This window comes from Homo sapiens, chromosome 11, assembly GCF_000001405.40.
Source record: "Homo sapiens chromosome 11, GRCh38.p14 Primary Assembly".
NCBI lineage: Eukaryota > Metazoa > Chordata > Mammalia > Primates > Hominidae > Homo > Homo sapiens.
Genome location: NC_000011.10, coordinates 28,892,332 through 29,180,689, shown reverse-complemented (window position 1 = coordinate 29,180,689; position 288,358 = coordinate 28,892,332). Strand labels below are relative to the sequence as shown.

General features: G+C 35.5%; 2 long non-coding RNA genes and 1 pseudogene across 4 annotated transcripts, besides 1 other annotated feature; 1 reads left to right on the top strand and 2 right to left on the bottom strand.

Moving 5' to 3' along the window:
• Nucleotides 1-116,367: 116,367 nt before the first annotated feature.
• On the bottom strand, nt 116,368-278,453 carry LINC02742 (long intergenic non-protein coding RNA 2742). The gene is made up of 4 exons (NR_183752.1): nt 278,321-278,453; nt 142,874-142,948; nt 121,218-121,301; nt 116,368-117,401 (listed from the first exon to the last, which is right to left on the bottom strand). It is a non-coding gene; the product is annotated as a long intergenic non-protein coding RNA 2742 (long non-coding RNA).
• Nucleotides 129,004-129,504: an enhancer, noted in NCBI's record as "H3K4me1 hESC enhancer chr11:29072733-29073233 (GRCh37/hg19 assembly coordinates)". NCBI's record gives its function as "activates a minimal SCP1, AML or CMV promoter by ChIP-STARR-seq in naive H9 embryonic stem cells {active_cell/tissue: H9 hESC(naive)}" and the evidence as "EXISTENCE:reporter gene assay evidence [ECO:0000049][PMID:30033119]".
• On the bottom strand, nt 193,192-194,055 carry OR2BH1P (olfactory receptor family 2 subfamily BH member 1 pseudogene; annotated as a pseudogene).
• On the top strand, nt 239,661-286,123 carry LOC105376604 (uncharacterized). 3 transcript variants are annotated; one of them, XR_931149.3, is made up of 4 exons: nt 239,661-239,930; nt 259,836-259,947; nt 274,316-274,386; nt 286,023-286,123. It is a non-coding gene; the product is annotated as an uncharacterized LOC105376604 (long non-coding RNA). The 3 variants fall into 3 exon arrangements; XR_007062637.1 differs by lacking the exon at nt 239,661-239,930 and adding an exon at nt 256,510-256,550; XR_007062638.1 differs by lacking the exons at nt 259,836-259,947; nt 274,316-274,386; nt 286,023-286,123 and adding exons at nt 246,267-246,502; nt 256,388-256,468.
• The last annotated feature ends 2,235 nt before the right edge of the window (nt 286,124-288,358 follow it).

Here is a 288,358-nt window from a genome sequence, read left to right as displayed (position 1 = left end):
TCCTATCAATCTTTCTTTAATGCATAACTAACTACCCTCCTTCCTAATCCAGAAAATCAATTCAACCAATTAATGTGTTGGAGATTAACATAAAAGAAAAAAAAAGATGATGCTTTTGTATGGTAGCACTTCCTGTCACTTGGAAATGCATCTTAAATGTTTCAAAGAACATTAGCATGTGTATGGGAATGGGTATCCCAGGAGAGAATGAGGAGAGCAAGAAGGAAGGAGAATATGTGGATGTTCATGTGGGTTTTATTGGGGTAGAGGATGGAAGACAATTATTCCTTCAATATTTCTGTCCCACTACAATTATGGCATTTCAGAGAGTGTAAAGAAGGGAAGCAAACCCAGACTTCTAATTTCAGACACGATCTATTTTCTGAGATGGCTAATATAAGAAACTACAATTTTCTTACATCTGATTGAGAAAATAAAATAGGTTTATATGGGTTCAGTAGGACCTAAAGTATGGGTTGAGGGATAAGAAGGGGCATTCATTTTAGCAGTCTTTTCTTCTTTACAGGGCCAAGTCATTGCAACAAACATGGCCCCAACCCAGAGATATTCAGTCAAGAAGAAAATTAAAATAGCTAGCAAAAACCACATTTATCCAGTGCTTACTTTGTCCCAGACACTGGTAAACAACTGTTTCACACACATTGTCTTATTTTATCCTATCTCAAGTTTATGAGGTTAGTGTAATTATTATGCTAAGTTTATAGAAGAGTAAACTGAAATTTAGAGATAGTGAGTTACTTACCCAATATCACACAACTAATAAGGGCAAAGCTGGGATTTATAGCAAGAATATTTTAAATTCCAGAGCCCATGATTCCAAACTCTTGGACACACCTTATCCAGCCTGGGTCTCACCAGGCTTGGGTAGCTTCACCTTGCCTTGTTCCTTTCCAAATACACCAAACCCCACTGGCTCCTTGTGGAACTTTTCTGTATTTTGTCATTTATTTTCATCAGGGCTACCTACATAATTTGAGGGGCCAATGTAAAATGAAAATGCAGGTCTCCAGTCGGGGTTGGGGAAGTAAATCTCCCCTTGCCACGCTGCTACTCCAACCCAAAACAGATGAGTGACCTCTAAGGTATTGCAACTTTTCCATCAAGAGACACTTGGTACCTGGAAAAATGGTGGGTAAGAGCCTCTACTAAGTTTCCTGCTGAATGAGCCATGACATTTTCAGGGAAGATTGAGGATGACTGCCTCCTTGCTTTCCTCAGAGATGCAGTAGGGTGCACGCCTAAATTTGACTCTCTTGTACCCATACTCAGGCCCCTGCCAAGGGCAAAAGTTGGCATGAAATACAGGCCTTCTCCCCAATTAATGTGACTGAGACACCCATGTAGGAGATGGGGAGGAAGTAGGGGGAACTTGCAAGGAGAAGCTAGGTAGAGTCCATGCAACATAGGGTGAAGAGTGGGTGATCAAGAAGCCATCTCAAAAAAAAAAAAAAAAGGTAGAAAACAGAAATATAAGTTATGTAAGTATATCCTCCATTGGACTATCAGAGTTCACTTATAAAACATAAATTAAAAAATGAAATTATTAAGAATTTCAAGGTAACAATTGCAAAGAATTATATCCCAAGAGTGGGGCCCTTTGAGCATGGCAGCCTATATAGTTGTGTATATAACTGTGTGGTTACAACCTATGAAGCTGACTGTGGTTTTTATTATCTGAATTTAGTCAGAGAGGCAATGAGAAAGGGTGATTAGTTTAAAAAGCCTGTGTAAATCTTATGCAGATCTGTTGCTTTGGTGGCAACAGAGTGTAAAGGTTAAAAATCTGAGTTTAGGTTTATATAGACCTAAGTTCAAATCCCAACTCTTCATATTAGATAATTTGAGAAAAGATTGTAAGCTCTCAAATTTGATGTCTTCTGTTTTAAATATGTAGTAAAACAGATTTTAAAATTTTGAACAGGTTGAAAATGTAATTCATGTAAAACATTCAACACAGACCCTGTCACATACTTTGGTAGTGAATAAATGTTCTCAATTATTATCATTAATATTTGTGATACATTTGAATTTGGAGATTTAAGTAAAATTTTAGTCAGCAAAAATACTTGTTTCCTGCTTCGTGTATTATCTTAGACATACATCTCAAAATCCTGAAAGATCTAATCACATAGCAAATATATATATATATATATGTGTGTGTGTGTGTGTGTGTATACATATATACATATATAGTTATTTCTCAATGCATATATATATGCATATATATGTATGTGTATATATACATACATATGTGTATATATATACATATATGTATGTATATATATGCATATATATGTATGTATATATATTGCATATATATGTATGTATATATATTGCATATATATGTATGTATGTATGTTTATGTGTATATATATATATATATATGCATTGAGAAATAACTAAGTACCAGGCATTCAAGTATGTTATATTAATTCTTATTCTGTTTCTATAGCAACTTTTGAGCATCATCAAGCCATTTTATAGATGAAGAAACTGAAGCTGAAGAAGGTTAAGCAAATTCCCAGGATTTAATAGCTGATGAGATAACTAAGATCCAACCTGCAGTCTGCCTGACTATGAAGTCTGTGTTAATAACCCCTGTGTCATATTGTCTAGATGCATTTCAACCTGGTTTACATTGAAAATGTTAATAAATAATCATGCTGGGGACCTAGCCTAGATTATTTTAATCAGAATATGAAACCTCAGAGCCTGAGGTTAAAAAATATTTTTAATGTGATTTAGGTGATTATTATGTGCATCCAGGGTTAAGAACTAACTAGTCTAGATGTTATAATGCACCTGGGAGGCTCTTAAGATATTTTGGGTTAGGTCATATAGCAGGCCATTTTGAAATCATGAATAGCAATGGAGACTCCATCTATTTTTTTTTTTTTTTACCCCAAGAGTGTTTTAAGACAAACACCAAAGAAGATTCATTGTAAGAAAGCAAAGGTATTCTTTCTTGTACAGGAAGAAAGAGTTGTTATCGTCATGACCTTGAATAATCTTTTATAGATGGGTGTGGGAGTATGATTTATTTTCTCAAACTCAGAGAAGTAAAAGCATCTGTGTACTGATCTAAAAGAATGTGTGGAAAACATAGGATGAGGAGAAGAATTACTACATAGCTTGGATCAGAAATGTCAAGGCGGGCAGACGTGGGATGGTGGAAAAGGAGTGTGTCATGAATACATCCTAAGTGGGCCCCTCCTTCACATTTGTTAGCATCATTTATAATAGGATGAATAATAGTGTTAAGATGTATGCTCCATGATGTGCCCCTTTATCCAGACAAATACAAAGCAGCTCCAATAAAGGTATTAACCAAGGTCAGCATATGCAAACTAGAGATAGGGTGCTAGTGATTTCAGCCCCAGTCCCAGTGGGAGGGCAATTCATAGAAATAACTGCCTCAGTTCCCCAACTTTATTCTGAAGATGGAGACTTATAAACAAGGCATTGATTCTTCCAATCGTTATACCTATTAATTCTATTTCCTAGGGTCACTTTCTAGAAGGGCATTAAATTAAGGGACTGATGTTATGTGCAGAAATAGGGGCTGTGGCTAGAGAAGGATGCTTTGACCAATTTAAACACGTAAAAATATAACCAAATTATGTCAAAGGCCACCAAGCTCAAGAAAGCCTTACTGTGAAACAGCCACCATAATATCATTTATATTATTATGTAAATATAATTTACATAATTATACAAATTATATAATTATATGTTATAATTATATAATTATATAAATATAATCCTCAAGTTAAAGGAAACACTCAAATTGTTAGTGTTAGTGAACTAAAGACCAGTCTCCATAGATATTGGCGATAGATATTAGTGTAAACTGTCTACTTTGTTCTGAAAAAGAATATCTTCATTATGTTAACCAAAACTATCAAGGATCCTAGAATTTTTCTCTAACAGCATCAAAATAGTGGCCTAATTCATGATAATGTGTAAGGAACCATGACGTGGTAAAAAGAATATAGATTTTTGACTCAGAATTGTTTGAATTCAATTTTGGTTTCTACTAACAATCTATTCTTGGGCAAGTAACTTAGTGTATTAGAACCTAATACTTTTTATCTGTGAAATGAGAATAATATTTACCATTTAGGTTTATTCTGAGGCTTATAGATAGTATCTGTGAAGCAGCAAGTACAATATATCTAGAAATTATTCCATCGATAATGATCATTATTCTATTATATTTTCATTGTTGGAAGTCAACTCACTCTCCTAACATCTTGTCAAGGACCTGTGCTTTCATATCCTGGAACTCAGCCATGCATTTCCCTGTTCCTCTCAGAATAAAATATTACTGGCCTAGAGAGTAGCCCTGAAATTAAACCTACTCACCAGAAAGGACAGATTCTGGGGGAATTGGCCAAACAAGAGGAGTTAAGCAAGAGTTTCTGCTGGCAGACAAAGTCTAGTGCCCAAGAAACACAGCAATAACTAGGCACAATTCATATGAGTTATCAGGAACCATCTTAGAACAGTAGGTTAGGTCAGCACATAGGAAAGCTTATATGCAGCAACTCATCAGGGCTATTGCCTTGCTGTCTTCTACTTAAGGGAATTCTAGATAAGGCATGTCATAGTTTGAGGTCTAGTTCTAACAAGGAACTTCTAGTTAAAGGATGGGTTCCATATACTAAGGAATCCAGGTCCGAAGCAAATCAGCAAAACAGGTTCATACGGGTAAAAACCATGGAACAAGACCATTTATAAGTATTGAAGTATGGCTTAGAGCTCAGAAGTGAGGTGATATCCCAACTTTCATATTTGAGTAGAAGATTTGCTCTAGATAAAGATAACTGATGCAGAATTGTCATTACTACTGCTGTTCAGGAATTAGGTTTACTCTTTCCAAAATCCCTAAGAGAGTTGCCATCCATCTCCACTTGACTGATGAAAAAGCCATAACTCAGTATGGACAAGTAAATTACTCAAAACAAAGCAAGCAGTGAGTTCCAAGTCTGATAGCCAAACTCAAATTTATCTGAGTTTAAAAGAATGGACTGAACCAAGGTACACTGTACTACTGACGAAAAATAAATAAAAAGTAAAAAACAAAAACTTCGGCTTCAGTTGAGATTGGTTCTGACAACAGATGGCAAGTTTAAAGCTGCATCTTATGATCAAACAGCTCTTGCTGTGGGAAACCTGATCCTAAAAGCCTGATATGGACGACAGTTTGTTGTCTAACACAAAGGGCTTTAAAATCAAGCAGCAACATCTTCTTGTTCAGACCATCAGTAGTAGTTTTCATAATTTCCTCTCTGTGACCATTGTTAAGGACCTCTGGAATCTCATGGAATCTATTGGAATTGTATTTGTATATTCTGTAGTTTGTACTATCATCATGGTCACTGTATTTCTCACCACAATATTTCATAAAGGAATTGTCCTGACTTAATGTTTAGGGAAGATTTAATGATTGGTATCATCCACTAGATTGCTTCCTTTTCAACATATTATAAATTGTTTGTTGATATCTGTATTGTCAAGGGCGTATTGTAGTTAGTGTTGCTGGGGTTTCTATGCCTTATTTGGAGTATCACTAGAAATATTTCCCTCCCCATCTCACTGTAATTAATATTACATGGCATATTTGGCTCTTCTGTATACATTCAGATGCATGTGCAGATGTCCAGAGGGAAAAGGCTCTTCTCATTGTTCCACTAGGAAATGTCAGAGAGGTGCTCAGTTCCCTTATAGATTCGAAAAGGAGTTTAAGTAGGCTTCATTCTATGAAGTCTGGGGACAGGAGAGGTCTAAAGGGAAAGAAACAGCCTTTCTTACCTCTTCTTCATAATTCTTTTTTAAAAAAACTGTGGGATTATGGAAGAGATAGTTGGGTTGAAAACCAAAACCTCACACTTGTTAAGCAGAAAACTTTTGATAAATATTAAGAATAAATTATCTGCAAATATTATGTAACAATACTTCTGTTCCATGGGAATATTCATTTGCTATATTTACTCTTCTATTTTCTGTCTCTCTTTTTTCAGATGTGTAATTCTCAGTCTACCTGACATGTCCTTGAAGAAGTCCCAAGAAAATAAAATTATTGTAATTTAAATAAGCCCCACCATAAAGAACCTTTCCTTCAACAGCTCTCCCAAACTCTTGCTATCCTTCTGGTAGCCTGAAAGACTTAAACACATATAACAAAACACTTAACTTTCCATCTCAGGGGAATACCTACATAATGGAGAATCTATTTGAACAGGCCAACTGAAGAGCAATTAAAATAAAAACATAAAAAACCTACTTTCTAAATGGTATATGAATGGAGGTAAGATGGTACTTCCCAGCAAATGAATAATTTTACAGAGTAATTGAGTCCTTGTTTATTTCTTTTAGGAAAATATGTTTTCTGCATTTAAAAACATATTGAAGATAGCTGTCCTCAGTGGTATCCAGCATTAGCAGTTAAACAATTTACAGGAGATAAATTTTCTACTTTGACTGCATAGAATAGTAAATTAGTGAAGACCTCTTGAAATTATTGAGACTGTCATACAGTTAGAAATTCACTGAATGCTATTTATGTGTCTTTGTAGCTTGAAAATTTAATGAGGCTGAAATCTGAAGAATAAAAATATTTCCACTACAAAAATGAAAAAAGTGTTTGAATGAAATCTAGTTTCATTGCATGCCTAAGATCTCAAGACCCAAACAACATTTTTCTTCCATAAGATCACATGGAGTGAAAATGAGTCAACATTCAATAGGATCTTTGTTTAAAAGACATCAAAGGAATGCTGACAATCTCACCATTTCACTCCTCTTCTTATCATCTGTGTAGACATAATATGCTCGATTTTCAGGAAGCCTAGAGCATCTTATACATTTTTGGTACTCCTTATGGAATGTGGATTGTGTAGTTATTGGCCCTGAATGTATAAACTATGAATTAAGTGTCACTTGAATGGAAAATTATTTGAAGAAAGTACACCATGATTCACTTCTAATGAATGCTTTTATATGTCTCTGCAAATGTATTCACCCAAAGAAGTTTTCATAGAAGCAGGCCAAGAAACTATTCTTTCTTGTGATATTTTATCTAGCAATTTTTAAAGTAAAATAATTCCCTAAAGCTAAGAAGTTTTCTTTTATTATCAAATAGCACACATAGAAATTTCCTGTGTCTGGTTAAAATCTTACCAGATAACCAATTGAAATTAAAATATTTTCTAACCCACAAAAGCATATATTCCACAAAGACTGAGAACACTTGATAGATACACAAAAACATGAACTAAATGCTTTGATAGTCAACCTACCAGAGGCAACTAATACAGACCTTACATCCTTTTAAAAAGTGAATGTTACCCAATATTTATACGAGTAAACTTTTGCACTCTGACTTCTTGGGGTTTTGTTTTGGTTCAAATTTTCTGTGTTTTCTTATAAAGACCTATGGAACTTTAGTCTTTATAATAAAAACTAAAAAAAAAAAAACACCAAATAAAAATAACTGCACATCCTTGATTCTTAGTATCTGGGACTCAGTTCAGTTGGCTGATGATTATGTGTTTGATAAAGACTTATGAATCTTGTGTATAATAAAAATAATTTAAAAAACAACAAAAATAATCTGCAAATGTGTGGTTTCTAGTATTTAAGACTCAGTTCACTGTTCTTCGCTGATCATTATGTAACATTATCAGAGACAGATTTTTGTGCTGTGCCCGATTGCAGAAGACCTTCCCTGCTAATTAGAAAAGTGAGGTCTAATCCAAAAGACAAAGATCCAGTAGCAAATATTGTCCAAAGGGTGATAAAATCATCCTTGTTTTACGGAGTAAAAATTTGTGACAATTTAGAAAACTGAATTGCACCCAGAGCATTTGGTTGTAGTTGCAGTTTTTCAAGTGATAGATGATGAGGGATGGGATTTAACACATTGGCCATTGAGATAGATATGGGAAATGGATCTTAAAAAATCTCTAGATATAACTGATACTCTATATATGGTTTAAATAGAAAGAATGGGATATAGAGGGGGTTAGTATAAAAAATGACATCAAATGCCCTGGCTGCGGAAGCAGAGCCAATGATTTTAAGAGAACAAGGGAGGTAGAGAAAGATTAGAAGGAGATGAGAAGTTCTGTTTTAGAAGTGCCCAATTTCAGGTACCTATAATTAAAGATGGTTACATCAAACAGGCTATTAGAGCTCTAAATTGTGTAAAAGAAAGTCTGGACTATAGTAAGAACTATTTCATTTCTCTTTTCCCGATTTTTCCCTTTGAAAGTTTATAGGACAACTTTAGGAGATGACTCCAATATCCGTGGAACTGAAGGTGAACTTAGGGCTGCAGTGGCTCTAATGATGCCTTATGGTCACTATTATTCCTTTAATTAGACTAATTGAAGGTTACACATTCAAGTCCGTCTTGCTCTGTCCTTCCTTTGGATTTAAAAAGCTTTGAATGCTCTCTGATCATATATCCTCTACCAATATTGAAAGACAGGTGCACCTTAACTGTAGAGGCCAAAGAAAGATTTGAATATCCTATTACCTTGAGTCCCAAAAATGCAGCTACTTCCTTTTATACCATTATTTTCAAAGCCTGAAATTGAAAATGCTTTAATTTCAATATGGTTGAATGGAAACAGAGGTAAATGAGTGCTGAACCACTTTTGTTCCCAGCAATTTTTCTCATAAACTTTGCTATTAACATTTTGTTTTAGCATTATTTTTTCAACCTTTGGCACGCACTTATGCAGGTATGCATGTAGCATTGCTTTTCTGACTTAATCTTCACAATGGTATTAGCATTTGGTAACTTTTTAAATTCTTGTTTTACAGATGGAAAAATAAATCTAAGGATATTACAATGTTAAGTAACTTCTTCAGGGACACATAGCTAGTGGGGGTTGGAATTTAAACCTACCACTGGAATGAACTATGTTTTGTTATGCTTAATTACCTAGTTGCAGAACACTGTACTGAGTTTTTGCTGAAATCATATCAAATCTAAGGTAGCTTCCAGGTTTAACATCATGAATCTATAATATACACAGCTGTAGAAGGAAAAAATTTATAGAAAAGCCTCAAGTAATTAAATAGACATTTTCATTAAAGAAAGTTTCTATGTTTGTGGTTTGTGGGATGAAAAATGTGAGAGTTACTCATCACTCATCAGCCTTGGGAAGATGATTATCATTGGCTTTATTTCTGGAAGACTTTAATGTTGGAGATGAGATTTAGAAAACCTTTGAAAAAGAGGAAAGAAGGTAGACTTTAAGTAAAAGGTTGTTCCAAGAATAATGAATGGCATGAGTGAGAATATAAGTGAGAAAGGCATGGTAGGGAATAGGGTAGGAGGTGAGAGTATAGAGGGAACAGTGAGTTCTTTACTCCTCCACACCTTGTATGTGATAATTAATCTAGAAAGACAGAAGAGAAAGGAATGGTGAGAAAGGGTGGGCAATTACTTAGGCAATCTAGAGAAGCCCTTGAATTTGATCCTTAGAGACTGGGCAGAGAAGGAAAAATTTCATGGCCTTTACCACAGTCAAGGAAACAGGTTCTAAAAGCAGAACTTGGACTTGTGATTTGATTGGGTAGCCAGAAGGAAGGAACAGTTATAGGAGATGTATTAAGTCCAAGTATTAGGCCACACTCATGGAGTAATATACAGAAAACATGAAATAGGCTGCTCTTCCTGCAACGGCTGGATTGCCATAGGATAGATACCGCAGGAAGAAACTCAGCTGTAAGAAGCAAAACTTTTTACAATGAAATATAGCTGGTTAAAAATATGTTATAAGTACATTATAAGCAGCAGCTCTGCATCAGATGAACAATTTAGGTCAATTCTGTTAATCCCTAAAGCCAAGTTCCCTAAGGCTGGGAATTTGTTAGAAATGCAGAATCCCAGGCCTCATTCCAGACCAATTGATTTGAATCCACTTTGAGAAACATTGCCCTAAACTCTCTTATTTTTACTTCTCTCATTTATAAAGCACGGATAATGGCTTCAGTATAAGGTTATGTCAGAATTAAATTAAATGGTATTCTCCAAGGGTTTAGTAGGGTATTTGGCATAGTGGGTGTCAAATAATTGGAAATTAATGTATTAATATTAGTAATAGTATATATGGAAGAATTATTTTTAAATCTAAAATAGAATTTATGGGTCAGGTACAGTGGCACATGCCTGTAATCTCAGCACTTTGGGAGGTTGAGGCAGGTGGATTGCTTGAGCCCAGGAGTTCGAGCATGGGCAACATGGTGAAACCCCATTTCTACAAAAAAAATAAAAATAAAAAATTAGCTGTACATGATGGTGCACACCAGTAGTCTCCGCTACTCAGGAGGCTGAGGTAGGAGGATAGCTTAAGCCCAGAAGGTCAAAGCTATAGTCAGCCATGATAGTGCCCCACACTCCAGCCTGGGCAACAGAGCAAGACCCTGTCTCAAATAAGTAAATAAATAAATAAAACATTAAATTTAAAAAATGAAATAGGAGGCATGTTGTTGTAAAGACTAGATAAATCCCACTTCAGAATTGGGCATTTTAATTTCTATTCCATACACAGAGTTTCACCGTGTAGGCTACCAATTGTTTATAATTCGACCTATATTTAGAAGAAAATGACCAGGTGGATGGATTGATTTTGAATGGTGCCTCGGTTGGCTGAATTTTGCTGAAGGAATTTTATTACATGTGGTTTCTGAATCATTTTCAGTATCAGTGCCTAAGAAAGGGAATTGTGAGCCAAAAAACTAATTGTCAGATTAATAGAGTTCTAATATGTAATGCAAATATTATGCTAATGAAATAAAAGTGCAGACCTGCCCTTAATTACTCAACCTGTCTCTCCTTGGGACATGCATGTGTTTATTTTATTGCTCAGCTTTAATCTATTCTCATTATTCTTGATCAGGTTTGTAAATGGGTTCAAAAGACCTTTGGGCCTGACAATATTTTAATCAACCCCAAAATCTTTCCTGCTTCAGCAATATTATATAAAATCACAGCACTCTGTATTCCCAGTCCACCTTCATGTCTGCTTTTTCTTAATTATCTAAATAGAGAAAAACTATTTGCAACATCGCAATCTCTATACTAGACCATATCTCCAAAGAGAACCTTAATCCTGATGCCCTTACAAAGGAAAATGGGGCTAACATAATGACAATAATGCTGCTGATGAGGATGGTGATGATGATGACAATGATAATTATAACTACAGTAATAATAACTTCCAACGTTTATGGTGTGTTTAATTCAATCTTCTAGTTTGGAATACTATTTTCACTCCTTATTTTTATTTTTAGTGGAAAACCTCTCTCTTCTGAATTTTAGAGACATATCCAACTGCCTACTCAACATCTTTAACTTGGATATCTGTGAGGCATCTCAAACCTAATTTATACAAATAATTGGCTTCCTGTAAGATACTGACCCTCCCATGGTCACTCCATCTTCATAAATGACACTTCCATTCCAAAAACAAAACAAAAAAACTTGAAGTCATTTTTTTTCATATCTCATCCCATTTGTCAGCAAATCCTGGCAGTCTTGTCAGTCTGATGTTAGCAACCATGTGTTTCCCCATTGTGCAACTCACAACGTCGAGTTTTGCAGAAGGAATTGTTACTTATATGTTTTGTGCCATTGGAATATCAAAATAATTTTTAAATTATGAGCTGCATGGAATCTTCCAAGGGACAAATGTGTCTTCAATAGTCACAATTCAGAAAACAGAAAATGTAATATAGAATGTGCAGGTAATGTTAGCAATTAGTAATAGGAAAAGAGATTCAATTCACAGTAATTTAAGTAATTTAGCCTTCAAGAATTTCCTGTAGGCCCAGAATATTTTGAATGTGTGCGCACATGTCTGTGTGATAGTAGAAAAAATATAGAAGTGTTTGGGAACTCAACAACTGTTTCCAATGACAAGCACTTATTAAATACTTAATGCTTGTCTGGTACTATGCACTAAGGAAATGGAAATACAAAGATGAGTGAGACAAAGTCTATATCAAGGAACTCTGACTCTAGTAAGAGAGTCAAGGCAGTAAATAGTTCAAATAATCATTAACTCAACTTTGCAAACTTACTGTAACTGTAAACATTCAGAGCACTATTCACTGGTGGAAGCAACTCCAATGGATGTGGAAGTGAATCAAACTTATATGGTAAATTTTCAAATCCAACCACCATAAATAATAACAAACATCACACAGAGCTTGTGATTTATCAAATCCCATAACTGTTCATATTTCTTGGAAACCAAAGAAAGAGCTCTGGAAAGTCTAAGGAGTTATCTTTTTAAATCTCCACATACCTGATGTAGCAATGCTGCACTACAAAATATCACCTCATGGTGAAAGGGTTTCCAGAACTGATGTTAGATAAAAGTCTCTATTAGGTTTATTTCCCAATAGTGCCTGTTGTTTTGGGTGACCCATTCTTTAAAGACATGAACACTGCATTGGGTTATTCCAGAAAATCAAGTAAGCTACAGAGTGATATAGTGCTCGAAGCACTAAACTTGTCATGAGTTCAATTCAAGAATGACATAGGAAAGATGGAGCACCAGGACACAAGCCAAGCTTTGGAAACTTTTATCATATATTCAGTTATGTTTTAAAATACATTTATCACTGACAAGAAAATGTTTCTACCAAAATACAATCATCATGGAAACTAAACACAGCCGTAACACAAAGCCACTCTTTAGATTAAATAACAATTTTTATTCATCAAATATTTGAGTACCTACTATGTTCCAAACACTCTGAAGGGATACAGAGATTAAAATAATTGGCCGCAGTGATCTAAAAGTTGATAGATTAGCGAAAAACATACTCCTAAATAAAACAAATTAACGCATAGTATACTTGGATGGGTGTAGGTACACGGTGTAATAGACGGTCTATCTCAAAGCTTCAGTGAAGCTGAGTTTGAAAAATGGAAAACAGTTAAACTTGTAAAGAAGTAATAGAGTGGCTGATGTAGAAAAAGAGAACTATTTTTAAAGAGAATTGGAAAATTTGCTGAGAGAGCAACTTGCCTGTTTTCTAGCATCTGGCATTCCTTTTTAATTGTTGCCTAGTTATGACACTCAGCAGAAATAATAGCCATTGGGCAGTCAAAATGATTTGTTATGGTAAACAGAATGGGAGGAACTCTTATTCCCTGTCTATGCATATGAGGCTATAGTTTTAGTACTAAATTCGTTTTTTCTATCTTAGGTAATACAATAGGCAATATTTCTTAAAAATATGATTTTCATTAATCTTGTGGATTGTTGAAACTAAAGGATATAAAGGAATACTGATTCAAATCAAATGTTTTAATAACTCATAATTAACTTATTCATGTCACAAGTATGATTGGAGGGCTGACAGAAACCAACCACTGTGCCAGACTCTAGAGATACAAGGATAAATACACATTCTTAACCACCAATACTCAAAAATTGAATGGTTTGTCAGATACATTTAAACAGATCAACCTTTTATGGATTTCCAGTCTTTAATTTGTTTATTTGAAATCTTTTATCTTTCAGATAAAAGTGTGGCCAAAATGCAAGAAGAGAATAAATTGGTAAGAGAAGCACAAATGAAGGTGATCTGACAAGAATATATAAATATGGAGAGAAACAGTGAAATCTGACCTAGCTTTTGAACAATGAAAAAAAAAGTGGTGAAAGTTGCTCTAGGCTAGCAAATAGCATAAACCAAGAGAGAACATGTAAAATGTCAGGGATTATTAGGGAAATTCCATACAAAATTTGATTTGCTGCAATACCAGAAAAACCCATATGACATAAGATGTAGGCAATAACTCAAAATTTATACTTTCAATGTTTTGTGTTCTTTTTGTCTTCACTGACAACCAACTCTCAGCCAAAAAGCATGGTAAGATTATAGGCTCCTTTATATGGCTCTGGGATTTTAAACATCCAATAAAAAAATGATGCTTTTGGATATAGTTGAACAGCTGCTGTAAGGAATAAGATTAGCAAATGAGTTAAAATGTGCTGCTGAGGGTTAGTTAATGCATTATATCAGTGTTAATTAAGGTATTATTAAAAGGCTGACTGTTGCCTCTTGTATTCCTAGAATTTACACACACACTTCATTAATCTTTGCCCTCCCTGTGGGATAAGCCATTGCACCTGTTCATCTTCATGAGCATAAGTATCGTCTGCAATATAGCTGGCATGCAGCTCAAGACAAGCATGGATGATATGTGGCAAATCAAGGAGAAAACATCCTGGCATTTGATAGGGATTTTACTTTCTCTTCATTTTGGTGATAGACCCTGGCCTTTTTTAAATTGTTTATTGGAATATAATTGTAAGACATACTCATTAAATTCCTTTTACCATCATCAATATCAAACACCCATTTTTGTCCCAGGCATATTTGCCAAGATTTAGAATTTAAAACATGTGACAATTGTACAAGTTTAGGGAGGATGTCTCTATTTTACACCATGGAAAATATGGCTGATCAGAGAACACATGAAACAGAGAAGTAAAATATTGGCAACGTAGACAAACAAAAGCATCATGTGCAGAGGATTTTTTGTAAGCATGGGAAATAGAATCTATCTAGAGATTCTTAGAGGTAAGACTTTAGAGCTTTGAAGGATAAAATAAATAAAAATAATAATAGTTATTGTTTATGGAAGACATACTCCATCAGACACTATTGTTATGAACTTCAGATATATTATTTCATGTAATTGCTATTGGTGTTTATTTAAAGTCAAAATTTTCCTTTATAGTTGTAAAGCCTAAACTCCAATAATTGTTTTGCCCACTATCTCACAGCTAGCAAGAGGCAGAACTAGATTCAAACGTTAAGGGAATCTACCTCTACATACTGTGCTCTTAGTGACTGTGTTGAATTACTTGTTTATTTGGTAACAACTGGCTACTAGAAGAATTCCAACCATAACTTTCAGTCAAAACAATTGACTGGGCTTTCAGGGATTGTAAACACAGACTACATGGATCATGATAGTTTGCTTCTGTGATGATTGGCTTATTAACTTGTAGCTGCTAGTAGCATGAATTTCAAGGCAGATTGGGAGGCTAAGGGGTAATATCTTGTCATTCAGGAAGGGTTTACAGGGAAAATATCTGAGTTCCCCAAGCTCCAGCTTGGTCCTCAATTTTGTCATGTCTGTTCAAAAGTGATCAATCCTTTGATTCAGAGGGATTCATTCTGAAGAGATAACTATGCCCATTTAATAATGTTATGTTAAATGCAATCGTAAATCTTATGAGGATGGCCCAGGTTAGCTGAGCAGCATGTTCTTGTCCTATAGCATACTGTAATAAAATAAACTAAATTATAATCTGAAAATTGCTTAATATTCATGGAATATTAGTATTAGCAAAAGGAGTTGAATCAATGTGTCCATCTTTTGGAATATACCTTCCAAGTAGATAGAATGCAAATGATCAGGGCACAAGGCTTCTCCCAGAACAAAGGAAACGCACTGACAAAAATCTTGCTTTTAGCCTCCTCTTCATTCTGGGCTTTAAACAGGTCACTTAATTCTTTTGAAAAGTTGTAGGTTTCAGAAATATATTCAAATTCTAATTGTATATTTTTGAAGTTGCGTTCTTGTCATTATGATTGTACCCAAATAGTTGCACATTTTTAATGTGTCATTAAGTGCGTTGCTTCCATGGATCTCAGACTCCATTTGTTTTTGGATACTTTTTAAGAATAGTTTCTTGGAGGTGATCTAGTGTAGTTTACCACTCATGTACTTTCAATATGTTAAGAAAAATGACCACTGTATGCATGAGTGGTAAGTACTTCAATATGCATCTCTCCCACTATACTTCAAACTACACAGGAGTTCTATTTGAAAAGTAGCATTTCACTGATGGCTAGCACAGTGACCGATGCATAGCAGGTGCTCCCAAACATTTGTTGAGCAAATGAATATAAGCCATGGTAATTTTCTGTCTCAACATGATTTTTAAATTTACTTTTTCAAAATTGAACTATTGTAATTATTTGTCTTATTATAAAATGACTTCATATTCATTGCAAAAACTTCCACCAATATAGAAATATATAATGTAAAGAATAAAAATCTGACAAAATCCCTGCTTCTCTCCTAAGAAGTGATTATTTCCATTTAAAGGACTATTCTTCCAGTCTTTCTCTGTGGTGTGTATGTGTGTAGTTTTTACATGAGTGAAACCATATTATTTGGGCAGTCTTTTTCTATTTAATATGATGTGAAGAAATTTCAATGCCAATACATATAAATCATCTTGTCCTTTTGATGCCTACTTAGACTGCCATTGTACAGATGTTACAATTTGTTTTACTGCTTAATTGATTTACATTTAGCTTAATTTCAATGGCAAACAATACCTCTTGCAGAACCATTTATGTGTACTTTTTCAGTATTTATGTAGATTTCTACTAATGGCATAGCTGAATCAAATAAATGCCTGTCTTAAATGTTGAGATAATTTTTTTCCAATTTATTTCATAAAGATTTTACAATTTAAACATCCACTAACAGTTAAGGAGTATCCTCAAATTGAAGTTTAATACTTCCATACAGTGAAAACTTTCATTAACCTGTGAAATTAGCCTCCATGTTTCCCTAAACTTAATACTCTGATTAGTGAGATAACTCAAATAAAAGAAGCATAATAATTGAATATGAGAAGGTAATAGCAATGCCCTTTTGATTTATAGGTGGATTTTTTAAGGCATAAGTGTTTAGAGTCTCTGAGGTAGTTAATTAACAAAAATCATTGATAACAATGATTTGTAAACATTGTTTGGAAAACAATGTCTTTAAAAACCAATACTTAAGATTAGAGTGTATTAGGCCATGGAATTATAGGTTTTTAATCATAAAATAAGCTCTTAGTTAAGGGTGATCTAAAATTGTGAAGATGAAGAGGAATAATCAACCATAACTATTAAAAAAAAACTTTCCACCTCAATGACTTTAGGCCCAAGTTTCTACGAATATTTATCCAACTGTACCCCATTCTACTTCTGCTGCCTCTCATTATGAATTTTATAACAATCAAAACAATAACAGAAAGTTTCAGAAATATTTTCTATGCACCAACCATACATATATCCTTTTATTCTTTTGTTTAGGAGCCTTCTGTAGACTTCCATGGAAACAGAAAGTTTGGCAATAATATAGATGTTAAAAACATATGCTGGGAGAAAAACAATCAAGCATTACTTCAAGGAAAAAAAAAAAAAAAAGCTTGGCCCGGTTCATGCATGTAATACCAGCACTTTGGGAGGATTGCTTGAGCTATATAGTCCCAGCAGTCCCAGCTACTCAGCCAGACAGGAAGCTGGGGGAAGTTGAGGTAGGAGGATAGCTTGAGATGAGCGCAGGGGATGGAGGCTGCAGACTGTGATTGCACCACTGCACTCCAGCCTGGGTGACAGAGAGAGACCCTCTTTCAAAAAAAAAAAAAAAAAAAAAAAGAAAGAAAGAAAGAAAAGAAAAAAATGCATTTAATCTAGAATTTTGTGATGATGATGAAGTACCACTTGGGGAAGCCCAAGAGTTAAGATGGTAGGGTTCACAAGAAGTATCAGGTAATAAAAGTTTACAGAATCCGCACTAGGCTCCTTTGCCATTTAACTAATTTATCTGATTGTGACCAACTTGGGATATTGGAAGATATAATGACCTCCAATGTGAAATATTACAAGGGAAGCAATTCACATAGTCTACATGAAAATTCCAATACAAAGGTTATTGGCACTGCATTTCTTTACTCAGAGGAAGCTCTTCCTCATTTCAAACTAGGTTTCTTGTACCTCAGACCTATTTTCACTTGATCAGTCCTGAATCGAAAGAAAGCACAGCTGGTCACATCTCTACTCAATAGCCATGACAACCCCTTAGATTTTGTAAGCCTCTGGCTGTTTCTACATGACATCAAAAACAGGATACAAAAAGGAATATTCTTGAGGAAAATGGTGATTTCATCAGGCCAGAGTTGCTCAATAGCAGTGCAATGGAAATTTTGGGCCACACAATTATTTGTTAGGAGGGGCTATCCTATGCATTATAAGGCATTTAGCAGTAAGTATTCTTGTATATGATGCCGGTACTACCTTTGCATTTTTTACAATAAAAAATGTCTGCAGACATTATCAAATGCCCCCTGGAGGGCAAAAATTGGCCACCCTCCAGTGAGAACCATGTATTATTGTTTGAGGGACAACTACTCAGTCACAATTGGCAAGGGGCATGTTTACATGCCAGACAAGGTCTTGATGTCCCTTCAGCTGATCAGTTGGGTACACCTAATATGGAACTGTTAACAGTTAACATATAGACCGTGATTCATTTGCCTGCTTTGTAACAGAATTTCTGAAAAATAATCCCAAGAGTTTTAAGCTATTAACTCCTAGTTAACACTTAGAGAGGCACATGTGACCCCAGAGACATGTGAACACACACTTAAATCCTATCAGCGATGCATATTTAAAAATTAATCATCCTCTCTGATTGAAGAATTTTTTTGTTAGCACTAAAATATAAAATCCCTACACTGACATATTAGTAAAGGGAGGAAGGGAGGCTCACATTTGTTGGGCCACTATTGTTTTACATGCTTTACATATATTAACGTATTTAATATTCATATCAATGCTATTAAGCCACTAGTATTATTCCAATTTCATTAAAAGATGAAGAAGTTGAGACTTAATAGGTTTAAATGAATTGTCCAATATGAGACTATAGGAAATGACTGACGTATGCATCCATCTTAGATCTAACTCCAAAGCCAACATTCTCTCTCCAGTATTATGGAAAAGTATTTTATTCAGAAAGTCAAAAAAATAACATGCCAAAAGTCTTTCTTGAAGATTCTCATTTGTGAAGGAAAATATTACATGAGATAAAATTAAAATCACTTTGCTTATAAATAATAGTTCTTAAAATATAAAAAGAACATTTACAGGTCTGAATGATATGATAATGAACACACATTTTAAGAATTGAAATTTAGAACCATTTAAAATAGAAAATGAATTCTTAGCCAAAATATGCACTCCTGGAAAATAAAAAAGGAACATAACCAAAAGGCATTGAAACTAAATCACTTCCTGAGCCATAATGAGCTTAGGTTTTTAATCAGACTAATGAGAAAAGATCTGTAATTCAGCATGGCTCATGAGTCATACCATAAAGTCTCTCCCTACAGTTTCATGGCAGGCCTTGATGTATCATTCATTAGGTACTGGAAAAGTAACATTTTCAAGAACACAATGAACTGCAGACAGACAGGAAAAACAATGAGGAAGCAGCCCTGGTCCTCCCTTCCAAACTGCCCTTTACTTCTATCAGTGTGCTCTCATTCCCTCATCTCCAAGCTGTGATTACTAGCTCTGGTCTGTATTAATTTGTTGAATCATCGATGGCCTTGGAAGTCTTGATCCTCAAGACCCATATAATAGAAGTGTAGGATGGTAATGAAACTCTAGTGGGGAAAACACGCAATCAATTAACTCTCAATTACGTGCCCTCCCCCCACAACCACCTGCAGGAGATAAAGACATAGATTTTTAAAAACTCACTGATACTTCTCTTTAAAAGGTCTGTGCAATATGACCTCAAATGTTCTAAGTATGCATCATCTGTGAGTGGGAAAAGCATGGAACTAGTGGTCTGGATGTGAAAATGTACCGTACCTGAGCAATTCCTGTAATTTAAAGACTAAGATAATGCAACTACAAACTGAAGCCAAAAAGGATCTAGGAAACCCGGAAGACCTCCTGGAGGGAGAACCAGTAGGTTAAGAGAATCTTTAAAACTGAAAGATAGGTACAACAGAGACATATGATATAAAAGCAAAAGACAGAGTTTGGCATGAAAAGATATGAAGTACTATTGGGGTCCACTACGTTTTAGCTGAGTGACCCAAAAGGCAAGTCTAAATTTCCCCAAACCTCAATTTCTCCTTCTGTAAATAGGGATAATGAGAATCCTATTTCACAGGTTTCTTTTAATAAAATGTAATAATGCATCTGAAATAAAATGAAAATTCATTTTACTTTTTATATTTACAGGTATTATTTTATAATTAAGCTTTATTGAGTATACTTTTATTATAAGAGGCATGGCCGTCCTCTCACTATTTAGCAGATACTCGGCTTTTCTATCAAGCTTTCATGTATTCTATAAGGCCGGAGAAGAAAGTTTTTTTCTAATAAACTTGTCTGATTCCTGGAGCAGTCCAACCACAATCTTTTCTTTTTTTTAACTCCCTCCCTCCTCTTCTGCTTTTGCTCTCCCTCTGCATTAGTTTGTTCTCACACTGGTATGAAGAAATACCCGAGATTGGGAATTTATAAAGGAAATAGGTGTAATTGACTCACAGATCCATCTTGCTGGGGAGGCCTCAGGAAACTTGCCATCTTGGCAGAAGGCAGAGGAGAAGCAGGCATCTTCCTCACTGGGTGGCAGAACAGAGTGAGAGTGCAAGAGGGAAATGCCAGACACTTATAAAACCATCAGATCACCTGAGAACTCACTCACTATCACAAAAATACCATGGGGAAAACCACCCCCATGATTCAATTACCTCCACCTGGTCCCACCCTTGACACGTGGGGATTTATGAAGACAACAATTGCAGGCGAGATATGGGTGGAGACACAAAGCCAAACCATACCATTCTCCTTCTTCTCCTTCTCTTCTGTGTCCTAACTCCCATCCTCCTCCTCTTTTCTCTTTTTTCTTCTCTCTTTTTTTCCTCATTTGCAAATTCTTTATTTTCTTGGTTGATGCTCCAATGTTCTTTCAGATTCCTGCCTCCCTCCCTTGGAAACCTCTTCCAGGGCTGTAAACTTAGCTGTAATTACAGTCATGGCCATAAGGGAGCAGCAGAATGCAAAGGAGCATCGCTGGAGCCTGGAGAAAGCTCAATAGGAGAGCCCAGCTAAAGCACGAGCCTGGGCCACCAGCTCCTCTGAGAAGTCCCTGACATCTCAGAAGCCACTGTGGGACAGTGGCAAATGAACAGTTATTAAAGTTAGAAAGACTAGGAGTTTGAATTATTTTTCAACTGTGTAATCTTTGGAGATACTTAATCTCTCTGCCTTGGATTTCATTATTTAAAAGATTAGGATGATATCATCGAGATAATTTTGTAAAACATTTTGTGTGCAAAACAACAAACATGGTGGCTGAGTCATAAAAGATATTTAATGAATATTTCCTTTTCTAATTTTTCACTATCACACTTGTGTTGAATTTGGCAATCTTCACTTCAGGCCAGCCTAACTCAATTTACCAATCTGCGGACACACCTACACACCCAGGTAGCTTACCAGCTGCCAATCAGCCCAATATACCTCCATTTCCAACTCCACTTCTATAGACTTTGGGTCTTCTCCACAATTAACTCTGACCTACCAAATGACAAGGAGTCAGCTTTCTAACAATCTTGGATCAGATATACAGTAAACAGCAAGAAGACTAGTGTGATAGGGTGGCTCTTATATAGCCCTCAGTGACCCCACCTGTTGTTACTCAGGACCTAGTGTCATGCTTTCCCCTAGAGTAACTATCTTGTAACCAATAAAATACAGCAACATTGAGAGGATGTCCCTTTTCTACTTAAGTCACAAAAGATGCTGACTTTGTCTTGCTTGTGGATTCTCTCTCTCTCCCTTGTCTCATTAGCCTTGATGAAACAAGGGGCGTGTTGGAGAGGCCTATGTGGCAAGAAACTGAGGGTAGCTTCTTGCCAACAGCCAGCAAGGAATGGAAGCTCTCAGTGCAACAGCGCTTATGAAACTGAATCCTCTTAACGACCACGTCGGTGAGCTCGGAAGTGGATTTTTCTCCATCTGAGTCTTCAGGTAACACTTTTGTATTGCCTGACATGTTTACAGCCTTGTGAGAGACCTCAAAGCAGAAGACCCAGCTAAGCTATGCCCAGATTTCTACTTTGCAGAAATTGCAGATAAAAAAATGTGCATTCTTTTAAGTTGCAATATTTTAAAGTAGCTTGTTGCACAGCAATAGATAACTAATAAAATTAGTAAAAGAAGTTGAGATGAGATCAAAGTATATAAGGGAGTCACATTATGTAGGACCTTATATGCCATAGCAAATAAATTGAATTTTATTTCAAGTACAATGGGAAAACAGTGGGGATTATTCAGCATAAGACAAATATGCTCTAAATACATTTTAGAAAGATTTCACTGGTTGCTCTGAGATGATTAAACTGTGTGGGACTTGTTTCAGTGGTATTTTGCATGTCTTCTTACCAAAAAGAAAATAGTTTATTCTGTCTTCAGAGGAAATAGAGGCACTCTTTATCTTCTCTTTAATCATGCTCAGAAATAGAAAAACTTTTGTTATCTTTGGAATAATCTATGGCAGGATCAAAAAATCCAGTTTGGGAAATTTTTTTCAATTAAACTGTTTTTTGTATGAAAATGTAGTTTCACATACTATTGTAAGAAATAATATAGAGTGACCTCATATACTCTTCATCTAATTTCTCCCAACGCTAACATCTTGAACAACAGCAAGATGATATCACAACCAGAAAATTGGTATTTTTACAATCCACTGATCTTATTCAGACTTTATTAGACTTATATACATTCAAGTGTGTATTTAGTTCTATGAAATTTTATTACATGTGTGTATTTATGTAACCATCACCACAGTCAAGATAAAGAATAGTCTCTTCTCAGTAAAGATCCTCTGTGCTACACTTTTATAGCTATACTCACTACTTATCTTTTCCCTCCCCCATCCATAATCCCTGGCACCCAGTAATCTATTCTACTTTATAATTTTTCATTTCATGTATGTTATATAAATAGATAGCATGTGATCATGTGTAGCTCTTTAAATATTTTTATTTTTATTTTTTTACTCAGCAGAATTCCCTTGAAATCCATTAAAGTTACTGTGGTTTTAACAGTCTGTTCTTTTTATGGCTAAATAGTTAAGTAGAAATTCACGGTATGGATGTAACATGGTATGTTTAACCATTCACACATTGAAGGGCATCTGGACTGTTTTCGGTTGTGGGCTATTAGGAATAAAGCCATTGTGAACATTCCTGTATTTTTTGCAAGTGCTAAATTTTTATTTCTGTGGCGCAAGTGCAAAGCAATTTCTGGGCTATATGTAAATTGCATGTTTAGTTTTATAAGAAATTGCCAAATGATTTTCCAGAGTGGATATTCAATTTTACATTCCCCCAGCAAAGCATAATCCAGTTTTTCTTTATCCTCACCAGCATTTGCTTGGTTTATTATTTTTCCATTTGGATATGTTTATAGTGATATCTAATTGTGGTTTTTATTTATATTTTTCTAATGGCTAGTGATGTTGAACACCTTTTCAAGTGTTTATTTGCCATCTGCCTATTCTTGTCAGTGAAATGTCTGCCATGTATTCCACCCATTATCTAATTGAATTGTTTTTATATATTGTTCTGTATATCTTCCTAGACATGACTACTTTGTCAGATACGTGGTTTGTAAATATTTTATTTTAGTCTATAGCTTTTATGCTCCCAGCAGGTTATTCCATAGAACAAAAGTTTATAATTTTGATGAGGTCCAGTTTAACATTTTCTTTCTTTATCAGATATGATTTTCTCTCTTCTAAAAACTCCTTTCCAGCTCTAGATACCAAATATTTTCTTCTGTCTTTTTTTTCTACCAGTTTTTTAGTTTCATATTTTACATTTAAGTCCATGATCCATTTTGAGTTAATTTTTATGAGATATAAGGTTTAGGATGAGATTCATTTCTTTTTGCCTATGAATGTTCAATTGCTCCAGCCAGCATCATGTGTTGAAAAGTTTGTTCAGCTAAAGCAGTTCAACTGTTAAAAAAAATCATTTGGTAGATATCTACATTAAGAAAAAATAAAGTTATACTCCTACTTAAAACAATATGCAAAAATTAATTCAAAATGGATAAGAGACCTAAACATAAAACTTGAAAATATAAAAATTTTTGAAGAAAACACAGGGTAAATGTTAATCTTCATGATTTTTGATTAGTCAGTGTTTTCTTAGATGTGACACAAAAAGCACAATTACAAAAAAAGATAAATTTAATCAACATTAAAATGTTGTCCTTCAAAGGACATCATCAAGAAATATGAGGACAACACACAGAATGTGAGAATATTTCTGCAAATCATTTGGTAAGAGATTTATATCTTCAAAATATAAAGAACAGTAACATCTCAACAACAACAACAAAAAACCCACTTTTAAAAATAGGAAAAGTTGACAGTGGGGTGTTAAAGTCTCCCATTATTAATGTGTGGGAGTCTAAGTCTCTTTGTAGGTCACTCAGGACTTGCTTTATGAATCTGGGTGCTCCTGTATTGGGTGCATAAATATTTAGGATAGTTAGCTCCTCTTGTTGAATTGATCCCTTTACCATTATGTAATGGCCTTCTTTGTCTCTTTTGATCTTTGTTGGTTTAAAGTCTGTTTTATCAGAGACTAGGATTGCAACCCCTGCCTTTTTTTGTTTTCCATTGGCTTGGTAGATCTTCCTCCATCCTTTTATTTTGAGCCTATGTGTGTCTCTGCACGTGAGATGGGTTTCCTGAATACAGCACACTGATGGGTCTTGACTCTTTATCCAACTTGCCAGTCTGTGTCTTTTAATTGCAGAATTTAGTCCATTTATATTTAAAGTTAATATTGTTATGTGTGAATTTGATCCTGTCATTATGATGTTAGCTGGTGATTTTGCTCGTTAGTTGATGCAGTTTCTTCCTAGTCTCGATGGTCTTTACATTTTGGCATGATTTTGCAGCGGCTGGTACCGGTTGTTCCTTTCCATGTTTAGCACTTCCTTCAGGAGCTCTTTTAGGGCAGGCCTGGTGGTGACAAAATCTCTCAGCATTTGCTTGTCTATAAAGTATTTTATTTCTCCTTCACTTATGAAGCTTAGTTTGGCTGGATATGAAATTCTGGGTTGAAAATTCTTTTCTTTAAGAATGTTGAATATTGGCCCCCACTCTCTTCTGGCTTGTAGGGTTTCTGCCGAGAGATCCCCATCAAGCTACCAATGACTTTCTTCACAGAATTGGAAAAAACTACTTTAAAGTTCATATGGAACCAAAAAAGAGCCCGCATCGCCAAGTCAATCCTAAGCCAAAAGAACAAAGCTGGAGGCATCACACTACCTGACTTCAAACTATACTACAAGGCTACAGTAACCAAAACAGCATGGTACTGGTACCAAAACAGAGATATAGATCAATGGAACAGAACAGAGCCCTCAGAAATAATGCCGCATATCTACAACTATCTGATCTTTGACAAACCTGAGAAAAACAAGCAATGGGGAAAGGATTCCCTATTTAATAAATGGTGCTGGGAAAACTGGCTAGCCATATGTAGAAAGCTGAAACTGGATCCCTTCCTTACACCTTATACAAAAATCAATTCAAGATGGATTAAAGATTTAAACGTTAGACCTAAAACCATAAAAACCCTAGAAGAAAACCTAGGCATTACCATTCAGGACATAGGCGTGGGCAAGGACTTCATGTCCAAAACACCAAAAGCAATGGCAACAAAAGCCAAAATTGACAAATGGGATCTAATTAAACTAAAGAGCTTCTGCACAGCAAAAGAAACTACCATCAGAGTGAACAGGCAACCTACAACATGGGAGAAAATTTTCGCAACCTACTCATCTGACAAAGGGCTAATATCCAGAATCTACAATGAACTCAAACAAATTTACAAGAAAAAAACAAACAACCCCATCAAAAAGTGGGCGAAGGACATGAACAGACACTTCTCAAAAGAAGACATTTATGCAGCCAAAAAACACATGAAAAAATGCTCATCATCACTGGCCATCAGAGAAATGCAAATCAAAACCACTATGAGATATCATCTCACACCAGTTAGAATGGCAATCATTAAAAAGTCAGGAAACAACAGGTGCTGGAGAGGGTGTGGAGAAATAGGAACACTTTTACACTGTTGGTGGGACTGTAAACTAGTTCAACCATTGTGGAAGTCAGTGTGGCGATTCCTCAGGGATCTAGAACTAGAAATACCATTTGACCCAGCCATCCCATTACTGGGTATATACCCAAATGACTATAAATCATGCTGCTATAAAGACACATGCACACGTATGTTTATTGCGGCACTATTCACAATAGCAAAGACTTGGACCCAACCCAAATGTCCAACAACGATAGACTGGATTAAGAAAATGTGGCACATATACACCATGGAATACTATGCAGCCATAAAAAATGATGAGTTCATGTCCTTTGTAGGGACATGGATGAAATTGGAAACCATCATTCTCAGTAAACTATCGCAAGAACAAAAAACCAAACACCGCATATTGTCACTCATAGGTGGGAATTGAACAATGAGATCACATGGACACAGGAAGGGGAATATCACACTCTGGGGACTGTGGTGGGGTCGGGGGAGGGGGGCGGGATAGCATTGGGAGATATACCTAATGCTAGATGACACGTTAGTGGGTGCAGTGCACCAGCATGGCACATGTATACATATGTAACTAACCTGCACAATGTGCACATGTACCCTAAAACTTAAAGTATAATAATAATAATAATAAAAGAAAAAAAAGATTAAAAATAAAAATAAATAAATAAATAAATAAAATTCCCAATTATTTGAAAAATTAAAAGCCTTTTTCAAAAAAAAAAATAGGAAAAGGATTTGAAAATTCATTTCTTTAAAGAAGATATACAATGGTTAATAAACACAAAAGATATTCCAACTCATGAATCATTGGGAAAAGATGCAAATCAACACTACAATATGATATTACTTCACAAACACTAAATGGATAAAATAAAAACAGATAATAATAAGTACTGACAAGGATATGAAGAAATTAAAACTTTCATTCATTGCTAGTGGGATTATAAAATGGTACAACCACTTTGGAAAACAGCTTGGCAGTTCCTCAAAATGTTAAACATAATGTGATACCATATGGCCTAGCAATTTATTCATAAGTATATACTCAAGAAAAAGAGAACACATAAAAAAGTTTACATGAAAATTTGTACAGAAATGTTAAAAGCAGCAATGTTTATGATAGACACAAAAAGTTACATGCTCCAGCATGAGAAAAAGAACACCAAAAATGGAAGCAATCCAAAGTAATGAATGAATAAAAAAATATGGTATGTCTACACAGTGGTATAATTTTGGCAATAAAATGAATGAAGTACCGACACATGCTACAACAAGGACAAACTTTGAAAGCCAGCCACAAAATACTATGTATTGGTTGTTTTCATTTATATGAAATGTCCAGAATGAGCAAATCCTTAGAGACACAAAGTAGGTAAGAGTTGCTAGGGGTTGAGGGGAGGAAAATATGAGAAATGATGACTAATGGATATGGAGTTTTCTTTGAGGATTATGAAAATATTCTAAGAAGGGATAGCAGTGGTGGTCATGTAACCCTATGAATATTCTACAAAACATAATTTTTCACCATTTAAAAGAGTAAGTTTTATGGTATACAGTATATTTCAATAATGCTCTTAGTTTTAAGAAAATAATAAAAACAAAAGAATCAGCTGGACATATTATGTAAATCTGTTTGTGACTTCTCTATTCTAGTTCCAGTGATTTATATGTCTATCCTTCTGCCAATATTTTTCTATCTTGACTACTAAGCTATAAGCATTAACATCAGGTAGAATGATTCCTCCCACTTTATTTTTTATTTCAAAATTGTTTTAGTATTTCAGATCCTGTGGCTTTCCATATAAATTTTAGAATAATCTTGTCTATATTTATAAAAAAACTTCCTATTATCTTAGTAATAATTAAATTAAACCTATAGCTATATCAGGGAGAACTGATTTATTTACTATATTGAATCTTTCCATAGATGAACATGGTATATCTCTCAATTTGTTTAGGTCTCCTTAGATTTCTTTCATCAGCATTTTATAAGGAACAGCAAGATTATATACAATTTATGTTAGGTTTTTCTTTTAAGCAATTGCAAACTGTATTGTTTTATATTTTGGTTTTCATATATTTGTTGTTAGCATATAGAAGTGCAATTGATTTTTGTGTATTGATCTTGTATTCTGAGACCTAGCTGAATATCCTTATTAGCTCTAGGAGTTTTTATTATATTTGGGGGATTTTCTACATAAACAATCATGTTATCTGCAAATAAGCTCAGTTTTATTTCTTCTTTTTCAATATTTACAGTTTTATTTCTTTTTCTTGCCTTATTGTACTTACTAGAAATTGCAGTGGGATATGCTTAATAGAGGTGATGAGAACAGACATCCTACTTTGTTTCATGATCTTAGGGAACAAGCAGTCAATTTTTCTTCATTAAGTAAAGATTTTTAAAAACTAATTAAGAGTTTCCCACACTGGGCTGTTAAGTTTGAATGAAAAGAAGTAAGGGCAGAGGGTTCAGACATATGTGGTACCAACACAGGTCTTATTAAGCTTGTATAAGAGGACTCAGATGAGTTCTTGGCAAGCTAGAGCATGAGAATCAGACACCAGTAGCTGGGCACAGAGTAGAAAATCTGGATGAAAAACATGTTCTCTATAACACTTTTATAAGTGACATTAGTGAATGAGCACTAACATTTTCTGATAAAATGCCTTATTACTTGTGCAATTTATTGATTTTCTTAGTGGTTATGATTAGGATTAAGGGTGAACAGACCTGGGTTTCAATGTAGTATCTGAGACCTTTGGCACATAATCTCTCACCAGTTGTTTCACCTTCAAAGTGAAGATTATATTAGGACTTACTTTAATCTGGTTGTTTTGGCATATTAAAAAATATATATTGAAATATTTCTATCGTTTATTTATAATTTAGTATTAAGAGTGCTAGCAAGGTAGTAGGAAAAAGGTTGCTTGTTCTATATTATTTATTATCCCCAGATATGTTAGCTAGGAAACAAATTATTAAAATGCAAAACATGGAAAATTACTACCCTAACTCTGTTGGTAAGATATGCTTAATTGAGAATTACAATACACCTTACTAAATAGCATGATTATTTGAGTAGCTGTGCCTTGTATCCATTTTTTGGAGTAGAGCATTTGGTGAAAGTCAATCCTTTACAATTTTTAGCTGCATTGCTGACTTTTCGGGTTTTCACTCTATATACTACAATGGAAAATATTAATCAATTTGAGAGTGCTTTACAACATTATTCTAAAGTACTTTCTAATGAACCTTCCTACCTAAATGACCCATAGCAGCAGCATCACCAGGGCTTTATTAGATATGCAGAATATCTAGACCACCCTAGATCTAATAAATCAAAATTGGCATTTAAACTAGATCCCTGTGAATTGTTAGCATATTAAAGTTTACAAAACATTGGACTATAACACTAGATTCATTGAATGATTAGGTTTTGCACAGCAATGGCAATAACAGTAAAGATTTGATTATCAATCAAAAGTTTGGAAAACAATGGGTTGAATAAATCTAAACAAGTTTCTTAACTTTCAGCCTTCTCAGACACTTTAGCTTTCTGATATTATCATCAGTCTACACAAATGGTTATACTATCTTATATTTTTCAAATGCATTTGGCTGTGAATTCCCTTTTTAGCAGAATAACTAATATTCTGTGGCATAACTTTTGGAAATTCTCATTTAAGCAAATTTTCCAGTGAGACAGAATCATAAGTGGAAATTGAAGATTTTTGATATCTATGTCTAACTTCTGAGGACACAACATCCAAATTTTATCACCAGCAACAGGAAGACAACGTATTTAAAATCATGATTTCAGGCTATACATGCACTCTGTAACTGTGCACTTGGCCCCTTTGAAGCCCTTAAGTTGTAATTTTGCAAGCTGGCAAGGTCAGCAGAGTCCCTAAAGGCCATGCCTGCTGGAGAGAGGATTATGGCAGAAATCATGACTTCTATTAGAAGTCATGATTTGGAGAAAGTGCCACTTAGAGAAAGAGTCTCTCTAAATTTGATAACTAATGAGCATCAACTGAAAGCAACTAAATGAGAAAACCGTCAGAGAAATAATCAAAAGCTTGTTGAATGAGAAGTCAAGAGATGGTGTATTTATTAGTCCCATTCCTGTTACTATGTGAACGTAGGTCAGCCACTTAATTTTCAGGATCATCAGTTTCCTCCTATATAAGAAGAAATAGTTATCATTTACTAGTCATTATGAGCATGATTTAGGAATTAGAAAGATTAGGACTGAATCCTGGCTGTGCTACTTATTTATTGTGTGACCCTGGAAAAGTTACTTGATCTCCTTAAGCTAATGTTCTCATAGGGTTCTTGTTAGGATTAAATAAGATAATGCATATAAAATACTCAGTGCACTGAAAAACTGGTAGTTATTATCATTTGGAGACTGAATTCACAGTGATTAAAAGTGCATGCTCTGGGATCAGACTGTCTTGGTTTTAATCCCATATCTATCATTTCTCAGTAACTGAATGTTAGACAAATAAATACTCTGAACCTCAGTTCTTTAATCTGCCAAATAGAGATAATATAGTTTCTATGTATTAATGTTTCTGTAAAGATTAAAATACTGCATACAAGCAAATATTTAGCTTTAGACAAAACACATATTAAGTACTAAAAAAAGTCAGAGATAATCATTATTAAATGCATTCAAATAAAACTAGGCAATTCTCATAGACTGGTAGAATTAGGCCTACAATCTAGTTACTGGGTGGTGACATCTTAGAGGTAAATCTTAATACACTTTTACCAATTAGTACAAGAAGAAACAGAAATCGAAAGACACAGATGCCCAAATTAAAAGTCAACAGCTCTCAACAGCCTACCATGTGTGAGACAGTGACAGTCACTGCATGGACTGTCATGGAAAAGCATGGGACTGTCATCCAGGTTAGCCCTTGAACTTTATGTTTCTCTACAACTGAATTTATCATTTATATCCCAATTTTCCAGTTTCTCACACTGACGTCTTCCTATCCTGATTGAGAAGTTTTTGTCTGTGTTGATGTGGTAGTCTTTGCAGGTTTATGATTAGTTTCAACAATGTTCACAGATGACAACACTACATAAGCTGTATGGAATTTCCTAAAGTAGAATGCTATGTCCTTTTCAGGGAAGATTTCTCTCCTAAAGAAAAGGTAACCCTTTTGATTGTTTATCTCAATATAAATTTGGAACAAAAGTCCCATAGAAATGCACTGCATAATCCTTTTTTCAAGCTGGCTCATTCTTATTATTATTTTAAGAGGACTTTAAGATATAGAGATCAGTCCTTGTTAGAAAACATACCTCAAATTATAATTCTTTCTTTATAACATTTATCTAGGGTGGCTATATAAAATATAAGATGCCCAGTAAAATTTGAAATTCCAATAAACAGCAATTTTTTGGTATGTCACACATACTGCAAAGGACATAAACTAAAAATACATGGTTTTATCTGAAGTTAAAATTTAACAGTGTCTTGTATTTTTATTTGCTAAATCTGGCAACCCTAAGATCCAGCAGACTTGGAAATTTTTATTTAATATTTTTCTCTTGCACTATCTCTAGGATCTAAAAGGTAGAGGGTATATCTGTCTTATGCATCATTTTTTTCCTAGTTTCTATCATAGTACCTGATATGGTTTGCCTGTGTCCCCACCCAATTCTCATCTTGAATTGTAGTTCCCATAATCCTCACGTGTGTGGGAGGGACCAGGCGAAGATAACTGAATCATGAGGGCAGTTTCCCCCATCCTCTTCTCATGATGGTGAGTTAATTTTCATGAGATTTGATGGTTTTATAAAGGGCTCCCCCCTTGGCTGGGTACTGATTCCTGTCAGAATGGCTATGATCAAAAAGACAACAATGACAAGTGTTGGCAAGGATGTGAAGAAAAGGTAACTCTTGCACACTATTGGTAGAAGTGGAAATTAGCACAGCCACTAAGGAAAACAGTATAGAGATTTATCAAAAATTAAAAATAGAAATAAAACATGGTCTATCAATCCTACTTTTTGATATATATACAAAAATGTAATTAGTATGTTGAAGATATGTCTGTATTCCCATGTTCCTTGCAGTGTTATTCACAATAGTCAAGATATTGAATCAACCTGTGTCTATCACTGAATGAAGAGATAAATAAAATATGGTATATATACAATGGAATACTATTCAGCCTTACAAAAGAAGGAAATCCTGTCATTCTGTCTGTCACTTGAGACAACATGAGTGAACCAGAAGGACATTATTTTAAGCAAAATAAGCCATTTAGATAAAAGGAATAAGTTCAAGAGATTCCATTCAAGAATACAACATGGTGACTACAGTTAATGACAATGTGTTGTATTCTTGAAAATCACTAATAGAGTAGATTTTAAGTGTTCTCATCACACAAAAAGCAATAAATATGTCCTTCTGGCATGATTGTAATTTTCCTAAGGCCTCCCCAGCCTTGTGAAAATGTGAGTCAATTAAACTTCTTTCCTTTATTAATTACCCAGTCTCAGGTAAGTCTTTATTAGCAGCGTGAGAATGGACTAATACGGTACCTGATATACTATTGACCCTTAATATGTTCTTGTGGATTAAAATGGAATAGGTGGAAGTTTTCTTTCTAATGATGCAATTATATATCTTATTTTTTACTTTACTATTTTTAATTAATTTTAATTAACAAAAAAGTGTATACAAAAGTGACAAAAGTGTTTACTGTAAGTGACAAAAGTGTATTTATTGTGTACAACACAATGTTTTGAAGTATGCATACATGTTGAATGACTACATTGAGCTAAATAACATGTATAACCTCACATATTTATCATTTTTTGTTTGATGAGAGCACTTAAAATCTACTCTGTTAGTGATTTTCAAGAATACAACACATTGTCATTAACTATAGTCACCATGTTGTATTCTTGAATGGAATCTCTTGAATTTATTCCTTTCATCTAAATGGCTTATTTCGCTTAAAATAATGTCCTTCTCGTTCATTCATGTTGTCTCAAGTGACAGACAGAATGACAGGATTTCCTTCTTTTGTAAGGCTGAGTAGTATTCCAGTATATATACCACATTTTATTTCTCTTCATTCAGTGATAGACAAAGGTTGATTCCATATCTTGACTATTGTGAATAACACTGCAAGGAACATGGGAATACAGACATATTTTCAACATACTAATTAAATTTTTGTATATATATCAAAAAGTAGGATTGATAGACCATGTTTTATTTCTATTTTTAATTTTTGATAAATCTCTATACTGTTTTCCATAATGGCTATGCTAATTTCCACTTCCACCAACAGTGTGCAAGAGTTACTTTTTCTTCACATCCTTGCCAACACTTGTCATTGTTGTCTTTTTGATCATAGCCATTCTAACAGGAGTGAGGAGATATCTCATTGTAGTTTTAATTTGCATTTGCCTCTTTATTAGTAATGTTGAGCATTTATTTGTATACTTGTAGCCATTTGTCTGACTTCTTTTGAGAAATATCTACTCAGATCATTTGCCCATATTTAAAACCCGGTTACCTGTTTTGTTGCTATTGAGTTGTTTGGTTTCCTTGTATATTTTGGATATCAACCCCTTATCAGATGTCTAGTATGCAAATATTTTCTTCCATTTCAGAGGTTGTCTCTGCACTGTGCTGATTGTTTCTTTTGCTGTGCAAAAGTATTTTTAGCTTAATGTATTCCCATTTGCTTATATTCAGTTTTAATGCTTGTGATTTTGGAATCATATCTAAAAAATTATCTCCTGAACCAATATCAAGAAGCATTTCCCCTATGTTTTTTCCAATGATTTAATAGTTTCCTATACTACAACTTTGTTTTTAATCTATTTTGAGTTGATTTTTGTGTACAGTGTGAGGTAAGGGTCTAATTTCATTATTCAGCATGTGGATATCTAGTTTTCTCAATACAGTTTATTAAAGAGATTGTCCTTTCCCCACTGTGTTTTCTTGGCAGCTCTGTTGAAAATCAATTGACGTTCAATGCATAGATTTATTTCTGGACTCTCTATTAGGTTCTATTGGTTAAGATGTTTGTTCTTAAGTCAGTGCCATGGCATTTTGACTACTAATCTTTGTAGTATATTTTGAAATTGGGTAGTATTGGGCTTCCAGCTTTGTTCCTTTTGCTCAAGATTGCTTTTGCTATTGTGAGTCTTCTATGGTTCTACGTGAATGTTGGATTCTTTTTTTCACTATTTCTGTGAAAAATGTCAATAGAATTTTTATAGATATTGCACTGAATTTGCAGATTGCTTTAAGTAGTATGGACATATTAGCAATTCTTCCAATTCATGAACACAGAATATCTCCCAAGTATTTGTTTCTTCTTCAATTCTTTCATCAATGTTTAATGGAAGTTTCTGACTTAGTCAAAATGTATATGTCACTTGGCCAATAATTTTTCAGAAAAGAAAATATTTTCTTAGTTAGAAATTTGGACCCCATCAGATGGTCATGTGGCTTTAGGAAGAAACCTAGGAAAAATGAGAGACTATGAGTGTTTAGACAGACATATTAGGAAAAATCTCTGGCAATAAGGTAGCATGTGTTAAAGCCACAGAGCCTAAAAAAAATTTTGTTGGCTTATGAAAGAACTAATGACCCTCATGTTTGATATATATTTTCATCATTCTTTCAGGTTACCATTGACTTTCCAGCATTTATTCTTTTTGTTTGTTTGTTTTTTGCATATTATCAAAAGTTTTTGCTGGCCTGAAAGAACTCTGGACCAGGAGTGGCAATCTCAATCCATGTGCAAATTTTCTAACTTTTCCAAATGCTTTTCATAGTGTTCACAGTGTGTCCTTTTTTTTTTTTTTTTTTTGAGATAGAGTCTCACTCTGTTGCCCAGGCTGAAGTGCAGATGTACATTTACAGATCATCACAATCTTGCACTCCTGAACTCAAGCAACCCTCCCTCCTCAGCCTACCTGACTAGTAGGGAAGGGCCTACTCTTGTGGCCCTTAACTTCTTGTGGTATCCTTCTGTAGGTCTTTTTGCCTTGTTTTCCATCCCTTTTCTCAGATACACATGATGTGTACAATCTGATAGTACCCACACTCATACATTCATTTTGTCTTCCTACAAATGAAGCTCCATGTCTCCTATTAGTGATCTACCCCAAGTTATGTCATCACCCAATTTAACACAAGGCTACTTTAACATTTTACTTTGAAATTTTTTCTTTCTTTGGTGTTCCTGGGTTTAAAAGGCCAACATTTTCAAAGACATACTGTAGGCTGGGCATGTTGGCTCACACCTGTAATCCCAGCACTTTGTGAGGCCAAGGCAGGTGGGTCACCTATGGTCAGGGGTTCGAGACCAGCCTGGCCAACATGGTGAAACCCCGTCTCTGCTAAAAATACAAAAAAAATTAGCCAGGTGTGGTGGTTCATGCCTGTAATCCCAGCTACTTAGGAGGCTGAGGCAAGAGAATCTCTTGAACCCAAGGGGCAGAGGTTGCAGTGAGCCAAGGTCACACCACTGCACTCTAGCCTGGGCAACAAGAGCAAAACTTCATCTCAAAAAAATAAAAAATAAAAAAAAAGGAGATGCTAGAGGAAGACTACATGGTTGAAGGATATAAGAGGGGCTTGTTGCTTCCTCTTTTGCTTTCTATCTTTTGCTTTCTGTCCCTGTCAACAGGTTCCTAGTAATTGTTCTTTCATATTATTGGGGCTTTTTCCTCTGTGTCCAGTTTTTCTTATATTCCCAGAACAAGTTTCATATGGCCCTTCCCAAGAGGCAGCATCCGCTAACCAGTGCCTGCTCTTTATTCTGAGCTCCAGCTCTGCCTAATTCCTCCTCTGAGCTCCTGAGGCACCAACTCAAATTAAGCCATGGTCAGCAGTTGCTTCTTCTATCTCGCGAGATATCTGCATCAGACAACACCAACTCTTCTGAGGTCAAAATCCAAGTTCTGAAAAGCGTCTCCTTTAAGCTGTAAGGTTCTAATTCTCACAGTCTCTTCTATTTATTTGTTCATTCTTCCCTAAGTATACTTCCCTAACTGCTTCTGGCAGTTAGTGTCTCTGTGTTACTTCAGAACCCTCGCTTGCATTTCCAGTTCTTTCATGCCCTTTCAGCCAATTCTTTGCACGGAATTCTTGCTCTTAAAATAACACATGTGTACCCGTTTTCTTTATTAAAACCTGAATGACACAGTATTTACTAAAAACAAACAAACAAACAAAAACAGTGGCAGCAAATAGAGCCTCACAGAAGATTCTGAGACTGTGGTCTTGACTTTGAACACAATGCTAAGCTTCTTGACAAGCAGAAGCAAGGCACAAATTGTTCTTGTTTCTATTACCATGAAACTAATTACTCCAAAATTTAATTGTACAAAACAATTTAAAAAATTGTTTTATGTATGATTTTGTGGGTCACGAATTTGGGAAACAAGTCTTCCAGTTGATTCTTGCAGAGTGTCCCTTGCAGTCAGATGTCAACTGGGGCTGTAGTCATCTGAAGGCTCAACTAGGCTGGAGGTCCTAAACATAGGTGTATGGTTTTTCCAAAAAGAAAAGTGATAAATAATTTAGGTTTTATAAACCAAGTAGTTGGTCACAACTACCTTAATTTGATATCGTAGTGCAAAAGCAATCATAGACAATATTTCAATGAGTAGATGTGGCCTTGTTAAAATAAAATAATTTCAAAAACAGGCAGAGGGTCGATTTGGCCTGCGGGCCATAGTTTGCTAATCACTATCTTCAACAGGTCTCTCTAATGACTGGCAGTTACTACTGTCTATGACCTGAGGGTTAATCTGGGAGTGTTGATGGGAACACCTGAGACCTCCCTCATGGTGGTCTCAGAGTAAACATATCATATAAAATAAAGGTAAAATATCCCTCCCCCCTCCCCCGACCCCACCACAGTCCCCACAGTGTGATATTCCCCTTCCTGTGTCCAAGTGATCTCATTGTTCAATTCCCACCTATGAGTGAGAATATGCGGTGTTTGGTTTTTTGTTCTTGCGATAGTTTACTGAGAATGATGGTTTCCAATTTCATCCATGTCCCTACAAAGGACATGAACTCATCATTTTTTATGGCTGCATAGTATTCCATGGTGTATATGTGCCACATTTTCTTAATCCGCTCTATCATTGTTGGACATTTGGGTTGGTTCCAAGTCTTTGCTATTGGGAATAGTGCCGCAATAAACATACGTGTGCATGTGTCTTTATAGCAGCATGATTTATAGTCCTTTGGGTATATACCCAGTAATGGGATGGCTGGGTCAAATGGTATTTCTAGTTCTAGATCCCTGAGGAATCGCCACACTGACTTCCACAATGGTTGAACTAGTTTACAGTCCCACCAACAGTGTAAAAGTGTTCCTATTTCTCCACATCCTCTCCAGCACCTGTTGTTTCCTGACTCGGGGGAGGGGGGAGGGATAGCATTGGGAGATATACCTAATGCTAGATGACACGTTAGTGGGTGCAGCGCACCAGCATGGCACATGTATACATATGTAACTAACCTGCACAATGTGCACATGTACCCTAAAACTTAGAGTATAATAAAAAAAAAAAAAATTAAAAAAAAAAAAAGATGATGAGGATGAAGACCTTTATGATAATCCACCTACACTTAATGCATAGTAAATATATTTTCTTTTCCTTATGATTTTTTAAATAACATTTTATTTTCTCTAGCATATATACTGTAACAATACAGTATATAATACATATAACATAAAAAATATATGTTAATCAACTTTATGTTATTGATAAGGCTTTCAGTTAACAGTGGGCTATTAATAGTTAGGTTTGGAAGGCGTCAAAAGTTATACACAGATTTTTGTGCATGGGGTTTTGATGCCTCTAAGTCCCACATTGTTCAAAGGTCAGCTGTACTAGTTAAATTGTTACAGAGTTATGGAGTCAAAAGATGGTGGACTTTGGAGCACAGAGCCCTTGGTTTAAATACCAGCTATACAATTTAGTAGCTATGTGACTTTGTAAAATCATTTGATATCTGTAAAACCAAGTTTTAACAGTTGTAAAATAAAGATAAAAATATACCCCCTTAAGGCCATTGTAAAGATTGTTGCAATGGACCGATTTTACCCCGTTTATATTAATATGTTGAAACCCTAATCCCAATGTTACAATATTTGGAGATGGGGCCTGAGGTCGTGAGGGTGGAGGTCTCATGAATTGGATCAGTGCTCTTATAGGAAAAGACACAGGTGATATGATCCCTCACTCAACCATGTGAAGATACAGCAAGAAAGAAGAGGTCTCTTACCAAGCATGGGATCTACCAGCATCTTGATTTTGGACTTCCTGGCCTCCAGAATCATGAGAAATAAATGCTTGTTGTTTAAGCAAAAAATAAAAATAAAAAAAATAAAGGTAAAATAAAGTATTTTCTTTGTATCTTAATTGATCTAAAAAACTACTGTGTAAATAATTGCACTAATGATGTTTTGGGTCACTATAGCATATGTCCAAGTGATATTAATGACAGCAATGCTATAAAAAGAAATTATGAACACTATATCACAAAGTACTTGTGCTACATGTGAAGTAGTATAGTGTTATTTGAAAGTGGAGATACATTAGGTAAAAAACTATATTATAAGCTCTAAACCAACTACTGAAATTTTCTAAAAAGAAGCATAATTGATGTGCTGAGAGAGGGTACAATGGAACCATATTGAAATGCTTAACTAAAACAGAGAAGGCAGAAAAGGAGGAGAAAAAATAAACAAAGATCAAATGCTAAAAATAGAAAATATTTACTGATTTGGTAGATAATCCAACTATACCAATAATCGCTTTAAAGGGGAATGGTGCAAAATACACATATTAAAATACAGAGATAGTCAGATTGGATTTTAAAAAAAAAACAAAAAATGATACTTTATGTTGTTTACAGGAAACAACTTTAAATACAAAAATATCAGGTTAAATATAAGGAGTTAGTAAATGATATACCATGTCAACATAAATCAAAAGAACGCTAGAGCAGCTATATTAACTTCATACAAAGTAGATTTTAGAACAAGGAAAACTATCAGGTTTAAAAAGGACTACTACATCATAATAAAAGTGAAAATTTTCCAAGACATAGCAATCTTTAATGTATATGTCCTTAACAGCAGTGTGTCATAATATGTGAGCCAAATCTGATATAGTGGAAAGGATAAATAGATAAATCAACTCCGATGGTTGATATCTTCAGCCCTCCTCTTTTAGTAAATATGTAGCAAGGAGGCAGAAAATCGGGACATAGTTGACTTAAAGAGAACCACCAATCAACTTGGCCCAATTCACATTTACAGAATACTCCCTCCAACAACAGCAAAATGGACAAATTTTTTCAAACTCAAATGAAACATTCACAAAGATAGATATCACTTTGGGCTATGAAGCATACTTAAGCAAAGTTTAAAATGATAGAAATCAGGCAAGGCATATTCTCACACTACAGTGCAATTAAACTAGAAATGAACAACAGAAAGATAGCAAGAAAAGCTCCAAATATTTTGAAGTTAAGGGAAACACTTCTAAATAAGCCATGGGTCAAAATAGAAGTTTCTTTGAGAAAAATAAATTATAAAATATTTTCAATTTAAACAAAAATGAAAATACAGCTTATCAAAACCTATGGATGTTTAGAAAGCAATGCTTAGAGAGAAACTTATAACACTAAATGCATATGTTAGAAAAAAAACTATCCAAGCCTTGTTTGACATTCAAAAATGAATTAATGTAATCTACCATATCAATTAGGTTAAAGAACAAAATTATAATTGAGAATTATTTTATAAACTCCAGCACTTATTTATGATAAAAATTTGCAGCAGAAATGCTGAAATAGAGAAATCTCAACTTGATAAAGAATATCTATCAAAAAATCCTCTACAGCTAACATCATATTTATTGGTGAAAACTAGATGTTTCAGGATGTTTAAATAGATGAAGCACTGGGGATTTTTTGTAGGGTGTTGAAACTATTTTGCATAATATTGTAATGATGGATTCATGACATTATGCATTTGTCAAAACCCATACTACTTTACAGCACAAAGATGGAAGCTTAGTGTATGCAAATATAAAAAAAAAACTATTTAGGAGGTTACAGGATCTCTTGATGGAATGCAAAGAATGACAAAACAATCTAACCATATAAAAAATGTGACACCATCAGTGACACCATCTCACTGAAGGAGGTGAAGGGAAAGGCACCGACCTAAGTAATAGTAAGAGAAATCTTTAAAAGTAAATTCAAAAGGAATTGTATGTAAGAATAGTACTTTAGTTGATAAAGCATTATCCCACTGGGGTATAGTTTCATGATTCTGATACTGTATATGTATACAAGAATTGAACAATTTTGTGAATACATGGCAAATGTAGGAGCCAGGTTTTCACTGTTAGAGTAGTTAGAGATAACCAAGGGGAAGAATCTAGAATGATCCATGAGTAAATTGATTAGAGTTGAAGACAAGTTTGAATTCATGTTCGAGCTCATATATATATATATGTATATATACATATATATATACACACACACACACAGATGGTTGCATATACTAATATTAATAGATGTGTATATATACATTTGTTAATATATGCACATATATTTCCTTGCTTTGTCAAGTGAGGGATCTAAAAGCAATGATAACCCAGTTGCAACAAGCACACCTGACACTCAGGTCTTGGTTTCTAATTCCATGTTCCCACAAAAGGATTGAGAAGTTCTTATAGAAATGGCTGATCTAAGACTGGGGTAGGAAATATGCAACATGACCAGGAACATCTGGCAGTGACAAAAAGTAGAAAGTGCTAAACACACATACACATGCATATGTGTATACAAAACTGATGGAGGCAGGCAAAAGGGCACGGGGACACCGAAAGAGCTTCCAGTGACCAAAGATGGAACATATTGATCAACAGATTAGATCAAGTAATATTGGGTTTTTGATCCAAAGTATAAAATAAATATATACTGATACCTATATCCAATAATACCAACAATTGAAAAAAAGAAATACATTTGGGAGAATAGATGAATCTCCCATGCATAAGAATTCTAAATATTTAGATACTTCGTCCTCAAAGAGGTAGAATGTCACTCTCTACTTTTTAGGTGTGGACTGTACATAGTGATTTTCATCCAAAAAAGTACCCTGAAGTGAGAAGAAAAGTCTTTATAGTGGATAAATCTGGCAAACACTAGCTCAGCCAGGTGATCAATGTTAATATCAACAATAAGCCATGTTGATTATATGTACCTTAAATATGATGTGATGAAAAAGGTAATATATTTCTGTGGTCTTCTTCCCCAAAACAGATTACATCAGAAAAATCCCAACTGGAGGCCATTCTATAAAATGCATGAGCTGCCTTAATGTCAAGGTCATCAAAAAAAAGGTAAGTCTGAGAAACTGTCAGAGAAAAGAGAAGCTGAAAGAGACATGAATAAATATAATGTGGGATCCAAGATGAGATCTTGGGACAGAAAAAGGACATTAGATAAACACTAAGAAACTCTTAAAAAGCATAAACTTAAGTTTAATTAACAATGTTTCAATATTGGTTTATTCATTATAATAAATGTCTCATACAAATGTAAGATATTAAAAATAGAAAAAATGGGCCTTTGGTATATTGAAAGTCTCTGTATTATATTTGTAATTTTTTCTGTGAATCTAAAACTGTTGTAAAATAGTTTATTTTAAAATTTAAAGGCAGTATGAATACTTGGTAGAATGCTGTAATAGACCTTTATGAATTGGATAGTTCATCAAATTAGATGAACTTTAAGTTTCTTTGCATGATTTTCAGTTCACTCATACTCTGTAGAATTTGTTTTGATACTCATATATAGAAAATATGGAAGAAATATGTACACATACTAATCTGACATTTAAAATAAATAATTAATAAAAATCATTAATTTTCCTAAAGAGACAAGCCTTTCCAGGGAGAGACTGGACTTATAAATTGGATCACTTGCAGCCAACGCATGGTTGCCACATAAACAGGAAAGGAGAAAATTAGTTAACATTTTAAATGAGTTTTTAAAGGCCAAGTGTGAGCTAGAGTTAGTCCAGAAGAGCTGGAAAACCATGACACAGGGGAGCTTGCACTCACACAACACTTGTTTTCCTTGAGCATCCACCAGAAGCTCCCAAGATAGATTGGGCATAGGATAGGAGACCTCAAAAAAAGAAAAAATCCCTTTTGTTAACGCCCACCTGAAGATGATGATATGATTAGCAACTGCTAAGGAAAAGGTACCCACTTCACCTACTTCCTGGATACTTTCTTTCTATTAAAAAAATAATAAAAAGCTTAGGTTGCTTGGGAAGAGGCAGCAACCTCAAACATGCCCTGTGCATGTCAAAGACCCATTGCACATGAGAGAAAGTAGAAAAAAAATTCTAATAAAGGAGGAGGAATATGGCAGGAAATCTTTAACTATTCAATATTTTAAATGTGTAGAAAGCAAAGGTCTGCTACTGTTGACATTGGGGCAGGAAATACCCTCTACAGACCAACCACAGATACGAGGCAGAGTTGGATGCTATGCTGAAGAGAGGTAGGAATACTAAAAAGTTCTACCACAAGAGGTCCAGGGACACGGGAACAGACTAGAGAGGTTGGACTATACTAACAGAATTCTCAGTTCCCACCTTGAGACTAGGTTAGCTACAATAGTCTGCTGCTGGATTATAGTCAAGAGCATAGAGAAAGATCTCTTCTGTAGCAGGGATGTGCAGAGATGGCTGAAGGACAAAGATGGAGCACGATCATTAAAAACAACCCCTTTGGCACTCCAGTGCTCATCTTAAGCACAAAACAACACCAGTTCACCTCTAGAAGACAAAACATACTGGAATAATGTTAACAACAAAATCTGAAGCAAACACCTCCTGAATACATTGACTCAACACCCTCACAATAACAACTTGATAATAGAAGAAATATATCCATTTCCAGGTTTAAATACTATTAACCCCAGTCTTCACTGAGATACACAGAAAAGCAACAAGTCAATTAATTACCAAGAGAGCCAGGTAGAAGCATGTTGGCTTTTTCTTGCCTAACCTTGAAGTCATGCAGAATAATTTTGCATTTTATTGATTACATGTAAGTCACTTAGCCCAGCTAAGATTTAAGAGATTGGAATGGGGACTCCATCTCTCTTTAGGAAGAAAGTCAAATAACTTGTGGATGTTTTAAAACCACTACACTTGTAATCCATCACATACTGTAGCATCCTAATTGATAAAGTTATTATTTGTGTTTTGTGCATTTGGAAATGCCAACGAAAGTAAGTGTCTACACATATCAAGTCATTGCTGTGTTTTAACTAATAGGGCAATAGTAGTTACTACAAAGACTGTGGTGGGGTAGATGCATCATAGTAGAGTTCGAACACTGAAGAGCTTGCAGAAGAAAAACTGATGAGCTTCCTTCTTCAGTCTCAGCTCAATCAAGATCACAGAATCAGGGAGTTTTTATGGTGGTCCTAAAAGACTCTCTTTTTTATTGCAAGCTTGGAACTGACCTCATTGAAAATCACACCCAGTTTGATTTTATATATTGTAAAATAAAAAAGAAAGTTTTACTTTTCAGCCTCACAAGTTGCTCATGTACAAAATAGAGCTTTGTTTAGGAAGGAGTGCGACCCTGAGATTTGGAAAAAGAATATCTGGTTGGACTGACATGCAGCTGAAAATCTTGTAACCCTGAGTTACTTAGAGCTTTCCTTGTCTGTGGAAGAGGCCTGCTATTCTATGTCTGAAGAAGCCAATGTTTCCTTCTTTGAAGACCCTGCTGTAACCTTGGCTGGGGCAGTTGTCTTGCAAGGGGTGCTCTTTCTTGTCATGACCTACTATAACCATCGTTCATTGTCGCTAAACACACCAGGGTCAGATCCCAGTATGCTTTAGTGGGATCAGTAGTACAATGTCTACATAAGAGGAAATATTCTCCAAAAAGTTTGCAAGAATTTTCTAATCTATATCAGCAGAAACTAGATAATATGTATCAATAAATGCTAAGGGTAAGAGACAAAGGGAGAAGAAATATAATACACTGGGCTAAATGTGTTAATATGGGTGTACATATTAGAGTTTGCAGAAGTAATGTGTGATTTCACTTAGCTAAAAGTGGCTTTGTCATTTGACTCAGTTTGTTGATTGAAATTTGGATTCAGCAATGCCCTATATTGAATGAGGCTGATGTATCAAAAGTTCCCTGGAATAACGTAGAGAAAGGATTCTGAAGACTTAGAGAGAGAAATAGTGTGGTAGATTTAAGACATTCACCTCGCACATCCATTCCCAAAGAGGTTCCTTGGACACAACCTTCACAAAAGCATTGAGAAAAATGCGAATGGCAGTGCTACCATTATACTTAAAGTTCTCTGATGAACGGATTCTCACAATAAGGGCAATTCAGACCCAGAGTACCACAAGATGTCAGAAACATAGAGTTGATTTTGTTATGCATATTAACCCTGAGGCTAGTTTTCTATAATATCATCTGAAGGCAACTCTAACTCTTTAAAAAGTAAGCCCCAATTTTACTTTAAGTATGAGACTGTTTCATCTAAACTTGATAAGCAATAATTAGGGTTTATCTCCTTAACATTTTATTCTCAAGCCCCTTTCCTCAATAAAGAATAAATATATCTATTGTAGAACATCAAGTGCCCTTGTTAGGATTATTGAAAAGTGAAAAATATGCTGGCAGCATTTCTAACGGTGCAGGCAAGGCTTGCTGCAACAGAAGACAATTTATCAAAACAAAAAAGTAAATCTCCCAAGTAGAGAGTATTTAAGGTGGAATCAAACAGTTGCTTAAGAGAATATTAGAATAGTTAGGCAATGATAAAACTGATTTTGGTGGTGATAGAGATGTTTGGTCAAACTGTTGAGTTCAAGCCTCATGAGTTTCTTCTGGTGAATGCTCTTTCCAGTGACTAATCTCCCAGGGAATTTAAAGGACTTTGGCAAAATAGAGGCAGCATGAGAAGTGGAAAGTAAATGGAGCTTGAAGAGACCCAGAAACAGATTGTTAATGGCTGTATGAGCTTAGACATATATCTTAATTTCTATGAACCTCAATTCCATCATCTGCCAAATGGAGTTAACAAAAAAGCATCTTATACAATCATAGTAAAAATGACATAAGATAATATATTTAAATCTAAAGGTATATACTGTTATTATTAATAATGGGCTAGGCTGGGTGCAATGGCTCATGCCTTTAATCTTAACACTTTGGGAGGTTGAGGCGGGCAGATAACCTGAGCTCAGGAGTTCAAGACCAGCCTGGCTAACATGGTGAAACCCCATCTCTATTAAAAATACAAAAATTAGACAGGCATGGTGCCGGGTGCCTGTAATACCAGCTACTTGGGAGGCTGAGGCAGGAGAATTGCTTGAACCATGAGGCAGGGGTTGCAGTCGTCGCACCATTGCACTCCAGCCTGGGCAACAAGAGTGAAACTCCATCTCGAAAAAAAAAAAATAATAATAATAATAATAATAATAATAATTGGCTAATATTTTTATCATTATTATTAACATGATTGTTGTCATCATGATGCCAAGTTGGTACCCATAGCTATAAAACATAATTTTTATGAATATAAATGCCATAGAATTATTTTTCTCTAGTGCCTTATAATAGTAAAATAACAATAAAAAAGCAACAACTGCTACTGAAATGACATTAACAATACTAAGAATGTTTATTGAGGTCTGTCTAAGCACCAGACCAAGTGGCATATGTGATTCATTTATACCACTCATAGCTTTGTCTAACTCATAGAGCAATTTTTACCATGATCTGGCTTCAATAAATGATGGTGTATAATCATTTAGTAGGTACTTATGGTGATACATAAATAATATAATACTGGTTCAGGCCATTCATAAATTTTCGTCCATTAAATAATTACATATAAACCAAAAAGGATAAATTAGTTTTGCAATGGAGTACAGTATTCATAAAAGGCTACTGCATTTCCCAAGGAGATTAATTTACTTCCAACTCTAAGAAAAATTATAACAATCAGGAACAACCAAATCCTGTATTTCTAATTCATTTACTATTCTGTGGTATCTACTAAAATAAACAAAAGCAGGAAGATTTCTATTGGTTCAGCTTTAATTGAAGTATATAATCTTGGTGTACTTTAATGCTGGTAGGCTGTAAAAAAATTATACCTTAAAAATTACTTGCTTATCCTGCAAAAATATTTATATGATTTTACTTCAAACCATATTTTTCCTCAACCTGAAAATATCTCTGAAATTTCTTTGTTGAACTTCCTTTGGGAAAATGGTGTCGTAAATTATTTCTTCCATATATTCCAAAATGTTACCAAAAGTAGTGTGGATGACTTGCCCTCATTGTGTGTGTGTTTTTTTGTTGTTGTTGTTGTTCCTAGATGGAGTCTCTCTCTGTCACCCAGGCTGGTGTGCAGTGGCATGATCTCGGCTCACTGCAACCTCCACCTCCTGGGTTCAAGCAATTCTCCTGCCTCAGTCTCCTGAGTAGCTGGAATTACAGGCACATGCCACCACACCTGGCTAATTTTTGTATTTTTAATAGAGATAGGGTTTCACCACATTGGTCAGGCTGGTCTCGAACTCCTGACCTCAGGTGATCCACCCGCCTCGGCCTCTGAAAATGCTGGGATTATAGATTTGAGCCCCCGTGCCTGCCCGACTTGCCCTCATTCTTAAGGCAATCTACTGAGTCTTCCTCACATAGTGTTCAGCTTTGTTTAACATGACAATATCAGGTGGGAGCATGAAGGACGGCTTTTAAAGTCAGACTCAAATTTTAATGTAGACATAACTATGTCTATGCTATGTGACTTTGGGTAAATTGCTTAAGAAGTTGTAGCACTTCTCAAACACCACTAATATCTACATTGCAAACTGACATAGGCTAAATTGACCATTGACATGTTTCAGGTTGTTCCTTTTTGGTAATATGAGGATGCTCCGATGATTAGAGGTGCAGAAGGCTCTTGCTCCCTGAGCTTTCTCACTACTATGTGTTTTCTTACAATGTGAGCTAATCTAGAATGAAATCTGCCACAGGCATAAACATTTGTTAACAAACAGGTCCAAAGACAGTTATACAAGCAAGCTGTTCTACAACCTCAGTATTTTTTAAATTGTTGTCCTAAGCCCTCCAACAGCCACCTTGAATGAAAGGTTTACTACAAAGTAAATGTAGAAATGACCCTATGGCAGAATCAGATATGCTTTCAGTTAGATTAGATCAGACAGGATAATTTTGCATTAGTGAGGAGAAAGAGTAGGAACCTAGAACAGCATGGACTTTTAGACCAAATGTACAATTCCAAGTTTTGGCTATGGAACTTACCAGGTTTTCACAGGTTTTCAAGATCAGACATGTCTGAACAGTACTTGTAGCCATCTCATATTTTGAATACTATTTATTTTGACATACAAAATATATTTCCAACATCATTTAGTCTAATTAGCCAATATGCTAGTGCAGTTTTAGAAAGTTTTTGAAATACTTGTTATAAAGTTTAGGGACATGGACCCTTGATTAGAGTTTTTTGTGTGTGCTAACCAACAACCTATGAGTGCAGATAAATTATTACAGTGATTCAAATTTTAACTAGCTGCCTTTTGATTGTAGATTAAAATTAAACTATACACACATGTGCCTATGTCACTCTGTCTACTATTGTTTTTCAAATTACAGATTTCAGTGACCCATTAATGTGTCAAGAAAACAATTTCATGTGCCAAGAACAGAACTTTTACAAAATGATATCTAAAATAAAGAATACTGGGACATAAAAAATAAGGGTAAATATTTTTCTTAAAATGTTCATATTAGTTACAATACACACATGTGTGTATCTGCATGTTTGTGCATGCTGAACTTCAACAAAGTCCTTCAACCTATAAATTAAGATTTTAAAAAGTTTGAAAACCATTTTTACAGAAGTATTTAAAGGTAAACTATAGATGACATAGTAATCATACTCATTTAGTTGCTCATCTAAATCTCTTTTCCAGCTCAGAGAGTATTTATCACTTTTGAAAAGAATAAAAAGAGACTCTTGAAGTGTTCTTACAACAATTGCTCCTCTTTATAACAGGACTTCTTCTTTGATCATTAAAAATAAAACCATTAAAACATTAGAAGTGAAGTACATATTAGAAGTGCAGGGTTTGGATCTTTGGTTTTGCTCTGAACCATTCTTCTTAGGATGATAAATTTTCATGTCTAGTGGGCAACAAAAATAAAGTCATGAGCTTAAAGGAAGTTCATGGAAAAACCAAGCAAATACAGCTTAGCATTCACTTTATCATCTCAGCTAGTTAGCACATAATACCAGCTTTGTAGGTAACAAGTCCAGAAATATCTGGCAGGTATGCACAGGAGGCTGAATTAAAAGAATAAAAAGAAAGGGAGATATTTGGAATACATTAAAAACTTAAATGTGGTAATATTAATTCAGTGGGGTAAGGAGGGATCAATGTAACTTTAAGTCTGCTGGCTTGAAGGACCTCTTACGAAGGAAATGTCATTAGCTGAGAAGGTAAATTCATTTGTGTGTGTGTGTGCATGTGCATGTGCACATGTGTGTATGTGTGTGTGTGTCTAGGGAGTGTGGAAATTGAAATTATGTTGGCTTAAAGTGTCTATAGGACAAATTGTTGGAGATACCAAGCAAACAGTTGTCTGAATGAGTCTACAGCTAAAGAGAAAAGGCTGTAATGAAGATATATAGTTAAGTACCATTAGCATAGCTAATGAAAATTGAAGCTATGGCAGTAAAAAAATTTCTCAGAGAGTTATGTTGAGTTAGAGAATTTAGGACTAAACACTGGAACTTGAGACCATATTAACATTTCTACCATGAGCGGAAGAAAACTACCCATCAGGAGAAAATAAAAAATAATAGTGAGATGAGAGGGGACTAGAAGAAGAGTTGTCTCATTAATCAATGAAAGACAAATTTCAAGGAGAAAGTGATCAACAGTGTCACATATCATAGAGGGGTCAAGTAACAAAATAACTAAAAACTTTTAGAGTGACAACTTATGTGTTACCTCGGGAAGGTTAGTTTTAAGGGACTGGTAAAGGAAGAAGCCTTATTGTAGTGGGTGGTATGATCTGTGGTAAAGAAGAGGAAATAAGTATAAACTACCTTTTAGGAATGTGACTGTGAAGGCAAAAAATAAATCTGTAGTAAAGGAGTTACAGGATCAAAAAGAGTAGCGATTGTATCTTTCATAATTTTGTATGCTCCAGGATACAACACAATTTTGAACACAATGAAACTTTTGAATTCCTGACATATATACTTAAATGCTGACATGACATATTTATTTGATGTCCAAAACATAACTTAAACTTTTCTTCTGCTTTCACTCCTCCAATCCTTACCTCCCTACCATTTGTTCTATATCAATTGATAGCAGAAACACCCTTCCAGATGCTTAGTAACACAAACAAATGCATGGGAATCATCACTGAATTTTCCCTTTTCTCTTTCTCTCACACTTCATATTCCTCAGGAACTCTTGTTTTTGAACTTGCAAAGTGTAGAGAGGATATTACCTATTCTCACCAGTTCCACTTTGTCTACCCTGTTGTGACTCAACATCATCTCTCTCCTGGATTACTATCATGGGCTCCAAACCTTCATCCCTACAGCCTGTTCCTAACCCACAACAGCCAAAGTATGCCTTATAAAATGCAAGTCATATAATGTCACAAATATGGACAAAACCATCCAGTGGAATCTCATTTTTCTTAGATTAAAATCTAGATAATGACAATGGCCTATATAAACTTGACATCATCTGGCTCTTATTTCCTGGCTCACCCAGCCTCATCTCTTGCTACTTTCTCCCCTGTCCACTCTGCTACAGTCATCTTTACCTGCTTGCTGTTCTTTGAATGGTTACCCAAAACCTCATCTCAGAACCTGTATACTGCTTACTCCCACCTTGGGGAATTCTCTTCACCAGAATTTTCACAATGGTAAATCTCTCACTTCTTTCTAGTCATTGCTCAGATCTCATTTTCTTCATAAGAAATATCTTGACCACCTTATTTTAAAATGCAGAGTCTTCTCCCCAAGATTATTTTGTCTGTTTTTTTTCTTTGATGTGTTCCAAGTACTTAGGACAGTTCCTGACACAGAAGAGGTACTCATAAATACTTAATCACTGGTCAAATCTATGAATGAGCAAATTTAATCTTTTCTGATCACTTTCAGCTTCCAGAAGAATACCACTCTTAGTATGACATTGATAAGATTTGTATATGTAGGTGGTTGAGATACATTATGCTTCAAGATAAACACAATTTTAAGTGCCAAGAAACCAACACAATGTCAACTTAGAAAGTATCTTAAAATAATTATTGGAGACCAAAGGCTGTTTCTGGGGAAGAGAATATTCACAGGAAATGGAATCAATTCCAGTGCAGTATTATACATCCTCTTTTTCTGCCCCAAAGGACTGTCTGACTCATCTTCATTCAAAGAAGTCCACAGCTTCAAGGCAAATAACTTTGTGTTCTAGAGTAAAGCTGCAAGACCCACACCATAGGATACCAGTCACACTGGGAGGCTATTATTATATGCCATATTTCACAACTTGAGTACTTATTACATTATTTAGTTTGGTGGATTTAGGAACTGGGAAGTGTTTCCATTCTCTTTTCCTGTTCCAAGCAGGATTGCTGCATTCGTTCAGATAGGACTGTCAAAACAAATTCATTCAACTTACAGCATTTTTTTGTGATTTAAAGGGGCACTATTAATAGTTAAATCAGGGCAGAAACTGGGAATATGGTTGCCCTGTTTTTGGATACCAGGACCCCAATGTATAGTGCTATAAGAGGGCCTAATCATTGTCCCTTCATTTGTTGGATCAAGATTTGGTCTGGTGGGTCTGGTGGGTCCTAAGGGAAGGACTGAAATGCTTCAAGAAACAATGAGGGATATTTGGGAGACTTGGGTCTGTGGACAATTTCTAACTGATATAGAAAAAGAACTTCAACATTTTAAGCATACTGGCTGAAACTTCTTCCTTTACCTCTCAATTTGCCTAGGACAGTCCCATTTAATGCCTATTGTCGCAGTGTAATTATTAATAACTCCTCTTTTATTTTCAAGCTTTTCCTGGTTCAGATAATAAATTGTTGCTATGCTTTACTTTTTGAAAAACTGTTTGATGTTTCACCAAAATCTGCAAATAACACTGAATCACTGCTATGCAAGCATTGGTGACGAAAACAAAAAAAGCTTCAAGACCTGCTGCTGTACTCAGTCTACAGAATTAACTCTTCATCTAAAGTCACCCAAATAATATAATATTGTCTATTTCCAGTCTCAGCTCTACTAAATCAATGGGGCCTCTGTTAATAGTATTTCCAATACTATTTCCAATCTATACTATTTCCACTTCTATTTATTTCCTATTATATATTACCAACAATTTATTAGCTTTTAAACTTTAAATACTTGGCTTTAATCCTAATATAGCCATAGAACTATAAAGTCTTTGGGCTAGTTTTATAAATCCTCTTTGGTGTTAATCAAACATTTTAATAAACTGAACCACTTTTCTATGTTAGATTATGATAAAAGTTTATTTTACTTAATAAATTCTGTCGGTAATCAAAAATAAAATTTCACGGAATATCAGCACTAAATCATCCCCCCCATTCCTAGTGGTCAAGGCCAAGGCTGACATTCATCATGATTCTTATGTAATAACTATATATTATTTATCCTATCATTATTTTCCTTTTTTTTTTTGAGACAGTCTCTGTCACCCAGGCTGGAGTGCAGTGGTGTGATCTTGGCTCACTGCAACCCCTTTCTCCTGGGTTCAAGCAATCCTCCTGCCTCAGCCTCCCAAGTAGCTGGGATTACAGGTGCCCACAACCATGCCCGGCTCATTATTTTGTACTTTTAGTAGAGACAGGGTTTCACGATGTTGGCCAGGCTGGTTTTGAACTCCACCCACCTCAGACTCCCAAAGTGCTAAGATTACGACATCCAGCCCTTTTCCTGACCATTCTTAGCTTATGGTTTAATGATATAGCTTTTATTAAACTTTCTGTCTATATGTGAAACACACGCATATATAATGAAGTATAAGTACTTAAGCAAAAAATAAAAAGTATATATATATACATTCATAGTGACAGGTTGACATTAAAATTTACCTTTGAAAGTACAAGTTTTTTTTTTATTATTATTATTTTGGACCAGTGAGTAAACATACTTTTCCTACAGACTTCTGCACTAAAGTTTTTTCTTGAGCCATCTCAGCTTGAATTCTGGTTCAATCTTTTAAAAGCGATATTCTATCAAGCAAGTGGCTTAATCTATTTTGACTTAGTTTCCTCTTCTATAAAATGGGGGAAATTATTATTTCCATACGTTTCATAGGATTGCAGTTAGGCTTAATTAGTCACTACATGCAATGGTCTTGGAATAGTGGTTAGCTTGTAATAGGCACTTTATAAAGCTTAACAGTCCTTGAAAAGGCAAAGTGATATAGTATAAAGTGAATGAGGTAGTAATTTGATTATATGGATTTGGGTCCACTTCTAAATTTATTAGCCGTGTGACACTAAGGATGTTAAATCTCTCAGAATCTCTCTTCCCCTTCCCCTTCTCCTTCCCTTTCCCCTTCCCCTTCCCTTTCCTTTCCTTCTGTCAATAAAATAGGAACACTAATACCTGTGCTGAAGTGATTACATGAGACTTGGGATCACTTACTCAAAAATGATTATTAAGCCCTAAATTTTAGTTTTCCAAACATGTATTCTCAGAATCATAGGACTTAATAGGAGTTGGAATTTATTTAATGTAATCCTCTGCAAGAAAATACTTCCAATTGCATGGTTTCATGGATCACTGACTCTCTGACCTGAAAGTTGAAGAGAATTCAGCACCTCCCATGAAAGTTCATTTCAGCTGTGAAAACAGAACTGTCACATGACTGAATTAGTGTTTTTTAAACACTAGGTTGTGATGCATCAGTGCTCATAAAATCAATCTGGTTAATGACCCTCATCAATAACAAAATAGGATAGACATAAGTACTTTTTAAAGAATACTCTTTATACAATGTAGTAGAGGTATGAATTTTTATAAAAACTTTTATCTTATATATACATATACACACATATGCTTGCATATATACATGTATATATGTGTACATATATGTATTACACTGTGTACATACATGAACACACATACGTATGGGCTAAACATGGGGGGAATAATTTTTCTTCTAAGCTAAGACACAGAGGAGGCAGATAACAAGGAAGAAGTGCAGCCACCAACTTCTCACCAGTTTCCCTTGAAGGCAGTAAGATCTGAGAGAGAAAGTTGTTTAACTGCAACAGATGGGATCATGAGAGGCTCACAGAAAGAGTCTTCAGACCCAGAGTGGCATAGAAACAGAGTATGCCACCAAACTGACGGTAGATATGAACATTTTGGTGATTACTTATGTATCTAGATATCTCTAAGACCATATATTTTCTGTCATCTCTTACAAAGTCCTGGAACTACACATGTGCCCACTAAAATCATGAAATATCCCAGGAAAGAATGATTTAAGATTCCTTCCAGCCTAGGAGAATGAGGGCCTGAAAAAGAAGCTATGTTGAATCCGTAAGTAACTACATAAGTACACTTATATACTTGTACTCCTCCATTTGAGGATTGAGAACTCTCTCTGATTCATTACTTACAAACTTGTTTTATTCTAAGGATATGCCTTATTAGCGGCCCCATGATGAAAGGTAGAAGGTTTGGGTGTAGAGGTAGAAAAAAATGCATGCTTCCAAATATGGGGGGTAGTTATTCCTCTTGGCAAACTATCCTGTGTCATTCAACTGTCAGCCCCTGGATTCACTCAGCTATGGAAAATGATGTCTATTATCCAACAATGTATCTAAGTATGAACGTATAGTCCTGAGTGATTGGCAAAAAGTGATCATCTTTGAACAACACAAGCAAAGGATAACATGCATGTGAAGAAATGTTGTGAGATTATATCCATTCAAGTAAAAAGGGGGGAAAACAATTCAGGTAAATTCATCCTGTAATACCCTTATAATGTGTTCACTGTATCTGTACTGCACCCCACCCCTGTACCCACCCAATTCTGCCAAATAACAGATGGGAGAAAATTTACTGCTAAGGTCTTGGGTAGACTCAAAGGTTCTAGGTACAGAGAAATGATCTCCAAGAAAAATACTAGACCAATCTGACCCAAACCATAAATGATAACATCATCAATTGACCGAAACTCAAGTCAGCATGCAGTAGTCTTAGCCAACTGTATAGTTAAAGGGAACATTACCCATGAGATCACCCTCACTTCTGGCATTGAGTTCAGGGGTATCTCAAAACCACCCTCAGATTTGAAAATTTGCTGGAAGAACTTACAGAACTCACTGAAAGCTATGACACTTATGGTTTATTACAGGGAAAGGATGCATGTCTAATGTACTTAAAAGAAGAGATTTATAGGGTAGCATCTTAGAGGGGTACAAATATGGAGCTTCCAATTGTTTTATTCCTGTGAAGTTAAGGAGATTTTTACCTCCTCCTGGCCCTGATGTCTGACAATACACACAAGAGTATTGCCAACAAGGGAAGCACTTTTGAGTCTGTGGTGTCTAGAAATTTTACTGGGGCTTGATCACATGCCATCCACAGGCTTACTTTCTAGCCCTTTCCAGAGGTCAGACTAATCCCTTTAGTTATGAATCACCCCAGATGTTAGAACCAATAGTGTGTGGCCCAAAGTACCCATCATAAATTATATCATCAGGGTATCTGATGGCCAAAGCTCCCAGACAACAAAGACACCACTCCTATTATAAAGAACATTCCAGGGACCTAGAGGTCACTTCTTGGTGCTAAGGGAAAAGGCCAGTCCTCTCTTTCAGTAAGGTTAATTCTTCACTGCACAGGATTGGAAAAAGAGTCTCCATTCAACTCAGATGAATGACATTGATGAAAAGCAAGCCAACGATGTTTAAGAAGTTTCTAACAATTCTTCTCACTTTTACTGGTTAGCCAGGCATGCATTCTTTACAACAGAAATATTCTAGAAAGATCATGAAGAGTACTTACTGAGAAGAAATTTTCAGTAAATTACACAAACATATGTGAACCAAGCAATGTGTTCATGCTAAAAATTCAAAAAAGAAAAAGAAAAATACAAGACCTTTCAACCAAAGAGGTCATTGCAATAAAAGAGAAACAGCTTAAGTGGACAATTTTAATAGAATAGAATAAGTTATGAATGGGATAACTTATATCTGTGGAGTCACAGAAGAGAATAGCTTAATCCATCCTAGAGGTTTTGAGAAATCTTCCCTCAGATGACCTATGAAGGATAATATTTTATAAAAAATGAAAGTAGCAGCAGTAGCAGAAGTAATAGTAATAAAAATAATTAACACTTATATAGAATTTATTATGCCAGACACAATTTTAAGGGATTGAATGGATTAATTTACTTAAATTATTAATTTAGAAGCAGTGGCAACATCTGTTACTGAACTCTGAGCCTCTGTTCTCCCTGAATTCATGTCTTAAGGTCATATTGCCTTGAAAATCTATCACCTTTTTACAAAATGAAGTCAGGGGAGCTTATACTTCCCAGATCCAATAGAAAAGTACACCATTTTTGCTGCAGCGATTATTCTGAATAAATGCATGTGCAATAAAAGTTATGTGTTTTCAGATTTCACCTGCATTGCAACAATTTTACAAACCAGGAGAGCTTTTCCTTAAGCAAGAACGTGCCTCTTCTCATTACTCATTCACAGACTGTCCTTATTCTTGCTATGAAGTAGGAACCTTCCTTTGGAGGCAATGACAAATCCTGGGGCCTGCGTTGCACTCATCTTGCATGCAGTGCTCGCATTGAGGCCACTTAATCCGATTGACGTCAGCCAGCACTCCGTGCACAGAATGTGCCACTCAGAATCTAGGGGAATCGATCGTCTCTCAACTTGCATTGCCATGACACCTACAGCCTCAAATTATTTCAGCTTTGTAGTTTCTGTTGCTTTTCCTTCTCTTTCCTCTCCAACTAAAAGAAGTACATATTTTCCATCTTCACAAAAACCACTTATTAGAACCCCAGCTTCATCACTGGAAAATTCAGACCATCACTTTGTACTGATAATTAAATTTTTCTGAGTAAAGCTGCTGTGAAGAGCCAGGTAAGGCTGAAAAATATATCACACATCTCAGACTAAGCATTGACAGGAAGGTGCTTATTATTATATATAAGTATTTTTCCAAGAAAATATAAGTATGGAATTTCATTAGCCCCAATAGGGAAGGAAAGGAGAAGGAGATTCATGAAACATCTACTATATTCTGGGCATATCATAAATATTATAACATATATAATTTGGTTCTCAACCAGGTGTAATCACTTCCCACCCACCTCCTGGGGAACATTTGGCAATGTCTGCAGACTGCCATGAATCTAGTGTTTGCTAAACATCCTACAATGCGTAGGACAGTGCCCCTACCACAACAAAGAATTACACAGCCCCAAATCTGAATAGTATTGATGTAAAGAAACCCTGCAACTGAATCCCACAAAGCTGTTTGAGACAAGTGTTAATACTGGCAGTTTATAGATGAGGCCACTGAAAGCAATTAAATGACTTGCTTGTGTTCACATAGTAAGCATCTGGATTTGAATCCAGACTTATCTAGATGCAAAAGCTGGACCCTTCTACTGCACCAGGCTGTGCTGGCAAGCCTTCGTGGCAAAGAAAACTACAACTCTTAAAGCTAGTCTTCAGATGCATTTGACCTTTTCCTTATATAGCAGTCTTTTTTTCAGAAATGTGTTTTATAAGAATATGAAGGCACATTTAAAGGCTGAATTAGGGAGAATTATTGGCCATTGATGACCCAATGGACTTTCAGGCTGCATATACAAAAGATAATTTCACTAATCAAATAATTGTTTATCAAATGATTGCTCTGATTACATTTATACTGGGAACCTGTATGTGTGTATGATTCTATATATGTATGCATGACTTATTACTATTTTCTTTCTAAACTTCAGGTATGAATAAACCAATTTAACTTGCCCAGCATAGTAGAAAGAGATAGGCAATACAGGCTAGTAAAGCACAGTTACACACCAAAGACAGTAGCTGCTGTCTTTCATATTGCAAGACAAATTCATACATCAGTCATTCCTTTGAAAAACAAATGTTTATTAAATATTTCATATGGACTCAGTACATCTGGCCAGACACAGAGCAAATAATTACAATAATGTGATACATACTACGACAGAGGTGAGCTCCAGTGATGTAGGAACATAGAGGAAGAGGCGCTTCACTATCTTTGGAGGTGATGGAGAATGCCTGCTACAAGGTGAGTGAAAAATGAAGATTAGAGTTCATCAGGTGGAGTGGTGATGGGGCTAAAGAAGAAAGCAGAAACCAGACCATAAACCTTGTAGACTAAACAGTTTGAATTTTATTCTCAAAGTCAAATGAAGCCAATATGAGTTTGTGAAATGTAAGTGATTAGTTTTTTTTCATGTAAGTGATTAGTTCTTTTAGTAGGAATTTAGGGAAGTGGGGAGAGGGGAGGTAGAGAGACACAGTTTGAGGCTATTGCAGTAATCCAGGTAAGGAGTGATAAAGGCCCAAACTAAGGCAGAAACACTGAGAATGGAAGGAAAGGTCAGAACCAAAATAGAATTAGAATTAGAACATATAGGTATTCAATGTGGAAGTTAAAAAAGAGTAAGGATTTCTCCTTTGGCAAATGGAAATACAGGAAAAGTAATTTACAATTGGAAACAGTTACGTTTAAGGTATCTATGTTGAGTAAAAATATTGTGGGTTAATTAAATGTCAGAAACTCTACCAGACCCTCCTTATGTTAATCATCACAAAAGCCATGTAATGTGGTATTATTCTTTTTTATTTTGAGGATGAAGTCTCAGAGAAGTTAATTTGCTCCATTTGTTAAGTGCCAGAGTCAAACGTTACTACAGTTCTATGTATCTTCAAGCCTGTATTTGTTCACCACTAGACAAGACTGCCTCTTTTGTGAAGCTGATGCTCTGTAGGACTTCAAATTGTTTTTAGCTAGAAATCAATTCGGGAGATGTTGCTCCTAGAAGAAGCAGTTGAGATCTTGAATGTATATGAAGTCACTCAGGGGGGGTGTTATTTAGGAATGAATGAGAAAGAGTCAGAAGTACAGAAGATTCAGGACAGAATTTCAGGAATACATTAAACTTTAAAATGCATTATTTAAGGAGATTAACCAAACAAAACACAAAAAAAGTCAAAGAGATAGGTGGGAGCTGAGGGAGGATAATGTCAAGGATGCAAAGGGAAAATTTGTTAACAGTCTTTCTAGGGAGTCAAATATTGTCCTGTTTTGCACTAAGAAAATGTCTCATCACAAAAGTACAATTAAGGTCCCTGCTGGGAAAACCTCAGTCTAGATGAGATAATGTGGTGCCCATTCTCTCCTTTTTATAGCCACTGCAACAGTCTACTTTAAATGCTGTTGAATAAGTGAAATTATTATGTGTATAAAGTCACTAACCCATAGCAAGCATCAAAAATGCCTTCTCTGCTGGCATGGATATTAGACTGTAGATCTGATGGCAAGGATCTTAAACTTTAGCTGCAAACATCTGAAACTTCAGCAATTTATTAAATGTTCATGCTACTGTGCAAGTTAATTATTATTATTTTCATTGTACAGATGTTGGAATTTAGGCACAGAGAGGTTAAAAACATTCTGCCTGGTCTCAAAGCTAGTAAGCAATTGACCAAGAATTCAAGTTAGGGTCTATCCAGCACAAATGTCACCACCTCTTGCTTAATTGTAAAGCTCCATCTTTAAGTTAAGAAGGTGATATAATTAAACTTTCAAAACAGGTACCATTGGGTAGAAGAAAACACTTGTGTTGCCAAGGGTTTAGAGACTCAGTGTCTCCCCTTATCATGGTCCCATGGTTCAACCTCTAAGTCGGAATGGAACTAGGATCTTTCTCTTGATTTTAGAGCAGGTTTTCTCAACTTCCACACGATTGACTTTCAGATGGATAATTCGTTGTTGTGAGAGGGCTGTCCTGTGCATTGTAGAAAGCTTAAAAGCAATCCTGTATGTCTAAGGAATATTTGTACTCTCAAGTTTATTGCAGCATTATTTATAATTCTCAAGATGTGGAATTAATCTAAGTGCCCATCAACCATGAATAGATGAAAAAAATGATATATATATATATATATATCACATTTATATATATACACACACACAATGAAATAATATGCAGTCTTAAAAAATAAGGAAATCCTGTCATTTGTGACAACATGGATGAAAATGTAGGACATTATGCTAAGTGAAATAAGCCAAGGACAGCAAAACAAGTATTGCCTTATCTCACATTTCTGCAATCTAGAGTTGAAACTCGTAGAAGCAGAGAGTAGAATGATGGTTACCAGGGGCTGGGGGTCAGGAGTGGAGGTTGGGGGTTGGGGAGATGTTGGTAAAAGGATACGAAATTCTAGTTAGAAAGGAGGATCGGTTCAGAAGATCTATTGTACAACATGGTGACTATGGTTAATAACAATGCATTATATACTTCAAAATTGCCAAAAGAGTGGATTTTAAATGTTCTCGCTACACAAAAATAATAAGTGTGTGAGGTAGTAGATATGTTCCTTAGCTCGACTTAGCCATTCCAAAATGTATACATACATCAAAACATCATGTTGTATACCATAAATATATATAATTCTTATAAATATATAGAGATAACTAAATAAATTTAAAAAGCATCCCTGGCCTCTATCTATTAGGTGTAAGTAGTACCCAACCAGCACCCACTTTACTTGTTACCATTAGTGACAAATAAAAATGTTTACAGACTTTGCCAAGTGCCCCTTAGGGTTCCTTGGTTGAGAATCACTGGTTTAGATATACAGCCTTCTCATTCTTAGCATTAGTATACAGCCTGAGTTCCTGTGTTTATGACTCCTCTTCCTGGAAACTGCATTTGCTTGTCTTCCAAACCCTCATTTACACCATTTCTGCCCCATCCAGTCATCCAATTCACCCTGCCTTAGAACGACCCCACTGCACGGGCTCCGCCAAAGGATCCAAACCCCTTCTCTGAGCTGATATCCGAAACCTGTCCCTGATCTGGAGACCGAGGCAGTGAAAAGCCAGCTTCTGTGATTGTGTATCATTTGGGTAGAAAAAGTCCTCATAAATCACCGGATTGTTTTGTGGGCCTTCGAGGGTGCTACTGGGAATGGCAGGGAGTGTGACTCATTCTGCTGTACTGCAGTAATATTAAAGAAAATAAATAACGGAACTGAGAAGGCATTAAGTGAGGAAATGAGGCACGGATGCGTGAGGCAGAGGTGATCCTACTGCACTGCATGTACGTGGATATTACCCAATTACTTGGGAAGCAGAACTTAGGAAGAGAACTGTGGAATCAGTTTTCTGAATGAACTGCAGAGTATACACTCAGATTGTACTGAATTCCCCAGGCAAGACTTTTCCTCTGAGCTCCCTTTCTGAATAATAAGGAAGTACATGCAATTGGGTTGTCATGGTTTGTTCTCTGTCTTAAGTACTACTGGTAATAATCATGCCTTATGTTTGTTCAGTGTTTCCTGGTTTACAGAACACATTCCCATATATTATGTCATTTCACTAACAAAGCAATCCTCTAGACAGGAGGAATCCAGCCAGGAGGAAAACAGTGTTCTAGAAGGGGTGTTTTGACAGGTTTGAGACAGCAGAGCATACTTGTGAGAGCACAGGATCTGGAATCTGAAGATTTGGGTAAGAATAACAGCTCAAAACAGCTCTGGTATCTTGACCATTAAACTGTCAAACTTTAGTGTTTCTTCTGTGGAGATAATAGCACTGCTACGAGGTATTCAATGAAATCAGACCTATAAATACTGAATACTGTACCCACCTCACCCTAGGAAACAGGCTCTTAAAAACAGTGGTGGAAGCAATCTTTAACTCAGGATAATCTGTAGATTACAAAAGTATAATAGCATATTTTATTGCATAGTAGTCAAGTATAAATGAAGACTTTAGAGTCAGGTGACCAGGGTTTGAATCTCAGCTCTGCTTCTTGTAACTGTGTCACTTGAAACAAGTTTCTCAGCCTCCCTGTGTCTTGGTTTCCTTATCCATAAAATAGGTGCTTTGGAGATTAAACAGGCTATTATATAAAAAGTTTTTATAACTGCAGTGTTTCTCTGCTTTGAGTCATCTATATAACAGTCATCCCGTATCCACAGGGGATATGTTGCAAGACCCCCCTGGATGCCTGAAACTGCAGATAGTAATAAGCCTATATATACCATATTTTTAAATGCATACATACCTATGATAAAGTTTAATTTATAAATTAGGCACAATGAGAGTTTAACAACAATAGCTAATAAAAAGAACAATTATAACAACATACTATAATAAAAGTTATGTGAAAATCAATACCTCTCTCTCTCTCTCAACCCAAATATCTTATTGTACTTATTTTTGGACCATGGTTGACCATGGGTAACTAAAACCAAGACAGTAAAACTGCTGATAAAGGGGGAGTACTGTACTTGGTAACTGTGATTACTCAGAGTTGACTTTAAGTACAGCATTATTCAAGGTGAACAACACTGGATTCTGTGACAGATGAAGTCCCAAATATAGTGGCTTCACACACTCATCTCTTTTCCTCCCTCTCTTCTTCCCTTCGTCCCTCCTTCCCTCCTTCCCTCCCTTCCTTCCCTTCCTTCCTTCCTTCCTTCCTTCCTTCCTTCCTCCTTCCATCCTTCCTTCCTTCTTTCCTTCCTTCCTTCTTTTTGACAGGCTCTCACTCACTCAGGCTGGAGTGCAGTGGCATGATCATGGGTCACTGCAGCCTCGACCTGCTGGACTCAAGCAATTCTCCCACCTCAGCCTCCCAAAGTGCTGGGATTACAGGTGTGAGCCACTGAGTCCAGCCACAATCCTATTTCTTGCTCATGTCATATTCCAAGGCAGGTTGTTGGTGTGTGTGTGTGTGTGTGTGTTGGGGTTTACTCCATGCAGAAACTCAGAGACCAAAACTCCTGCTCCTAGCATGCTATGTCTCTACCCTCCCCTAGGTCCTCAGATTTATCTCTTTGACAGATGAGGAAACCATGATTGGGTATGGGGATTCCCAAGGGTCAAGCCTAGAAGTTGAATATATTGCTTTTGTTCTCATTCCACTGTCCAGAACACAATCATATGGCCACAATTCACTCATGAGATCCTGAGAAATATAGTCTGACCATGTGCTCAACAAAAGGAGAGTTCATATATTAGAGAAAGCTATCAATCTAGCAAGTCTTGAGTTCAGGGAGTCTGTGCTTCCCAACAGCAGGCCTTGTAAAGCACAGCTCTACAAATGAGGCTCCTGTGCTATGCCATTTTTCTGACCCATGCAGTTTGTGTAGCCATTATTTTCCCATCACTCTGTAAGCAATATTTTGTGCTTCTGCAGCAGGATTGGTTTGGTCATAATCCTGATTGAGATCCAACTTGGAAACAACTTTTCCTCAGAGTTGACTTTAAGTACAGCATTATTTAAGGTGAACAACACTGGATTCTGTGACAGATGAAGTCCCAAATATAGTGGCTTCACACACTCATCTCTTTTCCTCCCTCTCTTCTTCCCTTCTTCCCTTCGTCCCTTCTTCCCTTCGTCCCTCCTTCCCTCCTTCCTTCCCTCCTTCCCTCCCTTCCTTCCCTTCCTTCCTTCCTTCCTTCCATTCTTCCTTCCTTCTTTCCTTCCTTCCTTATTTTTGACAGGCTCTCACTCTCTCACTCAGGCTGGAGTGCAGTGGCATGATCATGGGTCACTGCAGCCTCGACCTGCTAGGTGTTTAAACATCAGCTGAGGGTATGACCCATGATGTAGCAATCCAGTGCCTTGTAAAGGACCACTCACCTCCTTCTGAGGCTGAAAACTAGAGTAATAGGTTTGACCTTGACAGAGGTACAAGATCAAGGTGGATCTACAGGTAATAGCAGGCAAATGGAAATGAGCTCAAAGCCAGAAAAGTACGATCAGATCCTGGACAGATAAACATAAATTTAGAACCAGAAGGAATACTCAGACATGGTAAAAACTTCTAAAAACCTGGCAACCAGACACCTGCTAAGTAGTGAAGCCAGGAGACTGTGAAAGAATATTTAAAGATATTCTTTGGAAGAGACCCAGAAATAATACCATTCAACAAAAAAAGCACAGAGGCAGTATAAAGGAGGGAGTTAAAACATTGATTTTGTGATGTACAGCCCTGCATTCAAATCCAGTGTTCAAACTCTACCAGTTATGTGACTGGACAAGGTTCTTGATGTCTCTGAACTTGCGTGTTCCCATCAGTAAGGAGGAAATTAATAAATAACTCCTCTCTCAGAATTATTGTAAGAAATGTCTGAGATACTACAGATGAATCTGTTTCTAGATATGGGGTTTCCCATTCTGGCTGCATCTCAAACTCACCTCATGATTGCAATAGTCTTTGTTGTAGTAACGTATGCCTAAGTTCCATCTTGGGTGTTTCTTATTCAGTAGCTCTCGGGTGGCTGGCTGCACCTATATGTTCACAAAGCCTCGCAGGCGATTCTAATCACCATGACACTGATTTCCCAGTTGAAAACCAACGTTTCATTGGGCCATGGGCCAGCAAACACTTTTTAATTAAGGAAATATCTTAGTTTTTGCATGTTGTATAGTCTCTGCTGCTGCTATTCAACTCTGCAATTTTTGTGTAAAAACGGACGTTGATAATATGTAAATTCACAAGCTTTGGTTGTCTTTCAATAAAACTCATTTATGAATGCTGAAATTTAAATATCATATAATTTTCGCATCACAAAATATTACTCTTCATTGTATTTTTAAAATTCTTTATGAATGTAAAAACAATTTCTAGCTTATGGGTGATACAAAAGTAAGTTTCTATGCCAAATTTGGCCCACAGGTCATCGTTTGCTTACTGTGTAGGAGAGCAGAGGCTCCTAGGCTTACACATGCAGGATCATCCAGAGGGCTTGATAAACTTTTTGGGCCCAACCCCCAGAGTTTCTAACTCAGTAGGTCTGTGATGTGACAGAGAATTTGCATTTGTAACAAATTCCCATGGGATGATGATGTAGCTGGTCTGGGGACTGCATTTTGAGAATCATTGATCTAAAGGAATACTCAGATGATTGGTTCTTCAGATTGTCCTTACTTTAATTTATAATATAACATGTTATTTAAATCATTTTCCATTTTTGAGCTTTGAAAACTATTTGGTAGCTGTGCACTGAGTTTATACCCTTTAAGAAATACCTGAAATAAAGACAATTTCTATCACGTTAACGGTTGAGTATAGATAATAAATTTTACTAGTTAAAAGCATGGACATTGGAGAAAAATCAGACCAGGCATAAATCCTGGACGTCCTTCAATTGTATGACCTTGGGTAAGTATGTTCTCTGCATCTCGGTTGCCTCAGTTCATATGTAAAATAAAGGTAATAATAATACCTATATTGTAGGATTGTTGCCAGGATTAAATGGGTATGAAAAACATTCAGAATAGTGCCTGGCCCATAGTAAATATTCAATAAATGTTGGTTACTATTATATCTAAAGGTAAGTTATGACAGCAAAGGTATTTTTAATAAGAGGGATGTACTCTATTGAAGGCCTACATAAGGGTGAACCAAGAATATGATATGCAGCAGGCAAAAATCTTTCTAAATAATTTTTGATCCATTTTTAGATATGTAGCAATTATCTGTTCTAGGTCTACAATAATTCACCTGACTAATAATTTTTCTAGGCCCACAATAATTCACCTGACTAATAATTTTAGTCAGGATGTTTTCTTTTATTTAAAGTAAATACGTTACTGAATTCCCAAGATGACATTCAAAATAAAACAAAGTACCTATAAGTTAGCTTAATTTAAAAACCTCTTGATTCTTAAGTCTGATGACTTTCTTTATTCACCAAATAATTATTGAGCATCTGGTAGCAAGATAGTGTGCAAAGAACAAGTGATAAAGCAGAGTGGTCAATGAGACAGGTGCAGTGCTCCAACTCAGGGAAGACAAACATCAAGCAAATAATAACTAAAACAATTAATTCCTTCCACCTGTAATAAGTATGAAGAAAAAGTGCAAAGTTTCATGAAGAGACATCACTAAAGGAATTACTCTAATCTCCAGAGGTGAGGATCACAGAGAAAGTTTCCCTAAGGAAGACATCTGTGATGGTTAATACTGAGTGTCAACTTGATTGGATTGAAGGATGCAATAATGATCCTGGGTGCGTCTGTGAGGGTGTTGCCCAATTAGAATAAGATATGAGTCAGTGGGCTGAGGAAGGCAGACCCACCCTTAATCAGTTGGGCACCATCTAATCAGCCACCAGCGTATATAAAGCAGTCAGAAAAAAACGTGAAGAGGCGAGATGGGCTAGCCTCCCAGCCTACATCTTTCTCCCATGCTGGATGCTTTCTGCCCTTGAACATCAGACTCCAAGTTCTTCAGTTTTGGAACTCAAACTGGTTCCCCTTGCTCCTCAGCTTTCAGACAGCCTGTTGTGGGACCTTGTGATCATGTAAGTTAATACTTAATAAACTAGCATATATAATTTCCTATTAGTTCTATCCCTCTAAGAGAACCCTGACTAACACAACATCTCTATCTAATCTGATATTTGCTGCTGCTTAGAATTTCAGAAACATTCACTAAAATAAGAATCTGTGGTTCTGGGAGTGTGTCACAAAAATCTATAGGTAACATTTATTTGTTTTTTTTATTTTCACAGTGGGTATAAAAGAAAGGATCATGCATCCTGCTTATCAAAAGTGTTCTGAAGTCATTCATGTATAAATTAGAGAAATGAGTGCAAGAAGGATTTTCCAATGCCAAACATACATAGTTTTAAATTCCATTGAAAATTATCATATCCATTAAGAGATAATTTCTACCAAACTTGACCCTTGTGGTGTCATTGATAAGCAAGTTTTGAACTCATACCCATTTCTATGGATCAATATTGAGCCATGCATTTTATCTAGTAATTAATACTTGACTATGTTCTGATAAAGATTAAATAAATGCCCAAAATGCTGCAAATGTTTTGGTTTTTTTGATGTATTTTCCCAGAATGTGATAAAATGCCCAGAAATCAATAGGGCAATAGCTGTGCCTAATATCTCCCTCCTTCTTTTCTACAATATCAACCTGAGAAACTTTAGGTATATGTAATAGGTATAGGTATTACTTATATGTAATAGAGAGAATAATGATCCCCCAAAGATGTTCACATCCTTATTCTTGGAACCTGTGAATATGTTATATTACATGGCAAGAAGGAGATTAAGGTGGCAGATGAAATTAAGGTTGCTCATCAGCTGACTTTAAGATTGGGAGATTATCTTGAATTACCTGGGTGAGCCCAATAAGGGAGAGAGAGAGAGACAGAAGAGTCAATGTCAGGGTGATGTATTTTGAGACAGACTCCCACCACCATTGCTGGCTTTGAAGATGAAAGGGAGGCATGAGCCTAAGAGTGCCTCTAGAACTTGAAAAGTGAAAAAATGGATTCTCCTCTAAAAGCTTCCAAAAATGAACACAGCTCTGATGACACCATGATTGTAGCCCAGTGATACCCATTTCAGGCTTTTGACCTCCAGAACTGTAAGATAGTAAAGCTGAGTTGTTTTAAGACACCAAATTTATGGTAATTACAGTATTGATAGGAAACTAATACAAAATACCATTCGAAACAAATGTTTAAAGAAATGAAGCACTCAAAAGATTGAGAGAATAGTGTTTCTTTTATAAAAACAATAAATCTTCAGAACATTTCAAGGGCTACTCTAATTGGTAGCTCTGATTCTTGACAAGAAATAATTCTACAGAGCTGAGCCCACCAGGCTGGCTTTCTCCTCAGACCCACTGAGCATATATTTTATCTGCCAAGGTAAAGACAAGAACAGAAAGAATGTTTTATCTTTAGTGTCTCCTACTAGTAGACACTGAATAAAGCTTAGTTAAACATGTGGGTTTATTTATTAAAAGACCCTTTGACATCCCAGGTGAATATATATGAAATAGATATTATAAATTAACTCATCTAAAATAAAACTCCTGATTCTTCTAACAAAGTTTGCTTCTTTCCTAATTTTCTACAATTCATGTTAGGTATGAAAGTAAGAAGGATGCTTGCCCCTACTTTTCCCTTTCACTTCATCACAAAATATTTTATTAATTAAAAAAAAATCTGTCAAGGACCAACCACGTGCCTTGTCACTAGATGTAATTAAGAGCAAGTCCATTGGCTGATCTTCAAAATGATTGCAAATCTAATCATTCCTCACTACCTCCACTTCCGTGACAGCATATCCATGGCACTACCGTGTTTAAATCAGAACACTGCAATAGCCTCCTAACTTGCCACCTGATTTTATTCTTGCCCCCCTATAATCTATTTTTCCCATAGCAACCAGAATAACTTTCTTAAAAAATATCAGATTATGCCCTTAATTATCCTGCTTATAAAGTCCAGTGGCTTACTCTCACAATGAAATTAAAAAACATTCTCTGTACTGTGATCATGCCCCTACATAATTTGTCTGTCTCCTCTCATTTCTGACCTAATCTCCATCCACTCCATTCAAGTTGACATCCTTGTTCCTTGAGCATAATCAGCATTCTCTCACCCGAGGACATTTGCCCTTGCTGTTTTCTCACTGAAAAATACTTCATCAGAGTTTCACATTCTGCACTCTCACATCACTGAGGCTTCAGCTCACCCTAGGATCGCCACCTCCAAAGTCTTCTCACTTTATCAAGTATTTTGATGAACTTAAAGCACTTTAGATTTATAGCACATTATGAACACAATAGTTTAAACACTTTGATTAGTTTAACATAACTTTCCCTAGATAACCAATGTTGGCACATTTTGTTCTAAATGTGTAGTATGCATGTGTTTACCAGTCTACTCTAGAATTTTGTTGAAGCTGGACATCAGGTTTACTTATTACACTTTTCACCATTTTCCTCTATTCTGCTTTCAATCGAGTGAAATGTCTGCCTGTCTGTAATCATGTGGCAGTTCTTCAGTAAATCATGGTTTCTCCAAAATTGGCATCATGATACTGAGATCTTAATTCAAAGTTTACTTTTACACTAAAATGCAATATATTTGGGCCTTTAAATCTGAGTGATCACTTTTTTTAATATATTCTCATCTACACTTGGTTTTATTAAGGGGACTTAAAAATAAGGGTATTTGGACTCATCCTTTTTATGGTTGTATAGTATTCCATGGTGTATATGTGCCATATTTTCTTTATCCAGTCTATCATTGATAGGCATTTAGATTGGTTGCAAGTCTTTGCTATTGTGAATAGTGCTGCAATAAATATATGTGTACATGTGTCTTTATAGTAGAATCATTTATAATACTTTGGGTATATACCCAGTAATGGGATCCCTGGGTCAAATGGGATCTGGTTCTAGATCCTTGAGGAATCACCACACTGTCTTCCACAATGGTCGAACTAATTTACATTCCCACCAATAGTGTAAAAACGTTCCTATTTCTCCACATCCTCTCCAGCACCTGTTGTTTCCTGACTTTTTAATGATCGCCATTCTAACTGACATGAGATGGTATGTCATTGTAGTTTTGATTTGCATTTCTCTAATGACCAGTGATGATGAACTTTTTTTCATGTGTTTGTTGGCCGCATAGATGGATGAAGCTAGAACCCATCATTCTCAACAAACTAACACAGGAACAGAAAACCAAACACAGCATGTTCTCACTCATAAGTTGGAGTTGAACAATGAGAATACATGGACACAGGGATGGGAACATCACACACCAGGGCCTATCGGGGGTTGGGGGCTAGGGGAGGGATAGCATTAGGAGAAATACCTAATGCAGACGATGGGTTGATTGGTGCAGCAAGCCACCATGGCACATGTATACCTAGGTAACAAACCTACACGTTCTGCACATGTATCCCAGAACTTAAAGTATAATAAAAAAATAAAATAAAATAAAAAGGGTATTTGGGTAGAAACAGAATTGTAGGTTGTCCAGAGACTTTGAAAGACAGCGGTGTTCTTTGAAATTTTTAAGTTGGCCTCACTGGTTTGACCACCTTTATCTTGGCCTGGGGACTGCCTTTTGTTCCTGGGTGATATGGTTATATTGCTGGTAAAGGCCTACATGTGTTGTATTTGTGTCTAAATGCTATTTTGCAAGCAACATTCTGCATTTTATTCAGAGCATTTCAGAGTTTCAAATTGTGATTATAGTGTCATCAAATTATTTACCTTCCTAAAGTGTACTTTGTGAAATATATGTAAATTTGGTGTTTATCTACTCTTCAACACAGTAATATATTGGGATGGGAAATGCTTCCTCCTCCTAGTTGAGCTTTAGATGTCCTGTTTTCTATGGCTGTGATGCAGACAAACATTATGATGATAACTTACTCTCTGCTCTGGTACCGTATATTAATATTTGTCTTCATTATAGTAAACTTGTACCGCCAAGGAGCCCAAGCTGCTAGAAGATTTTCCACATCAGTATAGCCATCAACTCTTTCTTTAAGTTAATTGTTCCCACTCTTCACTTCACAGTTAGCAAATTGTTTATTTACGCATTCAACAAATATTTACTGAGTACCTAGGTGAGACACTAGATAGATGCGAGAAGTATAAATGTGAATAAAATTACATTGATGATAGGATTAGTAATAGCATTGATGGGAGTATAAGCAAAAACAGTGCCAGTAAAAGCAATAGGGTATTCTACGAAGTTCTTGGAATGGTAGGATGACCAACTGATAACTAACTTGAAATTATTGATTTTACATCTGTAGGGAGAAATGTCTGTCTTGTTTCTGAGTGGGTATTGATTCATCAGAATGTAATGTAAGGTGTTTCTCTTTCCATTCAGGGAGGGAATATTGGCCCTTGTGTTTTCAAAATAGCTTACTTATTTATAGTCATTACCTAATTTCATTATTATGTCAGCAAAATAAGGTACTTATTATCATTATTCCTATTTTTTACAGATAAGGACATTGAGGCTAATAGAACTCAAGTAACTTGTTCCTAGTCACATTATCCTAAGCACTATAGTTTCTCATAGTAAAGTTGAAAATAAATAGGTTTATTTTTCCACTATAATCCCTTAGCATTATACCATTTTCACCAAGCAATGGAACTATCACTTGATTGGCCAGATCATAACTTACAAAGTCAGTATTTTTATTAGTTTTTCCCTTTAGCATGCAAACTTTATCAGTTTTGGCCCTTCGCCTCTTTGAATTGGTTTGTGACAATCATATACGTACATTACATATGATGCATATATGTATCACTTATGCATTCCTTTGTCTTATTTTAGATTCCCTTGAAAGAAAAGCCTTTGTCTTATTTTAGATTCCCTTGAAAGAAAAGCCTAAAATAGGGGCTTTTCTACAGGTGGTTTATTTTGAGAACAAGAGTAAAGTACCAGTAGGTGTGCAACAAGAAAGGAGGGAAAAATTATCCAAAGGGTGAGTTGCAAGCCTAACCCATCATGGATAGTTGAGACTTGATCCTGTTATAAAGCCCTGAGGTTTACACGTAGAATGCACTTCAGAATTATCTGTCCAAGGATAAGAAAAGCGGTGGTATTAATTCACTAGATTCTGTTTCTCACTAGTCAAAAGTTGACCTATAACTACCTTGCATTTGTTTGCAAATGCATCAAAATGGCTGAATGAAAGCTTGGAAGCAGAAAGTGAGAGCTACAGAGTACAAATGAGGTGAGATGCTATAAGGTTACGGCAGTGCACACCTGGATTCCACAGCAAAAGCTGGAATAAACGGGTAAGCTGAGAGACTATGGGGGATGGATACAGAGTTATCGAATAAATACTTCGTTTGTCTTGACTTAAAATCTTAGCTCATCTCAGCTTTTCCTATGAAGTCACCTTGATATCTTCAAATGCTTATTGAATATATTAATCTCCGTAGGTTTTACGATAGAAACAATAATTACATACTGCTTAATAACTATACTACTTGCTTCATTAATAAATCACTACTTAATTGCTAACCCATCCCCCATGAGCCACCTTCTGTTTTTACGGTCTCTTGACAGTGGCAGGTGAGACAGTAGTGACAGGCCATGATTGTGGGTATCTTCCCTGTGCCTGGAGGGTTTGTGATTCCTCACAGATCAGGTGCAGAGAGTTACAGTTACCACCTTAAGATTCCATGTATCCTTTCTTTCTCAATCAGAAAATTATCATAACCTTATACTGTAATTTTTTGTTTTCCATTAATAGCAAATTTGTTTGTAATTTGAGATCTATTGATAAATATTTAAGTCACTAGACTGTATTGATTTCAATTTCTTAATTCCTTTCCCCATTGTTACCATTCAGTTGGCAAATCCAGATTATATTTGTATTATCAACCCCTCACTGTTCTTTTTCTTCCTCTTTTTCAACTGTCAGTTGTCAACTGTCAACTGATTACATCCTCTTTCTTGAACTGTTAATTCAGCCTATCTTTACTTCGCATTTTAATGTTGCTTTTTTTGTTTATCAGAACATATTTAGTCATGGGTTTCCATTTCCTAGTTGCAGTAGATATTTGCTGCTGTGGGTTGCAAATAACTCTTTCTCCATTCTCCTGGTCACCACATACCAATTACTTTAGTGAAATACTTCCCACAGTCTCTCCCCTTACAGATTTCAGGTGGGAGCTAACAATTAAAGAATCCAACTCCTATGGTCAAAGGAACAGACATACGACCCACTTGCACAGCATCTCATCTCCAGGACAGAATATATTGATGCCTTTGAGGTATATGACCCCAGCAAGACCAACCGGTTTTTCCTTGCCTCCACCCCACATTCAAATACCCGTGGCCATGATGTCACTTTCATAATAACAAGAGACCTGGGAGACATAAAGTAATATATAGAGAAAATTAACAATGAGAAAGAATGGGCAAAGAATGAGGAAAATTGAATGGTATTTGGTTCTATTAGGGAGATTTATGGGTTCCCAAAATTAAACCACAAATAGGATAAAAATACAACCAACAAATTTAACTTTCTTGTTTAATTACTTGAAGCTGAGTTTCTGTTTTTTGCAACCAGAGTTCTGACTACTTCACTAAATATATATACCATCCAAATTATAAGGGACAAAGGCCTGTTAAAACGTTCAGCTCCTATATTGCAAACATTTAGTAGTCTCCATTTGGAAGCTTTAAACTTCTGCCTTTACTGAGGAATAAAAATAGTTATTTTATTCTAGGAACACATAAAGCTTTGGAGAATTAGAAAGTGCTTTGATTCCCCATGCCTAGGGTCATCTGTGCAAATGGAATAGTGAGAACTGCATCTTTGGCAGCATGTGCTCTCTAATCCCCTAGAAACTACCTGTCTTCATCTCTCTCACCAGAAACTCATCTTTGCAACAGCGGAGGCTTCCGTCTCCCCTTCTGGTCTGAAAGCAACTACTTTAATGTTTTTTTCTCCTTCCAGAGCAGTATTTCTATTCTTCTTCTCTGGGGCTATAAGCCTTAGCCTCATCCTAATGGTAGAAAGGCTTCGGGAAAACACACACACACACACACACACACACACACACACACCAAGAAAAGGCCATCTAGTGGACAATATGTCAGAAATAGCATTTCTCTACATTTGGAAATAAACTAATATGTTAATATTAATTCTACTGATTAATGTAAAGTACCCAATGATGATTTCTATAAATAACAAAAAAGGTATTTCATGCCATTGAATAGATGCTTCCGGGTAAAAAGAAAAGAAACATGTAGATATGCCAGGACAGAATATTATTTCCTTGACATGATAATTTTTTAAAAAAAAATCAACTTCCAATATCATACTTAATGGTGAAATACTATAGTCATTCCCATTAAAATCAGGAACAAGACAAAGACATCATTATTTTTTAAAATTGTCTTGAAGTTCTTTCCAAAACAATAAGGCAAGAAACAGAAATAAGAGATAAAACTATTGGATATGAGACAAAATTAGCATTATTTGCAGGTGGTAGAATTGTATAGAAGTAAATGGAAGGTGGACAACCTTTTAGATTGAATTTATCTTCTGAACAGTGGTTGCATTCTACATTAATATTAAAAATTTAGATGTTTTACTCTCCTTGAAATACAGTACCTGAATGTATTAAGTCATTCTTGCATTGCCATAAGGAAATAACTTAGACTGGGTAGTTTATAAGAAAAGACGGTTAATTGGCTCATGGCTCTGCAGGTGGTTTAGGAAACATGGTGGCATTTGCTTCTGGGGAGACCTCAGGGAGCTTTTACTCATGGCAGAAGATGAAGCAGGAGCAGGCACCTCTCATAACAAAAGCAGGAGCGAGAGAGAGAGTGACGTGGGGAGGAGGTGCCACACATTTTTAAATGACCAGATCTTGTGAGAACTCACTATTGTGAAGACAGCACCAAACCATGAGGGATCTATCCCTATAATCCAAACACCTCCAAACCAGGCCCCACCTCCAGCATTGGGAATTAAAATTCAACATGAGATTTGGGTGGGGACAAATACCCAAACTATATCACTGAAATATGTTAAAAATTTTTCAGTTAAACATTCTCAATCTCAAATTGTACCATCATGAAAAAACATAAAACAGCCTATCAATTGCGTACATATACATGCAATCACTGTCTATGAATATCACTGTGTAAATCTACATGAAGAAAATTATAGGCTGGGTGTGGTAGCTCACACCTGTAATTCCAGCACTTTGGGAGGCTGAGGCGAGAGGATCACTTGGGGCCAGGAGTTTGAGACCAGCCTGGGCAACATAGCAAGATCTCATCTCTCAAAAAAATTAATTAACTGGGCATGGTGACACATACCTGTAGTTCCAGCGACTTGGGAGTCTGAGGCAGAAGGATCACTGAGCCCAGGAGTTTGAGGTTGCAGTAAGCTATTATCACGCCACTGCACTCCCAGCCTGGGTGACACAGTGAGACCCTATCTCTTAAAAAAAAAGGAAAAGAAAACTATAAAATATTGTATTATTTAGAATGAACTAGGTTATATTGTGGTGACAAACAATCTACTCAAATAACCTTGGTTTATTTCTCATTCTTGTTACATACCCTTGGTTAGCTGGAAGAGAACTCTGCTCCATATGGTGCTAATTCAGGTCCCAGCTATTGATATGCTCTGCATCTGTGGCAAGGGAAAAGGAAGATAGAAGATTGCATAACAGAGTCCTGTACCACTTCGGCTTACATTTCACTGGCCAAAACAAGGCACATGCCATGCCTAATCTCAAAGAGGCTTAGGAAGTACAATACTAACCACAATGTAACTGAAAAATAAGGTGGCTAATTATCGGTGGAACCCACCCCCAATATTTCAACGTAGGTTCTTTCTATTTTCCCTAAGTGTTGGCCAGTCTGAGAAATAAAGAGATAAAGTACAAAGAGAGGAATTCTACAGCTGGGCCACTGGGGGTGACATCACATATCAGTAGGTCCTTGATGCCCACCTGAGCTGCAAAACCAGCAGGTCTTTTTTGAGGATTTCAAAACGGGAGGGGGTGCAAGAACAGGGAGTAGGTCACAAAGATCACATGCTTCAAAGGGCAAAAAGGGGAACAAAGATCACATGCTTCTGAGGAAACAGGACAAAAGGCAAAACAGAACTACTGATAAGGGTCTATGTTCAGCTGTGCACATATTGTCTTGATAAACATCTTAAACAACAGAAAAAAGGATTCGAGAGCAGAGAGCCAGTCTGACCACAAATTTACCAGGACGGAGTTTTTCCCCACCCTAATAAGCCTGAGGGTACTGCAGGAGACCAGGGTGTATTTCAGTCCTTATCTCAACCTCATAAGACAGACATTCCCACAGTGGCTGTTTATAGACCTCCCCCCAGAAATGCATTCCTTTTTCGGGGTCTTAATTATTAATATTCCTTACTAGGAATATTAATATCAGTGATATCTTCCCTATTTCCATGTCCATTTATAGGCTCTCTGCAAGAAGAAAAATACGGCTCTATTCTGCCCGACCCCTCAGGCAGTCAGACCTCATGGTTGTCTTTCCTTGTTCCCTGAAGATCACTGTTACTTTGTTCTCTTTCAAGGTGCACTGATTTCATATTGTTCAAACACACATGTTTTACAATCAGTTGTACAGATAACATAATAGTGGTCCTAAGGTGACATACATTCTCAGCTTGTGAAGATAACAGGATTAAGAGATTAAAGTAAAGACAGGCATAAGAAATTATAAAAGTATTAATTTTGGGAACTGATAAATGTCCATATTAAAATGAAATCTTCACAATTTATGTTCAGAGATCGCAATAAAGACAGGCGTAAGAAATTATAAAAGTATTAATTTTGGGAACTGATAAATGTCCATATTAAAATGAAATCTTCACAATTTATGTTCAGAGATTGCAATAAAGACAGGTGTAAGAAATTATAAAAGTATTAATTTGGGGAACTGATATACGTCCATACTGAAATGAAATCTTCACAATTTATGTTCCTTTGCCACAGCTCCAGCCAGCCCCTCTGTTTGGGCTCCCTGACTTCCCACAACAGCTAATTGCAATACCCAATCTAAAGATTAAGAATTCAGACTCCAGAAACAGTGCCTGAGTTCGAATCTTGGCTATTAAAATTGCTGCTAAATATCCTTGCTATAATTATGGCTCCTCATCAGAAAACAACAATAGCATATTTCCTATCAGATTATGTTACAGTTTATGCATTTATGAAAAATATTTATTGAGCAACATTTTGTAAAAAGAATATACGATCCTGGGTGCCTGGATATATCAGTGAACAAAATGGACAAAGATCTCTGCCTTTGGGAAGCATATTCTTGAGAGGGAAAGGAAATAAGCCATGGAAAAACTGTAAGAAAATTGCATAGAATTCTCAGATAGCCTTTTAGGTTACAGTAAAAATTTTGGCTTTACTGTGAGCAGATGGGGAACCACAGGACACTTTTCTCATAGGAATGACATTATCTGAGTCACTTATTAAAATGATCCTTCTAGGTATTCTTTTGGGAAAAGACCCTAGTGGAGCAAAGGTCAAAGCAAGGAGATCCCTAAGTAAGGAGGCTATCGTAGCATTATATATGACAAATGGTTTGGACTAATATGGTAGCAATGAAATTTTTGAGAATTGCATCCAGCACCAAATACATCTAAAGTATTCAGATATATATCATGGATATATATTAAGATATATCCTTGATACATTTTGAAAGTAGAGTTATTGATCAATTGCATGCACAGTATTAAAGAAAGAGAAAAGTCAGTTAGGAATTCGGACCACAAGGTGTTTAAACTGAGCCATTAACTTAGATGGGGAAGGGAACAGAGAAGTCCAGTTTGGGATATGTCAAACCTTAAATGCTTATTAGACATCAAAGAGGAAGTGTTGAGTAGGGAGATGATACATTTAATAGAATTCAGGACAGCATTTATAACTGGAAAAGCAAATGTGGATGTGCTCACAGAGAATGCATTTAAAGCCTTGGAACTCAACCAAATCACCAACGAAGTGAGTGCATTTGTTTTTAAAATGAGTTAGTAAGCGGGAATGACTTAGAATGATAGAATATAATAAACACTCAGTGAATGTTAATTATTATTATTATGTTCCTTGAAGAGACAATTGTTTCAAAATTCTTAGTTCTTACCAAATTCCAATTAACTACCGATGTCATCTCAATAAAATTCCTTTTGTCGAGGAAAGGAGTTTACAAAACTATTCTAAAGGCTGTCTGGAAAAGAAATCAACAGTAAAATTATTCTAGACATTTAGGCGTAATGATATCAGAGACAGAGGTTGAGCTTGATTACCATGCACCTATCTGATATTACCCAGGCTGGGCAATTTTACTAAGTGTGGAACTGGTTCAAGACATAATAATAAAATGAAAGGAACCAATACATAGCCCCCAAATGTAATATCTATATTTTTTATCTATATCTACATATACACTGATAAATTAAAAAATAATAGATTGTGTCTGGGCGCCTTGGCTCATGTCTGTAATTCCCAGCACTTTCAGGGGCCCAGATGGGCAGATCACTTTGAGCTTGGGAGTTTGAGACCAGCCTGGGCAACATGGCAAAAACCTGTCTCTACAAAAAACTTTTAAAAAATTAGCTAGGCATGGTGGCATGTACCTCTAACCCCAGCTACTTGGGAGGCTGAAGTGGGAGGATCACCTGAGCCCAGGGTTGGTCAAGGCTGCAGTGAGCTGTGATCACACCACTGCATTCCAGCCTGAGTGGCAGAGTAAGACCCCATCTAAATAAATAAATACATAAATAAATAAATTAATTAATTAATTAATTTTAAAATGGTTCAGAGTTTTAAAATATGACATAAAACACTAGGACTTTTAAATAAATATCCATCTACTTTGGGGTTAAAGTATATTCTGAGCATATAAGCAATAAAGATATAAAATATTGAAACATTTAATGACATAAAATTTTACTGTAGGCTGGGCAAGGTGGCTCACGCCTGTAATCCCAGCACTTTAGGAGGCCGAGGCGGGTGGATCACGAGGTCAGGAGTTCAAGACCAGCCTGGCCAAGATGGTGAAACCCCATCTCTACTAAAAATACAAAAATTAGCTGGGCATGGTGGCGGGTGCCTGTAATCTCAGCTACTTAGGAGGCTGAGGCAGCGAATTGCTTGAACCTGCAGGTTGCAGTGAGCCGAAATCATGCCACCACTCCAGACTGGGCGACAGAGAAAACTCTGTCTCAAAAAAACAAAAAAAAATTTACCATATATCATAAACATCACAAAAAGTAAATGGCAAATTTGGAATATTTTAAAAGATAGGACCAACAATAAATTATATGAACCTAACAAAACTTATTGTGAATTATCAAGAAAATGAAATTTAATAGTCTAAGAGAAAACTGGAAAAACACAAATAGATAAGTCATGACATTAAAAATATATATTCCTACTGTAATGTAAACATTAAAATTTTCTAATAAACAAATGCGAATTTTTAAAAAACAAAAGTATTTCAAAAATACTCAAGATTTCTAAAAATATTGAATGCTTGCAAATTTATAGTGAGGCAAATATTATCTTACATTCCCAGAACAAGTTAAATTCATACAACCTTTCTAGAAAGCAATTTGGCAAAACGAATCTAGAAATCTAAAAGACACATATGCTTTAACCAACTAATTACACTTTTTGGAATTCATCCTAAGAATGTATCAAAAATGAAAATGATAATTCTACACTAAAGAGTTTTTACTGCAGTGTTGTATTTATAACAGTGCACATTAAAAAGCAATCTAAGGCTTAAACAATAGGGACTTGTTTAAGTAAGTAATGATCAATACAAACAATGCTAATACTAAATAGCAATTAAAAATGATATTTTCATATTTTAATGAAATAAAATGCTCTCCCTGTAATATTATGTACAAGGAGCAGTGTTCAAAACTTCAAACACAGTACAAGTTTCCTATCTATAGCTACATATATATATATAACATTTATCTATAGATCTATTCATATTCATATATTATATATAACAATATAATGTTATTTCTGTGTGGTGATATAATTATGGTTTTTCCTCTATAGTTATCTATTATGTATTTTTAAATGTCCTGGATTGCATATGTATTAATTTTATCATAAAGTATATGCAAGATATAATAAAACATATAAAAAGCATCTATATAATTAAAACTATATATTTGTCTCTGTGTGTTCTTACACTGTATCAAGTATATAAATATTTAAAGTAGTAGAGAAAGTTTCTAACTTGAAGAAAATTCAATGCCAAGAGGACGTTCTTTTAGCAGATACTAGTCATTAACCATTGCCATTCCCATAAGGATTGTTCTAAAGTTTTTAATTTTTTAAAATCTACACACACTTACAGGCCTGTTGACTCCCATTTCACTCTATATAGGTGACCTGGCTTTACATATCACTGACAAATTCAAGATTGTATTTAACCAGGATCACTCCTTAAATATGAACATTAATGTTATTCAATCATGCATATATACATTTTCCTCTTTATTTGGAATGTCAAATAAAATACAGTAGTTCCAAGGCATCCTATATTTTTACTTACTAAATCTGGCAGTCCTAGCGCTCCCTCATTTCTCCCCACCCCACCACCTCCATTTCCCCTTGTGAAGTCCTACACGTCTTTTAAAACCCAACTGACATTACATCCTTTTTTGAATGCTTCCTTGAAAACCACATATAACACTTCTTCTGTGACGTCATCATTTGATGAATATGCCCCACTTAAACATTTGAATAACTTGTTAGTTGTTTGTATGTTTATCTACCCAAAAGCACTGTGGGTCCTGGATAAAAATATCACATCCCATTTGTCTTTGGATTCCCAGAAGGTAATTGAGCATCTTTCTCCCTTATGTAGATGCTTGGTAATTATAAATTAAAGGCAGCAGAATGTGTTAGATAGAAAAACCTGACCTCTGACATCTGACTAGATTCTATGAGTCAGAGTTCAGAACTTGTTTTGCTATCATTCCATGGTGCTAGATTTATAAAATAATTCCTCAGGCTCCATATTTGATTTTACAATAAAATGCCCATATATCAACCTTACAGCTACCTTAGTCTTTACTTATTTATTTTTATTGAGGATAAGGCTAGATGAAATTAATAACTGGCAGCAAATTCTAAAAGTCAATAATACTAAAACACATCTTCAGTATCCTCAATCATAATTTAATACTGCTTTTTTATGTTGAATTTCTGAATTGTTCATCATTTTCGAAGGTCAGAATGTTCATACCAACAGCAATGACAAGAACATAATGGAAGAATTCAATGAATGTGTTCTTTTGAATTTATTTGGCAATATGAATTAAAACTGGCCACATTTCTTGACAAAGCATCTTAAACAATTAATATAATTTGATACTTGAGCTAGCGCACACTGGGAAGATTCTGCTTAATTTGTTTAGAATTTAAATTTTAAAAGTTGCCTATTGAAAGATATTCAGTGAACAGTTACATATCAAAGTTAACCTTTGGATTACCTTCAAGGTCATGAAAATATCACTAGCCATTGCGCCATCTATATTCAGCAATCTGTATTCAACCAAGTGTTAGGATAAGTTTGTGTGTGTGTGTGTGTGTGTGTGTGTGCAAGAGAGAGAGAGACAGAGATAGAGCGCATATGTCTATGTGTATATTACATAAAGGAGTAACATCTCAAATTTAGAATTGGGTTGGGGAAAAGGAAAGTGCATAGAATATGTCCTCTTCCATATAGTTCTAGATTTGAAAGCCTTTCTTTTCTTGTTTGTTTAAGGCTGAAATCCCTGCTTCAGAACTTTAAAAGGGTCTATCTCTTTTTCTTTTTCTTCTCCAGGCATATTCTTAAGAGTGTAAATCAAAGACATAAAATGTAGAATTACAGAGATGAAAAACATTCCTATATCAGCATTCCTAGGCATATTCTTTGGGAATGTCTTCAGAAAAAGAATTGTGTGTCCAGATGAATTTATCAAATGCAGTTTACACTATCCTCACCTTAAGAAGCACCATAAAGATTTAAATTAAAGACTCAGAGAAACTCTGTAATTAAGAAACCAACTTAACTTTGATTAACCCAGAAATTCACAAAATTAATTGGCTAACAGAATATTTTTATTACATATCACTAGTTTGACAATATTTAGGTTCTGCACTTTATTTTTAAATTACCTCTATTTGCAAATATTTTAGAAGGATTAAATATTCTTACAGTTATTTCCTAACTTTAATGAATTGAAGGACTTTCACACTCTTTTTTTTTTACCAGCTGAGTAAATTAGAGCTAGATTCGTGACGTTGGTTGCATTAATTATCACTAAGTTTGATGGAAAAATCATCCTCCTGTGGCAGATATAGCTTATCATCCTAAGTAAACAACTAACATTTTTCTCTAATAAACACTGTGGCAAATGTAGTTTTCCATAACAAATGTGTTATGTTCTATGGACTGAATGATTGTGTCCCCTTAATATTTGTATAATCAAACCCAAATCTTCAATGTGATGATATTTGGAGGTGGGACTTTGGAAGGTAATTAGTCCATGAGGGTTGAGCTCTCACGAATATAAGACCTAAGTGGCTGCCACACAGGAGACATATATAATCATTACAATATAAAAAACAGTATGTCTAGTATTGATTAAAAATGTATACTGCACTAAATGCACTACATGGATCATCTCATCCATGCTCCACAGCAATCCTATCAATGTGGTTAAATACCTTTCTCACGGTCCCACAACTAGGCTTGTCCCTTAATCATCAGGATAAACTACCTAATATGTTCCATATTTACATTATTGCATTACTATGGACAGAGAGGGATAGGTGAAAGACATGAATGTTTCAAGTACAAGCAGCAAATCCAAAGGTGGTACAAAGTAAATCTAAATTCAAAAGATTGTTTTATTTTTGCTTTTTTTTTTTTTTTAGATAGGGTATTACTCTTTCACCCAGGTTGCCAGATTGGAATGGTATAGTAGCATGATCTCAGCTCATTGCAACCTCTGTTTCCAGGGCTCAAGGGATTCTGCAGCCTCAGCCTCCTAAGTAGCTGGGACTATCAGCATGAGCCACCAATGCTTGGCTAATTTTTGTATTTTTTGTAGAGATGGAGTTTCACCATGTTGCTCAGGATAGTTGTATTTTTGCTTCTAATTTAAGCCACTGCACTTAATATGTTCCAACATTAGTATTAAGATGGGAGACAGGAATTACCCTGAGCAACCTGAAGGAAGCTGGGTAGTACATAAGTCATACTTTATGCCATTAAAATAATTTTTATTTCATAAAACAACTAAAATATATCTATATTTGGGGTCCCACTAGAAGTACAATGACTTTTAAGTGCTCTGTTTCCTAAGAAAGGTTAAAACATATAATATTATAAAGGTCACTAAGGGCTCTCTTTTGAGTAATAGATCCTTTTGATACCTTGAAAAAAAATCTATGGAATGAATATCTTCTGAGAAAATTCATATGTATAGTTAAACATATATATTTGTACATAATTTTAGACCTTCAAAATTGTATATGCCTAGTCTTATCCCCTCTGGAACTCCATGAACAATTAACAGTCCAAATCCCTCATTATCCTATTTGACCATCTTTCATTAAGTAAATGTACACAGTTATGATGCATCTTAATTTGATCAAGCAGGATTCAACCATCCATAATCCTCAAATATCCATAGTGGAGATGACCATAAAAAGAGAATTATTTAAATGAAATTTAACTTAATTGGGTTTCAGTTTGGGGGAAAAGATAAGAAGTGAGTAGATATCCTAATTACAATTTGAAAAATGTCTACTTCCCCTCACTTATTTTCTCTGGGTAGTGCTACCATCAGTGTGAATCCCAGCATTACCTTGAGAGGGTACCTAAGTAGCTAGAGCTGTACTATTTTCCTCTTTTATTTCCTATGCAAGCCTGAATGAAGCTAAATTAATGGTAATGTAGGGGACATTATTATTCTAAGCAGTTACTGCACAAAAATGTAAAAGGACTTTGATTCCAGTTGAATCTTTTTAGTTGCAATGCACACACTGTGTATATCAAGAATCAATTCCTTCAGGGCAAACACCTCTGAACTGAGGGCTAAGGACACATTCGTATGTTTTTTCTTCTCTCTTTTCTGATGAAATCATCATTTCTTTTAAAAGAATGTTGTTGCAACAATGATTCAAACTGGGAGAGACATGCTGAACAGGGAAGGGATTAGGAGACATTGACTATATAATATGTAATAAATATGTATGGAGTAACATGTAACATGTAAGGAAGTGTAAAACTTGTAAGCCTTTGTATGTCCACACTTTATACCTTAGCTTGAGATGTTGAATCATCTCCTTTCATGAGGTGGACTTTATGAGATCAGCTAAGGGTCTCATGACTTTGCCGGACTAGTCTCAGTCTTCAATACCTTACTTAGGGAATCTTGCAAAACATGTTAGAAGAAATGAGGTGGAGATATTGACCAAATTTTATTGATTACATTTGGTTATTAGGCCAGAAATATAAAAATCCAGAAAAGAGCTGGGTGAAGTGGCTGATGCCCGTAATCTCTGCACTTTGGGAGGCTGAGGCAAGCAGATCACTTGAGATCTGCTCGAGATCAGCCTGGCCAACATGGCAAAACCTGTCTCTACTAAAAATGCAAAAATTAGCGAGGCATGGTGGCACATACCTGTAGTCCCAGCTACTTGGGAGGCTGAGGCAGAAGAATCGCTTGAACCTGGGGAGCGGAGGTTGCAGTGAGCCAAGATTGCACCACTGCACTCCCATCTGGGTGACAGTGAGACTCTTGTTTTAAAAAAAAAAAAAAAGAAAGAGAGAAAGAAAAGAAAAGAAAAAAAGAAATTGGTAAAATTCTCCTGTGGTTGGATCCCTTACTATTTGCACTCCTTTAGGTGGATCTAAATGCCTTCACAGAACCAGAAATCAGAATTGAATCAAGACCCGAAAGCACTGGAAATCCTTTGAATGTCAAATGTCAAATAAAGGGTTACATGTCATCACTGAATTGCCACTTGAAATGTGTTCTTCAGGATTTGGGCCATTCCAAAATTAACGCATATATCCATGATGTTTAGCATTGTGTAATTTGGATAAGCCACACATTTAGTTTTTTAAAAGTGTATTTCTAAGTATTTTATTTATTTATTTAACTTTTATTTTAGATTCAGTGGGTTTGTTACATGGGGATATTGTATGATGTCACAGGTTTGGGGTATGATTGATCCTGTCACCCAGGTAATGACCATAATACCCAATAGGTAGTTTCTCAGCCCTTTAGCCTCTCCTTCTCTCCCCTCTTTTAAAGTCTCTAGTGTCTATTGTTCCCATTTCGTGTTCGTATGTACCCAGTGTTTAGCTCCCACTTATAAGCAAAACCATATGGTATTTGACTTTCTGTTCCTGCCTTAATTTGCTTAGGATGATGGCCTCCAGCTGCATCTATGTTACTGCAAATGACATGATTTCATTCTTTTTTATGGTTGCATAGTATTCCATGGTATATATGTACCACATTTTCTTTATCCAATACACCATGGATGGACCCCCTAGGTTGACTCCATGTCTTTGCTATTGTGAATAGTGCTGCAATTAACATGTGAGTGCATGTGTCTTTTTGGCAGAATGATTTATTTTCCCTTGGGTAGATACCCAGTAATGGAATTGCTAGGTCGAATTACAGGTTCTGTTTTCAGTTCTCTGATAAATCTCCAAACTGCTTTCCAAAGTGGAAATGGGGCTTATACATTCCCACCAAGACTATATAAGTGTTCCCTTTTCTCCACAGACTTGCCAGGATCTGTTATTTTTTGGCTTAATAATAGTTATTCTGACTTGTGTGAGATGGTATTTCATTGTGGTTTTGGTTTGCCTTTCTCTAATTATTAGTGATGTTGAACATTTTTTCATGTTTTTTGGCCACTTGTATGTCTTCTTTTGAGAAGAGCCACTCATGTTCTTTGCCCACTTTTTAATGGAGTTATTTGTTTTATGTTTGTTGATTTGTATAAGTTCCTTATAGATTCTTGATATTAGTAGACCTTTGTCGGATGCATAGGTGGTGAACCCATTTTCCCATTCTGTAGGGTGTCTGTTTACTCCATTGGTAGTTTCTTTTGCTGTGCAGAAGCTCTTCAGTTTAATTAGGTCCCACTTGTCAATTTTTGTTTTTGCTGCAATTGCTTTTGAGGTCTTATTGCCATGTAATTGAATCACAGTACTAGGAGGATGCTATAAGGATAAAGTTGCTGCCAGTATCATTTTGTCAAATATTCATTTCTGTTATTCTACATTCATTGCTGACTATTTAGGGACTCTCAAAGTATGATTTTAGAAGTTTTGTTTCAAATAGTTATACATACTGGAATGCATAAATCTGCATGTTTGTGAAGAACACAGTATTATTTATTTCAAATGGCAAGACACCCTTCTTTACAAGACAGGAAATTAGCTTGATGTAAAAATAAAAATAATTTCAATGGTATTTTCCAGTTCTAATCGTTATAATTTTCCCATTTTACAAAGATATTCTACATGGTAGAAAAAAATGTAATTATATAATGTGAACATTCACACAACTGCTAAGTTCAGTTTTCCTCTGTGAAAAATAATTATTTCTATTTCATAATGTTCTTGTCAATATTAAAGGAACCTGACTTATGTAGAGTAGTGAATAAAATATAAAAAATTATTACAAAATTACTCTTCAATGAATAAGTATTATTGCTCAGGACATTCTATTTCATGAGAATTCTAAACATGTGAAAATTTTAATACTAAGTTCAGAGACTAGAAGATCTAGGCATACTATCATTGTTTGCACAAAAAGAGTTCTGTTACCAACATATAGCCATCAGTTTTCCTGAAAACTTTTAAAACTTTAAGTGCTTACTGTGCAAGATGTTATCTTTGCAGTTAAAAATATGTCTACTTATTCGTCTTTTTGGAATAGCACACAGGTAATTTATGCTTTTTAACAAAGTGTCTGGAATCTCTTTGGACCTATGATTCCTGTTGTTGGAACATTTTGTCACAACAGGAATGTGACTCTTTCTTATCCTGTGAGTTGACAGGCACAAACCATTCTTTTTTTTTTTTTTTAACATACAATCCCCATCAAAATGCCACTTTTTCTGAGAGGAACTCACCAAACATTTAATGCCAACTTATTTACTTACTTATTACACTCTTGCTGTGTGCAAACATAACGTTCTGTACTCAAATTCAGAGAAAAGTAGAACTTCTGATTTCAAGGCATTCATATCCTTGTGGTAAAGATTGGCCAAAAGAAGGCTACAAGGAAACAGCAGGGCACATGAGGCCCACAAAGGATTTGGCTGGTGTAAAAGCAAGGCAGACTAAATTCATCCCCAGAGAAGATGACATTTAAGCTGAGTCTAGAGGAATGAATAGGGACTGGCCAGATAACAGAGAAGAAAAATGCATTCCAAGTAGAGGAAACAATATGACAAAAAAATAAATAAATAAAATAAAAAACAGGGTTTAATAAAGAGTCTGTTATAGTCAAAGAACTACAAACACGTGATGTGTGGCTATAGCACAGGCTCCATAGGGTAGAGAGGAGGAAGATGAAGTTAGAGAAAAGAGATAAATACAGAAGAATTTGTAGGTCTTGTCAAACACAAGTATCTAGTGGCATTGTGTCTCTTCTACCATCATATCCTGGGAATGGAGGAGGGTTATTATTGTACGTTTAGGGCATATAGTGTAGACAAGTTGTTAGCCACTGAAATTAGGGGCATTGCTTGTTACCAAATTATATACTGACTGATACAAGAATGGCATTGATCACCGTGATACAAATGGAGTGTACCACCTAAGAAGAAAATTAAGAATAACTGATCAGGTATGAGATGAGAGAAGCTTGAGGGATTGCTTTTAATTATTGGAGTCAGCTGAGCCTGGGGAAATTAACTAGCTGTATTTCCCAGGTGGAATCTGTTCTTCTAAATAAGACTGCTATAGTCATTTCTCATTCTGCATTTTTTTAATTGAATAGAGCAATTGAATTACAATATGTACACCATACCATCTTAAAATGATTTTACTTCTACCTTTCCAAGGTTGATATTTAAAATAATTATAATTTATAAATGAATGAAATGGGATTGGTGTAGTTGCAGCAGAAGAGAAATGCTAGATGTAAGGTCAACCAAGAACTGTTTAAACAGTGGTTATTCTTTATTCTCTGACAATAGAGTTAAGGAATTCCAGGCATGTGCAAATATAAGCAACACCACAAGATATTTTGGAAACTCATGGTAATACAATATGAGGAAAGATATTTGGGCAAAAGGAAAATATGTTGTCTCTTTAAAGGATAAGAATTTATAATAAAACATCTCTCTTCCCTGCTGTTAAAGTTCTGGTTAATATAAATAAAATTTAAATGAAACATTGCAATTTAAAGAGCTTGTTGAAGCAAAGATAAGCCTCTGTCACATTGGTTATTATCCTCCTAAAACACTAGGAAATTAAAGAAAAATAGAATTCAGATGACTTAAAAATCTATTTAGCTTATCAAAGTGTTTTTGATTTTAAAAATCTAGTATAGATCCAATGGTGTTATTATTTTTGCCCCTCTCCTCTTTAATGGTCCTTATACATTTATTCTGGGACCTTTTTCTAATCAAGAATGTAAAGTGATTATTCTTAACTATATCCTAAGATTTATTTTCTTAACAGGTATTCTCTTTGCGATTCCATTAATCTCAGGATTGCTTAGAAATTCTCCAGAAATGAACACTGTAAAACCTTATTATGACAGTCCATCCTTGTTACCTCTTCATTAAGTGTTAAATGAAGCTTAGTCTCAGTTATTGCTCCATTCAAATAATTCAATTCCATCTTACTTAGAATAACCACTGTTGTAACAGTTCTTGGTTGACCTTACATCTAGCATTTCTCTTCTGCTACAACTAGACCAATCTCATTTCATGCATTTATATGTTACTTCTAGTCACTGCAACCAAGGCTTAAATGATCCATGGCCTGTTTACAGGTACCAAAAAGAGAATTTTTTTTCTTTTTTTTTTTCTTTTGAGACAGTTTCGCTTTAGTTGCCCAGGCTGGAGGGCAATGGTGCAATCTCAGCCCACTGCAACTTCTGCCTCCCGGGTTTAAGTGATTCTCCTGCCTCAGGCCCCTGAGTAGCTGGGATTACAGGTGCCTGCCACCATGCCTGGCTAATTTTTTTTTATTTTTAGTTGAGATGGAGTTTCACCATGGTGGCCAGGCTGGTCTCGAACTCCTGACCTCAGGTGATCCACCTGCCTCAGCCTCCCAAAGTGCTGGGATTACAGGCGTGAGCCACCGCTCCAGGCCCAGAAATATTTTCTTGTTTTGTCTTTGTTTTTCTTGTAATCTGCACTTTTCAGGCTCACATTTAAGGCAGAAATATACTTAAATAGTAACCATTCTAAACAGCATAAGCAGAGAGATGCTTTCTGGATCAAGACTATCTGAAAAATCACTTTATTGAAGGCAGATAATACGCTCAATACAGACTTATCATCATGTGAGCATTGCAGTAGTAATATCTTTCCTGGATTTGGCTTCCAACTCCTCTCCCTACTTCGCACTATGACTTTTTTATTTTTAAAGATCGTATATTATAGGCTTAACACAAACAGAACACTATCATGTATATAGTTATCAAATCCAGGAGTACAAAACAAGTACTTAATCATGTTCTTAAGGGTTACTTTATTCTTGCTCACTGGAATTCCTCATAGAGTCATAGTTTGTCAAGGCTACCCACTGAAATAACCTGGAGAGTTCTTATTTGTTTCCAGTCACTTGGACATTTAGTACAGGAAATGGTAATTTGACCACGTCCTATCTAGGTTCATGGAAGTTCTACAGCCATTTCAAAGAGGAGAGATAGAACTGGTAATATGGTGGCCTTTGAGATCAAAATATGAAATGTTGATTCTAATTATATCCACCTATTTCAATACATTTTCACTTTAAAAAATGAAGATCTGGTCCCTATGGTGAAAATCTTGTTATTTTAAATTCAAACAAAGCCTGATATTTACTGCTTATGTTTAGTATGCTAATATACAGTCATGTGTGGTAATGGACAGAAAATTGCAAGCATCCTGGTCCACCTTACATGTTAGGGGCCTCAGATCCTGTGCCTGAGTCATTGAAATACTCCAATATTGAACCATAAACACTTAAACAAAATTAAATATCTTCTAGGGACAGAAGATTTTTTGGTTAAAAGCAGGACCTAAACAATCTTGGATCTTGAATCCAGCTCTTAATAATTTGTGCTCTTAGACAACTTATTTAACTTATTTAACTGTTTATAAAAGTGAAGATAATAAAACTATCAATGCAATAGGTTTATTGTGATGATTAGAAGAGAAAATACGCATGGAAGCATGACATAGAGCCTTACAACTGTAATAAATTTTTAGGAGAAATCATTATCACAATTTCCAGGCAATCAGAAGAACATAATCCAGAGCATAATGTCAAATATTTTCTTCCTTTGGTATATAGAGGAACACGTCACAAACACCACACACACATACACACACACACACACATATATCTAAAGATTGAATTTGATTTTCCCAGACAAATAAAATTTGGGAAAATCTTTGGTTAGATGGCTTGGTTATGCACACAAACAAAACAGAAAGAAGAAAATATGTCATTGTTTGAGAAGGGGTTTTGTTTTCAAATTCTTTCAAAGAAGGTCATCAAGCCAATATTCAGTTCCAGAACTAAATTAAGTAAAACTTTTCCAGTAGCACTGACTGCTCCCATTTTAATGATGAAGCTTGCTGATACAACATTTTGGAAATGATAACTCTCCCAGAGTCAGAAAGACAGGAAATGCAAAGTGCTGGGAACCTCCTCAAAATGCTAATTCATTAATATTTGCTGGATGCTTTTCTAAAATCAGTAGTTAGCCATATGGGTTTGAATAAATTTCCTAATTCTCTTCAGCTTTTTATTCCTTAATTCTTTGTCATTAATTTTCCTTAAGTTTGGCATTGTTCTCTGTTAATTCTCACTAAGAGAACCTGATCTTTATTCAAATCTCATCCAGCTGCCCAACATTACCACAAGAGAGTGATAAAAGTGCACTTTGAAGACTGGGTAAAATTTTTCTTTGCAGAGAGAAAAAGAAGAGGTGAGAAATCTCACCATGGCTAATGTTGATATGAAATGAAAACAGTGGCAGGTAGTGGTATTTGTACACACAAATGATGAAACAATGTTTAGGTTAAAATTATGCTGATTTTTTTGTTTTTGATTCAACATCACCATCACTGCTTTCAGAATTTTTGCATTAAATGTCAAGAGAGAGGCATTAGTGTGAGACTTGGAAGGTAGAATACCAAGGGACCTCATCAATCTTGACAACATTAGAGGGCCCACATGGGCAGAAGTTGAGATTCACAGTTGGTGTCAGTAGTTGACAACTACTCTCTTGGCTGTTGCAGTCTGAGTTTGCCTTTGAATTTACTAAGATTTTGAATTTACTGAGGGGAAATTTGCTAGATGACCTTGAGACTGACAGTAGCCTCTTCAGTCTCTTGAGAACCACCCACTCTAGTATGCAGGCTGAGATTAGTGGAGGTAAAGTCTTAGGGCTTCCCAGAAGCAGATCTTGAGTCAAGGATTCGAATGAGGTAGTTTAGCAGGTCAGACATCCTAGGAAACACCAAAAGGGAAGTAAAGAAGACAAACTCTCATTTGTTATTGGTTGAGAGCTGCCACTAAAACTCATATTTTTTGTCATATTCGTCCTTCTTTGAGTGTAGGCAGCAAGGATCTGATATAGTAGAGAATTCTCGGGTAGCTGGAAGTCAGCTCTTACTTACTTTTTATATCATAATAAGACTATAGGGTATGCCTTACCATATCTATATTTGTCAAAATCCCATTTATCTTCAATACTACCTCAAATAATCATTGTGAAACCATGCCTAATTTCTCCTATTTGGCATTAATTATGTTTTTAGCTCTATTCCCCTAGCACATCTCTTACAAATTGTTTTAACAAATTGGTCAATCTAGCAGAGTAAAATCAAGCATATATCTGTTGATCATGCTGTCATGTGAACATCTGAAAGTCAGGCACTATGAGACACAGAGTTTTTTCTCTCAAGTCACCTAGCAGAGTCTTTGCATGAAGGACTGAACTTGTTAACTTGGAAGAACTTGACTAGGGAGGGAATCGTATGATCAGGAACCCAGGTCTCAAGACAAACAGACCTGTGCTCTAATCTCTGATCTTCCACTTAATAACTGTATGTCTTAGGCTGGAAATTTACTTCTTTAAGCATCGTTTTTTTAATAAAATCTGTAAAATAAGAATGCTGACCTATATTATAGAGCATTGTAATAATAAAAATACCTTTCTCATGTCATGTTTTCTTGTTCTTATATTGTCTAGTAGGCAGAACCCAGATTAATGGGGAAAGTTAAAGAAATCCTACAAATAAGCAGGAAGATTGAGCATAGGTGATATTTATGTTCTTTTCAACTCTAAAATTCTGTAAAATAATATAATGCATATTTTCCTGGCCTCAACCAGCCTAAAGATAAAATTAGTGTAAATTATATTAATAAAGTTAAATAGTTTCAGAACAATTACTTTGGGTCCAGCTTTATTAGCAATTGTGCAATCTCCAGTCATTTCCCCATTCAAAAAATTCTCTTGGCTATTTCAGGCGTGTGTCCTCCCTAAAGTCTGAAGGTGAGGAACATTGCCTATTGCATTGGTCAGGGTTCTCTCAGAGGGACATATCTTCTATATACATGTATACATATATATGGGGGAGTTTATTAAGTATTAACTTGTACAATCACAAGATCCCACAATAGGCCGTCTGCAAGCTGAGGGGCAAGGAGAGCCAGTCCAAGACCAAAAACTGATGAACTTGGAGTCTGATATTCAAGGGCAGGAAGCATCCAGCTTGGGAGAAAGATATAGGCTGGGGAGGCTAGGCCCATCATCTGCTTTTCATGTTTTTCTGCCGGCTTTATATTTACTGGAAGCTGATTAGATTGTGACCACCATATTAAGGGTGGATCTGCCTTCCCCAGCCCACTGACTCAAATGTTAATCTCTTCGGCAACACCCTCCCAGACACACTGGTATTAATACTTTGTATCCTTCAATCCAATCAAGTTGGCACTCAGTATTAACCATCACACCTTTTTTTGTTAGCAGTGTACCATTAGGATCTAGAATATTGCCTGGAATGTTATAAGTGTTCTAGCCACCTGTACTTGCCACTAAATGAATGAGTACAAGAGGTTGGTATGTGTGCACACACATGTGAATTCAGGTGTTTAATATATATTTGGGCATTTGAATATATTTTACCCAATTACTAAATTTGCTACTAAAGATATCACTCCTTCTTATAAAGGCAAAGATATCTGAGTCTAAACTCACTTCACATTTTCTAAAACTTTGAAGGATGCTATGAAACTATAGAACAGTCCTTGAAAATAATGTGGGAACAGTTCCATTTGAGCAGGAAGTAGAGTTAGGACAATGCCAATAAGAAGCATTAACCAGAAGTATCATAATTTATGGTCTGACATAGCAGATGCACATTTAAATGGGATTTTTGGTATTGAGTTGTCAGGTTAGACAAGATATATAAATCCTCTTTGGATTCTAGCATTCTCTAATTCTAAGTGTATAATGTGGTCATTGAAAATTACTAAATAGGGTGGGGTGCGGTGGCTCACACTTGTAATCCCAGTACTTTGGGAGGCTGAGGTGGGCGAATCACTTGCGGTGAGGAGTTCGAGACCAGACTGGCCAACATGGCAAAACCCCGTCTCTATTAAAAATACAAGAATTAGCTGGGCATGGTAGTGCACGCCTGTAATCCAAGCTGCTAGGGAGGCTGAAGCAGGAGAATCTCTTGAACCCAGGGGGCGGAGGTTTCAATGAGCCAAGTTCATGCTACTGTATTCCAGCCTGGGCGACAGAATGAGACAGCCTCAGGAAAAAAAAAATAAATAAAAATTATGAAATAGATTGTTTAGGAACCTAATGAACTTAGATAAATTTAGTGAAAGAAAAGTACTCAACATTTTAATGAAAATCTAGCAATTTAAGGGTTAAAATTGTGCCTTGGGAAGTTCAGAGGAGTGGTTAAAAAAAATTGAGATTGAGTATTGGGTATGGCCTCGGGTGGTATCCTGCTTCTGGCATTTGTCAGCTAAGATATTTTTGAACAATGTAGCCACCCAAAGACTCACTTTTATGACATGTAAATTATGAATAATGCTTACTTCACATTGTTGTAAAGATTAAAAATTATAATGTGTGGTAATATTTCATGAAACCTCTGAAACATAAAAATGCTCCATAGTTGGTACAGTTTTATGTTTTATTTTGTTTGTAATCAGAGCCTTAGACTGAAATATCATGCAAAATATGCTAATTTTGGCCATTAAGATGCTATCAAGGGATCTTTGTTGTGCATCTTTTGATCCAGTAGATGAAATAAAATAGATTTCTACAACTCCTTATAGTCCACAAAATTAATTTGAATCTAGCAGATCAGAAAGCAGATTGCTTTAATTAAGGCAGAACATTTAAAGCAGTGCCTGGATCATAATAAGAAATCTCTGTTTGCTATCCCCATCATTAAAATAACATATATCATGTTTGACCTCTTGACACAGATTTTTCTAAGTAATTTATTCCATAATCTTTTTTATTTTGAAGAATGGTTATTTCTTTCAAATATGCATACTAACTTACCAAAAATAAATTTGTAAATATGTCTAAAGAAAAAATTTTTAAAAATCTGTAATACCAGCACCCCAAGACATTCCCTTCTACTATGCTAGAATTTTCCTCTTGTTCCCTTCATGTATTAATTCATTTGTTTATGTTAATTAGCCTTTTATTTTAAAAAGGCATATTTACACAGGTCCACTTCCATTTTTACCAGCTTTTATTCTATAAAAATTTTTTTGTTTTGTTTTTGATAAAAGCAATATTTTTATAAGGCTTGCAGAGTATTCCACACTTTATTTAATCCACCCTATCATCGAAACAGTAAGTTGTTTTCAATTGTTTGTTATAATAAATTCACTGCTGTTATGGTATCATTGGACATAAATCATTGCTGCATATCTAATTATGTCTTCAGGGTGAATTATATAAAATATAATTACTAGAGCAATGAATATGAATGTTTTCAAATCTCATGTTTCACCTTATTAAATTTCTCTCTAGAAAGGTTATTAAATTTCTGTCTAGAACCCTAGTGGCTCCCTATTTCAATCAAAGTAAGAGCCAAAATTCCTATAAGGGCTACATACGTGGCCCACTATTTAAGCTCTGACCTCTCTTTCACTACTTTCTTCCTCATTTATTCCGCTGTGAACACACTTGGCCTCCTGGCTGCTGTTTTTATGCAACATTCATGTTCTAGCCTCTTAGTTCCCTCTTGTAAATTATTCTTCTCTCAGCTACCTGCTTGGAGTCTACCATATTTCTGACAATGTTTTCCTCAAAATTCACTTCTTCAATGACGTCCAGCCTTATTACCTTCTTTCTTCTGCAACTTCCACCCTCAAACTCCTGACTTTAACCATTTATTGTGATATTTTAAATTTTTCTCTCTTCTCACTCTGGACGCTACATACGTAGGTATCTTTAACTGTTTTCTGCACTGATGTATTCCAGTTATAGTTATCTATAGTAATGCCTCATGCATCATAGGTGCTAAATATTTGTTGAATAAATGAACATACTGACTATCACTACCAGCAACTATTACGAGTTTGTCTATTATGCAACACTCCCACAAACAGTGTGTGTTTTCTTCTGGCTCTTCCATAGTGATCATATTCTCTCCCCATTTGCCCTGTTGTATCACTCTTACTTCTGTATTCTAGGAATTATTGCTAAGTTATCTTACAAATCATCAAACATGTTTCCTCTAAAATTGTTTTTGAAATTTACTGTTTATAATGATTTTTTTAAAAAAAATTTGCATGTGTGTATTGGTTTGTGTGTATCTGTGCATCCATAAATAATTTTATTTTAATAATCCCACATATAAAATGGCTGCCTTTTTATTCCCATTCTCTATTCAACAACATCTCTTTTTAAAAAACCTTAGTTCATTTTTGTCAAAATTTGAGATTTATAAAGTTCTTAATTCATTTAATTATATTCCAGAACCAAAGCAAATGTATTTTTAATATTTTTGTTACTGATATTTATAATATTTAAAGTATGCTCTGTTCCTTGAGTATTTTTTTTCTGTGACTTGAGTACATAATCATTTTATGGTCAGTTTTTGGTTCTGTATTTCTGTTTACACATCTTTGAATAAAAAGAGATTCAGTCATTCATAGTACTTGGCCATAAACTAGCATTTTCCTTCATTTCTATTCCTGTTTACTGGTTGAGTATCAGTGTTTCCTCTCAGGACTTAAGCTAGAGAGCCAGCAGATGTATTAATATGTAGCTTTTCAGGAAAAAAAATTGTGTCTAGTTTATCAAATGTGGCTTAACAGAATTAAGGGAAGGGATCATCAGCTCTCTCTGGATTGAATTAAGAAAAGTGAAAATTATTTGTCAGTAATTGAAAATAGAGTTGGTACTTGATCAACACGGGTTTGAACTGAACATGTCCACTTATATGTGGATTTTCTTCTACCTCTGCCACCCCTGAGACAAGACCAACTCCTCTTCTTCCTCCTCCTACTTGGCCTACTCAACGTGAAGACAATGAGCATGAAGACCTTTATGATAATCCACTTCCACTGAATATTACCCAGAGTTGACCCTCAAACTATGCAGGGGCTAGGGCGTCAACCCACCACACAGTAAAAATGTGTATAATTTCGTCTCTCCCCAAACTTAACTACTAATAGCCTACTGCTGACCAGAAGCCTTACAAATAACATAAACATATTTTTGTATATGTATTACGTACCTTATTTTTACAATAAAGTAACTTAGAAAAAAGAAAATATTACAAAGAAAATTGCAAGGAAGAGGAAACATATTTACTATTCATTAAATGGAAGTGTATCATCATAGAGGTCTTCATCTTCAACATCTTCACATCGTGTAGGCTAAGGAGTGGGAGTGAGAGGTAAGACTGGCTTTGCTGTCTCAGGAGTGGCAGAAGAGGTAAAGAAGGTGAAGATGAGGCAGAAGAGTTCCCCGTTAACACCCTGTTAACTTTTTTTTTTTTTTTTTTTTGAGATGGAGTCTCGCTCTGTTGCCCAGACTTGCTCTGTTGCCACTGCAAGGTCCGCCTTGTGGGTTCATGCCAGTCTCCTGCCTCAGCCTCACGAGTAGCTGGGACTACAGGCGCCTGCCACCACACTCAGCTAGTTTTTTGTTTTTGTTTTTGTTTTTGTTTTTGGTATTTTTAGTAGAGACGAGGTTTCACCGTGTTAGCCAGGATGCTCTCGTGACCTCGTGATCCGCCCGCCTAGGCCTCCCAAAGTGCTGGAATTACAGGTGTGAGCCTCTGTGCCCGGTCACCCCGTTGACTTTTATTGAAAAAAATCCAGGCTGGGCTTAGTGGCTGACATCTGTAATCCCAAAACTTTGGGAGGCTGAGGCAGGAAGATTGCTTGAAGCCAGAAATTTGAGACTAGCCCGGGCCACGTAGTGAGACCTTGTCTCTACAAAATATTTATTTAAAAAAATTAGTTGGGTATAGCAATGCATACCTGTAGACCCAGCTACTTGAGAGTTGGAGGTAGGAGAATTGCTTGAGCAGGAAGTTTGAGGCTGCAGTGCACCATGATCACACCACTCCACTCCAGCCTAGGCAAACACAGTGAGAACCCAACTCAAAAAAGAAAAAAATGCACTCATGAGTGGTGGCACACAGTTCAAATCCATGTTCTTCAAGGGTCAACAGTATATGTTCTCTTTCTTACAATTTTCTTAATAACATTTTATTTTCATTTGCTTACTTTAAGAATACAGTACAAAATACTTGTAACATACTAATATGTGTTAATCAACTATTTATGTTATTGATAAGGCTTCTGGCCAAGAATAGGCTGTAGTTAAGATATGGGGGAGTCTAAAGTTATATGCAGATTTTTGACTGCATGGTGGGGGAGCAGTACCCCTAACCCTTCTGTTTTTCGAGGGTCAACTGTAATGCTTAATTTTCCTCTGGCCAGAAAGCCAGAGAAAAAATCTAAAATTTCAAAACTAAAATTTGAAGACAGTACCATCCCCATTACTTTTTCTGTCACAAATTATTCCTTGCTTGATTTCAAATTCTAGAATAAGAGGGCTAGCATCTATTTACACATTTCTTTATTACATTACTAGAAACAGAATAAACAAATGCCTTAAGGGATTAAAATCATGACAACTAGTTTTCTTGGTGGAGATCTTGATTTCTAAAATCCAAAAATAAAATGCAAAGATGTCTTCTCATCTCCTTCCCCAAATTTTATTTCCTTTGGAACAAAATTTTGTTTTAGCTTCAATCACCAGTGGTGATTTTCATTTCATATCTTCAAACTCATCATTACAGAAAATTGTGTTTGATTCTGTTTTCATGGTTGTATGTTTTAATTTTATAATGAGATTTTTAGTTTTTATTTTGTAGAATATATTCTGCTAGTCAGATGTTATCTTTAAGAGGGCAACATTGAATTTTATTTCTGCTTTTTAAATGGTCTAGCCCAGCATTCTTGTATTATAACAGTATTTTTAAAAATCTGAGCATTGTATTTTCAAAAACTTTCATTTTTGCATCTCATGCTGTTTTTTTCTGCATTTCACCCTGTACTCTCATCTTTATGAAATTTTCTTCCATATTAAATTCCCTTCTATATTAAAAGGGATTCTTAGTAATCTTCTAAACTATTGATTGAGTTATAATAAATTATGGTGAGAGGAATATTAGTACTCTTTTCTGATGGGGAGGCAACTGGCAGAAACTCAAATGCCAGGGACTCTGTTAGTATGCCTTCAAATCCCATTTACTAAGCCAGTGCACCCCTACTTCAGCTAGTGATAGTTGTGAGTTTGGGCTGATAACTGTTCACATCTGCTAGTTCTGTAGGTTATTGTCTTTAAAAATGATCATATTGGGAGGATTTGTCTCCAAACCACCACCGTGCAGTAAAGGCAGAGACAACCTGCATTTAATGATTAACTAACACTAGGAAACAAGATGCTAGACCCTTGCCTAAAGGTGGCAATGCCTTATACAGATCTCACTCATGTTTCCTTAGATCTGTTCCTCCGTGTCCATTGCTACAAGTAGAAATAAAACTGATTGTGTCATATTGACTTTGTATTTAGTAGCATTGCTAAACTCAGATAAGTACATACATGGATATATATTTATAAGTATATATCTGTATACATACATAATATTCTAAATACACAATGATTTTGTCTATTAATGATAAACATTTTACTCCTCCTTGCAAAATTCTTATAAAATTCATTCGTTTGTTTTGTTTTGTTTTTATTGCTCTAGCCAGAAAGACTTCTATCAAAATGCTAAATAGAAGCCATGACCACAGATGTCCTGTCAAATTGTTTATCTTTGGACAAGAGTTTGTCATATTTCACTACTAAATATTATAATTGCTCTAAACTTTAAATTAATTTTCACTGGTTAACAAATTTTCATTTTATTTCCAGTTTGCTAAAAAATTTTAGTATGAATGACTGTTGAATTTTTATCAATTTCTTTTTGTATCAATCAACATGAACGTATGATTCATCTTGTATATTCTACTAATGTGGTGACTTACAATGATATATTTCCAAATAATAAACCAATTTAACATATTTGGAAAGTCCAATTTATTTGTGATATATAATTTTACATACAATATATTGCTGGATCCAATTTTCTAATAATGTATTCAGGATTTTTTATTTCATTTTTTGAGATAGATAGGTCTGTAGTTTTCCTTTATTGTTTATCCTCATCTGTTTTTCCAATCTATGGCTCTTTCTCTCAAAAAATTTATTGGTATATGTTCCATCTTTATTTTCTGCAATTTCATGTATTATTGGTGTTATTTCTTCCTTAATTATTTGGAAGAATTTGCAGGTGAAACCACCTAATACAGGAGTTTCCTTTGTTGAAAGGCTGTAGATTGTGATTATAGCTTTAATGAAGATAGAGCTATTTACATTTTCTATTTCTTTTGTGTCAATTTTGAGAAATTTTATTTTTTCTAGAAATTTTTCTATTTCCACTCAATTTCCAAATTTTGGGATGAAGTAGTCTATAATATTCTCTTATTGATTTGTTATAAATCTTTCAACTACTCCTTTAGTGGCTGCCGTAACATGAGTAAAATGCTAATATTATAAATACTAGCATAAAATGCAAATAAGAACCTACTTTAAATTAGTATTTTTCTCAATTCTTAGCCATGCAAACATAATCTTTGTACTGTTATTCATGAATTTTATTTTACATTTATTCTACCTTCAAAATCATTGTTGCTTTAAACATTTTATTTGTGTATATATAGATATATGTTTTGCTTCTATATTTACTTTTACCAGCACTCTTCACTTACTATACTACTATGTTCCTGTGTGGGATTAGTTTTATTCTGCCTTAAGTATTTCCTTTAATAATTCCTTTATTATGAATCTGTCAGTCAAAAACCTAGTTTTGTGGGGTTTTCTTGGTAGGAGCAGGCAAGGATGGCCATTTTACCTTCATTTTCAAAAATATTTCCACTATATATTTAATATTAGCATATTACAAGTATTCTTTACTTTAGTACTATAAAAATGCCATTATCTTATCTTCTGACTTCCACTGTTTATAGTGAAAAGTTACACATGAGTTTTAGTGTTTTGAAGCTAGAGTATCTTCTATCTCTGGATGCTCTTTTCTTGCCTTTGGTTTTCACCAGTTTTACTATGACGGACCTAAGCATGGTTATTCATTGAAGTTTTTCTGTTTTGGTTAGCAAACTTCTTGAATCTCTGAGTTGAAATATCTCATTAGTTAGTATCATTATCTTCTTGATATTGCTTCTGACCCACTTACTGTTTATTTCTTCCTTACTGAGACTCAAATTACATTTAAGTTAAAACTTTTTACTGGGATCTACATAAGTTTTACTCTCATTTTTCTAATTTGTATCTTTTTTTCTCATGTATGTTCCAAGCTGGGTTTTTCTTTTTACCAACATAACTCCCAGTTCACTAATTATTTGTTCTATAAATGTGCTAAATCTATCCAATTCTTAATTTCAGTTATTCTGCTTTTCAATTTCATTACCTTTAGATTTATTTTTAATATATTCAATTTCTCTGATAAAATTCTTTCCCATATATTCTCTCAAACATATTTATTACAATTATTTTACATTATTTTGTTTCTATTTCTCTTATTTCCTTTTTAAAAAACTTTGATTTTAAGTTCAGGGATATAAGTGTGTCATGGGGTTTGTTGTACAGATTATTCCAACTCCCAAGTAAGCATAGTACCCACTATTTTTCCTGATCTGCTCCCTCCTCCTACCCACATATTAATCATAATTATTTTATTATATTTCTATTTATTTTATTTTTCTTTTTTTAAACTTTTAAGTTCTGGGGTACAAGTGCTGGTTTGTGACATAGGTAAACGTGTCACAGGTGTTTGTTGTACAGATTATTTCATCATCCAGGTAAGCCTGCTACCCATTAATTATTTTTCCTGATCCTCTCCCTCCTCCTACCCTCTATCCTTTGAAAGGCCCCAGTGCATGTTGTTCTCCTTTATGTGTCCATGTGTTCTCATTATTTAGCGCCCACTTATAAGTGAGAACAGTCAGTATTTGGTTTTCTGTTTCTGTATTAGTTTGCTAATAATAATGGCCCCAGCTCCATCCATGTCCCTGCAAAGGACATGATCTTGTTTTCTTTTTTTGTGGCTACATAGTATTCCATGGTGTATATGTTCCACATTTTCTTTATTCAGTCTATCATTGATGGGCACTTACGTTGATACAGTGTCTTTGCTATTGTAATTGCAGTTAAAGTCTGTAGATGATGTATTAGTCTGTTTTCATGCAGCTGATAAAGACACACCTGAGACTGGGAAGAAAAAGAGGTTTAATTGGACTTAGAGTTCTACATGGCTGAGGTGGTCTCAGAATCATAGCAGGAGGTGAAAAGTGGATTTTATGTGGTGGCAGAAAGGAAAAATGAGGGAAAATCAAAAGCAGAAACCCCTGATAAACCCATCAGATCTCGTAAGACTTATTCACTAGCACAAGAATAGCACAGGAAAGACAGGCCACCATGATTCAATTACCTCACCTGGAGTCCCTCTCACAACACATGGGAATTCTGGGAGATAAAATTCAAGATGAGATTTGGGTGGGGACACAGAGCCAAACTATGTCATTCTGCCCCTGGCCCCTCCAAATCTCATGTCTTCACATTTCAAAACCAATCATGCCTTTCCAACAGTCCCCCAGAGTTGTAACTCATTTTAGCATTAACCCAAAAGTCCACAGTCCAAAGTCTCATCTGAGACAAGGCAAGTCACTTCTGCCTATGAGCCTGTAAAATCAAAAGCAAGCTAGTTACTTCCTAGGTACAGTGGGGGTACTGGTATTAGGTAAATACAGCCATTCCAAATGGGAGAAATTGGCCAAAACAAAGGGGTTACAGGGCCCATGCAAGTTCAAACTCCAGCAGGGCAGTCAAATTTTAAAGCTCCAAAATGATCTCCTTTGACTCCAAGTCTCACATCCAGGTCACAATGATGCAAGAGGTAGGTTCTCATGGTCTTGGGCAGCTCTTCCCCTGAGGCTTTGCAGAGTACAGCCTCCCTCCTGGCTGCTTTCATGAGCTGGTGTTAAGTGTGGCTTTTCCAGGTGCATGGTGAAAGCCGTCAGTGGATCTTCCATTCTGGGGGTCTGGAGAATGGTGGCTTTCTCCTCACAGCTTCACTGGGCAGTGCCCCAGTAGGGACTCTGTGTGGGGCTCTGACCCCACATTTCCCTTCTGCACTGCCCTAGCAGAGATTCTCCATGAGGGCTCTGCCCCTGCAGCAAACTTTTGCCTGAGCATCCAGGTGTTTCCATATATCTTCTGAAATCTAGGTGGAGATTACCAAACCTCAATTCTTGACTTCCATGCACCCACACACTCAATGCCACATGGAAGCTTGGGGCTTCCACCCTCTGAAGCCACAGCCTTAGCTGTACCTTTGACCCTTTCAGTTATGGCTAGAAAAGCTGGGACACAGAGCACCAAGTCCCTAGGCTGCACACAGCACAGGGGACCCTTGGCCAGGCCCACAAAACCACTTTTTCCTCCTGGGCCTCCAGGGCTGTGATGGGAGGGGCTACCATGAAGGTCTCTGACATGGCCTGGAGATATTCTCCCCATGGTCTTGGGGATTAATATTAGGCACCTTGCTACTTATGCAAATTTCTGCAGCTGGCTTGAATTTCTCCCCAGGAAATGGGTTTTTCTTTTCTATCACAGAGTCAGGCTGCAAATTTTCCAAACTTTTATGTTCTGCTTCCCTTATAAAACTAAATGCCTTTAACAGCACCCAAGTTACATCTTGAATGCTTTGCTGCTTTGAAATGTCTTCAGCCAGATACCCTAAATCATCTCTCTCAAGCGCTCAAAGTTCCACAAATCTCTAAGGCAGGGGCAAAATGCCACCAGTCTCTTTGATAAAACATAGCAAGAGTTGTCTTTGCTCCAGTTCCCAGCAAGTTCCTTATCTCCATCTGAGACCACCTCAACCTGAATTTTATTGTCCATATCTCTATCAGCCATTTTTGGGGCAAAGCCATTCAACAAATTTCTAGGAATTTCCAAACTTTGCCAGATTTTTCTGTCTCCTTCTGAGTCCTTCAAACTGTTCCAACCTCTGCTTGTTACCCAGTTCCAAAGTTGCTTCCACATTTTCAGGTGTCTTTTCAGCAACGTCCCACTCTACTGGTACCAATTTTCTGTATTAGTCTGTTTCAACACTACTGATAAAGACATACCTGAGACTGGGAAGAAAAAGAGGTTTAACTGGACTTACAGTTCCATATGCCTGGGGAGGCCTCAGAATCATGGTGGGAGGTGAAAAGCACTCCTTACATAGTGGTGGCAAGAGAAAATGAGGAAGAAGCAAAAGCAGAAATCCCAGATAAACCCATCAAATCTCATGAGACCTATTCAATATCATGAGAATAGCATGGGAAAGACAGAGCCCCATGATTAAATTACCTTCCCTTGGGTCCCTCCCACAACATGTGGGAATTCTTGGAGATACAATTCAAGTTGAGATTTGGGTGGGACATAGCCAAACTATATCAGATAACACAAATATTTGGATTAATTATAGAAGTTAAAATTTTTAATTTAGTTTTTAGCAACATAGATCTATTTTTATTATTCCCGTCAATTGTTATTGAATTTTAGAAATTTATATGAAAAATATCAAGGGTATACATGATGTAGTAAACTAATTTTCTTCCGGTAGCATGAAGACAATGGGCAGCATGATCTTAACCAGTCTATTTCCAATATACCATTACTTCTAAGTCTTTTTTTTCTTGGGTTCATAACTGGAAAGCCTTCCATATATACCAGGACCTTTTTCCTGGGTAGGCTTTCAACTCAAATTTTTTGTCTCTCTAGCACAATAAAACTGCTAAAATATCTGCTTATTTTTAAATTATTGGTTAACTATTTTCAGTAGCTGAGCATCTTGCCCTGCCCATGTTGAACTTAGGAAACAAACAAATGCCTCAAGAAGAAATTGCATCAGAGATTGCAGCTCTGGACAGAACAGCAGGAGGGGGCTCACATTGTGAATTTTACCTCCAGATCAACTGCAAGAACAAATCAGCAATCCTGAGAGGACCCACAGACCCTCTGAAGGAAGTGGACTGCTCCTTCAGGACCCAGGAGACCCTACCAAAATGGCGAGTGCCCCAATGGCAGAAGTGGGAAAGGGAGACCCTCCTCTCCAGAATATACACCCCCACTAGAGAAGCTGACCATCTGTTTGCAGGAGAAGTTTCCAACTTTACTTGGAACTGAGTCAATTCAGAGAGCTGAGCAAAATACAGGGGTAGAGGAGGCAGCAGAATTCCCTGGGAGCTCACTGGGTCCTGTAGCAGGCCATTCCTGCCTGCCACCACAGGGATACAACAGGAGAGGAGCAGGGAGTAAAACTACACAGGGAGAAGGAAATCTCTAGCTGAACTTCATAAAAGTTTTAACCGGGTGAGAAACCTCCTGGCCAGATCTCAGGGGAGGGTGCGATTCTGGTGTGCAGACTCCACAGATTGGGTAAGAACCAAGCCCTTTTCTTTTGCAGCTGGGAGGTGGGTAGCCTGGGGCAGGTTTTCAAGCCCATCTCACTCTCCACCTGGAAATAGACTGGGGTCTGTTGGCGGGTGGGGGGGCAGGCACAGTGGGAGTGAGACTGGCCCTTTGGTTTGCATGGGAGCTGGGTGAGGCCTATGACTGCCAGCTTTCCACTACTTCCTTGATAACCTGCATGACTCCGCAGAGGCAGTCATAATCCTCCTAGGTACGCAACTCCAGTGACCTGGGAATCTCACTCCCATCCCCTACAGTTGCCACAGCAAGACCCACCCAAGGAGAGTCTCAGCTCAGACACGCCTAGCTCTGCCCTCACCTGATGTTCCTTCCCTACACATCCTGGTAGCAGAAGACAAAGGGTATATAATCTTGGGAGTTCTAGAGACCTGCCCACCACCAGTTCCTTCCCATACTACCAAAGGTGATGCTCTCTGGAAAGCACCACCTCCTGGCAGGAGGCCAACCAGCACAAAAAATAGGGCATTAAACCACCAAAGCTAAGAACCCCCATGTAGCCCACTGCACCCCCCTGCCACACCACTGGAACAGGTGCTGGTATCCATGGCTGAGAGACCCACAGATAGTTCACATCACAGAGCACTGTGACAACCCACAGCACCAGCCCGGAGCCGGGAGACCCAGAAGAGAGACAACAACCATTGCAGTTTGGCTCACAGGAACTCACATCCATAGGAAAAGGGGGAGAGTACTACATCAAGGGAACATCCCATGGGACAAAAGAAACAGAATAACAGCCTTGAGCCCTAGACCTTCCCTCTGACACAGCCTACCCAAATAAGAAGGAACCAGACAAATGACCCTGGTAACGTGACAAAACAAGGCTCATCAACACCCCCCAAAAATCACACTGGTTCATCAGCAATGAATCCAAAATAAGAAGAAATCCCAGATTTGCCTGAAAAAGAATTCATGAGGTTAGTTATTAAGCTAATCAGGGAGGGACCAGAGAAAGGCATAGCCCAATACAAGGAAACCCAAAATATGATACAAGAAGTGAAGGAAAAAATATTCAAGGAAATAGAAAGCTTACAGGAAAAAAAAAACACTCTAAAATTCAGGAAACGTTGGACACACTTTTAGAAATGCAAAATGCTCTGGAAATTCTCAGCAATAGAATTGAACAAGTAGAAGAAAGAAATTCAGAGCTTACAGAGAAGGTCTTCAAATTAACCCAATCCAACAAAGACAAAGAAAAAAGAATAAGAAAGTATGAACAAGCCTCCAAGAAGTCTAGGATTATGTTAAATGACAAAACCTAAGAATAACCAGTGTTCCTGAGGAAGAAGAGAATTCTAAAAACATATGTGGGAGAATAATTGAGGAAAACTTCAATGGCCTTGCCAGAGACCTTGACATCCCAATACAAGAAGCATAAAAAACACCTGGGAAATTAATTGCAAAAAGATCTTCACCTAGGCACATTGTCACCAGGTTGTCCAAAGTTAAGACGAAGGAAAGAATCTTAAGTGCTGTGAGACAGAGCACCAAGTAACCAATACGGGAAAACCTATCAGATTAACAGCAGATTTCTCAGCAGAAACCCTACAAGCTAGAAAGGATTGGGGCCCTATCTTTAGCCTCCTCAACAACACAATTATAAGTCAAGAATTTTGTAACCAGCAAAACTAAGCATCATGTATGAAGGAAAGATACAGCCTTTTTCAGACAAACAAATGCTGAGAGAATTCACCATTACTAAGCCACCACTATGAGAACTGCAAAAAGAGCTCTAAATCTTAAAACAAATCCTGGTACCACATCAAAACAAGACTTCTTTAAAGCATACATCACACAGGACCTATACAACAAAAATACAAGTTAAATAGCAAAAACCAAACAAAAAAACAAAGTACACAGGCAACAAAGAGCACGATGAATGCAATGGTACCTCACATTTCAATACTAACATTGAATGTAAATGACCTAAATGCTCCACTTAAAAGATACAGAACTGCAAAATGGATAAGAACTCACCAACCAACTGTCTGCTGCCTTCAGGAGACTCACCTAGCACATACAGACTCACATAAACTTAAAGGGATGAAAACAGGAATTTCATGCAAATAAACACCAAAAGCAAGCAGGGGTAGCTATTTTTATATCAGACAAAACAAACTTTAAAGCAACAGCAGTTAAAAGAGACAAAGAGGGACATTATATAATGTTAAAAGGCCTTGTCTGACAGGAAAATATCACAATACTAAACATATATACACCTAAAACTGGAGGTCCCAAATTTATTAAACAATTACTAATAGACCTAAGAAATGAGATAGACAGCAGCACAATAATAGTGGAGGACTTCAGTACTCCACTGAAAGCACTAGAAAGAGACACAATGATAGTGAGGGACTTCAATACTCCACTGACAGCACTAGATAGGTCAAGACAGAAAGTCAACAAAGAAACAATGGATTTAAACTATACCTTGGAACAAATGGACTTAACAGATATGTACAGAACATTTCATCCAACAACCACAGAGTACACATTCTATTCAACAGCACAGAGAACTTTCTCCAAGATAGACCATATAATAGGCCATAAAACAAGCCTCAATAAGTATAAGAAAATTGAAATTATATCAAGGACTCTCTAAGACCACAGTGGCATAAAACTGGAAATCAACTCCAAAAGGAACCTTCAAAACCATGAAAATACACAGGGAAATTAAATAGCTTGCTCCTGAACGAGCACTAGATCAAAAACAAAATCAAGATGGAAATTAAAAAATTCTTCTAACTGAACAATAATGATGCAACCTATCAAAACATCTGGGATACAGCAAAGGCGGTGCTAAGAGAAAAGTTCATTGCCCTAAATGCCTACATTAAAAAGACTGAAAGAGCACAAACAGACACTCTAAGGTCACACCTCAAGGAACTAGAGGTAACAAGAACAAACCAAACTCAAACCCAGCAGAAAAAAGGAAATAACCAAGATCAGAGCAGAACTAAATAAAATTGAAAAAAACAAAAATACAAAAGATAAATGAAACAAAAAGCTGATTATTTGAAAAGATAAATAAAATTGTTAGAACATTAGCAAGATTAACCAAGAAAAGAAGAGAGAGAGAAAATCCAAATAACCTCACTAAGAAACAAAACAGGAGATATTATAACTGACACCACTGAAATAAAAAGATCATTCAAGGCTACTATGAACACGTTTATACATATAAACTAGAAAAACTAGAAGAGATGGATAAATTCCTGGAAAAAATACTGCCCTTCTAGTTTAAGTTAGGAAGAATTAGATACCCTGAACAGACCAATAACAAGCAGCAAGGTCGAAATGGTAATTAAAAATTACCAACAACAAAATGTCCAGGACCACAGGGATTCACAGCAGAATTCTACCAGACATTTAAAGAAGAATTGGAACCAATCCTTTTGACACAATTCCACAAGATAGAGAAAGAAGGAACCTTCCCTAATTCATTCTATGAAGCCAGCACCACTCTAATACCAAAACTAGGAAAGGGCAAAATCACAAAACAAAACTACAGATTGATATCTTTGATGAACATAGATGCCAAAATCCTTAGCAACATACTAGCTAACCAAATCCTGCAATATATCAAAAAGATAACCCACCATGATCAAATAGTTTTCATACCAGGGATGCAGGGATGGTTTAACATATGCAAATCCATAAATATGATACACCACATAAACAGGAATAAAAAACAAAAAATCACATGATCATTTCAAAAGATGCAGCAAAATTATTCAACAAAATCCAGCATCTCTTTATGAATAAAACTCTCAGCAAAATTGTCATACAAGGGGCATACCTTAATGTAATAAAAGCCATCTATGACAAATCCACAGCCAACATAACACTGAATGAGGAAAGGTTGAAAGCATTCCCTCGGAGAATGGGAATAAGACAAAGATGCCCCTTCTCATCACTCCTCTTCAACATAGTACTGGAAGTTGTAGCCAGAGCAATCAGACAAGAGAAAGAAATAAAGAACATCTAAATCGGTAAAGAGGAAGTCAAACTGTCACTATTTGGTGATGATATATTCGTTTACCTTGAAAATCCTAAAGACTCCTCCAGAAAGCTCCTACCTACCCAAGGAGTTGAAAGACCCCTACAAGGAAAACTACCAAGCATTGCTGAAAGAAATCATAGATGACAAGAACAAATGGAAACATCCCATGCTCATGGATGGGTAGAAACAATATTGTAAAAATGACCATACTGCCAAAAGCAGTCTACAAATTCAACGCAATACCCATCAAAATACCACCATTATTCTTCACAGAATTAGAAAATGCAATTCTAAAATTCATATGGAACCAAAAAAGAACCCACATAGCCAAAACAAGACTAAGCAAAAGGAACAAATCTGGAGGCATCACACTACCTGATTTCAAACTATACTATAAAGTCCTAGGCACCCAAACAGCATGGTACTGGTACAAAAATAGGCACATAGACCAATGGAACAGATTAGAGAACCCAGAACACAGCCAACTGATTTTTGACAAAGCAAACAAAAACATAAAGTGGGGAAAGGACACCCTTTTCAACAAATGCTGCTGGGATAATTGGCTAGCCACATGTAGGAGAATGAAACTTGATCCTCATCTCTCACCTTATACAAAAATCAACTCAAGATGGATTAAGGACTTCAACCTAACACCTGAAACTATAACAATTCTAGAAGATAACATTGGAAAAACTCTTGTAGACATTGACTTAGGCAAGGAATTCATGACCAAGAACCCAAAAGCAAATGCAATAAAAACAAACATAAATAGCTGGGACCTAATTAAACTAAAGAGCTTATGCATGGCAAAAGGAACAGTCAGCAGAGTAAACAGACAACCCACAGAATGGGAGAAAATCTTCAGAATCTATACATCTGACAAAAGACTAATATCCAGAATCTACAACAAACTCAAAGAAAGCAGTAAGAAAAAAAAAATCTCATTAAAAAGTGGACTAAGGACATCAATAGACAATTCTCAAAAGAAGATATACAAATGGCCAACAAACATGAAAAAAAATGTTTTTTTCCCTGATCACCAATGGTCAGGGAAATGCAAATCAAAACCACAATATAATACCACCTCACTGCTTGTAAGAATGGCCATAATCAAAAAACAGTAGATGTTGGTGTGGATGCAGTGAACAGGGAACACTTCTATGCTGCTGGTGGAAATGTAAACTAGTACAGCCACTATGGAAAATAGTGTGGAGATTCCTTAAAGAACTAAAAGTAGAACTACCATTCAATCAAGCAATCCCACTACTGGGTATCTACCCAGAGGAAAAGAAGTCATTATTCAAAAAAGATACTTGCACACGCATGTTTATAGCAAAACAATTCACAATTGCAAAATTGTGGAACCAACCCAAATGCCCATCAATCAATGAGTGGATAAAGAAACTGTAGTATATACATACGATGAACTACTACACAGCCATAAAAATAAATTAACAGCATTTGAAGTGACCTGGATGAGAATAGAGACTCGGGAATGGAAAACCAAACATCGTGTGTTCTCACTGATATGGGGAGCCAAGCTATGAGGACGCAAAGTCATAAGAATGATACAATGGGCTTTGAGGACTTGGGGGAAAGAGTGGGAGGGAGGTGAGGGATAAAAAACTACAAATATGGTGCGCGGGTGATGGATGCATCAAAATCTCACAAATCACCACTAAAGAATTTACTCATGTAACCAAATACCACCTGTACCCCAATGACTTATGGAAAAATTTTAAAAAAGAAAAATAAATTTCATTAAAATTCATAGATTACTTATTTGTGTTTCTCTTTTTTTGGTCCTTCAAGTTATAAATGCTTTAGCAGCCTTAAATTCAAATTTTAGTTTCACTTGTTCAGTGAAACCACTGCAGTATCTGGATCACTATTTTCTGTTCGGCCTCTATTTATCACTATTAAAAACAAATTCCCTGAGGAGAAAATTTTGGCATAAATACATAGTTGCTCACAATGTGTTTACATTATCTCTGACTGTATCTGGCATTGTGATTCCTCAAGCCCTAGCTATAGTCTGCTCTCCAATATATTCAAACATATGCTTTTTCCCTTAAACTTTATCCAGTTTTGATAGTTGTTCTTAGAATGAAGGATAGCTTAATATTACCTACCTCACTATAACAGGAATAGAAAATAATCATGCAAACAGTTAATTATGAAGGTGAGATTCAAACGAGTGGTTTGATTTTGTTTGTTTGGTTACACATATATATGTGTATACATACATATGTATGTGTGTATGTGTGTATATATACATATGTGTGTTTATATACATATGTGTGTTTATATATACTCATATATAATGTATGTATATGTGTATATACATACGTTCGTATATATGTGTATACACACATGTATGCATGTACATGCACATGTATATATACACATATGCACATGCATATGTGTGTATACACATATATATACATACATACACATGTATAAACACACACACAAATGTAAATATATACACACAATCATAAATTGAGCTATTTACATTAAGAATGTTTATTCTTTCATAAGACTTGATAATGGAGATTTGTTATAAACAAAACTGTCAATTGTTAAGTAAACAAAAAGGTTCAGAGAGTGTGCTCACCTTAAACACACATACAGTACAGTCTTCTTCACACTAAGCCTCCATATACAATTATTTTTTTTCTTTGTTCATCTCTGGACAGTATTTATTTTTCTTTCCAACTTTTATTTTAGATTCAAGGGATATATGTACAGGTTTATTTCATGGGTAAATTAAGTGACCTGGGGGGTGGTGTACAGATTATTTAGTCGCACAGATAATCAGCATAATACCCAATAGGAAGTTTTTCAATCCTCAGCCTCCTTCCATCTTCCACCCTCCAATAGGTCCCAGTGTCTATTAGTCCCCTCTTTGTGTCCATGTGCATCTTGTCCATGTTTAGCTCCCACTTATAAGTGAGAATATGCAGTATTTGGTTTTCTGTTCACACATTAATTGTCTTAGGATTATGGCCTCCAGCTCCATCCATGATGCTGCAAAAAACATGATCTCATTTTTTATAGCTGCATGGTATTTTATGGTGCATACGTACTTTTTCTTTATCCAGTCTACCACTGATGGACATTTACATTGATTCAACATCTTTGCTGTGATGAACATATGATGGCATGTGTCTTCATGGTAGAACAATTTATATTCCTTTGTGTATATACTCAATAATGGGATTTCTGGGTTGAATGGTAATTCTGCTTAAGTTCTTCAAGAAATCTCCACACTGGTTTCCACAATGACTGAATTAATTTAGATTCTGATTAGTAGTGTATAAGTGTTCCCTTTTGTTTGTGACCTTGAAAACATCTACTTTTGGACTTTTTAATAATAACAATTTTGACTGGTATGAGATGCTATCTCATTGTGGTTTTAATTTGCATTTTCCTAATAATTTGTGATATTGAGCATTTTTTCATGTGCTTATTGGCCACACGTATGTCTTCTTTTAAGAACTGTCTGTTGATATCTTTTGCCCATTTTAATGGGGTTGTTTGGTTTTTGCTTATAGATTTATTTGAATTTCTTACGGATTCTGAGTATTAGACCTTTGTTGAGTGCATTCTTTGCAGATATTTTCTCCCATTCTGTAGGGTGTTTGTTTACTCCACCGATAGTTTATTTTGCTGTGCAGAAGTTCTTTGGTTTAATTAGGTCCCACTAGCTAATTTTTGTTTTTGTTGCAATTGGGTTTGGAGTCTTCCTCATGATGTCTTTGCCTGGGCTGATGTCCAGAATGATATTTCCTAATTTTCCTCTAGGGCCTTTATACTTTTAGATTTTCCATTTAGGTCATTGTTCTGTCTTGAGTTGATTTTTGTATATGGTGAATGGTAGAGGTTCAGTTTCAATCTTCTGCATATGGCAGGACAGTTATCCCAGCAGCATCTATTGAATAGGGAGTCCTTTCCCCATTCCTTGTTTTTGTCAGCTTTGTTGAAGATCAGATGGTTGTAGGTATGTGGCTTGATTTCTGGATTCTCTAACCTGTTCTATTGGTCTATGTGTCTTTTTTTGTACCAATACCATGCTGTGGACTTGTAGTATATTTTGAAGTTGGGCAGTGTGATGCCTCCAGCTTTTTTTCTTTTTGCTTAGGATTCTTTTGGCTATTTGGCCTCTTTTTTTGGTTTCAAATGAATTTTAGAATTTGTTTTCTAATTCTCTAAAATATGTGGTTGGTAGTTTGTTAGAAATAGCTTTCAATCTGTAAATAGCTTTGGGAAGTATGGCCATTTGAACAATATTGATTCTTCCTATCCATGAGCATGAAATGTTTTTCCATTTATCTGTGTTGTCTCTGATTACTTTCAGCAGTATATTGTAATTTTCACTGTAGAAATTTCTCACCTCCTTTATTTAGCTCTATTTCTAGGTATTTTATTCTTTTGTGGATATCGTGAATGGGATTGCAATTTTTATTTGGCTCTCAGGTTGTATGTTATTTGTGTATAGAAATGCTACTTATTTTTGTACATTAATTTTGTATTCTGAAACTATGCTGAAGTTATTTATCAGATCTAAAAGACTTTAGGCAGATACTATGAAGTTTTCTAGGTATACTTTCATAATGTCTGTGAAGAGAGATAGTTTCACTTCCTTTATTCCTATTTGGATGCCTTTTATTTCTTTCTCTTGCCTGTTTGCTCTGGTTAGGACTTCCAGTAATATGTTGAATTAGAGTGATGAGACTGGGCTTCTATGTCTTGTTCCTGTTCTCAAGCGGAATGCTTCTAGCTTTTTCTCATTCAGTATAATGTTGGCTCTGGGTTTTTGTTAGATGGCTCTTATTATTTTGAGGTATGTATCTTTGATACCCAGTTTGTTGAGGGTTTATAACATGAAGGTATATTGAATTTTATTGAAAGACTTTTCTGCATATATTGAAATGATCATGTGGTTTTTGTTTTTAGTTCTGTCTATATGGTGAATCACATTTATTGATTTGGATATGTTGAACCAACCTTGCATCCCAGGGATAAAGCATACTTATTCATGGTGAATTAGCTTTTTGATATGCTGCTGGATTTGGTTTGCTAGTATTTTATTAAGGATTTTTGCCCCTAACTTCATCAGGGATATTAATCTGAAGTTTCCTTTTTCCGTTGTATCTCTGCCAGGTTTTGGCATCAGAATGATGAAGGACTCATAGAATGAGTGAGGAAGGGTTTCTCCTTGATTTTTTTATTTTTGAATAGTAAAATAGTACTAGGTCTTCTTTATATGTTTGGGAGAATATGGCTATGAATCTATCTGGCCCAGGGCTTTTTTATTTTTTATTTTTGGTTGTTATGTTTTTACTAATTCAGTTTCAGAACTCATTGCTGCTCTGTTCAGGGACTCAATTTCTTCATGGTTTAATCTTCAGAGGTTCTGTGTTTCCAGGAATTTATCCATTTCTTCTAGGTTTTCTAGTTCGTGTGCACAGAGGTGTTCACAATAGTTTCTAAGGGATTTTTGTATTTCCGTGGGATCAGTGGCAAGGCACCCTTTGTATTTCCGATTGTGTTTATTTTGTTTTTCTCCATATTTTTCCTTATTAGCCTAACTAGTAGTCTATCAACCTTCATTGTTTCAAAGAACCAACTTTTGTTTTCATTAATCTCTTCTTTTTTCTCATCTCCATTTCATTCAGTTCAGTTCTGATTTTGGATATTTCTTTTCTTCTGTTACCTTTGGACTTAGTTTGCTCTTCTTTTTCAAGTTCCTTCAAGTGGGATGTTAGGTTGTTAATTTGAGATCCTTCTAGCTATTTGATATGGACATTTAGCACTATAAATTCTCTTAACATTGTTTTAGCTATGTTCCAGAGCTTATTGTATGTTGTATCTTTGTTTTCATTAGTTTCAAAGAATTTCTTGACTTCTACATTAATTTCATTGTTTACCCAAAAGTCAGTCAGGAACAGATTAATTTCCATGTAATTGTATGGTTTTAAGATCTCTTCTTGGTATTTATTTATATTTTTATTGCCTTGTGGTCTGAGAATGTGGTTGGTATAATTTCAGTTTTTTTGAATTTGTTGAGAATTGCCTCATGGCCAAGTGTGTGGTCAGTTTTAAAGAATGTGCCACATGCACCTGAGAAGAATGTATAGTCTGTTTTTTGTTGGGTGGAGTGTTCTGTGGATGCCTATAAGGTTCATTTGGTCAAGTGTCAAGTTTAGATCCCAAATATCTTTGTTAGCATTCTGCCTTGATGATCTGTCCAGCTGTCCATGGAGTGTTGAAGTCTCCTACTATTGGTTACCTAAGTCTCTTCATAAGTGTCTTAGAATTTGTTTTATGAATCTGGGTGCTCCAGTGTTGAGTGCATATATATTTAAAATAGTTAAGTTTTCTTGTTGAATTGAACCCTTTATTATTATGTAATACCCTCATTTGTCCTTTTTGATCATATTTGGAAGTAAAATTTACATCTGTGTGGAGACCCTGTGAGCCTCCATGAACTCTACTTACTATAAGGCCCCCAAAAGACTTGACTTAAATATTTTAGTTTTTGCTCTAAGAGAATAATCAAAAAATCAAAATAATTTTACTATAATTTTTACTATATTCTCACTCCCAGAACATTTTTGTTACTTAAACACTTTTGTCTTCATTAATAATAAATTTCTGTTGAAAGTATAGAGTTCAAATGAGTCTATACATCTGTTAAACCAGTATTTTATCTACATTACATGGAATATTAGTATACATTTACTATTTTTTCTACTGTTTTATTATATCTAAAGTAGAGAATTTATATATTATTAATTAAAAGTACTAAATGGAGTTTTGCTATATTTTAAAATATTATTTTGGAGAAACACTGGTCAAATAAACCTGAATACTGAATAGCTAATAAGCTTTTTCATTCCTCTTTCTGAATAAAAAAATGAACAAACAAAGTATAAACAAGTAGGGATCTAATTGGACAAAGATGGAAGATAGTGGCTAAAATTTATATCAAAAATAGTTGTTAAGCAAATACATTTTGATTTACCATCAAAATGTGAATAAAATGTTTATGGGTAGCTTATCAGTAAACCAACAATTTTAAGAGACTAAATTTCATTTTGTATTCAATTATATCATTTGGGTTTCAAAAATTTTAGATTCATAGAATTCTTCAGCTTGAGAGAATATTGAAGATCATCTAGTCTAGGGTTGGCGTAGGTTGTCACTTTGCATGCCAACTCTGCCTCAGTGAAAAAGAGACCAATGATCCTGAAGCAGCATCTATCATCATCATGGAAGAGAGAAATTGAGGCCTGTATGTAACTTTTTTGTTACACTTAGTCAAAAACATCCCCACTCCCCTTTACACACATAGAAACCTTCAGGTAGACAAGTAAATGTTCAGTAGCCCGACAGTTTGATACTTTCTGGAGGAGCCAGAACTAAAACCCAGTTTTCTCCCATGGTATATTTCCCTTGTGTCCTTTTTGGTCTTTGTTACCTAAAACTTATTTTTAGCTAACCCTTTCTATGAGTGAAATAAAATAATTTTCTGTGAAACATAACTAAATTCCTGGGAACTTGATAATGTTATATACAGTAGCTCTAATTCATTCAGGGCTTATTTTCAAGAATGAAATCATTTTAGCCATGCTTCAAACAGTATAAAAATTTACATCTTTAGTAACAATATTGTTCAAAATAGATAGTATTTGCAAGGAGTAGAAATCCTAATTCATCATATATTTTTAAAATGTAATTAAAATAGCTAAAATAGCTGTATAATGATTTTAGTATCTATTTACCTTTTATTTAAAATATTTCCTATGGAAGCCTTTCTTCATCATTTTAATCTATTGAAATGGATTGAAAATGGCTTTGTTGAATGAACTTCAATCCAGTTATATTTTCCTCAATCTGTCCCCCCGAGTACTTGGCTCATCTTTCTACCCATGGCCTCCCCTAAGGTATGCAAGGACCTACTCCCCGTGAATACATTTGTGCAGTCTCTTTCTACATAAACTAGGGATTGAGGCAGAGTTCCTGTTCATCTTGGACTAAAGGTGATTTTTCTCCTCATTAAGATGATAATTTGCTTTGGGATCTGCAATCATTTAACACTAAATTTTACACACCAAAAAATTTAAAATATACTTTTCATTCTTTTTTGTATCCCCAACATTTGGTACAGTGCCTGGAATACAGCAATCATTTAATTATTTATTAAATACTGTCATGTATGTTTAACAATGGGTTACATTCTGAAAATGTATCATTAGGTGATGTCATGGTTATGCAAACATCGTAGAGTATGCTTACACAAATTTAGAGTATTCTTACACAAACACTGTAGAGTATGCTTATACGAACATCCTAGAGTATGTTTACATCATAGAGTATGCTTGCATATAGTTGTGCAAGCATTGTGGAGTATGCTTACACAAACCTATACACACCTAGGTTATATGGTATAGCCTATTGCTCCTAGGCTACACATCTGTACCCCATATTTCGGTACTGAATACTGTAGGCAATTGTTACACAGTGGTATTTGTGTATCTAAACAAGCATAGAAAGGGTACAGTAAAAATACAGTATAAAAGATAAAAAGTGGTACACTTTTATAAGGCACTTACAATGGATGGAGCTTGCAGGAGTGGAAGTTGCTCTGAGTGAGTCAGTGAGTGAGTGATGAGTGAATGTGAAGGTCTGGGACATTACTGTAGATTTATAAACACTGTACACTTAGGCTACACTAAACTTATATACAAAGATTATTTCTTCATTAATAAATTAATCTTAGCTTATTGTAAGTTTTTATAAACTTTTTAAAAAAACTTTTGGCTCTTTTGCAATAACATTTAGCTTAAAACACACATACATTGTACAGCTGTTCGAAAATATTCTTATGTCCTTAATTCTATATGATTTTTGTATTTTCAAATGTTTTATTTTTATTTTTCTTACTTTTTAAGCTTTTAGTTAAAAACGAAGACACAAACACATGCATTAGCCTAGGCCTATACAGTCTCAGGTTCAGGATCATCCATATCACTGTCTTCCATCTCCTCATCTTGTCCCACTGGTCTTCAGGGAAAATGATACTCATGGAGCTATCATTTTGTATGATAACAATGCCTTCTGGAATATCTCCTGAAAGACCTGCCTGAGGCTGTTTTACAGTTGACTTTTTCTGTAAGTAGAAGGAATATGCTCTGAAATAACAATAAAAATTATAGTATAGTAAACACATAAGCCATAAATCAGGAACAGTCATTTATTATCATCTTCAAGTATTATGGATTGTACATAATTGTATATATTATACTTTTATATGATTGGCAGAGCAGTAGGTTAGGTTAAGCCAGCATCACCACATACACATCCATAATGCACTGCACTATGATATTATGAACCTATGGCATCACTAGGCAATAGAAATTTTCAGCTTTGTTATAATCTTCTGGGGACAATATGATATATGTAGTCTGTCATTGAATCAAACATCATTATACAAAGCATGACCATAAATTGTCTCCAAAATTGATAAAATAAACAAGTATCTCAAAATCCCAGTGACATTATGTCATGTTCCTTCCTTCTGAAAGCCTTTATCAAGCTCCCAGCCAAAAATGTATGTTCTTCCCTGAACACTTTACAATGAGGTTATATGTTTTACTTAATACTGATCTCTTTACTTCATTATAATTATTTATTTCATTGTCTTATTTTTCTCAAAAAGACTGTCATCTTCCTAAGGGCAGGACCTGTGTCTCATAATTTATGTATCTGTCTGCCAATGGTTATGCTCAATATTTGGAGCACAATAAATGCCTGTTGAAAGAATAATTAATCACATGGAGAGGTGTGAATTGGAGATAGTATTTTACTTTCTTCAACAAGGTTGTTATGAAGCTCAAATGAAAGCAAAACACCTGTAAAAGTACTTTGTAATAAGTAAAGTACAATACAATTGAAAGAACCAAGATGATTATGATTTGTTTACTGTATATATGGAACAACATAGAGCTTTAAGGATCTTTGGTGCTACCACCATAACTGCTATTCAGAGGCTACTGAATACTTCTTCCAATTCACCATAATGTGTATTAGACATCATTCATCCATCACGAGTGAAGAAAACTACTTTCTCATGGAAATCATACTTGTAATAGGCTTCAGGATTCTTTAGCTAAAAATATTTATGACAACATTTTGAATTAAACTGAGGATTCATGCAAACGTCTATCCATGAAATATTTCTGAAGGTCTGGTATGAACCAGGCAATGTTAGGTGCTAATAGCTAAGGATATATTGATGAACAAAATAGACATGGTCACTGCCCTGAGGGAGTTTATTTTCCAAAATAACTTATCTTTAACAATATAGCTATAGTTTTATGGTTTTGTAACTGGATCTTTGAAAATTTTTTACAATAGGTACTTTAAGCTCCCTCTTATGAGGATTTGGCGAATCTTAAAAAGAAAAATCCCTTCACAAAGATTTCTGTAATCAAGTTTAACCTTTTTGATCCAACAGAATAATGCCCTTGTTACTCAGGGATATGCCATTAACATTACCTGGTTAGTAAACCTTTTGATTCTTGGTATCAAGAGGTCTAATTAATTTAGATGGCTTGGAATCAGTCGATATGTCTGAATATAGCAGAGACAAGTTGTGCACCTTGTCTACCTACACTCTGAGTCTTAGAACTTTGTCTAACTAAATGAGAACTCTGAAATGTTGTGCCCTAAACTAATAAAAGGAGGACACTGACAACTTCTGTAAAACATGTGGTTGATAAAGCAAGACCAACATCTTTCCATTCTGTCTAATAAGAAATATCTTACCTAGTCATCTGACTCAGCAAATCTAATAATCCCCAAATTTCTTATCAGATAGACTGGGTGGTTTTTATATAGGCAGGACTCAACCAGGAAAAGTCATATGTGTGGGGGGGGTGTGTGTATATATATATATCACACAGCTATATTTGTATATAGAGAGAAAGTATATACACATATAGATGTCAATACACACATATATGTATATGATTTAATATACTATGCTATGCTATGATGTTTATTACATATATTTATATCATATAGATACATATTTGACTTAAATAATATATAAAGAGGTTGTGACATGCTGTCTACTCTGTCATCATCCTCTCTTTTTTTTTCACACTGACTGTGCTTTGTAGTGTGACAATGCTTTGCAGGACTCAAAGGAGTTCTGTACATTGATGCTGAGAAATACAGATCTGAGTACTCAACATAGCTCCAAATAAAACAGCCAGAATTCCACATACAGTTACTAAAATAACCCTGTGATAGGAGCTGTCTTGAACCTATTTTACTCATCTTGTAGTCTTTTAGTGAGGCTGTTAATAATGGTGACTTATATATCCACTGACCTGATGACCTATTAGACAGGGGGGGAAAATTATTCTCCATAGACATTAAAACAATAAACATTTAAATTTAGAAGAAAGGATAAAAACCGGTCGCTTCTCTAGGGAAATGGTATCAGCAAGAACTCTGATCTGTGCTTCAAGTCACTGAAAAGCGATTATGGTACATGCTACCATAAAAAACAAATTCTTCTGAAAACTCTCTCTTCTGTAAATTTTTTTTTGACACCATACTCTTCTATATCTTCTCCTACCCCTCATATGACCTGTTCTCAGTCTAGCAGGCTCCTTCCTCTGCCCATTCTAAAATTGTTAGACTTAACTGTATCTTTTTTTTAAAATTTTATCACTTCATACATTCTCACATAACTTTATCCTGTCTAGGAGGTTAATTACTACTCATACTAATAGCTCTTAAATTTTGAGGTCCAGTCAATAATTTTCACAGGAAATTCAGATCTGTATTTTCAAATGCTTACTATCCTTTTACACTTGAATATATTATGAGCACCTCTGTCTGAAATATCTAAATTTAAACTCATCTCTCCCACTCGAAACCTGCTTCTTTTCTCACAATTTCTCTCTGTAAATGGAACCACTGATCATTGAATTGCCAAGTCATAACTGAGGCATCCATGTGTACTTCTCTAACCTTATCCAATCCATCAATTCAGACAATTATAACTCTTTAATATTTCTGAAATGCATCTAATTCTATCATTTCTCTTCCTACAACTGTAGCTCTGGTCATCATTATCTTTCATTTGGATCACTATGTGTTAATTTTTATCATCTAGCTCCCCACTAAGTCACTCCACTCATTGGAATAGTCTTCTAAATTGTAAATATACTGAGGCCACACTCCTGCCTAAAATACCTCAACGACTCTCCAGGACCCTCCAGATAATATCTAAGATCTTTCCTCTTATGCTTCCTCATCATGACCTGACCCCTGACGATTTGCCTGGTCTTAGCTTTTGGCCTTCTCCTTAGCGCTGACTTTCCCTTGTGAACTCTAGTAATATTAAATCTCTTGCCTTACCTTGAAAGCACATTCTGACACCATTCTTTGTCTCTGAAACTGTATATATTACCTTCTCTCTGGAAACATTTTTTCCTCTTTGCTTCTTTGTGTGTATTGCTCTTAACTCATTTTTCAGGTAATAATTTAGATACAACTTTAACTGGAAAGTCTCTTCATCTATGTTGAGCCCCAAATCTCCAATTTTTATTTACTCCATCTGTGTTTCCATAGCACCAGTACTTCCCTTATAATTATTCTTTTGTTTTGTTTTGTTTTGTTTTTGAGATGAAGTCTCACTCTATTGCCCAGGCTGGAGTGCAGTGGCATGATCTTGGCTCACTGCAACCTCCACCTGCGAGTCTTCTGCCTCAGCCTCCTGAGTAGCTGGGACTACAGGTGTGCACCCCCATGCCTTGCTAATTTTTGTAGAAACAGGGTTTCACCATGTTGGCCAGGCTTGTCTTGAACTCCTAACCTCAGGTAATAACCCAGCTCAGCCTCCCAGAAGCGCTGGGATTACAGGCGTGAGCCTCCATGCCCTGGGCCCCCTTATAAATTATTCTTATCAACATGCACTACAATTGACTTACCACTTATCTGCCTTCCCCACTGGACTGTTGATTCCATGAAGACTGGGCATATTGCAACATTATTCACCATTATATCTCCAGCACCTAGCATAATGTAGTACATAGTAGGCACTAAAAAAAATTGTTCATTTCCAAATGTTTCTATTATTCCTTATTTACACATAATGGCAGATTTTTACGTTTTATATAAAACATCACCAACATATCCTTATTTTAACCACTGTTCCTCTTTTATCTGATTAGCAAAATGAAATTTTGGCTAAGATTTGATGTAAACAATCACAAAATAAAATTTGTAGTGTTTTCCAGCTAAGAAAAGCTTGTGTATCAGGGTTTTGTCTCTTACTATGCTAAGAATAATATATTCTCTTTTTAGTTACCCTCATCCCTTTTCTTTCTGTACTTTATAGTATACCCACTTGAGTATCTGAGTCCCCTATAGATAGAGTTGACAATTTTTTAATCTTTTCAAATCTTAAAGTGTGCAGCACAGCAGCTTGTATCTACCTTGATCTTAATAAATATTTGTTCAATTTAACTGATGTTTAACACAAAATGGGGGAACTATAAGCCTGAGCTTTCATTTGAGAAGGTACTTAGAGTGAGTCTCCAATTTGACCCTCCAGATATATTCTCACCTTGCCCTGTGTGCGGATAGGTTGACTTTGATGGACTGCATCAAGAAGCTTCCTTGCAACCTGGCTTCTGGTTGGATTGGCAAATAAGAGGCCATGGCAGAAGATCAGAGGCAAGAAAAATAGTAAGATAAATATTTCTATTTCCCTGGATCCTTTCTTGCCGGGATACCACTCACTAAGTTCCAGTAAATACTTCTCCTCTGATTGCTTCAATTCTAAGGGCCCTACTAGTGGCTTACTGTTATAAGCATACACACATCTAGGATATTATACTCTTCATTATTTCCTTAATTACACCCATGTCTTTTTTAATAGAACCTTTATTAGATTCTTCTCAAATTAGTCTTAGTATGATATCTTTTCCTGCCCAAGCCATAATTAATAAATAGCCTTCCCCTATATTCTCTGACATCCCATTCTCAATCTCCAAGAGTATTTGTCCATTTTCACACTGCTATGAAGAAATACCTGAGACTGGGTAATTTATAAAGAAAAATAGGTTTAATGGACTCACAGTTCCACATGACTGGGAAGGCCTCACAATCATGGGAGAAGACAAAGGAGGAGCAAAGGCACATGGCAGCAGGCAAAGGGCATGTGCAGGGGAACGCTTCTTTATAAAACCGTCAGACCTCATGAGACTTATTCACTATCACAAGAACAGCAAGAGAAAAACCCACCCTATGATTCAATTAACTCCCATTGGGTCCCTTCCATGACACATGGGGATTATGGGAGCTACAATTCAAGATGCGATTTTGTGGGGACAGAACCAAACATATCACCAGGTAAATACTGAGCTAACTTGGTCACTGGGGCCTATCAGTGAAAAATTTGGGGCAGTTATCAAGAAGTTTTCACGCTCCTGATAAAGACATACCCAAGACTGGGCAACTTACAAAAGAAATAGAGAGGTTTAAAAAGAAAGAGGTTTAATTGGACTTAAAGTTCCATGTGGCTGGGGGAGCCTCACAATCAAGGTGGAAGGCAAGGAGGAGCAAGTCCCATCTTACATGGAAGGCAGCAGGCAAAGAGAGAATGAGGAAGACACAAAAGCAGAAACCCCTGATAAAACCATTAGATCCCATGGGACGTACTCACTACCATGAGAACAGTATGGGGGAAACTGCCCCTATGATTCAGTCATCTCCCACCAGGTCCCTCCCACAACATGTGGGAATTATGGGAATACAATTCAAGATGATATCTGAGTGGGGACAGAGGCAAATCATATCATTCCACCCCTAGCCACTGCCAAATCTCATATCCTCACATTGCAAAACCATCTATACCTTCCCAACAGTCCCCCAAAGTCTTAACTCGTTTCATCATTAACCCAAAAGTCCACAGTCCAATGTCTCATCTGAGACAAGGCAAGTCCCTTCTGCCTATGAGCCTGTAAAGTGAAATGCAAGCTATTTATTTCCTAGATAAAATAGGGGTACAGACATCAGGTAAATACAACTATTCCAAATGGGAGAAATTGGCCAAAACAAAATGGCTACAGGGCCGATGCAAGTCTGATATCCACTGGGGCAGTCAAATCTTAAAGCTCCAAAATGATCTCCTTTGACTCCATCTCTCACATCCAGGTCACACTGATGCAAGAGGTGAGTTCCCATGGTCTTGGGCAGCTCCACCCCTGTGGTTTTGCAGGGTAAGCCTTCTTTCTGGCTGCTTTCACAGGCTGGCATTGAGTGTCTGTGCCTTTCCAGATGCACAATGCAAGCTGTTGGTGGAACCACCATTCTGGGGTATAGAGGAGAGTGACCCCCTTCTCACAGCTCCACTAGGCAGTGCCCTAGTAAGGACTCTGTGTGGGTGCTCCAACGCCACATTTCCCTTCCACACTGCCCTAGCAGAGGTTCTCCATGACAGCCCTGCCCCTGCAGCAAACTTCTGCCTGGGTATCCAGGCATTTCCATCTTCTGAAATCTAGGGGGAAGTTCCCAAACCTCAATTCTTGACTTCTCTGTACCCACAGGTTCAACACCATGTAGAAGCTGCCAAGGCTTAGGGCTTGCACCATCTGAAGCCACAGCCCAAGATCTACACTGGCCCCTTTCATGCACAACAGGAGGAGCTGGGACGCAGGGCACCAAGTCCCTATTCTGCACACAGCTCAGGATATTCTCAGTCCAGCACACAAAACCACTTTTTCCTCCTAGGCCTCCAGGCCTGTGATGGGAGGGGCTGCCACGAAGAATTCTGACATGCCCTGGAGACATTTTCCCTATTGTCTTGGGGCTTAACATTTGGCTCCTCATTACTTAAGCAAATTTCTGCAGCTGGCTTGAATTTCTCCTCAGAAAATGGGATTTTCTTTTCTATCACATTGCCAGGCTGCAAATTTTTCAAACTTTTATGCTCTGTTTCCATTTTAAAACTAAATGCTTTAAACAGCACCCAAATCACCTCTTGAATGCTTTGCTGCTTAGAAACTTCTTCTGTCAGATACCCTAAATCATCTCTCTCAAGTTCAAAGGTCCACAAATCTCTAGGACAGGAGCAAAATGCCACCAGTCTCTTTGCTAAAACATAGCAAGAGTCACCTTTGCTCCAGTTCCCAACAAGTTCCTCATCTACATCTGAGACCAGCTCAGCCTAGACTTTATTGTCCATATTGCTATCAGCATTTTGGGCAAAGCCATTCAACAATTCTCTAGGAATTTCCAAACGCTTCCACATTTTCCCTTCTTCTTCTGAGCCCTCCAAATGGTTCCAACCTCTGCCTGTTACCTAGTTCCAAAGTCGCTTCCACATTTTCAGGTATCTTTTCAGCAACGCCCCTCTCTAGTGGTGTCAATTTACTCTATTAGTCCATTTTCATGCTGCTGATAAAGACATACCAGAGACTGGAAAATTTACAAAACAAAGAAGTTTTATTGGACTTACAGTTCCACATGGCTGGGGAAGCCTCACAATCAGGGCAGAAGGCAAGGAGGAGCAACCCCCATCTAACATGGATGGCAGCAGGCAAAGAGAAAATGAGGAAGATGCAAAAGTAGAAACCTCTGACAAAACCATCAGATCTCATGAGACTTATTCACTAACACTAGAACACTATGGGGGATTAAAACCCCCATGATTCAATCATCTCCCACCAGGTCCCTCACACAACATGGGGAAATTACAGGAGTACAATTCAAGATGAGATTTGAGCGGGGACACAGAGCCAAACCACATCAAGTAAAATGCCTATTTAGAAATCCTTTGTATACCTTTATTATGGAGCCAACAGTACACACAATTACTTGTTGGTGCAAATTTGGAATAACCTCTTTGTGCTCCAAGCAGAGTAACATGGAAAGAAAACACTACTATTTGCTACATTTTGCAAACTTTTAAGTAGTCCATTATTTTGCTAAATTAATCATTACCATCTTTTACAATCTTCTGTAGTTTAACTTCTAAGGCTAGTTGACTTCTTACAGTTGATGTTATAGGTCCATTTTAAACTTCCTCTTAGTTCTCTTTAAAAGTTGGATAACTGTAAATCTCATATTTTCCTCAATTGATTTATCAGCAGAGTACAAGTCTTTATCACCATTTTTTTCTTTTTTATTTATTTATTTTAATTATACTTTAAGTTCTGTGATACCTGTGCAGAATGTGCTGGTTTGTTTCATACGTATATATGTGCCATGGTGGTTTGCTGCACCCTTCAACCTGTCATCTACATTGGGTATTTCCCCTAATGCTATCCCTCTCCTTGACCCCCACCCACCGACTGGCCCCAGCATATGACGTTCCCCTCCCTGTGCCCATATGTTCTCATGGTTCGACTCCCACTTATGAGTGAGAACATGTAGTGTTTGGTTTTATGTTCCTATGTTAGTTTGCTGAGAATGATAATTTCTAGCTTTATCCATGTCCCTGCAAAGGACATGAGCTCATTCTTTTTTATGGCTGCATAGTATTCCATGGTGTATATGTTCCAAGTTTTCTTTATCCAGTCTTTAATTGATGGGCATTTGGGTTGGTTCCAAGTCTTTGCTATTGTGAATAGTGCTACAATAAACATACATGTGCATATGCCTTCATAGTATAATGATTTATGATCTAATTAAACTAAAGATCTTCTGCACAGCAAAAGAAACAATCATTTGAGTGAACAGGCAGACTACAGAATGGGAGAAAATTGTTGCAATCTATCCATCTGACAAAGAGCTATTATCCAGAATCTACAAGGAACTTAAACAAATTTAGAAGATTATAAAAAACCCATCCCATCAAAAAGTGGGTGAAGGATATTAACAGACACTTTTCCAAAGAAGACATTTATGTGGCCAACAAACATATAAAAAAAGCTCACCATCGCTGGGCCTTAGAGAAATGCTAACCAAAACCAAAATGAGATACCAGCTCATGCCAGTTAGAATGGCAAATATTAAAAAGTCTGGAAACAACAGATGCTGGAGAGGATGTGGAAAAATAGGAATGCTTTTACACTGTTGCTAGGAGTGTAAATTAGTTCAACCATTGTGGAAGACAGTGCTGGCGATTCCTCAAAGACCTAGAACTAGAAATACCATTTGACCCACCAATCCCATTACTGGGTATGTCACCATTTTTAAGAATGAAAACTAGACAATATTAATTTTGTGGATGTGTCTCACCTGTGTCAAAATGAAGTCTGAACTAGGTCATTCAACCTTCCTAATTTGTTTTTTTTATTTATAATTACAACTGAGATGAAAAATGTACAGTGCCTAATATAATGCTTGGCATATGAGCACAAAGTAATCTCACCCTCACCTCTGCATTCTAGCCACACTGACCCTATGTTATAGCCTTTAATGCTTCATGCGCCTTACTCCTCACCAGGCTTTGGTACATGTTATTCTTGAATACTCATAAAATCTTCTTCCAGAAAAGCTGTTCTGATTCCCAGGATCATTTTTGTTTTCTGGTTTATATTTCATACATCTGTGTATATTTCCTTTATAACACTTGATTCATTTATTTGTGCATTCAATAATTATGGAGTTACTATGTTTTTGGATCAGGTTTTAAGGATAAGACAATGAATAATATAAGACAATGAATCTTTCTCATTATTTAGTTCATAGCCTCATATCTATAATTTTTCATTAGAGTTTAGAGTTATATACAGTTGTTTTATAAGTAGTCTAGTCTTTCTGTTCATTTAACCCAAACAATAAATCAATAATGGGCTATACAAATCTCAGGTCAAAATTAAGTATTATAATTCATACTCTCTCTTTACTTCTTGCAAACAGCAAATTATTGGGGGGATTCTTCCCTTGTCAAATTCCTCCCAGTTATTCCTGTACAATCATTATGATTTTATCATGCTTGTAAAATCGGAGATTCTCTATTTGTTGTAAACTCAATAGAGGTAAATTAGAGCTTACTTAAGTCAAAGGAGTTTCAGTAAAATCCAAATGCAGGAATATAGCCAGGCCTAGAAGCCAAGCACTGGCCAGTTGGTCAGTTGTCACATCTGTTCCCGCTTTTATCTGTTTCTTTTAAAAATCATCTCTCTCTCTCTCTCTCTCTCTTTCTCTCTCTCTCTCTCTCTCTCTCTCTCCCCCTCCCTCCCTCTCCTTCTCTCCCCCATCCCAGACTACTTTGATGTATGAATTTATTTTTGCTTATGGTACATAAGATGTCTTGGGCAAGATACGGCTGCCCATGACAGCAATACATAAAATTTGTATGTCATTATTTGAATCATATAAAACTTAATTTGCTATCTCTTAGTTCCAATTCCAAAATCCAGGGAGAGAGCTTATCAGCCAGCAATTTTTTTCAGGCTATCATTAATTTATGATTCAGTTTATTGAGTTTGACAATCTGCATGTTTAAAAAAGAAAATAAAATAGAAAAATCAGAGTATAAGGCACATAGAATATGTTAAATATATGGGTGTGTATTCAAGGTACCAAATAAAAATGTACTGTGAGTCTCAGTGAAAAAGCTTGAAAAATGCTCTTAGGACCAGTTTGGAGATGTTTATGTCTACCTAGGGGAATCATGATAGTTTATTCAAAAAAGAAACAGAAGTGTGTTATAAATATGGCTATGAAAGTGAACCTCTGGGTAGAGGGTATGGTAGAGTTCTTACAGAAGAGGAACCTCACATGTGGATAGTGCAGAAATCCTGAATCATCCATTGCTTCTGCTCACCACCTGCATTTAAACCTTGCCTTCATAGACCACCCTCTGTGTGACCTTAGGCTGGCAATTAACTCTCTGAACCTTAGAATGATTATATTTTAAATGGAATCTTAATAAAGTTTGTGGGTTTTTTTTTTGTCTTTCTTGCAGATTTATTATGTGGACTAAATGAGATAGCCCATACTCTTAGCAAACTGTAGTTAACGGTTTAAAAAGAGTCTTTTACAATATTATATTAGTCCTCATTACTATTCATCATTACTGTAATATTATTCCTACTGACAAATTATATTTACTCCATTTTTCCTCTTCATATGAGGCTCTGTCCTGTTGCCATTAGTAATGAAGCTCCTGTGCTGACACTCAGAAGCTGCAATTGTATACTAAAAACATTAATGCCATCCAGAACCTGAAATACTATCAAAGTTTTCTCTAGGGATTGGATGAAGTCCACTAACTACATTAATTTCATACGCCAATACTAATTCTTCAAGAACTTCAGGTGTTCTTCCCCCAGTATGGTGCTACTCTGATGACTAATAATGGTGACTAATAATGAACCCTTGTTCTTCTAAAGTGTTAGAGGTTGCACAAAGACATCCCTATACTGGTTTGTGCTTACTTTGACAAACCATTCTTTCCCTAGGCATGCTTTCCCTATACATTGGTACTGTATATCTTTAGATTCAGATACTTTTAACTTCTAACATTTGTTGGAGCAAAATTCATTTGAATGGAGTTTATTCTTGATGTTTGTTACCCAGAGAGTTCCTTTTCATCAAATAAATAGAAAATTTTTTCTTATAGCTTCAGGATATATCCAAGCCTAACTGTATACGAGAGAGAACATTATACCCAACATAAGGTCCTCAAATAGAGATTCTTCATTTCTAAAGCAACAATCAGTTCTGCTTTTCCTGTTTTTTTCCCCATCTTTGTGGTTTTATGTAACTTTGGTCTCTGATGATGGTGATGTACAGATGGGTCTTTGGTGTGGATGTCCTTTCTGTTTTCTAGTTTTCCTTCTAACAGTCAGGACCCTCAGCTGCACGTCTGTTGGAGTTTGCTGGAGGTCCACTCCAGACCCTATTTGCCTGGGTATCAGCAGCGGAAGCTGCAGAAGAGCAAATATTGCTGAACAGCAAATGTTGCTGCCTGATCATTCCTCTGGAAGTTTCCTCTCAGAGGGGTACCCAGCCTCGTGAGGTGTCAATCTGCCCCTACTGGGGGATGCCTCCCAGTTAGGCTACTCGGGGGTCAGGGACCCACTTGAGGAGGCAGTCTGTCCGTTTTCAGATCTCAAACTCTGTGCTGGGAGAACCACTACTCTCTTCAAAGCTGTCAGACAGGGACATTTAAGTCCGCAGAGGTTTCTGCTGCCATTTGTTCTGCTATGCCCTGCCCCTAGAGATGGAGTCTACAGAGGCAGGCAGGCCTCCTTGCGCTGCGGTGGGCTCTATGCAGTTCGAGCTTCCCAGCCGCTTTGTTTACCTATCAAGCCTCAGCAATGGTGGGCACCCCTCCCCCAGCCTCACTGCCACCTTGCAGTTCCATCTCAGACTGCTGTGCTAGCAATGAGCGAGGCTCCGTGGGCATGGGACCCTCCGAGCCAGGCACAGGAAATAATCTCCTGGTGTGCCGTTTGCTAAGACCACTGGAAAAGCACAGTATTAGGGTGGGAATGACCCGAATTTCCAGGTGCCATCTGTCACAGCTTTGCTTGGCTACGAAAGGGAATTCCCTGACCCCTTGCACTTCCCAGGTGAGGCGATGCCTCACCCTGCTTCAGCTCACGCTCGGTGCGATGCAGCCACTGTCCTGTAGCCACTGTCTGACAAGCCCCAGTGAGATGAACCCGGTACCTCAGTTGGAAATGCAGAAATCACCCATCTTCTGCGTCGTTCACGCTGGAAGCTGTAGACTGGAGCTGTTCCTATTCTGCCATCTTTCACAGAACAGAAAAACTGAGAATTCTAAAAATCAGAGCACCTCTCTTCCTCCAAAGGAACACAACTCCTCACCAGCAATGGAACAAAGCTGGACGGAGAATGACTTTGAGATGAGAGAAGAAGGCTTCAGACGATCAAACTTCTCCAAGCTAAAGCAGGAAGTTCAAACCCATTGCAAAGAAGTAAAAAACCTTGAAAAAAGATTAGATGAATGGCTAACTAGAATAACTAATGCAGAGAAGTCCTTAAAGGACCTGATGGAGCTGAAAACCTTGGCATGAGAACTACGTGATGAATGCACAAGCTTCAGTAGCCGATTCAATCAACTGGAAGAAAGGGTATCAGTGATGGAAGATCAAATGAATGAAATGAAGTGAGAAGAGAAGTTTAGAGAGAAAAGAATAGAAAGAAATGAACAAAGCCTCAAAGAAATATGGGACTATGTGAAAAGACCAAATCTACGTCTGATTGGTGTACCTGAAAGTGATGGGGAAAACGGAACCAAGTTGGGAAACACACTGCAGGATATTATCCAGGAGAACCTACCCAACAGAGCAAGGTAGGCCAACATTCAGATTCAGGAAACACAGAGAACACCACAAAGATACTACTCAAGAAGAGCAACTCCAAGATACATAATTGTCAGATTCACCAAAGTTGAAATGAAGGAAAAAATCTTAAGGGCAGCCAGAGAGAAAGGTCGGGTTACCCACAAAGGGAAGCCCATCAGACTAACAGCTGATCTCTCAGCAGAAACTCTACAAGCTAGAAGAGAGTGGGGGCCAATATTCAACATTCTTAAAGAAAATAATTTTCAACCCAGAATTTCATATCCAGCCAATCTAAGCTTCATAAGTGAAGGAGAAATAAAATACTTTACAGACAAGCAAATTCTGAGAGATTTTCTCACCACCAGGCTTGCCCTAAAAGAGCTCCTGAAGGAAGCACTAAACTTGGAAAGGAACAACCACTGCAAGAACATGCCAAATTGTAAAGACCATCAAGGCTAGGAAGAAACTGCATCAACTAATGAGCAAAATAACCAGCTAACATCATAATGGCAGGATCAAATTCACACATAACAATATTAACCTTAAATGTAAAGGGGCTAAATGCTCCAATTAAAAGACACAGACTGGCAAATTGGATAAAGAGTCAAGACCCATCAGTGTGCTGTATTCAGGAAACCCATCTCCCATGCAGAGACACACATAGGCACAAAATAAAGGGATGGAGGAAGATCTACCAAGCAAATGGAAAACAAAAAAAGGCAGGGGATGCAATCCTAGTGTCTGATAAAACAGACTTTAAACCAACAAAGATCAAAAGAGACCAAGAAGACCATTACTTAATGGTAAAGGGATCAATTCAACAAGAAAAGCTATCTATTCTAAACATATATGCACCCAATACAGGAGCACCCAAGGATATCCAGGAATTGAATTCAACTCTGCACCAAGTGGACCTAATAGACATCTACAAAAGTCTCCACCCCAAATCAACAGAATATACATTCTTCTCAGCACCACATCGCACTTATTCCATAATTGACCACATAGTTGGAAGTAAAGCAATCATCAGCAAATGTAAAATAACAGAAATTATAATAATCTGTCCCACAGACCACAGTGCAATCAAACTAGAACTCAGGATTAAGAAACTCACTCAAAACCACTCAACTACATGGAAACTGAACAACCTGCTCCTGAATGACTACTGGGTACATAACGAAATAAAGGCAGAAATAAAGATGTTCTTTGAAACCAATGAGAACAGAGATACAACATACCAGAATCTCTGGGACACATTCAAAGCAGTGTGTAGAGGGAAATTTACAGCACTAAATGCCCACAAGAGAAAGCAGGAAAGATCTAAAATTGACACCCTAACATCACAATTAAAAGAACTAGAGAAGCAAGAGCAAACACATTCAAAAGCTAGCAGAAGGCAAGAAATAACTAAGATCACAGCAGAACTGAAGGAGACAGAGACACAAAAAACCCTTCAAAAATCAATGAATCCAGGAGCTGTTTTTTTGAAAAGATCAACAAAATTGATAGACTGCTAGCAAGACTAATAAAGAAGAGAGAAGAATCAAATAGATGCAATAAAAGATGATAAAGGGGGTATCAGCACCAATCCCACAGAAATACAAACTACCATCAGAGAATACTATGAACACCTCTATGCAAATAAACTAGAAAATCTAGAAGAAATGGATAAATTCCTGGACGCATACACCCTCCCAAGACTAAACCAGGAAGAAGTTGAATCTCTGAATAGACCAATAACAGGCTCTGAAATTGAGGTAATTATTACTAGCTTACCAACCAAAAAAAGTCCAGGACCAGACGGATTCACAGCTGAATTCTACCAGAGGTACAAGGAGGAACTGGTACCATTCCTTCTGAAACTATTCCAATCAATAGAAAAAGAGGGAATCCTCCCTAACTCATTTTATGAGGCCAGCATCATCAGGATACCAAAGCCTGGCAGAGACACAAACAAAAAAGATAATTTTAGACCAATATCCCTGATGAACATTGATGGAAAAATCCTCAATAAAATACTGGCAAACTGAATCCAGCAACACATCAAAAAGCTTATCCACCATGATCAAGTGGGCTTCATCCCTAGGAGGCAAGGTTGGTTCAACATATGCAAACCAATAAATGTAATCCAGCATAAAACAGAACCAAAGACAAAAACCACATGATTATCTCAATAGACGCAGAAAAGGCCTTTGACAAAATTCAACAGCCCTTCATGCTAAAAACTCTCAATAAATTAAGTATTGATGGGACGTATCTCAAAATAATAAGAGCTATTTATGACAAACCCACAGCCAATATCATACTGAATGGGCAAAAACTGGAATCATTCCCTTTGAAAACTGGCACAAGATAGGGATGCCCTCTCTCACCACTCCTATTCAACATAGTGTTGGAAGTTCTGGCCAGGGCAATTAGGCAGGAGAAGGAAATAAAGGGTATTCAATTAGGAAATGAGGAAGTCAAATTGCCCCTGTTTGCAGATGACATGATTGTATATCTAGAAAACCTCATCGTCTCAGCGCAAAATCTCCTGAAGCTGATAAGCAACTTCAGCAAAATCTCAGAATACAAAATCAATGTGCAAAAATCACAAGCATTCTTATACACCAATAACAGACAAACAGAGAGCCAAATCATGAGTGAACTCCCATTCACAATTGCTTCAAAGAGAATAACATACCTAGGAATCCAACTTACAAGGGACGTGAAGGACCTCTTCAAGGAGAACTACAAACCACTGCTCAAGGAAATAAAAGAGGACACAAACAAATGGAAGAACATTCCAAGCTCATGGATAGGAAGAATCAATATTGTGAAAATGGTCATACTGCCCAAGGTAATTCATAGATTCAATGCCATCTCCATCAAGCTACCACTGACTTTCTTCACAGAATTGGAAAAAACTACTTTAAAGTGCATATGGAACCAAAAAAGAGCCTGCATCACCAAGTCAATCCTAAGCCAAAAGAACAAAGCTGGAGGCATCATGCTACCTGACTTCAAACTATACTACAAGGCTACAGTAACCAAAACAGCATGGTACTGGTACCAAAACAGAGATATAGACCAATGGAATAGAACAGAGCCCTCAGAAATAATACCACACATCTACAACCATCTGATCTTTGACAAACCTGACAAAAACAAGAAATGGGGAAAGGATTCCCTATTTAACAAATGGTGCTGGGAAAACTGGCTAGCCATATGTAGAAAGCTGAAACTGGATCCCTTACTTACACCTTTATACAAAAATTAATTCAAGATGGATTAAAGACTTAAATGTTAGACCTAAAACCATAAAAACCCTAGAAGAAAACCTAGGCAATACCATTCAGGACATAGGCATGGGCAAGGACTTCATGTGTAAAACACCAAAAGCAATGGCAACAAAAGCCAAAATTGACAAATGGGATCTAATTGAACTAAAGAGCTTCTGCACAGCAAAAGAAACTACCATCAGAGTGAACAGGCAACCTACAGAATGGGAGAAAATTTTTGCAATCTACTCATCTGACAAAGGGCTAATATCCAGAATCTACAAAGAACCCAAGCAAATTTACAAGAAGAAAACAAACAACCCCATCAAAAAGTGGGCAAAGTATATGAACAGATACTTCTCAAAAGAAGACATTTATGCAGCCAACAGACTGCATAAATGTGTCTACATGAAAAAATGCTCATCATCACTGGCCATCAGAGAAATGCAAATCATAACCACGAGATATCATCTCACACCAGTTAGAATGGCAATCATCAAAAAGTCAGGAAACAACAGGTGCTGGAGAGGATGTGGAGAAATAGGAACACTCTTACACAGTTGGTGGGACTGTAAACTAGTTCAACCATTGTGGAAGACAATGTGGCGATTCCTCAGGGATCTAGGACTAGAAATACCATTTGACCCAGCCATCCCATTACTGGGTATATACCCAAAGGAATATAAATCATGCTGCTATAAAGACACATGCACACCTATGTTTATTGTGGCACTACTCACAATAGCAAAGACTTGGAACCAACCCAAATGTCCATCAATGATAGACTGGATTAAGAAAATGTGGCACATATACACCATGGAATACTATGCAGCCATAAAATTGATGATTTCACGTCCTTTGTAGGGACATGGATGAAGCTGGAAACCATCATTCTCAGCAAAGTATCGCAAGGACAAAAAACCAAACACTGCATGTTCTCACTCATAGGTGGGAATTGAACAATGAGAACACTTGGACACAGGAAGGGGAACATCACACACCAGGGCCTGTTGTGGGGTGGGGGTAGTGGGGAGGCATAGCATTAGAAGATATACCTAATGTCAATGACGAGTTAATGGGTGCAGCACACCAACATGGCACATATATACTTACGTAACAAACCTGCACATTGTGTACATGTACCCTAGAACTTAAAGTATAATAAAAAAAAAGGAAAAGAAAAACAAAAGACAAGAAATAAATAAATAAATAAATAAAGCAACAATCAAGAGCTAACAGGGGAACCTTTATAAGTGGACAACTGTGTGGTCACACAGAGCCCTGAAATCAGAAGGCCTTTGCACTTGGTTTAGCGTTCTGCTGTTACCACCTTGAAATTCTTAATGATTTGATCTTCGAACTTGAATTTTGAAAATGAAGTCCAGCGAGACAATGGAGCAGTGAAGTTTGACACAATATCTATGCCCCCTTTTCCTGGCCACCTCATTTGCATATAGATGCCTCTCAAGAACAGAAGTTCATTGGACCGAAAATGTATGGGAGTTCAATGCAACCCACATAAGTATAAGAAAAACCCTTTAAATGTACAACCTGAGTAAGCAGGATTGCTGGACGTCCTATAAGGCCATATTTTTCATTTGAACCAGACCTTGCTTCAATATTTCAATGGCACTCTAAGAAGCAAAAGCAACCAAGGAATTACATCATAATTTTTTTTTATTTCCAGACAGGGTCTTGCTCTGTCACCCAGTCTAGAGTACAGTCGTATGATCTCAGCTCACTGCAACCTCCACCTCCTGGGTTCAAGGGATTCTCCCACTTCAGCCTCCCACGTAGCTGGAACTTTAGGCACACACCACCATGCTTGGCTAATTTTTTTTTTTTTTTTTTTTTTTTTTTGTAGAGACAGAGCGTTGCCATGTTGCGCCGGCTGGTCTCGAACTCCTGAGCTCAAGTGATCTGCCCACCTCAGCCTCCCAAAGTCCTGGGGAGTACAGGCATGAGCTGCCACACCCAGCACTTTTCTTTTATTTTCCCTTCCTTTTCTTTTATCTTCTTTCCTTTCCTATTCTTTTTGTTAACTTTTACTTTAAGTTTGGGGGTACATGTGAAGGTTTGTTTCATAGGTAAACACCTGTAATGGGGGTTTGTTTTACATATTATTTCATCACCCAGGTATTAAGCCCACTACCCAGTAGTTATTTTTTCTGCTTCTATCTCTCTTCTCACCTTCTCCCTTCAAGTAGACACCAGTGTCTGTTGTTTCCCTCTTTGTGTTTGTAAGTTCTTATCATTTAGCTCTGACTTACAAGTGAGAACATGCAGTATTTGGTTTTCTGTTCCTGCATTAGCTTGTTAAGGATAATAACCTCCAGCTCCATCCTGGTTCCCACAAAAGACACGATCTCATTCTTTTTTTATGGCTGCATAGAATTCCATTGTGTATATGTAGCACATTTTCTTTATCCAATCTGTCATTGATGGGGATTTAGATTGATTCCATGTCTTCGCTATTGTGAATAGTGCTGCAAAAAAAAAAAAAAAAAAAAAAAAATCATGTGCATGTGTTTTTATGGTAGTATTATTTATATGCCTCTGGGTATATACTCAATAATGGGATTTCTAGGTCAAATATAGTAGTTCTAGTTTTACATTTTTTTTTTTTTAGACAGTCTGGCTCTCACACAGGCTGGAGTGCAGTGGCACGGACTTGGCTCACTGCAACCTCTGCTTCCCAGGTTCAAGACATTCTCCTGCCTCCGCCTCCTGAATAGCTGAGACTATAGGTGTACACCACCATGCCCAGCTAGTTTTTGTATTTTCAGTAGAGATGCGGTTTCACCATGTTGGCCAGGCTGCTCTCGAACTCCTGACCTCAAGTGATCTGCCTAACTCGGCCTCCCAAAGTGCTGGGATTACAGGCATGAACCACTTGGCCTGCTTTTAGCTCTGTGAGGAACCATCATACTGCTTTTCACAATGGTTGAACTAATTGACACTCCCACCAATAGTGTATATATGTTCTCTTTTCTCTGCAACCTCACCAGCATCTGTTATTTTTTTGACATTTTAATAATAGCCATTCTGACTGGTGTGAGATGCTATCTCATTGTGGTTTTGAATTGCATTTCTGTAATGATCAGTGATAATGAGCTTTTTTTCATATGCTTGTAGGCCAAATGTATGTCCTCATTCGAGAAGCATCTGTTCTTGTCCTTTGCCTGCTTTTTAATGGGGATGTTTTTCTTGTAAATTTGTTTAAATTCCTTATAGATGCTGGATATTAGACCTTTTTCAGATGTATAGTTTACAAATATTTTCTCCCATTCTGTAAGTTGTCTGTTTATTCTATAGTAGTTTATTTTGGTGTGCAGAAGCTCTTAAGTTTAATTAGATTCCACTTGTCAATTTTTGCTTTTGATGCTATTGGTTTTGGTGTCTTTGTCATGAAATCTTTGCCCTTTTCTATGTCCAGGATGGTATTGCCTAGGTTGCCTTCCAGGGTTTTTATAATTTGGGGTTTTATATTTAAATCTTTAATCCATCTTGAGTTGATTTTTCTATATGGTGAAAGGAAGGGGTCCAGCTTCAATCTTCTGCATATGGCTAGCCAGTTATCCTAGCATCATTTATTGAATAGGGAGTTTATTTCTCATTTCTTGTTTTTGTCAGCTTTGTTGAAGATCAGACGGTTGTAGATATGTGGCCTTATTTCTGGCCTCTCTATTCTGTTCCATTGGTCTATGTGCCTGCTTTTGTACCAGTACCACGCTGTTTTGGTATGATAGCCCTGTAGTATAGTTTGAAGTCTGGTAACGTGATGCTTCCAGCTATGTTCTTTTTGATTGCCTTGGCTATTCAGGCTCATTTTTGGTTCCATATCAGTGTTAAAATACTTTTTTCTGGTTCTTTGAAGAATGTCATTGGTAGTCTGATAGGAATAATATTGAATCTGTAAGTTGCTTTGGCCATTTAAATAATATTGATTCTTCTTATGCATTAACGTGGGATGTTTTTCCATTTGATTGTTTCTTCTCCTATTCCTTTGAGAAGTGTTTTTATAATTCTCATTGTAGAGGTCTTTCACCTCTTTGGTTATCTGTATTCCTAGGTATTTTATTCTTTTTGGGGCAATTGTTAATGGGATTTCCTTTCTGATTTGGGTTTCAGTTTGGCTGTTTTTTGGTGTGTAACAATGCTAGTGATTTTTGTACATTGATTATGTACCCTCTTTACTTTTCTGGTAGTAAAAAAAAAACTAAAATAAGATGTACCCTCCTAGTATATTTTGTGTATAATACAGTATTGTTAACTATAATATTGTACAAAAAGCTACCAGAATATGTATAATTATGTAATTGAAACTGTATATTCCATTCCATTCTTTGATCCTATAGATTTGACTAATTTAGGTAGCTCATATAAATAGAATCATGCAGTATTCGTCTTTTTGTGGCTAACATTTCATTTGTGTAGTGTCCTTAAGCTTCATTCATGTTGTTATATATTGCAGAACTTTTTTTCTTTTTTAAAATGGAGTTGTATTCCATTACTTCCTCAAACAAGCCCACAATTTATGATGAAAATGATAAAATAAAAAAAAGAAAAATATGGTACAACTCATAGTTCCTTTTCCTTTCAGTCTTTCTTTACTCATTAGCAAGCCAAAGATAGTGTTGGTATATATACTTGTATCAAGAAGTACAATTTTTTTAAAAGTTGAGTTAAATTTGTGCAGTGTTTCTACTATTCTGGTTGGAACAAAAATACATATGTATGTATGAACTACAAATATGTAAAAATTATGTAATTTCAGGAATTCCACATAAAAGCTATGCTCTTACAATTGCATTTAGTATGGGCATTGCACAAAATTAAAATGAATTGTAAAACTTATAATAGTTTAAAATTTTAATGTTTTTTTAGAATGACATTAAACAGCTAATAATAAGCACAACCATAATTGAGAATGAGACCACAGAAGAAAAAGCTTTATATTTTAGTACAAGCAAAATAACTTTTTTTCTGCTTTTTGGACAGGGAAACCCATGTTTTCATTTTGCACTGGCCTCAGAAATTATGTAGCTAGACTTAAGAATCGGATGAATTAACTGAGAATTCTGATGCAGGAAATGTGGGCAATTTCTTTACCCTCAGCTTCTTTTCCTAAAATTCCTCTAAAACAACATAGCATTTTACATTTCTGGACCATTGTGTTTCTTGGGAGGACTTACTTAAAGAGAACAATTGTTTATTATTTAAATGTTTATGTAGCTCCTTTATTGACATGGGAGAAAGGAAGCATCACTGTATTTCTCCACATTTCCAGTTTGTTTTGTTTCCTTCCCACTGGACTCTGCCCCCATGCTTCACACTAAGATTTCATGGGTGATGACAAGTCAGATGGCATTTCTCACCCGTGCTCCATTGGGTATCCTAGCAGTTTAGATCACCTCCACTGCAGACAAAGCTGCTAGAAACACATGCAAAACTCAGTTCCCCTCAGAGTTATTCTGAGAACCCTAATTCATTTGAGAAGTGGAGGGGTGGCAAAGAACTTCAGCCTACACTCCAACTTACAAAGCAGATAATAACACTGACTTTTTTCCTCTGATGTTGAATCAGAGGAAAAGGCAGTCAGAAACACCATTTTAGCATAGATGGTCAGAATATGCCAACCCTCACATGTCCCAGGCAATGCCATTTTCCACTTGATAGCGACAGTTTTCCTGAGGTGTGGTTAGAGGTGCAATGAGTGAAACACAATGTGTGGAACTGCAAGGAAGGGAATAGGAATGTTGATATTGAACCAAATGATGAGATGAAGAAGCCCCACAAGGAGGAAACATATGGACATGCATATGCATGGTGATTTGGATCAGGAGCACATGTGGCTAGATGACACCATGGTAATGCTAGGGGATAGCAGTCAGAATCAGTCTTAAAAGCTGCTTACTCTCTACTGAGTGCCTTCCCATCATGGGAAGATAGTTCTCAATTATATTAAAATGGATTTCTTCACTCTCTTGCAGGCTAGGGAATATCTCTATCTGAATATGAGTACAAATTAAAAGTACCTTGCTTTGCACTTGTTTTTTCATTGAAGAAATTGAGTTTTTCAATTATATTTTAAAATACACATACATATTGGATATTGATTGATCTTTTCCATCTGCATTCTTTCTGGTTGAGCAATTCCTCACACATGTCCTTAAAAATCTTTTTAGATGATGATGATGATGATGATGTTGATGATAATGCAATAGCATGTCTGTTTCATCTGTCTAGTATGACATCATCTCATTGAAAATCTGCAGGAGCATACTAGTATTATTTGAACCCTAATCATGAGGAGATCACATATGTCTCAGTATAGTGTAGCACTGTTTGTGCTATAGGTGAGAAGCAAGGCCTCTGTTAATAAATGTTATCTTGATGCTGTTTATCCAATTAGTTTTGTTTCATGTGGAACTGGAAACTATAGTGAGGTTTAACTAAATATTCTTTAGAGAGGAGAAAATTTGGTGACAATAATTATAGTAGAGGTCATTTGCCAAGAAGTTGAAGATGCTGTTGTATACCTGATATTAGAGACATTTCCTTCTAGAAAATGTATCACAGTAGATATAGTTTAAAACATCAGTCTCTATTTACAGCTTTAGAATATTCCTCTTTAACACAGTGCATATAAAAATCGACTCATCCAGGCAATTTGTTTTTCAGAAAAGTTGCCAAGTTAGATGAAAAACCAAATGAAATTTTAAGATTGAGAAATTGTATTATTATTATTCTATTTAAAAATTCAAAATATTCGTTGCTTGTTTCTCATTTGCAGAATAGTTCTTTTGTGTACTGTGTTGTGATTGTGATCTCTCTGGGCTAATACGGGTATTGTTGCTCTCTCCATATCAACCTAATCCCTATTACACTATTGTTCCTAAAATGAAGAATGTGCATCTTCCAATGTGATTTAAACAATTTGGCATCCAACAAAAGCTCATAAGCAGAGAAGGTGCCAAATTAATTTTCATTTAACAAATATTGGAGCAGCATAATTTTTCAAAGTGCTTTTTGAGGTGCCAGAAATACACAAAATAGAAACATTTCTTCTCTCATAGAACTTACAGTCTAGTGAGGTTATGCAGGCAGTAAAAATATGAACCAAGAAGTGGACAAGGTTATTTCAGATTAGAGTTTTGAAGAAAATAACACGAGATGATCCATAGTGGGGTCACTATATGTGGGGCTTCTTTAGGCAGTGACAAAAATCCTCTCAAGAAAGTCACACTTGAGTTGAAACTCAACAAATGATAAAGAAGCCAGACCGTGGAATTTGGGGGGATGCATTTCACACAGAGGGAGTAGCAAGCATAAAGAACTCTGAAAGGAAATCACCATAGAGTGCTTGAAGTTCCAAATAAAGTTCAGTGTAGCTAAAGCACAGTGGGCAACACATAAAGAAGTAAGTGGAAGCCAAAGAGGAGAAACCATATAGCAGGAGTCAGATAACAGGGTGACAGTAATGCATGTCGACATCTTCTATGATATATACTATTTTGACAGGTTTTATATCTATATGTGCTTTAACTTAAATTCATCCTTTGGTTTCTTGAGGAGAAACCCATGCCTGCCTCATTCTAATAAAATTCAGGTATCAGCTAGCTTGCTCTATTCTTTGATATTTAAAAGAGTTTGGCTTAAAATATTCAACAGCAGGTAGTGGGAAAACCAATAGCTGTCCCAATTATTTCAAAGATTTATTTGTGAGAATGAGGCATACACACTAAATTAGTTTAATTTGTACATTAATTAATTGAATTAGAAATTTTGAGTATTTATCAGAGCAAGGAATTAAGAAAGAAAATATTCCCCATAATTCCCATGTGATAAAATTAGAAATGAAACTTAAAACTAGAGTTCAAACTTAATGCTGCAGGGACTGGATATTGGGAAGAGGGTAGACATAAATATTAGCCTTAATGACTATGATTACATGTAAACAGGAAGTATGGTCTTAGGTCTAGGTGATGTAACAGAACTGAAACGGATACCATTACAAAATGCCATATATACAAATTCTAGAAGTTTTTCCCATTAGTAAAAAAGAGATTATAAAGATTATAAAGACTCTTTTCATTGGCTCAAGAGAAACATTATCATTGCTAGTTTTTTGACTGGAAAAAAAAGTTTAAGATGGGAAATCAAAGTTTTACCCCATATCCAATATAGGTATGAATCCAAATGTATACAACCCACATGATTCAAGAAGAGATTTTGCATTTATTTAAAAATGATCTAAGACTGAGGAAATAATGAGGGCACTGGGCAAAGGACAAAACAGAGCTTTAACCCCAATCTCCCTACCAAGAGCACATGTATCTTCCATAGAAATATTTTTAAAAATTGAAATAAACAAACCAATCTCCCTACCAAGAGTACATGGATCTTCCATAGAAAAAAATTTTAAAAATTGAAGTAAACAAACAGAAAAAACCTATCTCTACTGCAGCTGAGCTCACAGCAAATGTGAAGACTACTTACGAAATGACCCCTCAAAAAGGAGAAAAAAAAAACCTAGCAGAATTAGCACTATGGATATGTTTAGAATGAAAAGAAAATAACTTTGTCATAATTAAAGACCTAAAGAAAGCAGTAAGTAATGCAATGAAAATATAATTCGAAAATTCAAACAAGTTGGGATTTGGAAAATGTCCAAATAAGACTTCTATAAATGAAAAAGGTAATTCTTGAAAAATGATAAAACAAACACAATAGATACAGTTAACAATTTTTTTAAAAATGAAGTGAGCCTGAGGAAGTTAAACAGAAAGTAACCTAAAAAAATATGATAGATGAAAATACAAAAACCTGTGAGATGCTTCCAAAATAGTAAATTCCTAGTCATTTACTGCACCAGGGAAATAGTCAATGAAGTAAAGGGAGGGGAGGAAATGTAACTGCTTATCAAAGAGGTTTAACCTTGTCTTCCTTATTTTAGGCTGCTTCTTCCCTCTTGGTTTTAAAGGTACCTGGTTCTTCCAGTTCCTATGACTTTGCGGTTTTGTCTGGTAAAAGTCAGACTCATCCCTGGCTGTTCTCACTTCTGATTTGTAATTTTGCTCCACTGAGGTTTTTAACTTGGTTGTCACTCACCCTTCTGCTTTTTATCTTCCATCTTTTCTTCTCTTATTCATGCTCTTGTATATTCATGACTTCAAAGGATTGTCACTAAAAAGAAAGAAAAAAGGATGTACGACAGAGACTTTACAAAAATTGGTGTCTTGTTATAGCAAGGAACAAGAAGACAAAATAGTAAAGATGTCAATTATCTTCAAGTTAAACAATAAATATAATTCCAATCAATATCCGAAAATGATTTTTCATAGAAATTGACAATTTGAGCTTAAAATCTCATTATAAAGTAAAGAGAAAGACAATTTTTTTAAAAAAAGGAAGTAGACTTATCCTACAAGGTATAAAGACACTGTAACGTTAAATTATTGAATTGTGTTTTCAACTTGTAGATAATAAAAAGTAGACCTTTGGAACAAAGTTGTGAGCCTGGATATAGATATATTCATATACAGCCAGTCTCTGAGCAATGGGAGGATTAGGGAAACTTGTGGAGTTGAAAATTTGCCTATAACTTTTCATGCCCCCAAAACTTAGCCACTAATAGCCTACTATTGACCAGAAGCATTACTTATAACATAAACAGTTGGTTAACACATATTGCTTATGTTATATGTCTTATATACTGTATTCTTATAATAAAATGGCCAGAGAAAAGAAAATGTTTTTAAGAAAATCATAAGAGAAAATATATTTATATTAAGTGGAACTAGATTATAAAGGTTTTTATTCTTATTATCTTTACATTGAATACACTGAGGAGGAGGAAGAAAAGGGGTTAGTCTTGCTGCCTCAGAAGGGGCAGAGGTAGAAGAGAGGCAAGAAACACAGCAAATTTTGTGTAATTTACAAAAATACATCATAATTTCTGCCTGAATGTTTTGCTTTTTCATTTCTCTAAAAATGCTTCTATACAGTACCAATTCTTCCACCATTTGCTTTAGCTTCAGTGCTCATATCTTAAAAAGACCAGGTTTTAAAAGAAGTCAAAGCAGTCTTGAGTAATCAGAACTCTTCTGCTAGATTGTCTAATGTGAATTTGCTTTCTGTCACTGCTTCTTCTACATATTCTTCCTCATCATTTGAGGCACTCATCTCCATCAAGCCATCTTCTGTTAATTCCTCTGGTGTGGTATCTCTTAGCTCCTGAATTTCTCCAAGATCCCTATCTTAAAACCCTTCACTCTCCACCTTATTTACCATATCCACAATCTCTCTCATGATTTCCTTGGTTGGCTTTGTTGCAGATCCTACGAAGTCATGCAAAACATCTGGACATAGTTTTCTCCAGCAGAAATTCATTACTTGGGGCTTGACAGTTTTCATGTATTTTTCTATACTGATGGCAATTTCAATGGAGTAATCTTTCCAGACTTTCATGATGTGTTGTCTATCAGGGTTCTCTTTCATAGCATTGATGATCCTTTCCACAGAGTACCATACATAATGATCGTTAGCAGTCTTTATGACTCCTTAATCTACAGGCTGAATTAGAGAGATTGTGTTTGAGGGCAAATAGACCTTTGATGCCTTTGGTATTGAACTCATGGGGTTCTGGGTGATCAGGGGGCATTGTCCAATATCAAAAGAGCACTTCTTGACTACAGGGACAAAGCACGGATGGAACTTATCCAGAATAAAATGTTGTGTTCAGGCATTCTTGTTGTACAACCCAAAGTCTGGAATGGTGTTTATCTTTTCCATTCAAGGCTTGAGGGTTAGCAGTTTTGTAGATAAGGGCAGTCCTGATTATCAATCCAATTGCATTTGTACAAAACCATAGTTAGCCTGCCCCTTCCTCCTTTAAATCCTGCTGCTCACTTTTTCATAACTAACAAATGTCCTCTGTGGCATTTTTTCTTCAAGTATAGGACACTTTCTTCTGCATTAAAAGCCTGTTCAGGCACGTATCTGTTTTCCTCAATCACTTTTTTAATGGAACTTAGGAACTCTGCTGCTTCTTGTTCAGCAGAAGCTGTTTCTCCTATTACCGTGACTCCTATTATTAATACCTCTCCTGCTTCTCCTATTACTTTTGCTTTTTAAAAAAGCCACCCCTCTTTCTAAAATTGTTAAACCATCCCTTGCTGGCATTAAATTCTTTAGCTTTAGATCCTCATCTTTCATTTGCTTTAAGTTGTTATACAATGACTTTGCTTTTTCTTCAATTATATTAGAGTCTACATATATGCTTTTCTTACAGCAAATCTGCACCCACATTAAAGCTGCATTTTCAGTATGAAATAAAAATGTTTTTTTTTAAAAAAGTACAAGTTTTTCGTGTCTGCTGGCATTGGTCCTTAACGCCAAATTTATTTATCTTGAAATGTCTTGAAATGGTAGCCACCACAACTGCAGACTTCAATCTGTGGAACCTATCAAGCAATTCAACCTTTTCTTGTAATGTCATGACTCTGCTCTGCTTCTTGGGAGCACTCCTAGCATCACTAGTGGCACTATGTATGGGTCTCATGATATTATCTAAGGTTTACGATATTGCAGTAAACACAATAAAAATAGGTAAGAACTGTGAGACATCTCTTTTTATTGCAATACACAATTTACTGGAGAGGCTGCTCACCTGGAGATGATTAGCATCACAAGGATTTTAAACAGATACTCTCAACACTTGAGCTCACCACAATAGAAAGAGAAGGTGACTACAAAATTATTACCATTGTACCTTATGTACTGTAGTTAATTTTATGCAGTAATAATAATTTCTTTCTTTCTTTCTTTCTTTCTTTCTTTCTTTCTTTCTTTCTTTCTTTCGTTCTTTCTTTCTTTTTTTTTTTTTTTGAGATGGAGTCTTACTCTCTCGCCTAGGCTGGAGTGCAGTGGCATGATCTCAGGTCACTGCAACCTCTGCCTCCCGGGTTCAAGCGAATCTTCTGCCTCAGCCTCCCGAGTAGCTGGAACTACAGGCACCCGCCACTACGCCCAGCTATTTTTTGTATTTTCAGTAGAGACAGTGTTTTATCATATTGGCCAGGCTGGTCTTGAACTCCTGACCTTGTGATCCACCCACCTCATCCTCCCAAAGGTCTGAGATTACAAGCGTGAGCCACCACACCCAGCCTATGCAGTTATAATTTCTTACTGTATCTTTATGTTTGTTTACCTGTCTCTACTGCCAATGAAGTCATGTACAGTCTGCCTTTGTGTGCATGAGTTTTGATACATTTAATCTTCTTATAACATATTTGTGTGTATTTTATGGTAGTAAATGATAAAATTGATTAGAATCTTCATGTATTTTATGCATTCATCACATAACCTTTTTATAAAAATTTTCAATACTTCTAGGCTACACTGCTTGTCTGCAAGTTTTTCAAATTGCCAAAAATCTCAAAAAATTTTTCCAACAGAATTAATGAAAAAAAAAAAACCTGTGTAGTAAGTGGACCTGTGCAGTTCAAAACCATGTTGTGGAAAGGTCAACTGTATAGAAAATTGGAATATAACAGATTTGGCATTTTAATAAGTAGTGGAAAGAAAAGAATTATTTATAAAATGGTTCCAGGACAAATGGCAAATCATACAATAATAAATAAAACCAGATTCCCTTGTACTGTACTTCAGATTATCTCAAATTTAAATTAAAGACCTGCATATTAAAACCTTTAGAAGAGAATGTTGTCATGAATTAGGAGCAGGAAATAATTTCTGGAAAATACTCAAAAAGCACAAACCTTAATGAGAAAGACTCTTAATGACCAGAGTAAAAAAACTTTCCATTACAGATAATACCATAAACAAAATTAAAAGACAAACAGTTTTGTGGGAGAAGGTGTTTTTATAGTATGTGATCAATAAAAGATTGGTTATTAGATTACATATTTTTATAAAATGCCTTCAAATTATTAGAAAGACATACAATCCAAAAGTAAAATTGTTTGTCTTTCTAATGTTTATATATAGACATGTATATATAATACACATGTTTATGTATATATAATATACATGTTTATGTATATATAATATACATGTTTATGTATATATAATAGATATAATGTTTGTATATATTTACATGTATATGTTATATATTTACATGCGTGTGTGTGTATGCATATATATGTATATATGTGAACAACAAATTCAGAGAAGTGGAGGCCTGCATGACCAGCAAATGTAAGAAAAAATAATCAACTACAGTTTTAATAGAACATATAATTTTAAAAAATGAGCTACTAAATCACATCTCAGTTTGACAAAAAATGTAAAAATCAGATATTCATAATTGTGATGCTGTAGAGAAAGAAAAACTTTCATACACCGATAGTATGAGAGTAAATGGCACAATCACTTTGGCATTATCTGGTAAATTTAAAAATGAATTATTCTACAGCCCTGTAATTTCAACCCTAGGAACGTACCCTAGTGCTATGGTGTCTCAACCTACAAGAACGCTATTTTATATTGTGACTCAGTATATGCCAGGACACAACTGAAACAAAATTTTCATGAAAGAGCACTTATTCTATTTGTGTGTGATACTGTTATGCATTGAATTGTGTCTTTTTAAATGTATATGTTGAAGACTAACCACTAATACCTCAGAATGTGGTTTTACAGAATGCAGAGGAAGAACTTTTACAAAAATAATCCATTTTAAATGAGATAATTAGGGTGGACCCTAATTGAATATGACTGGTGTCTTAATAAAAAGGGGAAATTTGGAGACATACACATTGGGAGAACACCATAAGATGAAGGCAGAGATTGAAATGATGTTTCCATAAGCCAAGGAATACCAAAAATTGACAGCAAACAACCAGGAGCCAACACTGCTAACACCATGATCTTGAACTTCTAGCCTCCAGTACTGTGAGACAATACGTTTCTAAGTATTTGTGCATACTCATCTAAGTTTATGTGCATACTCATCAACATGTTGGGGAAAGGGAAAACTTGGTGGTTTACCTCATTCCAAATGAAATCTAAATGTCTGCATAGAAAGGAAGAACAAAGCTGCTCACTTGTATAGCCAATGAAATGCTGAACTTAGCCTGCTCTTATAAAATTACAAAATACCATTCTACTGTCAATTCCATAACAAGTTATTATCAGATATCTTTAAAGCACAGATTTATCTCATGTTGCCTTATACATTTAATTACCCTAAGATTTGCAGATTGTAGAATGCCTTTCAGAATTTTCCATCCATCAATCTGCACTCTTTAGAGTTAGAAAATATTTATTTCTTCATCTCCATGATAAGTACTACGTCATCTTTAATGTCATGCCACCCACAAAAGATGGTGAAATATGCAACAGCATCCAATACTTCTGGCAATGCCTGCATAACACTATGACTAAAAGAAAACTTGAAAGCCTCTGAAATGTAAATGTTAAGTGTTCAATAATAAAAGAAGTTAGCATTAACCCCAGGGTTGAGATGAAGAAGATGTAATTTGTTTCCACCCCCATAAACAATGTGAAAAAAGATATTAAGTTGAACTCAAGTACACAAGTCCACAAGCATTGGGCATGTTGTTGAGCATAATTCTATAAACATGCAACAATAAATTATTTGTAATGTAAATAAATGAGTAATTCACACAATGGGGCAGTGCAAAGAGACATTTTTTTTTTTAAATAAAGATTTTCTAATTTCCAGGATTGGTGGATTCATCCATTGATCCATCAAATGATTGCTAAGTATCAACTAGTTTTCTAAAGCACCCAATAAAAAACAGAGGAACGAGGCAGAAAGGTATTGTTTTCTTGGTACATAGATTAGGAGAAGAAATATAATTCAATAAAATTATGACAAGAATTAAGTAATGTACAGACTGCTTGAACACATTCCAGAGTCATCTAATCTAGTCTGGCACAAAGAAAGCCTTCTACGTAGAAGTCACATCAAATAGCTTCCTCTAACCAGTAGAGTAACAACCTGGATTAACTGTTTAATATATTTTTTCAGTTGTATTTATAAGAAATTGTAACTGTTCATACATTTTGCAAAATAAAATTAATAGGTTAAATTTCATTTACTCTGTAATTTTCAAAATTTTTCTAAAGCTTTTCTGCCTATGTCCTATCATATGTAAAATGAGGAAAGTAACACACATCTAGACACTTTCAGACGAGATCAGGCACGTTCAGGGTGGTGTGGCTATAAGACAACATCTAGACACTTTCAAAACATATTTCAAGAAATACTGCCATGTAGAAATACTAAAAACATTAACCTTCATACTAAGTATTCTGTCTGAATGTATAACCAGCACAAATGATCATTATTATTTTTAAAAATTTAAGTATATTGTACTTAGTCAATATATCCACATTATTTTGACATATAATTATTATTGATATATTTTATCTTCTTTTTTATACTAAATATTCAAAGCCAGTATATATTTCATACAGACAGAACATCTCAATTTGAACTAGCCACATTTCAAGTGCTCAAGAACCACACATAGCTATTGGTGATTTTATTGGAAAGCAGAACTCTGTCATAAGCCAGACATGATAGTGTATGCTGAAAGAAAACAAACCATGAAACAGAACTTAAACAGTATGAAATGTATTGATCGGGAGATGAAAGTGTCCAGCCTAGACCAACAATTCCCCTCCACAGTTGCAACCACTATTAACAGTGTGTGTTGTTGGCCCTAAAAAATGTTTGTGCCTATAGACTCATAAATTGTATATTTGTATATTTGAGTATATGTGTAAATATATATAAACATAAATATATATACACACACACATTATACACACACATATACTCAAATATGTATATTAAGTAGATATAACTCATGATATATACATTATATTAAATTGTATATATATGCATGTGTTTGTGTGCACATATTTGTGTATAATTTAAGCAAAAGTGAATGTTGTAACGCCACTCTGCTCTTTGCTTAATTAACAATGTGTGTTAAAGACCATTTCAAAGGGGCATATGTGCCTCATTTTCTCACTAGCATAAAAACACTATGGTGAACATTTTTATATAAACATCTTTTTGCCTAGAAAGGAGCATATCTGTAGAATACAGTCCTGGAAGTATAATTACTTCATCAAAGGGTACATGCATTGATGAACATTGCCAACTTATTCTGTTTTTTTTAAGTTATGAAACAATACATGTTGAAATGAATCTCAATACAGATAACAGTATGATTAAATAAGTGATCATTTCTTTTCTTGACCCTCATCTTCAGTCACCAAGCCCCAATCCCAGTACTTTCTCTTGCAGCGACTCTTGTTTCCAATTTGGAATTTCTCCTTGTTTTATATCCCCCCTCCAAGCTTATTTGTTATTTCTTTTGGAAATATTACAACCTTATTAATCAAAATATTAGTTTCCCCAAATGATCTTATACTCTTATAATAGAAAGCCTTATAATTAAACTTTAGATATATATGATTTAGATCAAACTTGGGAAGTCTATAGATAGGAAAAAATTTGTTAGTGAATTAATGAATTTGTCTTCAGTTTGTAATTCTAATGCAGAGGATAGAAAAGTCTTGACATAGGCTATGCTGTGATGAAAAATATAAATATCTGAAAGCATACTGAGCTGAGTTTTTGCTTTAAAAATATCACATTTGTGCAATTCACAGGTATTTGTGAAATTCAAGTTCATGTATTCTCTTTCTTACAGAAACTTCAAATTAACAAATAACATAATTGAGGATATTTAGTAAACATCACTGAATTAATTAATTTGCTACTACTAATACTAATTTGCTACTACTAACAATATCCTTTGCTTACATTAGCTTAGGCTTGATATTTAAAGCCATCGAAGTCTAATCATTATAACCTTCTTCCATTATTGTTTCAGGTTGAGTAATTTGATATACTGAGATTTGTAGGCAGGGGGACTAATGAGGAGTATTCAAGGAACAGAATTCAGGTGGATACCATTTTCAGTGCCTTTCAGTACTGTGTGTATATCTGCATATCTATCTGGCTTAATTTTCCTCCAACTAAAGTACTTCCTTTAACACTTTCTATAGTACAGTTCTGTTGAAAATGAATTCTTTCAACTTTGTTGGAGAAAGTTTGATTTCATCTTTATATTTGAAAATATTTTTATTTGATACAGAATTTAAGTTTAATAGCTTTTGTCCTTCAGTACTTTAAAGATGTTGTTCCACTGTCTTCTTGATTGCATTGTTTTTTACGAAAAATCTGCTGTCATACTTATTTTTGAACTGTTGTATGCAATGCATCTTTTTTTGTTTGCTTTAAAGATATTTTTCCTTTATCTCTGATTTTGGGCAATGTGGTATGATGTTTATTAGTGTTGTTTTCTCCATGTTTCTATGCCTTGGGTTTATTTAGCTTCTTGGAACTGTGGGTTTATAATTTTCACTGAACTTGGAAAAATTGTTTCTCGGTCTTTTTTTCCCCCAAATTCCTTCCCTGCCAACAACACACACACACACACACACACACACACACACACACACACACACACACACACTCTTTCAGGGATTCCATTGCAAATATATTAGCTCACTTGAAGGTGTCTCACAGCTCAGTAATTCTCCCTTCACTTAGAAGAAATATTGTTCTGTGTTTTATTTTAGTTTCTAGTCCTAGGTCTTCATGTTTACTCACCTTTTCTTCCACACTATCAGATTTGCCATTAATCACATCCCAGATCACAAATCGTAGGTCTCATCTCACAAAGTTTGACTTGAAACTTTTTATATTTTCTATTTTCCTACTTAACATTAACACACAGAATACAACTATAATAACTATTTTTAAAGCTGATTTTAACATCTGGCTCAGATCTAAAATGGTTTCAATTGATCGATTTTCTGCTCCTTCTAAGTAATATTTTCTTACATATCTGGTAATCTTTGATTAAATACCAGGCATTATAAATTTTACTTTATTTGTGCTGAATATTATTCATTCCTATAAATATCAGTGAGCTTTTTCTATAATGCAATTAAGTTACTTGGAAAGACAGTTTGATCCTGTAATGTCTTGCTTTAATGATATGTTAGTAGCTTCTGGATTAATGCTCATTCTAGAGATAATTACACTCTACCACTGAGGCAAGACCTTCTTGAGTACTGTGCCCAATTTCCTGTGAATCATATTTTTTTTTCAATCTGAGTGACATAAACAGGGACTTTTCCTTGTCCTGTGTAATGCTAGACACTGTTACCTCTAATCCTTTTGGGTAGTTCTTTCTCCAGTCCTTAGTAGTTTTCTCACATACATGTGTAACTCATCAATATTTAGCAAAATACTTGAGAAAGACCCTAATCAGCTCCCTAGAGCTCTCTTTCAATGCACACTCTATCATACCCTGTCCTGTATTCTAGCTCCCTTTGTCTGCCCAGACTCTCTGCTTTGTCTCCTAAACTAAGGAGTCCTCTACATCTCACATGGATTTCTCCTCCCTGTACTATGACCCAGATACTCTCAAATTTGTAACCTGAGGAATTTGTTTGGCTCTCCTCATTTGTCTCCCGTCCCACAGGGTTCAGTGTATTTCAGTCCCTGATGTCCAGTGTCTTAAAATTATTAATTTATATATTTGTCTATTTTTGGTTGCTTAGAAAATTATTATTGGAATTTGGAGATTTCAATGCCTTTCCCCCATCAATTAAAAATATTTTTTGGCTCAGAAGTCTAAATGGGGTTGAAAATATGAACTCTTATTTTCATGCCCATTCTATAGGGAGGAAATAAAGCAAAGCAATTAAAATTGTGCACTGGAATTGTATCTTGACACCAGAAGTTTAAGGAAGTTAGTAAATCATTCTGTACCTCATGTCATCATGTATAAAATAAAGAAAACAATAATACCTGTCAGACAAATTTTATTAAGCATCACATAAATTAGTATATGTTAAACAATATATCCCTAAAACATAGCATTTAGAACATGACCTGGAAGTGGTAAGTTTGCTATAAAATTCAGTTATACTATACAACCATTGAGAAAATGAGGATATAATTAAGACAATCCATTTGTACTGACAAACCCGTAGTTGGACTAAATATTCAAATTTCCTATAGACTATGCAATGAAGAAAATTGTCCTTTTCATATCTTCATTTTGCTGATTAATTCCAAGCTCAATTTTGTATACCAGCATGAAACTATTTCTCTACTTAAAAATCCTGTGAAATTCCAGCCAAAGTGAGAAAGAGCCCAAGCTGTACCCATGATTGTCCAGTCTAAATTCTTTTTGGTAAAGTAACTCTGAATCATCAGGGTGACTTGAAGCAAAATAGAATTTCCTGATTTTGTGACTGTCTCCCCATCCCTTCCTTCAGTAACTCTTATATAATTTGTACTTCAGAGTAAGAAAAATAAATTTAAAAAGCCATCAATACTAAGATGCCGGTGAGGTATGCTAGTAAAAGAGAACCAAGATTTATTGCAGGTCTACTATGTGCTAGACTTAGTTCTTTTAAAAGTATGTGTTTTTTCTCCACCTCTCCACAATACTCTCTCATTAACCCCATTTTGCAGATATTCATTTCTTTTTTTACTGAAGAAATACGAGTGATTCAAGTTTTGTGATTACTTTTAATTGCAAAAACTGCAATTACTTTTGCACCAACCAAATATTTAGCCACATTGTTTGTGGTCACCTAATTAAGACATTAGAACTCAAATAATTTGAATAAAAAGAGCTAAGATGTATTGAGCATTATCTCATTAATCCTCATGACAACTCTATACTGTACCATTATTTGCATGTAACATGGGAAAAAAAAAAAAAAAAGAACCGAAGCTAAGAAAAATTGCCCAGGCTTCTCAATAAATAGCAAAGTTCTACCACCCTAAAGCCGTATACTTACAACTACTGCACAACTTGTCACCTTATATGTTCAACTTTGAAATAATGCAAAGTTGTACACTAAGCCCATATTTAGGGTACCACTAAGGTAGATACCAATAAAATGAGAAAAGTTCATTTTAGAAGGAAGCTCAGTTAATATTTGTGTTTTTAGGTTTAGTATTATGTTTAATTTGGATTCTATGTGACAGGTCTGGGATGGTGGGCACTAACACATTTTTATCATTTAGAACTTTTGTTGACTCAGGGTATCTTAATCAGGTCTTGATAGAGGAGTAAAGTAGACTCACTTTTAAGGACAACGTTTACAAATGGATTGGATTCTGGGCACCAGTAACAGCAGTTAAGAAAGCTATATTTGGTCATAGCCCTCCTTCATTTCACCACATATCCATACCAATGTAGGTACCAGAGTAACCTGTTTCTTTAAATTGTTTCATGTTAGCTGTGCTTTCCATCCCTCTTTCTAAAATAGACTTAAATATACTGAAATTTCATTTCTGAATCACTAACAGTCAACTGATATTTTCACCTTCCCCTAAGAAGGAGGGCAGTTTGCCAATTTCATTTTCAATATGTTGCTAGTTCTGAGAATCTTCTTTCTTTCCCTTTCTCTATGCCAAGAGAGAAAAGGAGGTGAGAAAAGAAGGGATCACCAGACAAATCAACATGGGTATTTCTTTTTCGTTTCCTGAAACATCTCCCGTAACTTTCTGACTTTAAAGCTTATATCAAGAAGCATGATGTCTGACTAAGAAAGGAGAGCTGTGTGCGGCAAAGCTTAAATCCATCTGAAAAATAATAATCTGGTATAATCCCACTACAATAATTATTTGTTCCTTGTCTGGCTTGACAAAGAAATTTTAACACGTGTCTACCCACCAGTCATAAGAAGAATGAAAACCAGAGATTTTTCAGGGTAGGGGGTGTGACAAGTGAAGGATAATGATGTACACAAGAGTTTGAACACTCCTCTGTTGCTTCTTTCACGTTTTTAAAAGTATGCATTGCAGTGGTCATTATTTTTCTGGTCAGTCTGAGAAATTAGCCTAAGGACAGACTACTTTTGTAAGGAGTAAGGTGGGCAGAGGAATAATAGAGAAGTTGGCAGAGCGTAATTCTGAAAATACGAGCAGTGGGCCTGCAATGAGACAGAACTGGGGAGTGTGGGGGAGCAGGTGGGCAGGCATCTTGGCTGGGGATGGGACAGAATATGAATCATGCCTAAGGCTTGATAAAATTGACTACAAATAAATAATTGTCTCTTAAGCATAAGAAAAAAAATCAAATGGCAGAGGAACTGGCTCTCTCAATATCAAAAAACAAATAGCTGCCCCCTCAATTTAAATCTCAATCACAGTAATAATGATTTGGATTTTCTTAAGACCCTTCCCATAAATGCACACCATGCTTATATAAAGATGTAGAAATTTAGTCTCATGATATTCTAGTGGATGCTACAGGAATATTTTAATTTTGCAGTGGAAAAAATGGGAACAGCTGAAGTTGGAATCACTATGATTATGTAGAAGAGAAAATTTAATACCTTGTCCTCACTATTTGCAAGGTTCATGGCTGATACTCCAATAACAAAGGACGGCTTAACAAGAGAAAGGCATAACTTATTTAATAAAAGTTTTATCTGACTTGGGAGCCTTCAGAAATGAAGGCCCAAAGACCCAAGAAAAACTGTATATTTTTTATGCTAAATCTGATGATATAAGTGGATAGTTGTGGAGAAACATGATTGGACAAAAAGGGGTATGATCTAATGGTAAGGAATGCAGAGTGGAGAGTGCCTTCAGCAAGGCCTGTTTGTTCACATTATTTCCTGTGTCTCTTTATCACGTTCCTTCTTCCTGAGCAAAATAGGTCAGAGAAAGCCTTTATAGTCAGGTTTCAGGCAGGAAAGATGGGAGAAAGTCAGTGACCTTCTTGCTTCTGCGGTTTTCTCAATTGTCAAGCTGCCATGTTGTGGGGCATCATGTTTTGAGCTCCAACAGTTACAACGATGATATTCACTATTCTGACAACAATGGCTTGAACAGTCTATGCAAAGCCTGGTGCAAAATTCTTTGTAATCATGATCTCATTTAGTATTTCACATAACCCTGTTGGGTGGGTATTATTCATTTCTTTGTAGAAAATATGTTCTGAGAGATCACAAACCTCACCTAGTGTTAATCAACTTCTAAGGGGTGAAGGCCACATTTGAGTCTAGATTCCTGATATTCTAAATCTGATTGGTAACCACTAGAAAGAGGTGCTCCCATTGAATGCCTTTTGGGATATATTTTAGGTCACAGTGTGCAGTGACCCACAGAATAGTGACGTTGAATCTGGGGATCTGTAGCCAAGACATAGAGCACCCTGTATTTTCCCCAAAGCAGCTGCAACATGTGGTGATGACCACACTGTGGAGAACAGGCTGTCATTCCCTTCATCATCACGATGTGTCAGGAAAGATGAGTGGGGGCCGGCATAAGGGGTGGAAGAAATGGAAGGTGGTGAGTCATGCTCTCATCTCAACATCTAAAAATAATCGCAGCATATTAAAAGAACATTTTTTCTATAAAAATGAATTTTTTTTACCTATATGTCTGTAATTTTCCATTTCCAAACAGTATTCCATTGGCATGGGGTTGTATTCCTCGAAAATATTAACGATCATCCTGAGAAGCCAGGGAGCCAATTTAAATCATGGCACCTACATAGGCCATTGATAATACAGGCTGAGCAATCAGTCGGTTGCTAGGGATGTCCTTTGAAATAACTTTAAGAGAAATGAGCATAGTTCAGAGGGCTTTTAGAAACAGTATCTTTTGCCCACAATCCCACCCACCAGAGGTCTTTAGGAGGTAAAATAATTTTTGTCTAGCTCCATCAAAATCCACCTCTAGGTCCTCGCATTTATAGGAAGGAGAAGCAGACAGATTTCCCCATTCCTTGTTATCACAGCAATAAATCTGCCATTACTGAAGAAGATCAAACCCTGGGTGGTTTTTGAAGGGGCACCAAAGGGACAAAGGAATATGCCTGGGAGTATAAAAATACATCTAAGATCTGCATAGTGAATCACTGGTTATTTTTAAAACTCAAACTGAATTGATCTGAAACTTAGTTAGACATGCACTACAGACATGGAAGTGATCTTGAATTTTTTGCTGACATCTGTGGGATTGGACACAAAGAAAGAAAGGAAGGAAAACTATGTGATGTACCCAGTTTTCTCCTATAAGCCATGATTAGAAAAATTGCACTGATATTCTAACGAATTAAGGCCTCAGAAAGTATAGCTTTTAGTCTTTGCTTTATGCCGACATATCACCAATTGGTAACTTTGTCAGAAGAACTGCCTGGGGAATGTTCAATCAATAAAAATGAAGGTATTTCAATATGAGGAAAATGTCAGAACCTTGGGGAATAGGTAGTAGGATGCAGATGTTTGTTAATTAAGTTTACAAAGGCAGTAAATGTAATGAAGCCAGTATCTCACATAGGGCATTACTAAAGAAACAGCTGTTCTCTCCACTCCACTAACTCTGTATATACATGTCCCACCCCCTCAATAGCTGTCAAGTTCTGGGAATACTTGTTTTGCCTATAAACTTTAATTATTCCATAGAATAGTACAACAAAATGATTATCAATAATTCACACTAGGGAAAGCAATGGATAATACACAAGAATGTAGTTACAGGGCCTCCTAAACCTACAATTGTAGAAAAAAAAAGACTCATTGTCTATCTAATCTTTACCCAAGATAATGATTGCTTCCATCATGGATCATTGCATTCATTTGGAAACTTGATTTTTATAGACTTTTATTCTGAGTGATGAGATTCCCATTTTCCTTTGAGAAAGCACACGGAAAAAGAGTTGCTTAAGTAAAGACTGTTACAACCCAACTGCCAAAATGCAATGCTTCTTCCCAGGATGCACTTTCTTTTCAGAAAAGGAAATTGAAAAACAAAGAAATAAGTTACTCAAAGTCACATCACCAATGGCTGGCAGGGCAGGAATTCATGCCTGTGAAGTCTAGTTGTCAGCACTATAGTATATTGCCTTTATCTACTAGTGCATATGCAGATCAAGGAAGTCACAGCACTGCCATGCCATACCTTACTTAGGAATCAGGAATGTTGTGTCCGTTTCAAGATGTTATTCATTATTTGGAACACTGACTAATTTGAACATGCCCCAAAAAGGTAACTAGGGTGGCAACAGACTGAAAGGCATTTCTTATTGCTAATTTCAGCCATGCTAACATGAGGAGCTATTTTAAGGTCAATCCAACGTGAAAGATGTGAGAATACTTTTTTAAAGTGTGGCATAATAATATCTTGTATCATCATCACAGTCGTCATCATCATTAATCTACTTATTTTAATATTTTATAGGTGAGTCATAATTGTATATATTTATCTTAATTTTAATATTTTAGGTGAGATTTATACTTATATAACAGATATTGATTAGTTTCAGTTTTAGGGAACAAATTGAAGTCATTACTTTCAGTATGCAAATTTTATGACTCAGTTCCATTTTGGTCTGAAACCAGATTTTCTTCCTTCTCCTTCCAGATATTCCCCTTTCATTCTGAAGCTCAGACCTGGTGACAATTTTTTTTTTTTTTACAGAGAACAGTGAGAATATTACCTACAAAAATTCCACATCTAGCTTGTTATTATTATTGTCATCTGGTGAAACTGTGAAATAATGACATGGTGACTCTATGTAAACAGATCACTAGCCACCATATGTAGGTATTTTTTTACCTCCTTAGAAGAACACAACACTTCCTTTTATCCGTCTTTGTCTAAAATGGTAGTAGTTCCTTGCTGATACTCAACTCTGGTTTATCTATCTTATATTTGACTCTCTTTCCTTTTATCTAACTAACTCCTTGAGTTAGTTTTCTTCTGCTGTAAATACTTCAAGTGATTTCCATTCTTCTGTTTAGATAGACTTTGATAAATACAATGAATTAACATAAAGTTTTATGTTCTGTTTGTGTCCCAGGAAAACATAGGATAGTTAGTAGAGGGACCCTTCTCCAGCAGGTTTTCAGCCCCAAGATGCTTTGCTCTGGAAACTCCACCCCTATCTAAATTTTTGGGTCTTCTCTATTCAGTGGTACATGGAGAGACAGAGTAAGAATGAGGGAACTGGGTATAGTAACTGTATGGGTCAAATCTGCAACTGGATGGCCATCACTTCTACTTATATTCAATTGGCAAGAATGTAATCTACCCACATGGTTGGCTACACACACCTAACTGCAAAGAAGGCTGGAAAATATAATCTAGCTTTAAGCTAGCTTTAAGCCTAGAAAGAAGAGAAGAAAACATACCATTAAACATTATCAGTTTCTTCCTTGGTGTTCCAGTCTAACTTCTGTATCTTATGGCTTGGCAGATGGTGATAAACATCATAAAGAAAAACGAAGCTGCTGCTACTCTAGACAGGTTACTCAGGGAATACCATCAAAAACCTCACAGAGTAAGACAGCAAGCTATGGGAAATAGGGGAAGACTACTCCATGTAGACCATGTTAAATGCAAAAGCCCTGAGGCACCAATAACATTGGCATGTTTGAAAATTAGTAAGGAGCTAGTATGGATGGTATTTACTTAATATTTAATTGTTTTAAAAAGATCTTAGTGAACTTTTTAATCTTCAGGACTATTTTTAGAATAAATAAATGTATTTAAATTATGAAAAAATCTGTCTTCCATAGTAGAAATTATATACCAATGATTTCGACAGAAATCTTCCTTCCATTCCCTTCCAATCAGATCTTTTTCCTCCTTTCCTATCAATAACCCTTTTCATTAGTTTTCTGTTTTATATAACCACTGTTTTTTTTTCTTAAAATCATAAGCAAATATATACCAAGTAACAAACCATTCTGGCAACCATTTCTTATCATTTGGAGATCCTCCTGTTACTTTTTGCCACTAATTAGTAATCCATTTTGTGGACATAGCATATTCCATTCAACAAAGACCCTACAGGTGTATTACTTTGTCTTTTGCAAAGTAGAGTAGCCTTCCCTAAGTCACTTACTTTTATCATTCTGTTTTACTTTCCTCAAAGCATATATCACTTCAAAAATTATCTTAATCATTTACATGTTTATTTCCTGTCCTCTCACTCTGGCATTATCAGTGCCAGTAAGCCAGATACCTTGTTTTTCTTATTTCTATATCTGCATTCCTTGGAATAGTGTGTGACACTTAGTAGAAGCTCATTTGTTGAATGCATGCTTTTGTTTTACTCCTTTAAAGCATCCTGATGGTGGTTAGTGTTTTTTCAAAAGGAAGTGGGAAGCAGGCTGTATTAGTTAGGCTTCTCCAGAGAAACGAAACCAATAGAATAGATAACTAGATAGATAAATAGACATGACTTATTATAAGGTATGATTCACATGATTATGGAGGCTGATAAATCCCATGATGTTCCATCTGCAAGCTAAAGACAGAAAATCTGAGGGCGCAATTCAATGGCCCAGCAGCCAGGGGGCTGATGGTATACATTTTAATCCAAGTCTGAAGGCCTGAGAACCAGGATCCTGAGGGGCAGAAAATATTGATGTTTTAGCTTAAGTAATCAGGTAGAGGGAGTATGAATCCAAACTTGCTCCTCCTTTTTGTTCTATTCAGGCCTTCCACAGATTGAATGATGTCTCTCCACATTAGGGAGGGCAATCAACTTTACTAAGTCCCCCAATTCAGATGTTAATCTCTTTTAGAAACACCCTCATAGACACATCCACAAATAATGTTTAATCAGATATCTGGGCATCCCATGACTCACTCAAATTTACACTTAAAGTTAACCACCACATAAGCTCGTAGTTGTAAAAAAAGGCTGCAAAGATACTGGTTTTCCATCTCAGGGGTGAAAGAGATATCCTCTGCCAGACATAGTTTAGCAACAGGCTGGGCAGGCAACCTGTGAGGTGGGGGAAGGAAACCACTCAGGAAATAATTGAAGCAGAATATTGTAATTGTTAAGAGCTTGGCTTTGGATTCTATCACTTGCTAGCTATGTGACCTTGAACAAGTTACTTAACTTCTCTAATCTGTAGATTTCTTATTTGTGGAAATGGAATAATATGTTCCTTATGGAATTGTATGCATTAAATAGGATAATCCATATAAAGGGCTTAGTGCAGTGCTTGGCTCAGAGTAAGATATCAATGAATATTAGCCATCATCGTCATTATTATTAAAGAAAAACAAAGTTTGAGCCTTCTGGAATCTGGATAAACACACTGAGAACATTATGCTTTGCTGTTGTTGTGGATACAGGGCCAGAATATTACTAGACATAGAGCTGACATTTAGAAAGAAAATATAAGCCACAGAGCCAGTAAGTGTCACAGGTAGGGAAGCTGGGTTTCAAAGTGAAGCTTTCTGCCTGCTGGCCCTGTATTCTTAGTAATATGATAGCAGAAACAGCAATTACGATAGACTGTTTTATTAGAGAAATAAATGATTTTTAAATATCTCTATGTACACGGTCTCTGAATAAAAAACTTCAGACCCACTCCTCTGATTATAAGATGCCAACATTGTCTTACACAGGGCCTGGTGAATAATGCACCATTACTGAAGGAGAGGTGGTAAGAAAAAGCAGACAAATTCAAGAAAACAAGGAAATAAGGGAAGAACAAAGAGCAAGTGGACTCCATTGTGTCTGAGTGCAGGGATGGATTCTAAGGCTTTCCTATGAATTTGTTAGGACCGCACTTAGAACTGCAGAGTTCCAACAGCTTCCTTAAAACATTTCATTTAACATTGTTATGCTCAAATAATTAAGAGTTGACTAGTAAACAGATGTCAGATGTTCAGAAATCTCACTTAATATAATTAAAACACATATACTGAATGCTCAGATAAATATGCTTTGGCCATGAGAATTTTTTAGATACTCATTAAAATCCATATTTAGCAATCTAACATAGCTTTTTAAAGTACTTTCTTTGTGGTAAGAAACTACTTTCATTTTTTAATGTGTCCCTCAGAGAGAAGAATAATTAGAAGAATTGAAAAACATACACAGTAAGGGCCATGGAAATGGTGATTATGTCTGTATTCTCTCCTAGTGTTTTGTCTACACTCAGCTGTCTTTCTGGCATTTCCTACGTGATTCACTAAGACTGCCTTGTTGTGGCAACAACTGAGTATTTCATTTATCACCTCCGTATCTCTTGTATTACTGAATGACTAAGTATTTGTGCAAATGCTGACCCCTTCAGTATACTGCCAAAGAATGGCACTGTAAAACATGAATATTACAATAAAAAAACATGAATCACATCTGTGTTGAGGTTCTTTATTGTTGTTTTTCTCCCTTTTAGTTATTTATGTAAAGCAGGATAGAGACTTTATGTAAAAAAAATTTAAACAATAGGTAAAAATTGAAAGTCCTTGTGAAGTCTTTCCTCTTAATTTCTTCTCTAGAACTGTCACTGTGATTGTTTTCTTGTTTATTTCTCTAGAACTTTTCCTTTACATTTACAAAAATAAAACAGACACATGAATGCACATAAAAGCTCATGTATACTTATAGCTTATTTTCTTTTATAAAGAAATAAGAAGAATTATTTCTTTATAAAGAATTACAATCCAACTAGATATATTGCTCTGTAACTTACTATTGTTATTTCCTAATATGACTTAAGGATCTTTTCATGTTATTAGATGTAGAATTATCATATTCTTGAAACTCTACAATGTGGATACATCAGAGGTTGCATTACTTTTTATGAATTGGTAGATTTATATTATTTTCAATTTTTCCTCGTTACCTAAAATGCATGTACATGATTAATCATGAGTATGCATGTATAACCTCATAGGTGAGGCACCTAAACAGTTCGTGGTTGGGCCAAAGACAATACTTGTGCACAGGTACTATTACATTGACCTCCTCAAAGGCTGTACATATTTATACTCTTATGTATTTCCCCTCATATATGCCAACATATGATACTGGTAATGTTTTTATTTAAATCTAATATGTATTTTAATTTGCATTTTTCTAGGTAATACTAAATGTGAAGTCATTCCTTTATACTTATCAACTATTTTTATTTATTTTCTGAGACACAATCTCACTCTGTCACCCAGACTGGAGTGCAGTGGTACAATCATGGCTCAGGGCAGCCTCCACCTTCTGACCTCAAGTGATCCTCCCACTTCAGCTTCCCCAGTCGCTGGGACTACAGGCACAAGCCACCATGCTGGACTAATTTTTTATTTTTTGTAGAGATGGAGTCTTCCTATCTTGCCCAGGATGTTCTCAAATTCCTGGTCTCAAGTGATCATTCTGCCTTGGCCTCCCAAAGTGCTGGGATTACAGGCTTGAGCCACCATGCGAGGCCTCTGTTATATTTCTTCTGTGAGTTACTTGATCATAGGCTTTGACGCTATCTATGAATTGCTTTGCCTTTTCTTTTTAAAATATATTTGAAATTTGTATAATCCAGATAATAATCTAATGTTTTATTCTATTTTGACAAATTTTTTCCCAGTGTACCACTTGTCTTTTATCTGTTTTTATAATATTGAGGATTTCAGATTTGTGGGGTCAAAATTATTTATCTTATTTTATGCAATTCTCACATTCCTTAGGAAGGGCTTTATATCAAGGTCATAGCTTTTTTTTTATTTAATTACTTTTATTTTCAAATAGAAGAAGCCATTTAATAGATTTTCATTTTTTTAAATAAAGCTTTAAAAGGATATTTGTCCTTTTCTTTGCAAATGTGTAGGTCACATTTGCCAATCATTATTATTATTATTATTATTATTATTATTATTATTATTATACTTTAAGTTCTGGGATACTTGTGCAGAATATGCAGGTTTGGTACATAGGTATACACATGCCATGGTGGTTTGCTGCACCAATCAACCCATCATTTACATTAGGTATTTCTCCTAATGCTATCCCTCCCCCTATCCCCCCAACCCCCTGACAGGACCCGGTGTGTGATGTTCCCCTCCCTGTGTCCATGTGTTCTCATTGTTCAACTCCCACTTATGAGTGATAACATGTGGTGTTTGGTTTTCTGTTCCTGTGTTAGTTTGCTGAGAATGATAGTTTCCAGCTTCATTCATGTCCCTAGAAAGGAAATGAACTCATCCCTTTTTACGGCTGCATAGTATTCCATGGTATATATGTGGTGCATTTTCTTTATCCTTCTATCATTGATGAGCATTTGGGTTGGTTCTAAGTCTTTGCTATTGTGAACAGTATCACAATGCACATATGTGTGCATGTGTCTTTATAGCAGCATTATTTATAATCCTTTGGGTATTATAATCCTTTGGGTATACGCAGTAATGGGATTGCTGGGTCAAACAGTATTTCTGAAATAGGAACACTTTTACACTGTTGATGGGAGTGTAAATTAGTTCAACCATTGTGGAACACAGTGTAGCAATTCCTCAAGGATCTAGAACTAGAAAGGTCACAGCTTTATTACTCTGTATCTTCAGCTAGTACTTTTTACTGAGCTATAACATACATACAGAAAACTGAATAAATCATTAAGTATACATTTCAATAAATGATCACCAAGTGAACATGCCTATGTGTCAACAACCCAGGTTAGAAAATGGGGTATTTCCAGCTAAAGTGAAACTCTTCCTAACATCTCCCAATCATGAACCCAGCCCTCTCTCCAAAGGTAGTTGCTATCCTAATGTCTATGTCTAACATGTTTTATTTAAATATAATCACACAGTACATATCTTTGTTTTATTTTACTAAATATTAAGTTTATGAAATTTATCTTTTCCATTAGTGTGAGAGGTTTTTTTTCAGTATTGTTGATATGTAGATTATATTATTTGAATATACCAAAATTAATTTCATCTATATTCTTGTTGCTGCTCATTTAGAGAGTCTCTGGTTTTTGATGGTTATGAACAATACTGCCATGAAAATCTTAAATTGTAATGAATTTCTTCCAGAATTTTAAGGACAGCTTCATTGTATCCTATTGATCAGTATTGTTGAGAACTTATTCCTCATGTGTTAAGACTAGGCTTTTCTCCTTTATTTCAGGTTCTTTGCCAAAATGTGTTTTGCCATTTTTGTGCATTAGATCTTCTAGATTAATTTTCACATATTAATGGTAATTTCATTAAAAATTATCTGGAGATTTGGAGGAGAATTTCATTGAAAATGTGGAAGATGGAAAAAGATGAAATATTGGCATCTTTATGATATAGAATATTTCCAGGCTGAAGCATAGCACACCATTCCTTTATCTTTGAAAACGTGTTTCAGCATTTTCTCTCTTATATGAGGTTTCTCTTATCTTCAAATTAACCTTAAACATATCATAAATTTGTATACTTTTTTCTGTCTTAGAATCTGGTTCTGGATTCCACGTTAACTTTATTAATAGTTATCTCCTTACCCCTTCCTCTAATCTGTGACAGCTCCTTGGTCTTTCCTTGCCTTTCATGATGACAACTTTGAGAGTACTGCTCAGTAATTTTGTGTAAAGTCTCTCATTCTGGGGACTTGTTTGATTATTTCTCATTATTAATGTGAAGTTATGCACATTTGAAAAGGTAACAGAAAAGTGATGGGTTATCAGTATATGATATCAGGAACCACATTATTAGTATGTCATTTTACTGGTGATAGTAAATTTGATCACTTTATTAAGGTATTGTCTGCCAGATATCTCTAATTTAAGTTTACTCCTTTTCTCTTTGAAATTAATAAATATCCTAAGGGAGGTCCTTTGATTCTATACAAACATCCTGTTTCTACTCATACTTACGCTCATTGATTTTTAGCAACCATTGGTAGATCTTGCCTGACTGTTATTACTGCTAAATTCTAATGAGGCTTTCTATTTCTCTCATTAATTCTATATTTTTTGTTAGGCTTCTTATGTAAGAGAAAGATGTTCCTTATACCCAATTATTTAGTCAATTATTTCTTTCTATCAACAAGTAAATGTAAATATTTATTTTAGAATATGTGTTATAAGGCAATACTATTGTTATTAATTTTCTTTCTCCGATTATTTGAGTATTGGTCATTGGGACATTGACAGATTGTTCTGATTTGCTCCACAACAAAAACAATAAAACAAAGAACTATATAATAGGTTTGAGGAAAAGTATTAACACACCAAAAGTTGTATGTCATTTTATAAGTATGAATCTTTGAATACACAAGAAAAAAGTAGTTCATATAAAATTTTCAAAATATGTATTACCTAAGCACTTTATCTAAACATATTAGTCAGGTTTTCTGAAAGAAGTTGAAATAAAAACATAAGCATGAGTTTGTCAGTACTGTGGGTTAGGGAGGTACATTAGCACTGAATAAATACATAACTTTATTAATAATTTAAAAATAATAGCAATTTGTATATGAAAGAAAAAATAATCTACTACATAATTCCAAAACTTCTAATATAGAATAAATTGGGCTGGGAACAAATAATTTAAAAGTGCATAATCTCCCATCTTTTATATAGAAAAGCCTAAAGTTATGTTTTGTTTTTAATTTAAAATTAGATGAATATAGTCTTAACAATATATTAGGTAAAACATAAGGATTGTTAACATTACAATTGAAAACAGGTTTTACTGCCCTAACATCTTAAGAATATTTAAAAATTCAAAGAATTAAAGAAAATAGAAACGATGTAAAAGAAAAGAAAACAAAATAGCAGAAGGCCATAAAATAAGCACATTTTAAAAGATAAATATAAAAATTTACTTCCACTATTCTAAAGCATAATCTTTTGAAATAGACTACCTCCCGCTTTTCTACTTACATGCAGTTCTAAAGGAAAATAAAACTAGTCATATATAAAAGGATTGGTAAACATGCCTTGATGAATAATTTACATTTAATAGGTAAATTAGAATGTATGGCAAAGGAAAAATTAGGACACCAAAAATTGATACAGTCTATTAATATATATCCAAATATATCAATATATCTGAAGTAAAGGTAATAAATAAATCTAAAAGTTAATAAATATCTATGTGCCAAAAAGAAAGCACTAAAAGAGAAAAGAAAATTGAAACTCGAAAATAAAGTGTTCATGAAGATACAAGAGCAGTAGATGTTTACAAAAGTAACATCTGTATATAGCAGAAATATTTATTCAGGGTTATTAAGTATACATAGCAGTGATGCTTCTCAAAATAAAACTTTAAGAAGTTACCAGAGTTTTCTAATGATATCAACACTCCAAAAAAATGTGTCATATGTCACTTGTGGATTTGCTTATTCTTCATTAGAACATGTTGCTCCAGTTTAAGTTAAAGGGCATAAAGGATAAGAGCAATATGATTACTAAAGTAGAATGAATAGATAAAACCTAAAAGACAACAGATGTATTTTGCTCAAGTATTCATAGAAGGCTCAGAAAAATTGATGACATGTTTAAAGAAAAACCTCAATATATCCCAGAGATATAAGTGCTCTACTCAATATAGTATAATATATTCCCTACAGATCTTTGTAAATAGATTATTGTTCTTTTAGACATCTGTGTATGACTTCAAATGGGAGGTGCTGAAATTCACTCTCACTAGCAGTGTACTATAATATTCACTTATACTGTTCTTTTTTTTTCCTTACACAAATAAAGGATATATAGTCTTTCTGTATACTAAGTTGTGCTCACTTTTGAAAATGCTGTATCTCCTTTAAATGTTGAAGATGTTTTGGTTTGGGGTATTGCACATGTAAGGCACGTTTGGACCATAAAATTACATCAAATTTGGTAAATCAAACAAGTGATCATTATTCTATATTACTTAGAGGTGAAGTTAAAAGTGATAAATCAGTTTGTTAAAAAAGGGCATCAAAATGAATGTCACTGATTATTAAAAAACTGAACATAATTATTGCCAATGACATGGCCATATGTAGAGAAAATCTTTAAAATTCCACCAAAAACTGTTAGAACTAATAAATAAATTCAGTAAAGTTGTGGAATACAAAATCAACATTCAGAAAACAGTTCCATTTTTATACACTAACAAACTATCTGAAAAAGAAATTAAGAAAGGAATATCATTGACAATTAATAGCATCAAAAAGAATTTTTAAAAATAGACCAATGGGATAATATCATACTAAAAGGCTTATGCACAGCAACAGAAACAATAATTAGAGTGAAGAGACATCCTATGGAATAGAAAAATACCTTTGCAAACCATAATTCTAATAAGGGATTAATATCCAAAATATATAAGGAACTCAAACAAATCATTGATACAAAGACAAATAAGACAAAAGGTAACATGTGCTGGCAAAGGTGTGAAGAAAGGGGACACGTGTATGCTGTTGGTGAGAATGAAAACTGGTACAGCCATTATGGACAACAGAAAATATTAAAATTAGACGTATTGTATGATCCAGCAACCCTACTTCTCAGTATGTATTCAAAAAATGTAGAAGAGGTACTTGCACTCACAAATTCTTTGCAACATTATTTACAATAGCCAAGATATGGAAACTATCTAAATATCTATCATGGATGAATGGATGAAGAACGTGTGGTATATACATACAACAGAATATTAGTCATCATCAAGAAAGAAGAAAATGCTTCCATTTGTAACACCTAAGATAAACCTGGAGAGCATTATGTTAAGTAAAATAAGCCAACAAACAAAAGGCAAGTATTGCATTATTTCTCTCATATATAGAATCTAAAATAGTCATACTCATAGAAATAGAGAATAGATTGGTTGTTGCCAGTGGCTGGGGAGAGGAAGAAATGGGGAGGTGATGGTTAAAGGATATCAAGTTTCAGTTATGCAACAGGAATAAGTTCTGGAGACCTACTCTAAAGCATAGTGTGTATAACAACAATGTATTGCTTATTTAAAATTGCCAAGAAGGTAGATATTATATGGGGTCTAACCAAAAAATCTAATAGTAATAAAGGAAGTGGGAGAAAACTTTAGAAGGTGATGGATATTTTTATGGCCTTGACTGTAGTGGTAGTTTCACAGGTATATATTTATCTCTAAACTCATTGACATGTATACATTAAATATGTACAGCTTTTTACATGTCAAGTATACCTCAATAAAGTGGTTCAAAAAGAGAGAGAATATGATATATCAATATGTAATTTTATCAAACAAAACTGAAAATGGGTACTCGTATACCTTATTCATGGAAGTATATGGGAATATTACAAACTTTTAGAATGCAATACTGAAATATACTAAATTTTAGGTGTTCATATCCATTGACCTAACATTTCTACTATACTCTTTAGAAACACCCCACAATCAATAAGAATGTTTTATTCATCATCAATGATAATTATGAAAAATTAAATGAACCATATTGTCCTTAGATGGATCACTAAATAACAATCTTAGATGCAGGAATAAAATCTTATACGGCTATTAAGAATAATAAAAAGTTCCATAAGTGTTGACAAGGAAAGGTATCCAAAATTATTATAAGGTGAAAAACAAAAGCAAATCAAAACAAAAACCTATAAACTTTAGAGGAATATATTTAATATCATCAGATTTTGCTAAAATAAACCAAATACAGTGTATGCAAATATATACATATATATCAAAAGGTAAAATGGTATCCAAAATCTTTTGACAATGTATATTTCAGAGAGGGAATAGTGAAGAAATTGATAGTTAATAGGTACAAATATTAGATACAGTTAAATAGAATAAATAAAATCTAGTATACATTAGCACAATGGGGCAACTATACGTAACAGTAATTTGTTATTTATTTCAAAAATAACTAAAACAAAATAACTAAAAAGTGTAATTGGAATGTTCCTAACACAAACAAATGATAAATACTTGAGGAGATTGATATCCCAATTGCGCTGATTTGGTCATTATGCATTGCATGTTTGTAACAAAATATCACATGTACCCCATAAATATGTACAATTATTATGTAGTCATAATTAAAAATTTAAAAATCAAAAGTTTTCATGCCTTCAGCATATTCATTTTTTATAGAGTGCAATAGCAAAGAACAACTTTATTAAAACTGATTTCCATAGAAATTTCTGCTTTCTTTCTTAAACTAAGTATTACATTATTCTTCATCTCACTATTCTACCATGCCTTCACTAAGAAAGCTTTCTCTTACTTTCCTAATTAGGTCAAACACCCCTGTTATATGTTCTTAAAGTATCATGTAACTTTCCACACAGTGCTTATCTGAGTTATAATTTACATAATTTGAAAAAAGAAAGTTATTTTTCCCATGTCTGTGTCCTCCACTAGATAGATCCTAACTCTGAGGACAGAGATATCTATTTTGGGCACCGTTTAATCCAAAGTGCTTATCACAGCACCTGACACATCTTAGGCACTCAATTATATTAATTAAAACAATAAACTGCCCCAAGTGTTATTTATCATTGTCTAGCATAAAATACATAAATAGTGATACATACCCAAGGCTTAAACTACTTGTCAACAACATGAACTGTGTATACATATTTTTTAATTGGATGGTCTTCTCATCCTTTTTCTCCAAAATGGAACTCTCAGAACACATACTCGAATGCTTCTTTTAGTTGAATTTTGTATAATTAAGGTTATTATTTCATGCAACCAAAGCTCATGAAGGTATAAAAGAGATGAAGTAGTTCCTCCCTCTTATGCTGAGTTTGAATCCTCTTGTTCAGCTATGTAATAAATTTCATTATTTCACTTTATTAGAAATTTCTAATTCTTTAACTAACATAGAAAAATCTTCCCCACCCTCTCAATAATTAATTTCAGCCACCAAAATTTGATTCTGTAAGCATTATTATACAATAGGGAAAAGACTCCCCATTCAATAAATGGTGCTGGAATAACTGGCTAGCCATATGTAGAAGACTGAAACTGCACTCCTTCAGTTCACCATATACAAAAACTAGCTCAAGATGATTAAAGACTTAAATATAAGACCTAACTCTTCAAAAACCCTAGAAGAAAATCTAGGAAATAACATTCTAGGCATCGGCCATGGCAAAGATTTTATGACGAAGTCTCAAAAAGCAACTGAAACAAAACCAAATATGGACAATTAAACTAAAGACTTTCTTCACAGTAAAATAAATTATCAACAGAGTAAACAGACACCCTACGGAATGAGAGAAAATAGTTGCAAACTCTGCATCTGACAAAGGTCTAATATCCAGAATCTACAAAGAACTTAAATTAACAAGCAAAAAGCTAACAAACTGATTAAAAAATGGGCAAAGAATATGAACAGATATTTCTCAAAGAAGACATACACATAGCCAACAAGCATATGAAGAAATGCTAAACATCATTAACCATCAGAAATATGCAAATTAAAACCACAATGAGATACCATCTCATACCAGTCACAAAGGCTATTATTAAAATGTCAAGAAATAACAGATGTTGATGAAGTTGCAGAGAAAAGGGAATGCTTACACACTGCTGGTGGGAATGTAAATTATTTCAACTACTGTAGATTGGAGATTTCTTAAAGAACTGAAAACAGAATTACCATTCAACCCAGCAAATCCCATTACTGGGTATATACACAAAGGAAAATAAATCATTCTACCATAAAGACACATGCAACCGTATGTTCATTGCAGTACTATTCACAATAGCAAAGACATGGAATCAACCTAGGGGACCATCCACAGTGGACAGGATAAAGAAAATGTGGTACACGTATACCATGGAATCCTATGCTGCCATAAAAAAAATGAATGAAATAATGCCCTTTGTAGCATCATGGATGCAACTGGAGGCTATTATCCTCAGTGAATTAATGTAGGAACAAAAAAAACAAATATCACATGTTTTCACTTATAAGTAGGAGCTAAAAACTGACTGCACATGGACACACAGAGGGGAACAACAGACACTAGGTCTACTTGAGGGTGGTGAGTGGGAGGAGGGTGAGGGTCAAAAAACTACCTATCAGGTATGTACTATGCTTATTACCTGGGTGACAAAATTATTTGTACACCAAACCCCAGTAACACACAATTTACCCATGTAATGAATCTGTACCTGTACTTTCTGAATTTCCACATTAAAAAAGAAAAAAAAAAGCTTTTATAAATAAATTCCAACAATTGATATGTATGCGTACATATATGGTCATTATATCCTGGCTATTGAAATATATTCAATATTCAAAACAATTTTTTTCTAAATGTAGCACTGGAAAAGTACAGTTTGTTAAACATTTTTTCTTTAACCTTCCTCTCACATTTAATGATTCATTCTTAGCAGTGTCAGCACTGAAAACAGGAACATAAAGTTAAGTTCTCTCAAAAGGTTGAACATTTTGCCATTTCCTGAAAGACTGAAGGAAATCAAACCCAGCTAGCCACCCTTACTTCCTAGGTTGGTAATGCTTTTACTTACATAAGTCTCCACAATCAAGTGAAAGCTCAGAGAAGTATTTTTAAATTAAGTATTCATTATCACACAATTTTATTACTTTATCAAAAAGTCCAGCCCAGAAAGGGCTTATTCACCTTTTATAAGTATTTCCTTAGTATATGCTAGGAAATAAACCCAACTAGAAAATGCAAGTGTTTGTTTTGTAACTATATAATCATTACAGCAGTACATACACTAGAAAAAAAACAGTAATTAAATTTAATTGTCCAAAGATTTTTGAAAAAGCCAAGTATCTACGTACTAGAGAACACTGTGAGGCATATCCAGATCTTAGAAAGCAACAGGTATGTTCATTGTCCTCATGCAACTTAACACATATGGCTTCCTTACTTCTGTCTTCAGGTATGTACTTCATTTAAATGTATACATGCTCCATAGAAAACTGTGAACGTTATTGTTTGATTGCATCCAACACAAGTGCCCCCAAAGAGACTTGGGTCCTAAAAGGGTTTTTCATGTTAGCCAAATTTAACCAGTCTGTGTTTCAGAGAAGGCTTTCTGAAAAGAATGACATCTCAAAGGAACCATGAATGATAAATGGGAGTTAAAATGACAAACAGAGTTGAGACATTGGTCAAGGGAATGGCATCTTCAAAGATCTTTATGTTACAAGGGAGTTGGTGAGTTCCAGGCACTGAAAACAAGTGCAACATGTAGACTGATAGTTTGGAGCAAGGTGGAAGTGGTAGAAAATGAGACAGAAGAGGTGGCTAGAAACAAAATTACAGATGCTCTTCAACTTACGATGGAGTTACATCCCAATCAACTTATCATAAATTGAAAATGCATTTAATGCACCTAACATACAGAACATCATAGCTTGGCCTAGCCTATCTTAAATTTGCCTAGAGCACTAATATCAGCCTACAGTGTAGCTAAACCATCTAACACAAAGCCTATTTTATAAAGCACTGAATATTTCATGTAATGCATTGAATGTTGTACTGAAGGACAGTTGCTTTCACAGCATCATAAACTTATAAAATCATAAGTCAAACCATGGTAAGTCAGGTCCTGTCGATATCTCAAGAAATGTTAGATTTTAATCTAAGAATGATGTGAAACCATCCAGGGGTTTCAAGCATGGAAATGATACAAGTATTTCTTGGTTGAAAACACTCAAATCTGGTCTGTTGAGCAGAAATATTCTTAAATGAAGATAAGTGCCATGAGACACTATGACATCATATATCTGACTACAGTGCCTCAGAATCCATGTTCAGAATTCACACTCAGCTTTCCCATGTATATGTTTCATTGCAAAATAATTTTCTTTCTTTCCAATACTAGGACTCCATCAAGTATTGTTGTTTTGGGTAGACTGGATCCACAGAGCCAGTTGACATTCCCTAAGTGACCCCTGACTTTAGGGTCCCTTTCATCATTCAAACTGGGAGTACATTTTCCCAAGAGGGCATTAAGCAGCCATTGAAATATATATTAGGTGCTCATAAAGATATATATCCATTATATAATTAAGTTTTAAAAGAATATAAAGCTCTAGTATGATCACACCATGCTTTAAAAAACAAGAGGTAATGGTGTCTTTGTACTGGGGTGGCGGGGAAGAAGTAATAAGAAATAGTAAAGCTCTGGATATATTTTTAATAATTTTACAATGCCCAGAAGTGGGGTCTGAGGTAAAGACGGACATCAGAGATGACTCACATTTTCAACCTGAGCCACCAATGGCTGGGGGCACCATTTCCGAGCAAGAAATTGAGTCACTGCTCAAGAGAGGATGCATTGGAAGGAGGAAATCCTGGTAGTATTACTGCTATTTTTTCTTTAGAGAGCACTTGGGATATGGAGAAGAATAAACATGACAGAATTAAACAAAGAAAAAACAATTAAAATAAAAACAATTAAAATATTTTTAAAAAGCATAACAAAATTTATATTTTCTGAGACCTTATATTTCCATCTGTTTTTAATCATAACTACATATTATATTTAGAAGGACACATTAAGGAAATTTTATTTTTTAAAAAAGAAACCTTTTCTTCTCTAGCAGATGATAATACTGAGATAAACTAAGTGATAACATTTCTGAGTTCTTTTAGATTAGATGCTACCTCAAACCTTAAATTTTATAATTAAAAAGCCTACATTGTTATATTAGAAATTAATATTTCTATTAAAAGTCATCACCTGAAGTAGCCTCAGAAGAAGACTATATTTCAAGATTTAAAAACTAAAATCTCTAAATTTCAGACAGAACTAGATATTCTTATTAATTATTGTTCAACTTTTGCCCTTCTTAATTGTTTTGAATTCAAAGAGAGTTACAAGCGCCTATTTAAATTTGACTCTACATTTCTTCCTGAATGTTGACTCTTTCCCGCTGTAGGGTCAATACTCCTAAAGCTTTCTCATTACCTCCTTGTTAGGAACTTGGTCTCCCTGTAGAGTTCCCTGGACAGTGTGGTAGACTCCAGCTCCAAACTCCAACTTTTCTCACCCACAGACCTAGAACAAATGATTTAACCTCACTATAGTTCAGTTTCCTCAGCTGAAAACTGTGGACAATAATAGTACATCCCTTGTGGGTTGGGAAGATCAAATGACATAATCCATGTAGAGAGTACACATACATGGTCCCTAACAAATAATATTTACTCAACAACCATTAGCAACCAAAGGAATAATTTCACAGATTGTTACAAGCTGAGTTCTCTAGGAAGTAGACCCTGAGGTAGAGTTTGAGGTAAAATTTATTTGGGGACACTTTCAGTATCAGCACCTGTGGAGGGGAAGAGACAGGAAGGAAGCAGAACTGGGCAGATAGAAATTGATTCAGTCTTGACAAACGCCACAGCTGTCCCCACAGAGAAACTAGAGCAGTCCTCCAGAGTCGGCTTGCATTGGATCAAGGAGTTAGAGTCGAGTCAACTTATCATGGGATACAGGCTCTTACTACCTTGAGGTTGAGGGAACCCTTTCCAGCCTAGGCAATTTCTAGAGAGGACTCACAGTTAAGAGCTGCCAGCTGGGGGCATAATTCCTGCAGTCCTGAAGGGAGATCATCATGGCTCATCACAGTATCTTTTACATAGGTTGACGAGAAATACAATGTATTCCTGTTTCCCTTTTCTCTAGATTTCTATCTAAACTCTTCCTTCCCACAAGGGACTGCATTTCATACCACTAAATAAATATATTTTGCCACACTTTCACTTAATTTTTCATCCTATTCATCTCAACTATTTTTTCTTCTTATTCCTTTCATTTATATGTTTTTTCTGGACTTAATTTGCTGTCGTAATTTACATACAATGAAAAGATTACTTATTCTTTTTTTTTTTTTTTTTTTTTTTTTTTTTTTTTTTTTGAGACGGAGTCTTGCTCTGTCACCCAGGCTGGAGCACAGTGGCGCGATCTCGGCTCACTGCAAGTTCCGCCTCTCGGGTTCACACCATTCCCTTGCCTCAGCCTCCCGAGTAGCTGGGACTACAGGCACTGGGACTACAGGCGCCCGCCACCACGCCCGGCTAATTTTTTTTTTTTTTTTTTTTTTGTATTTTTTAGTAGAAATGAGGTTTCACCGTGTTAGCCAGGATGGTCTCTATCTCCTGATCTCGTGATCCGCCCGCCTCGGCCTCCCAAAGTGCTGGGATTACAGGCGTGAGCCACTGCGCCCGGCCAGATAACTTATTCTTTAAAAAATGTGGTTCTCTTAACATTTCCTTACCCATTAACCAACTTTACAAACTGCCTCAGGATTTTAAAAATGATACATTCTTACTTTTAGGGAAAATGTTTAAAGCAAAACTTGATTAAGCAGTTAAACATATTTCCCTGAAGGTTGATATTATTTGATTACTTCATATTTTAATAGCAAATGTTAGTTATTGACATGGCCTGCCCCTTCCTGAGGAGATCCATAAAAATAACATGTGCCTCTGAAGAATTTCCTAGCTGAAGCAGGTTTTGCTTTGTGTCTTCAATTATAATTATCTTCACTGTATTGTAAAGAATCCTTGTCATACACTAAGTCATCCATTAACAATCATAATGTGAGCAAATTTTCTTTGTTTTAGTACATCTCAAGGGTCCAGGCTGTTTGTATATGATACCAGCTCATTGAGATCCAAATTATGCAGAATTTAAAATACGAATAGGAAAAATACTGCTGTTTCACCATTTGTTTTTTACAGGAACTTGCTTTTTCCTTTTATATACAATGCATATTTAAGGAAGACTCTTTGGAAGAAAGTACCTCCTTAGGTTAAGCAACAAAAAGAAGGAGAAGGAGGAAGAAAAAGGGGAGAGAAGAGAAAAAGAATATGTCTCAAGGAAAAGTGTGAGATATATATATAGAGAGAGACCCCCTTATTCTACTAAATAACTAATAATATATAGACCCCTTTATTCTACTAAAATAACTATTAACAATAACAAGCAATTTGTTATTGGATACACAATGAGATTTAAAGTTCAAAACATATATCAATAAACTGTTATCCTTTTAGTACTCTAAAAATTAATTTTGGACAAAATACAAATGTTAAGGACTTAGCAGGTGAGGAAGAGCCATCTCTTGATATTTAGGGCACTGTGCTTCTGAAGTCTCTCTCACTCATAATGAAGATATTCATTTTAATTCCAGTCTCAACTTACTAGGCCTTTATCTTTTCAGTAAGCTTAAAGGTAAGAATTAATGACCAGATTTCACATATATCTATTAAATTACGTCTTTTGTAGCAACATGGATGGAACTGGTGGCCATTATATTAAATGACCCAGTTCAGAAACAGTCAAATACTGCATGTTCTCACTTATATGTGGGAGCAAAATAATGTGTACATTTGGACAAAGAGTATGGAATAATAGACACTGGAGACTCAGAAGCGTAGGAAGGTGGGAGGGGTTGAGGGATGACAAATTACTTAATGGACACAATATGCAATATTTTGCTGATGTTTACAATAAAAGCCCAACTTCACCACTACACAATATATCCATGTAACAAAACTGCACTTATAGCCTTTAATTTTATACAACTAAAAAAAGAAGGATATGTCAATCTAATCAATACAAATAACTCCTAGTAAATGCATACTGAGCTACAGACAGTATGGGTGAAAATTTCTATACAAGAAATACAGAAATGTAGAAAAGTGCCTACTATCATGCCAATAACTTTTGAGGATATAGGGAACATAGTAAAAATAAATAATAATATGATGTGAGAGTAAGGTCAACAAGAAGAGGCAATAGAGACAGACAAGTCTGAAGTAACCTTTTTTTTTTTACAATGTGGAACAGATGGCAGTTAAATGATATGCTTTTCAGTGCTGAGTGAATTGAAGAGATGTTTTTGGAGGGAAATGATGTTTTAGGCAGGACTCTTTCATTTGTGAGAGATAGGAAACTTTCCATCTCCACAGATTTGGGCAAAAACAAGCTTTAATGTGATGTAGCTAAAATTTCTTAGCAATGATTGATTTTGGGAACAACTGAATACGTGTTCTCCAAAGTTGTCACCAGTATCTAGACTTGCTCTTTTAGGTTCTTGGCTATGCCTTAGTCTGCATGAGCTTCCTTTATAGACTGTATACTTCCTGTTGCTGGCAGAACGGATGTCAAAGTCTCCAGCATTTCATCATATGTTCTCAGCAACTGCATGAAAAGAAGCTTCTTTCCCATTCCATCTATCAGAAGCCCCCGGTACCAGGCTCTAAAATGACCAACCTGGGTCAAGTGTTCATTCTTGTACTCTTCTCTATGGCCAGAGGTAAGCCATTTCTCTGTCCAAGGTATGTCTGAATCCTATAGGCTGAGAGAATGGAAATGTGGTACTTTCCCAAAACAATATCAGGGCTCTTTAACCAGAAAATGGGATAAGAGTTGTGAGGGAACCCAGAGTATTTGTTTACTACTAATGGTAAGAAAAATGGGATTTAAGTCTAGAAGAGAAAATGGAATTCAGAAAGGATATTTGGGGGGAAAGAGGTAAAAATTAAATACTATCTTTCCTAGTATTTCTATTCACTCACTCAAAAAACTCTAGATTTTTAGAAAGGAAACAAATACACCTCAATAACATCTCTTTTTCTTTTTTTCTTTCTAGTTAACTTGTAGGTAAGTTCTACAGGTTGATACTCTGTGTTTTGTATTTGATGTTTTAGTTAAACTGTATTAAAACTAAACAAAAAAGAACATGGATATATATTCCAGACCTCCAAACAACGACAATGAGTAGCACTTCAACTACACCCACCTCTCAGCTGGGTTGGGGAGGGGTAGATGGAGATGAGAAAGCATAGAGCCTAAGTATAAGACACAAAGAGGATAATGAGGGGCAACTGCAATTATCCTGAATTGCAGGTTACCTGAGAGGGCAAGGGAAAAACCACACAGTCTAATAGGCAGGAGAAAGTTATCATAATTCTTTTTATGATAACTTTAAAACTGGCTTTCTTGGATGATAATTTTATTTTTTCCCAACTAGCTTTCAAATGTGGGTTTAGCTAAAGTTCCCTGAACAATTAAATATTGTTATATATATATATATATATATATATATATATATATATATATATATATATATATATCTGAAGCACCTAGCCTTGATAGAGATTGGCAATGTGTTTTTTCCTCTAATTTAATAAGGCTTGTTGAGTTCAAGCTACATAAGCAGAATTTTGTGATTCAACAAAGAAAAGCCCAAAGAAGTTTTAAAGCAATAGTTTTTAAGGAAGACTAATAAATTAAGAACTGCCAAGGAATATGAATAATTATTCTGTTGAATGAAAAAAATTATTTATCATAATTAACTATATCTTACCTTGTATGAATTTAAATGCCTGTAAGGTAAAGCATCAACAAGCTAAGTTAGAGTGATTTGCCTGAGAGCAGGACAGAATTAATTTGTTTAAACTCTATCTGGCACAGTCAAATTATTAAATTAAGTGTGGAAGGGAAAGAAAAAAAACAGAGACAGAGCTATGAAACTGATTGCTATTAGGGAGGGCTGCAGGCCTGATATGAGAACGAAGTGTAGGTGGTGCCCAGTGATTCGTACATGAAACCAATTGAGAAATAGCAGCAAATAATATTTATAGCTTCAGATGCATGTACACCAATTTTCAGAGCATGGGTAATAAACAAAACTTAAAATGTTGGTACTATGTGGTATATTTTATATTTTTATTAACTTATAACATTGTATATATTCACATATTTATGTATGTATATATCTAATTTGTGTGTGTTAGGACTAAGATGTATAATGAACATTATCAATAAGAAAGACTTCCCATTATGAGTAGTTGAATGAATTATAGAAAAGTGCCCAGCAGAGTTCTGTGAAGTTATGTTTCAGGCTACTAAAGACTTGTGTTTGAAACTGCTATTCTGCTTCCAGTGGTCTTGAAACATGATAAAATGGGTTTTGTGCCACAAGGCTACAGATACAGTGGTAGTTCTTTTTAAAAGGGATTGTAATTAGCCACACACAAACTTTATGACTTGTGATTTACAAGCTTGAAATAAATGTTAAGCACAATTGAATAGCAGACTATTAAAGTAACAGTTTGTAAGCATTTGGAAGTGGAAACAGAAATCAGCAGGATGAGTTTAAGAAGAATGAGTCAGGTCAGACTGACTTCATTCCCCCTTGAACAAGAATTTGAAAAAGGTGGATTACATCCATCTGGATTTAGCCAGGTATTTGTCACAGTCACAAAAGGAAGATAACCTGAATGACATATAGGGAAGTATATCTGCAAGGGCCTAAACAACCATATTCATGATTCTAATTAATGAACTGATTAAATATTAGAGCACAGATTTTTGCTATTTTCCAAAGACCTCTTCCTTTAGCTTCTTTCTTTTTAAAAATTACCACTACTACGTTTGAGCAACTGCTATGTGCTAGGCATTGAGGAAATTGCTTGGCATAAACTTTATTCTCACAGTTACCAATAAGATAGATATTCTTCAAATTTTAAAGATATTTAGAGATTTGCTCAAGGTCACAAAGCTATAGACAGGAAGTTTAAATTTGCAAATTACATGCAGCTGGAAGAAAAAAAATACGTTGAATTACAGAATTAGACTCTCAAAGAATCTAATCGTATTAGTATGTCAGATTAAATATGAAATTCATGGTGATTTTATACATTAACAAACTCAATGAGAGTCAGTAGTGCTGACATGGCTGCTAAAAAATTAAAAGATTTTTAGGTCATACTGTGGAATAAAAGTAGCTGAAGGGAGGTGGCATGCTTCCCCTTACAGTATTTTCAGTTCCCAGGCATCACACCTTAATGTGGAATACATCTGTCAGGATTCTTTCCTTTGTTAACGACAGAAACTTCACATGCAAGAAAGGGATTTTTTTTGGCTCACACTGCTAAGAAGAGTTCTCAGATAATCTACCTACCTGAAGAAAAAAATTGCTTAAACCTGAGTTTTAGGAATGGAAACCAGGATTTCGGAGCCATTCAGTCTCTCTGTTTGTTTTCAGTCTCTCATTTCTGTTTATCACTGCTTCTCCTTGCATGTTGACCTTACCCTTTCTTATTTCATATAGGCCTTCACTACTGGGAGGAAGCATGACCACTAAAGAGTCTTGGCTTAGCTGTTTCAGCTGACAGAGTAAACTTCCTTTCACCTAACATTTAGATAGAAATTCCTGAGAAAAGCTCTGATTACTATGCTGCAGTCATTTAAAAACCTTTCACCGAATCACTATTGTCAGGGAGATGGAACAATGTGGTTGGCTAGGATTTGGTCATGTGATCAGTCTTGTGGCCAGTGGCTGTGTAGAATATAGGGTGGAGCAAACCTGTAACCAGAAGAAAGAGAATGGAGAACTGGCTGAGCTGACCATGCAGGATATATTCATTTCAGGCATGTTAAGAAAGAAACAGGCATAGGGATGAGAATTGAAACTGCACCATGAAGACCAGATGAGGAACCAAGTGCAGCTTTTTTGGAAAAGAGAAAGCTTGGGGGAAGAATTGTTAAAAAAAAAAAAAAAAAAAAAAAAAAAGAAAGAAAGAAAAGAGAAGAAAAGAAAAGAGCAAGCAAATTCTACATTCTACATGGTTCAAGGGACAGAATCTGAGTCATCTTCACTGGAGGAAAGGTTTTAATTTTAAACATATTTCAACTTAATGAGACTTTAACTTTCAAAGCTTAGAGCAGGCCACAGTGTCTGTTTCATTTTGATTAAATAGGAACCTTGTCACTTCTGTTTTGAAGGCATTAACTGTTTAACCATTTGTCAGTGAAGTTGCATATGGGTTATGAGCATCAGATGAACGGTTGGACTAAATTACTATAAGTAAAGGAGAGGCAATGAAGAAAAGTGTAGATTTTAAAGTCAAACACATATGAGTATGAATCTAAGTTTTAAAATTCAGTGGCTATGTGATCTTGGACAAATTGCTTCCTCTTAACCTCATTTTTGAAATGGAGATTATATTTCTTGCCTTGCAGGGCTGGTGTGAGAAGTGAAGATACCCTTGGCAGAACTCCTGTTTCATAGATAGCTCTTAATACATTACAGTTTATTTGTGTATACACACAAATGCACATGCGCACATTCATAGTGGTATATCTTGAGATTTTCTGACATCTTTAAAATAGGAAGTATGCCATATCTGAACCACAACAAACCCTTAAAAATGCATAGATTGTGCCTGTGAAGTAGCTGTGGATTTGGAAAGAGAAAGAGAGGAAGAATGGAAGGGAGGCTAGGTATATGAAGTTAGAACATATAATGGGAATTTATCAAGACTGCCCAGCATCTTGGAATTTACTGTCTTGGAAGTCTGGCATTCCTATGGTAGAATTTGACAAATTTAAGTTAGCACATAAAGTCTCAACATGTTTTTCATGTGAATGAAGTAAGATAACAAATGAAAAAATGCTTAGAATAATTCCTCATACCCAGATAGTGCTACATCAAAGTTTATTATAATTTCAATTAAAGGTTTATTGTATGGTCTCCTGCTTATCAAAACACAGAACATACCATATTGATCACATTTTCTCTATACTTTAGTATATTGCCTGGTACTTTATAGGCATGTAAATAAAAGATGGCAGAAAAGGAGTTGTGGTATCATGAAATAAAAGCCACAAAATCAAAATTATAACCTAAAGCTGTGTGTGGATTTACACTTGAAATAGCAAGAGAGGTAAAATCTAATTGGTAATAAAAAAAAAGGGGGGAGCATGGTAGAAAGATGAAGACCAAAAAGGGTGAAGGATCAGGAGATAAGCTCAATAAGCAGAAGTATGGCAGTCTAATTCTGTAAGATTCAGAGGCCAATACTTCTACAACTGAAATTAAAAATGTCATATATTATAATTCCATGGTATTTGTTTTCTATACTACACTTTCACGTTTCATACCTTCAGTACTTAAGTTTCTACAACCAATTTCAGTTAGCAGCAGCTAGCAGGCACTTACACCAGGCTTGCTTCTCTCAAATTACCTGCCTAGTTTATATGGACATTTTGAGTTTATCACTCTTCCTCTAAAGAAGGGCTTTCCAACTTTATTCATGCCATAGCATACATAGAAAATGAGAATACTTCATTAGTGTAGCTATTGAGCTAATGGAAAAGCTAGATAACAGCTGGGGAGAGATTGCCCCGAGTTCTAGCCACCCTAGGCCCTGGCAACTGTCCCCAGAGCTGAGGGGAACAGTATTTTAGCAGGCCTATAAACCAACAATTGGGGCTATTAGTGTGATGGGTCAACTCCAGTTGGCTCTACTGTGAAGAATTGCACACAGCAGATTTTATAGTTTTGTTCATTCGACAAATATTTCTGATAGTTACCCTTCTAGCCGCTGAGGTACAGAAGTGAATAAGACAAGTCCCTGCCTTACTAGAAAACAGGCTGAAAGAGGCTAAATGTCCTAGTCAAGTTCACAGGACTCTGTATAAGGGCCACAAACCACAGCATCTGAATCAATGCAAGATTTTTGCCAAGAAAAATAAGTGCTTAAGGGTCTATACTATATAATATATATTCATCATTTCTTGGTGAAGAAAATGACTACCCAGCTTTCTAACTTACAGGTTAATAAATTTGTACTCTACTTATTTGGAAAGTGAGAGAATTTTAGGAGGGTCGAACTGTGCACTTCAAACTTTTCTCAATTACTGGATAGGTTAAAAGAAAAAAAAGATTTCTAAGGTCTGTGCTACTTTGATATATGTTTATCTTGTTTTTATGGATACTTCAACATTTACCAACATCTTTTATTGTGGGTGACACCCCTGCTCACAACAGGCAAGTAGAAGAGTGAAATAATAGATTGTCACCAGCATTAACCCAGTGAGAAAAAAATCCTGTTATCACTTAGGTGAGGCAAGCTTGACAGAAAGCATAAACCATTCCAAAAAAATAAAATTTTAATATGCATAATTGATAATTACAGATTCATCTTCAGTTTTCGTTAAAACAGATCCCTGAAGATCTCTACTTGGGAACACTTTAATAATTTATTTGAAACTATGTATGTGTGTATATATATATACATTTATATTTTCAATAATTCAAACTTTTTTTCTAATCCTCGTAATGAGAGGTAACAAATGATAGATTATGGGTAATTTTATGTAGTGAAAAAATTTTCACATATTTGTACATGGATCCATGCAGACAAATGTCCATCTAAAACTCGATTATTTCTAAACACAGTAACAGAGGGGAAGATGTAACGCTATTCCCACTGACCTGGATTAGGTAGGACATATTGTTACTATTACATTTTTATAGATGGTAGCAAGTAACCTGTTAGAGGTAGCCAAAGGCAGGATTGAAATGTGACCCCAAAACCCACAAACACTGTCTCTTTCGAATTTATCCAAAAAAAATCTCATTTTTTAACTACTTCTCAAATATTTGTGATTTTAGTATAAATATGTTCACTTAATGCCTACTATTTAGATTGAAATATAATATGTTGTAAAAACCTCCAAAACCTGAATATTTAAATTAAATAATGATGCATATATTTTTACTTATTAAGCACATTTTGGGTTTGATGCTAAAGTGTTCAACCACAGAGAACAGAAACCCATAATGTCAACAGAAGTTGAATGATAGCTGCTTGGGTTTTTAATGCAGCCTTCAAAACAGGACTTATTAGTGTTTGAAGCCAAGGTAAAGTTATGTCTGTTAAGTGGATGGAGAACGGTGATGATCAGTTTTTGAGCACCTGTGGTGAGCCAGGATATGATACAAGGATCTCCATCACTATGTTTCACGTTATAATGTGCATCACCCGGGAACCTTGTTGCAATGCAGATTATGATTAATTACATCTGGGAAATGTAATACATCTCGAGTTGAGTTAAAGCTGGCCTCTGCATTGGAAGCTTTTCTCAATAAATGGACACATAATGCTGGTGCCATTGGAGCACACTTGAAGACCACATTTTGAATAGCAAGGTTCTTAACACCACCTGAGAGCACCTTCATTTCATTTTACTCATGAGGAAACATGGCTCAGAAGGCATAGTGTTTTGGCCAACATCTCTAAATTCTGCAGAATATTCAGTTTCATAGTAGGGTGATCTTAAAACCCCAGCCATTTCCACCATTCCATGCCTTTCCCCGTTACTAGAAGTCAGTGAGCTGAAAATAATAATAATGAGTAACATCCCCCTAGGCATTTTTAAATACAGCGAACCCAATTTTGATTTTGGAGAAGAGTTTGAAATGTTTCTGATAGCATCTCAATCAGTTTATTCTTTTTACGCAGCTTTTATGAAATCCTCTAATGTTTCTAATGTAGTTGCTTTTTTTGAATTGTTGGGTCATTTAAGAAAAAAAGAGGAAAAAGTTATGACTTCAGAAAATGGTGCGAAAAATGAAATTATGTTATTTTAAAGCCATCTACCAAAGGCATGGAGAATGTCATCTATTCTTAACATAATTTAATTTTCCCTGGCTCCGTGGCAGAGTACAAGAGAGTAAAGTAACGGCTCTGTTCCCACCTAGATGATCACTTGCTTAGAGAGTTGCCAAGGTAACCATAACTTTTGATTAGTATCAGAGTAAATAAGAACCAAAAAATCCCTCAATTTTCATTTTCAATGTTCCATGTCACTTGGAATAATAGTAATGTAAACTTTATTCTCCCTCCACATCTTTCAAGTGATTTTACCCCATAACACTGCATTTAATGATTTGTTTTTCAGGAAAAGATATTACAACAATGAACCATCCAGAATTCTTTAACCTGGAGAGGTAACAGGTTCAAGAAAGACAGAACTCTATCCACAAAAATGCTTCAGAAAATAAGCGATTTGCCTTGGCTGAGAAATGGGGATAGTGAAATGTGATGAGAATTAAGGAAAAAATGCTAGCTAGAGAAAAGACCTGGCTGCCAAGTACCAGGTTCCAGGTGGAACCATAATTAGGAAAATCAAATTCCAGATAAGAGCAATTAATTTAATATTTCTTATAAAATATAATAGGCAATGAGATGATAAAATATCAAATTTATGGCAATAAGTATAGTCCCTTAGATAAGAGAAATGTGCCTATTTGGGGATTTGATTGAGTTTGGTTTAATTTGTGTTTTATAGCTACTGCTCTAGGATATTGGTCATCTACTTTGATCTTCAGAAATATAATCATGCCACGTAAAAAGAATGCAGGGAATTTCCTAAGAAGCTATATTAGATGTACTGAAAGAGCATATGCTACTCTTCTCCATTAGACAATTAACCTTATTATAGAAAATTTAGAGAATACAGAATAGAAATACCGAAAACCATCTAGATTGCTAAAACAATTATACTTTTTATTAAATATATTTAAGGTGTATAGTGTGAATGTTTTGATATACCTATGCATTGTGAAATGATTACCACAATCAAGCTGATTAACATAGTGGTCATATCACATAGTGACCATGTTTTGTCTGATGAAAACCACAAAAGATCTCCTCTCTTAGAAAATTTCAAGTATACATTATTATGAAGTACAGCCATCATCCTGTACATTAGATCTTCAGAATTTATTAATCTTATACCTGAAAGTTTGTACCCTTGGATCAAAATCCCACCATTATGATATTTAGATATATACCTTTCAGTTGTTTTCTAAATATTTTGACACTTAAGACTTATTACTTACATAATGTTAAAAGAACATTTTACATAATGTAAAAAGAACATTCTTTTTATCCAAATTTATATTTTATGTATGAATGTATGTATGTACGTATTTTGAGATGGGGTTTCGCTCTTGTTGCCCAGGCTGGAGTGCAATGGCACAATCTCAGCTCACTGCAACCTTTGCCTCCCTGGTTCAAGCAATTCTCCTGCCTCAGCCTCCCAAGTAGCTGGGATTACAGGCGCCTGCCACCATGTCCAGCTATTTTTTTGTATTTTTAGTAAAGATGGGGTTTCACCATGTTGGCCAGGTTGGTCTTGAACTCCTGACCTCAGGTGATCCACCCGCCTCAGCCTCCCAAAGAACTGGAATTACAGGCGTGAGCCACTGCCCCCGGCCCTAAATTTATATTTTAATGTTAGAATTCATCTCAAACAGTTTTCATGGCAGCCGTATGAATTTATGCTAATTTATTTAACTATTTCCTTACAATTGGATATTTACATTATTTTTTAAATGCCTTGCCAGCTGCAGCTAACACTGCATTGGACATCTTTGTATTAAAGTCTTTTGCCTATATTTTGGGCTTTTTCCTCTGGATATAATTCTAGACATAAAATTACTGAGCCAAAAGAACTATACGTTAGGGTTCTTAATAAGAGTTGCCATATTTTTTCAAAATAATTTATTTTACTCTCCCAAGTTTTAATTAAATGCTTAAGTGTGTATAGTGAATTTTTTTTTTAATATATGGAACCTGAGGCAGTTGAGCATAGTAATAAACAGCACCAGATTTGGAGCTAAACCTACCTAAGTTCAAGAACGTATGAATAGAAACTTTTAACCTTTCTTCTAGAGCTTGCCACTCATAAGGTTGAACAAAAGTCTATGACTATAGGATCTATAACTATGGCAATATGTTCTATTAACTCCATTTTATAGAGGAAAAAAATAAAAGTCAAAAGAAAAAAGGTTAAACAAGTGGTGAAGCCTCCTGCTCCCCAGGTCAGATGCTATTTCCAACACCCGGTGCTTCTGGCCTATGCATACAGACTTCAAATGTTGGGTTTCTGATCTAATCTCCCACAAACTATTTTAAAATAGTTTTAAATCACATGCTTTGTGTGATTTAGCATTTAAGTTCACTAAGCTTTGATGAGATAAATAGTGCTTTCCTCTTGTCATGATGTCATTACCTACTCAATGTATTTTTCCCCCTTTTTTTGGAATCATGTCATGTACATTCAATTCCCTAAATCCTATAATAGAAGCTTTTTATTTTTTAACCTCATGTGTGCTCTACTTCGACCTTTTATCATAAAAGCCTGTTTGTTCACTTTCTGACAGCTCTCCACAGCTCATCACCCTGCCGGCTGCAGCTAAACCATACCATTGTATGAATTTCAATATATAGAAAAAGATGAAAGATGAAAAAAATAAGGAGAATAGACAATGGATCTATGATAAGTCAAAGAAGTAACAAAAAGGGTCAAATTACCTGAAGTTCAAACCAAAAGACATCAAAGAGGGAAAGCCAAGTACTAAAATAAGAGATAATAGAAGATGATTAGGGGGAAAATCATAATAAAAAGGAGATAATGGTTTGTAACTGGGAAGAGAAATTGTAAAGAACTAGAAATAAATGGGTAAGATAGAATTAAAGATATAATAATGAGAACTGAAAATTAATAGTGGATGTAGTGAGAGATAAACCTGTCATATTATCACAGGGAAGATGGGAGTAGAGGAGACTGTTCTGTGGGAAGTTTCCAAAGCCCTGGACTGAGTGGTTTTATTCAGATGTGGAGGGAAGTCATGGGGATACAAAAGTAAATTGGGACAACATTGAAATGGGTAATTATAATGGTGGCAAGCCAGTCTTGTAATTTAAAACAGTATGAATGTAAGAAAAGTCCTCAGGCTTCTTTTTCCATGAAGAAAACACAGTGTGCTTGCAAATCTATATGATCTGCCTCTCAATTCATCTTATTAAATCTACATATTCTGCATCATAAATGTCTTTGTTGGAATACATGTTGTGTGTGCTCATGTATGTGTATCTTTCTTTCAAAATATCTTTGCTAGAACTATGTGCCATAAGTGTTTTTGTTCACATCTGTCTTCTTCACATTTCTTTCAGTGCCACTAGTTATGTGCTTTGTCATTTTAATATGTTATTTTTACTTAATCTGATTGGTCATTTGAGTACACAGGTTGTGCAGTACAATTATACTTGCAAAATTAGCAGGATACATATATAAAGCAATAAGATAGCCTTCATTTGGTTATTTACAGATTCCAGAAGTATATAAGTAATTGTTTTTGCTTTATTTGAACATGGGCTTTTTAAACAATAAAAAGACTTTCAAATGTACCATTCTATTATTCAGCTGGGGGCTTACTTGATCTATGCTGTGAAACTGATCCAGTTGGAATGAAACAACTGCATTTGAGCAAGAAACCACAATGCACTATCCTGGAGGTATTGAACTCTGCCCAGAATTTAATATATACTTGATTACAACAAAATGTGCAAGTTAGGAACACAATACCATGCTACAAATGAATGAATGATTAAATGAATGTAATAATTAATACAAATTTGCACTCCTAGAAAATCTAGACTCAAATATACAACAGAGATTCACAGTAACCCCCAAGTTTTAAATTTCAGGAAAATTCCTGAGTATTATACAGAAGCTCTCACAACAGTTGACATAGCAAATATACTCATCTATATGTTCTTATCTAACAATCCTAATTATAGTTCACAATGAAAGGTCATTTTCTTTAATCCAGCAATTCATGAACATATAGCTGACTTTGGCTACAGAATTAATATTATTCATAGAATAATAAGGTCAACTTCATTATCTAAGATACTTTGTATAAGATTGATTTGATTTAATCACCTATAAATAAAAGAGAAAATGTCAAATACAGTTGAACTCGGTATGACTGAAAAAAATTATATTTATAAAAACATGATAGTTTTCCCATTAATACCACTATTATTGAATATTCTTCTTTAAATGCTGGTCAAGTAAAGATAAAGTAACATAAGATGCAAATATTGAAAATGAGAATGCAAGTTTACCTTGGAATACTATGCAGCCATAAAAAAGAAAGAGATCATGCCCTTTGCAGGGACATGGATGGAGATGGAGGCCATTATCCTTAGCAAACTACCACAGGAACAGAAAACCAAATACCACATATTCTCACTTATAAGTGGGAGCTAAATGATGAGAAGACATGGACACATAGAGGGAAACAACACACACTGTGGCCTTTCAGAGTAGGGAGGGTGGTAGGAGGGAGAAGATGGGGAAAAATAACTAGTGGGTACTAGGCTTAATACCTAGGTGATGAAATAATCTATACAACAAACCCCCATGACATAATTTTACCTGTGTAACAAACCTGCACTTGTACCCCTGAACTTAAAAGTTAAAATAAGTAATATAATGAAATAAAATTTTTAGTTGATTCCCTATTAGAAAAAAATAAAAGTTCACTAAAAGTTTGCTATAAAATACACAAATTATTTTTAAAAACTTTGATTTATTAATAATACAATACTAATTTTAAACATATAAAGAAAATCACGGACATTTAACCAAGTGTATATAGGAATTTAAAATATGATGAAGATGGCTTTATAAATCAATGATTACAAAATGAATTCCTAAAGAACTGGTATTAAGCATTTTAATGAATATTTGGAAAAAATAAATCTGGACTCTTGCTTCATTCTTAATCTCTCTCCCTCTCTCTCTCTTTTCCCCTTCTTCCCTCCCTCCCCCACCAGATTAAAAAAAAAGATACAATTAGTAAAATAAAATGGTATTTTTAGATATATTACATTTAGGAGAACTTACTAAACTTTATATGAATGCTAGAAATTTTAAAGGAAAAGGAGATCGATTTAACAGCATGAATAATAAAATACAAGCCAAATCAAATCAAATGAATCTGTTTAGCCAACATCAGAATTAGGACTAAGAAGTTACATAACAAATTGAGGAAAAAAATTATATATACATATATATACACACACACACATACACACATACATATATACATACACATATGTAAATATATAAAGTATACATATATACATATTTACTATATAGATACAGCTGTAATAGGTTAATATAAACATAGATATATATCAGACACATAGAAGATCTCTTAATATTCACATATCCCAGGAGAAATATGTATTAGGCTATAAACAGACTATTTACAGATGAAATATAAATGCCTAATTTTTTTTTTTGTAAAAAAAGGAACAGTGTTACTGTTTAAAGACACTCACATAAAAGTAATCAAATAGATCGACAACGACTAAAACAATCATGGTAAGTACTGTGTTGGCAAGTACTGGAGGAAATGAGTATTTTCATATCCTTTTGGTGAGAATGTGTCGATTGGTAAAAATATGCCTGGAAAACAGTTCGTTAATGTGTGTCAAAATCTTGATCCAGAACTTCTACTTCTAAGAAATTCTCTCTAGAAGATAATTTATATACCATACAAGAATGCATCATAAAAATTTTTAATGTTTATAAATAAACCTTGGACTCAAGCTAAATTTTTGTCCACAAAAGCGTTTAAGACATTAGATATTGGCAAAAATAGCATGCTATGAAGCCATTTAAAATAATGAATGATGCACATTCCTGTTTATTTACATAGAAAAATGCCAACAAAAATGTTTGAGAGAATAAAAATATTTCAAAGCAACATTTATACTATTATATCTGTATATCAATATCTAGAAAGGAGTTCTTTAAAATGTTTTACATTTTACATTGGGTGGCAGAGTTTGAGACATTTTGTAACTTCCTATACTTTAATATATACTTGAATAAATGTATTAGTCAGGCTTCTCTAGAGGGATGGATAGTATAGATGTATACATGAAAGAGAGTTCATCAAGGAGTATTGACTCACACAATCATAAGTCCCCAATAGGCCATCTGCAAACTGAGGAGAAGGAAGCCAGTCTGAGTCCCAAAACCTCAAAAGTAGGGAAGCCGACAGTGCAGCCTTCAGTCTGTGGCCAAAGGCCCGTGAGCCCCTGGCAAACCACTGGTGTAAGCCCAAAAGTCAAAAAGCTGAAGAACTTGGAGTCTGATGTTCAAGGGCAAGAAGCATCCAGCACAGGAGAAAGATGAAGGCCGGAAGACTCAAATAGTCTAGTCTTTCCAAGTTTCTCTTCCTGCTTTTATCCTAGTCATGCTCGAAGCTGATTAGATTGTACCCACCCAGATTGAGGGTTGGTCTGCCTCTCCCAAGTCCACTGACTCAAATGTTAATCTCCTTTGGGCAACACCCTCACAGACACACCCAGGAACAATACTTTGCATCCTTCAATCTAATCAAGTTGACACTCAATATTAACCATCACAATGAACAACAACAAAAAAATCTGTTCTTGTTTTGGAAAATAATAAAATAAAACACAATCATAGCATACATTCTCTATATGGTCAGGGAGATGGGAGGGGCAGTTTTAAGGACACTAAGAGGAGATTCTGCTTTTTGAAATTTAATATTTTTACTTTTAAAATATTTATTTAACTTATTATTGAAGACATTAGAGCTATTTCCAAGAAGGATGAGAGAAACTAACACATTTCTTCATTAAAAGAATGCTAAAATTAGATTGCTAAAATAAATAGAAAACTGGTTGATAATCTGCAGTCTAAAAAAATCATACTCTTTGGGATTATCTTGTCAACTGGACAGAATTCACTTGAATCACTATCAGACAAATATAATTTATAATTTATCCATCTTCTGTAAATTAATATGAACTTTATATAGCTAGGTCCTAGTGATTAGTAAATAATAAGCCAAAGCTACTCCTCCCTGCTACATCAAATGTTTCTAAGACAGTCTTGTTAGACAATGGTCTCATAGGTAATAGCCTTTTTAGATAATTTTACTCAATATTTTTCAGTTTGAAGAGAATTAATGAATGGTATAGGGCAGATATAAAATAATCTTGAGCTGAAGATGGTCTCTATTATCATTTCTTTTGTTTTATCTCATCCTCTCTTCTTTTTGTTTTATTTTGTTTGTTGATTTGGTTGGTTGGAGTTTTACTTTTCTGCTTTAAAACAGCAAAAAATATATTGTATAGTTCAATTTTGTGGTTCAGGAATCTAATAAGAGCTTAGCTGGGTAATTTTTTCTGTTCCATGTGGCATTAACTGGGGTCACATGGTGGTAATCAGCTGGTAGCTGTGCTAGTCTGAAGGGTCCAACATGACTCTATTCTCAGGCCTGTCTAGACTTAGATAGGTCCTCCTTTTTATCTCCATGTACCCTTTCCATGGGATCTCCTTAGTAGGGGATGTAAGTCAGACTTATGTGGTAGCTCCAGTCTTCTAGAGACCAAGATGGAAGTTGACTGTCCTCTAAGCCTAGAATTGATACAGCATCACAAATGCCACACTCTATGAGTCAAAGCAGTTTCTGGCCAGCCTATTCAACATGGGGAGAAATGGAACCCATTTTTTTAATGGGACAAGCATCACAATATTTACATCTATCTTTAATCCACAATATGAATATCACTAATCCTTATATCAACAAGATCAGATACAGTTTATAGTTTATAATAAATTGTTTCATTAACATGAAATAATTCAGTCCCTGAGTATTATACATGTTCTTTTTGTCACCAACCAAACTCAGTGACTAAAACGTTAAAGTTGAAATGTATTAATATTTCTCAAATTTAATCCTTCATGGAATGCAATTTTAGATATTTTTAAATGTGTAGCATTTAAAACATGCTTGATATTATATTTCTTATAGAAAGAAAAAGATGGAATTGTTCAGGACATATTTAAGGATTAATATATTCATGGTTATTTAAATATTTACCCCAATTATCAGTTTTCTAGGGGTGTGTCCAAATTTATTATTTGGATATTGAAGTACTCTGCTCTGTTGTTTATTTATTTTCACAGCTACGATAATAAGGTGTTGACTTTTTAGCGCTTTCTTTTACAAGAACTTGCTCCAAGCTCCTGCCACTTCTGCATTCTTCAGAATGTCTATCAGGGGTTTCAACGTGGATATAATTATGCTGTCAAGCAGACATGGTCTGGTATTTGTTTACAGTTCAGAAGGAGCTGGAAGTCATGTAGACGAAGTGGCCTGGCCACAGCAGGGAATCAGCACACTCAGATGAAAGCAGTATGTGGCCAAGACTTTGCTCCCCCATTTGAGGAGTTCATGTGTAGGATAGTGAACACAATAAGCTTGGAGGATAAGGTCAGAGTAAGAGGAAGCAGGGTGAACAAGAATGTAATTATTGTGAAAAAAACATCATTTTGTATATAGGGGATCCCCACAGAGGAGCTTTAAAAGAGCTTGGGCCATAAGTGGCTAATCTCCTTTGCTTTATAGCTGAATAAATGAAAAATATAAATGGTATGAGCCAAAGAAGAAAGTTTTCCTCCAATCCAAGACTCTACTGCCCATTGCTAGAAGACCTGATCACTCATGAAGGTTGGTCACTCAGGCACAGATAGCCACGTTATGGTCATAAGCCATATAAGTGAGAAGGACATATTTGAAAATGCCAGCAGTCAGAAAGAAGAAAATCTGAGTTCCACAACCAGTATGTGAGAAGTTTATCTTTCCAGAGAAAACCTCAATACCAATTTTAACAACAGAAATGGCTATATCAATGAGAACTCAGAAAGAGTACAATGATGTGTGAACTCAGAAATCTGTCTAAATCAAGAAAATCAGAATAGATGTCCCTGAGAGGGCCACAGTGTACATCTAAGGAAGTTGTAAAATTGAGAGAGAAAACATTTCCCATGTTGAGAAAGAGTCTCCGGAGAATATAATTTGCCATCAAAGTTTTTACAATCCAACTCCAGCTTTACTCTTTTCACCCACATAGCAACCATTCTGAGGTTTACCATTGCTTTGTGTTGGTCCATATTTCCATATGGTCTCAGTTTCCTTCTACCTGAATTACTTCCTTTAATGTCTCTTTATAATATGTATCTCCCAGAGATTCATGTATTCAGCTTTTGTATGGCTGAAAAAGTTTTATTTTGCCTTTATTTTTTAAATGTATTTTCAATAGGTATAAAACTCTAGGTTTAAGCATTTAAAAGATGTTGCTCCATTGTCTTCTTTTTTGTGATTTCTGCCAAAAATATTCTTTATTTTTGTTCCTCTGTACATAACATGTCCTTTATCTCTGGCTGCTTTTATGGCATTCTCTTTATTTTTTTTTTTTAACAATTTGATCATGATGTGTCATGGTTCTCCAGAAAAACAAACCCAACAATTGTGTGTGTGCATGCCTGTGTGTGTGTGTGTGTGTGTGTGTGTGTGTGTGTGTGTAAAATAAGGAATTGGCTTTGTAATTATGGAGACTGGCAAGTCCCAAGATCTTCAGGATGAGTGAGCAAGCTGGGGACTTAGGAGAGTCAATGGTATAGTTCCAGTCTCTGTGTCCAAAGGCCTGAGAACTAGAAAGGCCTCATGTTTCAGTTGAAGTCCACAGGCAATAAAAAGCCAAGGCCACAGTTTTAAGGTAATCAGGGAAGATGAATCCTCCCTCACTCAGGGGATGGCCAGTATTTTTGTTCTATTCAGGTCTTCAACTGGTTGGATAAGACCCACCCACTTAGGGACCTAAATGATTTCAATGGTAATTTCTCCAAAATTGCCCTCTCAAAAACACCCAGAATTATGTTTAATCAAATACCTGTCCAGTCCATGGCAAGTCAAGTTGATACATAAAAATTAATAATCACAATGTGGATTGATGTATTTTTTTCTTCATGTTTCTTGTGCTTGGGGTTCATTAAGCTTTGCGGATCTCTAGATTTACGGCTTCCATAGTATTTGGGACATTTCTGGCTATTAATTTTTCAAACATTTTGGTACCCCCTCTTTCAAAGATTCCAATTAAATGTACATTAGACAATTGTCTATCACCCTAGTGATGCATTTTATTTTTAAAATTTCCTTATTCTCTGTGTGTTTCATTTTGGGTAATTTCTACTGTCATCTTCAAATTTACTAATGAGTAAATCTTATTCTGCAATGTCTAATATGTTGTTAATCCAATTATTTATCTCATATATTAATTTTTTCATTTCCAGAAGCTTCGTTGGGTGTTTTTTTTATACCATTCATTTTTCTACTTATTTTGCAAACACATGAAATATAATGACTATTTATTGTTCTTAAAAGCTAATTCTAATATCTGACTAAGATTTGGAATGGTTTCAATTGATTTTTCTTCCACATGGTGATTTGTGCTTTCTTGCAATCTAGTAATCTTTGATTGGATTTATGAGTTTTACCCCTTGAACACCAGATATTATGTTCCTACAAATAATTTTGATCTTTCTTGGGGGATGCAATTAAGCTTCTTAGAAACTGTTTGATCCTTTCAGGTCAGGTTTTTAAGATTTGTTAGGCAAGATCTAAGCAGAATTTAATCTAGAACAAAATATTCCCCACTGCTAAGGCTGAGTATTTTCTCTAATGTTCCATAGTCATAAAGTTTTCCAGTCTGGCGGGTGGTAACAGGCACTATTATCAGTCCTATGTGAATGTCAAATACTCATCTTTAATCTGTTCAGCTAGTTATTTCTCTGGACTTGGGCAGTCTCCTCACAAGTATGCACTGATAAGTATTTTACTGAATACTTAAGTGAAGCCTTTTGCAGATTTCTGGGATTCTCTCAATGTGCATGATTATTCTTCCCAGTACTCTGCTTGAGGATTTTAATCTCTGTTGTCTCTGCAGACACTCAGATCCATCTCTTCAGGTTGATATTCTTAGAGATTCTTATAATGGACTGTTATAATTCATTTTGTGTTGCCTGTGCATGCATCCTGAATCTAGGTTAAACTTTCTTATCCCAGAAGCACAGCTTAGCCACCTTTGACAGTTTCCAGTTCGCCTCCTCTCAGTTCCACGATGTGGTCAGTACACACTTCTGCCTTATTCAGCTGCCTCCTGGTGACCACCTCCTTGCGCACATAAATTCAGCCTACTTGACTCATTCAGTGACCCTAATACCCCTCATGGATTACACAGATATGCTACAGTAACCACTCTCAGTCACACTATGACCTCATGAAACTTGCTCCTGCTTGTTCTAAACCCGCCAATTAGAACTCCCTGGGAAACCTGTGTGGGGGAATGCTGTGGACCCCACAGACCCAGTGGTCTGTTTCTCCCTGGCTCCTCACCTGCTGGTTGAGCCCATTGCCCTTGAGACCTTCCCATCAGCTTTTATCAGTACTTCTCCTCTCTCATGAATCTGTGAGTAATAAACTGATTATGTTATTTCACGTATTTTTGTTGCATTGTCTCCTCTGTGTTTCACAGGACCAACACACCCAGACCTAACATTCCTCCTGGTCAAGCCTTTCCTAGACAGTGTCTGTCTTGGCAGGAATAAATTAGATACAGGTCAGACAAGAGCCACATGGTCATCTGCCAATGTAAACAAGTTTCCTATAAGAGGGACACCTGGTCACAGGTGGAACACTTAGGCACTAGGCCATTCGCCAGGATAAAGACGTATCCTGTGAAAGGCACACTGTAAACATCAACAGAACAAATTCCCTGGAGCCTTGTCCAGGCAGGGCTAGAGTTTAAAGTCACTGTTCAAAGAGAGATCTCAACATCAAATTGAAGAAAAATATAACTATTTTTCCCCCTGGGTTCCTCCTCATTGTGCTATATGCCTGTAAACTACCTTTTGGCAATAAACTAGATAAATCACCTGTTTCGTTTCCACATCCTGAGATCACTCTTACTTGAACTTCACTTAAAATTCATTGTGGTATATATTATCTGTTTTTATTTTCTCTTTTTCATAAAAGTAGTGAAATCCAGTTCTGTTATTCTATCTTGCCTGCAGGCAAAACTAATTATTTTAAAATTTTAATGATTGTTTTTTAGAGGGTATGGCTGCCACCCCCACTTTTCTCTCTCATATATATATATATATATATGTATATATATATATGTGATAGGTTAGGATGTCTGTATAGAAAGAGAGAAATAGAGAGAATCATACGCTGGAATTTCCCAAAGAGATCATTATAGTCTGTTACGACAATAGGATTAGAAATTGAAAGATATTGGAGAAGATAATATAATGCAGAAAAAAAGGCCTGCCCTAGGAAAGCTTCAGGCAAATTTTCAACTTCTCAAGTCAGCCTTAAGACATAGCATAATAACTTTTCATCCTTTTTAGTAAAAGGCAACATCAAGTCAATAGAATATCTTAAAATTTTATGAGCCAAACTAGTCTTAGCTTTCTATCATCTCCCAACTCCTTAAGGTATCTGAGGCACATAAATGAAACGTACTTAATCTATCTTGCAAATATAGAAGAAAAGATAGTACAGTTATTATTATACCTATATAGATCCCACTCTGCTCCCTCTGTAAGATATATATACATATATATGTGTGTGTGTGTATATATATATATATATCTCTATCTCACAAGCAAGATTATGCACATACTTTGAAGTTTATTTCCCAGAAGTTGTGAATATAATCCCCACTTACGTGCACTAGAAAATTTTAGAGAATTTGTGAAAAACGAAAATTGGGTTATGCATTTCAGATGCAGAACAGGTACTAAGAACAGTGGTAGAGACAAGGGAAAAACAATCAAAAAAATGTACAAATTTGCTTGTATGTCTCAGTCAGCACTTATGAAACACTATAAGTATAACTGAATACAGTAAAAAAATGCAAAGTAAATGTTTGCTATAATACAACATGAGTACAAGGAACTCATTAAAAGGATATGGAGATTGTAATTCACTAAATTATTATTAGTACATAGAAAAAAGCTCTTAATGTGAAAAGGCTTTTTACCGGCTGACTTGGAATAAAAATTTAAAAATATCTCAGGCCACTTACTTGATGTGAGCATTAAAGCTATGTGTAAAAGCCTAACATGTTCATTTATATTGTTGACTCTTTTCACTTATCTATGAGTATGTTAGACAAAATAAAGGCAACCAGCTTTCCTTTCTTCCTTCCTTTCTTCCATCCTCTCCTTCTCTCTTCCCTTTCTCCCTTCCTCTCTCCCTTTCATCCTTCCTACTAGACCTATAATACTGATTTATCAAGCAAGGGTGAGATTGTAGGTTGCAAGCCATTTGTTTGTTTGAAATATTTATTTATCAATCCACAGTATAGGTTTAAGAGCAACACAGCTTGAGTTTTTAAAAAATCCAATTTAAATAATGCTTAGCTTAATGACATAAACAAAATAGCATAACATTTAGTTATGTGTGTGTGTGTCTATGACAGAACTGGCTACATAATTTTTGAGGCCCCGTACAAAAATGAAAATATAGACTGTGCTCAAAAATTATTAAGAATTTCAAAATGTCAATAGTAGAGCATTAATGCAAGCACAGAACCCTGTGAGATTATGCAGGTAGCACACCTAAGAATCTAGCCCTAGTTTGAGACAATGATGATCATGACCAATGCAACAAGAGTATCCATACTAAACTAAGCTAGAGGATTTATACTATAAATCTATCTGGACTATATCATTATACTAACCTAGCCCCCCCAAAAAAAAACTCAGAAAGATAAAATTGTCCTAATCTTGCCACTGTGAACTAGTTTTATGGACCAACTGATGGGAAAGAAAACTGTTTGAAAATTAATACCAAAAAGCTGACAGAGGAAATGATTCATTAAGTGGAAAAATGGCATTGGATGGTCCTCTGTCTCTCTCTCTCCCTCTCTCTCTCTCACTCACTGTCTGTATGTGCAATGGCTTTGAGATTAAGTTGTAACAAAAGAAGCCAAACAAAACAAATAGAATTTAAGGGACATGCAGGATTATGTAATTACTTCTGTAGTTGATGAAATGTATAGAATTTAAGGGACAAGGAGGATTATGTAATTACTTCTGTAGTTGATGAAATGTAAATGCCTAAAGCTAACAAAGTAATTACAAGGCAATTATGGAAAGAAGAGCTGTTTTGTTCATTCTTATTTCAGGGACTATAAAAAAAAAAGTTAGCGTGTCAAATGATTAAATTTGAGTAAGTTAACAGCCATTCCTAAAGCTAAAATAAGATATTCTGGTGTCTTGCCAAAAAAAACAAAGAAAGAAAGAAAAAACTACAGGAACTACAATTCTTCTAAATTTCAGTTAAACCAGTCTCTTGTAACAGTTGCTTTCCATGGTGAAATAGAACTGATAAATGCAGTATTGGCAATGTTAAGTAGATAAAAAGTAAGTGAATCTTTGTTTCTTCAGGATGATTCTTAAGTAAATACATACTTCATCACCTAAGGAAGTACGGAGAAAGATGGTTCTTGAAATTGCCGAAGAAGATTCCAGGGGAGGACAGAAAATCACTTCAAATCATTTGTGATTAAAACAATTATATAATAATCCTAATCTTTAAAATTGCTTTATGATGCATATTTATCTTTTTACTCTAAATATTCTTGCAATTAATATAGTTTGAGAATATTTTGTCATGAAGCTTCCACTTATAACTACCTTAGAAATTTCTAAACTGCTAATGTTTACACATCTCTCCCTAAATTGCATGTGCTGTCTGAAGGAAGGTGGTCATTTTGGTTTAGTAACAAATTCCTCAGTATGTACTGTTGGTGATTATAGGAAATAATTTAGTTTTTTAAAAAATGAGCCTACAATTTTTCATGGTTTTTAAATGGCTTTAACTCAGGAAACATGGAGGTACAGGGCCTTAATAGACCTAAACTCAAATCCTTTCTTGACTACCTAGGATATAGGTAACTTTACAGAAGATACACCTGTTTTCTCACCCATAAAGTGAGATTTAATATCAACTATATAGAATGTGGATAAAAGTTAGGTTTTATATATATATTTTTTAAATCTTCTTACAGGCTATATCATATAGCTAAAGTGTTATACATGTTATTGTTGTTTCTATTTTCCAGAAGTGGAGTAAGTTGCTTTTATTTATTAAGATATAATATTTTAGTCCTTTATCTCTCTATTATACTGTGGATTACTCTTCTAAGGACCTACAATAATGACTTCGGATATGCAGCATATACATATGTTATATATTTATACACAGATCCAAAAATGGCCATGAAAGCTTTGGAGAAAATAAAATAACTTATTACATCTTTGAGAGCCAATATTGGCCTCCTACAAGCATAAAACCCTGGGTATCTTTATCAGAAATGATTATTTGAATTACATTATTTTTTCAAAAAGAATATATATGCTTTCAGACATATAACATATGTGGTCTACTAGTGGCAAGATCTATAAACTTTAGTTTAACCCACATTTATTCTAATTTCAGTTCTCATTAGGAAATCTCCAGAGACAACATGATAGAAAAAACAAAGTGATGTATACTGTTTTAATATACAAATATTTTAGCTATTATTATGGTGTCTGCTCCAACTCTTAGAATAGCCAAAGCATTTTGCCTGATAGAATTGAATTGAACAATTAGAACTTTTTCTGGCTATAGCACTGGGTAATTTGAATGATTTCAGGGGCACTGGATAATGCATTTCACATCTACATCATCACTGGGACACTTGTTCAACAAGTGAGTGCTTACTTGGGAGACATGTCCCACACTGTGCTGGGCACTTAGGATGCATCAGTGAATAAAACAAAAAGACCTGCTCTCCTGTAGGTACTGTAATACCTAGATAAAGACATTATACAATAAATACAGTAATTAAGTCAACTGCATAGGATGGATGGTGATAGGTGCCATATACATTAAAACTAGTGCCAGGATGGGAGAGGAGTTTTTGTTCCTGACTATGGTAAAATAATTGGTAACAAATTCACCTCCAAAGTAAAAGAGAACAATATTTATGAGAAAATGTGTTCAGACATTAGACAACAGGCAGGTCAAAACTGTGAACTCCTGTAAGTTGGATTCCTAAGTATTTTATTCTCTTTGAAGCAATTGTGAATGGGAGTTCACTCATGATTTGGCTCTCTGTTTGTCTGTTATTGGTGTATAAGAATGCTTGTGATTTTTGTACATTGATTTTGTATCCTGAGACTTTGCTGAAGTTGCTTATCAGCTTAAGGAGATTTTGGGCTGAGACAATGGGATTTTCTAGATATACAATCATGTCGTCTGCAAAGAGGGACAATTTGACTTCCTCTTTTCCTAATTGAATACCCTTTATTTCCTTCTCCTGCCTAATTGCCCTGGCCAGAATTTCCAACACTATGTTGAATAGGAGTGGTGAGAGAGGGCATCCCTGTCTTGTGCCCGTTTTCAAAGGGAATGCTTCCAGTTTTTGCTCATTAAGGGATGTGAAGGTCCTCTTCAAGGAGAACTACAAACCACTGCTCAATGAAATAAAAGAGGATACAAACACATGGAAGAACTTCCCAATGCTCATGGGTAGGAAGAATCAATATTGTGAAAATGGCCATACTGCCCAAGGTAATTTATAGATTCAATGCCATCCCCATCAAGCTACCAATGACTTTCTTCACAGAATTGGAAAAAACTACTTTAAAGTTCATATGGAACCAAAAAAGAGCCCGCATCACCAAGTCAATCCTAAGCCAAAAGAACAAAGCTGGAGGCATCACGCTACCTGACTTCAAACTATACTACAAGGCTACAGTAACCAAAACAGCATGGTACTGGTACCAAAACAGAGATATAGATCAATGGAACAGAACAGAGGCCTCAGAAATAACACCACATATCTACAACTATCTGATCTTTGACAAACCTGAGAAAAACAAGCAATGGGGAAAGGATTCCCTATTTAATAAATGGTGCTGCGAAAACTGGCTAGCCATATGTAGAAAACTGAAACTGGATCCCTTCCTTACACCTTATACAAAAATTAATTCAAGATGGATTAAAGACTTAAACGTTAAACCTAAAACCATAAAAACCCTAGAAGAAAACCTAGGCATTACCATTCAGGACATAGGCATGGGCAAGGACTTCATGTCTAAAACACCAAAAGCAATGGCAACAAAAGCCAAAATTGACAAATGGGATCTAATTAAACTAAAGAGCTTCTGCACAGCAAAAGTAACTACCATCAGAGTGAACAGGCAACCTACAAAATGGGAGAAAATTTTCACAACCTACTTATCTGACAAAGGGCTAATATCCAGAATCTACAAAGAACTCAAACAAATTTACAGGAAAAAAACAAACAACACCATCAAAAAGTGGGTGAAGGATATGAACAGACACTTCTCAAAAGAAGACATTTATGCAGCCAGGAGACACATGAAAAAATGCTCATCATCACTGGCCATCAGAGAAATGCAAATCAAAACCACAGTGAGATACCATCTCACACCAGTTAGAATGGCAATCATTAAAAAGTCAGGAAACAACAGGTGCTGGAGAGGATGTGGAGAAATAGGAACACTTTTACACTGTTGGTGGGACTGTCAACTAGTTCAACCATTGTGGAAGTCAGTGTGGCGATTCCTCAGGGATCTAGAACTAGAAATACCATTTGACCCAGCCATCCCATTACTGGGTATATACCCAAAGGACTATAAATCATGCTGCTATAAAGACACATGCACACATATGTTTATTGCGGCACTATTCACAATAGTAAAGACTTAGAACCAACCCAAATGTCCAACAATGATAGACTGGATTAAGAAAATGTGGCACATATACACCATGGAATACTATGCAGCCATAAAAAATGATGAGTTCATGTCTTTTGTAGGGACATGGATGAAATTGGAAATCATCATTCTCAGTAAACTATCACAGGGACAAAAAACCAAACACCGCATGTTCTCACTCACAGATGGGAATTGAACAATGAGAACACATGGACACAGGAAGGGGAACATCACACTCTGGGGACTGTTGTGGGGTGGGGGGAGGGGGGATGGATAGCATTAGGAGATATACCTAATGTCAATGACGAGTTAAGGGGTGCAGCACACCAACATGGCACATGTATACATATGTAACTAACCTGCACATTGTGCACATGTACCCTAAAACTTAAAGTAAAATAATAATAATTAAAAAAAAGAAAGTAATACCATCAAAAAAAAAAAAAGACAACAGACGGAACTTAAACAAAAAAAGTTATATCCTTTCTATACTCATTTAAAAATTCCCATTACTTATAAGTTGTCAGACTGTCTTCAAGAAGTTTTTTCTAAATGAAAAAAATATGGCACGATAACATATTGCATAATTACATTCCAGGTTTGCATTAATAAAGTATTATACTTGTAAGTTTTACAAGTAGAAGTAAAAAAAAAAAAAAAAAACTGTGAACTCTGAGAGCAGAGAAACTAACTACAGAGTCTCCTTATTACCCAGAATCTCTGCCTCAGGAATGTTTCTTATTGTGGCTTAGTAACGTAGAATCAAAACAGAGTGTAGAAGTACTATTCACATAAGGAGACAGAAATCAATGTGAGGGCAACTGAAGTGGATAAAGTCTGCAGGCAGGACACTGGAGAGGAGGGAGGGAGCTGAAGTGTGGGTGAACCCATAGCCAAGAACTCACAGAAAACCTGCCACGGACTTTGGACTCTCCCTCTGCCCAGGATAAATACAAGAAGGCTGTTTCTAGGGAAATTATACTCAAACTACCGAAAACAAAAAATTACCGAAAAAATAAAATTACAGAAGCAGCAGAAAAACAACAACAAAAATACAACAAAACTGCACAAAGGGGAAAAACGGTACAAATGATTGTTAATGGTTTCTGGTCAGCCGCGTAAGGATCTTAGAGGTTGCCACTCTGTCCAAACAACAAGCGAAATGCTGAACAAACTGAAAATCAAAAACTGTTCTTAGATATGGAAGATAAGTGAGGTCACAGGGAAAATTGCTGCCTTCCAAACTGGAGAGACAGATGAGTCCAGAGAATCCCAACTTACCAGAGTAGAAACTCACAAGTAGAAACCTTTGCAGAAAACAGTGCCCAGGTGAGGTAGGAAAACCTAAACTGTCATTGACAAACTGCTGGAGGCTCACTGTGGACGCGACTGAGTGGGGAAAAACTCCAGGGAGACCCAGTCATAAGCAGACTCCTGCTCTTTTGTTTTACTTTCAGAAGCTTGACGAATATTTTTCAGTACATACTGGAGAAAAATCTCCTGTTTCTGCCAGGGAGAGAAGAAAAGGAACCATTTTAAAATATGCCAGAACATCTTGTTGTTAGCGAGGTCTGAACTCAGGAGACAATATTTAATGAGAGCCGGACCTGCTGGGTTTTATCAGACCGGAACTGACTTGGAGGAAGAGAAGTACTCAATTCCAGGTGGCTTTTTCATTCTACTTAGAAGCAGAAAAATACCCATTTCAGTTCATTCTACCTATTCTGTCCCAACTATGGAGTGAAAAAAACTAAGCCCTTGTGAAGCTCATAGTTCAGGGGCACAGGCTTACCAAAAGACTGAGGCCTAACTACAGAACTATATAGTGCTTCCTCTTCCCCATACTTTATCACCACATTAATAAAGACCTATTCATAGCAGTTCCTATTACCCAGTACATCATGTCTGACAGTCAAAAAGGATTCCAAGACATACTAAATGCCAAAAGAAAAACAACCACTACCAACAACAATAACACAAAAACACACAGAGCTTCAAGAGACAGAACAAGCATCAGAAGCAGCCTCAGAGATATCAGGAATATTGCAATCATCAAATTGGAAATTTAAAAAAGCTTTCATTAATATGATAAGGTTTCTAATGAATCAAGTACACAGCATTCAATAACAGATGGGCAATGTAAGCAGAGAGATGTTATAAAGATTCTAAGAACCAAAAAGAGATGCTAGAGAAAAAAAAATGCTGTAACAGAAATGAAGACTACCACTGATGGTCTTGCTAGTAGATTGGACGCAACTGAGGAAGACTTTCTGAGCTTGAGGATATCTGAATAGAAACCTCCAAACATGAAAAGCAAAAAGAAAAATAATTGAAACAACAACAACAATAACAAAATTCTCAATTAAAATCACCAAAGGCAGAATAAGAGTGAAAGACAAAAATAGGAACAAAGAAAAAGAGCAACAAATGAAAAACAGTAGCAAATATGGTAGATATTAATCAAATTATATCAATAATCACTTTGAACAGTAATGGTTTAATAAATGAATAAAAAACAGAAATTCTCAAAGTGGATCAAAAAAGAAAACACAATAATATGTTATCTACAAGAAACCCAGTTTAAATATAAAGGCACATATATATTAAAAGTAAATTGATAAAGATATGCCATGCTAACACTAATTCAAAAACCGGGAGTGGCTATATTAATTTCAGAAATATTAATACTAAAAATCAAAATTTTAGAATAAGGAAAACAAAGTTATCAGGGATACAGAGGGATACAAAATGATAATAAAAGGGTCAAGAACAAAATAAATAATAAAAAATAGTACAGAAATCAATGAAATTGAAAATGGGAAATCAATAAAGGAAAACCAACAAAACCAAAAGCTGGTTCTTTGAAAAGATAAATAAAATTGATAAGCCTCTATCCAAGCTAACTAAAAAAAACAGAGAGAATACAAATTACTAATTATTAGAAATAAAACGTGGAATATCCTGAAAGATTCCATGGACATTGAAAAGATAATAAATGAATAACGTGAACAGCTTTATGCTCACAAATTTGGTAACTTATATGAAATGGAACAATTTCTAGAAAGACTCAATCTGCCAAAACTCACACAAAAAGAAATAGTTTAAATAGGACTATATATGTATTAAAGTAATTGAATCAATCCTTAACAATCTACCAGACAAAAAGCACCAAGCCTAGATGGGTTCACCGATAAATTCTATACTGAATATTAAGGAATAAATTACACTAATTCTCTACAATCTCTTTCAGAGAGAGAAGAAGAGGGAATGTTTCCTAACTCATTCTATGAAGCCAGCATTCCCCTAATACCAAAACCAGATAAAACATGAGAAAACTACAGACCCAGAGATTACTGATTTTTTATCAGTAACCATGGAAAATAGTTACTAGTAAGAGAATTAGATCTATAGGAAGAAATGAAGAACACAGAACATGACAAGCAAGTCGATGTAAATGACATTTTGTCCTAGTAATCTATTTAAAAGGTGATTGTTTAAAGCAGAAAGAACAATATTGGTAAGACAGATTTTGTAACAGATAGAGAAGGAAAAGATATAACTTCAATATATCAAAAATGAAGTGTAGTGGATAAATAGAAGTATACTATTTAAGTGGGAAGTGTGCAGTAATAAGTGGAAATCATACAGTGTCAAGTGTAAAGTGTGAAATGTGAAGTGGTAAATAATATTTACTCTGAATGGCCTTCAGTAAGTTAGGAATGCAAACTGTGAGCCCCAAGGCAAATAATAAAATGAGGAAACACCAAAACAAGTACAGAAAATGAAACGAAAAACAAACAAAAAATTGATTAACCTAAGGAAGTCAAGAAGGGGCAACAAAATAAGAAGAAATATGAAGGGACAAGTGAAAAATAAGTACCAACATGGCAACTTAAGCACTACGATGTTGATGGTTACATCAAATGTAAATGGACTAAGAATAAATAAAATGAAAAAAGTCAGATGTAATAAAAGAGCAAGACTGAACTATATGCTGTCTATGACAGATCCACTTAAAATATAATGGCATAGATACATTAAAAAAGAACTGGCATGGTGTTTCTATTAATACCAGCAGTAGATTATAAAATGAAGATTAGCACAAGAGATTAAAAAAGGACATTTTATAATGATAAATAAATTTATCAAAAAGACAAAACAATTCAAAATAGGAATACACCCCATTACAATTATCAAGTAAATTTCACAGGCTTAATGAGAGAACTAGATAAATCTACAAACATAGATGAAGATTTTAGCACCCTTCTTTTAGTATTTAATGAAAAAGTAGATAAAAAAATCAGTAAAGATGTAAAATATTTAAACAACACTCTCAGTAACGTGACTATTTATAAAAGATTAAACACGCCGGGCACGGTGGCTCATGCCTGTAATCCCAGCACTTTGGGAGGCCGAGACCTGCGGATCACCTGACGTCAGGAGTTCCACACACCAGCCGGATTAACATGGTGAAACCCTGTCTCTACTAAAAATACAACAATTAGCCAGGCATGGTGGTGGGTGCCTGTAATCCCAGCTACTTGGGAAGCTGAGGCAGGAGAATCACTGGAACCTCTGAGGCAGAGGTTTCAGTGAGCCGAGATCGTGCCACTGTACTCCAGCCTGGGCAGCAGAGCGAGACTCTGTCTCAAAAAAAAAAAAAAAAAAAAAAAAAAGATTAAACACAAAAACTAAAACATTTTAATCTTATAGGGAATGTTCATTGAGATAAGCCATATGCTGGACCATAAAATAAACATAAATATAAAAGGAGCATGCATCATGACTTGGTGCAATTGATCTCAACAACCCGAGGTTCATTCAATATTCTAAAATCACTCAATGCAATTAACTGCCATAACAGAACTATTATATTCAAATAATCGTCTCCAATTCAATACCCATTCATGATAAAAACTTTAAGCAAACTAGAAACAGAAACGTATTTAAATTGATAAACAGCATTTAAAGAAATAACAACAGGTGATACACTCAATAATGAAGAATTGAATAATGGAGAATTATTGTCACCATTTTTATTAAATATTTTACCATTTTTATTAAACATTTTACTGGAAATGTAATAAAATAGGAAAAAGAAGTAGAAAAGCATTGTTAGGACAGGAAGATGTACATCAGTCTCTATTCATATATTACATGATTAACGCTGTAGAAAATTCTGAGGAATACAACCAACTTCTAAAATGTATAAACGAATTTGTTAATTTCTCTTATAGACTTCAACTTGATACTTGTTATTGCTAATTATATTCTATTGTATTAATTTTCCACAATTTGTTTTTTCCATTTACTTGAAATTTTTCATTTCCATTGAATTAGCATTCTGGTTGTTTCTAGTTCAAAACTATTATGATTAAATTTGCTGTGGACAATTTTGTAGAGGTCTTAATGTGGATATAAGTTTTCATTTCTCTTGAGTAAGTATCGAGGGGTAGTATTGGTAAGTTATATGGGAAAAGTATAGCTTATAGACTTCACAATAGCTAACAAAATTTTGAAAAAGAAAGAAAGAAAGGGAAGTTAAGCTGTGATTTTAAGGCCATCAAGACAGTCTTACATGGGTGTAAAGCTGAATCAGTGGAAAAAAAAATAAGGAATCTAAGAATAAATCCACACATACAGGGTCAATTGATTGACAAAGGTGCTAACAAATTTTAATGGTGAAAGTATAGTTTTTTCAACAAATCATGCTGTCAAACTGATACTTGTATGAAAAACAAACTTGGATCCCTGTCTCACATTCTGCACAAAACTTAACTTTAAAAGTAACATACACCTAAATATAAAAGTTAAAATTATACATCTTTCGAAGAGAATATAAGAGAAAATCTTTACAACTTGTGTTAGGCAAAGATTTTTTTAAAAGATGAAACAGAAAGCATTAACTATTTTTAAAAAGGATACATTGAATTCCATTAAAGTTAAAAATTTCTGCCCCTCAAATGACATCCTTGAGGAGAGAAAAAAAAGCAAGCCATAGACTGGGACAAAATGTTTTCCATCTATAATACATGATATATATACTTATGTGGACACATATTTGTATACCAGTGATTAAACACTGGTACACAAATATATAAAGTACCTGTATTAGTCAGGGTTCTCTAGAGAGACAGAACTAATGGAATATATATATATACACACGAAGGGGAGTTTATTAAGTATTAATTCACACAATCACAAGATTCCACAATAGGTCGTCTGCAGGCTGAGGAGCAAGGACAGCCAGTCTGAGTTTTAAAACTGAAGAACTTGGAGCCCAATGTTTGAGGGTAGGAAGCATCCAGTGCAGGAGAAAGATGTAGGCTGGGAGGCTAGGCCAGTCTCTCTTTTCACATTTTTCTGCCTGCTTATATGCTGGCCGGGCTGACAGGTGATTAGAAGGTGCCCACCCAAGTTAAGGATGGGTCTGCCTTTCCCAGCCCACTGACTCAAATGTTAAACTCTTTTGCAACACCCTCCCAGACACACCCAGGATCAACACTTTGTATCTTTCAATCCAATCAAGTTGACACTCAGTATTAACCATCACAACACTTTTACTATTTAATAATATGAAGATAGACAACACAAAAAATGCACAAAATATTTGAAAGATACGTCACAAAAACAGTGTAAAATGGACATTAATTCCCTGAAAAGAAGCACAACATAGTTAATGACTATGAAATACAAATTAAACCCACTATAAGGTAGTGTCTCATACTCACTAGAATGCTTAGAATTAAAAATATTAGCAATACCAAGTGTTGTTAAAGATGTAAAACAACCAATACTCATACATTGCTGATGAGGGTGAAAATTTACTCAATGACTTCCAAAAATAATATGGCATTTTTTGGTAACATTAGCTACACTTTTCCCATATAACTTATCAATACTACCTCTCAATACTTACTCAAGAGAAATGAAATCTTATATCCACATTAAGACCTCACAAAATTGTCCACAGCAACTTTATTCATAATAGTTTAGAACTAGAAACAACCAGAATGCTAATTCAATGGAAATGAAAAATTTCAAGTAAATGGAAAAACAAATTGTGGAAAATTAATACGATAGAATATAACTAGCAATAACAAGTATCAAACAACTGATACATGTGAGAACACAGATACATCTCAAAAATTTATGCTGATTGAAATAACACAGACACAAAATAAATATGGTGTATGATTCAATTTATACAAAAATCTAGGATGGATGAAACGAATAGAGACCAAATAAGTAATAAATAGTTGCCATGAATAGGGGTGAGGTTTGACTGCTTAGAGGTATTTGGGAACTTTCTTAGTTGATCCACACGTTCTTATCATGGTTATGACAACGGGTGCACAAGTAACTACATTTCTCAAAACTTCAAATGGTATACTTAACATATGTTTGTTTTATATAATGGAAATTATACTTCAGTAAAGTTGATTAAAATATTCCCCATCATAAAAGAATAAAGTAATAGCACTGACAAACAAGGGTTAAAAAGAAAACAATGATTAAAATAAGGGCTTAAAAGCAGAGTGATCAAGAGTGTTGAAGATGTAGTCTGGTTGGGGTGAGGATAGCGAGGGTGGCAATATTCCTCACTGAGGGTTCACTAAGAAGATTAAATCTGAGAAAAAATCTGAAAGAGGTTGGAAAGTTACTGAGTAGATATCTGGGAGGGGTTGGGGGAAGGAATAGTTGAGCAGAGGAAAAGCTGTAACCAAGTCTGCTGTTGAACATGCCTGATGCATTTAGCAAATACAAAGGAGGCTACTGTGATGTGTGGCATGGTAAACAAGGTGGCAAGGTAAACAAGCAGTAGGAGAGGTTTACAGAGCTTGGTGGGGGGCAGGACCTTCTTAAGTACTTTGGGTTTTACTACAGTTTAATACAGAGCCTTTGCAAGAGTTAGAAAAGAGTCACATGAGTTGTTTTAAATTTTACAATAATCTGGCTGCTGGCTTGAGATTAAATTGCACAAATCAAATGTAGGAGCAGAGAGATCTGTTATGAGGCCATTTCAGTATCCTTGGGAGAGCTGAAAATGGCTAAAATCATAGTGGTACCAATAGAGGTGTCTATTGAAATAGTTGGATTATGGATCTATTTTGAAAGTAGTGGTAGAAGAATTACTTGATTTATTAGATACAGGATGTAGAAAAAGGAGAGGAGTCAAAATGACTTCCAGGTATTTTGACTTAAGCAACTAGAAAGATAGATTTGACTTCAGCTTAGATGACAAAAACTGAGTCTAGAGCAAACTGTGGAGAGAAGACCAGGATTCCTATGTTGAACATGCTGAATTTGTAATGTCTAATTGCCACCTAGCTCCCAAATTAGAAACTGAAGCACAGTCCTTGGTGCCTTTCCATATTGAATCACTCTCCAAGTCCTGCTATTTTTTCCCATTAATAGCAGAGGGGAAGTTTCAATTTTGATCTGTTTGAGTCTAAAATTCCTGTTCTTTCCACATTAACTTGCAAGTGGATAACAGACTACCACTTTTGGTATAACTTTTAAAGGATATTTAATCTAACTTTCTACTCAATGCTTGAATCATGTGAATATTCTGATATTTTGAATGTTACTTTTTTTTTTTAAATTCAATTACTTCCAGTGCAGAAAATTAGCTTTTCTTTAGGAAGCTCATTCCAACTTTGTTTTCTGTTGACTATTTGAAAAAAAAAAAAAAAAGCAAAACTAATATATTAGCGTTTTAGGCAAACTGATTACCTCAAAGTTCTTGAAATATTTAAAAATTGACCAAGCAATTTGAATACAACAACCTGTCAAATAAAGGGCAGTAATTACAAAGATTTATCAACAAACTATGTAAGGTCATGTGCCTGAGGTTAAACTGAGGGTCTGAAATATACCTGGGCAGAGAAACTAACGACTAAATACAAAGTTTCAAGAGGTTCTCAACTAGGTCAAGAAAATAGGAAACTATGTATAAAGCTCAGCTTTCATTACATCCTGGGGTCCTGACTTTCTCCAACTCTAGAACCTATTTACCACTGTTTCTTTGTCACATCTCCTTCAGTGCCATCTATCCAACCACAGAAACCTCTGTTTAAACAGCGTATTACCTCAAAAACCTTCCTGTTTCCCCTCACTCTTTTTTTTTTTTTTTTGGAGAAGGAGTCTTGTTCTGTCACCCAGTGGCACTATCTCGGCTCACTGCAAGCCCTGCCTCCCGGGTTCACGCCATTCTCCTGCCTCAGCCTCCCAAGTAGCTGGGACTACAGGCGCCCGCCACCACGCCCAGCTATTTTTTGTATTTTTAGTAGAGATGGGGTTTCATTGTGTTAGCCAGGATGGTCTCGATCTCCTGACCTCATGATCCGCCTGCCTCGGCCTCCCAAAGTGCTGGAATTACAGGCATAAGCCACCGCGCTGGGCCTCCCCTCACTCTTTAAGAGATGGGTTTTTTCCTCAACGCTAACACAATGCTGGGAAAACTCGACTGCTGAGTCCCTTAGTATTATTGCAACTCCAATCAATATGTCTGTGGGTACATATGTATGTATATGTACATATATACACAGTGTGTTTGATATAACAGTGACACAACTACAAAGAGTCTAATATAGGAAAATAATATCTCAATTTATTCACATATATCAGGTATTAGCCATTTTATAAACCACAGAGGCTTTGCTCACATGGTTACCATGACACAATCAAAATCCCTTGGAATATATTCTGCTGTCTACCCTATATTTCACAACCATTATTGTCGTCTCTTTGTATCACACACCACCTTCTCTTTGGCTCTGTTCTCACCCAGTGTGTCTTGGGAAACTTCTCATGGCACGAATTTGGGAATCAAACACTTCCTGTTTTGTCCTGTTTCACTAAGCCCAAAGGGAAGCACCCAAATTAGCCAAGCAACTCTTTTTCCACCAACGCTGACAAGGGTGTCTGCCACTGAGAGACAGCTCAGCCACCCAGGTGGGAAATATTACTGCAGACCAGACAGCTGCTCTCAATGCCAGAACAAACAGGTGTGGATTTTACTGATGCAACAGAAGTGAAATAAATAAAGCAAAATAGAGTTTTACTCATAATACAAATTTCCCAGAGTAAAAAGCAGGAAAGGGAATTTGCAGAGTAAATAACAAAGCACCCTCTTCTGATCCAGCTCAAAGTCATGGCCCCTGCTGCCCGCCATATTCCATGCTCTGAGAATTGTATGTGAATTGTCTCATAATAGTTGTCTCATAATAGAGACATGGGATTCTCCCCTAAGAATAGAAAGATGCTTACATAGAAAGAGGTACAAGGTTGTTAAATTTGTTTACTATGTTGGAAAACAGAGATGATGTTGTAAATTTTTTAAATGGCCATAGCGTTTGACAGCATATTTTATCTAGTGATGGAGTATTCATCTTCACCTCTTAAATCTGCATTTGACCTTGTGACTTGCTTTGGCTAATGGGATATTAGCAAACATAATGCAAGCAGAAGCTTGAAAAGTGCTTGTGCATTGGGACTTACTGTTGTGTGTGAAAATGCTTGAGTAAGTCTGCTGGAGACATGTATGTTATTCACCCATCCAAAAGCCAGATATGAATAAGGCTATCCAGGATAAGTCAATGCTTGTATGATTCACAAGCCAACTGTAATCACATGAATGAACCCAGGCAAGACAAACAGAGCTGCTCAACTGAGATGAGTCCAAATTGCTTACTCATTGAGTCAGGAACTAATAAATTGTGTTTGATGTGTTTGTTACACACCAGCATTTGACTGATACAGATGGCATAGCCCGCTCAAAGCTGCAAAGGGATCAAAGTCAGAAGCACCATTTACTGCTGAGTTCTGAGTCATACTTCTCAGCAGTATCATAGTTTTTTGGCAGAACAGTGACATGATTCCTCATGGCATTGAGTCCTATTCTAACAACTCAAGTAGGCTGAAAACAAAAGAAATCTTTAACTTTACCTGACATCATATACCATACCAAGGAAAATTTACGTTGCATTTTTTCTCTTTTCAATTTGTATTGGCATCAAGTACATATAGCTCCAGACCTGATATCAAAATAGGCATTTGAATCTGTGTACTACTGTACAAGGCTTAAAGATCTATGTTATTCATGCAGCATGCCTAGATCCCACTACATTTATATTTTAATTTTATTTATTTATGTATATATTTTTTAGATGAAGTCTTGCTCTGTTGCCCAGGCTGGAGTGCAGTGGCACAATCTTGGCTCACTGCAACCTCCGCCTCCTGGGTTCAAGCGATTCTCCTGCCTCAGCCTCCCAAATAGCTGGGATTACAGGCACCTGCCACCACACCCAGCTAATTTTTTTTGTATTTTTAGCAGAGACAAGGTTTCACCATGTTGGCCAGGCTAGTTTCGATCTCCTGACCTCATGTGATCCACCTGCCTCAGCCTCCCAAACTGCTTGGATTACAGGCATGAGCCACTGCGCCCGGCCCACTCCATTGAATTATAACTCAAAACAATTGCATATTCTTGTCAAATAACTCATTTTAAACTAGAAGAAATCTACCAAATGTGGGAAAAACATGTATAGAATAGAAACTTCTAGACAGAATGAAAGAAAAGTAGGAGTTCTAACAGCCAGGTACTGTAGAACAGTGCCCCTCAACTTCTAATGTTCACAAACAACCTGTCTTGTTAAAACACAGATTTTGATTCAGTGTCTCTGGGATCTAGTCTGATAGTTTGCATTTCAAACAGCTATCAGGTCATGCATAGCTGCTACTCCACAGATCATACTTTGAATAGCAAGACACTACAATTTCTCCCTGTTTTTGAATACCGAACATGATTCTGACAAAAATTGTAATGTGATACCAGACCATTCATTACTGAAGATCAACTTTTATTGAAAGAATATGTGGAAGTGCATAAACCCCCAAATATGAGACTCAATAAAAGCTACTGACTTATTTCATAAGTGACTTCAGAATAAGTGTTTTCTTATCTCAGGGATTACTCCTCCTAAAATCCAACTTTCTATGCTGTCTTTCTGGACATGTTATTGATAACTTGATAAAATTATATTTGTATAATATTGGCATCAGAGGGTTGAGCTGGAAGCAGAAAAAAATGTGTGGCCATTCTGTTCTTTTTGTTTTTGTAATTGTTCTTCTTATCCTATTTTTACTTTAATTTTACCTTAAGGATATTTTTCCCTTAAGACTTACCAGATGAAGGTTGGTATTTTTTGAGAAAAAGTATTTCTAGTGCTTGAACATAAAGTTTACCTGCAAGTCTACTATCTCTAGAAGCACTAATGCCAAAGCTGGCATCACATACTATACAAAGTTATATCAATTTGAAACTCCAAATATATCATTTTTTGTCCTACTTGGCTAACATCTACTTATTTTAGGATGAATAATTGTTGCATTAAATTATCAGTTTGTATATTCTTTTTAGTACATTATTGAGAGGTTATTAAAACAGAGACACTTGATTTCTAGTGCTCTTCCAATTTTTCTTGGAGACTTTCTAAGTAAGCCCAACAATTTGCTGGAAATCTTAATTACCATAAAAATTCTCCCTTACACACTAGGAAGTGCCATAGAGAAGAAGATTCATGCATAGGCATTAAATATCCAAACATAGGCATTGCACATCAGCTCTCAAATGCCAAACTTTCTACTTCCTACCTATAAGACCATGAAGAACCTAGCTTAGCCTTTCTTAAACCTAAGTTTTTTCTTTGTAGAAGTGAGGTAATAACATTTTTCTCATAGCTGCTGGTACATAATCCTTCATTTTAAAAGAAAAAAATCATAGTTTTCAACTTTTCAACATTATGTCATCTGGTGCAACAGAGAATAAGTCAACTTCCTTTTTGTAGGACAGCATTTCCAGTGTTTATTTATTCATTTAATTATTCAAAAATATCTGCGGAATGCCTAGTTCTAGGCAATGTACCATGTACAGAGGCTAAATATATGACTAGACATAGTTTTATTTGCCTGTGTGTAGTCCAGTGGGGGTATAGGTGCATAAAGAGAAAAATTGTTATGGTATGAAAAATAAAATAAAATTACGCATCAGGTATTATCAGAGAACAGAAGACATACTCCAGACAGAGGTAAAAGAAGAAATTCTAAGCAGAGAAGACAGAGATGCTATTTTATTTTCTCTTTTCCAGACACTGCACTCTGCATCTTGCAAGCATGATCTCATTTAACTTCCAAATAATGTGGTGAGAAAGATGTCACTATTCTTAATTTACAGAGGAGGAACCTGAGGTTTCATAAATAAGTGAATATTGTCATATAAGTAGTAGAGCAAGGATTTGAAACCAGACCCTTTAACTCCAGAGCTCAAATGCTAATATAGTCCAACTTGCTTTATTGTAAGTGCAAGGAACAGAGCAAAATCCTCTAAGCTATGTGTAGAGAAATATATACAGTTTGATATTTCTGGAATATAAATGTGAGGCAGAGGATAGTGAAAATTGAATCCAAAGCATTAGGCAGTGATGAAAGTCACTACTTTCACATTAAGTAACTTAAAATTTGTCATTGAGGCAATAAGGACCCTTTGAAGGTGACCTCCAAGAGGAAGACGAGGACAGATTTGCATATTAGGCTGATTCCTTTGTCAGTCAGGAGGATAATGGCTTTGAGAGACAAAAAAAAAATGAAACTAGTAATATCTGTTTGGTAACTTCAGCAGTATTCAATGACAGTGATTATGAGAGAAGTTGGGGGGAGCAGAGAAGGAAGGAGGAAAATTATACGGGAAATGTTTAGGATATAAAATTGGGGATTTTCAGTGTTTAGATGGGGAAATGTGGAAAATGGAGGAGAAAGATGACAAATGCCACCCTGTTTTCTAACCTCATTGATTAGGAAGATGTCAATGCCATCAATATGATGCAGAAAGAAAAGAGGCAGGACATTGCAGTTTTGGACATACTGAGCTTGAGGAGGAAAGAAGCTGCCCAGCATGCATTACCCAGGTTTAGTTACCATGCCTCTCTATAGCTTCTTACAACTGTAGTCTTCCTCAGTGTAAATGCATAGCCATCACTATCTGCTTTCCTAAAGTATACCAACCACACATTAAAATGCTGATGAGAACATCACCAGGGAATAGCATCAAACTTACAGAAGTGCAATTTTAGTAATGCATGCTCCTTCTGTCAACATCTGCACATTTTCCAATTCCCTGTTTTCTTCACTACATCTCTTCTCCTTAATTATTTCAGAGATTACTGACAATGTTTCTCCATGTCTTCTGCTAGTTCTTACAAGCCCTTGGTCCCAAAATAGTTAACTTATGAACTTGATATTTCCTAATACCCCACAACTTGAGCCTCATTCTCTCCTTAGTGAAATATTCTCTTTTTATGTGTTTAAAGATCATTACCAATGATTAAGAACTGATTCATTTTACTTTCTTTTTTCTCATTTTTAAGCACTATGTCATCTTCCCACAGGCAATCCTACGTTTCTTCACTGTCTCAGTTGAAACATGATTGCAAAACATCTTCTTGTTTGCTTCATGCTAAGAAAATATCAAATTCTTCTAGCTTTGCTTTCTTGACATTGTTTAAGCCCTTCCCATATTTTTAATTGTATTTAACTCCTTCCAACCTTAGATTATTTATTTTTAAAATCTGATCAGTTAAAAACATTCCTTTGCATTAGACTGTGTATATCTATAATGACAAATCAATTTTGTCAAATCTCTAAATAATCTTGAACTAAATTACTTTTTTAAGACTGCCCTCCCCAGAACATATTTTTTAATACTTTATATTTTTATGATGTATTTTCATAAGGATAATATCTTCTAGTAATGTTCAATATTTTCTGCCTTGCTGTATGAATCTTCAATATATCATGACCTTCCTACTAAGAGCTGCCTATCATCAATATTTTTAATCATTTTCTCCTTGATTATCAGAATTACCCCAAGTGGCTAATTTCAATGATTTTTTTTCAAGATAATATTTATCAAACCCTCTGATTTTAGTTGAATGCTACGTTCAGCACATGCTAAAGTTCGCCATTCCTACTACCTCTCACTTCTGCGATGCTGCCTTTGCAATCCTTATTAGGAAAGCTCTGAACATACCACTTCCTGATCAGGCAGACTATAAATCACTTAACAATGCCACCTTTATGTCTTTCTTTTCACCCTGACTCCTGTGAGTATGTGTGTGTGTGCGTTGTGCCATATTACCCTTAGGTGCTCAGATTTCCAATAAGAGGTATGACACTAATACATACTTGAATTGCTGATCATGATCTCTCCCACATTTACGTCTTTTTTTTTTTTTTTTGAGACAGGGACTCATTCTGTCATCCAGGCTGGAGTGCAGTGGCACGGTCTTGGCTCACTGCAACCTCCGCCTCCTGGTTTCAAGTGATTCTTCTGCCTCAGCCTCCCAAGTAGCTGGGATTACAGGTGGCTGCCACCACACCAGACTAATTTTTGTATTTTTAGTAGAGACAGGGTTTGGCCAGGACGGTCTTGAGCTCCTGACCTCAGGTGATCCACCCTCCTCAGCCTCCCAGAGTGCTGAGATTACAGGTGTGAGCCACCATGCTGGCCCCCTGCATTTTACTTCTTTAAGAATATTTTATTTTCTATGATTATATGAGTTTTTGAACCACTCTAGAAAAATCTCCATTTGAAGAAAAACAAGAAGAAAAAAATAACCTACCATGCATTGATTTGAAATGATCCATAATTGTCAAGGCCATTCATGTGAAGTTTTATAATTCTTCCCTGTCACTGGCTTCACTGATCTTTTTTTTTCCCTAAATTTTCTACTTGTCTCCACTCTGAACATGTTATCTGATCTGCAAGCTGTCACATTGATAGCATGTTCTTGTACATGTCTTACTCAACACGTCCTACTCATACCAGGGTTGTGCAAATAGTTCATACAGCCTTGTATTTTAGTTGTTTTATCTTGCCTCTCCAGCAAAGTCTAAATTCTGAAGGGATAGACATCTGATTTTAATTTGAATACCCTTAACAACACCCAGCACATATTCCAGTTATTTTAAAAAAAATAAACAGAATGAAAAAATAAATCTGTAACAATAGCCCTAACATTTCCTATCAAACTACGAAATCAATTGTATGAGCAGTAAAAAAAATAAGAATTTGTTTCATGACAGTCACTCCCTAATTTATGTGCATTAAGTCCAGAAAACAGAATAATTGATTAAAATAACTAAATTAAACTCTAATACTGTTCTTTAAAGCACGATATTAAAGGAGAAATTTCAATGTTTCCTGTATTGAACATCAACACAAATTCAGATAAATGCAATCATGTTAACATTTTTAACATATCAACAGTGATATGGAAAATGGCATGAATCACTTACGTTAGTCAATAATTATAAATAGGAAACTGATTCCTTAAAATGTACTCTTTCAATTTTCTATTTGCATAATTAAAATTATGGAAGAAGCTCATTTGTACAATTTGTTTTCCCATGGTATGTAGTTACCATGACAATGGTTATTGTTTGAGGATGAGCAGGATATTAATATGAGTATTATTCAGTGCAGAATTATCAGAGAATGATCCTACTCAATAATAAGTCAGTGTATCTGAAAAAAAAAAGAGAATGTAACCATTCTGAGCTTTTATTAAATGAGATTTTTAAAATTACCTTTTAGGAAAGATGGAACTTGTTTTTCAAAAAGCACATTATTACTAATTTATTCAAATATCACAACACACCAGCTTAGATCAGGTGATGCACAGGCTCTGTTCCCTATAGAAGGACAATGTTTTCTGTTCATAATTACCTGCTGTGACAGTGTCACAAAAAGAACATTTCAACAGAAACTGCATCACCAAAAAGAAATTCACATTTAGAAAATTATGATTATAGGATTAGGAATGTTTTATTTGTTCTTAAATAACTCAATTCTATAGAATGAAGTATATAATATGTAGCAGGGAACAGGCTTTAAAACAACAAAAACAACCACCTGGGGATTTCTGAGCTTTAGTCTAATATGATACCTCTTTGAAATTTTGAGCATGTTATAAATAGATTTGAGACTCTTCCCTGTAAATTTAGGAAAATAATTTTTAACCTATCCCATGGTTGTTTGTGCTACACCTAATGTATGCTTAAAATTGTAAATGACTACAACATCTCTCATATAATTGTTACGATATTTTTCTCTTATCAAGAAGCAAGGCTGCCCTATATGGTTACACAAGATATCCACTTAAAATTACACATAGAAATTTACACATAGAAAACTATGTTGACAGTCCTACAACTTGGCAACCTCTGTCCCATTGAGGTTTGTTATCAATTATATAATAGATTTTCACTCATCAGGATATAAAACTTGCTCTAAATGATAAAGAATGTTGAATTCTAACTGATTTGCTCTTTGAAGTGCTTAAAGTTTGCAGAAGACATGTTTCTACTGATTCTTGAGTGGTCCGGATTATTTCTATATTTCAAAACAGCTTTCTAGTTATTAGTTTAATTTCCATCAAAGTTCTCAAATGGAATTACTTATACTTATTGAATGTAAGTAATTTGAAGTAAAAGAAGAAAAAATTTGAACCATTACTTTCAGATTACAAATATATGTTATTCTTATACAAAGCAGAAGGCAAGTGCTAAATAACTTTCAACATAAAATGTAATTTCCAAAAAATGATCAATTTAGATGGGTTTCTTTGCTCTCTACCCTACCCTACACCATTCCAAATGGATTCACTCTTCCTTATAGTTAGGAACACTTCATTTGCAAAGGTAGATAATTTGTCCCACCTGCAACTCCTAAGAACTGAATCATTTTGCTATGATTTTCATAACACCCATCTTAAAGAAAACTAAAGCAATAGTTAAAAAATAACTTTCTTTTTTGAAAACAAGATAGCAGTTTTGGTTCAACATAGAAGCATTTTTCTCAAAATGGTAGTATTCAAGTCTAGTAAAGTTTGCATAAGGAAGATCAGCCTATATAGTTCCGATAGAAATAAAGCTTGCTCATTGTCAGAAAGTAATTGAAACATGAGTATCAAAAGTCTTTAAATTTTGTCTATTAATTCTATATGTAAGACTGTCTCACATTTAAGAACTCCATTATTAAGAATCTCCCTTATATCTCTCTTAGGGAAATAATTCTGAAATACAAAGAAAGATTTCTACACGAAGACATTTTATCATCATCAATGTGTTTAAAAGACCTGAAAGTCCTACATTATTTTAATAATAAAATTATATCAAGTTCATGTATCCAGACACTTTCCATGTGGCAGAAAACCCAACTCAAACTTCTATAAGCCAATAAAAAACACATGTATCAGTAAGATGGGAAATATATTGGCTTACATAGTTGAAATCATCAGGGATATATCAGGAAGAATATAAGTATTGGGGAGCACAAACAATCTGTCGTTTCAGTTTCCTTCCAGTTGCCTGGTTCCTTGAAGTGTCAATGTGGCTGCCAGTAGCACTGCAACTACCATTCAAGTCCAGCATACAGAATAAAAGGGTCTCTTGTAGAGTTTGTATAGCTTCTGAAAAGTACTGTGATTATAACTTGCTACAGTGCAGCATTGCTAAAGCAATCATTGTGGCTAGAAATATAAAATTACCCTAACTGGCCAAGCTTTAGTCAAGTGCCTATCCTTGACTAAATGAATTATTATAACAAGAGGGTTTCTGTGGTTATTTTTCTTTACAAAGCTGTGTGACTGCCTTATTCTGTTTTCTGATGTTTAAAACAGAATATCTGAAACTGGGTAGTTTATAAAGAGAAGGAATTTATTTTTTACAGTTATAGAGCCTGAGAAGTCCAAGGCCAAGGGGCCACGTCTGGTGAGAACCTTCTTGCTGGTGAGGGCTCTCTGCAGAGTCCCAAGGCAGCACACGCCATGACTGTGTGTGCTAGCTTAAGTCTCTCTTCCTCTTCTTATAGATCCACCAGCCCCATTCTCATGAAAACGCATTGATCCATCAGTCCATGAATAGATTAATTCATTCATGAGCACAGTGCCCTCATGACCCAATCACCTTTTAAAGGCTCTACCTGTCAAGACAGCCACATTGGGGATTGAATTGCTACATGAGTTTTGGAGAAGACAAATATTTAAACCATACCAATGACTTTGGGAAAGTGTGCTAAGTTTTGGGGAACTAGTTTCTCACACACTAACTAGGAGATTTGGGCTAGATCATTTTGGAAAGCCTTTTAACCATTACTATGTATCATTCTACAGTGTTGACTATGGGCTGACTTGTGACATAAAAGCATTTTCTGGGCAGGAACAAGTATTTCAGGATTAACTTATGAATATGGGTCATGTGGTCTGTTACCCAGCATGTCTTAAAGTTGCTTAAAGGAATTATGCCAAGGGGGACAAAAACCAAGGTGTTTTTAAAAAGATATTTTAAAATATTGACTTAATTAGATTGAACCACAACATTTTTGGTGAAAACATAATTGGAAAACTTATCAAAGCCTAGAACAAATCCAAGCTATGGATTTTTCCATATGCTTACAAGGGTATACAAAAAACAAAACACAGTATCATCTTTGAATGGTATTCTTTAAGTTTGTGTTAAATAGCACAAGTTTGCAATTCATCTATCTTTTTACATGGATTTTATGTTATATTCTTATATTAATTCATGTTTCCATATTTTGCCATGTAGTTGGTGAGCTATGTAATCAGAAGACAGCCAGTCTAAGAGATGTCTCTGTTTCTCCCTATCAGGTTTTGTCTCCTGAAAAGGGAAATTTAAAGTTAAGATACATTGTTAGGAGTTTATTCTTTGGACTCACAAGTATGAATGAGTTCTTATGCTCTTGTGAAAGCCTTATTCCAATACATTTTTAAAAATACTTTTCTCCTCATGTTAATTATTGGTTGTTCCCCTGTTGTCAATGTACAACAGATAATCATAAACTTTCAGGAAGTGAGGGTACAAGGGTAGGGTGGGAGACACTGGAGCAAAAGATAAGGAAAACTGAAGATTTCATCTTCTCCATCCTGAAATTCATTTGCTAGTCCAATTTTTTGGTGCATAGCGTACTGTGTATGATGTGGTACAGTTGGCATCTTTATCCCCTTTTTTAAGATTATATGATGTTTTATATAGTTATGTATCATGATTTACCAAAAGTGGAGTCAGAGATATAAAAAGAAAATGTCTCAAGTAAAAAATTACAGGCAGTATCAAATCTAGGGGGGGCCTATTTTTAGGAATAAGGGTTTCTTCACAAGCTTTTGGATGACAAATGACTCATCATATGTATACTACATATTCTGTAAATCTTTCTAGAAACTCTATTGGATAATTAGAAACCCTTATTAAAAAGTCACCATAGCTTATAAAATATTTAAAATAATTACATATGATTTTGAAATTACTTTATAAAGCACAGAGCAAAATTATAAAGTTCCTGCATGAGTCATTCAATCCTAGGCCCATTTTTATTCCTTTTTTTTTTCTTTTTTAGGCAAATGATTCTTATTCACTGATTACAAGTTTTGATTAAGTTGGATGAATAAAGAATGTCTGGTTAGTCTATTGGCTTTGCCAAATATTGATAATTTTTTCTGGCATAGAAACAAGACTAGACACAAAAGCACAGATTTAAATTCACTGCTGAGAAACAACATGACTAGCAGAGAAATACATCACTTAGGAGACGATTCTGGTGCAATATCTATAGGCAAATTTGAACTTCTAGAGAGTTGTATCCCTTCGTCCCTGCATTTAATGAGATTTTAATCAAATGTATCTATTATGTAATGCAGCTAGCTTCATACCAAATTGTTAAAATTTTCTTATCCAAATGAAGTGGGCCCCTTCAATTTAGCCATCAGGTAGGCTAGGCATTGATTCCAATGGTGTTTTTCTTAGAATGTCATTGGGAAGACAATAGCGAGGAAGGAGCAATAGAGGAAACAAAAGTAGGAAAAAGGGAGGGCGGTAGAGAGAAGAGAAAAAGAGGCAACAATATAAAGGTTGTTACTGTTTATTTAAGAGTATGTTACATGCCTGTCACTACCTGGAATTACAACACTAAAGTAAATATTATTAACCTTGTTTTATAGATGAGGAAAACTGATCAAGGGGGTTAAGTAACATTCCTAAAGTCTATGTATTGGTTATCTAGTCGCTAACAAGATTATCCCCAAAATTAGTGGCTTAAAACAACAAACACTTTATTTGCTCATAGTTCTCCAGTTAGCAATTTGGAATGGGCCCAGCTGGGCAGGTCTTCTGTTCGTCTTGACAGGGGTCACTCATGTGGTTGCACATATTAGTTGGCTTGTCTGGACTAAATGATCTAAGATAGCCTCATTCCCGTGTTTAATTGTTAGAAAGAGCTATAGGCCAGGCAATGGGTCTTTAGCAGTCTTCATGTCTTAAACTTCTTTACATAGTGGCCACGTTCCAAGAGAACAAGCTTCCATATAGAAATACTTGTTAAGACTCTGCTTGTATTATGTTTTCTGATGTCCCATTGGCCAAACAAAGTCATAGGACTAAGTCCAGAGAAAGTGTGAGAAATCACAAAACATGTGGATACAAAGAGGCCATTAGTGAAACAATTTGTTAGTGTAACAGTGTCTGGTGTAAGGATTACACAGGCATAATTGAGATACTGCAGGTTTGGTTCCAGACCACTGCAATAAAGTGAATATGACAATAGAGTCACACCAAATTTTTGGTTTCTAGTGCTTATAAAAGTTATGTTTACACTATTCTATAGTCTATTTAGTGTGCAATAGCATTATGTCTAAAAAACCCAACGTGCACACCTTAATTAAAATATACTTTACTTCTAAAAATTCTAATGATCATCTGAGCTTTCTCAAATCCTAATCTTTTTGGTGGTGGATGGTCTTGCTTCGAAGTTGATGGCTGCTGACTGATCAGAGTGGTGGTTGCTGAAGGTTGGAGTGGCTGAGTCAATTTCTTAAACTAAGACAATGATAAAGTTTGCCACATTGATTAACTCTTCCTTTCACAAAAGATTTCTCTGCAGCATGCAATACTATCTGATAGCATTTACCCCAAAGTATAACCTTCTTTCAAAATTGGACTTAATTTTCTCAAACTCTGCTGCTGCTTTATCAACTACGTTAATGGAATATGTTAATCCTTCGTTGTTATTTCAACAATGTTCATAACATCTTCACCAGGAGTACATTCCATCTGAAGAAAACACTTTCTTTTCTCATCCATAAGCAGCAACTCCTCATCTGTTAGGAGGATAACACTCCTCAAGTGTTATCCTGAGATTGCAACAATTCAGTCACATCTTCAGGCTCCACTCTAATTTTAATTCTCTTGCTATTCCCACCACATCTGCAGTTACTTCCTCCACTAAAGTTTTGAATCTCTCAAAGTATCCGTGAGGGTTGGAATCAACTTCTTCTGAACTCTTGTTAATGTTGATAATTTGACCTTCTTCCATGAATCACAAATGTTCTTAATGGCATCTAAAATGGTGAATTCTTTACAGAAGGTTTTCAATTTACTTTGCCCAGATCAATCACAGAAATCACTATCTTTGGCAGCTATAGACTTATGAAATGTATTTCTTAAATAATAAGATTTGAAAGTCAAAATAACTCCTTGATTCACAGACTAGAGAGTGGATGTTGTGCCAGCAAGAGTGAAAATATTAATATCCTTGGACGGGCACGGTGGCTCACGCTTGTAATCCCAGCACTTTGGGAGGCTGAGGCGGCGGATCACAAGGTCAGGAGTTTGAGACCAGCTGACCAACTTGGTAAAACCCTGTCTCTACTACAAATACAAAAATTAGCTGGGCGTGGTGGTGTGTGCCTGTAATCCCAGATACTCAGGAAGCTGAGGCAGGAAAATCGCTTGAACCCGGGGAGCAGAGGTTGCAGTGAGCCGAGATTGCGCCATAGCGCTCCAGCCTGGGCGACAGAGCAAGACTCTGTCTCAAATAAATAAATAAATAAATGAATATATATATATATATATATATATATATATATATATATATATATATATGTATGTGTGTGTGTGTGTGTGTGTGTGTGTGTCTGTGTGTGTGTATCTCCTTGGACATCTCCACCACAGCTCTTGGGTGTCCAGGCACGTTGTCAATGAGCAGTAGTATTTTGAAAGAAATCTTTTTTTTTCCAAGCAGCTATTCTCTTAAGTGCGCTTAGAATATTCAGTGAGCCATTGCTATAAATAGGCATGCTATCGTTCAGGTTTTGTTGTTCAATTTATTGAGCACAGGAGGACTAGGTTTAGCTTAATTCTTAAGGGCCCTAGGATTTTTGGAAGAGTAAATGATCACTGGTTTCAGTCATACACCGTATTAGTCCTTAATAAGAAAGTCAGCCTGTCCTTTGAAGCACTGAAACCATGCACTGACTTCTCCTCTCTAGCTATGAAAGCCCTAGGTAGTATCTCCTTCCAATACAGGACAGTTTTGTCTACATTAAATATTGGGTGTTTAGTGTAGCCATTTCCATCTGTGATCTTACCTAGATCTTCTGGATAACTTGCTGCTGCTTCTAAATCAGCAATTGCTGCTTCAGTTTGCACTTTCATGTTATGGAGATGGCTTTCTTTTTTACATCTCATGAAACAATCAACCTCTGCCAGCTTCAAACATTTCATTGGCAGCTTCCTTGCCTCTCTCATTGTTCATAGAATTGAAGAGATTTAGGGCCTTGCTCTGAATTACACTTTGGCTTAAGGAACTGTTGTGGCTGGTTTGTTCTTCTATCCAGACCAGTTCAACTTTCTCCATATCAGCAAAAGGACTATTTTACTTTCTTATCATTCATGTGTTCACTGGAGTAGCATCTTTAATTTCCTTCAAGAACTTTTCCTTTGTATTCACAACTTGGCTAAATGTTTTGTGCAAGATACTTTTCAGCTTATCTCAGCTTTTGACATGCCTTTCTCACTAAGTTTAATCATTTCTAGTTTTCAATTTAAAGTAAAAAACATGTGATTCTTCCTTTCACTTCAACCACTGTGGGGTTATTAATTGGCCTAATTTCAGCACTGTTGTGTTGGAATAAATCAGAAGGCTTGAAGAAAGAGAGAGAGATGGGAGAATTGCCAATGGTTGAGTAGTCAGAGCACACAGATTTATTAAGTTCATCATTTTATACAGGCATGGATGGTTCATGGTGCTCCCAAGACAATCACAATAGTAACTTCCAAAAATCACTGAATAAAAAAAAAATCAGATACAATAATAATGAAAAAGTTTAAAATATTGTGAGAATTACGAACATGTGACACAAAGACACAAAATGAGCACACATTTGAAAAAATAGCACCAATAGACTTGCTCCATGCAGGGTTGCCACACACCTTCAATTCGTGAAAAGAATAATATTTGTGAAGCACAATAAAACCAATCACAATAACACAACGTATCCTTGCATTTAAAAGAGTGGCAAGATCATGACTGAAATCCAGGTCTTTCTGATATGAATTCTGCTTTTTCCAATGTAAGATGATAGTAGTTTTTGCTGGTGTGTAATGAGGTAAGCTTTCACTTTTAAACGTATGTTGGAGAGAACAAAGTCAGGAGAGAGAGCTATGCATAGTTTGGCAGTAGTAAAAGCCTATCTTTTTGTTTGTTTGTTTGTTTGTTTTGAGATGGAGTCTTGCTCTGTCCCCAGGCTGGAGTGCAGTGGCATGCTCTTGGCTCACTGCAACCTCCACCTCTCAGGTTCACACCATTCTCCTGCCTCAGCCTCCCAAGTAGCTGGGACTACAGGCACCCGCCAGCATGACCGGCAAATTTTTTGTATTTTTAGTAGAGACAGGGTTTCACCATGTTAGCCAGGATGGTCTTGATCTCCTGACCTCATGATCCACCTGCCTCGGCATCCCAAAGTGCTGGGATTACAGGCATGAGCCACAGCGCCAGGCCTTAAAAGCCTATCTTGAAGCTTGCTATTTTAAAAAATATGTTTACTTGTAAATTTGTTTGAGTTCATTGTAGATTCTGGATATTAGCCCTTTGTCAGATGAGTAGGTTGCGAAAATTTTCTCCCATTTTGTAGGTTGCCTGTTCACTCTGATGGTAGTTTCTTTTGCTATGCAGAAGCTCTTTAGTTTAATTAGATCCCATTTGTCAATTTTGTCTTTTGTTGCCATTGCTTTTGGTGTTTTAGACATGAAGTCCTTGCCCATGCCTATGTCCTGAATGGTAATGCCTAGGTTTTCTTCTAGGGTTTTTATGGTTTTAGGTCTAACGTTTAAGTCTTTAATCCATCTTGAATTAATTTTTGTATAAGGTGTAAGGAAGGGATCCAGTTACAAGAAAAAAACAAACAACCCCGTCAAAAAGTGGGCGAAGGACATGAACAGACACTTCTCAAAAGAAGACATTTATGCAGCCAAAAAACACATGAAAAAATGCTTACCATCACTGGCCATCAGAGAAATGCAAATCAAAACCACAGTGAGATACCATCTCACACCAGTTAGAATGGCGATCATTAAAAAGTCAGGAAACAACAGGTGCTGGAGAGGATGTGGAGAAATAGGAACACTTTTACACTGTTGGTGGGACTGTCAACTAGTTCAACCATTGTGGAAGTCAGTGTGGCGATTCCTCAGGGATCTAGAACTAGAAATACCATTTGACCCAGCCATCCCATTACTGGGTATATACCCAAAGGATTATAAATCATGCTGCTATAAAGACACATGCACACGTATGTTTATTGTGGCACTATTCACAATAGTAAAGACGTGGAACCAACCCAAATGTCCAACAATGATAGACTGGATTAAGAAAATGTGGCACATATACACCATGGAATACTATGCAGCCATAAAAAATGATGAGTTCATGTCCTTTGTAGGGACATGGATGAAATTGGAAATCATCATTCTCAGTAAACTATCACAAGGACAAAAAACCAAACACCACATGTTCTCACTCATAGGTGGGAATTGAACAATGAGAACCCATGGACACAGGAAGGGGAACATCACACTCTGGGGACTGTTGTGGGGTGGAGGGAGGGGGAGGGATAGCATTAGGAGATATACCTAATGTCAATGACGAGTTAAGGGGTGCAGCACACCAGCATGGCACATGTATACATATGTAACTAACCTGCACATTGTGCACATGTACCCTAAAACTTAAAGTATAATAATAATAAAAAAAATGTTTACTATTTCTTGCATTAGTTTGCTTTGGATATGGCACCAAACAACTTCAATATCTCAGTGGAATACATCTATTGCAGTTATCAGACTGTTTACTGGGCATGGGAAGTCTGAAAGGTCAATTTACAACTGAAGAATCGTCACAATCTTTTTAAGTTCATTCTAGCAATACAATTCTTTTAAAAACTTTATTGCCCTTTTCTTGGCCTATGTTATTCTATTCATTTCCTTTGCAGGAACCACATAATTGTTTTTCTGACATTCCCAGTTCTCTAAAACTGTGCTGTCCAATAGGGTAGCCATTAGTCACCTATGGCTATTAAGCATTTGCAATGTGACTAGTCTGAATTGAGATTTAAGTATAAAGCACACATCTGATATTGAACAAGAAGTACAAAAAATGGAGGTCTTAATATTTTTATATTGGTTACATGAAGAAATTATAATATTCTGTATATGTTGAATTAATATATCTTAAAATTAGCAAATGTATTGAATTATTTACATGTTTCTTTTTACTTCATAAAATGTGGTTAGCAAAATTTTAGGTTATATATGTGGTAGGTTGCAATATATTTCTGCTGGACTGTGCTACTCAATAGTTAATTTTGGCCACCTCAAGTTTAACATTATTCCTTGGGATAGCAACACATTTAGGGTCTTTGAGACATTTTGTCCAACAGAAAGAATTTTCTGAGTCTATCTTGATCCAACAAGAGGTCTTAAGGTGGAAGAGTCACACCATTAAATGGTTCTTTGCCTTGAGACTGTCTTAATTTGACAATAGTTTACTGTCAAATAAGAAAGCTGTGTGCCTTTCAACTGCCAGTCCTAGAATGTTGGAATTACAGTATCTCTCTTCCCATTCTTCTTCCTTGGAAACAGGCTAATTCTTCTCTTAGCTCATTCTTTATTGTAATATCTAATCAAATTTCACTAATGACAACCAACTCATGCTATGAAAATTCTGCTCAGTATCTCTTTGCCCAAAGTCACAAGTTTATTAGCTGCACTTTCTGTCTTCCAACTTATTGCAGGCAATTATTTTACCAAATGTTTTACCAATGCATAAGATAGATTGCTACATTTTTCTGCCTCCTTTCTAAGTTTGCTTGCCTATATATTTATCAGTCCTGTATTTAAAAGTTCTTTTTGGCATTATGCCACTTCTGGCACCATTCATTTTGCTGGTCAGTTTTTGTGCAGTAGCTTACAACTTCAAAATCTTAGTAGTTAATAAAAACTTCTTGCGCATATAACACGAGAACAATAGGCTTTTGTGGCTCTCATCCACTCTCCTGGACATGACTAGGCTCAAGTAGACTCTATATGTCTTCTCCTTCTGGAACCCAGGCTGAAGAGGCATTCACTAAATGAAAATGCTGTTCATTCTTGGCAGAAGGCAGGAACTAAAGAGGTAGTGTCAACGCATGAGGGCACCTTCAAAGCTTCTCTTAGGTATGGCAAAAGTCATATCATTAGCCAAGCCATGTCATATGACCAAGCTTGAAACCAATGCCTACACATAAATAAGGTAATGGTGGAGAGGAGATAAATAATTATGAACTTACAATTCAATATACCACATTACTCTCTCAGCATTATCTTTGACAGAATTTTGATGCAACAGAAGAAAATTAATATCCTCATCGTCCACCAAACATTCATGCCTAAGCAAGCATTCCCTGGCCTAGTCAATCTCTTTATCCATCAGCAGGAGTCTGGGAAGAATTTATCATCAGGCAAAAATAAAAAGTAACCTTCAGAAGGTGAATATTTGCTTCCAATGACAATATTTCCAAGATAATGTATCACAGACTGTGAGGTCAATGCTCTCCCAAAAAGCTATATCAAACATTTTTTGAGTATGAGAGACACCACAGCAATAAAGAATTAGACCTCCCTTAAAGTTAAAAGTTTAGCTCTGTTAAAACATTCACTGTTTTGCCTTGTACTTACATGTCATCTCACAAAACTGCATGCTAATATTTTTTTTTTCTGGCCAGCTTTTGAGCCCATCTAATTAAGAGGGATATTTCCTTTTCCCACCCTACTTCCTTTCTCTTTGACCTTCACCTATTAATACAGTGAAACCATCCTAATTTGAACTCTGTCTAAAAACCTGTACCTTCGATAATTCAAAGTAATTTTAATAATCTCAAAATAAGGTTTTTAACTTCCTTCAGGAAGAATGATCAATTTTTTTTCTTCTGCTTCTTCATTTTATTCCTAGAAAAACAAAATATTTTTCCTAGAAATGCCTGTGCTACTTCACAGCCATTTAAAAACTCTGTGTGCTTTTACTTTATGATTTCCAAGTTAAATATCCAAATGCAAGAGGGCTCTGTTCTACACTGCCACTTTGTATTTAAGTAAAATTTATTCAAATCTCAATTTCAAGAATGAGGATTTAGAAGCCAAAAATTAATTAACTCTATTAAAAATATTTTCTGTTTTTATTAATTTTAAAACTGTAAACATTAAAATGCTGGTGAAACTTTAGCCCAAATAGCCCTTATGTTTATTTACCTTTTTTTCTAGCAATTTAATAGTTGCATTTTACCTTTATTTGCCAGGTTTTCTACACGCCATGGACTTCATGTTTGTGATCCACAAAATTCATAAGTTGAAGTCCTAAACCCCCAGTGTAACTAATGTGGAGATGGGGCCAGTGAGGAGGTGATAAAGGTTAAATGAGGTCATAAGGGTGGGGCCCTAATCCTATAAGGACAGTACCCTTTTAAGAAGAAGAAGAAAGCCCTCCTCAGAAATAGAATTGCCAGTCATCTTGTTTTTAAACTTCCAGCCTCCAGAACTGTGAGAAACAAACTTATAGTCTGTGTTACTTTGTTATAGTAACCTGAGCAAAGTAATACACTACATTTGTAATTTATTTTTATAATTAGCTATTTTTCACACTATCACTTATTCAATAACCTACTATTTTATGGATTATGTTTGTCAACTTTTTAAATGTAGTATACTCTTACATATAATAGAATGCATTCTGAAATTTTCAGAATTTTACTTCTGCTCCTAATATACCCTGCTTTAATTTTTTACAACATTTTAAGATACTTTAAAGTCTGGTGGTATAAGCCTCCTCCACAGTCTTCCTCAATTATTTATCTTTTCCAAGTACTTTCAGGATATTCCTGCAAACAAACTTTAGAATGTCTTTGAATTATAATTGAGATTGATTTCAAATTACAAATAATTATGTACTAAATAACTTTAGAACATTGAGTTTTTCTAGTCAGGAATAGATATTTCTTGACTAAAGCCTTTTTCTGATCACAGAAGTTCTGAGGTTGTCCTCTTCTCATCTATTATATTTCTTGCTAAATTGTTTCCTTTATATTTTGTGTTTTTGCTACAATTATGAATAAGAGCTCCTTGTCACAAAAAAGTATTGTCATTGGTTAACTAAGATTTTAATTTCTCAGATCTTCAGCTTCAGATATTTAAATAAATTTAACCTACACCTTAATGTTCTAGCAGTAACCTATGACGATTAGACTGTAGAAGTACCATTTTTGCATAGACTCTTTCCTGGGCATCTTGAGCTCACTATACAAGGAATTGCATTTTGTGTAGGGTCTCCAAGTGTAGATAGTGTGGCCATATATATCCTCTTTCTGGCATTAGTTCTATCAATTTCAGAGAAGAACTCTTGAGAATAATCAAAGAATCTGAGAGAAACTCCTATAGTTAGGGCAATGATTGATTCATCTTTTAAAGCGGAACATTTTTGAGGGAGATAGCGTTATTTAAAACTTTACTAGGACAACAAGGATAAAATAAAGCTATTCCAGGCAGACCAGAATGAACCTACCAGTGGCCCATAGACTCTCTATATGTGGATCACTCTTAACCTTGAACCCCTCAACCTAGACTCTTCTGAAAGATGGCGATCCACCAATAAGTCTAAATGGCATCTACCTACGTAGTTTGTGGCCTCCCTGTGCTGCTTCTGGATCTGTTTTCCCTCAGATCTGGTTCTGACCTTTCCCCTACAACTGTACTCTAAATTCCCGTATCACCTGGCTTCCCACTGGGTTAGACTCATGGAAGACACAGGCAGGAGGAATCAGGGGACAGGAAAAGGGAGACTTCCAGGGTACATCCACTCCTCCTACTCAGCCTCAGGTGGCAACTCTGGCAGGGACTGCATTCTCTGAATGGCTCCAGTTTCTGCATACAGGCCTGCAGCGGTCTGTGTTTTCTAATTGTCCTTAGCAAGTCAATCAATGGAATTGACTTAGAGTTGTATTATCAGAAAAGTAAGAAGCTACTTTTGGAACTGGACCTTTGTTCTATTCCAGTGATGAAAAATGAAACTTTTTTATTGGGATTTTTTTAAATCAAAGATCATATATTTAATATATATAATTTTTCCTTAAGAAACTCATATATATAATAGTCTATCATACAGATAATGGTAATAACAATAATAATGAAATAAACTATGTGCCAGTTGCTGTGCCAGTGCTTAATTTGCATCATTTTGCTTATAAAAGCCAACCTAGAGAGGAAAAGTCTGACAATTCCTCCAGGTCCAATCCAGTATGGCACGTTTAAGGGGTCGGACACTTTTTTTTTTTTTTTTGCTTTCCTTGAAAAAAAAAAAGAAGCTAAATATCTAATGATGCTTAACATTTAAATCATCTTATCATGGGATGTTTTTATTTACTTTAACATGAATAATCCATGTCCTTTATGCAAAGAATACAAAACATAAATAAGCAAAAGGGAATATCATAGCATATATGCTTTTCTATATTTTTTCTCATATTGTAATTGAAGCATTTTTCCCATCTAAACATACAGATATAACTTATTCATAATATCCAAAATTTATTTCATTAAAAAATGCTCCATTGTGTATTTAATACTTAACATTTTCCATTTTCCCTATTATAAACAATAGTATGGAAAATAGGAAACACGCTGTAATCAATATATATGATTATCTACTTGTAAAAGTGTGAATTTCCAATAGAAGGTGTTTCGGCTCACAAGTCAAATGAGTTTTTAAAGGCTTTCCATTCACAATGTTCATTACTATCCAAAAAATGTATATGCCCATCTTTATTACCAGTATCAATAAAGGTGAAGTGTTTCTGTCTTCACCTCTTGCTGACAGGATATTACCATTCTTTTCCTTTTTATTGATTTGAAACATGTACAAATCATTTCAATTGCCTATTTCGGAATTATTTTATTACCAGCAAAGTTTCTATTTACTAAAAGCATGCTAATTGGCTATGTTTCTTCTTTTATTATTTGTCTATAAATGTCCTCAGACCACATTCTCTATTAAATAATTCATGTTCCTCATGTTTTTCTTTTATAGTTATGATAGCTAATTACAAGTCTTTGGTTGTCATAGGCATTACATATATTTTTTTCAGCGTGTCATTTGCCTTTCAAGTATGGTTTTAGTCTTTCACAATAGAGATTTTTATAAAATAAAAATAGTTAATTACAGTTCCTTAACCTGGAACTGGTTTGTTTTGGCAAGTTCTACTTGCCATGTGTGTAGGCTTGGACAAGTTAACCTTCTAAACTCTAATTTTCTCATCTGTAAATTACAGAAGATAATAGTGCCATCTCATAGAGTTGTTATAAGGATTAATTGTATTATATGTAAATTATATCTGGTAGGCAAATGTTATATAAAGCCTGATATGGTTTGGCCGTGTTGTCACCCAAATCTCATCTTGAATTGTTGTTCCCTATGTGTTGTGGGAGGGAGCTGGTGGGAGGTAATTGAATCATGAGGGTGGCTTCCCCCACGCTATTCTCATAATAGTAAGTTCTCATGAGATCTGATAGTTTTATAAAGGGCTTCCCCCTTTGCTTGGCTCTCATTCGTCTTCTCCCTGCCACCATGTGAAGAAGGACATGTTTGCTTCCCTTTCCACCATTATTGTAAGTTTTCTTTTCTTTTATTTATTTTATTTTATTTTTTGAGACGGAGTCTCACTCTGTTGCCCAGGCTGGAGTGCAGTGGCACGATCTGGGCTCACTGCAAGCTCCGCCTCCCGGGTTCACGCCATTCTCCTGCCTCAGCCTCCCAAGTAGCTGGGACTACAGGTGCCTACCACCACGCCCAGCTAATTTTACTTTTTTGTATTTTTAGTAGAGACGGTGAAAATTTTTAGTTTTCACCGTGTTAGCCAGGATGGTCTCGATCTCCTGACCACATGATCCCCCTGCCTCGGCCTCCCAAAGTGTTGGGATTACAGGCATGAGCCACCATGCCCAGCCAAACCTCTTTCTTTTATAAATTACCTACTCTCAGGTATGTCTTCATAGCAGTACGAAAACGGACTAATACAAAACCTGACACATACTAAGCCCCCAATCTATTCAAAAATAGTACCTTCTATCTCATAGTTTTCTTTTTTATATCATCTCTGTAGTCTAAAATAGCTCAAGTTTCTCCTGCATATAACCAGTGCATAATACCAGTGGTATTATGTGCACTTCCTCCAATGTAAAATTTAATGAAGTTCATTCATTGTTAGTTTTCTAGCAATTCTTCCTTATTAATTCATACTCTATCTTAACTCACTTTAGCGATTTTGCTCTTCATGTTTCCTATACTGCTGTTATTAAATTTTTCTGTCTATAAAAATACTTTATTCTGTTTCCTGCAATAGATTATTTTCAAAGGCATGCACTTTCTCTTCCTGGTTTCAAGGATAAAATGCTACTTTATTTTCCTTACATATTGTTTTCCCTTTATCCCCATGTTTTTAGTTACTTTGTTTTTGTTTCCTACATTTTTCTTCAAATAGAGTAAATTCTGCCTGACCAAAACCTTATTGGTTGTTTTTAGTATTGGTTCTCTCTCTCCCTCCTGTGACTTTGGGTGTTATCTCAATCTCTTCCTCAGTTCTAAAACTAAAGAGCTGGACAATTCTGTTTCTAAAGCAAATCTGGTCCACTTAATGTCTTCCGTATCTATTACCTGGCTCTCTGATTTTATGAACGAATGAAAAGTTTTTAAGAATTCTAGATAAATTATTGCCAGGGATTTTCTTGACTCTGTCATACCAAGAGTATTTTAATTGTGGAGACTTCACCTGCCTGGATATGGATACAACATACCACTGGTCCAGCCCATGTCCCCTTTTTATTTTTGTTTTTTTTTTTTTTTTTTTTTTTTTGAGACAGAGTCTTGCTCTGTCGCCTAGGCTGGAGTGCAGTGGCATGATCTCGGCTCACTGCAAGCTCCGCCTCCTGGGTTCACGCCATTCTCCTGCCTCAGCCTCCTGAGTAGCTGGCACTACAGGCGCTCACCACCACGCCCGGCTAATCTTTTGTATTTTTTTAGCAGAGACGGGGTTTCACCGTGTTAGCAGGGATGGTCTCGATCTCCCGACCTCGTGATCCACCCACCTCGGCCTCCCAAAGTGCTGGGATTACAGGCATGAGCCACCGCGTCCAGCCCGTGTCCACTTTTGTGATCTTCTCCATGTGCTTTCTTTCCAGTTCTTCACTGAAACTTTGTATATATGAATTTAGAATTGTGACAGAGGAGGAGAATGAGAGGAAAATGTATCAATTAATAGTATAATAGTCACCTGATAAAGTTACTCTTTCTTACTTGGCAAAGGGATTGCTGCCAGTTCTGAGATGGCTACAATCTATGGTACTATGAGTCAGGGCATATAAAATAGAGGAGGGATCTAGTTTTTATTTTTTCATATTTTTCTATATCTGAATGCAGTATCTATATCTGGAGTTAAAAACTGAGTATATTGTAGAACAAAGGATGTCTTAAAGGTTGGGAGAGTCTTTCAAGTATCTGGAAACCAAGGGAAGACAGAGAGAGCTGAGGCTATGAGGAGTCAAGGAAGATGAGTCTGGGAGAGTAGGCTGGGAACAGGCTGTAAAAGGCCTTGTATATTAAGGTATTTTGTTTGTATTTATAATGTAGGTAATGAGGAATAACAGAAGATGTTAACTGAGGGAATATCATAATCAGACTTGAGTCTTACAATGATTACCCTGTTGGGCTAAGATAGATTTAAGGAAAGCAGAGTCTAGAGTCATGGAGACAAATTTAGAAGCTATTATCATATCTAGGTGAGAGATCATGATGGCCAGAAAAAAGACTTCAATCATTGGTACAAAGAAGAGAGGAAGAAAATGAATTTCAAAATATTATTTATAAGCCTTCGTGGTAAAAGGTGCAACTGGAGAGAAGCCTCAACTGCATTTTCTTCATGCTACAACAAATACGACACAGGAAATTTCAAAAAAATGAAAATTTACGCCTCCAACAAAAACAGTTGTAGTGATGGATCAGAACAATTTTTTTCTGATGGGAGAAGAGGGCTTTGTAAATGCAGAGATGTCCTAATGAGGAAACCAGTAATAGAAAGTATCCAGGAGGAGTGAGATGCAGGACAGAGAAGAAAGCTGTGGATGCAGAAGGAGGACCCAAGGGCATCAAAGAAAGGCAAATGTGGCCCCTGTCACTGCTTTACCCCAGGGATGTATATGGAGAGTTTAAAATACCCTTCAAAATTTCAAGTAGTATCTAACCTAGCCTAAAATTTAAAATTTCCTCCAAACTTGATTTTTTAGTATGAAAATCTGATGTGTCTGTGAGGGGTGTGTGTGTGTGTGTGTACATAAAACATGAGCACATCAATACCTTAAGAGAGCATGTGGTCATGTGGTCTATTTATAGGCAAATTGTAAAAGAAGAAACATGGCCGGCCAGGCACAATGGCTCACACCTGTAATCCCAGCACTTTGGGGCTCAAGGCAGGTGGATCACTTCAGGCCAGGAGTTTGTGACCACCCTGGCCAACATGGTGAAATCCTGTCTCTACAAAGAATACAAAAACTATCTGGGCATGGTGGCATGCATCTATAGTCCCAGCTAATGGGGAGGCTGAGGCACAATAATTGCCTGAAACTGGAGGCTGAATTTGCAGTGAGCCGAGATCATGCCACTATACTCCAGCCTGGGTGACAGAATGAGACTCTGTCTCAAAAAAGAGGAAGAAACATGCCCTATTAACATTCCTCTAGTAAATGATCTATTTGCATTCTTCATCTTATGACTAGGAAAAATTCAGTCCTATATAGGAAATTGGTGTGGTTATTGGATAATTCCAAAGGTAGTAGATTGAACATGTATGTGTCTTTTAATCTGAAATGTTAAGAAAATATATAACAAGAAGTTTACACCTGATCCTTTTACCACAAACATTTTCAAGCATGCTTAGAAAGCAAAGCTGATATTCAGGTCAAATTCACACACACGCATATGTAAACTCCCATTTGTTTCTCTTTGATATTATCTTCCCCAATTTGTCCCTATACGGGCACCAGTTTCTCAAGTTGTATGTGATCTTTCCCCCTTGAAATGGGAGGTTCCAGGTGCCTTTTTAAAATAGTCATTCTCCAAAGAGAAATGCCAACTATTCTGGGTTGCTGAGTACTTTGAAGTTATTGTCCTTAAATGTAGTATAGAAGGCATAGGTGAATAAGAGGAGATTTAAAAATCTATCTTAAACATCCAATTCTTCAAGCTTTGTTCTGGCTCCTCATCTTCTAACTAGGACTGTCCCCTGCAAGTGAAGCAGGCTTTTATCTAATTCTAGCTGAAACTTGACAGTCTCATTAGTTTTTGATGACATTTCCTGTTCCTTCCATCACTGAGGCCTTTTGCATGACAGACACTGTCTGGCTGGGGCCCTGAAGTTTTCTTCAGAACTTCAACCCTCTGGTTTCCAGATGGGAATTCTTTTATATGTACATCAGCTCTCTGCCCAATTGATCTGTTTGAGGTATTTCTTTTGTCCTGTTTAACTATTTTCATGCTCAGTATCATTACTGGTACTCCCTGGAAATAATCCCTCCTATTATCCTACATCTTGCACTGTTGGGCTCTACAACGAGTTACTCAGAGGAGAGGAAGGGGACAAAGCCTCCCTCCAAGACTCATGTGATTTCAGAGATATTTCTGGGAAAGACTGTGAAGAAACAAATAATTTTAATAGCTCTTCCATCCTCTTTCTCTTGCCCCCTATCTGAGGTTTTTGTGGCTCTTCTGTGCAAGTGCTTTAGGACCTCATTTCAAGTTCTAGAAGAAGGGGTTAGGAATTCAGGAGCAGCTTAGCTAAGCAGTTCTTACTCGGGGCATCCAAAGCAGTCAAGGTGCCAGCTGGGGCTGTGGCCATCTGAAACCTTCCTCCAGAGGTGGAGAATCTACTAACACGGTGGCTCATACACATGTCTGGCAAGTTAGTGCTGGCCTTTGGTGGGAGGCCTCAGTTCTTGGCACATAGGAGGTATTCAATTAACATGAGCTACTTAAGAGTCCTTATGACATAATGGATAGCTTTTCCCTTAATGCGTGATCCCAGAGACCAAGGTGGACGCTGTAATGCCTTTTATGATGCTAGAAGGGAGTCACAATTCCCTTTATGACCCAGGATCAAAGGTCACTCATCATCACTTCCATCGTACATTATTAGATCACACAGGCCAAATATCATGCAGTGGGAGGGAACTTTTAATTTTTAGTTTATTCTTTATTTACTTTAAAAAAGAATTAGAAGAACAGATTATCTATAAATGTATATGTATATTACACATATACATATATATGAACAATTTAAAGTTTACTCAAGAATGTGTATTTTTTCTACATTATAAAATGTGGTATTGGGTTCTAGGAAATTATTTCAAACTACACGATCATTTGAAGAAGATAGCTCTTAGGAAAAAAGAGATGATCTCCTCTAACTTCTTAGAACCACTGCACTGCCAAATGGGGATTTATTTCTATTGCCTCATCCAAGTCAGTTCCAAAGCTTAACTCTTCCATGAAGTTTTCCATGATCAATCCTGCCTAAGGTAATGTCCCCTTGCTGCAAGCTACTGTCATCCATGCTATTTGTACCATCCACGGTATATGATATTCAATGCACTGTTGTGTTGTCAACTATTTTTAATGTGTATATTTCCATGCTATTCAAAACATCTGAGATTCTTAAACTGTTTTCTGTTTATAAAATGAGTTGAAGAGAATAAATGTCTTGGCACACACTAGGTTTTCAATTAATGTAAGTCTTCTCCTCTTCCTATGTGTTTCTGCCTACACCACCAAACACTGAGCCATACATATCACAAATATATATTAAATGTAGGCGGATTGGTTGAAAGGCATGATGTGATAGTCTCTATGCGGGCATATTACATTACACACTATATAAATGAAATTGTCATGTATAATATTCACATTCACCCAAAAGTTCCGAAACAATCAACCCTACCTCAGAAAGTTAATGAGGGGCATAAAGAAAGTGAGCGTGTTCTCTCTCCAACTAGACAGATGTTTACATTCTGTATAAAACACAGGACTTGCACGGGTCCCAGCTGGGACTTCCTATTACATGGCCCATTAAGATCCATGTGGTTAGAAGAGCTAATAAATATTAAGACCTATTTTCTACCCATGGGTGGGTAGGTTGATTTCTATATACCTGGGAACAGAATCACACACAAGCATTGACTATATGACTTTGAAAAGGAAGTTTTTACTCAATTCTTTTTTTTTCTTCCTTCTTTCTGCAAACATGATGCTCTATGACAAAGGTCTGAAAGTGGAAACCCAAGGATCCTGTCGTGCTGCAGATGTATTTTAGCTTGTATGGTGGTGATTTTTATTTAAATTAAACCATCATTTAATAATAAAGGAAATCACAGAAAAATCTCACATTGATCTTTTCTAAAAACTCTGAAGATCTGTCAGCATGGACTCTAACACCTGGATGGTGACCAAAGGGTGTAGCTAAGTAGCAACTGCCCTTACAAGAAGAAGATTTATATTAAAACAGCTGATACAAATGACAGCACGTTAAAAGTAGATGCCTCAGGTGCTCTGAGGAGTAGGTTTTTATTCTGAAGCAGGAGGATCACACAAAGCTTGTTAAAGAAATAGCATTGGAGTGGAGTGTTAAGATTTGGCTTTGGATACACAAAGAAGATAATGGAGGCAGAGAAGGAAAGCATGACACATTTTTGTGGCTAGCTAATTAGCAGTTTTGGCTGGAACAAAATCTTCCCATAGTAGAGTAAGGAGAAAATTAGTTTGGGGAGTAAGGAACAAATTTTTGAGGTAATTTCAATGCCAGATAGAAGAGTTTACACATAGTTTTATAGGCAATCAAGTCATTCAGGGTTTTTTTCGATCTTTCTCTCTTCATTATTTCTTTTCCTTTCTAATTTTATGATGCTATCAGTTCTTTATATTGATGTATTTTCTGTTTATTTTACTTATAAAATTTCTTTTTATAAATCTCCTGCCAACTCTCTAAGAATGGACAAAATATGAATCTATGATATTTATAAGGCTTACATTAAACTATATATAACTCATAGTAAAATAGTGTCTTGTGGCTTAACCTAATTTTCTTTTAGATTCCAACTACAAACCAGCAATATAAGATGCCAATTCATCATAGACAATTAGAATACCTTGGTAGAAACTCAGGGAGAAATGGAAGCTTATGTCCCATTGTGGGTCATTTCTGTCATGTGGTAACCATAAAGATCACTCTCATATTTTAGGACACAAATGTTTCTAGCTTTGATTGCTCAGATTCCTAGATTCTGGACATCAGAAGCAAAGGTCTACCCAACTCTCCACATCAGACTGCTTCCTGCTGCCAGTGAAGCAGTCAGCCATGTGTAAACACCAGTGGAATTTTATAAGCCTTTGTAATTAGCAAGGATAATTTCTATTTGCGATTAGAAAAAAACGAGTCTGTGTCTCTATTTCCTGTTTGTGTTTTGTTGTTATAATATTGAGATTGTGCAGGGTTTTGAATGTTATCTGTAGAACAATGTCAAAACAACTTTGCTCTGAAGATTTAATTTTTCAATAGACAAGAATTATGGCTGCATTTGTACAGAGTCCCCTATGACAAGGGATAATTCATTCAGAGAAGACCAGCTGAGGTGCAACTACCTTTCTGTCCCCTCAAGTTGTGACTTGGACACCAGTCTAAACAGAGAGTTTTGTAAACCTCTGTGCCATAAGCAGAGGCTTTTCTGTTCTGTCTAGGGGCTGAGGTCCCTCAGCCAGAGGCCTGCTGACAGGTCAAGTATGGTAGTATGAAAACATGCCCCTTTCCACATTCACATTTTTTGACATTCCTCCCATCAAGAGGCAGGTTCTGTGTCCCCTCCCTCTTCATCTGAGTGGGCTTCTGACTGCTTTGACCAATGGAGGAGCTTGGAATGTTGTTAAGTAGCTTCTGAGAGAAGGTCAGAAAAGACCACGTAACTTGATGCTGTTGAGATGTTTGCTCTAAACTAAACCAGCTACCACTTAAGAAGTCCAACTATACCCTGAGGCCAAGATGCCAGAAAGACTACATATACACACTCAGGTTTACAGTTCAGTCCATCCTCACTAATGCACCTGACATGTGAATGATGCCATCTCAGGCCCTCCAGACCAGTCCATCCAACATATTGGACAACTCTGCTCTCAGGAAATGCCACAAGGAGCAAAAGGTGTGCCCAAAGAACACTCCTCAAATTCCTCACCCACAAAATAGCAAAACAGTGTGTCTGTTTTACACTGCAAACTTGTTCCGTGGTTTGTTATACATCAGTAGTACCCAGAACACACTTTGCTGTTATTTTTGTTTGTTTGTTTGTTTGTTTGTGGTTTTTTGGTATGGTAACAAGGCTAGAACTAAGAATAATCAGTGCAAGTTACAAAGAAATGTGTATTAATTTAATATGCAAAAAGCTAATGTATTCTATAACGAAATGGGTTGCTACAAAAAATAAAGAGATTCTTGACACTGGAAACAGTTAACCAGAAGCCATGTGACTATATACTTGAAATGTTGTCCTAGAAATGAAAATATCAGATAAACAGAAAGTAAGAAAGACTTCCAGCTCTGAGAATAGCTGTATGCAAAGCAACATTAAATGCTAATATCTCATTTTACTTAATCTTCATTTATCAAAATGGCATAAATATATATTTATTTAATTTGGACCTGACAGTTCTGTAAAGTAAATTGAGACATGCATTGTCTCTATTTTTAATAGTTATAGCCAGTATATTTATTAAATAATTACTAAGTATTAGGATTAAACAAAACATTTAAGATGTGTAATGTAATTAAACCTCAGAATAACCCAATGGAATACATTCTATTGTGATTCCTACTTTATCCTGGACACAAGACACAGAGAGGGTAAGTAATTGACTAAGGACACACAGGATGAGAGGTGAAGACAATCAAGCCCAAACTGTTAGACTACAGAGCCTGAAATCTTAATCACTATCTGAGGCATCTTAGGCTGGGTGCATAAGAACATATACCACATTTACCATAATAATGGCTGACAGACTTGACTTGTTTTCATTGAATCTTAGGGTTTTATTGTTTGTTTTTTTGTGGTGTGTGTGTGCATTTGTGCAAACTTGTGTGTGTATGTGTATGTGTTGGAGTAGACAATGGAAATACAAATCTTTAATGGAACTTTGATTAAAAACTTTTGAATTTTTCATAATCTTGGTTCTTGATGTTTAGAGTGTGTATTTACTTAGCCAACCCTATTAACACAAACACCTTGAATTTTCTCAAAACCACATCACAGTATTGTGGAATTAGACAAGACTGAGAGGATTTGTCTCTTTTTCTCTCTGGCTTGCGCTCCCCTTTCTGTCTCTCTGCCCCCTTCCCTCTCTCCCTCCCTTTGTAATAAGCTAATGTTTTCCCAAGAGTGTACTCCACACCAGGCACATTGCTGGGGGATTTAATTCTTTCGACCACCCCAGTGATATCATACACAATTTCTGGATGAGAAATTGAAGTTCAGAGAGCTTTTAATACAAGAGTTTTTAAGTGACAGCATCATAATTTGAACCCAAGTCTTTCTAGGGGAAAAGGCCATGCTTATAACTACCCAATAGTGTTACTATTAAATGAACCCAATTAAAATCAAATACCCTACCAATCTTTCTAGAAAAAATACACATTTTCTTCAATGCCCCATTCCAAAGTAAACAAATCCTTACATTAATAAATCCCCTTTCTATTTGGGTTAATAATCTCATATTTCAATGTAAATATTTTTCTTTTCTCTGATTTAAGTGGAGACTTAGAAATGCTAACTGTTGTATTTATGAAACAATCTTCTACTCTTCACATTATTGACCAGCACTAATTTATTGTTTAATGTGGCACCATATTTTGGTTGAAGAAGCCCTCAGGTAAGGACTCAATGTAGTTCACAGTAATGCAGGCAGTCCTAGGTTAAAATTCCATCTTCAAACTCTTCCAATTCTTTGTCCTTGTACAAGATGTGTAAGCTCTTGGAAACCTCATTTCTCCTATCTACAAAATGGGGATATTACTGCCTGCTTCAGAGGATTGTGTGAGAATTAAATGAGTCAATGGGAGTGATTAACATGGTGTCATAAAAAAAACAACTACTAAGCTCTGTCCTTTATAAATATACAATTCCCAAGAAAATCCTACGAAGTAAAAACCATTATAATCATTATTGCAGTTTTATAAGAGAGGAATGGAAGTACAAGGAGGCTAAGGAAGTTGCATAATGTTGTCAAGCTAGTAAGTAATAGAGCCAAAATCTCAATGCAGGCAATCTAGCTGCTCTTTAACAAAATGGTATGCATACAAATTAGTAGGTAGATCAAATGTGGTGGCTATTTTTAACCAATATTAATAGTAAGATTTAAGAATATGAATTCAAATGTAGTCTTTCTGTAAGAAAACGGATAATTGATATTTCTTCATTATCTGTAAATATAGTATCCCTTGTCTATAAAATGAAAATCGAGCACTTATATCTAAGAAGAAAGTCTTAGATAATGCAAGTTCATAAGTGAAATACTGAAATATATAATGGCAAAGTAATGTAATTGTCTAAACCAGTAAATTTATATTTGTTATTTTGTTTCAGCGAACAATTAAAAATAATATTGATGCCAATAAGAAAAACCAACATTTATTTATCACTTAGTACCTAAAACTTCTAAACACATCACATGGCCTATTTAATCCTAACAGCAAAACAATAAACTAGGTACAGTGTGGTAACATCATACATACTTTCAATATATTCAAAATCAAATACATTTACTCAGCAAATTAAAAAAATTACAGTGAGAGAAAGAAGAAAACAACATAGACATAAAAATTATCTGCCCTTATTCCACTCAAAGAACATGTGTCGCAAAAGGAACATAATTTGTCAGACTTAAATATATTTTTCCTTTTATTCGTCTCATAACATCTGACATGTTAAATTTACTCTTCAAAAGTACATATATTTCAGATAACATCATCTGTAAACATAAACCAATTTACTTATCCATGGTTCCAATGAAGAAGTGGTGATACATTTCAATATAGAAAAGTAATTGTTATGTTGGATTTACGAAAGAACAGTATGTCTATATAGAATAGACATTTAAGAAATTTCCAAGGATAAATCTAGTTGTATCTGATTTCTATCATTTGTATTGTAGAAACGAATCCCCCAGAAAGATGAAATTCTGCTCTATTATTTTACAAATGAGGATACTGAGACTTAAAGCATTTGCATAGTCTTTTGGGTGGCAGAGATGGGATTTATTTAAATCTAGGCCTCCCTAATTATTCTGTGCTACCTCCCAAATAAAAATCTAACTGGTAAGGGAAACTTGATATTCTCTTTATGGAAAAAACTTTCACTTAAGATAGGTAAGTCAAATCCCATTATAGAAAAAAAGTCGCTTCAATTCACTAACTCTACGTCTCAAAAAAGGCCAACTTGTTTCAGCAATTTTCAGGGCACAGTACAACAAATATAATGTGATCAGTAGATAAAACACTAATCTTGCAATGGATATTTTTCTTCTGATTATTTATATATCTGATAAATTTCACTTTGATGTTTGTTATTTTTAAGAAAATGCTATACATTTTCACCATTCTATGTAATTAATTTCTGTAGCAATTTCAAACTTTAGTTTTATACTGCTTTCAAAACTCATTAAAACATTTTTTAAAATTTATATCCTTAAGATAACTACTGCTAGGATTTTAAAAAAGTCAAATTATATTGACTAGGTCCTCAGGAACTTAATTCATTACGGTACACTGAGCATTTACATTGATCCCACCCTTCTTTCCCCAAATCTCATGGACATGACAGAGAACAGGAACAAACCAGAGAAAATTATATGTGTGAGAATGGAATAAGGGCTATCAGAAGATAGAAATTTTGACATATTTCTGGAAGATGGAAGCATAAAGCAGACTGGAAGAAGCTCTAATCCAGAAAACATACAGAAGCCTTCAACGGATGTGTGGGCTGCTCTTCCTGAGAGAACCATAAGAAGATTCCAAGCTTGGCAACGGCAGGTATGGGGACCAGCAATAGGAAATAAGGTGAATATTAAGGTAACTAATTAAAAACTTAATACGAAATGACTACATAAGCTGCTTCCCCAATAACTCTTGAAGCAAACAAAATACAGTGTGAAGGGTTTCTGGGATACATGATGGCCTCTGAGAGCAAATCTCACCCATGAATATAAATGACTGTTTCATATATTATCACAAAATGAAGCCTTCTAATTTATACATTTGCCCAAGCACAAAGCACACTTTCTTCCCTTTTACAGAGAAATACATTTTGAAGAAAGAGGTATATACACCAAAAGAGCAGGCTCATACAAGCCACCTATATTGATTAACTAGTCCTGCATTTATAAGTATAAAAAAGAAAACCAAAGAGTACCAGACATCTGGGAAAACTAACTGCATGAAAAAAGGCTCAGATGGACAACAACAAAAAACTAACCGAGGTGGAGGGAATGAAAGATCATTTAAAGGACAAAACAGAAGTAAAAACAAAATTATAGTGATTATTCTCAGAAAAGTACAAAAATACAGTATGATGAGGAATCGAGAAAAAGCTTTCTGGAAAAACAAAAAGAAGACTCATAAAGACAGAAATCTTAGAAATTAAAATATATGACTGCTATTTCTTTTTCTAGCAACAAGACAAACTAGATATCCTAAAATCCCTCAAATATCTAATAATGTAAAAAAGTTTAGCCAGGTGCGGTGGCTCACGCTTGTAATCCCAGCACTTTTGGAGGCTGAGGCAGGCAGATCACCAGAGGTCAGGAGTTCGAGACAAGCCTGGCCAACATGACGAACCCTCATCTCTACTAAAAATACAAAAATTAGACAGGTGTGGTGGGTGCCTGCAGTCCAGCTACTGGGGAGGCTGAGGCAAGAGAATCACTTGAACCTGGGAGGCGGAGGTTGCAGTGAGCCGAGATCGTGCTACTGCACTCCTGTCTGGGCAATAAGAGTGAGACTCAATCTCAAAAAAAAAAAAAAAAAAAAAAAGCTCACAACTTAAATTCCAAGTTCAGGAGGTGGCTAAAATGCGGGAATGTGGGAAGGACAGCAGGAGGTGAAATTGATGAGAGAGGTTGGAACAGATTTCAGAAGGCCATGGATAGAGTACTCTCCACAGAGGTTGTAAGGAAGGAGAGTGACAGGGTGTGTTTTTAAGGTAATGTCCTTGGGTGGCACTGTGTGAATTGGACTGGAAGGAGGGAGACTGATCAGAAGGTTTTCAGATATTCCAAACAAGGCATAGATACAAAGCTAGGGAACAAGGTAGTGTCAATGGGGATGAAGGAGTACTTGGCAGGGATGAATAAGTAAAATATATTTTAAAGGCTCTAATGAGTGATTTGAAAGGGAAAAGGAGTAATAATCTGAAACCAAACAAACAACAAGAGCTAGCATCCAGGGATTAAAGTCAGCAGTGAAGCCATGATATACCCTGGGGACACTCACAGAGACTATGTAATTGAAGCTTCATAACACTTTAACAGGTAGAGAACTGACTAGCTTCCACTAGGAATTAACAATGATTAAGGAAGGTCTGCAACCTCTCAGAAGGAAAGAACTAGTGCAAAAGAAAAGACATAAATAAAAAGATTATTCATCTTCTCTAAGGTTCTTGATCAAAAAGCCAAATTGTGGTTTTGAACTTGTGTCTACTAGTTGTGTCTACAAGTTGTGGTTCTTGAATTTTTATCTATTAACTAGTCTGCAATTGAATTTAGAGGCTAGCTTTACATTAGTTATGTGCTTTCCAAAACCAAAGACCTGGGTTTTTAATTTAATGTAGTACCTCAGATGCTAGACAGAAGCAAATAAACTGTCTATCCTGAAAGAATGCTTCTTATACCCAAACCTAAAGGACAAGAAGGCACAGAATCACAGTAAATATGACCTCAAAATAAATACACCCAAACATATATATACACACTAACAATGCACAAGGAAATAAGCGCCATGAGAAGTTGCCAGAGGAAATATCAAGAGAATCAGCATGGAATGTTAAATAAAATACAAAGAAAAAAGTATAAGAATAGAAATGATTGGAAAATAAACATATAATTGAGAAGAATAAAAATGTGAAAAGTTGATGTTATAAAAAGACAAAAAAATTGGAAATCATCATTCCCAGTAAACTATCACAAGGACAAAAAACCAAACACCGCATGTTCTCACTCATAGGTGGAAATTGAACAATGAGAACACAGGGACACAGGAAGGGGAACATCACACTCTGGGGACTGTTGTGGGGTGGGGAGAGGGGGGAGGGATAGCATCAGGAGATATACCTAATGCTAAATGATGAGTTAATGGGTGCAGCACACCAGCATGGCATATGTATACATATGTAACTAACCTGCACATTGTGCACATGCACCCTAAAACTTAAAGTATAATAATAATAAAATTTAAAAAAAAAGACAAAATATACAAATCTTTGGCAAGTTTGTTCAAGAAAAAGAGGGAGAAGCAACATATAAGTAAAAAGGGAAATAAATATTTAAAAAGATTAAAAATACAAGAAGAATACCATTAAAAAGAGAACACTGCCAGTCTGAGTGGCTCACACCTGGAGTCCCAGCACTTTGGGAGACTGAGGCAGGAGGATTGCTTGAGCCCAGGGGTTTGAGACCAGCCTGGGGAACAGAGCAAGACCTCGTCTCTGCAAAATATAAAAAATAAAATAATTTGCCATGCATGGTGGCATGCACCCACTGAGGTGGGAAGATTGCTTGAGCCCAGGAGGTCCAGGCTGCAGTGAGCTATGATTGCCACACTGCACTCTAGATCCAGCAACAGAATGGAAAAAAAGAAAAGAGAGAGAGAGATAATATCATAAACCATCATATGTCAGCACATTTGAACATTTACATGAAATAGACAAATTCTTAGGAAAATATGATTTACAGAACTGACTCAAGAAGAAACAGAAAGTATGTAGTCCTATAATTATTCATAAAATTTGACAGAGCAGGAGCACTGTCATCTTGGACAAACATCACCACTTTAAGTTCCAGCTCCCTTTCTAGCCTCATGCATTTCAAGGAAACCACTTCTCTTCTAACTACAAGCATCCAGAAAGGGCAGACAGTAAAATACGGATAAGACAACTCAAACACAGAGGGAGATGGGGGAAAAGTCTCTTGGGTAACCGCCAAACTTCCTCATACAATGGGCCCAAGTAAAACAGTCGGCCTTAATAAGGACATTCTTTTCCCTTCAGGTGCACTAAAATAGAAAAGCTAAAAGCAGACTTAGGGGGTATGCCTTCAGCTGAAAAAAAAAAAAAATCTAGGAAAGAAACATACAACTCTCCCTCCCAAATTAGCACAGAAAAACAAAAACAAAAACAAAACAACAAAAAAAAAAAAACAGAGGCAGCCCAAGCCTCTAATAAACTCTCCCACCCTAAATCCTTAAAAACTATTAGTCTGTAAAAGAGTGGGCCTCTAACCTAACTCAGCCAGAAGCTCCCCTCATGTTTGTTTTCTCTAAAATAAACTGTCTTAACTGGCAAGCCACCTTTCATGTTTCTTTCCTTTCTTTAATTCTTACAAAATTGAAGCTATAGTTGAAAATACACACAAATATACACGTATACAGAATCTGAGATCTTTCACTAGAAACTGCTAGCAAACAATTACTACGTAATTCCAATCCTTTCCAAATTTTTCTATAACTCGGTGGGGAAAAAGGACACTCCCCAGTTTACCCTGTGAAGATGATATATGTTTGATACAAACCAAAAAAGAGCTGTGTAAAAGGAAAAAAGAAAAGAAAATTATCGAGCAATCACTCTCATAAATGTAATTGTAAATAATGAATATTAGGAAGCAAAATTTAACAATATATATAAAGACGATATTTCAGGATCAATTGGAACTATCTCATTGGCAAGTATGCTTTCACTTTTTGAAAAAATCTATAAGTATACTCTAATTTATTAACTGATTAAGAAGAATAAAGGATACTGTTTTCAAAAGAGATGACATGAGGCTTTAAATAAAATACCACATACCACATGTATTATAATAAAAAGCTTTTAACAAACCAGTAGTTAACCCATAGATCTACTGAAATACTTATAAGAATTAATATAGGTAAAAGCCTTATAACAGTGGTTGACACGAAGCATACTTATAAGCAGACACAACATTAAAGACCTGGTCAAGGGTACCTGAAGAATTCTAAAGCAAAATAATGCTGATTGCTTAAAAAACAAAATAAAACAAGAACAGAAAAAAAATTAGAAACTATTTAAAGATGCAGCTCAAAACAAAACGGCCACATTTCACTTCTTTCATTTAACATTGTACTATACAGGTATTAAATACCACTTTAAAAAAGCAAAAATTAAAGCCGAATATATTAAAAGTCCAAAAGAATCAGAGTGGCAGCTATTCACAGATTTCATGTACTTAGAAACTTCAAAAATAATCCAGAATTATTAATAATAAGGGAATTTAGCAAAGTTTGTGGTCATAAGGTCATTTCCCCAAAGTCAATTATATTTTTATATTAGAGCAAAATAATTAGAATATAATTTTATAAAATGCAAAAAATACATATGAATGAATATAACAAAACAATAAGAACATATTAATGAATCTAACAAATAGTATGCAAGATCTTTATGAAGACAATTCTAAAACTTTAGAGCAATAACAATAAAGAATAACAGAATAAACAGACTAATTATTTCCTTAGTTGGGTTGACTAAATAAAACATATCAATTTTTCCTAAAATGATGTATAGATTAAATGGAGTTCCAATAAAAATTTTAATAAATTTTTTCATGAACATTGAAAAGGTGACCAATTATTTTATAGAAATGCTGTCAAATTCAATAGTAATTGGCAAAATTTAAAAATTCTGACAACATCACAGGCAACAAAGTTATGAAACTATGGGAATGCTCACAAACTGTTGATAGAAATATAAATTGGTAAACCTAATTAGGTATTTTCTTGTAGTGTTGAATGTTTACATGTGTTATCACTCAGCCATTCTTCTGTAAAGAGGCTTATACATAGAAAGAAAACTTGCACATGGAAATAGGTACAAAAAAAATCATAAAAGCATTATTCATCAAAAATAAAAAAGAACACAAAACCAAAACAAAAATGGCCCCAAAAAACAATAGTTTAAGACGCTTTGACAGAATAAACCAATTGTGGAAAAAACTCATTCATTGCTCACTCTATATGGAACCTTTGCACAAAATCCAAGAAGAGTTCTCCCCCTGGGTCGATGATTACAAAAGGTATCCCTCCACTGGACTGACACTTGGAGTTTGTAAGCAGTAGCTTGGACTTGATTTCAGTCTCTACTTAAGCTGACACTCTCTGCCTAACAGTCTTATACATTCATATGATAGAATTTCCTGCACAAAGTGAAACAAACTATAGTCACATGTAGCAAAATGAACGGAACTTAAAAATATGGCCGGGCGCAGTGGCTCATGCCTGTAATCCCAACACTTTGGGAGGCCGAAGTGGGCAGATCACCTGAGGTCAGGAGTTTAAGACCAGCCTGGCCAACATGGTGAAACCTCATCTCTATTAAAAATACAAAAAAACTTAGCTGGGCATGGTGCTGGGCGCCTGTAATCCCAGCTACTTGGGAGGCTGAGACAGGAGAATCGTTTGAACCCAGGAGGCAGGGGTTGCAATGAGCCGAGATTGTGTCATTGTACTCCAGCCTGGGCAACAAGAACAAAACTCCGTCTCAAAAAAAAAAAACTATTAACTGAAAAAAGTGTACTGCAAAATGTTATGAATACATTATTTTTATACAGTCTAAAACATATACAACCAAACATACATTGTTCAGCAATATGTAATTACTTAGTAAAACTACAAAAAAAGCAAGAGGTGTATTAAGAAGAAAGTTTATAATAGTCTCAACCTCTACAGGGATAATAGGTGTGGGCTGAGAACCAGAGTTAACTTTACTAGTATCGATAACATTTTACTTTTTAAGTTGGGTCTTGGGTTATAGTTATTATGCTTCAAGCTTTGCCTCTATAACACATACAGTTTGAATATATCAAATATTCAATCAATTGCAAAAAAATAGCTGTAAGAAGAAAAAAATTAAAAATCTAGGAATGCTCCTAATGACATAAAACATTAGAGAATTCTGAAGAGACAGAATTAATGAAGAATTAACATCCATACTGGAGGCATTTCACAAAGAGAGAAAAGAGAAAATCAAGAAGAGAAACCGATACAATAAAACTTCCTAATGAAATTTTCCACAGTTGAACAGCAACAACAACAAAAAACCCCTACAAATTCAAGCATTAAAACATAGACTGGGCCAGGCATGGTAGCTCATGCCTATAATTCTAGCACTTTGGGGGGCCAAAGTGGGAGGATCACTTGAGGCCAAGAATTCAAGACCAACCTGGGCCATATAGTGAGACCTCCATCTCTACAAAAATAAAAATACAATAAAAATTACCCAGATGTGGTGGCTCATGACTTTAGTCCCAACTACTCTGGAGACTGAGGCAGGAAAATAGCTCAAGCCTAGGAGTTCATGGCTTCAGTGAGCTGTGATTGCATCACTGCATTCCAGCCTGGGCAACAGAGCAAGACTCTGTATTTAAAAGATAAAAATTAAAATAAAATAAACACATAGACTACCAAGAAAGGTAAAGTAAAACACTCTAACCCATCATTTTAAAATTTAAGAATACAATGAGAAAAAGAAAAGCTACTAAGGATTTACAGCAGAAGGGGAAAGGGGCAAGATAGATGAAGATGATAAGTAATAGAGTGAGCATCAGTTTCGCATTAAATTCTCATTACCCAAACTGAATTCAAAAATGGAAATAAAGTTCATAGAAAAAACAGTTTTGATTTGAAAACACTTCGTCAGACTTTCAATCAAGTGGTGAGCAAAATAAAATTATTTACAATTTATTCTTATTTTTACTTGAAGATATGTTTAAGCAAACTAAAATAAATGCTAATAAGGTAAATATTAATGAGAAAAAAGCAAAATTGAAAAGGAAGAACAGGTGCTACCTCAGGGTAGATAATTCTCCATCTATTATTATTTCATCTCTCACTCTATTTTCACTAGGCGAGGTTCTTTGACTATCTGCTCTCATAGCATACTCTATTGTTCCTTTGTGGTAGTGATCATATAATAAGTAAGTTATCATGAGTGCTGTTTTAGTAATTTTTTTCTCCTAGACTAGATATCAATCTTCATGAAGGAGGGACTGACTACACCTGTTATATTCACCATAGCAACTTTAAAGCATAGCTCAGAATTGAGCAGTAAACATTCAAAAATGCTTTTGAATAAATGAATGAATGCCTATAAACATGTTCACAAAAAATTCATTTCAACCAAGCCTCATCTTCCTACTGCTGCTAATTTATGTTTCCTCCTCCACTGCCTATATTCCGGAAACCATTATAACCCAAATATCTATGGGTATGTGTGACGCCACATGAACAGGTCTACTTCTTCCCTCCAATGCTAATCAGTTGTGAAATTCATTCTTTGAATATGCCCAGTTCCTCCAGGCCCAGTCTCAATTTAGTCAACTATATCATCGCCCATCCAAAATTTTAATTTCCTTACTTCATGGCAATGAAGTCTCAGTCTTGCTCTCTGTCTCTGAACCTATTCTCTGAGCGAACCCATGACATTCCTTGTGTATCCATGCAACCTACCCTTCACCCACATTTAACTTACATTGCAGCTAGTTTTACTATAGCTTCTGTGCACACTGATGGCATTCCACCTCCAGTGCCTGCCAAATCTTTCAGCTTTCTGCATCAGGGCTTTCTCTGAGCTATGGCTGCTGCTCAGTCCCCACTCTCAAGTATTTGGGAGTTAGTGACCCTGGGGAAACCTGGAACCACTAGCAGTGGTAGCCCTCAGCTGTCAGCCCTTTGTTGAGACCATTGTGAGGTGCTTAATATTTGCTTCCTCAGAGGGCTACCTGCAGCACAGGGACCCAAAGAGTCAGAGCCATAACCTTTATTGAATTCTCTTCTTTGCCTGTTGTGGTTGTCCATACCTTCTATCTGGCTTCCTAGGATCAGCTCCCAATAATCTACCTGTAACTCAAGTACTTATCTCAAGATTTGGTTCAGAGAAAACCAGAGATGAATTTCTAATGAACAAATTCAATGAATATATTTATATTCTTATCAGTTTTGCAAGATTTGACCTTATGCTTCCTTTCTCTATGAAATTTTCTCACCTTGACTTTTCTTACAATGTGTTTCTGGCCTGTTCCTACTTTCCTGATCCCTCCTTTGTTGACTTCTAGTTTTCCCTTTAAGCAGAGGAACTCTTACATCTGTTCTTAGGTGTCCTTGATTCATGTTCCATGAACTCTTCCTGTGTAATATCCACTTTCATGGGGTTAACAGTTACTTATTCATATATCAATGGCTATGGAATCTACTTAAACAGCTCTTGTCTCTCTAGAATTGTGAACACATATTTTTACTTGCCTGTTGTGTGTTCCCACTTAGATATCCCCACAGACACTTTCTTTAAAAAATTAGGCTTTCACTCTGTCACAGCCTAGAATGCAGTGGCATGATCATAGCTCACTGTAGCCTCCATCTCCTTAGGCTCAAGTGATCTTCTTACCTCAGCCTCATGAGTAGCTGGAACTACAGGCATGTGCCATCATACCTAGCTAATTTTTTTGATCTTTAGTAGAGACAATGTCTTGCTAAGTTGCCGAGGCTGGTCTTGAATTCCTGAACTCAAGCAGTCCTTCTCCCTCGGCCTCCCAAAGTGCTGGGATTACAAGCATGAGCCAAGGACACTTAATTCTCATTTACCTATAACTGTATTCATTATATTTCTTTACCTCAAATATGCGTGTCTCTTTCTATACATGTTTTCTGACCTAATGTCCCCCATCATCCACGTTCTTACCTATTCTTGCCATTCCTCTTTTTTCTCATTTGCTATAGAAATCATCTCTATAAATTCTATGTGCTTTCTATATATTATATAAGTATATATACACACATAGCATATATATTCCATTTACATATGCATTATATATTTATATATGCCATATCTATATTCCACACATATATATGGAGTGTGATTGTGTGTGTGTGTTATAACATTCTTTCTGTCCCTCTCCTGCCTAATGCCTTCATACTACTTCATCTGAACTATTACGAGAGCAACCCTAGTCACACTGTTTAATGCATCCAGGATGCTTCTATAAGAACTGATTTTCTAAAATCAAAATATAATAATGAAAAACTACTGCTTAAAATTATTACATCATGTCTTAGCATTTTTTCATTTATTATACTAATTCTTTACCCAGGAATTAGGAATCTGGGGAAAATGGTGCAGGTAAGTAAAATCTTATGATTGGTATAAATGTGGCTGTTTGAGGAGGAACAGATAAAGTGTAATACCTGAATGATGACCCAAGAAACAAGCAAGTGCAGGCACCTAGGACTTAGGTGGAAAGAAGTTTTCTAAAGGCGAACGTTTATTTCTGAGTGAGCTATTTTTATCATAGCTGTCTCTAAGAGATGAGATTTGTAAAGATACCTAATAAATACTGCAGATTAAAAAATTAAATCATACCAATGGTTTTCATGTTCCTGGGTGAATGACCAAATGACATTTGCAATATACTCTTCAATATTATAGAATTTTTCAAGAGTAGATTATTCTACTATGTAAATATGTAGATGGTACTGTGTAAATGGTAAGCCAGTAAAGAATCAAGACTGACTTTTCTTGCTTCCTGCGTACTATAAACAGATTTGTTTGAAATACTTTCATTCCTTTTTATTCAGCTCATTTCTGATCACTGCCCAAGGAAGGTAGTTAAAATAGGCCATTGACAGAGTGATAACACTTATTTTCTCAACAATGATCTTTGGTAGGTGATAAAAATGCTACTTCCCTTGTAAAGAGAAAGGGCAGCTGCCTACAAAACAACAGTGATCTTCTAAGGTGTGAGCAAAAGAAAATGTATTGTGCAATAAATCTATGAAGCAAGGAGTTATTTCAGGACTACTTGATGACGCCAAATGTGGTCTTTTGAAGGTCAGCAATTTCGTGATCCATGTTATTAGAAATTTCAAGGAGTACTGCAATATCATAATCTGACTTTTTAAATGTAAATTACTTGGTTGGTCTTTACAACTAAATTAAAAAATAGTTTAGGGCTATATCAATTGCTCCCCATATTTGAAATTTCCAGAATTGACTATAGGATACAAGTGAGAGAATCTAATGAGAATAGATAACAATATTTACAAGACCTCCCATTGACTACAGGATAAAATTCAGATTTCTTATCATGACAAATATGTTCACAAACTGGCAGCTACCTACTTCTCCTAGCTCATCTCTAGCATTCTCAACATACCACTCAGCACCCTACAAACATGCACCCAATGTCTACAATACCTACAACATTATACTTCCATCCACTTGTTACTGTAGCAATGTCTTACTGTCATTCATTTTGTGAAAGTAATTTCTATTAATTCTTCAAGGTGTGAGAAACATGTAACTTCTTTTGTGAACTCTTCACAGTGACTCTACAAGCAGTATACAACTTTGTATATGTCTACCTGTGATGTAGTCATTACCATACTATTTACATGTGATCAGCAACAGCACAATTGCACAAATGATTTTCAAGCTCTTTTCCCGCCCAAATCACCCTTATCCTGACTACCCATTTGGAATTTCTTTCAGTGCTTTAAATGTACCTTGCTGAGTCTCAATTCTCTCTTACCTTAAATGTTTACTCATTCCTGCAGGGCTCAGCTTAAAAGTCAACCTGGCAAGAAGTCTCCCTTTATCTGTAGACTAAGTGAGATTAATTTGCTCCCACATTCCCAAAGGTTCTTTCAGTCTCTATTATAATGCTATTCATTTATAATTATAAATAAATAATAAATCTCTCCTTTTCCATTTATGTCCAAGTGATAGAAATATAATTAATTTCAATAGTAAGTAAGTATAAGTCCACTTTGTCTTAGAAGGTGATCATATTAGGATTCACTGGAGGGTAAAACAGGGCTCAGGTAAGTACTAGGGACAAAAAAAATATGCCTTAAATAGTATGGTTTCCCCTAAGTGGAAATAAATATAAAGTTGTATCCCATTGTATCAGATTCATGTGAGAGCTATGAGAAATCTGATTATGATAAAACATGAATTAATGCTTGCTATATGCAAGATATCAGTTGCAAGTACTATAAAAATAGGTTTGTTTCTTGATTCTAAAGAGAACGTCTACATAGGGCCTTTTGTTTCTCTCAGCTGAAGTGGCCACCTGTGGCTCTCAAGCCTCTTGATCAGAGGTTTGTTTGAAGTAATGAATCAGATATGCGGGGATCAATTTCCAGAACCAGATAAGGGGGAAGCAAACTGGTTAACACTATGTTGGTGTGAGGCTGCCAAGTGGCAGACAAGCAGCTGGCCATATAGAACAAACAGAAAGACTGCAAAACTGTAAGGCAAAGTGTAACAGCTGATGCACATTTGCACTGTTGATTGTTCCTTGGGCCCAAGCCCAAAAGCTAGTCCCCTGATAGAGAAGCTACCTTTGGACAGTAATCTTTGCTCCAGTAAAGTGATGGGAAACAAGAAGCTTTCTCTGCTGGGATGTCCATGGTGTTGCTTTGCTTCTTTGGTCCATCCCCCTCATCTGGCTTGTATTTTGGAGAACTGGCAGGAAAATAAGGGAATAGAGCTATTTAAAGATCCAGGAGTGCTGGTTAGAGTATAAGGAAATGTTATGATTAAGCTGTTGTGCAAGGATAGGGGCAAATGGTAATGAATCTTCAGGGAATCCTGAGGATGGAGACTTTAGGCTCCTTAAAAAAGGGCTAAAGATTTGGCCTCAGACAATCTAGCAGGCCGTTATGACCCCATGCACACTTAAAAACTGAAGAACAAGATGAGAAGAAAGAGAAAAAAGAATGGAGAAACATGAAGGGAAAGGGAGAATCAGAGACATCCTAAAATAATGCATTTACTCAACAGATATTTTTGAAGATCCACTGCGTGTATACACAGTATGTCCTTATATTAGGTACTGATGGTCAAAAGCCAATTGAAATTCTCATTTTCAAGGAAATCAATCTCTAGAAGGCAAAAACAAAACAAAACAAACAAAACAAAACAAGGTTAGAAAAATAGATAACTACAATACAAAATTATACGGATCCAAAGTTATATGGGCCATATATTGCATAAATAGCAAGAAAGAGATGATTACAAGGGGTCCTATAACATGAAACAAGAAGTATAAAATTACCTTACCTGAAAATCTAAGTTACTCAAAAAAGGTGAAGAAAAATAAAATTTGATGACTTGTGGATGGTAGTTTGCAAGGTTCATGGTTTTCCAATAGGTATTATGGAAGGTTTTGTTTTGTTCCTATTCTGTGAAAATATGCAAACTTGGGCAATAGATCAAACTCAGAAATTCTTCTATCTACGCTTTATTTTTAAATATAAGCTTGAAACACATCAAAATATCACTTAATTATCAGATTTTCTAATGGTGCCTTATTGTGGCATTCCCACTTATATTATGTCAGATAACATCTGTCACGAAGAAGAGCCATTGATGATCCACTGTTATAAAGGCTGCACTTTGGGGAGGAAAGTAACTTTTGCTACTAGCACTAACCAGCTGGTAAATTATAAAGCAAGAAAGGAGATATATTTCAGTAGCTGTGACAGATGTAACATCACATCTGAACCACAAGAAAAAGCCATTTAAAACTATTTAAAAGTTGGAATGCCAATAATAATTTATCCCCTGGGGTGACAAAGAAGGGGTGAGAAAAGGGAAAAGAATAAGAGAAATAAGGCTTCAGTGGCTTATTCCACAAACTAACGTGATAGATTTTTTTTTTCTTTTGGCTCTGGTTTCTCAATAGCCATATTGTCATATGATTACTAAGATCAAAAGTATTTATTTTAGAAGGACGAAAAGCCTATGAAAGTTGATTTTTAAACTTATGTTCGGATTTTAGTCAATGCAATATTTACATTGTTTGATCCACTATGAAGTGAATCAGCAATACCTCCTTTTAAACAAGGGTCAGAACAGAGGTCCGCTTGAATGAGGAATTTTGCATAAAAAGAAAAATAGGAAGCTGGATAAGAATAAAATATTTTTAAGGTTTAAAATAGTGGTGCTAACTACCTGATAAAAGATGGAGAAAAAGGATATAATGGGGAAAGAGGAATCCATGAAGAGAGAGATAAATTGTATTTTCCAAAAAGTTTAATTGGTTAACTGGAGATGAGTTAAGAGTGCTTTGATGTCTTTCACAGGTTCTAAGTTTGATGTCTTTCACAGGTTCACAGGTGCTGTGATGTCTTTCACAGGCAATGGATAAAGCATCCTGCATTGTCCTAGGCACACTCTGTAGGGAAGATATGGGAATCTGAAGTCAACTTTGCCAAAATTGGTAAGTGAATAAGGTAGAATATCATCAAGATCTTGCCCCAGGTGATCTGAGAGTTCTACAAGGGCTCCCACGGTTGGTTTGCTCTTTGAAACTTAAGGTTCTAACTCTGAAACACAATAGCATAGTGGCAAAGGACTCAGGGTCTGGACTCAGAAAAACCCAAGTCATAGGCTAAATCCTAGGCTCTATCATTTGCTGGTTATGTAACTAAAAGAAAATTAGTCTATATCAGTTTCCTTGCATAAAAAGTGGTGATAACAACAGTTACTATTTCATAGAATGCAACACATGTAAATATGAGCTTTTATGTTTATTCTTACTAATGATAGAAATAATGATATCCAAGTCAATTGGACTTCAAGTCATGTTTTGCTGTGAGAAGTATGGCAGTAGCTTACTACATTATATTGGATGTCATAACAGTATAAACTGGATAAGAGTTGCATCATATTAAATTGATATACCATAGTACTTCCTGATCCATGGGGGATATGCTGCAAGAAGCCCAGTGGATGCCTGAAACCATGGAAGAGAATCAAGCCCTATATATACTGTTTTTTTATACATACATACCTATGATAAAGTTAAACTTATAAATTAGTCACATTATGAGATTAACAATAACTAATAATAAAACAGAACCATAACAATATTCTATAAGAAAAGTTATAGGCATGTGGTAATTCTGTCTCTCAAAATATCTTATTGTACTGTGCCCACCTATTTTAGGATTACCTTTGACTGTGAGTAACTGAAACCATGGGGAAAAAAATGTGGCTTAAGGGGGACAACTGTAGTTGCTTAACAGGGAACTTGACTTAGAAAATGAAACAGAGTTATGTTTTAATCTCATGAAAGCATAATAATAATGGATAATGTTTCTGAGCTTATAATTTTTTATTCGTGTTGTACTTCATCTGGAGAAATATTCTACAGATAAAGAAATTGGAATTGAAAGGAGCAAGTTAATTATCCAGAACCACACAGCCAGGATGCTGTGGAGGTGAAATTAAACCCAAGCCTTCTAAGTACACGTGTCATATCCCTTCCTTGTAAATTCACTTAACAGCCATCATCATATCAGTTGACTATTGCTCTGTAACAAATCCTTTCAAAACTTCAGAGGCTTAAAATAATCAACTTTTTTGTTTTCATGATACTGGGTTGGATGGTATGTTTTTTAGGTCTAGGCAACTTTAACTGGGGATCGATGTTTTAGGATGGCCTCGCTCACATAATGAAAGTCTGGTTGGACTAGGAGGTCTCAGCTGAGATGGCTCACCTCTGCACCATCACTCAGCAGGCAAGCCTGTGCTTTTTCGCATATCAGTCTCAGGGAGTCAAAGAGCAGTAAGTGAGCAAGCTACAGCACAAGAACTTTGCAAGCCTCTGCTTGTGCCATATGTCTCACTGTTCCGTTGGCTATAACACGTCATACAGCTAAGTCCAGGGTCCCTGAATACAAGGAGGTATGAAAAAATTAAAGGATTCACAGTAAACATGCCAACATTTTAATATCCCTTAGTTCTGAGTGGTAAGAGTCTAGGTAATTTTTTTTTATTTTTTCTGTATCTTCCAAATTATCCAAAATGAACATTACTTTTGTAATATCAAAATAGAAATTTCTTAAATAATTTAGAAAATCGGGCCATTTTCTGGAGAACCACAAGTCCTGGTTGCAAGCTCATTTCTTTTTGAAATGGGAATTAAGACTTCTTTTCTCTAAACCACAACAGATAATGTTACTGTTAGTGTTTCTCAGGTTTCTCTTTTGTCTTTCTCATCTTATTGCTCTGCTCACTCTTCCAGTATGATCTCATGAATTCCTGTTCCCTCAATTATAATTTACATGCTGATAACTCCCAAATCCATACACCCAACAGAGTTCACACACAAGTGCCTCTGACCTGTTTCTCCAAATGCCTGCTGGACATATGCGCTTGGATGGGCACCTGCCCACTCTTAAAAATGCAAATGTGATTGTTACCATGCTCTTTCCTGTTTAAAACTACTTCCAGGGTCTAATCTTGCCCCCTTCTTCCATATATATTTTTTTCTGTCTCTCACTCTCATTCTGCTATGCACACCTTTCTTGTAGTTTTTTGGAAGTTTTCTCCCCAAAGTTTTTTCAGAGCTGCAAGCTGTCTTTTGCCACAAGCCTTCTTCATACATGCAGTTTTCTGGTGTTTGAAACCCCAGAGGTACCTTCCTGTATTTTAATAACAGCATTTTTATGATCTTGGCAAAAGCATCAACTTCAAACCAGTCAAATCGGTTAGGTTCCCAAGTTTTAGACCATTTATCTCAGGATGTTACTAGAAATGATCAGCTCCTTTTTATCTTCCATATTTCAGATTAAATGTCACTTCCTCCTAGAAGCATTCCCTGATCACCCAGACATGGGTCACATGCCCTTAAGTGTTTTGAGAGTACCCCAAACTTCTTCTGCTACACAATTTATAAGACTATATTATAATTTTCAGTAAAATTTTCTGTGCTTTCTAATTAAACTATGATATTGGACCAAAGTTAAGGGCTATATTGGTCTGGTTTACCCTGGTATTATTCCCATTCCCTAGAAGAATGTGTGTGATATGAATACATATGATATATTCAGTAAGTTACTTTATTTGCTCAACTAAAATATTCTCCTTAATACATATTTTATTGGAAAGAAACATTGGTGAGAAAATGACAATAAAAACATGTCATATAAATCTATTTATAATTTTATTTGAATAGTTCTAGGGGTATACGTGGTTTTTGGTTACACAGATGAATTGTGTAGTAGTAAAGTCTGGGCTTTTAGTGTACTCTTCACCTAAATAGTGTACATTGTTCCTAACAGGTGATTTTTTTTTTTATCTCTTATCCGCTCACTTTCCCACTTTTGAGTCTCCAAAGTCCATTATACCTAACTCTATGTTTTTGCCTATCTATAGGTTAACTCCCACTTATAAGTGAGAACATGAGGTATTTGGTTTTCCATTCCCAAGTTACTTCATTAGGATTATGGCACCCAGTTCCTTCCAAGTTGCTGCAAAAGACATTATTGCATTCTTTTTGGCAGCTGAATAGTATTGCATGGTATATACATATCACAATTTCTTTGCCCACTCTTAGGTTGATTCTATTCTGTGCAATTGTGTACTGTGCTGAAATAAAAATACATATGCAAGTGTCTTTTTAATATAATGACTTATTTTCCTCTAGGTAGATACCTAGTAGTGGGGTTGCTGGATTGAACTGATCTACTTTTAGTTCTTTGAAAAATCTCCATTCTGTTTTCCATAAAGGTTGTACTAATTTACATTCTCACCAGCAGTGTGTAAGCATTCCTTTTTCACCACATCTGTGCTAACATCTATTGTTTTTTGACTTTTTAATAATGGCCATTCTGGCCATGGTAAGGTCATTCTGCTTTTAATTTGAATTTTCCTAATGATTAGTGATGTCGAGAATTTTTTCATGTTTGTCGGCCATTTGTATATCTTCTTTTGCTAAATGTCCGTTCATGCTGTTTGCCCACTTTTTAAATTAATTTTAATCTTTATGTTAATTTCTGGGGTACGTGTGCAGGATGTGTGGGTTTGTTACATAGGTAAATGTGTGCCATAATGGTTTGCTGCACCCATCAACCCATTACCTAGGTAATTAAGCCCAGCATGCATTAGCTATTTTTCCTAATACTCTTCCTCTCCTGACCTCATCCCTTGGCAGGCCCCAGGTGTGTTGTTCCTGTCCTCGTGTCCATGTGTTCTCATTGTTCAGCTCCTACTTATAAGTGAGAACATGCGGTGTTTGATTTTCCGTTCTTGCATTAGTTTGCTGAGGATAACGGCTTCCAGCTTCATCCATGTCCCTGCAAAGGAAATCCCATTAAAAAGTGGGCAAAGGACACAAATAAACACTGCCTACTTTTTTATGAGATTATTATGTTTTTTCTTGGTTATATTTTGAGTTCCTTTTAGATTCTGGATAATAGTCCTTTGTCAGATGCACAGTTTACAAATATTTTCTCCTATTCTGTAGGTTGTCTGCTTACTCTGTTAGGTCTTTTGTTGTGCAGAAGCTTTTTACTTTAAAGTCCCATTTATTTAATTTTGTTTTTTTCTTGTATTTGCTTTTGTGGTCTTAGTGATAAATTATTTGTCTAGAACAATGTCCAGAACAGTTTTTCATGGGTTTTGTTCTAGAATCTTTTCAGTTTTAGCTTTGAGATGTAAGACTCTAATCGATCTTGAATATTTTATATGGTGAGAGATGAGGACCAGTTTCATTTTTTCTGCATGTGGCTATCAAAATTTCCCAGCATCATTTATTGAATGTCCTTTCCCCAGTGTATGTTTTGTCCCCTTTGTTGAAGATCAGTTGGTTGCAAGTATTTGCTTTTGTTTCTTGATTCTCTATTCTGTTCCATTAGTTTATGTGTCTATTTTAATACCAGTACCATGCTGTTTTCGTTACTATAGGCACATAGTACAATTTGAAGGTGGTTAATGTGATGCCTCCACGTTTGCTCTTTTTGCTTTGGATTGCTTTGGCTACTCAGGCTCTTATTTGGTTCCATATGAATTTTAGGCTTTTTTATCCTAATTCTGTGAAAAGTGACATTGGTATTTTGGTAGGAATTGAACTGAATCTGTAGATTACTTTGGGCAGTATGGTCATTTTCACAATATTGATTACTCCAATCCATGAGTAAGAGATGTTTTTCCACTTTGTGTCACCTAGATTTATTTCATCAGTGTTTTATAGTTCTCCTCATAGAGATTGTTCACCTCGTTAGTTAAGTATGCTCCTAGGCATTTTTTAGTAGCTACTGTAAAAGGGATTGAGTTCTTGATTTGATTCTCAGCTTGGTCATTGTTGGTGTATAGCAGTACTTTTGATTTGCATATACTGATTTTGTAAACTGAGACTTTATTAACTTACTAAATCTAGGACTCATGGAGGAGTCTTTAGGGTTTTCTACGTATAAGAGCATATCACCATCTAACAGAAATAGTTTGACTTCCTGTTTTCCAATTTAGATGATTTTTATTTTTCTCTTCCCTGATTGCTCTGGCTGGGATTTCCTGTACTATATTGAATAGAAATGGCGAAAGTGGACATCCTTGTTTTGATCCAGTTCTTAATGGGAATGCTTTCAACTTATCCTCACTTAGTCTAATGTTGGCTGTGGGTTTGTCATATATTGCTTTTATTATTTTGAGGTACAGAACATGCCATATACATTTAAATGCCTCATATATTTTGGAAAATATTTGACTTATTCACTATATTGATGTGGGCTATTTTCAAGGTAGAATTTAACAAGTGATATTAGGAACACATGACCCAGTACACTCAGAGTTACAAAGCCTAAAAATAAAGCCTATGTGAAGACACACAGGGAACTCACAGTATTGACTGTAGAAGGTATGATTTCCCAGAGAACTCCAAAAAACAAACACACTTGATTTCTTCAGCTTTTTGTTCTTCATGTTTTTAAAGTGGCAAACAAAGTGAATTTATTGGCATTTCCCTTATATTGATTCTTGTCAGACAGGAGTAGACCTTTTTCAGATAGCTTTATCCAATAGATAATTCCAAAATTAATTTTAAAATTAAATTATATATGCATATACTTTTGCTTATTAAATATATCTAATCATATGAAGAGTCATACCTTAATAATGAAAATAACTTAAAGCAACATAAATATGTATAAAAATACCAAGGAACCACAGCCTTATTAACACAGACTTAATCTGGAACAGTTGTGAAGCATTTTAGATGCTTTAGCCTAAGAAAAATTTCAGTAGGTTACTGTTTCATAAGAGAATAAAGAATTTTATGTTGGTAGTAGGGTCGTTTTTCCACAAAGGAATTAATATATTTAACTGAAAATTCTGTCCAAAAAACTTTGCCTCTGGTGAATATTTTCACCTAATTGTAATGTAATTAAACCCATGGACTTTGGAGTAAGGATGAGTTTTGGAAGTTCTCTTCCAAGTGAGAGACTAGCCAATCTCATTTTTCTCATTTGCATAATAAAGACAATTATGTCTGTTTTATAACTATATAGTGATATTCATTCCTTCACTCAACTAATATCTATTGAGTGTGCATTATATAATAGGCAGTATCTAGTAACAAACAAGATACACACAGGCTACTTCTACACTAAGCTTACCATTGATTAAAGGAGGTTTTATTAAAGTGTGTGATGAAGCACTTTGCACAGCATTTTACACATAATAATCAATAAATGTCAATTATTGATATTATTACTTCTTAAAGAAGTAATAGAGCATGCCATCCTAAAACAAAAGAAAAAGGGGGGTGGATGGTATGAATTTACCTATATTCATATGTATACATACACATACATTCATATACACAAATATATGTGTATACATACACATACTTTCATATACACAAATATATGTGTATACATACACCAAGATTTCCAAATACACAAACATTTCAATGATTCTGCAATATCCACTACAATTCTCTATTTTAAAAGTATAAAATTCAATTTAGCTTCTCTTAATATAGAGGCTTGGGATTCAAACTAATTTAATAAAGATTTTTAATGAAGTTGGAATAGTCAGTGACTCATAGGTCAGAAGTGGTGGCAGGTGACAGAGGGGAAGGCCTCAGGGGGAAAAGAGACTCTCAGTACCAGTTCCCTATTCAGAATGCCACAAGATATTATTTATTCCATTATTTTAACCTACAGCTGATGCACAAGTCACATTTTTCTACACTTATATACATGAAAGTAGTTATGTTTAAAGAATACCTGGAAAAAAAAACTTGCCAAGCACTCCCAAACCAAAACAATAAAAGGTTAATTTTTTTAAGAACTGTCTTATTCTGAGTCTTACCCTCTCTAATCTCCACTCCCCACCCCCGTAAGCCAGTTATAGAAGAAACTACAACCTCTTGTTTCATCAAGAACTATATAATGTTTATAATTTATAATTTAACCTAAAATTCTGTGTTATAAAAACAGTCATTTTGTCTCAATTTTAAGGTGCTTGTTGGTTGTCCTTAGTAATTTGAACAGCATAGAGTAAACAAGAAATATGTTTAAACCTATATTCTATTAATCAAAGATTTGTGTAGTTTTGTCTATCTTTATCAGAATTATATTCATTTACATATTGATGTGCAATGTGTAATAAGCAAGAATTCACTGGGCTATGATTTCAATACTTTAACTGTTGTAAGTTGAATAAAATATATTTTAAGGGTACAAACTATTTATTGCAATAATATATCTAAACCAAATAACCTACTTAAAAGCCTTCAGAGCCTAAATATTTAATAATAATAATAGCAATACAATAATCTCCTTGTGTAACCTGAATGTATTGAACAAAAGCCTCACTGGTATTGAAGTATAAGATCAGAAATTATTAGCATAAATAGGAAATAGTATATTAGGCCAACTAACATGAAACTATATAAAATGTAGTCAGAGACGATTATGAAATAATTGTGCCAGCCCTCTCATAAGAACAGCGATGCAGAATTAAATGGGTGGTTAATATTATAAGGTAAACTCTTAAGCTAGACATTGCTAAATTTATTTAGGCAATTTGGTTGCCAAACAAGACAAGATGTTATAAATACTTTTAAAAGAAATAAAAAGCAACTATAAATGTGGGTATTTGCAGTATAAGTCTACCCTATGAAAAGATGTCTGTAACAGATAGCATTCACTATAATCAAGAAGGAAAAAATATATACATATATAAATTAAACAGCCAGAAAGAATGGAGGGCATAGTACGTGGCACACATTTGACTAGATTCTGTAGGTGAATCAGAGCTAAGATATTTATTTTTCAATATATTCTGAGCACTTGCTAAGTGGCAGACATAGTGCTAAGCACTGAGTATATGGCAGGAAGCATAATAAAAGTCCTTTACCACTATGAGTCTGGTAAGACTGGTGAGTAAACAGGAAATTGAAATTTAATGAAATATATTCTGTAGTACCCGAAATTTAGTATACGGCAAAAGAGAAGTTTGCAAAATCTAGAAATCAGGAAAAGAGTTTCATGTACATTTGAAAAAGTTCAGATAGAAGATACGAGAACACAAATTTATCTGGGGCAAAGGTTAGAAGCTAATGTTTAAGGAGAAAAGACTAGCTAGGTAAAGTGTGGTAAGCTTATCAGAATATTATCCTTGACCAGAAAGTAGGAACTTTATGTTGCAGGCAAGTCAATCGTGAGACTGGCAGGTAGAAAACTTCATTTACTATTATAATATAGTGATTATCCAATGATAGAAAAACAGTGGAAAGGAAAGGAAAACTAGTGTGAAAGTATGTAGGTTAGGGTGTTGGAATCCTGGGCTCTTCACTTTAGTGAACGATGAAAAGGGGAAAAAATAGAATCCCAGAGATTTTTCAAAAGAAGAATCAAAAGACATAGTGACATATTGGATGCTGTAAGATGCCCGAGAGAAGAGTGAAAGGCAATTCTATAATTTGAGTTCAGGTCTCTAGAAGTATGAGAGTGCTACTGCCCATGGTTTTATCTAGAAAGAAAAGGTAGTTTGGGGAGCAAAATTCTGAATTCACTTGGAATGCACTGAATTTAAAATGATATCCACAAATCAATCCAGTCTATACTACTGCGAGTTGAGAATAAACACAGGAAGAAGGCATGCAGGAAACCAGGGCTGAAGATGTCATTTGGGAATTATCTGCATAGAAATCAGAAAGGAAACCATGAGTATATTCTAAGAACAGGAAAGGTTTGAGGTAGAAGCTTGAGTGCCCTCCCTTAAAGACTGAGAGAAGAAAAGGAAGTCATTAAAAACATAGAGAAAGAATGAGTAGCAGAATGGGAGAATCTATGCAACTTACCAACCAAAGCAGAAGAAAGATTCAAAAAGAAGGTGATTTCAAATATTAAATATTTAAGTGCTTCCAAAAAACCAAAACATCTAAAAAAAATAATAGCTAAGGTACAGTTCCTGGCTGTAGGGGCAAAGAGGTCACTGGTAATCTTTTGATAGTATTTTCAGGAGTTCATGAATTTGGAAGATAAATCTTATTTCACATAGTTAAAATGGAGCAAGTGGGTATGAACTAGAAGCAATGGAGAAGTCCCTTTCTTCAATATTTTGATGTAAATGGAAAGACTAAAATGTAGCCAGAAAAGTAGCAGGGTCAAGGAAGGTGGGTTCATTTTATGTTTTAATAATGCATATAGTTGAGTAAGTTTGGAAGCAACCTTTACGTTAAAGACAATCAGTTGGGCATCAAAGAAAAAAAAAGTGACTAAATTATTATTTCTACCTTCAAGGAGCTTACAGCTCCATGGACTTTTTTCCAAGTGCCTGAATCGAAACATGAGAGGATGAAGGTGAGGTAATGTGAGAGTGTTTTCAGTAAAATTCAGCTTTCAGCATAAATAAGAAGCAATTTTTCCACTAAGAACGAGGGAAAGAAAAATGGAGGATGGTTAAATGTTTTAAGTAGAAAATAATAACCAGGATAATAGCTTGGTGACATTTGAGAGGTGAATAAAAGGGTTGATGTGATGACAGGCATAATCATGATGAAACTCCAAAGAATGAATCTGCAATTTTCAAACTCTTGTGCATTTTCTTTCATCAGCAATCCCTGGCCTGACAGCAAAAGCAGAGTGAGTAGGCGGTAAGGATAATAGATATTTGAGGAATGATGTTTAGGGAATAAGCAGCATCTTTGAAGATTAAAAAGAGCATGTAGTGATCTAAAGTTAGATTACATACATAAATTAAAGTACAGGAATTCTAGTCCTATAAATGAAGTACCTTAAAGACTAATGATATAATAGGGTTAATATCATCAATACTAATTGACATCCATAACAAAAATGGAAGATACAACATGGTAGAAATATCAATGGCTTATTTCTGGTATGAATCTGGTCTGCTATTTAATAGAGAACTTGGGAAGAAACAAAAATAGCTTTCAGTTCTGCTTAAGAGGTGATACCTATTCTCATTAAAATGTTTCTTAGTTCTCACAGGGCAACTAATTCCATGGCTAAAAACAAACAGAAGTTAACTGTCTGTCAAAAGCTTAAAATGGGCCTTGATAACGCATCTTGACTTTCGCCCATGGTCCTCCTGGAGAAAGGCCACAGCCAGAATCCTCGATGCCAAGAAAAGTTATTGAAAGAATTCTCTTACTAACAGGGTCTTCCGGTACTGAAGTGCAGAATGACTCTATCACCCTTGTTCATTCACTTTGGTTCCAAACAAACTATACACAAAGCTCTACTCTGTGAAAAGAAAAAAATGAAGAATTTGGAGGGTAGAAAATATATCTCTCTTAGTTAGACATGTTTGATGGCAAAGAACAAAAGCACACAAAAATAAGTTAAAATTCAAAATGGATGTTTTTGTAGGTGTGCAATAGTTGATCACACATTCATTTTTGGCCAAGAAATGAAAGGAGCTGGACACCAGAGGGACTGAGCCAGGGAAATGGAAATTCACTAGTGGAAATTTCTTTCCTTCTCTCTCAGAATTATTTTCTCTTTCTGCTTCCTGCTGCATATCTTCTCCAAACTTCTCTTTCTCTCTGATAGCCAGTTTTCCTGCTATCCTTGAAAATGGTCTATCGTGAATAGAGGTCCAGCTCCCTAGTTAACTAATTTACATTATCTCTGTATAAATTCTCCATAGCTAGAAGAGATCATTTAAATGGCTTCCAGAGTTCTGGATGAACAGTTTCTTCAAGAAGGAATTTGGGTAAGGAAAATATTGAGCATTTCCAGCAGCATGGTCTAGAACTTTGATTTGCAATCCAGACCATGTCTAAATTACAGCAATTAACTCCAAAGTTGTATACAAAAACATTCTTGGATATCCCACACAACATCAACTAAAAGGTTTGCATGTATAAATTATGTTTAGCTGAGAATATGGGAGTATGTTATTCTGTGTTTCTCTGAATTGTCATGTAGAAATCTTGAGAATTAACCAGGAATTAATAAGCTGCAAATTGAGTGCACATCCTTTGAGATAGCTAACAATCTACTTTTCTGAGGATTCAAATTATGCTTTCCAATCAAGTATTATCACTATACATTTTAGGAACACCAAAATCAAGTCCTCAAGTGTGGCAAGCTAATATAACGAAAAATAATGGTTACCCATCAGTAGAAGAAACCAACAGAACATAGCAACATAAAAGTACTACAGACTTTTTCCAGCAGAGGTACTTGATTACCTTATGAATTGACAATCTGTCTCTACATTTCTAAGTTCCTACTTAAGTCAGACAAATTTAGCTCTCTTCAAGAAGGTATGACTTATTCCAAAACACTAATTTGTATGTAAGAAAAAGTTCTGCTACTACCATTGCCCCTTCTCAATTCTCATCCAAGCAAGGATGTTGTTTTAAATTGGATCCTCACACTTGAGTCAGATCTTTATAGGAACACAGCAAGACAGGAGACTTGTCCTGTGTGAATCATATCTTCAGCAACTGTGTTAACCTGTAAAGATGGCAACAAAATGATTGAGCATGTTATATTGAAACTACAGGTCAAATCCCTTAAAAAACTGATTTCAGATAAAGATTTTTTTAATCTTTAAATGTCCTTGCTTTGTATAAAATATTGTTCCAAGCAACTTCCATTAGCTATGACAGGAAATATTTGTATCACAGAAACATTTGGAATGTAACAGCTGATTGCAAACTTATAAGCATATGCTGTGGACTGAATTGTATATCCCCAAAATTCACGTGTTGAAGTCCTCGTTCTTGATGGGACTTTATTTGAAGACAAGGCTTTTAGGAGGAAAGTAAGGTTAAATGAGATAAATCATAAGGGTAGGGTCTTAATCCTATAATATCAATTGCCTCAGAAAAGGAGGAAGAGAGAGAACCCTCTCTCCAAATGCACATACTGAAGAAAGACCATGTGAATATACAACAAGAAGGGGATTGTCTACAAGCCAGGAAGAAAGCACTCACCAAAACCTGACCTTGCTGGTACCCTGATTCCAGATTTCCAGACTTTGGAACTATGAGAAATAAATTGGTTGTTTTAACCACGTAGTCTACAGTATTTTGTGATGGCAGCCCAAGCTAACTAATACACAACTCAGTTGCTCCAAAATCACAAAATTTGATGCTAATTACCAAAGAAGAGATCTTTAAGCATAAGGGAAATTATGAACTTGCAACTTCTATGATAGCTTTTAATTAATTAACCAATTCATCAATTATAATCGTGCTACATTTGGCTACTTTCGATATATTACTTTCTTGTAGATGCAGAATAAATGCTAAAATATAGCTACAAAGATAATTACATTTTGAACTGACACTTTATGAAAGTTATTTTGATTTATGAGAAACCCAATAGCTCTTAACTTGAGATAACTGAATTAATCATAAATTGATTTTATTATGGAATGATTAAGCTTGAGGATGAAGTCATCATTGCATTATTAATTTATATACTATGAAGACACAATTTATGTTTGTGATTTTTTAATTTACAAGTTCCAAATACCAATAAAGCCTGCTGCTAATTTGGGTCTTTGGTTTAGCACTTCAGTTGCCTCATTTTACGTAATGCCACCTAACTTTATTCAGAAGAGAATTTCTAAATATAAATAGAGAAGGTAATTTTAGAAATTTAATTAGTGATCCCTCCCACACCACTGATTAAGTTTGACTTCAGATCACTGATTTTCAAAAAATATTATCTAAAAATTCCATGAGCTAAAATGATTATTTATTTAATATCACATCCCTGTATGCTATATACTTTTTAAAAAAGTACAATCTCTGCTAGTTGTTTACACGAATGGAGTAATGAAAATGGATGTATCGCAGCTATATGGGTTGCTTTGAAATGGAGGATTTATTTCCAAGAGGGTATGATATTTCACTGAGGACCTATGATGTTACATGCAAAAGAAATAGGGAAAAAACATTTTTTAATTATATTATTTGAGATACTGAGGAAATATAAGTATTTTCCTGAGCTAGAAACCATTTAGGTAGAAGGCAACTCTATTTTTAGTTCTCTTTATTAAAAAGAAATGTAGTAGGCATAGAATGTTTAAAAATAATTATTACCCAATGGCATGTTAAGATATTATAGATCATAGGGTTTACCCCATATTATCCTTCAAAAGATAAAAAGAATATATTACACTCCTCCTTTCATACATTCAACAAAATATTTATTCTGTACCTACCAATTGTTAGGTTACATGCTAGGAATTGTAGAATGTATGATGATTAAAAATAGACTTGGTTTCTATGTTATTGTACTTGTGGTCTAGTGGAGGAGCATGCCACTAATAAAGTAATCACATTAGTCAATGTAAAATTACAGATGTGGCACATGCTGTGAAAAAAAATATATATGTTGTTGTAAGAGTGCTCTGGGCTAAAACAAAAGCACTGAATTATCCTGAAACAGAAAAGACCTCGAAGAGGTAACTGTCCAGAGCTAGAGAAATGAGAGAGAGCCTGGTAAAAGATGACATTTAGTGTTTTACTTTTATCCCAAAAGTAATAAAAACTCTTTGAAGCTTTTAAGTAAGTGGGGTAGATGATTGGAATAATTACATTTGCGTTTTAAAAATACGTGCAGTCTAGTGGAAGAAAGGTTGGATGCAGGCAGACCAGTTAGAAAATTATTTTGGAAGTCCAAAGGAGAGCTCTTGTTGCACAGACTGGAGTATTGCTATGAAAGTAGGAAGAAGTAGAGGGAAAATCAACAGAAGTTGATCAAAGGATTGAATATGTTCAAATCATTAAAACATATCTTGCTCCCATTAGATTACAATATCAGTGTTAAAATAGATTAAGAAAAAAAATCTACTCAGGCTATGATATAAAAACTTCTCCAGCTTTTTGTGCCAATGAAGTGAGCACTCTGCAATGTGGATTAAAAAAAACTTCAATATCAGTATTTCCAGACTTATAAGAATCCCAAATATAAATAGCCTATTCCTGGTTAATCATGATGCTGCTTTGTTCCAGAAGTCCTAGTATACAATATTCAAATGTAATTTTTGTCTCTGAATTCTCATTTAAATCTACTTCTGTAGAAGTAATCTCACATCCTGTGTAAAAATTATCACTAATTTGTCAGGTACTGCTTAGAGCTTATCATTTATAAGGGGACTGACATTTCACCAGGGGAAGACTACCCTTCGATAGTCAGGATTTCATGTTGCTAGGCAACCCAGCAAAGTAGCCCAGAAACATTTAAAAAAAATAGATTGTGTGTGCTAACCTCTACAAATGAGGACATATCCAAATATGAATTGAAATTCCCATATATTTTTAAGGAAACTCTCTAACTTATTCTATAATCCTTCTTGGTCTGCAGTGAGGATTGCTAATGTGAGATGAGAATCTACTCACAAACATTAAGAAGGTAACATGATGAGTGAAGTAAAGGTAAGTAATTTTCTCAACATATGAATCAATTTAAGCTTATAATTGAGATGATCTTCTTTTTAAAATAATAATTGTTACATAAATAATTTAAGACATGATATCAATTATTCACACCACCTGACTGATCTATTTTCCTAAAAATCAAAATTAAGCCCTCAATAATTTTTGTATGAGTGGTCTGACTATCAAAGGATTCTCCATGAATTCACAAAGATGAATTCTTCCATTCATTATGGAGTTGTTTAGTTTGACTTTTCCTCTGAAGGTAAAGCCTCCTAGAAAATCAGGGGAAATAATAAAACTGTCAGATGTCAAATTGGCTTTTCTGTCAACCCATTCCCCAGTGTCATTTTTCTTGGATTTGGATTTCATCTAAAGAATAAAATTTGAAATATGAATTTAAAACAGCAACACTAAATTCTTATTGCAAGGTCTTCAGGTATCAGTATATAGATATATATCTATAAATGCACAGATTATGTACCTGATGTACAAATATTTTCCATTTATTCCTTTAAAAAGAATAAAGTGTAGGCAATTCCATTTATCCAAGTTTTCTTATATTTGTTTCTTCTTCTGTGAACACCCACTTTCTGACAATGCTGTTGACAATGTCACCCCCAATATGACAGTTTTATTATTTTATTCAATCTGTGGTTTAGACAAATTCAGCATACTCTGAATTTAAACCAACTTCAGCTTAGAAATCTTAAGAGAAAATGCCATTTTTAGCAGAAAAACATTAAATAAAAGATCTTAGACAAAATATAAAATCAGAAGAGAGGCCAAGAATATTGACATTAAAAGCCTAATACCCTCTCTACTTTTGTATCAACTTTATTCCTTTTTTTTTTGAACTGTACATGCACTTATGTTTGCTTCTCCTTTCCTTTTGCAGATTTTTCCTTTAGTTTTTATAGTAACACTTGACTTACTGCATTTTGTTTCTTGATATTTAATCTTTGCTTGTTAAACAAAAATAGAATATGCATGAATATCTCTTCATTATAAAAGCAATATTTGTTCACTATATAAATGTGAAATATAGGGACAGGTAGTAGGAAGAAGTTATCTATTGTTCCAATACTTACAGATAACCAACCACGGACCTTTCTTACAATCTTAGAATGATGAGACTGAGAATTATTTCAAATATATGATCTCTTCTATAAAGACCAAAGAAATTCTACAATGCCCAAGCATTTTTAGAGGTAATGACCTTAAACAGGAAAATTAGAATTTTAGAACCGATTACCACTCATTTTACCAACGAAGAAACAAGTTCAGAATAACTAAATGACTTGCTAAGGTGAAACAGCTTTCACTGTCATGAGAAATGGATGATTATTCCCTGTATGTTTCCGCTGTCATCTGTCATTTTCAAGCATCAAATGTTTTCTTTCTTTTTCTTTTTTTTTTTTTAAAGATGGAGTCTCACTCTGTCACCAGCCTGGAGTGCAGTGGCGCAATCTCAGCTCACTGCAACCTCCGCCTCCTGGGTTCAAGCAATTGTCCTGCCTCAGCCTCCCCAACTAGCTGGGACTACACGCACACGCCACTACACCTGGCTAATTTTGTATTTTTAGTAGAGACAGGTTTCTCCATGTTGACCAGATCTCGAACTCCTGACCTCAGGTGATCTGCCCGCCTTGGCCTCCCAAGGTGCTGGAATTACAGGCTTGACCCACCGCTCCCAGCCTGTTTTCTATTCTTGACCAAAAAATAGAACCATCTAAACAAGTTGTCTATAACAGAGATTTCTGGGTTGCATAATTATTCAATGAATTAGTTTCTCAGGGAGAAACCCACATTTTCCCAAAAGTTACCAAGCAGCTGATGACCAGCAAGTTTTGCAAATCTGTTACAGACCAACTCTTTCTTCTTTCGTAACTTTCACGTTATATGTTGTCTCCCTTCTTTATATTCTCCATTCCATTTATATTCATTTAAGGCATTTATATTCATTCAGGCAGTGTGCTAGCTATAAAGGCAGACATATAGAAAATAAAGAAATTGACTCTGACCTTGAGGGTTGAGAAGTAGGGCATGGTGAGAAAATGAAAGAGAGGTAGACACCACTTAAACTAGTAACTACAAATTAAGTTCTATAATACAGTTATGAAGTGCTTTGTGAGTGTTGCTAGTTGAATTGTGTCTCCCCTCAGCAAAATATATTCAAGTCCTAAACCCCAGTACCTGTAAATGTGACTTTATTTGGAGACTGGGTGTTTGCAGATGTAATCAAGGTAAAATGAGATCATGCTGGATTATGGTGGACCCTAAATATGATGACTGGTGTCCTTTCAAGGAAACAGAGCTTCAGAAATACAGACAGCCACAGAAAGAAGGCCGTGCACAGACAGAGGCAGAAATTTGAGTGATTTGGCTACAAGCCAAAGAACTGCAAGGATTGCCGACAACACTAAAAGCTAGGAAAAGGAGAGGAGGCATTCTTGCCTAGAGCCTTCAGAAGGAGAATGGCCCTGTGCTATTTTGATTTCAGATGTTTAATTTCCAGAACTGGAGAGAATAGATTTCTGTTGTTCTAAACCACCCAGTTTGTGATGACTTGTTAAGGCAGGAAACTACTACAGTGAGTATCCGTTAAATGGCTTCATTTTGCAGGAAAACAAAAGATTGGAATGGTCAGTGAAACATATAAAAACCGTATAAATTAAACTGTCTTATATTTTGTAACTGCTAGAGCCAAGTCCTCTGGGAAAAATTAATCATATTAAATCTGTGTTTATCTTTGCCTATTTTTCACCAACATGAAACAAAACACAGAGGTATAAATATTTGCAATAAAATGTATTTTAAAATTCAGTAAATGCATACAAAATTCTTGAAATATATATATTTTTTACTATATAAAAGGCCCAAATAGTTTCAATTCTTAATGATACAGAAGACTATACTCAATTATGTTACAGAAATTTATCTCTCACATATATAGATTATATTTTCTTTGGGGAATTTTCAGAGATATTTTAGGAACCCCTAACAATGAATAAAAACAACAGACTGTGTACCCTGCAGCATCCTGGCCTAAATCACACAGCTACTAATGTCAAGATCTCTCAAAAAGAGAGAAGATTCTAGCATAGGGAAAATGAAAAAAGAATGATACCAAATACAAAAAAAAGAGCTAAGAAATGAACGTGTAAGGAAAAGATAAGCCCAACTTTAGGAATGAAACCTTTGGACCAAGATAAGAAAATATAGGCTAATGTTGGATTCCTATTTATCACCTAAATTAAATAAAATATGGGGCTCTTAGCCATAAACTCTCATCTTAGGAGATAAAAGTAGAGAAAGTGGAAAGAAAGATCTATTAAAAAGATACCAACAAAAACTAGAAGGAAACTGAATTCAGATGCAGTTGCCCCAGTTTGTAACAAGCAGCCTAACCCTTTATATAGAAACCTGTGTTGGGTGTCTTTCTTATTTTATTTTGTTTTGTTTCACCCTTGAACTAGAAACTGAACTTATAAATGTAGTATAACCAGATTTATAAACTGTAGATAAATACTACACATGGAAATATGAAACAGCTACTATAATTACACAAATATATGAATAACAGTAGTAGCTGCTGTTGCATTTTCTAACCCAACTTCTCTGCCTTCCCTCTTTCCTCAGAGGGACTCCATCTGATAACCATAATGAAATAAACATAGATGATCATTGCCATCATAAGCTAGCACATGTGCTCTTGCTATATATCAAATTTTACTCTAATTTATTTATATATACCATCGATTTTATCTTCCTATTAATAATAGAATAGATATACCAATATTACACATGGAAAACTGAGGTTCAGGGAGCTTAAATGAGTTGCCTCAACATCCCTCACTGGTAAATGAAAGAGTTAGAATTCAAACCCAGGTAAGTCTAACACAACAGCTCATGTTATTAACCACTGACTTACACAGTTTCCCTTTGCCTTCATTTTCTGTATCCTCATTTTAAATTGACACAAAAGTAGAGCCTGTGATATTCTGTAGACTGGACGGTTATAACGTCCAAAATGGGGGAAAAATCTCCTTACGATGCTTTGCCCAATCACTTGCGAGATTCTCTCAAATACTTTGTGGGTGGAGCCATCAAAACCTTGGGCCTGGTCAGTCTCTTCTAACATTACCCAAAAGGGTGAGAAAGTGGGAAGAAGCAGAAATTTCTCACGACATCCTAAACTTACAGGTGAAGAATCTGGCTTGCTAATGCCCCAGGTTCAAACCTTGAATGCCTATACTTTGAATGGATAAAGATGTATCAAAGCGAAAGAACAGCTTTCAAACCAAGAAGGAGAGACAACTCAACCAGTCGATGAAGGAGGAAAATCAGAGAGAAATTAGGGAGCTGCTAATAAGAGGTCCAATTGTCTTCCTACTCCCCTTAGTCAAAAATTGATTTTATGCATGTATGAATGGGGAAGAACAGATAGTTAGAAATCTTCATAGGCCTGATGGTGCCTTATGCTTGGTAGAAAAGGGCAGGTGGGATCTGGGCAGTCTGCTGCTTTGATTGCTCTTTCTGCCCTCACAATCTATCAAGAAGACAGAGCCATCCCAGAGGGAGAGTAGAGAAAGAAACCAATGACTAGCCAATATTTTATTAATTTTAATTGTCACTATACAAACGAGCATTTGAATTTATTTTAGAAAAAAGATAAAGACAGAGAACAGCAAAAGGAAGATAATTTTTTAAATAATTCCTTATAAGAGGGATGACTATTTTAACATCATAATAGTTTTTTTCTTTTCTATTCATTTGCCTCTAATATATCGAATGCGATTATAACTGGCTAATTTCTCTATGACTGTATATTTACATATCATATATGTCTGACTATAAATAAATATACTTATTTCTACAAAAGTAGAGTTATATATACCACATAGTTTTCTGTAACCTCATTTTCCCTCTTAGCAGCATAATATGAACTTTTTCTATATCAACAACATAAATTTGTGAAACTTAAATTACGAAAATTTGTGGTACAGATTAGTATTAACATATTTAAAATCATCTTGTAAGAAATTTTAATTATTTTATTTATTCTATTAAAAATAATATTGCAATGAATATGCTTATTTGTCTGATTAATTCCTTGGGTAAGATTTCTAGAATTATATTTTGGTTCAAAGAGTATGTCATCTTTTGATATGTGTTTCTTTCTGGGAATGTTGTACTGGTTTACTCCCACAAGCAATATATGAAGATACCCATTTTCCAACACCCTCGCCCACACTAGGCCTGGTTAATGGCATATTTTAAAACTATTTTATGGTATGATACTTATGTGTAGGATGGAAACTCTAGTATTAAGTGTCAATGTTGAGATTATTCCCTTATTGAGTGAAACAATGAAACCAATTATTTACTGCTTGATAAAGAATAGATTTTCTGAAGAATATTAGCAATTAATGGTAGATTATATTAAGGACGTGAATATTAATAATTATGGTAGATTACCATAAATGTTCGTGCTTTCAAAATATTCTTGGATTAACAGCATCAGAAATTTTAGTTTTAATGACTTGAATTATTTATTAACTTTCCCATTATTAGCATAATATAAACCAGTATCATTTTATAGCCAAAAAAATAATTAATCTGCACCACAGTTCCTCTTTTGTGAGTCATCAAATACCACCTACCTGTGACAAGTTTCATGAGCCATTAGAAGGGATTTTCCATTCTCTGCAATGGATCACTGACACACAGTAAAATGTGTACAAATTAGTTTTACTTTTCCAGACAAATAATTATATTTATTTTTAAGGTAGGTTATAGTTGAAAGAGCCACAGGAAACTCTGTGTCCTTGCTTCCCTTTCACGCGTATGGACTCATATTCCATGATTGAAAGGTAAGCCATATTTTTTTTCTCTAACTTTAAAAGATAAGGAAGAAAAAGCTCACCCCATTTAATATGCTAAGTGTAGTCATTAAGTGTTTCTCAGTTGCTCAAGATCAGTAAAAGAATAAACATATTCTGTACATTATACAGGCAAAGCTACAACTCAGTCTCAATGTTCCCCATGTTCATGGGTGATGCATATGCTGCCTCAGGTTCATCCAAGCAAAGAGACCCACCAATGAGCTCTTTGCCTAATTTTGCTTTGAGTCACTGCCATAAAATTACTAACATTTTAGAACAAAATAATTCTATTTTAAGTATATTCTGAATAGTACTTTATTTTGTTTAAGGTTATGTTTTTAGTGGCAGTTGAAACAGTTTTGCCTTAACTGTGAATTTAGGAAAAGTTAAAAAGTCCCAAACAAGTCCTCCAAAAAGTCTCCAAAACAAGAATGCCAAGAAAAGTAATTCAATATATGAAGCTAAATGGAAGTTCTACCTCCCTGAACAACATCATTTCTTACATGTTGCTCATACCAATCCTGATTAAGAAACAGTTTGGGACTAGTTAAGCCTGGAAAAGTAAGTGATGTGTGTATGGCATTTCTGGAAACTTTCTTCTTTCCTTTTGTTGTTGTTTTTTTTACCATAAGAATGTAATGTTTAAAGGCTTTCTTAATTTTTTCTAAAATGATGTTTCAAAATATCAGATTGCACCAGTTATATACAGGCCCCCACACCTATGTTGGTAGAACTTTGAGCTAGAAATTACACCTAAATTCTTTAACCCAGTGAGCTCCCACCCCCAGGGAAAAATCAGAAAATTGTCTGCATGAGAATTTTTTCCTTTTACAATTAGTTAATAGTTAATATCTTAGAATCTACTGACAATGACTGAGGCTGATATAAAATAATGTGAAATTATATCAAATATATCATTTTTGGGCATTGTTAGTATTAACTGGCCACTTAGTTGGACAGTTGGGCAGATGGGTAGATGCATCAACTATTAGGATCATTATAGCAATCAAGATCATTCCAAACAACGCACAGAATAGAAAGACCATTGGATCTACAGTCAAAAAAGCCTCGATTTAAATTTAAGCATTTACTAAATGTGCAACTTGGCTAATTCCGGAATCATCATAATAATGGGTGCACAATTATTTGTTGCATAAATGATTGACCAATTCCCACTAATTCAAGAATTGACAGATTCTTCATTCTGTTGTACTGAATGTGAACGGACTAAAAGATAATTTTGTTTTTTCTCAAGTTACTGACATATTTTTCTTCTTTTCTTGCTTTTTTTAAATTTTTTTTTAAATTTTTAACTTTTTTTTTTTTTTTTTTTTTTTTTTTTTTTTTTTTTGAAACAAAGTCTAGCTCTGTCGCCCAGGCTGGAGTGCAGTGGCACGATCTTGGCTCACTGCAAGCTCCGCCTCCCGGGTTCACGCCATTTTCCAACCTCAGCCTCCGGAGTAGCTGGGGCTACAGGTGCCCGCCACCACGCCCGGGTACTTTTTATATTTTTAGTAGAGACGGGGTTTCACCGTGTTAGCCAGAATGGTCTCGATCTCCTCACCTCGTGATCCGCCTGCCTCGGCCTCCCAAAGTGCTGGGATTACAGGCGTGAGCTACCACGCCCGGCCTTTTCTTGCTTTCTTAAGGAAATTTTAAGTTTGCATGCCGATCTACTGAATGCTTTGGAAAATTGATGCCTGAAATTAAACATTTTTCCCATCATTTCACCTATGCCAAAGAAGAACAACCAAGAGGAAAATAATTGGACTTCATTGTTATTATGCAAGCCCAGATACTCTGCTTTCTGCTTCCTAATTAAATACCTAAGCAGTGAAAGTCTTCATGGTCCTTCATTCCTTGAGGACTGCCATAACATAAAGTATAGTCAGTGTTCCTTAAATCCTCCTATATAAGAAGAGAAAGGGAAAGTTTCTGGAAACGTGACCTTATTTAGGCTAGAGAAAGCATATGGTGGCAAAAACCTACACTTACATACACTTTTTTCCTTTTCATTTTTGTACCCTCCCAAAGCATATTTGGCAGATAAACCTTTCACGCCTATGGCAAGTCACACATGTTGGCTCACTCAACACCCATTTCAAACCACTTTTCCTTGCCTCCCTCTATTTTGTCATCCCAGGTTTCCCTAAACCTAGGGGTGACACAGCTATAGTCAATAAAGCATAGGATAAGATTGCTGGGCAACTCTTTCCTCTTTCCTTCTCTATTCCTATAACTTTGGCTAAATCCTCACAGAAGCAACAACCACCTTTCAGCCAGAAGGACAAAAACCACACCTTAAGGACAGCAAGAGCTGAGTTAGCCAGAATTCTTGATGATGTTGTTGTGATACGTACATTTCTGAGTTGTTTTTGTTATGACAAACATAAAGCACTTACTTCTTTAACCCACTAAAGAAGGATTTCTTCACTTGCCTTTGAATGTATCAATGATACAGTCTGACTTCTAGTCTTCTCTCTGAGATGCTTTCTGTGATGTCCCAAGTCAGATACAGCCATTTTTATTCTATGCTGTTCCCATATAACTTTTTGCATACAGTTTTTCAATAAAAAAGTTTTCATTGAAGTATAAACAAAGGTACATAAAATAAAGGACACAGCTTGATGAGCTATTATAAATAGTGAACACAGACTTGCAACCAAGTCAAGAACTAGAATATCTGCAGAAACCCAGAGTGCCGCCTCGTGCCCCCTCCTAGTCAATACCCTTTTCCTTCCCTAAAAGTAATTTAACTTTCGCCACCAGATTCGGTTTTTCTGTTTTCTTAAATTTATATAAATAATGTCACGCAGTATATATTATTTTGTATCTGGAGTCTTTAGGAAAAAAATACATTTATTAAATTCATCTGGGTTGCTTTATGTAGCAGTAATTCATTAATTTTCCCTGTTGTTTGATATTTCATAGTATAAATATATCACAATTTATTTACTCAATTTACTTTTAGTTGATACTGGACTCTTTCCAGACCTTAGAAATTAAGAATAATACTTATATAAACATTCTCATTATGGCTTTTGGTGCACATATGCACAAGTTTCTGTTGGGCTTATACATAGGAGTAGAATTACTAGGTCATAGGCTGTGCATATGTTTAACAGTATTACCAAACACTTTTACAAAGTGCTTGTACAAATAAGGCACCCATGAAAATTCCAGCAGCTCTACACATACAACAATATTGGCTATTTCAGCAAATTTTATTTTAGCCATTCTTATTGGTATGAAGTACATTTTCACTATGGCTTACTGTTGCATTTCCCTGACTATGAATGAGTCAAACTATTTTATATGTATCTTGGTGGCAATTCAGATATCCTCCCTGATGAAGTGATTGTTGAAGCCTTTTGCCCATTTATCAATTTTAAAATTGAACTGTGTCTTTTTCCTTGTTGATTTGGAGAAGTCGTTGCACATTCTGGATAAAAATGCTTTTCAGTAATATGTAATATAGATAATTTCTCCTACTCTGTGGACTATCTTTTCACTTTCTTAATGGTGATCCTATTTTTAAGGTAGTCTAGTTTATTAATGTTCTTTTATGGTTAAAGCTTTTATGTTCTGCCTAATAAATATTTTTTCTGCTTTAAAATATGAAGGTTATCTTCTGGAAGCCTACTGTTTTACCTTTCAGAGTTTGGTCTACAACACACCTAAACTGATGTTTGTGTATGGTATGAGGTAAAAGTCACTATTCAGTTTTTGAATATGGATATTAAAAAGCATTGTTTTTTTCTTAATGATGCAATATGTAGCATCTTAGATTGAATGAAAAATGGTAATATTCTAAATTAGCAATATTATTTGCAATAATATAATACAGCATAGCATACAAAATTGATTAAAAGTTGTGAAAGAGATGGTATATTTAAAAAGCAAAAATCATCACATTTTTAAAATAGAAGAAATGACTTTAAAGTAATTTAATAAATTAGATATATTAATAGGAATTCATGAGTTTTAATAAATGTTCCCAGCTCCATTAACTAATCTAATATATACTCCTAGAATACAGAATGTATACTTCTAATACTATTATTCACTAACAGCGAATAATGTGAATAGTTAGGATCCATGTTTTGGACACGGAAAATCAAGTTGTGCCTGGAATAACTTGATGCTAGACTGCCAGCATGCTTTCAAAGATAGCTGAAATCATGCTAAAGAGGACTATGGTCCTAACTAAAAAAATAAAAGCAAAGATAATTGTTAGAGTTCATTGGGCAGAGTTAAACCTTTGAAGTGCTGTGAGTCCATAATATTACTCGAAGGGCAAAAAATATAAATTATAATAATGTCAAGTCACAAGAGTTATAAATATTTTAATGTTCTAAATAACCCAAGTTCTTTGAATGCAATCTTTACGGTTTTTGTTTGGTTGTTGTTGTTTTTTGAGACAGAGTCTCACTGTGTTCCCCAGGCTGGAGTTCAATGGTACAATCTCAGCTCACTGCAACCCCAACCTCCCGGGTTCAAGCAATTCTTGTGCCTCAGCCTCCCAAGTAGCTGGGACTACAGACATGCGCCATCACACCTGTCTAATTTTTGCATTTTTTTATAGAGACTGCATTTCACCATGTTGGCCAGGCTGGTCTAGAACTCCTGGCCTCAAGTGATCCATCCATCTCAGCCTCCCAAAGTGCTGGAATTACAGGTGTGAGCCACTGCACTCAGCCCATCTTTGTTTTTATCAGAGCCTATCTTAACTATGTTGACATACGTGATAACTATAGCAACAAGTAAATGTTAACACACATATTCAGAATTATCCAAATATGCTTATATTCTTGTCAACAGTAGATAAAAAATTTTATTAAAATAAATTGGTTGTCCAGAGAGTTGAAAGGTAAGAGGAAATAAAAGACAAAGAGAAATTTTCGTTGCAGACTGAGCATCACCTAAAACAGAAGTCTTCAAAATGTGGTATCCCAACCAGCATCATCAGCATCACCTGATTAATTTGTTTAAAATGCAAGTTCTCAGCCCCTAGACCTACTGAAGCAGAACATATGGAGGTGGCATTCAGCAATCTGTATTTTTAAAACACTCCCAGTGATTCTAATGTGCATTACTATTTGAGAACCACTGATCTAATGACACCATTTAAATTATTGCACCTGCCTGAGCTTTATAGCTTAATTGTGTTGGATATATAACACTGACTCCCTTATCAGAGGAATTTGACAGATTATAGATCAAATTTTAAAAACCTACATTTTTCTCTGTACTACTAAGTTAGCACTAGGTATTTTGACACTCCACTGGACCCCAAAGTGCTAGAATGTGAATTGAAATCCAGATACTTCTTAATACAAGACTGCACTTCTTACTATGCCATTCTCTTTTTTTTTCCTAAAATTTATTCTAGCTCTTTCCACAAAGAAAAAGAAGAAAGTAATTTCCTAAGATGAGCATCTCTCATATCTTAGGATCTATCTATATGATATTTCTAATCTTTATAATCACATATATAAAGATGAGATGCAAAGAAGCTGAAATGCAGTTAGGTTAAATATATCACCCAAAGCCACACTGCAAGCAAGGGCAGAAGTGGGATTCCACGCCCAGTTTTCCTGGACCCATAGACTATTTACTTCCCACTCACATGCTCGTTTCTCAATATCATACGCTTCTAATATGTACACCACAAGTGCTCAATAAAAGTTTATTGGGTGAATGGTAAGTCAATGAATGACCTGAATTTCCCTGTTACTGCATTTTCAGGGGCTGCTACTAAGAGAAAGCATGCTCTCAGATAACCGTTTTCAGATAACGTCGAGAAAGTGAGAGTATACACAGATCAACATGATGGTCCACTTAACGGGGGAAGAGAGTAAAATGTTGGTGTCACTGACAAGGATGGCAACATTTAAATGTTCAGATCCTTACAGGAGAAGCATTGCAGTCACTTGACAATCTCAAGCTATGTGTTTCTTCAGTGCTTCTTGAAAACATTTATAATACAGAAGATGGTTTTAAAAAATGTATAACTTTTTCAATGAAAATGTGAATTTCAACACCTTAAAAAGCATATTATACTACTGTGAAGTGCTCATGGTTCATTTTATTTAACTCACCTTCTAGATAACTTCTTAGAAAAATAGGACTCAATTTAATTTTAAAATCATTTTAAAATTACATGAAATGACATAAGGAGATGAATGCAATAGTTGCTAATGTTTCTTGGAGGAGTCATGGGGCAAAGAAGAGAAAGAAACAGATTAAAACATTTTAGACATTTGTTATTTGAATAGCAGCAGGAATGGAAAACACATAGGGGTAACATTTTAAAGCTGTGTGTGGGAGGCACTTGCACAAAATATTTTGTCAACAGGATTTCTGCGTACACCTCTCACACACTGCTTAGGAAATTTACCCCAGAATAGAGATTCTCGACTTTTTTTTCCCTTGCAAGCTGTCTAGCCTATGTAATTAAAGTCCGCCAGCAAAATAGTATTCAGGTGCTGACAAAATTGATAGGTCCTGAGCCTTTGCCATAGAGGAACAAAGCTAGGCATTTTCATTTCAGTCAACTGTAGTTGTGAAAAACCATCTCTTTAATCTGCCTCCTAGAGCAATCTCCACCACTTTTTGTAACAATAAGTTTTATTATAAATAAGTTTTCTTAGTAGAAAACTTAGTAGTTTTCTACTAAGTTCCTCTGCTAGCTCCAAATGACATTTTCCGTCTATTTTGCTGATAGACATTCACTCTCTCCAAGCACATTTGTTAATATTTGATCAGATGCATGATAACATCTTGAACTTTTATTCATGGTAATAATTAAAAATCATGTTAAAGTTCTCTAAAAGAGCACAATGTGAGGCAGAATCTGTTGTGAGATGCTAAGAATCACTGATTTTCTCTTTATTTATAAGTATGTCACTTGCATGTCTCATGCCATTACCATGTGTGTAATTATCAGGTCATATTAACATTCAGACACAAATTTGCAGATCAATTAACTCAAATATTATTATATAAGATTCACTGCGCCACATTCCCAAACCCTCTCTGCAAAGTCTGTCTCAGTTATTTCATGGCATATGCAGTGACTATCTTACCTTTCCTCCAGAAAAATTGCAACCATGATACCAGACCACTGGAGATGACCTCTGTACTCAAGGCAGTAGGGGCACTTGACACTTTGACTACTGCTGGTGCTCTCCATAAAATTGCAAATTGCTGCCTATGATGTCTCTTCTCAACACAGGCAAATGTGCAAAAACCCTTGTTCAGTAGTTCTATTTCCTCTATCTTTACCAAAAATTGAAAGTTACCTAACTCTTCACTAAAACAGGGATAACATTACTTCCCATTGACTATGTCAGAGACTGTTTGACTCTAGATCAGCACTGCTTACCCCAAATCTCACAATGTTCCTCTGCACACAGCTCCTTTGACTTCGACATGCAACTCATGTTTCTCTGGTCTTTCAAATTTAGAATTTTCAGTCAATATGGGAAGAAAATGTCTTCCATTGGCCCAGACCATGATTAACAAACTTTTCTTCAAAAGTCATTCCTATCACACACAAAAATTAACTTGAGATATGGATAATCAAGTGGTTTAACCTCCAAACTAAGGCATTTTTCTTTGGTAACAAGGATAATAGTTGTATTAGGACCATTGGTATAAACCAGAATTGACCCAGGTATACTAGAATGGATGGTCACTTTACCTCTAGGCTGCTAACTTTGTTTCCAATTTCATCTTACCCTTCAGAAAGTTCGCATCCTGCTATTAACACATTTATTTGTTAGGACAATAGCATTTGTTGACTGCATACAATATCAGAACTCTAGGTTAGAAGATAAAAACTTGAGCAGGATATGGCTCCTATTTTGATAGACCAAACACAGAATCTAGTGGAGAATTACAGAATATTTTTAAATCAATAAAAACAATGACAATAAATAGCTAATTATGATAATAAATTAAAAAGATAATCATTAATTCAGGCACAAGGGGAACTTAACTTACTGGCCTGTTTCTATGTGTGTGTGTGTGTGTGTGTGTGTGTGTGTGTGTGTGTGTGTGTGTACAGGGAGGGAGCAGTG